The sequence below is a fragment of the Mustela erminea genome, chromosome 4 (assembly GCF_009829155.1).
Source record: "Mustela erminea isolate mMusErm1 chromosome 4, mMusErm1.Pri, whole genome shotgun sequence".
NCBI lineage: Eukaryota > Metazoa > Chordata > Mammalia > Carnivora > Mustelidae > Mustela > Mustela erminea.
In genome coordinates, this window is record NC_045617.1 from 37,329,174 (window position 1) to 37,617,531 (window position 288,358).

Sequence of the window (288,358 nt, forward strand, 5' to 3'; positions counted from 1 at the left end):
GTGTACTTCCTTGGGGAAGTACTTGAATACTTTTACATCACTTCTCTCTCTCTAACTCTTGCTCTTTGTGTCTTTCTCTTGCTTCTCTCTCTCTCTCTCTCTCTCTCTCTCTCTCTGTCTTTTCTTCCTTTTCTCTTTTTTTTAAGAAATCCAAGTGTTTACCTGGCAAGACTCTTTTTACATCTGCCTTCCCAACAAAGGTTTCTATACCTCTGATAGGACTGAGAATAATTTCCTGTCTTCTCCCCTCACTCTATTCTAAACCAAGTGCATAACACATTGACTATTTTATTTTAATATCAGTGCTATTAATGAATGAAAAAGGAAGAAAGAACCGTATTCTACTGCTTTCCTCCTCCTTGCCATACTCTGTGAAAAATAAAAAATCAAGAATATTATTCTCTTATAAGGGCTAATGGTAGATTTGGGTACACAAGCAGCAGAAATAAGTCCCATCTCCTTTTGAAAGGAATATCATTTTGAGAATATCTGAGCTTTTTTTTCTCTGTTACAGCTAGGAGGCAGCACATGGGAAGGTCTCCAGATAATCTGCAGAGGAGAGAAGGGAGGCAAAGATGGGAAGACATCAGTTTTACTTACTTGGAGCATAAGTGGAGGGTTAATGCAAGATCAACCTCAGAGTTTTTCTCCTCCTTCAATCCCATTGTTCTCACCCAGATCAATATTAATCTTGCTTCACAAGTTGTTCTTTAGTTTTCTTAAGATAGTGATAATATCATTAACTTCATAAAGTTGTGTGAGAACTAAACAGGGCAATAAATGCAAAACACTAGAAATGATAGATTGCACATGAAAGAATTCAATGGTGTTGGTCATTATTATTTTCATTATTTCAGCTTTTACTGTTGGTCCTACCCTAGAGTGATACTAAGCAGAATAAAATACCAGATGGACTGTGTGATGCATGTAAGATAGGAAGGAGAGAAGACAATGCTTCTTGTACTGCGATAGAGGTTTGCAGATGAATGCAGAACACACACACACAAATGAAAAATCACTCTACTAAGAGGAAAGGGGAGGTCCCATATCCATAAACACAGGGATATATATGTTCAGTTTCTGATTCCAGCCTGGGAGTAAAAAAATGCACAGACCATAAAGTGGTGAGAGGGCAAAAAGGGGGATTGTGCCAGGGTGGAAGTGGAATCAGTAAGTAGGAAAGTCAGATGGTGGATGGATAGTCATGGAGGATGACCCTAGAAATGGGAGCACAGATAATTAAGACAGTTCCAAACCAAGCTCCTAAGATTGGATAGGAAAATGGTATTAAAAAAAAAATAGTTCTTCTCTGACCAGAATGTCATGGCAGAGCAGCAACTTGAGGGCAAAGCAAAGACAATGAATTTATCAGAAGAAATTCAGGTCATCCCAGGAGACGCATCAGAAAATTGAAAGAGATTATGAACAGAAAAGCATTCAGAGTTTGTCCATTGGAAATGAATCAAGATAAATTAGGGAGAAGCATAACCTCAGTCAAAGAGGGGCTCAGACATCAATATTCTCTAGGAACCAATATGATATGAGCGCATAAAAGAATGGGATCAAGTAATTAGCCTAATGTCCCAGGGAGAGTTTTTGAGACAAACTGTTGCCACCAACCAGGTATTTAGATATTTCCAAGAATATCTTAAGAGTAAATTAATTAACTAGGCTTTTATCTCCTAGAAAATGAGCAGGGCATCCTCCACATGCTCAAAGGCCCACCTGACACACTTGATTGGGGCAAGGACAGTGCAGATCTTCTCCCATGCTAAAGGATTCACATTTATGTACACCAACTTACTACAATGTTTGTCTCAATACAAATGCTGAAAAAATGTTAACTATATATAGATACATTTACATTTTAACCATATCTTTTCTTTTATTATGTTCAGTTAGCCAACATATAGTCACTATAAAAACATTAGTTTTTGATGTAGTGTTCGACCCTATCTTTTAATCACAGTATAGAGCATTGATAGGGGACTTTCTAGGACATTGGTAGGACTACAGATGGAGATATTTTGTAGACAAGAAGACTTTTGCATCTTTCCTTCTTTAAAAAAAATTATTTACTTATTTTAGAGAGAAAGAGCACAAGCAGTGGGAGGAATGAATCCTCAAGCAGACTTTCCACTGAGCACAGAGCCCCATATGGAGCCTGACACAGGGCTCGATCCCAGCACCTTGAGATCCTAATCTGAGGCAAGATACATAGCTGCTGTTCAACCAACTGAACCACCCAGGCACCCCTGCACCTTTTCAAATCCCCTCTGAAACCCATATATACCTAGATCCAATCTTAACCCAGGCAATTTTTATAGATTGTTCTGGGAATTGTCAAGGATGCCACAAAGAAGTAATATGTTGTCCACATTCCTTAGAGTAAAGTAAGACAAATGACTTACCATTTGTGTTGAAAACAATCTGAAATTGGTCTTCAGAAAGTCACAAAAGTTCTGTCATAGGACCATGTAAGCTCTTAAAATTTTGTGATTTGAGAGCTAAAGGATATATTAAAATTCTTATTAGTTAAAATGAGAGTAAGGGAAGCTGGGTACAAAACTGTTCATGTTTATGTAGAAATTAAATATATATGCAATTTAGATAACAATATACTTGGGAGAACTTTAAATTTGTAGGAAGTTTAGAAAACGAAGTTCAGGGTTACTTGAGAATAAGGGGCTAGCTCTATTTTACCCATCACTGTAATGCAGCTATCAACAATTTTTCAAATAACCTCAAGTTCTCTGAAGTCTTCTGGATTTAACTCAGATTTCTAATACCATTTTAACATTTTACACAGTGGTTTAATAATACAGAGTCTTCACCTTAAAAAAAAAATTAGGAACAGATGGTGAGAATGGACTCATTCCCATTCCTGATGTGCACTTTATTATACTACTTTCAAAGAGTGACTTAAAGCACATTCCAAAAATGTACAGTAGGTGTGTGGATTGTGTCTCTTGAGAAATGACTATTTCGTGCAGTATTCCTTTAACTATTGCTATCCCTAGCTCTGTTTCAGAAGTAATGGGAAAACTTTAGATTAAAAAAAAAAAAAAGCAAATGTATATCTAGTGCTGAAATGCTCAACCCAACAAATATTTTATAACCCATAAATGAATTTTAATATTTGAATCTCTTTTTTAAATTTTTTAAAGATTTTATTTATTTATTTGTCAGAACAGGAGGAGGAGTGGCAGGAAGAGGAGAAGCAGGCTCCCAACTGAGCAAGGATCCCAATGTGGGACTTGATCCCAGGACCCTGGGACTGAGTCAAAGGCAGACACTTAACTGACTCTGCCACCCAGGTGACTTGTATCTCTCTTTAAAACAAAAAGTCTATTCTCCAATATTTAGATAGAATTTTACAACATTCAGAATCATACCACAATAGGATAGTTTTTATTTTTTAATTTGATTTTAATTAATTTTTGTTGAGTTATAATTTATATATAACATTATATTAACTTCAAATGTACAACATAATGATTCAATACATGTATATAATGCAAAATGATCATCACAATGAAATATTTTTATATTTCTGATTTCATAAATTAATTATGCAATGATAAGATAAAAATAATAGTAGCAATAGCTAATATCAAGTGATTGGTTACTACTTGCCAGGCATTATATTAAGTTCTGTTCATTTTTAAATTTCACTTTTTGCTCAAGATTACTTCAATTTTTGCAAATACATTTTTAGATAGAAATTTATCTCCAAACCATAGATGAGAAAACTAACCTACAAAGAAATTAAGTATTTTACCTTCCCAACATTTATAAATACCATACTCTGTTGATCGCAATTAATAGTAACACTTGATTGATAGAAGAATAAAAAATATTTAAATGTATAACTACAGCATAAAAAACTGTGTTGATTTTTGAATGTACTTACTACTAGATTACAGTATAATCTGTATCTATCAGAAATATAGATAGCAATGAGTAAGTTTTCTCCAAGTATACCATTAGCTCAATGTACTCCAACAACATCTCTAAACCCTGAAATTGTGTTTAAAATTTCATATTCTGCTTCATATATCATAGCTATCTTATTGGAATAAGAAACAGAATGCAGAGGTTAGGAGAGGCAGATGCACCTTTATAGTGGAGATACCTTGCTGTGAGATCTCTGCTTGGGGATGAGGGAAGTGCACACATGCTTTCGCTCGTTCTCTCTTTCTTTCTCTCTCTATATAAAATAATGATCCAGGTCTGATGCTGTAATAAACCACAAATACTACCAAAATGACTGAATAAAATAAACTTTGGTGTTCTTGAGTCACACCTTCTTTTAGGAAGATTTTCCAAAATGACATCCTGTCTTTGAAGAGTAAATATTTTCTTAATGCAACCTCCAAAGATCATCCTTTCTTGAGAAGTACAAGATGGCTAATGAAACAAAGATCCAATTTATCAAGCAATCAAGTGTTGGCTTGCATTTCCCCTGGATCTACAATTTAGGAAGACTGCATCAATGTAAGCTCAGAATTAGTTCTTGCCAACACTGTATGTGTATAAAGCAGTGGTTCTCAAACATCATTGTATATCAGAATCACCTGGAGACTTGTTAAAATTCAGTTTATTTGGGATACCACCCCCAGAGTTGTGGACTCATTAGGCCTAGAATGAGGCTAAAGAATTTGTAACTCTAACAAGTTCCCAAGTGATGTTGATACTACTAGTTGAGAGATCACACTTTGAGAATCGCAATGCAGTGCATGCTATGTGAGTCTTAAAACCAAGCATTAACCATTTTGAGTTGCATATGATTTTTAATGACTGTGATTATGCTTTTGGAGCTAATTGATATAATTTAAAATGTTATGCTCATTGTGTGTGTGTGTGTGTGTGTGTGTGTGTGTGTGTATTTAAATTTCATATCTTCCATTTTTCAAGGATGTTTGCCCTATATATGCTTCTCTTCTGGGCACTTGGATCCTAAATTTAAAAAAACAAAAAGTAGAAATGTAAAATTTTGTGAAGGGATACATTCACATATGTAAATTTTCCTTCCTACATTACTACCAATTTTAGGTGGCAATTTTGCTTAAATGAAAGGATTTTTTAAAATAAAAAAATGGTAATATGGTTCAAGTTGATCTTTCTAAATAGATAATATTACAAAAAATTACCATCTGCAGCTTTCCAGAGCACATAGAGACCATACAATGTAAGTGAGGTTTTGTGTTAGATGAGTCCCATTACTTTCTCCTTTACAGAGAAAATCACTTCTTTTAATAGGATTAGAATAGTATAAATAAAACTTTGTCTAGCACAATTCCTATCAGGTTTTGAGAAAAAAAATTTTGGTATTATTTATATATGCCTCCTCTTTTCAATAATTTTACCCTATAAACCTCATCTTGAAATTAAAGATTGATAGATATTATAAAAAGAGAACATGTTAAAAGTTGGCCAGAAATTATTTTTCTTAAGTAACTTACTAAATTCCAATTTATAGTCACTCACATTTGTGGCTTAACATGGAATTCATTTTATAGATTGTTGTCATGTTATTTTTAATGCGACCTATGAGATATTCTCTTTATCTGATACCTCAAAACACAACTATGTTATTAAGGTACAGTATTTAAAGAAATGCTTACAAACTTTAAAAAAAAATAGCCCAACATCTGTTTGCAAAGTAATTTTGCAGTCACTAAGAGTAAAACTATATTACTATCAGGAGACACAAAAGAAGGCCAGAGGAGTTGTATTTTCTCGGCTTGTTTGTATTGTGAAGCACAGTTAAACAAACAGTGTCTCCCTTTCAGGGCTCAGAACCCCAGCCAATAATACAACTGAGGGCTGAAACTATTTGAAAGGGTGATGGGGCTTTTGTTGGGATCTGGCTGGATGACATTGCTTCGTGGAGAGCAAAAGCACTGTTGCTCACCACAAATACTTTACAAGGCAAAGAACTTTAGAGACGGAGACAGCAGAAACTATTAGAAGATTAATGAGCATCCCCACAGCCTGTTCTTTTATGGATTGCCAGGAACTCTTTCATCAACTATATTTACTGAGCAAGTGAATCTACAGCAAAAAAAAAAAAAAAAAAAGTATATAAATATATATATATATGAAAGGATTTCCTGTGAGACTGCTTTAAGGTAAGAGACCCTAGACAAAAGGGCTAACAACATTTTATTAACAATGAAAAACTCAAGGGAAAAAGAAAAGAAACAAGGGGAAAAGCTAGGAAAACTTTCATTGTGCATGCCGATTAGACATTTTGCTCTTCAATGCCAACAAGTTTCTTTGGGGTTTTCTCACAAACATAAAGAAGGTAATGTAAGATGAAAGTAAAATTATCATACTAAAAATGTATTAATGTACATGATAAGTCATTTTAAAACTGTTTAACAAATAGTGTTTGGTATTTCAACAAAATAGAGATTTATGAATTCATGACATAAAATTAATGAGAAAAAATAAGTATTTTTTAATTGCAACAAGTTTGATATCAAGTTTATATACTGCCCATAAAAACATATGTTTTTTTTTAAATAAACAGAGTGAACAGATTTTAATCTATTAATGATTTAGAGCAATAGAGTAAGTTTAAACTACAGATTCCAAGTAAAATATCAGAATAATCCATGCAAGTTTTAAAATAAATGCATCTCTAATAAAAACAGCCCCCCTTTTTTATAGTTCCCACCTTCCCTTCCTTACTGCCTCCCAAAGTGGTACAGCTCTAACAGAAAATATGCAAGTTAACCCAAACAGCACATGTGACAACTCTGCTCGGAAAGTGTGCTCTATTCCATTGACAGGGACAGTTGCAACAAAGTTAAAAACTTGGTTAAAAACTATTTCTGAATACCAGATTTTATAAAATTTAACATAGGTATTGTGTGATTTCCATACAATTTGGGGTCACTTTATGACATTTTTTAAACAAAATAGCATCCTAAACACAGATGTACATTGACCCAGGATAGAATTCATTTAAGGAAAGAAACCAGGGGCACCTGGGTTAAATGCCTTCAGCTAAGGTCATGATCACAGTGTCCTGGAATCAAGTCCCACACTGGGTTCCTTTCTCAGAGGGGCGCATGCTTTTCCCTCTCCCTCTGCCTGCCACTCCCCTTGCTTTTGTGCTCTTTTTCTCTCTCTCTGACAAATAAATAAATAAATTTATCTTTAAAAAAAAAAAGAAAAGAAAGAAAGAAACAACACTGGAGTACGTGCAAAAATGTTCTTTCAGTTAATTTGTGGAAACAGTAGTAAGAGTAGTTTTATCCCGGGGTAGTAGATCCATTATGCAAAAACCCAACTGGTTTTAATATTTCCAATTTTTGTTTAACAGGTGGTAGGAATGTAAATTGCAATAATACTAATACCTGGAAGCCTGTGGATTTCAATAGAAAGAACATGAAGTTTGAAATCTAATATATCTGAATTTAAATCTGCTTTATCACTATGTAAGTTATCTAAGAGATAGTCTTCTCTCACTTTAAATTTTTGAGAAAAAAATGAGCACTTGACAGTACTGTTGTGAAGATCTTCTGAATTATCAGACCTAAGATCTTAGCATATAATAGTTGCTCAAGAATGTTTAATCTCTTTCTAGTGATTAATTGGTTACACTTAATGGTCTCTTCTATTAAGATGAAAAATCCACATCCTAGAGTAATATACCTAAATGGTCATTCAGCCTCTCTATTTGGGTACCCAGTTGGCATTTCAAAATTAACAAGTGTAAATCAAAAACCTTGACCCCACCTTAGCCCCAAATTACCTACCCCAAAACTGCTTTTGCTTTTAGATTCCTTCACTCATGGTCAGTGATACCTAGATGATCACACCTCAAATATAAAAGGTAAAATTGATTAATCCCTTTCATCATCTCCCACATGCAATCCACCAGAGATCTAGTCACTAGTCTTCTTTTTTTTTTTTTTTTTTTTTTTTTTTTAGATTTTATTTGTTTATTTGACAGAGAGAGACACGAGACACGGCGAGAGAAGGAGCACAAGCAGGGGGAGTGGGAGAGGGAGAAGCAGGCTTCCCTCTGAGCAGGAAGCCGGATGTGGGGCTCGATCCCATGACCCTGGGATCATGACCTGAGCCAAAGGCATCTGCTTAACAATGGAGCCACCCAGGTGTCCCACTAGTCTTCTTAAGTACATCCCAAATCTGACCATTTCCATTGAACACAGACCACCTTGTTTGTTACCATCTTCTCTCACCTAGAATATTGTAACAGCCGCCTAACCTGCTTCCCAGCCTCCATCACTGGCTTTCACACGGCTCATTTTTTACATGGTAATCAGGGCAAACTTTCAAAAATGGAAATCAAATCACTCCTCTGATGAAATCTTCCAATGGCTTCTCATTGTAATTAGAATAAAATATCCTTTCCCTTGTACTTCAAAACATTGGTTTATTCTAACTATTCAGGTTTCAGCTCAAAGGTCACCTCCTGGAAGAGATCTTCCCTGGTCATTGTATTTGAAGCAGCCCCGTCTTCCTTACTTACTTCAACCATTCCTAATCCCAAATTCCAGTTTTATTATTATAGTACTTATTACTATGTAAAAATGTCTTGTTTAAGTATTTGGGGATGTGTTTACATCTGTTCTGTCTATTGGAAGGTAATTCCTATAAGAGAAATCACCTTTTTTTGACTTCCCACAGTACCCAGTGTCAGTGATCAGATAAGCACTCAAGAAAGGCCATTAAATACTTTGAAAAGGCAGATGACAGCAATAAAACAGCAAAAATTTGTGAAGATTGTGGTAAAATGCTCAAATGATCACAAATATATTTAAGTATTCTGACTGAAACAGAAAATAAAGTGAAATGATTACTTTAAAATTCTTAAAGAGTGGAGGAAATGTTTGTGTTTTGAAGTGTTTTGAAGTATTGATTTAATATCTTATCTTAATATTCTTGATTAATATCTTATCTTATCTTCCTTCTTAAAATCCTCCTTGCTGCACATTGAAAAATGGTACAGAACATAATTACTAATAATAAAGATATAATATTAGGCAATAATAATGTAATTATTATGATTTGGTTTATAAAAGAAGAAATATAAGGAAAATAACATCCCCTAATAAAATTTTAACTCACATAAACATTTAAAGATCCAAACAACCATGCAGTAGGCTGATTCATGTGAACAGTATACAGTAATTCCAGGCTTAATAAATTAATAATAGTCATTGCCTTTAATGAAGGTCAATCAATTTTCTTCTTCAAGTTAATATAATAATTTTGAAGTTTTATAACTCAAGGAAAAACTATATGGAGGCTTGAAAATTATTCAAGTAAGTCATGAATAGCAAAGGTACATGCTAGTCTTGGAAATTTTATTAGTATAAAATGAACATGATTATGATTTGATTTGTGCAGTCTTGTATCTGTGATTACTCTAAGTGTTGCCTATTAATTCTTAGAATTATATTAAATATACTGAAGGAAGATTGGTTAATATCCCTTGAGATTTCCATGAGAAATACATGTCTTTTTCATTTGGCTAGTCAGGTGGGAAAATATGAACACAAAGTCAATATTAATTTACATAACATACTGTTTCCTCAAGTTTTGCTTGCTCAAGAATATGAATTTTTCCAGACAGTAAAAATCCCTTCCACTTTGTAGTTTGTAAATCACACCATATACATTAATTCATTTGAGTCTTATAGCAATCATGTGAAGTAAGTATAACAGTGTGTTATTTTATTTTCACAGACAAGAAAAAAATAAGGATTAGAGATTTAAGTAATTTTTTCAAATTGAATGGGTAGAAAATGGACAACTAAACCAAATATAGCCCAAGGTTGAAATTTCTGTCCCAGCACGCTTTGCATCATACTATCCACCTCTGCTAATTTCCTGACAGGTAGGACACGAAGTAATTAAGGAATGGTGCCTTAAGCTATTGCTACCCAAGGAAGAGTCATGACATCCATGTTTCTCTACGACAGCAGAGCCAGTTCTGATTTCCAAGCAGGAAGTGAGCTTTAGAAGCAAAGAACTAAAAACCCTTTTTGCATCACCAAAGTAAAGAAGAGAATTCTAATTCTACAAAGAGAAAACAACTGCCAGTAGACACGGAGCTCTCCGAATAGAACAGCTGGAAACCACTCCCAGACAGCAGTTTCCAGAACATATTGAAGGGTTGAAGTGAAGCACAGCTTTCTGTAGAAATCAATTGATAAAGATCTAGTTCTTAAAGATTATACATTGAGGAAGGAAGATAGAGAAAGACTGACAATCTTGGAATTAAGGATCCTGGAGTTACGTCAGACAGATTTCGGCAAGAGAAACTTAAGACAGAGAGATCAGAACCCAGATTGTACATATCATGTGGTTAAATGAGTATTACAAGTTTTATGTGAGGGTAATTTGGAAATATCAGAGCTTACATTATGCCCATTACAAAGCTTACCTGATTATACTATAAATTTTATAAGGTCTTCCTTTGGTTTATTGACTCAGTTATTCTGGACAAATAAAATTACTAACTTCATTGAGTTCTAATATGAAGGGCTTCTCTGAATATCCATTTATACGAAGATAACTAAACAACACAGATCTTCTTAGAGTTGAAATTTAGAAGCCTAGATTTTATTTAATTAGCTAACCCAGTTTATACCTTTCTGAATGAAGTTTCCTTGGCTGACAACGTTCCTTCACCAAGGTCATTGCTTCTCTCAAAACCATGATTATACGTGGCTGTGTCCCTCTAGGCTCCCAAAACTTCTTCCTTCACAATTGCTCCTGGACCTAAGTGTGGTGATAGTTTGTCCCCTGGTATGCTTTAGATTATTGCAATATCCATTGTGGTTATCATACACCTATACCTTTATAATTAGTATCTCTATAAATACATTATTCTAGAATTAACCTAGTGCAAGGGTGCCATCTGTTTCCTGCTGGTACTCTAACAGACACAGACCCACATGGTACAAGACTATGTACCTAGTTCTCACCCCAGAGATGACAGATACAAATTTTAGTATTTCCTATTGACCATGAAACTTGGGCTTGTAGCATTTAAATAAGTTACCTAATATGACACAGATAGTAAGTAGCACCAAAATTTTGATATAGAATAATCTGAGCCAAAACCCCTGATATTTCTACTATACTACATCCACTCTTGAGTTTTTTATTATATAGATTTCCATATATATATGTCTTATTTCTAATAGAGATTGTTGGAAGTGACAGAATGTGTCAAAGAAAAAGATAGTAGAGATAACCTAACTTACCCATTTACAAATTAATAAGGCAACAAAATTGGGGAAAATGAACTAATTTGCTCAAATTCACAACAGTATTGATTGCCAATTAAGAATTCCACTGATGTAGAAAGGTAAAGTGACTTCCCAAACATGAAATACTCAAAGGTTGAGATGTTTCTTATCATTATCAAATATGTGTTGTAAGTATTGTAAGACAGAGTAAGTCTCAAAATTCTGCCTAGAGAGGAATAGAGAGGAAATTGATAAATTTTTGTTAACTGAATATATCCATCAATTGAATTTTCTGACCATATTATAGTCTTGATTAGAAATAAGATATCAATTTCTGATGGTAACAGTAATCTGGGGGAACATATTTGATATTTTGAAATGCTATGGTTCTATTCTTATGCTCACATAATTAGAAAATCACTACCTGATCAAATGAGGAATAATTCTGATATTTGAGGCAATTTTGAGTAAACCTTACTACTGGCTTTAAAATATAAAAGTTAGCCAAAGCATAGCTAACTTCATACTAAATATAAAACACTAATAAAATCAAGGAGGGAGGGACAAGAGTCTCCAGTAAAATTGCTATAATTTTTAATGCCTTTGGACGTTCTATCCAATACAACTAATCAAAACTAGTAGTCATAAATCCATCAGAGAAAGACTAATTTCATATAATTTCACTCACATGTGGAATTAAGAAACAAAACAAATGAACAAAGGGAAAGAGAGAGAGAGAGAGAAAAACCAAGAAAGAGACTCAACTATAAAGAACAAACTGATGGTGATCAGAGGAATGGTAGGGGGAGGATGGGTAAAACAGGTGACAGGGATTAAGGAGGGCACTTGTGATGAGTACTAGCTGATATGTAGAATTGTTGAATGACCATATCATACATCTGAAATTAACATAACACTATATGTTAACTACCTGGAATTAAAATAAAAGCTTTAAAAATAGTACTTAAAAAAGAATAAAAGTGAAAATATGGGGAGAGAAACAAAATTATCATTTTTATGGGCAATATGATTATTTAGCAAGGAAATTCAAAAGAATGAAAAAGAACATTATAAAACTAAAAGAATTCAATAGGTAGCTGAAAACAAAATAAACAAAATGACATAGCTTCTTTTATATCAGTATTAAATAATTAAAAGTATAAGTAAAAAATATATGCTACTATTAAGTATAAGGTACTCAGTAAGAAACGGACAAGAAATACCTGAGATTTATATCAAATAAACTACAAAGTTCCTGAAAACTATAAAATAATATTTGAATAAATTAAAAGTCATGAGTTACTTGTGGATGTAAATGCAAAATCTATAAATATCTAATTGTTTCCAAACTACTTCAAACTGGTAAGACTATTTTAATTAAAACTCCAAAGAGATTGGGCACCTGGGTGGTTCAGTGGGTTAAGCCTCTGCCTTCTTCTCAGGTCATGATCTCAGGATCCTGGGATCAAGTCCTGAATCAGGCTCTTTGCTCATCAGAGAGCCTGCTTCCTCCCCTCTCTCTGCCTACTTGTGATTTCTCTCTCTGTCTGTCAAATAAATAAATAAAATCTTTAAAAAAAAATGCATGTATTTAAAAAAACAAAACATAACAAAAAACTCCAAAGAGATCTTACCTTAATTTAAAAAAATATATAAACATTCATGAACAGACAAGCAGAAATCAAACAATTTTTTGGAAATTTACATAAAGTGATTGGTTTACATAAAGGAATACCTGAGAAAGAAAACATGGAAAACAATTAGAGAAGAATAGATTAATTAACCAGTTGTCTTTTAATTAAGATAAAAATCAATTCTTCAATAAATAGTTATGCAAAAAAAAATTTAAGTTACAATTTTGCCAAAATAATTTTGTGAAGAGAAAAAGTCTCAGTCATTGGTGGAAGTTGTGTCCACAGTACAATGCTTATGGAAAGTGATATGAAAAATGTATTGATATACCTAGTAATTTCATTCTTATTAATCCAAAGCATAACAAAGACATAATCTGAAACACAATATTTATACACTAAATTCTTCCACACTGCATTAGAATAAAAACAGGATTAAATTGCATATGTAATATGATATTAACTATGTTCAACCAGACAGGAAAATAGTAGGAAGTTTTGTCAATTGTACTTCATGTTAATCGATTCTTATATTAATCAAAGTATCTGTAATAATTTGCATTTCCCTAATGATTAATGGTGCTGAGCATCATTTCATATGCTTATTTGGCACCAGTATATTTTCTTTAATGAAACATCTATTCAAACCTTTTCCATAATTTTATTTTTTTTCCTTTTCCATAATTTTAAATATCTTTTCTACATATTTTTGGGTTGCCTTTTTATTACTGAAGTTTGAATGTTTTATATATAATAAATAATAACTAAAATAAATGTTCAATAATTTTGAATAATAACTACAGAGTGATATACTACTCTTCATCTATTAGGATAATCGACTATACCAACTATTGGAATGTTGTGAAGGAAATGGAACTCTCATACCCTGCTGCTGCTGAAATGGTACAATCACTTTGGAAAACAGTTTGACAATTTCTTAAAATATTTACTACATGATCCAGCCATACCACTGCTAGTATTTACCCAAAATAAACTAAAGAATATGTCCGAACAAAGACTTGAATACAAATGTTCATAGCAACTTTATTTGTTATAGCCCAAAACGGGAAAAAAAAAATGTGTTCAATAGATCAACAGAAAGACTAATAGTGGTACTTTCATTTAACAGAATACTATCCTGTCAATACCAGGAGTGAACTTACAGATACATGCAACAATATGGATAAAGTAAAAAAACAATATGCTGAGTGAAAAAAAGCTACACAAAATGCATTCTTATTCTATTTTTCCACTTATATGGGATTATAGAAAATGCAAGATAATCTATAGAGAAAGGTACCAAAGGACTGGGAGAAAGTGGGAGGAGAGTGGAGAGGGTGGAAAACAGGAATTATAAAGGGTTATGAGATTAGTTTAGGGAAGGAAAGGTAAGTTATCTTGTCCTATTGATGGAATCACAGGTGTAGACACAAATTAAAACTTATTGAAATGTACATTTTATATATGTAAATTTGGTGTATGTCATTTATATCACAATAAAGCTGTTAAAAATTCACAATGACCATGTGTTATCTTTTACATTTAACTTATCTTCATTATTCTGTGATTACATAATTTTGTGGCCCGATTCAGACCTAGTGGGTGAAGAATTTCCCTCAAGAGGAAGGTTTATGGAGGGAAGGAAGTCACACAGGACTTTTAGGCAGAGAATGTTACACAGAAGTCTCTCCATAGAATCTACACATAGGAGAGAAGAGAGAGAAGCAATAGGAAGGAAAGACCAGAGGAATAAGAAAGGTGAACATGGGTTAGTGGGAGGAAATGGGTTTTGAAAGATCCAGGGGCATATGTAGGCCAGGGTCAGTAGTTAAAGACACAAGAAATTTGCTCAGGCTGGTTGCCTAACAGGTATAGTCTAAAATGTCTAATTAGATTTGGAGAGCATAGCATACTTCACTGGACTAGAGAAAGAGAAGTGACACATTTATTCTAAGATCAGTAATGAATTTGCTAATTAAATGAAGAAGAGATCTCTCAGTGATGCCCCTTCGAAGGAACAGAAATCCCCATATTTGAGTAGGAAGAATATTATGCACATTGTGTTTAAAAAAACTCTGTTGAAGTTCAATTGTGGCTGGAAAGGAAGTTGGTGAGCACTTTCTTTTCCGTGTATATAAAATAATTGCTCTTTGAAAAAGTAAAATCTCAATTTAGTCATAATGCTTAGGGATTAAGATGTTCTTGTTAATTGAATTTTTTATTTATACAATCATCGATGACAATCATAGAATTTCACAGCTGGGAAGGACCTTGGGGATCATTTAGTCCAACCTCATTTTATAGATTAGGCAACAGAGGACCAAGAGGTTAAGTAAATGGCCCAAGGTGGCAGTCAATTAGTGACAGACCTGGGATTATAAGAGAAATTTAACTGGAACATGCTTTTTTTGTTTCAGTCGTTGTGATTCAAAAATTTTCTACTCCAGGATGTGTTCATCTAATTAAATGTTTTAATAAGAAAATATAGGAAATCTGAACCTATAAAGAGGTTGTGCCCACAATTTCTTCTTTTATTAATTTATTTAAAAAATATTTATTGAATGCTTACTGGGCACTGCTTAAGTTCTGAGAATTTACAAAAAAAAAAAAAAAGGACAAAGAGCTCAGAGGCTAAGGAACTGACAGAAAGTAAATGTGATAAATGTTATGAGAGATGAAAGCATAGGTCTCTGAAACCATAACCAAGGGGTGTCTGCTGGATGGGAAAAAGTGGTGACAAACATTGCATTAATACACACAATATATTAATTAGGGACACTCACACACAAAACCATAAAGAAAAACAAAGACATGGTTGTCACAAAATTTAGGATAGCAATTACCTTTAAGATGAAATGAAAGGAGGCAATTACCAGAAGCCTGTTCAGCCGTATTAGTATGAGTATTTCTCAGCTGGACGGGTATGTGTGTGCTCATTGTACCATTTTTAAAAATAATTATATGTACCTCTTTGTAAATAAAATATAAAATACTGTAAGCAACTGAGAGATAAAGAGAATAAGAATAAGTGAAAACTGCAGTCCTTCCCATGGTAAAAGGAAGAAAGGAGATCTGGAAAAATTCAAGAAGTATCAGGGACAAAGAAAGGAAATATTTCAAGTTTTCTGGTGACCAAGGTGAAATAGATTGAAAATTAAGAGCATAGGACTATATTAATAGATGTAATTATGGAAGTTGGAGAATGTTAAAGAAGCTGTGTTAAAGAATGGTGGCAGGCATTTCTTTCTGTTAGACAAAAGAAAAATGGAAAAGAGTTCATGGTGAGAAGTATTAGGAGCAAAGACATTGTAGGGAGTACCCCTAGGGTGCCCACGGTTCTCTTCACAAAGAAGCTTGTTCTTTATTTTCTCTGAGAGTAAGGGCAAGAGGTGGCAAGGGAGGGATGGGGGGTGGAAGTGATGGGGATGGCAGAAATGTTCTTAGGAGCTGGAAGGAAATGAGTGAGCGTAAAACAGCTTCTAAGGGATACAGAAATTGCCAGTAAAGTTTATCTGAGGCATAACAGTGAGTCTGCAGTTGATTATATTGATAGTCTTAGGACCTTTTTCTTTTTTTAAGCAATGATAAACAAGCTGGCTGCTGCAGTAGAGAGCTCAGAAAGCTGAGAATACCATAGAATATGCCGTGGAATTGACTGAGGGAGTGGGGAAGCACAGGGTGTTGGGACATGTCATACATTGGTCTGGGGGATGAGATGTGGAGCTCCAATCAGGCAAACAAAAGAGTGGAAAGGATGAAGCCATTTGGACCTTAATCTAAATCCACTGGGACAGAACAGGTGTGGAGATTATGCTTAGGATTCAATAGTTAGATTTACTGTGAGACTAACTACAAAGTGCAGTTGAAAAGGGAAGGGGTGTAGGAGGTAGTATGAACCATGAACAATGTAAAAAGAATGTAATAAACTCAATTTGGATTCAGACAAAAGTCAAAAAGGGGTTTGCAAGAGCAGGTGTTAGATCCCAGCAGGAAGGCAGAGCAGGGCTATAATCTGGTTGATGGCCCAGGAAATTTAGTGAGAAGAAAAAAAAAAAAAAGTCATTATTCAGAAACAGGACTGTAGGTGGAAAATAAGGGCCCAATTAGTAGGTGGGTTTTTAGAAGCAACAATTTTTTACATCTAGAAGGGGCAGAAAAGGAAGCTGGTTTATTTATTAGTCTTTTTTTCTGGGAACTGGATCCCCTAGGGATAAAAGTGAGAGAGACTTTAAGGTTTACATTCCAGAGCCTCTGGCTAGAAGAGTCAGTAAGTCACTAATTCTCTTCAGATTGGTGCTTTAAGCTGTTCACCAGTTCAGTAGTAGAGTCAAGAGACTCCACTGAACCAATAGAGTCAAGAAAACTGACTTGTTAAAAAAAAAAAAAATGGTTTAAGTGAAAAAAAAAAAAAAGAAAAAGATTAACATCAGGTCTTGGAGACTGGCAGAATTTGGGTCCAGCAGCCAATGAAATTCTCTAGTTGTGACTAATTCAATATGTTGGTTGTCTTCAGTTTTTCTATTTGTTCATATCTCTACCCAGACTATATCAAATGATTTATAGTCACCTTTGTTCCTTCTTATAGATGGACTTCAAGATCACATTCATCAGAATGTCAGATCAAGGGTTAGTGTTTTCAGACTCATGTTATTCTTAGGAAGGTTGAAGTATTACCCAAAACACATGAGTACCAGTGCTGTCAAAACTTCGATAGTATATGAAAGTGTCACAAAAACAAACAACCAAACAAAAAAAAAACCCACAAAAACAAATAACAACAACAAAAAAACCAGCAAAAACAAAAACAAAACAAAACAAAAAGCACACACCTGACTTCATGAACAGCTCAATCAATTTCACCTATTGGCCACATTTTGAAAAATAACAAGTCAGAGTCACCAACCTTGATTATGGAATGTGGTCTCTTGTTTCGGAAGGTTCAAAAAAGGGGGCAGGGGAGGAGTACAAGTTCTGAAAAAAGATATGATGTGTGAAAAATAGAAGGAATAAGGCTACAGAAACACAGGGACAATATTCATATAAAATAGAGAGTTTGAAGGTGTATTTTCACTTAAGAAAATTTTCCTTGTTAAAAGGTATTTTAAAGTTATCTTTTTAAGTATGAAGGATTTAGGATTTTTAAGTATGAAGTATGAAGGATTGACTCTTAAACAGCTGTGTGTGCAAACTCTGTGGTAGAAGCAACGTTCTTCACTATACAACACATAGAAGAAGCAAGTCTATTTGGTCATCACCTGGAGGAAGGGTATTCATTAAAATACCAGGAAGAGGGATGCCTGGGTGGCTAAGTCGTGAACCGTCCACCTTTGGCTCAGGTCATGATCCCTGGGTGCTGGGATCAAGCCCCACACTGGGCTCCCAGCTCTATGGGAGGCCTGCTTCTCCCTCTCCCACTCCCCCTGCTTGTGTTCCCTCTCTTGTTGTATCTCTCTCTGTCAAATAAATAAGTAAAATCTTTTTAAAAGACCAAATAAAATAATAAAATAAAATACCAGGAAGATCTTATAATGCTTTCTCTAAAGACAGTTTCATAACAAGAGCCCTGAGTACAGTGTTTTAGCAAAGTCCAGGATATTTTTGTATTTTAACACTTTAGAATAAAAACTACAATTTGCTTAGAAATTAAAATAAACTATACTAAGAATCTATGGCAAGAATGTTAAAAATTTTCCATTTCATTGTCTTAAAATTAATTTATTAATACCTTATAATTATGCTATTGGTGACATCTTTAATTTTCACCTTTTAAAAATATATTAAAATGTTTGAAAATTATTTAAATTATGACTTATCTTCCTTGATTTTAATTATTATCTACAGAAAGTTAAAAACTAGGTTTTATTTGTTCCAAGCACAACACTTTCATGAAGGCTTTTCTTAACCTTACTTACCCTGAGAAATAATCTAAAGTATCTTAATTTGATTTATGCTCTTTAATAAATAATTCTGCCTGGTCAGAAATTTTCTTAAAATGCACATGCTATTCAACTTCAATCTATAAAATTTTGAACCATTGTTCTGTAATAAGGATACATTTTGCTAAAACATGCCATTGTTCGTTTTTAAGTTAGTCTTGCACACAGGTACAGCTGCCTAAGGGTGATCAAAATTTATGGCTGTATAAAGTAGTAAAATAAAACACACACACACACACACACACACACAGAAAAAAACATCCTTATTCGTTTTGAATTTTGTCTACAGAAAAAGCAATCATGAAACTAGAAGAGAATTATATCAGTCAGGTTCCCAATAAGAAACAGATGTCACACTCAAATCAGGATAACTCAACAAACCACCCAAATATGGACCTGTTTGCAGAGATGGGGGTGCAAGGCAACACAAAGAGCAATGCGGACTTAGCAGTAACTGCGTAGCTGCTGCACCTTGACCCAAGGGACAGGAGAGGGAGCAGGTACTGGGCCACTGGAGAAAGAGAGCCAAAAGAATAAATATCTGAGTTCATTCTCTTTCCTTCTTTCAGATCTTCCACAAGGCTCCGCAAAGGCCAGACCCAATCTAGAAGCTTCTGGGCACAAGAAGCCTGTAGGCCAAGTTGTTTAGTTTCCTCAGAGAACAGGATAGAGAAAGGTGAACAGAGGATCTAGAAGAGCAATCCAGCAGTCTCAAAGCCAAAGATCACAGCCAGAGCAAAAGATTTTCTCCTAAATTAATATGTAAGGTGTTTAAATTATAACAATTGTTCAACAGAATTAGTAATTACAACCAAGAAGTATTTGAATTACTTTTGATTTCTATTACTGTTATTGATAGAGTTCAAAATCTGGCCTAACACAAATCTCATTACTAAATGAATTAGAGGAAACAACGTTCTGAGATTTTGTTCAAACACACACACACACACAAACATATTCAACAGCAAAGTTCATCATCCATTCTTTCTATCATTATCATGCACTATGCTAGGCACTAGGGATTAAAAAGGAGATCTCTGTTTTCCAGAAAATCACACTGTAGTGAAAGAGACGAATTTAGCAAGCAATTAAAAGACAAAGTAAGTGTAAGTGGTTAAAGACCTCAGAACAGGAAAGCCTTCATAAAAAGCTAACTTTTGACCTAAGACTTGAAGAGATACTGACTCTAGACAGAGAATAGAGTTTATACAAAAGCATGAGAGGATCTGGTATGTTTTCAGAATCACAAAAATTCAATGACATGAAGAATGAGTGAGGGTGAAAAATACAGATAAGATGAATTTAAAAAGATGAATTAGAACCAAACTATTGGTTCTATGCTATGCTATGAAAATAGCTTAAATTGTGTCCTTAAGATAAGTTTTTCAAACTTTTTGTCATAATAATACAGACAGAAAACACTGAACTTATACACTCACAGGTCTGTTGGCAACATCTATAGGAGTTTTCTACTACAAGCAAAAATAATACTAATAATAAGTCTTATAACTTACTGTGAAAACTAATCAGAATTTTGCATTCTACTCTTTTGTTTGTAATAACATGAAAGGGATATTTTGACCTACTTACAAATACATAAAATTGGTACTACAATAAGCACAACCATGGTCAGTTTGGGGAGGGCCTCTAAAATTCCATGCATAAAATCTGAAAATGCACCCTCTCTGGGAGTTTAAAAAGCAGATTTGGAAAACCTCACAAGGCAGTGGAAAGGCAATGGAGGTATGTATGTATATATGTACACATACATATACATGTATGTATGTATGTACACACATATATATATATGTATGTGTGTGTGTGTATACCAGAAGAGGAAGTACTTTGATGTTAGAGTGGATTTGTAAATGGTGTTGAAAATGTACAGAGTCATAATAGAGTGATAACAGAGAAAAGAGAACTAATTTGAGAAATGCAGGACTAGTGTCTAGGAAAATTGAGAGATAAAGAAGGAGATAAGGTTTCCTTCTTGGGTAGTTGGTCTCAGTGGGGATGATATTTTTGAGAATCACTTATAAAGAGAGGAACATATGTGAATAAACATAGTTGACCACAGCTTGGGAACATATTGCCTGAGTTTCAAGAGGAAGCCATGTAGATAGGTAGAGCTTTCCAGAGGAATGATGTAAAATCAGGTCTAGAGTTCTAAAAATAAAATTGGGATCAAACATCAAAAATTAGCCACCCTTAAATCAAATCTAGTCTATACAAGGATTTTGCTTGTCTATACAAGGATAGTGTTGAAATATGTTTCTGAAATAACATGAAAACATTTAGAGACTAATTTCAGCTCTTAAAATACTACAAGTTCAGGGATCCCTGAACTAAACTACCACATGACAATTCTCCCACTTACTAAATCAAATCTGGCCCTTCAGAAGGGGTACACAACATCCTCTACTTCATTACTCTTTAAGGAAGCACAAACACTTGCCTCCATCTGCCTCACTAATTATGAGACCATGAAGATGTTTGTGGTCTCTCATCTAGGTCAAAGCTAAAGCTGATAGCTTTAATGAAATCACTTATAAGAGAAAGGAGGAGAGTAAAAGACATGAGAGAGAGAGAGAGAAAGAGAGAAAAGGGGGGAAGAAAAGGGGAGAGATGCGGGGGAAAGGAGAAGAAAGTTTTCCTTGAGAAACAATTGATAATTTGGCAAAAGAAGCACCAAGAAAACAACTGTCAGAATGGCCAAGCCAGTAAGAAAACTGAGTTGCTGTCATGAAAGTCAAATGAGGAACAGTTTCCAATGAAGAGATGGGAATCCCATGCAGTGAAGAAGTTCAGTCCAAATGAATTTGGAATTTTGTAGATTATTGTTTCAACAGGGGTCAGATTGCAGTACATTTTAACAGACTAGGAAGAGATAGAAGAGATACAAGTAGTCTAAAACAGTCTTTTAGTAAGTGATTTTTTGGTGTGTGTTCTGGGAAAAATTTAATACATTTCATAGAGCATAAATATATTCTAAAATGAGTTTTTGAATTATATTTAAAAGTTTGTGAGACAGATTAGAAATTATAAATTTTTCTTAAACTTAAATTTAAATAAATATATTTTCAGGATACACTGATCACAAAAGGAATCAGTAAGGAGAACAATGATTCCTATTTTATTCTAGAACACTGCTTGATGACGAGGACTTAAAATAATTTGACTTCAAGATAAAGCTGTGGTGATTTTTTTGAATTGAACTTGATACTGATTCATCCTTATTTTTTAGAGAATGAAAGAATACTAATGAAAGCATGTATTATGCCCACGATTTATACAGATTATTCTTTCACCCAAATAGTAACAACACATTTCCAGAGCAGAGTAAGTCCATTCACAGCCCATAATATATCCCATAGCTCATCTGTCTCAGCCAGGTTTGGAAGGAAACCAGACATACCCAAAAGGAGTATGCGATTGAAGAGAATTCACAGAAGGGAGTATTCTACCGAGTTTTCAAACCAGTGAAAGGAAAACAATAAAGAATGATATAGCATCCTTGGATATTCAAGATAGGGGGAGGGGGGCTTAGCCCCAGACCTGAATACAGAGAGAATACTTTTACTAGAACCCAAGTAAACATGTAACTGTAGGAAAAGGAGAACAGGAACTGTGGCTTTCAACAGAGCAATAGCTACAGCCCACCTGAATTCAGTCCGACAGGAAAGGAGCGGGGGAATGAATATGTCAAGCTCATTGTCCTCCTGATTTCTGGCTTTGTCTACCATTCTAAACCTAATCAGAAGGTAAGGGAGACCAGTTGATATGGCCATAAAAGCTAGCCTTTACTAGCGCAGAATAGAGAAGTAACCCCCCATCCATTCATCCATCCTTCCTTCCTTCCTTCTTTCTTTCTCTCTTACTCTCTCTTTCTTTTTCTCTATCATCTGTTTATCTATCTATCTGACATCTATCTATCACATCCAACAGGATAAATAAATAAATAAATAGATAGATAGATAGATAGATAGATATGTTTTCCTTCAGGAAGTTGCCCAGACCCTGTATTATATCATTTTCTTCAAGCAAACATGAAATGGAACCCCCCCTTCCAAGAGTAGCGAAGTTTCAATTTCTCTCCCATTGTTTGGAAGACTCACACATATGGAAGGTACTATACTGTACTGTTTTTTTCTTTGTTTACTTTCAACAACATCCAACCCCATTTCTTATTTTGAGGGAATTTGTCACTGTTCATTGTTTCCATGGGCAAGTTGGGAAAAGTGCTCCTGCCTTGGACTGTGAAAGCTACACAGACAGATCTTTCCTCTTGCTATCCTCAGCCCACAAAGGTGAGTCTTTGGAGATAAGAGCATTGGATAAGATGCATCCTCCCAAGATTCCAAATTTGAAGGAAGTAAAAAGTATTACCCAAGGAATTAGGTTATATTCCAAGCAGAAGAAGATCTGTTCATTTCCTTAGCAGCAGCTGTAGTGGCCTGGCCAAGTCATTCCTCCTAATTAACACTTGTAGTACCTTCTGTACATTACTACTGGAAGCACTTAGTTCAATCCATTCCACTAACCTAGCCTTCCAACTTCTCTGCAACTTTATAAACTCCAAAAATTCTTCCTATAAATGCTTTTATAAATCTTTTGTTGTTGTTGTTGTTGTTGTTTTAAGGTTTTGCTTATTTGAGAGAGAGAGGGAGGAAGATAAAATGAGAGGGAGAAACAGACTCCCCACTGAGGGGAGAGCCCAGTGTGGGACTCGATCCCAGGACCCTGAGATCGTGACCTGAGCTGAAGGCAGATCCCCCTCAACAACTGCTTTTGTTGGCTTCTGTTATGAGTGCCCAAGTTCATCTTAAGATGTATGATTCCTCTTTGTAGTGTTGAGTCGCCTCTTGGATGACACCAGTTTTCCCATGGAACCAGTGGAGTTTATCCTTTGCATCTGTAACCAAATCTGACCATATTTGTCCCATCGTCTGTATTCAGTCAGAGTCCCCTTCTTAGTGTCTTACCAAGTCCTCTCTTCATGTTGACTCTGTCCTCATCTGGGCCCTTTCTCTTCCCATCTCTACCCATCGTATTAAATTTTTGGTATTTTTTCATCTCAATATCATCTTTGGACATGCTGTAATTCCAATATTTGAATTCACTTAGGTGTGTATCACTGATAGAAGCTTGATAAGATAGCCAGTAAATTGTTAGGTGTCAGAGGCACACAGTTGAGATGTTGGGAGAACAGGAAGATCATCCTATTAGTCTTAAGAAATTTCAGCAGTTAGAATGCTGACCTCTCTGCCTAGAAACCTAGATGCAAGGACACGAGGGAAAATAACATTTTTTACTTGTCCCTGTCAGCCAACCACACTGTACTTTTAAAAATCATTACCTCCTTTAATTTTACCATAAGGAAGGTTAAGTAACTTCCCAACTCACAGCTCTCGAGTGGCACTGCTGGGCTTGGAACCTATAACGCCCACCCTTAGCCTTGCTACACTACCGCTCTGCCGAAAAATGACAGCTCCCTCTTGGAAGATCCTGGCACTCAAATAGGAGTGTGAGAAAATCAGTGGCAGCAGTCAGTTTAGTGATAAAGGTGCAATAGCCTATATAGTACCTTAAATTTTGAGAAGAATTTTTGACAGCACGGGAGGCATTTTATTAAGAAGTCATGAATTTGATTGGGTTATACGTAAACCATCTACTGGAAAACCATTTCTTAAATTGACATTTTATTTTTTTATAATACTGACAGAAAGGAAACTGTATAATTTGCTCATGTGTCAGAGATAGTCTGCTTGTTTACTGTTAATGATAATCAAAGTATCTGACATGTAATAATGTTCTGGTAACACTTAAATCATCCTGATTATCCTGGAAACCTAGTAAACAGTAACTACAGAGTTTTTTAATATGCTTCTGGCTGCTGAAGTACTGCCAACCTGTAAAATATTTGAATTCCAAACCGCAAATGGATGTGTATTCAATAGCATAATCAAAATAGAGGAAATAAAAACAAAGCTTTGATCGACTAGCCTTTTAACATTAAATTTTAAAGAATAACTGAAAATCATAAAAAAATAGACTTCAATTTTGAATGTTAATTTTAGGGAGTTAATATTATTTTGTGGCCAAGATGAGTTTCTTCAGTGTATTTGGATTCATTTTGGTAATTGGGTTTCATAGGTGTGACCGGAAGCAGCTGCAAAAGCAAATCAAGTTTGCTCAGAAAGAATATTAATGGCACTCTGAAATTCCTGATTCCCAAGAGAAGAGTAAAACTTTAAGCTGAATACTTGAAAGAATACACATTTTACATGTTTCTTTTATTAGTGATGAGAGTTGCTTATTAATCAATGTTTAACAATGTAATTACAGCTGTTTTAGTCCCACCAGATAACACAGATTAATAAATGACCTGCAACTAGTGAAGTGTGCAGAAAGGGTAATGAATTGTTTCCATCAGCACACTAATTTATTAGTAATAAACAAAGACCATGATGAATTAGGAGAATTGTAGAGTTTCTGAATATTGAAATCAAATTTCCAGATGAAAGCATTTAATCATTCAGTTTTCCTTCATTTATTTCTCTTCATGTCTGATAATGGTTTGGGATTTGCCTTTCTGGACTGCATTAAATAGTTCATTTAAAGCTCATCTCTTATACTGTTTGCAGGTTTACACTGATTCAACTCTTATTATATATTTAATTTCACCTAACACGAAAAGTAGGATAATTTTAATTTCAATTGGATTATTACGTTTAGAAGAGCAACTTGCTCCAGCTCAGCAAAGCACTACTGGATCAGCCTTCCTTCTCCAAACCCGTCTTTTACTATGCAGAATTACATGTGAAACTCTCTGTTAACTCATAGGAGATAGATACAAATGCATGTCACAAGCACATCAAAAACTAGCATTGTTTTTGAGTTTAAGACTCATAAATATATTTTTTTTATTTTAAATCTAACCTTCTTTGGAACCTGTGGCATACAGTTGTTCAAATATGAACTTTAGTTGGTGGCATTGTTTTTGAGTTTAAGACTCATAAATATATATTTTTTTTCTTTTAAATCTAACCTTCTTTGGAACCTGTGGCATACAGTTGTTCAAATATGAACTTTAGTTGGTGGCACATATTACAGTAAATGTTCTTTCAATTACCACCAATTGGGAGGGTGAGAGAATGGGAAGAGGGCAATCTAAATCTGAATTTAAAATGTAATGCTGTTTTGAAGAAAAAGGATTAGAAGTATGAGATACCTACTTAAGGTTTAAATAAGATATTATTTAGTAAAATTATGATAATATTGTCCTTAAAATCTCTATATACTCTCAGATGGCAGTTACATTTGTGGTGAGCATAGCATAGCAATAGACATAACAACAGTCAAATCACTGTGTTGTATGCTTGAAACTAATGTAACATAGTGTGTTAACTATATCTTAATTTAAAAACTATATAAATCATTTATTGAAGAGACTGTCTTTTTTTCCACTGGGTATTTTTTCCTGCTTCGTTGAAGATTAGTTGACCATAGAGTTGAGGGTCCATATCTGGGCTCTCTACTCTGATCCCCTGGTCTATGTGTCTGTTTTTGTGCCAGTACCATGCTGTCTTGGTGATCACAGCTTTGTGGTAAAGCTTGATCAGGCAGCGTGATGCCCTCAGTTTTGTTTTTCTTTCTCAACATTTCCTTTGCAATTCAGGGTCTCTTCTGGTTCCATACAAATTTCAGGATTGTTTCTTCCAGCTCTTTGAAAAATACCGGTGGAATTTTGATCAGAATGGCATTGAAAATATAGATGGCTCTAGGGAGTACAGACATTTTAACAATGTTTATTCTTCCGATCCATGAGCATGGGATGCTCTTCCATCTTTTTGTGTCTTCTTCGATTTCTTTCATGAGTGTCCTGTAGTTTCTCAGGTAGATATCCTTTATCTATTTGGTTAGGTTTATTCCCAGGTATCTTATGGTTCTCGGTGCTTATAGTAAGTGGAATCGATTCTCTAACTTCTCTTTCTGTATTTTCATTGTTAGTGTATAAGAAAGCAACTGATTTCTGTACATTGATTTTGTATCCTGATAAATTACTGAATTGCTATATGAGTTCTAGTAGTTTAGGGGTGGAGTCTTTTGGGTTTTCCATATAAAGTATCATCTCATCTGTGAAGAGAGTTTGACTTCTTCTTTGCCAGTCTGAATATCTCTTATTTCTTTTTGTTGTCTGATTGCTATTCTAGGGCTTCTAGGACTATGTTGAACAACAGTGGTGAGAGTGGACATAGTTGTCATGTTCCTGATCTCAAAGGGAAGGATTCAGCTTTTCTCCATTGAGGATGATATTCACTGTGGATTTTTTTAAGATAGATTTTATGAACTTGAGGAATGTTCCCTCTATCTCTATACTTATATTGAACTGTTTTAATCAGGAATGGATGCTGTACCTTGTCAAATGCTTTTCCTGCATCAATTGAGAGGACCATGTGGTTCTTCTCTCTTCTCCTATTGATTTGTTTTATCACATTGATTGATTTGCAAATATTGAACCGCCCTTGCATCCCATGGATAAATCCCACCTGGTCATGGTGATTAATCTTTTTATTGTACTGATGGATCCTATTAGCTAGGATCGTGTTGAGAATCTTGGCATCCATATTCATCAGGGATATTGGTCTGAAATTCTCCTTTTTGGTGGGGTCTTTGCCTGGTTTGGGGATCAGGGTGATGCTGGCTTCATAAAAAGAGTCTGGAGGTTTTCCTTTCTGTTTCTATCTTTTGAAACAGCTTCAAGCGAATAGGTATTATTTCTTTTTTGAATGTTTGGTAGAATTCTCCAAGGAATCTGTCAGGTCCTGGGCTCTGCTTTTTTGGGAGGTTTTTGATCACTGCTTCAATCTCATTACTAGATATTGGTCTATTCAGGTTGTCAATTTTTCCTGATTCAGTTTTGGAAGTTTATAGGTTTCTAGGAATGCATCTATTTCATCTAGGTTGCTTAACTTACTGGCATATAACTGTTGATAATAATTTATAATAATTATTTCTATTTCCTTAGTGTTAGTATGATCTCTCCCTTTTCATTCATATTTTATTAATTTGGGTCCTCTCTCTTTTCTTTTGGATTAGTTTGGCCAATGGTTTATTGAGCTTATTGATTCTTTCAAAAAACCAGCTTCTAGTTTTGTTGATGTGTTCTACTGTATCTCTAGTTTCTATCTCATTGATCTCTGCTCTAATCTTGATTACTTCCTTTCTTATGTGTGAGGTTGGCTTAAGTTGTTGTTGATTTGTTGATTTTCCTGTTCTTTAAGGTGTAAACAGAGCTGATGCATTTTAGACTTTTTTTTTTTTTTTTTTTTTTTGAGGGATGCTTGGATGGCTATGTGTTTCCCCACTTAGAACCGCCTTTGCCATATCCCATAGGTTTTGGATTGAAGTGTCCTCATTCTCATTGGTTTCCATGAATTGTTTAAGTTCTTCTTTGATTTCCTGGTTGATCCAAACATTCTTAAGCAGGGTGGTCTTTAGCTTCCAAGTGTTTCAATTCCTTCCAAACTTTTTCTTGTAGTTGAGTTCCAGTTTCAAAGCATTTTGGTCTGAGAATATGCAGGGAATAATCTCAATCTTTTGGTATCAGTTGAGTCCTGATTTGTGACCCAGTTTGTGGTCTATTCCAGAGAAAGTTCCATGTGCGCTCAAAAAGAATGAGTATTCTGTTGTTTTAGGGTAGAATGTTCTGTATATATATATGAAGTTCATCTGGTCCAATGTGTCATTCAATGCTCTTGTTTTTTTATTGATTTTCTGCTTGGATGATCCGTCTATTACTGAAAGTAGTGTGTTGAGATCCCCAACTATTATTGTATTCATATCAATATGACTCTTTATCTTGATTAACAGTTGTCTAATGTAGTTGGCTGCTCCCATATTGGGGGCTTCTATGTGTAGAAGAATGAAACTCAAACATTCTCTTACACCACACACAAAGATAAACGGTGTATTTTTATCAAAATGCATAAACAACCTCAACATGAGGCAGGAATCTCAGAAATCCTAGAGGAGAACATAGGCAGTAACCTCTTCAACATCGGCCACAGCAACTTCTTTCAAGATGTGTCTCCAAAGGCAAAAAAAATAAAAAAATAAAGCAAAAATGAACTTTAGGGACTTCATCAAGATCAAAAGCTTCTGCATAGAAAAGGAAACAGTCAACAAAACAAAGAGGCACCTCATGGAATGGGAGAAGATATTAGCAAATGACACTACAAAGGGCTGATATCCAAGATCTATAAAGAACTCCTCAAACTCAACCCACACAAAACAATAATCATGTCAAAACATGGGCAAAAGACAGGAACAGACACTTCTCCAATGACAAAGAAATGGCAACAGACACATGAAAAAATGTTCATCATCATTAGCCATCAGGGAGATTCAAATCAAAACCACATTAAGATACCACTTTATACCAGTTATAATGGCCAAAATTAACAAGACAGTAGACAACAAGTGTTGGAGAGGATGTGGAGAAAGGGGAACCCTCTTACACTATTGGTGGGAATGCAAGTTTGTGCAGCCACTTTGGAAAACAGTGTGGAGATTCCTTAAGAAATTAAAAGTAGAGCTATCCTATGGCCCTGCAATTGCACTACTGGGTATTTAACCCAAAGATACTGATGTAGTAAAAAGAAGGGCCATCTGTACCCCAATGTTCATAGCAGCAATGATCACAGTCGCCAAACTGGAAAGTACCAAAATGCCCTTCAGCAGACAAATGGATAAAGAAGATATGGTCCATATATATAATGGAGTATTATGACTCCATCAGAAAGGATGAATATCCAACCTTTTTATCAACATGGATGGTTACTAGAAGAGATTATGCTGAGTGAAATAAGTCAAGCAGAGAGAGTCAATTATTATATGGTTTCACTTACTTGTGGAGCATAAGAAATAATACGGAAGACATTGGGAGATGGAAAAGAGAAGTGAGTTGGGGGAAATTGGAAGGGAAGAGAAACCATGAGAGACTGTAAACTCTGAGAAACAAAGTGAGGATTTTGGAGGGGGGTGGGGTGAGCCTGGTGTTAGGTATTATGGAGGGCATATATTGCATGGAGCACTGGGTGTGATGCATAAACAATGAATCTTGAAACAATGAAAAAAATTAAATTAAATTAAATTTTTAAAAATTTAAAAAAGAAAATAAAATCACAAAAAGTAAAAAAAAGTAAAAACTATATATACCTACATATACACATACAAATACATATATATTCAGTTGAACTGCATTTTAAGATGTGAATTCTGAAAGGAAGAAATAAATCCCTTTAAGAAACAGGATAAAAGTAAACTAGAAGTGGGAAGAGTCAAAGAACAAGGATTTGAAGCAAAATAAATTTTTGTACTAACTTCCTGACCAGAATGAAAATAAGTATAGCATGAAAATTACTCTTCTGATGAGAAAGGGTAAATCGTAGAATTTTTCAAGGACCCTCAGGGGTATCATCTCCTTCTGTCTGTATTCACATACAATTGGAGGTATCCTCTCTTCTTCTAGTCAAGTCTTGCCTCATGGAGCAGGACGCTTTTTCCTTCATGCAAAAGAGGCAATTAAGCAGAGGGAGAATTACTCATGCAGAAGTGGGAGGTAACTTTGTGTTTTTAATTTGCAGTACCAGGTTGCCAGGAGACTGGGACAGAGTGGCACAGATCAACACTGTGTCCATTCTGCAGAAGCGCTCAGGGATTGGGGCTCTTCAAACCTACTCCAGATACATGACGGCTCCACTATGGCAGAGATCTGTAACTTGTTCCAAGTAAGAGACAGAGTAGACTGGAGAGAATGAAGCATTCGGTAGGAATGTTGGGATGGATTCATAATGTGCAAAGGAACCAGGGCCATTTAGCAACTTTCTCCATGTCATTTAGGCAGCTAAGTAGTCCACAATAAATTATATATATAGTTAAAGACTAGTAACAGTGTTTTTGCTTAAAAGGTAGCTTTTGTAAAGTTTGACTGCAAAGCACTGTGTTAAGTGAGTTATATTACTAATTTTGAGTTCTTAAAATTGCTCTGGGTGATATGTATTTTCATCTCTGTTAGACAGATGAGAAAATTGATATGCAACAGCTTGAAGAGACCTACCCTAAATCACTAAGCAAATAAGAATAGGGACTTGGGGGGGAGGGGCACTTGGGTAGCTTAGTCCTTAAGCCTCTGCCTTTGGCTCAGGTCATGGTTCCAGGGTCCTGGGATCCAGCCCCTCTTCGAACTCCCGGCTTGGCTGGAAGCCTGCTTCTCCCTCTTCCGCTTCCCCTCCTTGTGTTCCCTCTCTCACTGTATCTCTGTCAAATAAATAAATAAAATCTAAAAAAAAAAAATAAATAAAGAATACGGACTGGGATTTGACCCTAGATGTACATGTGTGTATCATTATGTATAATTTAACAATGCACCCCAGAGTAAGACCGTAATAACCTTTTTGATAGTGTTCCCTGGATAGTATTTATTTCCAAGATATATGTCTGGAACTAAGAGCTGGACTTATTACAAAAATCACATTCAATTAGTGAATAGGTACCATCAATTCTTTTCCTTTCATACAATTTTTCTAACAGTGCAGTCTTAGAACTTAGTCAGGCCTGAGTTATTGAAGCTATAGTTATTGAAAACCTTTGAGAAATATGGATGAAAGCAAATGGTGAGATGGAATAGAGAATTCATTATCAACTTTTGTATGATGGAAACACAGGGAATAGAGCAGGTGCTCAGAAAATTTAATGAGCACTATTTGAGGTTATGTGATGCTAGAGCTTATACCTCAAGAAGAGACAAAAAGAGAGCTCTTATATGAAAACCTTTGAATTGAGAAAACCATCACACATAATACCAAGAAATTTACACTGATAACGTACTTGTTTCTCCAGTCTATCCCTATATAGCACACCTGGTAGATCATAAGTTGCTTTAATAATTCCTCTTCTCCCAAATAAAAGTAGTTTTGTCTTTGAAAGACAATGATATATGGATAGATTTTGCAACTATATTTCCTCCTCCCAACTGAGTTGATGACGTCATTAAAAATGACTAATCAATTGTGGGATCTGCAAGGTGCAGAGGGAATGTGTTTATGGGCAGCTCTTTGGATATAAAGAACAAGTTAACCTGTTACAGGCATGTAGAGTATGTTTCTCAGATCAACTGATACACACACACACACACACACACGGTTTCTGTCAGGGCATAAGCCTCTGTACTAAGCTAAAAGGATCTTATTCCATCAAGCTCCGACAGGGAACTCTGCTGGGAACTCCAGTTTCATATTCTTCCTTTTAAGATGTTTTCCTTGCAAGGAACTTCTGCCTTGTTACAGCAGATGCAAAGGAAGTGTGCCAGTGACATTGATCATTTTACATCTCAAGAATGGCTGAAATAGGACCTAGGAGTTAGGCTTAATGCAATTTAAAGTAATAATAGGTTTTCCCTTTTTAATCTACTTTTCTTTTAGAGGGTTATTTTTTGACGTCTTTTGTTTTTTAATTTGCTCTACATATTGAAAATAGTGATCAAGTACATGCTGTACATAATACAGTCTATTTGAAGTTAGTTTGAGCATTAAAGATTAAAGCAAGATTTATATCACAAAGATATGCACTCTCCTTAAACAGGTCCAGATTATGGACTTGGATATATGTCCATAATTACTTCATGTTAAAAAAAAAAAAAAATCATTGCCCAGTCCTTTTCAGAGGCAGTACAGGAAACTACTGGAACAATATGACTACCTGCTTTTCAGAAACACCATATTTCAATTAAAAAAAAAACAAAAAGGGGAAAACATAAGTCATTTATTTGTGTGTGCATGTATATAAATATGTATTATACACACATACACACACAGAGATATGTATTCATATGTCACAAATAATGTGTGAACATACATATGAACGTTTTTATGTACATGATAAGGATACAGTCAACTCCTCAAAACACTTTTTCATAGATGGAAGTGGGGAAATAGTTGAAAACATGTGTTTGTTGAATTAATTGCAACCTACATAATCCTAACTATTGTCCCCATCTACTCCTTCTAGAGAGCACCTACTTCCCTGCAGTGTCCTCTCCCAATCCTATGTCCTAGAACCTCCAGAGAATGTACCCCTCTCAGAAACAGCTTCATCCAATAAAGCCGGGGGTGGCAGGGGGGAGGGGGGACAGTGGGTAGTGGAGAATTAAAGGCACAGGCAGAAAGAGATCCTGGGAAATTATTGATTCCCTGGCTTTGGTTAGTCCTAAAACCAGCCTGAACTCTTCAATTCCTTATATGAATCAGTAAGTTTTCAGCTAGTTCATTTTGCTAGCCCTTTTCAATCCTTTATGTGCCACAATATTGCAAAAACTTACCATGTCTTAAACTTTGCTTCTATCCTTTCTTTAGACTGTAGGACCAGAAAAATAGAAAATTCTGCCATCATATTTCCATCACCATAAAGAACATATGCATACAGCCCATGATCACTTCTCTGTCTTATTCAAATCCTCATTATGCTTGACCTCTTGTCAGTATTTGGCAGAGCTGACCATTCCTTGGAAAACATTTCCATATTGTGTTTTAATTTAAACACTTTCCTTTGCTTTCTTTGATGAGGGATAGAAGCAGAAAAAGGTTCACTTTTAGCTCATAAGGCTGACCTATAGCCTGCATAGTTTCAATAAGGATTAAATAGGTGCAGTTGTTACTTTCTTAAAGGATCTCATGACTGCCTGTAAATCTCACTGATAGTTAATATCAAACTGAATAAGCATCATAGAAATCTCGTAGTTTTAGGAGTAGAAATTAGAAGAAAACATTTATGATTTAATACTTCCTGCATGTTCCCTCCCCCTCGAACACTAAGCATATAACCACCAGCTTCATAAAGCAAAAATGCAGCTCTTTCTGCACAGGGGTCTTGTCCCTGTGCTATTTAAATAAACTTACTAAGTTGCACTGTAAAACATCTCAAGAATTCCTTCTTCACCAATGCACTCAACTACAACAGTCCTCACTTTCTCTTCTACTCCTTGACAAGCCCTATATGTTGGGATCGTTGTATGTCCTCTTGTCTATTTACATTCTCACTTTGTGTGATTTCAAAAGATCTAAGGCTTTAATTACTGTATGACAAATGCATGTGTTTGTATCTGACCTTTCCCTTGATCTCCAAATTTGTATGTCCATTTTACTACTTAACATCTCAACTTGGATATATTGTAATCATTTCAGAACTAACCAAGTACAAAACAGACCCAGGATATTTACCAATTCACAAATCCATTCTCTGCTAGTTTTATCCATCTAGGTAAATTATAACATTATTTCATCTTTCATATCAGTGAATTTATCTTTGACTCCTCCCTTATGTTCACTCCGTACATTTACTACATGTACAAATCCAAAATGTAGTTGGAATCCAAGTACTCCACGTCCACTGGTATTACCCTGGTCCACAACACCACCATCTCTCACTGAGAATTCTCCAAGAGTCTTCTAACTATTTTGGCCCTTTTTGTTTTGGTTTTCCCAATAACGACTTTTTGCACATATAAGTCAAGATGATCATTTTAAAATGTAAATCACATTACTTCCTTTTTTAGAACACACCAACACTGAACCATGGAATGACAATAAATTAAAAACTTCTTACCTCTGCCTAGAAGAACACATAAGATCTACCAACCAATTCCAAAAAAGAATGAAACCATCCTCTCCAACTTGAGCCACACTGACCTTCTGTGTCTTTAAAAGGGATCGATCTCAATGACAATTTAAGGCCTTTGCTACAACTGTTCCTTCAACCTGAAAAATCCTTTCCCCAGATTTTAGCCCAACTGCCTTCTTTCATGTCATTAATTCAAGATTCAGCTTAAATATCACTTATTGGAAAAGGATTTTGCTTACATCTTGATTTACAGTAGTCTTTTCTTCTAATAAACTTTATTATATTACTAACATTTACTAGTCTCTAAATACTTAGAGACTACTCTGAAATTGCATTCTTTTTACTTGTTCACATTTTGTCTCCTTAGTGGACAGTATAAGTTCCATAAAGACAAATATGATCTGTTCATGGCTAAATCCCTGGTATCTGCAACCCAATTTTCTACAAGAAGGAGAAAGAGGAGGAAAAATGGAGGAAGAATAAAAAGGAAGGGCAGAGGAAGAGTATAAGAGGGATGGGGGAAGAAGTGGAGGAGAAAGTGAAGAAACGTATTAATAAAACTGAACCTCAACTAAGTTGAGGTTCAGTTTTATTAATTTCTTAGTACATTGTATTAATAAAACTGAACCTCAACTAGGAATTAGCCAAACTCAAGATGTATTTGTAAATTTGGAACCTGAGACACTTGAAACATACTTCTAAATAACTTACAGGATGCACCAGAACAGGAGTGAGAGATGCAGGGGTATTAATCTGCCAGTTTACAATAGTTTTCAGACTTTGTTGGGCAAGTGTTATCAACAAATGCAGCAATTGGAGCATAGGCCCCTAAAATGAACATTTACCTAAACCTTACACTTTTAAAAAGAGCATTAAGTCCAAAGGATCACAGTTTTAAACATAATAGGTAAAACTATCAAATTTTTAGTTAAAAAAAAATAGGGGTAAGTCTTAAGTCTCTAGGGCAAGCAAAGAGAATTTAGCCTTGAAAACAAACACACAATTCATAAAAGAACAAAAATCAATAGATTAGACCTCACCAAATTTAAAACCTTTTCCCTATTAAAGACCTTGTAAAGAGGATGGAAAAACAAGCCACAGACTGAGAGATAATAGTGGTAAAGCACATATCCATAAAAAGTTTGGCATCTAGAATATATTAAAAAAAAACTCTAAAAACCTAACAATATAAAGATGAAAACAAAAACAAATACAAAAACAAAAAAAACAGTATAATTGTAAAATAGGCAAAAGATATAAAGTCACTTCACCAAAGAGGTTATACAGATGGCAAAAAAGCACATGGGAGAATATTCAGTGTCATTATCTGTTAGTGAAATGCAATTTAAAACCACAGTCAGCTAACACTACATATCTCAATGAATAGCTATTTTTTTTGAAATGATAATACCAAATGCTGGCAGTGATATAGAAAATCTGACCATTCACACATGTTAATCAAAATGTAAAATGTAGAACTACTCTGAAAAGGATCATAGCAGTTCAGTTTCTCTAGGAAACTTGTGCTCACCATATGATCCAGTAGTTGTACTTTTGGGTATTTATTCCAGAGAAATGGAAACTTATGATCATACAAAAGCCTATACATGAACATTCATAGCCTTATTTGTAGTGATCCAAACCTGGAAATAATCCAAATGTCCTCTAGTAGATGAATGGGTAAATAAACTGTGGTACCTTCATATAATTGAAAGATACTCATCAAAAAGAGAATGAACCATTGAGACATTAGACAACTTGAATGAACCTCACACATGCTGAGTGAAAAGAGCCAATTTCAGAATGTCCCAGACTGTAAGATTCCATTTGTACAGTTATTGATATAACAAAATGATAGAGATGGGGGAGATATCTGTGGTTGCCGGGGTTAGAAATGCTGCAGGGAGGGGATGATTATGAATATAAATGGGGATCATACAGAATTGTATGTGGATTATAGTGGTGGCTATGGGAAATCTACACATGAGATAAAACTGCATAAAACCACACACATACACATACACACATACATACACACATAAATGAGTGTGTGTACAATGGGTGATGCCTGAATATGCTCCATGTATTGTATTAGTGTCAACTTCATGGCTTTGATCTTACACAGTAGTTGTGCAAAGTGTTATTACTGAAGGAAACTGGATGAATGAAATACATCTGTGAAGTTATGGTTATTAAAAAATAAAAAGTTTAAAAAAATCACCTAAGAATCTTTTTAGAACACAAGACCAGGCCTTATCTCAGATCGACTAAGTCAGAATCTCTAGGTGTGGAATCCAGTAGTACATTAAAATAGCCTAAGGGATTGCAATAGACAGCTAACATTAAAAACCACCATTTCAAAGCAGTGGCTTTCAAGGTGTGATCCCAAAGTCAGAAGCAAAACCTTACTTGAAAATTTGTTAGTCATTTAAATTCTCAGGTCCAGGCCTACACCTACTGGTTCAGAAATTCTGCCCAAGCTATTTTAACAAAACTTCTAGGCCATTCTGACTTACACTGTACCCAATAGGATACCCACAAGCCACATACAGCTATCAAACACTTGAAATGTGGTTAGTGACACATGTTGAAATGATAATATTTTTGATATATTACGTGAAATAAAAGGTATTAATAAAATAAATTTCAGTATTTAAAATTCTTTCCAGCTCTATTGAGGTGTATCTGACATATAACATTGTATAAGTTTAAGGTATAAAGATGATTTGATATACTTATTGCAAAAAGATTACCATAGGTTTAGTTAACATATTCATCACTTCACAAAATTATTATTATTATTATTATTTTGCTTTGTATTGAGATCACTTAAGATGTACTCTCTTGGGGCACCTGGGTGGCTCAGTGGGTTAAGCCTCTGCCTTCCACTCAGGTCATGATCTCAGGGTCCTCTGATTAAGCCCCACGTTGGGCTCTCTGCTCAGCAGGGAGCCTGCTTCCCCCTCTCTCTCTGCCTGCCTCTCTGCGTACTTGTGATCTCGCTCTGTCAAATAAATAAAATCTTAAAAAAAAAGAAGAAGTATCTTATAAGATGTACTTTCTTAACAACTTCCAGGTATACAGTATAGTATTGTTAACTATAGTCATTATGCTATACATTAGCTCCCCAGAACATATTCATCTTATAACTGGAACTTTATTAACCTTTGAGCAACATCTTCGCTAGCCTATTTCCTTTTAATACTTTTAATGTGGCTACTACAAAACTTTAAATTACATATGGCTTACATTATATGTCTATTCAATAGCACTGCTCTAGAACAATTATTTTTTAGCTCCAGATATATAATAGAATCACCCAAAAAGCTTAAAAAAAATACTAGTGTCTATACCTTACACTAGATTAGATCAAATTCCTTACAATAGGGCCCTGGTGTTGATAATTTTGGGGGAAAAAAAAACAAAACCTTCCTAGATGAAGCTTTTTGGATGAAGGTATAAAAATCAGTGATCTAAATTTGGCTTCTGATTTTTTTTCAGTTTGGATTCCTTCAACAATTAGATTTGGGAAACTAACCACCCTCTCCCGCCCCAAGAAAATAAATATTTACACACAGTTTGCATACATCTTCAAGGTATTTCTGGTCATCACATACAGAATTGCTTTATAGCTCTTATATAACTTCCTTTTAAGAAACTCGTGTTTTAGGGAATAATGCTTTTTGATGTTCTTTGTCATCATATTTCATTTCTAAGTAGGTAAACCGGAGGATTTTTTAGATCTTCCTGAACTCTCAGAGATGATTTTTTTTATATACTAAGCATGTATAAAGAAAGTTTATTTTGCCTAATTCTGCCTTATTTTCCTAATAATGGTTTGCTGTAGTTTAATAGTTATAGCTCTCTTTAAAAATGAATATATATCCTCTGATATGTTGTTCCCTCTCTTGAATTTTATATATAAGCTACTGTAATGCTCTTCACAGATTTGAATTGTTACTTCCAGTGGCATTGCCAAATATCTTGTCTCCAAGTAATCTAAACTGTAAGAAATGTCCTCATAAAACACATACCTTTATAAAGCTAATTATAAAAGACATGGTCAAACTAACTGAAAACCATTCATTTATTTAACAATTAAATGCCTGGCATAAATGTATAGGCACTGTTCTAGGCACCAGAGAAATGGAATTTTAAAATCCACTCTCTTTATGAATCCTTGTTCTAGTTTAGAGAGAAGGACAATGTACAAGGTAAGTAAAGCTATGATATATTGAGACATGATAAAATCTGGAGATAGGAGTAAAGGGATAGAGAAACCCAAGGGAAATCTTTGTGAGAAGAGACAATGGAGTAAAACTGTAGGAAGTGAAGGAATTATTTATGTAAATGTCTGGAGATATACATACATTCCAGGAAGAGGACATAGGGAATTTGAATGTCCAGATGTTGAAGACTGCCTGACCTATTAGAAAAGCAAAAATTCAGTGTCATGGAAAAAATGAGAAGAGGGGAAAAGGACAAGACAGGGGAATCAGATGGGTCCTAGTTTGGTGGGACCGTTAAGGCCATTAATGAACTTGATTTTTACCACTAAGTGACATGGGAGCCAGTGGAGAGTTTCCAGTGGAGGAGTGGTTTGTTCTGATACATGTTTTTAAGAGGATCCCACAGGGCACCTGGGTAGTTCAGTGGTTAAGCCTCCAACTCTTAGATTTCAGCTGAGGTCATAAGCTCAGAGTCGTGAGATAGAGCCCCACCGGCATGATCTGTGTGGAGTCTGCTTCAGATTCTCTCTCTCCCTCTGTCCCTTCCCTGCTCATGCTCTCTGTCTCTCAAAATAAAATGAATAGAATAGAATAGGATAGAATAGAATAGGATAAAATAAAATAAAAATTTTAAATAAATAAACAAAAGGATCCACAAACAGTTTTGGAACGGTGGGTTGATTACTTGCCCACCAAAAACAGTCCTGGTGCCAATTCCTGGAGTTCTCCTTGGCCTCTCCTTGCCATCCTAGAATCTGCCTGAAAGGAGTGCAGTCCTGAGGAGAGTGGCAGGGTTTGGGGGACTATGCTAACTCTACCCCCCAAAACATACACAGAAGACTTTGATCTCATTAAAGAGCAATAGTAAACAAATAGACAGACAAATAAATAATAAAGTAAAAGGACCCTCTGGCAGGTGTTCTTTCAGTGAATGGACTGAGGGTATGAGCAAAACCAGAAGCACAGAGCTCAGTTAAAAGAACAATACAAAATTATAGGGGACAGGTAGTGCATTTTAAACTTAAATGTTGTATTTTATATCTAAATTTCCAAGTTACCTTAATCACTTCATTTATAATCACTTTACACCAGTGCTCTGTCCCAGGCTGGCTAACACAGGAAAGGGAAGAACTAAAAGCAGATGGAGTGCATGGCTCCTGGATCCTTTTTCTCTTGGAAAAAGCTGATGGACATGCCTTTAAAAGGTTTTCAATCTTTCTCATGATTCATAATATCATTCATGGCACTGCTTGCTACTTCTTAGCCAGTGAAATAGGAAGAAGAGTTTGGGCAGAAGAAACATTTGTGGGCTTGTCCAAAATAAGCAATATATTTTCCAAGAATCAGAGTAAACTTAAAATGGATAATAACTATTGTCTCAAAATACAGAGAGAGTAAGATTTTTGAATTCCTATTAATAAAATTGGGATCTTCATAGAGCTATATGTGATGGCATCAGATTTTAAATAGCACATTTCCTTTCTTGCACAAAAACAGATAAATATGCAGATTCCGTACTAGCATGATTTCTTCTATAATACAATTTCCTTTAAAACTTAACAGGATCTTCTACACATATAGTTATAGACCGGATTTATGACCAAAGCTCTACTGCAATGCAATGCAGAAAAGTGGGTCTTCTGAAAAATGATGCTGGGTTCACTGGACAGTTTACCGGGGGAACAAAAAAAAAATGCATCCTGATCCTTACCTCCCACCATAAACAAAATCAATTCCAGATGGATTGAAGATGCGAATGTAAAAAGTAAAACAATACTTATTTTAGAGAAAAACAGAAATAAATCTTTTTGACCTTGGATTAGGCAAAGAGTTCTTGAACAGAAGGTAAGATTACCAATCACAGAAGAAAATAATGAGTAATTAGACCATTAAAATAAAGAATTTCGGGGGATGCGTATTTGGCTCAGTTGGTAGATTATGTGACTCTTGGTATTGGGGTTATGAGTTCAAGCCCGACGTTGGGTGTAGAGCTAACTTTAAAAAAAAAAAAAAAAGTATTCTTCCTTTCTGATTGCTGAATAATATTCCATTGTATGTATGAACCACATCTTCTTTATTCATTCATCTGTTGAAGGCTATGTCATCTCCTTCCACAGTTTGGCTGTTGTGGACATTGCTGCTATGAATATTGGGGTGCAGGTGCCCCTTCTTTTCACTACATCTGTATCTTGGGGATAAATACCTAGTACAATTGTTCATATATACAATGGAATATTACTCAGCCATCAGAAAGGATGAATACCTACCATTTGCACTGACAAGGATGGAACTGGAGGGGATTATGATAAGTGAAATAAGTCAAGCAGAGACAGACAATTATCATATGATCTCACTCATATGTGGAACATAAGGAATAGCACAGAGGACCACAGGGGAAAGGAGGGAAAGCTGAATGGGAAGAAATCAGAGAGGGAGACAATCCATGAGAGACTCTGGACTCCGGGAAAGAGACTGAGGGTTTCAGAAGGGAGGATGGGTATTGAGGAGGGCACATATTGTGATGAGCATTGGGTATTATATGTAACTAATGAATTGCTGAACACATCAAAAACTAATAGTGTACTTTACATTGGCTAACCGAACATAATTTTAAAAAAAGTAAAATGAAAAACATTTTATCAAAAGATATCCTGAACTGAATGGAAAGCAAACCACAAAGTGTGACAAGACTTATATATCTGACAAAGGAGGCCTATCTATATATGTGAAAAATTCCTACACTCTCTTACAAAAAGATAACTCAGAATAAAAGGACAGTTTGTAACAGACCCTTCACTAATTACAATATTCTGAAGGGCACTGAACATATAAAGGTGTACTCAACTTCATTAGTCATCAGATAAATTAATATTAAAAGCACAGATGATATCACTACATAGAATGGATAAAATAAAAATATGGAGGGAGGCCTGGGTGGCTCAGTCAGCTAAGCTACTGCCTTCAGTCCAGGTCATGATCCCAGGGTCCTAGGATCAAGTCCCACATCGGGCTCCTTACTCAGCAGGGAGCCTGCTTCTTTCTCTGCCTCTGCCTGCCACTCTGCCTGCTTGTGCACTCGTTCGCTCTCTCTTGCTCTCTCTCTCTGACAGATAAATAAATAAATAAAATCTTTAAAAAATAAAAAAATAAAAATAAAAATAAAAATATGGAAAATATTAAGTGTAGGTAATTACGTGGAGCAACTGAACCCTATTCCCTAGGTGATCTGATAGATGTACTGTAGAAAGAGAAATTACCCTAGGCATTTTAAGTTGAAGAAAATTAATTTGGAAATTAGGTGCCTACCACAATTTGTGAAAGTTCTTGCATTAGTTTTATATAATTGCATAATAAGTTAGCGTGAAAGTCATCTGCTTACCACAACCAATATTTATTACCCCAGTTCCTATGGGTTAGGAATCCAGTGCCACTTGTTTAGATCCTCTGACTGGGGTCTCTCACGGGCTGCAGCCCAAGTGTCAGCTGGGACTCTGGTCGACTTAGGAAGTCACTTCCTAATTAGGAAGAATGCGTTGCCTAACTCACACACAAGGCTATTTTTTGGCATCATGAGATCTACCTTCAAGATCATTTAAATCAAATTTCTTCAGCTTAAAGTGTTTAGAATAGTTTCTGTTTCCTCACTATAACTTATACACATCCTGCTCTTTACATATTATCTCCACTGTGTGAAATTTCCTTTCCCATATCACCTTTGTTTATCTGACCAGGTCTTCTGTGCAACCTCAAATCAATCTAAAATGCCAGTCCCTTCTAGAATGCTCTGCCAGTCTGATTTACTGCTCTGCATACATCTCACAGACCACTTCTGTCATTAAAATGCACTATCTGTTAATAGTGTATATTTCTGTCATGTACCACCAGGGAGACCATTTCCTATTTATTTTGCATACCAGTAACTAGCCAAAGGCTGACGGATAGAATGTGCTTTGTAAAGTGTGATGAATGAAGGGAAGAGACAAATTAAAGAAGGAAGGAGCTAAGGAGGGGTTAAGAAAAGACAAAAGGAGGAGATAGCAAAAGGAAGAGGTGACTCTAAAAACCAGGCCTTATTCTTCTAAATATAGTCATTACAATATGATGTTTTATAATCTGAGGGATAGCACATTCTATGGTATCTCATGATGTGGCAAAGACATTGCTGGCTAAATGTGGAAGAAAATAGTAGACTAGGTCAGGGTTAGAATAAGGTACACCCAGGCTTGCTAATGAAAATACCCAGATCTGCATGTGATGAAGGGGTCTAAAAAATACTTAGATCCACATGTGATCAAGGGGTCTAGAAAGGCAGGTGGTATTTATTGGACAATCAATAAATATTTTATTTGATGGGAAAAATCTACATATAAATAGTTGAGATCAGGCAGATTCAGAAAACTATAGCAGGTGGCAGGCAAAAACAAAACACACACACATGCACACACAAAAACACACTAAAGAGTGGTCAGTATAGAGGCAAATAGCAGGTAGTTCACATTATGATAAGTAAGGAAAAGGCCTAAGGTATAGCGCTAGGTTCCAGAACAGGAATCCCATTAGAAGGGTAGATAGTGGGAGCTTTACTTAAGAGACTCACATTTATGGGCCAAGACAGGGATTTGAATACAAGATTTAGAAAACCAGATATAGGCCTTGATTCAAGAATGAAACACTGGTTCTCCTTGAATTCTGCCTTCCTAAGGCTAGACTTAGTTTGAATAGAGACTAAGGTGAAAGCCTACTGGCTTCTACTAGGTATAGAGAAATATACAAAGTCTATGAGCCAAGTAGATCTTAGAAATGATACATCATATGTATGTCTTAATAGGTAAGTATTTCTGAATCTGTGTTCATATTCCCATCAGTTATCTTTAAATAAGTAAATGTGATAGGAAAAGCATTTACTTTTAACAATAGGGATATATGCCTTATAAAAATAAACTTTGGAAGCATTTTAATTTGAATAACAGATACTGCTAAAGAATATATTTCATGCTAAACTATAAAATATGAGAAAATCAAAATTACATATTTTCACAATTGTACAAAAATATATACCATCGTAGTCAGATTTCATATATAACTTTGAAGATCTTTATATACATATCTCTAACAGTAAAATTTATATAAAATTTATTCTTTCATTATCTGGTCAAAAATAGATCTTATTTTTTTAAGCCTTAAACTTTATTAAAGACATTTAAATGAGTGGGGCATCTGGGTGGTTCAGTCAGTTAAGCATCCAACTCTTGATTTCTGCTTAGGTCATGATCTCAGGGTTGTAAGATCCAGCCCTGTGTTGGGCTCTGTGCTGAGCGTAGAGCCTGCTTAAGATTCTCTCTCTTCTCCATTCACCACCCCCCATAATAACAAATAAAATAAAATAAAAAAAATTTAAATGGGTGAATTTAAAAATATTCATTATATTTTGAGATATTTGAATACATAGAACTCTAACATCAATCCTAAGTTCGTAACTGCATTTTTTTTTTCTTTTTCATTCAGTATCTTTACCATCTTGTTGTATAGCCTTGGGAACAGGTATAACCAATTGAGTCATAGCTGTTATTTTGTAAAATGGATACATCTACTTCTTATCTAAAAGGTGATGATCTACTGGACAGTTTCCCAAAAGTACCTGGGGACATGCCTGTTAATGTAGTATATCTTTATTCAAATTTAGAAGGTAATTATTTCCTCAAAAGTTTAATTCAAAAATGTTAGTAAATATAAATTGTTAAAATAAAGACAGAGATGTGGTAGTATAGAAACATTAAATCCAAGTTGAGATCTGAAAGTACCCTCATAAGGAGTCCTGTCCTCTTTATTGGAATGCAGGATAATTTATTCTGTGTTTGTACTTGTGAGGTAGATAAAGGAGGTTTTGTCTTTTATGGTTCTAATCTAACCTTAAATGAGGGAACCTTCTGCCATATTTTTCACATACTTAGTTTTACAGACTTTGCCACCAGAGCCTGACTGTTAAAAGACTGACAAGAGAGTGACTATCAGATATTAAAATACTTAATTAAACTGAGATTGACCTCAGTCATTTCATCAATCTAAAATCAACTGGAGAATGTGCCAGGTTAACTCTATAGCTTTAGCTAAAGCAATGCATCTATAAAACCAAACAGTGATAATCATAACCCCACAGAATCTGAGATGGAGTGTAAATTTTCATGAAAATTTTCTATCTAATCTGAGTGCAGAGAGGGGAAAATGAAACAACCTTGGATAAGTCAGATGATAATATTGTACTGTACATTGAATCATCTTACAGTTTATGGTCAATAATGTGATTATGAAGACATCATCACTGTTGACATGGCTGAAATCAACACTGAGAAAAACTGGCTAGTTATGTATTTCTCTAAACATATTTTCTTGATTCTAAAAGGAAATATGAGTCACAAAGGAATCCTGCTGATGATACTTGGTCTCTTCAGTACAGGACTAAGCCTTATTCACCTGCATGTGCTCCTTTGTGCTTTTCTAAATATTTAATAAATACTTGAAAATCCTATTATTTAAGTAAGCAGGAGGCCCAATGTGGAGCTTGAATTCACAACCCCAAGATCAGGAGTTCCATGCTCCACCAACAGAGCCAGCCAGGTGCCCCCAAATCCCATTTTTTTTTTAATTGAGGTTTTTTGTTAGTATTCTCTTTCTGAGATATTATGCTACTTAGATTATGAATTTGTAATCAGTTCAATCCACGTCGTTAGGAAGAAATATAGTCACGTATCCCTTTTAAGTTGGCTTATCCAACTGAAGAGGAAATCTAGCACCTCTTTCTTGAGGCTTTCTCATCTCCAGAACTGTCTAAGAACTCCTAGAGGTGCACTCAGTTCAAAGGGATCGGATTTTTTCTAAATGAATAGTATGTTCGGTACATTTTGTTTTTTATTTTCATCACTGCTATACTGTATAAGTTTTGAAATCTGACTTTACAGAGAATAGCTAGTGATACCTTACTCTATAGATCCCTTCTCATCTTGTTATCCCACATTTGAGCTACAGTGGTATAGTACTTTTAGTTCATACTTACATAATTAGAACAAACACCGTATCTGGGTTACTGGGTTCAGAGGACTTTTGAACATCAGGAATATGTCTTCACCTAGCAAATATTAAGCCTAGAATTCTCTTTCCTTCACAATAAGTGCTTGTTTGAGGTACTCCCGATCATTTCGTTTTTAGTTAGAACCATCCCAATATTTAAGAGCTTCTAATATTGTTGAAACTCAACAATTGGGATTGGGTTAGGGACTTATGATACCTCTCCTCCTAGGAGGATCATTGTCTCATACAAAACTGTAGTATAAGGCACCACATTTGGCAGACTACAGAATTTCAACTTTAGTGTGGAGAGTCCCACAGTTGCATGATTTAATAGGTTGGGGATACTATTCATGTATTTTTTTTTTCTCTTAACATAAAAACTCCTATTTCTAAATTACTTTGATACATAAAAATTCCTACTGTTTGGACTTTTCTTAGACCTCCTTGAGAGTAGCCAGGCAAATTTTGATAGAATTTCATTTTTAGTATTAACCATGGCAGAAGGCTAAGGTAAGAAGTAGTCTCTAAAATTCTCCTCAAGCTAGAGAGTTCTAAGAACTTCAGTACCATCAAGTTTGAGAGGATACTCAATCCCGGCCTGGTCCTATTTCCTAGGTAAAGAACTCTGGGGAGTTAAGTGGATGGAATATAAGAAAGAATATCTGAGGTTGATCTAGAGACTCAGAGTTCCTCAGATATTTAAAAAACTGGGCAGAGCCTTTCCGCAATATAATTCACTTTCTAAGGTACTTTTGGAGCCCCTTCAGTTAACTGGGTCTCTATAGACTGAAATAGGTCAGACCATCTCACAAATTTTTACAAAGGCCTTTAGTAGGCTGGCACAGGTACAAAGAGAGCAAGAAACTTAAAAGCGCCAGTGGGGCAAATATATATTAATTATATACTTCTATATAGTTATAGAGATAAAAATACATATAATTATATTTTTAATTTCATAATTACCTCATCTTTATTCAGTGTAGACTTGATTGGCCCAACACCCAGAGATCCTGGTGCCCCCTGGTGGTCATTGAATCATCACAGCTCTCCTTGACATCTAAAATCCAAGGGTTTTAAGAGCTAAAACACTGCAAGATAAGAAACAATGAAAGCATGCAGAAGTACTTTGCATAATTTAAGCTAGTTCTTCCTATCAGTGCTAGTGACTTACGGCAAAATGAAATATAACTAATGGACAGGAAGAACCTCTGCAGGCAAAATCAAATTTAAAAATAATAAATTCTTCTTGAGAGTATTGTACAAGTGTTATGTGATTATGAGGATAATGTGCCATTTTCTCTGCTATATTTAGCAGTTCTTTCAATATTAGTCACATAATAAAAGTTATTTGACTCAACACTTTTGAATATTATAAATGATTAGAAAATTTCCAAGTGACACTTTAGCAACATTCAACTGGACTCTTACAATTTTGATATAATTTTTTTCTGTTAAGAGGTCTTAAATTAACTCAGTAATTGCAATTAGATAATTAATTTGTTGTTTTCATAACAGTATCAATTTATCTGCTTACAAAAATAGGTAAACTTTCATAAAGTCACAAAATACAATCTTGACTTATAATTTGATTCTTGACCTTTGGCTTCCTATATACTGTCGACTAAATCTGAGACTTAGAATAGGTGAAATTATAACTATGTATTTTATGAGCCTAGTTTATGTACATTTTTTACACTGGACTGCAAATAAATATTTTATATACATCACATAAACCATGCTAATGTAAATATGTAAATGATTTTCTTGCACAGTGGAAAGATTGTTTACATTTTGACTGAAATCACAAATAGAGAACCCAATTTTCTGTAATATCTATTAACTGAGACATAATGTTTCTTTTCTGTTTATAATCAGTTTCTTCTGCACAGTACCTTTTCTAATTCAGTTTAAATTACCCCTTTTTCTGTGATGAACTTGCGTTTTCACATTTACCAGCTGTGAATGCATTTAGACAGTAAGTGCAAAAGTAGTAGGTTCAGAAACAGCCCTTTGATTTCATTGTTGTTAACTAGTTTGGCAGCCTTGGACTGGTAACATACTGCAGTCTCAGATTGTACTTTATCCTCTGAAGGCCTGTTTACTATACGCGTGTCCGCATGCACACACGCACACACACACATAATGGAACTTGAAAATTCATGGAATTTATTCCCTGAAGTCATAATTTACTCCTCAGTTACTATTTCTTCCTTAAAATTATAGAATATCTCCCAAAGATAAACAGTGAGGTGAATATTATTATTGAAGGATGTTAAAGGGAGATGACAGCTGTACCCTCATTTGGAATGTGTCTTGAATTTGTACATTTATTTTCATATATGTAAAGTTATGTGTGATTATTAATAATTAAATAAAAATAACATGGTGCAGGAAAGTTGGGTATATCTTCTTTTCATCTGATCCTAGGTATTTTTCATCTTTCTACTATACCTTTATAAAAGATGTTTCAAAAGAGGGGATTTGAGCCTAGTTGGAAATGTTAAAGTTTATCTCTATTATTTCCATTTATTTAAAATTAGCTAAATATATGTAGGTCACTCTATCAACTGCACTGCACAATGAATACATAACAATTTTAAAAATAGTTTTCAGAATTTCTGCTTTGGCTCACACGTGTTGGTTGTATACACCATTTGATATCGCTCTGGAAAATCATTTCTTTTCTGACTAATTTTATACACACACAAATGCACATTTACTTTTCTAGAAGTTGTTATACAGATAATCATATATATGATTCAAAAATCATAGATATAAAAATCTAGACATGAAGCTAAAATAAACTATTTTTAAGGTGATAGAATGAAATTCATTATTAAATGTTATTTTAAAATATGAAAGTTTTGTGAACTGGTTATTTTTTTATTTCAAGGGCTTCATGTAAATAGGTTTATGTGTTTGTCTGTTAGCCAAATACCTTAACAATTTATATACCAAAATACGTGCTGTATAATACTGCACAATGAATGTTCTTTTGTTGACTAAATCATTCACTTTGATTTAAATGTTATGACTTCTTTACCAATATACCTAGATACAAAAGAAAGAAGGTTGGTAAATCTAAAAATGAGTATCACTATGCAGTTCTGCTGGGAAAACTGTCAGCAGCCTGGCACATGTGCATTTAATGTGAAGCCTCTTGTCTCTAAAAATAAAAGCAAGGCTGCACATGCCCCTGTGTCTGACAGACAGAAGGGACACAATAAGGGGACTCCCTATACCACCTACACTCATCAGAGTGAAGGATGTTACTTCTTTGGTTTCCTGGTTTAATGGAAAGTTATTCCTATTCACATCACTGAGTATTAGTCATTCAATAGATGAAAGGAATATTTTAAACTTTAAAGGCTACCTTGGTGTCATTGTAAGTAGTGGGGATGAGACCCTGGAGAAAGTGCTGAAATCCTGTAGAATTATTTTAACTATTAGAAGTGGTTTAATATTTGTGAGTTTGTGGTTCTGAGATTAATAGTTTTATAGTATATGTGTGGAGATTTATGTTTTTAATTATGTTTTACCTTACAATTTTTACTCTAAAACATCTGTTTGTGTAAATACCACTTGCTTTTCTCTGAACAAGTGCTCTCTACATTTTTTTGTTTCTTTTCAAGGTTAATCTTAAGCAGTTTACATTTTCTATGCATGCTGTAAAGGGCACTTAAAATGCTTTTAGATATAATTTCTAAAATATTTAATAGGCATAATGTCTAGGAACAAGTAACATTAAAAAAAAATAAACTACAGAAGCAAAGAGAGGTTAGAGAAATATTCCATTTCTTTCTTCTTTGTAATTGCGTTAAACAAGTTAAAACTACAAGAGACAATTTATCATAAAATAAAACTTAAATATCTCGGAATCTGTCATCTCTGAGAAGTCTTTACTACAAACACCAGAAGCAACTCAATTTTTATTTCTATACAGAAATGATAGGAAAAAAGTTTGGAGTTTCAGGTGAGATCAAACTTTGTGCCTATTATAAATAAAGACAAATCAAATGACAGATTTTTTTTTTTTTAAGGGAGAAATATAGGACAAGAAGAACACGGAGCTCATCTTAAACATGTGGTTAAGTTACTCTGCCCTAACCTTTGAAATTGGTGATTTCGCAATTAAGGTTTTAAAGTTCTTCCTCTTATTACATTACCCTCCTCTTGAATTGCAAAGTGTCCAAAACTGCCTAACGGTAAACGGATTTCTCTACGCAGTCGTTCTTGCTATTTTAGGTGGATGAATTCAACTGGAGATATTAGTTATACTTTTTATTCTCCGTTTCCTTTAAAAGCCTGAATAATAATAATTATACAATTGAGTAATTATTGGAATATATCAGTTTGCGAAAAAGGTCTTGCTTTATGAATTTAAGGCGCGGTAACATTCTTTAAAATTAAGTGTAATTTATGCAGCGAAATGGGAAACGTTCAAATCGGGGCAATCCAAGGAAAACCTCAAAAAATATTAAAACATATAAGAAAAGTGATACGGAACCTTCTAAACGTTCTTTCTTCGTGTCCTACTTCACCCAACAAACTATTGTGAGATGATAGGGCGGGGGTGAGGAGGGCACCTAAAACAAAAGACTTCCTTTCTCCACTCCCTTTTCCTCTGTTTCTTTTGCCAAAGCTTGTTGCAAACTCTTGGAAACATTGTTTGAACATAATACATTTGGATACTTTTATTCTTCTAGAGACTGCGCTGGGTGGTGCCTAGAGCTGAACTTCTGTTGAGTAATAGAAAAAAAAAGAAAAGTAGAAATCTTTCAAGAAATGAAAAGAACAAAGTTCCTCCCGACCCGCGGAGGTTTTGAGTAACAAAAAAATAAAAGGCACTTTACTTAAAGATAGCTTATTTCACTTTCCTGGCTCCGTGTTCCGTAGCTGAGAGATGGCTTGCATTGCCTCTGGTTTCTAAAAGACCACGAGGAGTACCACTATATATACACAATACTCTAAGTTGGGAGCGTTATTCTCGGATTGATTCTGCTCCACGAAAACTGCGGTTGCTAAAAGCCGAGTGTCCACAGCAGCACGCACCTCGGCTACCATCCGCGTCCTCCCTTTCCGAGCATCTAGCGAAAGCTGGGAGCTCGGAACCTGGAGGGAATCCTGGACCCGCAACCTGACTCCGCTCGCCGCCGATTGGCCCGCGCCCCGAAGCCCGCCCCCGCGGCCGGGGCGGCCTTTTCACCGGGACCCGCCCCTCGGCCCTGGGAATCGCCGCCTGGCAGGCCGGCTGTGCCTGCCAGTCAGCTCGAGTGGCGGAGGCTCTCTGCTCGGAGCCCCGCCCCCTCCACCCTAATTGATATTATTGGAGTGTGGAGCAAGCGGCCGGTCTGCAGTCGGAGACTTGCAGGCAGCAAACACGGTGCGAACGAACAGGAGGGGGAAAAAATAAAAAAGCTAAACGTGGAGCAGCCGGCCGGAGGTCGAGCAGGGGAATCGATGCGAAAAGCGCAATAAAAAAGAACCCACTTCGGAGCAAACAGCATTTAAAAAGCTACGACTCCACTGAAACCTAAAATAAAACCTGCTCATGCACCATGGTTTTTCAAACTCGGCACCCTTCATGGATTATTTTATGCTACATCTGGCTGCTCCGCTTTGCACACACCGGGGAGGCACAGGCTGCAAAGGAAGGTAAGGTGATGGGAACGCAAAGTTTGTTCTGAGTTATTTATTTAGCGGTCTACCTGCACAAGCCGGCTCGTCCGCGGGGCTGCCGGCCGCGCCTCCGGCGCGGGGCGACCCTCCCCCGTCGGCTCCCCGCCCCCTCACCGCTCCCGCTGCTCCCGGCAGGCTGGCGGCAAGCTGGGCTACTCCGAACCGCCTTCAGCCTGGTGCCCGGGGCCGTCCGCCCGACGGGAGCGGGGTTTCTGGCGCGGCCAGTCCGGAGGGCGTGAGCAGCAACGGAGAGCGGCGGGGCGGAGTGGGGTGGTGGGCGCGGGGGGGGGGGGGTTGATGACCAGCGAGCTCTTTCTCTAGGATAGCAGGCGGGTCAGATCTCTTCCTCTAGCCCTCTCCTCCTCCTCTCGGTGTTCGCCTCTGGTGGGGTAAGCTGCGGCCGGAGTTAGTCGGAGACTGGGGAGTGCAGCTTCTAGTGTCCTGGCCAGCCCGTCGGCGAGCGGCTGGTGTCCCGAGCCTTCCCAGAGGGGCCGTGACATGTGTGAGCTCCGAACGCTCGGGTTACTAATGAAGTGCTCACTGCGTCGGAGGAGGAGGCGCGGGCCTGCGGTTGGCGCTCGGCCGCGGGCGCGGAACAATAACGCCGCGGAGGTGAAGCGAGGAAGCGGTGCGCGCCCCGCGGCGGGGACGTCTCCATTCAGCGCGCGCCGCGCGTGGGTCCCGCGGGCCGCGCGGACAGCGGGAGTCCAGCTGGCTTGGCCGGCCGGGGAGGCAGGGGGCGGGCTGGGGCTGTGGAAGTGGTAACGAGACGCCGCCTGGGCGAGTACAAGTCCCCAAACATCTGCCCGGCGGTGGAGTCCGAGTGGTCAGACCTTGCGAAGGACCTGGATCCGGAAGGCTACCTCTGGATGAAGAGAAGAGGTTTCATTTGGGCGGCCAGATACGACTGTATATGGTTATCATTATTATTATTTCTTCTCCTTTGAACCACTGACAAGGTAAAATACCTTTCGGTGCCTGTAGTTGGAGCTGGGGAAAAATAAATCCTCTCAATGGAAATGTCCTGCTTCTTGAGCAATGTCACAATCTCTCTCCCCCCGTTGTCTTCCAGACTGTAAATCTAACGTTGATTTCCCGATACTTAAAAGCAGAATACCAATAATTAATTGTTCCTGAAGTATGGAGAACGGAGGAATCTGTTATCAGATTTAGGTCATGATGGTGATGTGGGGCGGGGGGGAGGGGTTGTGTTCGATACTGATTCTCGCTTCATGTCGCCCTGAAAACTTAAGTGATTTAGTGTTTTGTTTTGTTTTTTTCCATTCTCTTCGTGCACCCTTTGAGTCTTTCACTCAAACCACACCCCCCCACCCCAACGCCACGTCCTACTTCTTGAGCCAGCCTGACCTTCTGACCCCAGTTTCCACATCTGCAACCCGTGTTGACGCTGAACCCATTCAGAGAAATTTTCAGAGAAAACCATGACTCCGAGCTGTCGGTTACGCGTTAGCATATGAACCAACGTCGGCCAGAAACACACACCCATACACACCAAAATGCACGTTTCTACGCGCATGACACTAGCGATTAGGAACATTCAATCCTGGAACCTTGTACTGATTGCTCCAGAATAGCGGGACCTGAGGAAAAGTTTGCACTGCTGCGGAGAAGCCGGGCGCGCAAGCTCACGCAGACCCGGCAGGAGTTTGAGCTATAAATAACTGCATCACTAGGGGGAGAGGTTCCTGCAGCCAGAATGTCTCGCTCGCTTGCTTTTCTCTTCTGGGTGCAAGATACGTGAAGAGGATTCTGATTCTAGGAGGCAGAATTCTATAAATGCAGAAGTGAGATGTTTAAAAGGTGGGCGGGAGGGCGAATTGAGCCCCGCTTCTCAGCGGCGACGCTCCCAGCGCGCAGCGGCGATCAAGAGCTCGGTTCTAGGAGCTAGCAAGCCCCGAGGGGCACCCCGGCACCCAGGAGCGAGCGCTGGGTACCACCTTTCGCAGGTGCCAGGCCTCCCGGGGTGGCCGGGAGTGGATGGAGGGAAATGAGGGACCTTCTTCCCCCACTTTCCTCATACGTGTTCTCTCGGGAGGCCAGTTCCCGCTGCGGGGAGCGCCTGTATAAGTCAGAGTCTGACGCTTGGAGGCGAAGTACAGCTGCTGTTTTTCCTCTTCCTAAATGCCGCCACCGCCTCTCCCTCAAAGGAGACGCTTCCCGAAAGCCTCTCTCCTCCTCCCGGCTCCTTCTGGAGCTAGGGCGCCACTAGCTCCCTGGAGTGTCCAGGTCTGGCGGAGTGCGTAATGGATGCTCCGCGCGGCTGGCGCGCCCGTCTGGCAGCCCCTGCCCCGCCCCGCCCCGCCGAGGGCCCCGCCCCGGCCCCCGCCGCTGCCGCTGCTCCTGCGGCCTTTGGCTGGCTTGGCCCGGGAGCGCCCGGCACCTTGCCCCTGGCCTTTACCCCCGCGCGGCAGGGCGCGGAGTCCCGGAACCCCGGCCTGTGCGCCCCAGGTCCTAGTTGTCCTCGGGCTACGCCTCGGTGGGCGTGAAGGGAGGATGGCGCTCCGCGCTCTGAGCGGGAAGGCAAAAGCGCGCACTTGGGGGTTTATCCGGAGAGCGGACAAGGAGACACTGATCACTTTAGAGCTGCTTCTGATTAAAGCCCAGGAACTGGTTTCTGTTTTTTTATTTGTTAGTTTGTTTCTCTCTTAACTTGTTTGCCATCACCACCCCTCCGCGATACCCGGTTCCCACCGTAGGCAGTGCTGAGGGGTAACAAGGCAGTAAACAATCATCACATTGCTTGTTTCACTCTCCAAAATGACTCGCAGGTCACCTAGGTTTAAAATCTACTTGTCTCTTGTCAGTGCAGAAGACAAAAATGATAGTAATAATAAATCATCTCAAAAGGAACCTGGAACTCATGTTGTTTCTTTGTGCTTACTTTCTATTGTTGAGGACAAAACCAAAACAAACTTTCAACATTACTTTATATAAATTCAGTAGTCCAACGATTTAGTGATGTTCCCAGTGCGAAATACAACTTGGTATTTTGAAAGTGTGCATCCTCCCCCCTTATAAGTCTGCAAGAGAGTCAAGTGTTTGTGACCGAGGTTTGTGCTTTCATGGTCTTCCCAAGAGTCTTAAGTGTAAAACATTTCTGCAAAAAAATGTCTCTTTATCTATGTGTTTTCAGTTGCAGGGAATAACCTTGACTAGAGCGAAGGAGTTGAACACATAATAAATGTGTTCCTTTGTTTTCTTAGCGTAACAAATTTTCATTACCTTTTTTCTCTAGTGATTATTTTAAAGTTCATATAAGCATATATTTTATTTAAGTCCAAATTTCAACATTTTGCTGAGGTTGATGTTATGCATATTTACAAGCTTGGAAATATATTCAGTATTATTTCTGGACAAACTGATGCATTTGTTAAAATGCTATAGAGTCAGACATATTTTTAAAGAATAAAAACTCGTAACTGAATCAGTTCTAGCAGGGTAAATGCTTTAGGAGAGCAATTGTCTTAAAAAGCAATACTATATATTGAATTGGAGGTATGATATATATTAATGTATAACATTTGAATACATTGTCTTATATTAATACTATCAAGAGCATTTGGTACATTTATATACATGTAAATGAATTGTTTATGCTTTTTGATAATATCAAAGTGGAATACAACTGTTTTTAAAAGTCAAGTCAGGAACAAAGTCAAGTCAGAGTTTAAATATATTATTTTGAGAATTAGTTAATGCCTTGAGATATTTGGAAATTTAAAAAAAATAGAAATATTGAAAACAGATGTTTGACTAACCCAGAAATAATCTTGGAAATAATGGGCAATTTGTTTTTCTCATGATGACATTGCTTGATATAGTTTTCTACTGTATTCATTTTGGCTTAAGAGAAGACACTCTATGAAAAAGTTTTTTAAAAAATAAACTCCGATTCTCAAAAGACACTAGGAGATACTTTTGGTGCAATATTACAAATTAATGACTAGAGGAAGATGAATATGGAATTACATTTTATTATGTTCATGCTGTTATATCTGACAAAATTTGGAGTGCTCAATGGCTTATAAAATTCTTTAAAATATAAACTACTATAGAATTAAGATACCAAATACAATTTTTACCCTTTCATGATATTTTTAAGTTTTTAAACTTATTTAATGTTTCAATTAAATAATACCAAATATAATATGGTATTTTAGCATCTTTTCTCCTTAAGAAAGGGGAATATGCTTGTATCAGGTAGGTGCTCATTTCATCATCCATATACATAAATAACTTTATATATCTTAGATCATATCTTAGATCATGATAATTACATAGAAATTCAATCCATATTAATAACTTTTACAAATGTGGTTACATTTTTCATGTAAGATTTGAAAATGAAACTTTGTTTTTCAGTACTACTGCTGGATTCTAAAGCACAACAAACAGAGTTGGAATGGATTTCCTCTCCACCCAATGGGGTAAGTACTTCTCCTCATAAAATATCACCTTTTATTTTTTAAAGTAAGAAGCACAACCTTCCCCAACCCCCTGGAATTATTCACATTCTTCATATTTAAACTATTTTAATTCCAAATGTCTCATTCAAAATTTTGTTGTGTTATAATGAGACATTGAGTTCTTTGAGTAAGAGAAGGTATACTTTAGTACTTGGAAAAATGGATTTAAAAAAAAAAAAAAACTCTATAACCATAATCTTTTGAGTTCTTATTGTGAGAGGAATCATACCTCAGGTTTCAGGCTGTAAATGCTAACTAATTACAGGGAACATTTCCTTCACAAACTCACTTAAACCTCTTTACTTGCTTTATACTGCTTAGTATAATCACTAGGTAGGTTGAATGTAGTTCTTTAAAACAGTATGTGATGTGTTTCTTCTTTTAAAGACAGTTTTAGCATCATTCAAAATACGCTTTAAAAGGTAGATAAAAATATAATATACTCCATATTTTAGCATGGAATTTGCTATAAAATATTATTTGGATTCTCCAAATTTTGATCATGTGCTATCTGCTGTTATTAATCAGAAACCATGGCAGAGCATGTATATATTATAATAAAAATCTGCTATAATAAATATGAGTAAAAGCTGTCCAATAAAAACCGATGAATATAAGTAAACCCTAAAAATAGTCTAACCATTACATTTCACATGTCTGAAAGGTATATTATTTACTTTGATTTAGTTAATTTAGTTCAACATCTTTGTCTTTAGGTCTTATTTTAATTGTGAGAGAGGGCACATACTTCATCCCTTATGAAGAAAGGGGCTCCAAGAAGGGAGAATATATCTCTCATTGTTATTTAAGTTAATCTTCCTTACAGTAAGAAGCCTAAGTGAGATTATAAAAAGTGTAACAAATTTAACAAAGAGAAGAATAAAAATCTGAAAAGGACTTCTGAGTTTAAGAACAGCATAAAATCAATATGTCAGGAACTGAAAGTCAGCTTAATAATGCAGAATGTGAACAATGCAAATCTCCTTTAAATAGTCAGATTTTTTATTCAATTAATATTTGAAAGATTGTTTAAGATCATATTGTAGTTATCTGTATAGGTCAGATTAAATTATGAAAAAATGACAAGTATTTTACAGATTATAAAAAGTGCACTGAGTTTAAATGCACTTAAGGTAAGAATGTCCTACTTTTCTCGTAAATGAAATAGTTTCCATGAGTAGAAATATACATTTTAGGAAGTCATTCACAATTAAAAAGAAACCCTTTCTTACCAATGACAGATATAGCCTGTTTTCTACCATCCATCAATTAAAACAAATAGAGATGGAGGATAGTTTTTATCTTTAAGGAGAAGTAAACTGATACAGGATTGTAGTGATTACAGTATTTCATCAATGTAATACACAAAAGGATAAATTATGCCTGTCTATGTTACCCTTGACTCAAATGGGCATTTTATCAGTCCAGATATCATGAGTTAACCTTAAGAATCTTTAAGAATCAACAGATAATGTTAGGAAATGGTGATTGACAATATTTTTTTAATATATGAAATGGATTGGCTTGCATGGGATTAAATATCTTACAGGAAATAAAGTGTTATTAAGATATATTTTTAGAAAATATTTTTATAAGTATAGTATAAAAGCTCAGTATCTGAATTAAGACTTCTTTCCTAATGGTGTCATTTGTAGAAATGATCATGATCTCTTGAGAAAGTGAAATAAAACAAGAGTTGTGTTAAATGCATTTATGTAGTCTCACTATTTGTGATCTATACAATTGTTGTCTTGAAAATTTCCCCACAGGAATGAATTTTTAAATAAAAATTAAAATTAACTGGGTTTCATAAGTAGTGAAATTGATTTTTCGTACATAAAACAAATACGATTTTTCTTAAAGTTAGAAAAAAGAAATATTGAGATATACCTTTATAATAATTAGCCTTGGTTTCTTCACGCTGGGGAATTGTTAAAAAGAGCACATTTATCTTTAGATCTTTTGATTTCTTGGTGTAGATATCATTAATAGTTTTACTTCTTTTAGTAATTTCAATCTAATTAAGAGACTAAAATATCCTTATCCAAATGGATGAATTTGGGTATATTTGGTTAAATGCCATTCAGACAGATGATAAACAGCTAACTGAAACAAAGAGAAATATACATACCATTAACTAGTCACAAACTCAAGTTGTGTTGAATAAAACCTGCACATGATAATGGCTTCTTTGCTGCACTGAGGAGTTTTCGTATGTCTGATAAAATTACAGCAAAAATATAAAGTCAACAAGAAATTTCTGAATAAGAGTATTTTGCTAATTTGTCAATTTTCTGAAAAATAGTTTTAAAAGTAGATATTAATGTTTTAAAATATTTTAACAAATTAATTCTCTAATCAAGTTTTACAAATAGGACTCTTTACCACATGCTTATTAGTTTACTTTCTTTTCTGCTTTTCTTGAAACAGTGGTTTAAATATTGCATGCTGTAAGATTTTGGATTTGAATACTAACATATTTTCATATTCGGCACTTTGGGGAAATTGGGAAATACTAACATATTTTCATATTCAGCACTATTGGGGAAATAAAAACACATAGATGATGATTTCACTATTAAGGCAGCCTACATATAAAGTGGGAAATTTTGTTATAATAGTAAAAAAGGACATAATCAACTGTTACATTAGACTTCAAGGATTATTTCAGGTGAATTGAAATTATTTGCTAATGGGCAGTGTAGATATTATCATACATGGCTTAATAGTCCTTAAGATGTCACAAATTCTGCTAAACTTATTATTTTTCCTTTTCATGAAAATTTGTGTTTGCTGTAATATGTATTGCATCAGCATATGAATAGACATTTTTAAACATGTGATATTTTTCAAGTAAAAAAGCTTATTACTGAAATATGATCCAGCATGCTGATTTGCCATGTACATTTGATTGTCTATTGAAAGCAATTTATTTATAAAGATGAATCATGCTTTTATAACTACTTATTTATAGTTATGTGGCTTATGTACAGTATTATATATATATAATGCTGCAAGAAATAAATTGCTCTGTAAAATGTTACTCCCTTATATCTTATTTTGGAAAGATTATAAAAGATTTCGTATTGTGAATATCAACATGTTGTGGACTGCTTTTACATTTCAGAGCACTCTTGGCATTTTCTTCCCTGTGTTTTTTAGGTGCTCCAAGTTTAACATCAACACTTAAAATGTCAACCGAGTTATCAGAAATTCTGCCATATATCCATATGCATATGCATTAAATGGTAATTTAAGTGATTGTGTTGTGCGCTCAGTCTATAAAAATTACAGTCTCAGTGGAGACTATAGACATAAGCAAACATGTAAAAAGAAACACTAATACCCTAGCAAATAGACATTAAACAAAATGAAATATTTATTGTATGTACAAACGATGCAACATGAATGATGTTGCGTTACCAGGACGAAGCTGAACTAAGAGTCCTATATTCTTAGATTACAGAGTTTTTGCCAGGGTAGGAATCTACCCAGCTCTTTCACAGATCATCATTTGTACTACGCTTAAGATGCCTCATGCACTTTCAAAGTAAATGTTATTTTATTTTATTTTTTTTTGCTGTATGACTGATAGCCTTTTTAAAACATTTTACAGTGGGAAGAGATCAGTGGTTTGGATGAGAACTACACCCCGATCCGAACCTACCAGGTGTGCCAGGTCATGGAGCCCAACCAAAACAACTGGCTGCGGACTAACTGGATTTCGAAAGGCAATGCACAAAGGATTTTTGTAGAATTGAAATTTACCCTGAGGGATTGTAACAGTCTTCCTGGAGTACTGGGAACTTGCAAGGAAACCTTTAATTTGTACTATTATGAAACAGACTACGACACTGGCAGGAATATAAGAGAAAACCTCTATGTAAAAATAGACACCATTGCTGCAGATGAAAGTTTTACCCAAGGTGACCTTGGTGAAAGAAAGATGAAGCTTAACACTGAGGTGAGAGAGATTGGACCTTTGTCCAAAAAGGGATTCTATCTTGCCTTTCAGGATGTAGGGGCTTGCATAGCTTTGGTTTCTGTCAAAGTATACTACAAGAAGTGCTGGTCCATTATTGAGAATTTAGCTATCTTTCCAGATACAGTGACTGGTTCAGAATTTTCCTCTTTAGTCGAGGTTCGAGGGACATGTGTCAGCAGTGCAGAGGAAGAGGCGGAAAACTCCCCCAGGATGCACTGCAGTGCAGAAGGAGAATGGTTAGTGCCCATTGGAAAGTGTATCTGCAAAGCAGGCTACCAGCAAAAAGGGGACACTTGTGAACGTAAGTAATATGTGCTCTTAAAATTCCACTTTGTATTTCTTTTCTATTTCAGTATCAGAGATTTTGTGTGGTAATAGTTATTTAAACAAGTGAGTCTGTGCTACACCAGCATTTCTGATTCAGCCGATCTTAAGTGAAGTCACTGTTGAGCTATCAATGATTCCCCACAGTGGTATCTACACTAATGGTAGGTAATAAATATTGGCCAATGACATTTGTTACTAAGATTTAATTTGCCCTCTGTTTGACCTAGAAGTCAACAGTTGCACGTTGGTCTATGAGATTTAAGAGAGGAGAGTGAGCAGAGTGAGGTGTGACATTAACCAAGATTCAATGACAGGGGATTCCTCCTACTGTGAAATCTGTATTGTTTGGACTTATAAGTAGTCGAAAAAAGGAGGTTAAAGGGGCTGCTAACAAGAACTCAACTGACAGGACACATAAAAATATATTTCTAAACTTTTAGAATTGTTTTTTACAAATAATAAAACTTCGATATGAAAATCATCAAATTTTACTTTATAAATTTCTGAAGTGACTTCTAACAAAGCCATATTTCTTTTCTGGACTAAATAATAAAACAAATGCTTTTCTGATAAGTCATATTATTATAGTGGACCACGTTTTTTGTGGAAGTGGGCCAAAGCAAAGCTTTAGTTATTGTAAATCATCAGTTAGATGTTATCTATTTTTTGAAACAATAATAGCATACAAATTAGTGAACCTTTTCCTCTGTTTTGTAAAACGGATTTTCTCTTATATAGTGTTTTGTAGTCATTATAATTGGCCATTATTTTTCTGTTTAAAGCTATGTCACATGGATCTTCAAAACTGTAGATATTTTTCTATTTGTGGATATCCCAAAAATTCTATAATAAGGTTATATTATTTATATATTTTTAATTTAATTTATAACACATAATGCATTCTGAAAAATAACTTTTATATATTCTTTGTACTTTAAAGCCAGCAATGTAATTTTAATAACTGCAAATCCTAATTACTTTAGAAGGGACTGGAGTTAACAGTAGTAACTTAGTATATGCAGATACTCTTCCATATGTTTTATATATACTAGTTCATTTAATGAAATTATCATGTCTCTTGTACAGAAAAAAAAAAATTTGGTGCTATCAAGATTAAACTGCTTGCTTGTAGTTACTTTAGGGAGGTAATATCTGTCTTAGCTTAGAATCAGATTCGGGGCACTTTGACTCCTGAGCCTGGGCTTTTAGCAACAATATTGGCCTGGTTTCTGCACAAAGCAAGGAGAATCTTAGCAAATATCGTTCTGTTTCTTTGCTGAATTCAAATGTCTTGCTCTTAGTAATTTGGTGTATAAGTAATATTACTTCCCCATAAAATTCTCATTCTAGTAGAATATTTAAAGTAATAATAGCTTAAAAGATATTTAGATCTGTGTTGTCACACACAGTAACCAGGAGCCACATGTGTTTCTTAGGATATAAAAATTGGCTATTCTAAATTGAGATGTGCTATAAGTATATTTTGTATACTGGATTTCAATGGATTCACCCCCACAAAAATATGTAATATATCGTTAATAGTGTTTTTATGCTGCTTACATATTGAGAGAATCATACTTTAGTTATATTGAGTTAAATAAAGTATAATGTTAAAATTAATTTTTATTGTTTCTCTTTTAATGTGGTTACTGGAAATTTAAAAATTATATAGCTTGTTCTATATTTCTATTGGAAAAACTATTTAGATGAAGTAATTGAGCAAATATATTTTTCTATCCCGATTAAAGAGTTAAATACTTCATGTGGATGGGCACTAGCATATAAAATACCAAGGACCCAGCACTCAGTTGTCAGCCATGCTACAGTGAATGTTGTGAGTTCAACTCTGGGCAAAACAGATGCTCTAGGTTTGGGTTCTATAGAGCAGTTTAGCAGCTTTCTTTGACACTCCCCTGAAGGAGTCAAACCTGTCTTACCCCCTGTTCTCCTTCCCTATCCTTTACACTGGTAGAATTTCTTACTAGGTGAATCATCCTGCAGGTTCCATACATGTGGAAATAAAACACTGATGAAAATTTATTATCAGTACTAGTAGGCAGAATGCTATATCACTGGGGAAGTGTAGAAATAGTCTTACTGAGCTAATCAATTCAGTGAAAGGCAATGTTCTTATTGATTGGAAGTTAACAACAATTACTTGAAAATAACTATAATAGGAAAATTTAAGAACGTACTATTACACTTTGGCTGTAAAAACAGCCAATTTGAGTAGAATTTTGGTTGATGTGAAAGTGGAATTTAGGCTTTTGCACAATTAAAAATGGGAAACATAGTAAATAAAGCAGGAGGATTTACAAAAGTGCCCAATTAAATGTCTAAGGAAAGTCTAGGAAGTAACATTAAAGTTTCTGCTCTTTGAAGGCCTAAAGATTTTTAAGAAAATTATTGTATTTTTAGTATCATTTTGTGTAATTTAACCTAAATGATCTCTGCATTTATTTGTTAAAAACAAACAGGAACTGTTTGCCTTTTATATTTTACAAGAGTAGAACTTAGTAAGAAAAACAGTCTTTAACTGCAATAAAGACATTTACTGTGAAGAAAACACTCCCAATTTCTCCCAAATCAGCAAAATAATCTCATTAAATGTGATACTATTAAAATTATCCACATTTACTTGTTTCAGTTTCAAGAATTAGAACCACATTTGGAGTACCAAAATTATTGTCACCTATAAACCACACTTAGGTAGTTAAAAATAAAGTAAAATGACTTCACTGTCATCTACATGAATCCTGCATTGAAATAGGTGGAATTAAGTATCAGAAAGTGTTCATTAAAAAAAACTGTGATTAGTCAAGATGCCTCCTGATGTTCAGTTGAAGGAGTGTGTGCGCACTGTTTAAAGTCAAGTAAATGTTTATCACATAACTTTCTTAATTTTTAACCTTGGTGATGTTGACAAAGGAATTAAAGACCTTATACTTAACTATGGCACTATGTTCATTTACAAAAACATTTCTCTCCCTGGCATAATTCCAGTACATTGCTGTGAGAGTACTTGCCTCTGGAATCAATCCAGGTCTGCCTTTATAGTATTTCTCCTGTTTCCTTCCAATGATCCTGTTAAGAGTTTGAAAACAAATTCCAGTCCCATATTGAGGAAAACTGAAGTGTTTGGGAGAGGAGGCTAGTGAGTCCCTAGCCAAATGAAGGCGGTTAGCCACTTAAAGGCAAGTTTATCAGAGCACTTTTATAGAGTGAAGTCCACGGTGATATCTGTTAGAGTATAATTTGAAATATGAACAACTGAGAAAACTGATCACAGTTTTGATTAATTCATGTAAGAGCTTTTTCTTTTCTCCTCCATGATTCTGAAACAAAACAAAACAAAACAACAACAACTCAATTTTGAGAACTAAATTAGTTTACTAATATATGGAAACTTCAAATTCTTTATTATAATGCATTAATGAAGATAACTCTTCAGTCATTTAAAAGTATGTAATTCCAGTTGGTTAGTAAGCTTTTATTGTCAAAAGGTCATTTAAAAAAAAATTAGCCATGAGTTGTCACAGCTTCTGTGCAAACCAGCAGATTATTTTCTATTTATATGTATATAAATATATACACTCTGAAGACTAATAAAATTATATTCTGAAATATACTTTTGTAATTTTTGGAATTTCTGTATAATTTGGCTTCATTTAAAAAGTAGAATAGTATTTGTCAAAGTGTGGAGCTTATTATTATAACAGGTTTGTATGGAAATTTGCAGTTTACACTAGACAATCGTGTTAATTTTAGTGCGTAGTCCTTACCACATCACTAAGAGATTGAAAGTATTTTTTCTCTCTTAAACATATGAAGAAACTGAAGCTCAGGGATATTAATATGTAAGAAAACTGGATAGGAATTCAGTATACTGTTTACGAAATCAAGTCTTTTTTTCCCCACTGCACTACACTGCATCCTAAAATATGTTCTGGACTTCAACCAATGGATTCTAGTTACTGAAGAAATGGTGAAACTTTATTCTAAGTAAGGTGACCATATGCCTCCTTTATCTGGGATAATTGTTCTTTCAACACTGTCTCTTTTTGCTTTCCAAAGTGTTCCGATTTAGATGATAAAATATATGGTCTCCTTAATTGTAAAAAATCCAAGGATGTTATACAGTTTACATGTACTTATAACAGACCGTAGAGATGGGCTCTACTTGATTTATTTATATTGCTTAATTTTGATTTTTTGAATTAAAACAAAAATTTAGGAATTCCTTTTTTGATAATTTTAATGTAAAAGGGAATTCCAAAAATTTCAGATTTCTAATTTTTATCATAAGGAATTTTTGTAATAGTTGCTTCTTAATATTTTATATTAATATGTTAACAGCCTTGTCATTATTTTATTAACATATAATTAATAGACATATAACATATTCAATTAAATAAAAACATTTATTCAATTTGAAAGCATTGATAATATTAAAACCTGTGTTGATTAGATTTTTTTGAAAACCATGTTGTTGTTTTTTGCAGTAAAGTAGTATGGAATTTGTACCACCACATTTTATGAAAACAAATGGGTCTTCATAATGTATTTGTTTATAATCAAACATAAACTGAAAAGTAAAATACACTGCAGGTTTTATAGCTCAGATGTAGAGTCACAGAGTTTTCAAATTCTGGCTCTACAACATACCAGGAGTGTAAAATAAACTTGGGAAATTTCTCTAAGCCTTAATTTTCTTAAGTATAAAATGGGGCTAATAAGATAGTACCTCCCGCATAGAGTTCTTGTTCGAACTGAATGAAACAATGCATGTAAAAACCCTAAGAGTAGTATCTGGGACATAGCAAATAATCAATGAATGCTTGCTATTATCTTGTTATTTATAATGTAACATGGAATTTGCCAAGTAAAGAAATCTCATGGCAATGAGTGAATGAGGATAGATCTCACAGGCCACAAATAGTTACATATCTTTTAAGCCTGTAATTTCATCCCTGGTAACTTATTGGAGAAGATTAAAAAAAAAATTTTTTTTTACATAACCTTTTCTTTCCCCAGTGATATACACAATTTAAATATTGGAAATAACCTAAATGTCCAAAGTTAAGTGCAAAATCGTGGTTCAAATTTGGCCTTAAAATATCAGCAATATGATATAGGAATTATAAGTTGCTCTCTATTAATAATTTTGAATGAAAAATTAAGAATTAAATATGCAGACACCGATATTTAGAATATGCAGGATATACATAGGGAAAAGAATAGATGCAAAGCATAAATAACAAAATCGACGTGTCAGACTGCTGGGATCGTTGGTGATCTTTTGTTCTCTGAGTTTTTAAATTACCTTGAGCATTGACTTTTTTTTCTTAAACAATTTTAAGTTACGTGTAATCTGCTATTTCATAAAACAACAACAGCTTGAGTTGTATCTTGAATATATATGGCTTCTCAAGTAAGTTATCATCAGTGTAAAATATGGGGCTCAGGTTATAGAGCAGTAGTAAGTAGAAGACATAGTTTAAAAAATTAAAAAGGGAGAGATTCGAGGCCTTCAACAAAAACAGGTCATTGATTTTGTTTGCTTTCTAGTTATTCATAGAGGGCAAGAGCTTATTTTAAGTGTTTTATATGTATTAATTCATTTAATCTCTCAAAGAGGAATATTACTAACTTACTTAATCTAATAGGTAGACACTATCATCATACTGTTTGATGGACAAAAAATACTCCAACTAAAATATTACATTATTTACCTATATTAAATCATGTATGTGATATATATACACACACAATATATGTATATATACATTTACATATACATATGATATATAGATGCAAATACACACATACCCACACACATGTGCGCACACGCACGTGTGCACACACACGCACACGCACGTGTGCACACACGCGCATATGCACGTGTGCACACACGCACGCACACACACACACACACACACACACTGTTATATAAGGAAACCAAAGCACAGCAAGAAGTGGGTGAAGTACCTACAATTGCATAGAATGGTAGACTGTTGTTTAGTCAAGGTGGTCTGGCCGGGAATCCTGGCCCCTAACCAATACAGTGCCCAAATCTTTACAATAAGCATTTTATCTATCACAGTCTTTTTATAAAAGGAAATGTTCTTTCAGGATCTTGAAAGGTGCTACAAATCTGAACATTTTTCTTATTTATAATAATTTCAAAATACTTCTCTGTCTTTTCCTATATCCAAAGTATTTTGTCTGCTTTGCCATTATCTTTCCTATCCTGGTTCTTTTTTTTCATGTGGCAGTCAGAATGCAGTTTTTGTCAAACACAACATTACTTCATTAATCAGGAAGTTTCAGGCTCCTCATTACTAATAAAAAAATTCCCTGTTTTCTAGGCTGGCATTTAAGTCTCTCCAATTTGATCCTAATCTTCTTTTCTAACATTCCATCGCATTATTTATCATACGCAAGGTCCCTGTTCCTCAACCTGGTACTGATCTGTCATTCTACTGTTGAATATACCCATAGTTATTTTTATGATGCCTTTTTACTTAACATTTGGCCCCAGGTAAACAGAAAACAAGCAAACATCACTGCCTCTCACAGTTACCTATTGTATCTTAATCCTGCACATTCCTGAGCTCTTCAATGAGCTCTCTCTTCCAGATTCTCTTGGTACTTACCATGCCTTGCTTTTTTCAACCTACAGTGCCAGCTAGCCTGTGTCAGCTGATTGAACTTGTGTCTTTCCTTACAATTTCAAGTTAAAAGCCTCTTACTCTCTGTTAGATCATCTGTTCTTGTGGATACTTATACTTTGCTCTTTCCCAGTGGGAATCATCACATGCAATCTGATTTTTTAATTTAATTTAATTTTTTATTTATTTGTCAGAGTGAGAGAGAGCACAAGCAGGGGGAGTGGCAGGCAGAGGGAGAGGGAGAAATGGACTCCCTGCTGAGCAAGGAGCCTGATGAGGACTTGGATTCCATCCCAGGACCCTGGGATCACGACTTAAGACAGAGGCTTAACCAACTGAGCCACCCAGGCACCCTGCAATCAGATTTTAATCTTTATTTGTAATTCCTTTTACAGCTTATACAACCTATAGTTTCTCTACTACAGATCATGGTACCCACCTAGCACAGTTCTTGTTATCACTTTCATCTTCCAATAAATGTTTTTGAACTTTCTTAAAGACTTATTCATACACTGCCCACTGCCAAGGCAAATATTTTTTATTTCATATTCGTATCACTACTTAATTTCTTATGTATATGGCTATCCTCTATGATTAGCCTTAAACCTGATAAGTATGAGAACCTTTCATTATATTTTCTTGTCCTCGTAGCATATAGCAAGATGATATGCTGATCATTAGAAAACCCGGACAGGAATCTGCTCCAGATATGGAATTTATTTCTATGAAAACAATGTAACTATATTTATTCATTGTCATATTTCCATTCTCTGTCACTGTCTTTGTATCTTTCTTTTAATTTCTATGTCTCCCTCCTCTAATGAAATGAAAGCCATTTCACCTTTGTTACCAATACCTATGTCTTGACAAAGAGAGAGTTCCAAGAGCCTGGTAACGTTTTCTAAAATAAGAAGGTCTTGGGGTGCCTGGCTGGCTCAGTCAGATCATGCCACACTTGATCTCGAAGTTGTGAGTTTGAGACCCATGTTGGGTATAGAGATCACTAAAAGAAAATAAATAAACTTAAAAAAAGAAAGCCTTGGAGTATATTTATGTTGATCTTACATGGGAAAGTGATTTTTATAAGATAATTTTGCTTCCAAATTATATATTGTAAATACTAACTTGAATTGCAAAACAAAATGAAATAATAGAAAGAAACAAACATGAGCTGTATTTTAGTCTATAAATCAGAAATTATGTAAATTCAGTATCATGTCCAAAAATATTTCTATTTGAGTTATAGCTAATTACACATTTTTATACTCTTCAATTATTCACTTTCATAAACTTGCACAAGGCATCTTTGAATAGGTAATGTGTATAGATCTGGATTTAGTGCCATCTTTATGCTCCTGTCCCACAGGGCCTTTTTATAGTGTAACTACTGTTATCAGTTTCTTCTGTCCTTTACAGAGATATCTGCTCACAATTCTTTAAAAACATGGGATAATATCGCAGCGTACTGAACATGGTAACTATACAGTACAAAAAGGACAGGAAGAAGGAAGACAAGAAGTGAGGAAAGAATAAGGAAGCAAGGAAATATGAAATTGATGTATAGGACTTAACCTTGCTACGATTTATATGACTTCAGAACATTTCTAATTATCCCAACTTTGGCAAAGATATGGTCAAACTTATATATTTCTAGTGACAGCTAAAATTGTCATTAATTTCTAGCAGGCAGTGTCGTAATACAAATCAATGATACCTGCTAATTTTGCCTTTGGTTTCTGTATCAAACTTCTAGGCATTTCCTCTAAGAAGACACATTATAATGATAATCCACAAAAGATTTTATTTATGATGATATTATCCACAATATCGTTGTTTTATACAAATAACAACATTATTTTTATGGGAGAAATTAGAACCAGCTATACATTTGCTGTTTTCCTCTATGTGTATAAAAATCTGATACTGATTCAGAGAGGAAAATTTCAAAAAGTCTCCGTATTCTAATTTTCCTCACATTAAGAGAATTTAAGTTGTCCCATCCTCTGCAAAATATCTTCCTAATTAAGTTTATGGAGGCACATCTTTATTAGGATATTCATGTCATGTTATTATGTGAAAAGTAGAAGGCTACATGAATGTATGAGTTTTTAAAGAATCTGGTAAAGCAGTTCAGCTTTGGGTTTAGGTCAAATTGATGAGTTATAGACATTATTTTTGGCTTTGGTTATAACACCAACTTTGCTAAAGATGATAAAATCTATGTATATATATATCATAGTATTTTTCCCATGTAACAGCATTTAATAAGAACACAGAAAAAGATACACCTTAGTTGAAGTAAATGTGCTTTTATTTCTCTCAGATTCTGTGGTTTTATGAAGAAGTATGGAAAGTTTATTATTCAGTTTACTTTGTTTAGTCTGGGGTCAATGAATGATATAGAAAACTAGGCAAAATACATTCTGGAGTAGAGGAATTTGTAAGTTGTTTCAAGGTTATAATTTTTGTCCTCTGGGTTTTGAATTTTTCCATTTGAAATGAAAAAATTACTTACTGTTAATGATGATATAATCTTTTGTTTCTAAGAGAAAACCAGGAGGCTTTGAAAGGACACATACTGTGTCTTATATTTTGTTTCATGTGTTACCCAAGTAATACCTAGTATAGTTTCTCATCTATGGTGATGTTAGCCTCTGGCCTGCACTGAAGCTATTAATGTTAAATTAGAACATTTTATAGAAAATCTTGATTTGGTAAAGGGAGCACCATGATGCTTTTATTAATAAAATAGATGATCGAATCAGATGTAATTATTACCTGTATATCTTCCATTTTTCATTTGCTAAAGCTGGTTAACAATATATTATGTTAGTATTACCTACTTTACTTTTTAAGAAGAACATTCTTTCAAAAAGAAAGTAGGATAAGAGAGAGATTAAGGATGCGAGTGGTAGGTGTGGAGGAGTAGAATAGATCTAAAGAATCACTAGGTATAATAAAAGTTTAGTCTAAGAAAAATAAACTGAGTATTAGTGACTTTACTATACTACTGTGTATTTCCCAGTGATTTATATCTTCTTTTATTTGGTCGTTTACTATTAATAGCTATACTGGTTCCTATAAAGTCAATGATAACTAATGACATTAACTTACCTAATGACATTAATTAATGGCCTTAATTTAAACTAATAGATGGCTTAAATAAATAAACTTGATTGATTTAAAAAACATTTCTTCATATCTATTTTTAACAGGCAAAATCACTTATACTACACAGTGTTCTTATTTAAGTTGACCTTTTCCTGTAAAGTAGTTTTATCCTTGAAAAGAGATGTGAGATAGGACAGGTACCTTATCTACCCAAATACATAAACTCATTATAATAAAACTGTTCCATGGACATTCTTGTACTCCTTGAGGGTATAATATAGTCCCTTCCAAGACAATTAGAAAAATAAATTCTTGGAGTTTGAATGTACCTTAAATATTATAAAAAATAGAGTGTTTTTTTGGAGGGGGTCTCTTTTCTGTTTTTCAGTAAGTGGAACAGCTAAAGACCTCATTTATAGTTCTAAGAGTTCATTCATGACAAATCCCAAAGTAAAATCAGAACTTACTCTTTCCAGTTTTTTTTTTTCCATTTTAACATTACATACACAATATAACACACATATATATCTATACACACACACACATACATGTATAAGCACACACACACATTCACTGCCCACCTCTAACCTGCCCCAGGGGTAAAAAAAAAATTAACTTTATTTTTTCCTTGACCCATTTTTAGATTTCTAAATTGCTCTGCACTAATATTTTAATTTGTAAGTGCTGAATAGTTAAGACTTCTTTCTCTGTGGAAATCTCAATTGACTTTTACAAGGAGGCTGAAAACTCTTAAAGGATATTCTTGGATTATTGCATATTTAAAAAAGAAAAAAAAATAAAAGCTACTTCAGCAATGTCATTAAATTTTTCTTCACAAAGCAAAACATTGTAAACTAACTTTTACTTCTTTACTTTCAAGTAGATTGTTTTAGGTTTCCTCTGCCGTAGAAGAAAGTAAAGTCCTTTTTCCCCTTCTTTTTCTCAGTTTCCTTCTCTTTCTTTCTTTCTTTCCTTTTTTTGTCATTTAATTTGCAATTCTTGTAGTATTTTACCAGCTCCTAGGAAGGTAAATTTTAGCAATTAGTGTGTTTTGGATATTGTGACAATTGTATGTAAGTGTGCTTTAAAAAGAAGATAGTGGACACCTCTTACATTATCAGAAACCTAGAATTTGGAAGGGCACAGCAACTCTGCTGTTTAACCTTGTGATTTCTGGCTGGTCTCCTCCGAGAAACCCTTCAGACCTTGGCCCCCTCGGACCTTACAAGGGCAGAGGGACAGTCAGTCTTCTGCAAAATCTATTTCTCAAACTGATCTTTAACATTAACACATGGTAAGCTTAGCTCTTCAGATTGGGAGCTGGAGCTGGGAAAACATGTGGCTCCAAGTTTAATATGTTAAGACAGTATTTTAGTTTGCAAAGGAATCCTGAGAGAAACTTTTTAAAGTTGGCTATTTCAGCCATGCTTCTTGCTGTTTCTGATGTTTATTCTGCACAAACATTATGTCGAAGAGTACTGTGCTTTTTCAAGGCTAAACATAACGGTTCGATCATTTGCTGCTTTTTAACTTTTTCCAATATAACAACATTGCTATTCACTTCATTTCAAGCAGCTCTCTCGTTGATTTTCAAGCTTATTCACCAGGCCGTCACTGAATGTATAGCCAACCTTTCTTCTAACAACTTTCATCCTTCAGTGTGGTAAAGTGGGTGTTCTCTTCCATCCCCACTGCCTCTAGTTCCTTCTCCCCCAACCCCCATCTTTTCCTATAGTGTTGTAGGCTTCAGCAATAGTTTTTCATTTACTTTTCAGAAAATTCTACGTTATTCCCTGGTTTGAAACTTTTCAGAACATACCTTCCCATCTACTAAGTGGATTAAAATAGTGAGAATACATCTTCCTTACTCACTCTGTGTTTTCACTTATTGAAATCTAAGTATATAGTTGGCAACATTGTGTCTTTTTGCCTTCCTAACATGACAGTGATTTCATGTTTATAATTTGGGGCTATGCATATCAATTAAACAAGATTGAACCTTATTAATAACTATTACTCATTATTATTGCAAAATTTGATGACATATCTTTGTGTTTTGAACTACTCTCCATCTTTTTATGTTTTTGGTAGAAGTCTTAATTAGATCTAACAGGAAATCTAGTTTTTACCTCTTCAAATCATTGATAATATTAACTTTTTACAATAGTTTATAAAATTAAACTTTTAATATAAAATTGAGAAGAGACTTTCATAATTAGAAGGTAAAATGGTAGATTTAAAAATAAAAATCACAACACATGATATGGGCAAAACTTTTATAATTTGAATCCTAACTTGTTTTTCTTGAGTTAAGAAATAAACCATACTTTGATCAATACTGGAGGTATAGTCCCTTTTGTAATGGTTGGATTGTGACTACATAATTCTAGAATTACCACTGTCAGTCAGTATCATAAAGGGACTTTTCAAGATGTATATGTAAATGCTTAAGTAGTTGAAGTTCTTAAATTCTTATTTTTCAAAAAACTAACAGTTTTGTTATGGTATGAGAAGGGGAGATGGGGACTTAACAACAAAGAAGAGTGTAATAATAATTTAAATAGTTTTTTTTTTTTTTCCACCAGGAAGGCAGATTAAGGGTGACTACAAAAGAGAGGCAAGGTTAGAATACTGCCACAACTTCTGATGTTTAGTTTTTTAAGGATTTTCTGTCATTGTATACTCTATTGCAGGGACAACAAACTATGTGTTAGGTCTGTAAAAGACAGCATAAATATTCAGGGGGCTGTTAATACAACTCATTTAAGTTTATATGACACAAGCTGAGACAAGGTTGACTTGTGGAAAAGCAAAACAATAATGTATACCAGAATTCACATTAAGCACATCTTTTATTGCATCCACTTGCTTTTGTTTTTGCCTTTGCTTTTTTTTTTTTTATCATATCCTAATGTATGAGATGAAAAACAACCAAGCACCCCCCCCAAAAAAACAAATCTGCTTTGCATATAGACTAATCTATACTGACAAAAATATACATTGTATTCACATAAACCTAAAGGGCATGCTTATTTATTATTCATTAATGTCAATAGATAACCGACTGTCACTTGCAATCAGAGTGGAGTCTGACAAAAAGCTGACAGTGATTGACGGACATGCTCCTGAGAATCTGCATAGACAGAATGCTTAGGTCAGTTGAACATATAAAACCATTCTGGACCCAGATTGAGCATGAGGAATCTTACTGGTATTTTTATTTTTAAAAGCATTGCATAGCCCTAAGAACTCATTTGATCTTAAGAATAATTTTAGATCTTTAGTGCCATAATTACCAAATTAAAGTAGTAACCAATTTGATTTTTTAAAAATATCAGGTTCCTGATGTTTCTGGCTCAGATCCTAGAGTCAGAATGTTGATTTTAGTTACCCTGTCTTATAGAAAGAGGGGAAAAAAGGGTTGATCATTGCCTTGTGCATACATACCTGAAGTTACTGACATTGTATTGAAGGAAATACTATTTAGTTTGGAGAATAACAGTTAAAAGTCATTGATGTACAGTCCATGTGATTTTAAAAATAAAAGGGAACTGTATTCTTGAATTTTTTCCTTGAATGGTCTCGGCACTGTATATTTTTAAATGGATTCCTCAGCCTTAATAAATATACTTATTTTACTGCGAGTTGTTAATACTATACCTAGAATGAAATTTTGGCTATTGAGATTTTAATTAATAGTTATTTTCAACAAAAATTTGCTAATTTTCTCAACTTGGATGAAAGCATTAACACTAAAAAATAATACACAGAACTTCAGAATGTTTTAATAGAGGCTTAATAGTTTTATTTCAGAGTGCAAGAAAATTATTGCATTATATTTTGTTTGCAGTTTAACACAAGGGTTAACGTGAGTTAGAATTGATATATCCTTAGCTTCATTTTGTATAATTTATTTTTATTTTTCTCTCTTTTTTTATGGAGATCAGTATATTTTACATACATATATATTTAGTAGCTAACTCTGCAATTCCAGATATGCCAATATGTTAAATTGTATTTTGCATAGAATAAATAATGTTGACAGTTACATATTATAATATTATAGGCTGTCTGAATTAGAAATCCATACATACTCAAAATTGTCATTTCTCATAAAATGTGTTACCTGTAAATCTGTTTGTAAGACCTTTTTATCATTTTAGCATATGTGTTTTTAAACATTTAAATTTGAGTTTAGGTAATTTCTTTCAGATTATTCAAATATCAATAACAAATCTCCAACATATTAAAATAGTTCACAACCAGGATCTCAAAGTCACATGTAATTTATTCCATTGTTATAACATCTTTGTTATGTATTAAATATTTTCATGTATTTTTTTTTAGTCAGAGAAGGCCATATTTCACAGTGTCAGCCAGTAGTAGAAAGCAAAATGGAAAAATGTATATAGACTAGAATTTTATAGAATGAAAATTATATAGAACACTCTCAGGTACATTTGTTTTATAGTATGGTTGTCAGTAACTGCTTATATAAAATGAGAAGTACTTTTTCCTACCTACTGAATAGTTCTGCGTAATGTATTTTACATATATTAGTCATTAAATAGACATGAGATTTTGACTTTCCATTTAGAAGGATACTATGAGATTATCTAAGGGTTAATTTCTACAGACAGATGACATACCACTGTCATTAAAATGACATTGGGCAACTGGGATAAATAGCTCAACATTTTCTATGCTGACATGGTGTTTGCCTGTCTGACTGTGTCCTTTCCAATAGACAGCAGAGAGGCAATTACAAAAAAAGACATCTGTGCCAAGGTTTAGCTAGCCAAAAAGGGCAAGCTCTTGTGTTTAAAAGGTAGAGAATCCAATCGATGAAAATGTCTGGACCTGTTAGCACTAATAAAGCTGAAGGCCACTGGGAAGCTCAGAGAGGGTCTTTTGTTGTGGAGATAGAAAGAGACCCAAACTATGACACTTTAGGGGAGCAGGGTCAGCAGAGAAGATCATCCATCTTCTTCAGTGGCAGCTTTCTGTCAGATTCTAACCCTGCTCAGTAGAGGAACTAAGCCTCTCCTGTTGACACCAACGGATTCTCAGCCAAGTGTAAATGAAGCTAATATTCACTGACCTTATGCATAGCAAATGAAGCCCTGTGTGTCATTTGAGAAATAATGTTTTCTGACACTTCAAAAAGTGAATGATAGACAGAATGTATGTGTGTGTGTGCGTGCGTGTGTGTTGGCCAAGTAAGCAAATATAGATCTTTTATCCACTCCGTATTTTTAGTTGATTTTCATAATAGCCACAGATTTACCATGTAGACACCAATTTAGCTTTGAATTATTTTCCTGTACATATCATGACATTTTACATGCAGAGCTTGCCTGTGTTGTAGAACAGGCTCCCATTTGGCTTCTGTTAATCTTTATAACAGTGCCTCGTCACAGGAAGAGAAAATTGACTTCTCACTAATAAAAGATCTAAGTTTCAAGAAAATTCCGAGTTACTAGTTTGCATTCAAAACATCATGAAACAATAGATTTCTTTGTGATTATAAAAAGTGGAATGGTCTCATTAAAGACAAAGTCAGAAAGGCTATATTTTATTTACCAATTTTTATAGCATTGTCTAAAAGTACTTTTCTTTCTAGTTAGCAATGTATGTTACAACCTAGTAGCCTCCTTTGTCTATAATTCAAGATTTCATATATTTTGCTTACTGAGGATTACACTTTAAATTGTGTAATGTGCATTTCTCACTCTGAAGGGTTTTTCATAATACCTAAAAAAAAAAAAAAAAAAAAAAAACCTCTCACGAAAACGGTTAACATGTACCAGTGATCATAAATGTCCATTACATCAACAACACAAAGTATCCTCTGTACTCTGTAAGTAAAATATTACCACTGACAAAAACAAAAAAATAGCTGGGAAAATTTATAAATCAATTTTTTTTTAAATTCTGGAATTTAAGGATTTAGGGAAAAGATAACTTAAAGTACAACATTGACTTTTCAAAAAGAGTTCCATGGAAGGTGATTATCTGACATGGTGGATTCATGAGAATCACCAGGACAGATCTGCATCTAATTGACATCAATCATGTTTGAACTGAAAATAAACAGTTGTAAAATTTTTGGAATCTGTGTATTGATTTTTGTTCACCTCATCAGTCTTGTTTATTTGGACTTATTAAAGGAATGAGCATGTTTTTTGTTCCACCAAACTCAAAAAGACATCATCTGATGATTAAGATATTTTCTTCTTCTTTTTTGACAAGTAACTAAGCTCAGATGAGATCATACACAAAGTTTTCTCCTGGCAATATTCCTGAACCTAATCATACAAAGACACTAAACATGTGTTTTGTCAATTCTTATTTTTCCCCACATTTGTCTGAATCTGAGCGCCCGTCTACGTAAAGTGATGTTCCAACACTGAAGAGAATTTATCCTGTTGATAGTATCTTCTCTTCTGACAGCTCTCTCCTATTAGTTGGTTATCTTCTGTAGGATTTAACAATGATGTACATGAAAAGTGCTGCTTTGTTACTTTGCTTATGAATTAATGCCGTATCTGCACATACAGGTGTTAATTTTTTTTTTTCTTTAAGATTTTATTTATTTGACAGAGAGAGATCACAAGTAGGCAGAGAGGCAAGCAGAGAGAGAGAGAGAGGGGGAAGCAGGCTCCCCGCTGAGCAGAGAGCCCGATGCGGGACTCGATCCCAGAACCCTGAGATCATGACCCGAGCTGAAGGCAGAGGCCTAAGCCACTGAGCCACCCAGGCGCCCCCAGGTGTTAAATTCAGTCAGTGAATAGATGATTTTCCAAGCAGTACTCTGACAAAGCTGCTTCCTTAGTTATGTTCTTGTGCTTAATGGTAGTGGAGACGGTGGTGGTTGTAAGGGTGGTGGACTCAATTGGACTGATTCACATCTGTTGAATTACCTTAGTTTGTCCAAAGGGTCTTTGAATTGAATCCAGTGACATAAATACACACAAATGTATTCCAGAAATGACAGGAGCCTCCTATCCTGGATATAAGTTTGCTCTTAGTGATCTTGATAGTCTGTTCTCTTAAAGATTTGTGAAAAGCTGTCTGAAATACAGATGCAATTTTGCTCAAGGTTGTTTTTTTTGTTTTTTGTTTGTTTTTTTTTAACGTTGGTTGTAGATTTTCTTGATTTCTTCAAAAACAAAGAACTTCCAAAATGGAAGAACTGGTTAAATGGCAGTAGATCTTGCTTCATGGGATCACTGGCTAATGGAGTTAGCCAGGTGTTTGAATCTAAATTGAAAGGCCAATTGTACTTTATGATCTGCAGAAGTCAGTTTGGATTAGTAACACTGAAGTTTAGAAGCCTGTGTCATTTTATGCTGCTAAGTATCAGCCCCTTTGCCCTGAGAGCTTACAGAGTTCAGTTCAGTTCAGTTCTGCAAGCCCAGCAGAGGGTGTTTTATATGCGAATCAGTGTGTTATGGTGTCATAAAGGTTTCTGGTAACTTTCCAAAATCATTCCTTGTTGAATCATTTGAACCAGTGGAGTCATCTCACAGTACTTCTTGGCTTATTCTTAGAGACATTGCTTTGGATTGGAAATTTTGAGACTAGGAAGTTACTGAACATCTTTCATGTATGTATATAGCAATCACTCATTGAGATATCACATTCAACATTATATTGGATTCTGTATTCACATACAATATTGGTTTATATTTCAGATTTCTAGGCATGGAATAATGCCTGAAATAATTGGACTTCCTAGATTTTGGTTTGAAAGCCATAATGGCTGTGGGCTATGGTTTGAGAAGAGATACCAGTAGAGGGTTATTAGTGATGCTAAATTAATCATGGCACATCTGTATGGATTGTGATTTGTTAGAACAAGTTGTAAATGAATTTCAGAGAGTTTTACTTTCAATCAATCTGCAATATCAAAGCATCCTTTTCCAGAGGTTTTTTTGTTTTTGTTTTTGTTTTGTAATTATTACCATTTATTATTAAATGAAATGAGGTATTTTGCCTCAACTAATGATGTTCTTTAAAGTTAGGCATTGCTATAATTTACTTAATAAGTTCACAAGTTTATTAAACAATCATTCCCAACAAAATTTTGTTTCTATTTATTTAAAAAAATGAAATACCTCAAAAAATATTTTTAAGATTTTATTTATTCATTAGAGAGAGAGAGAGAGCGCATGCGTGCCTGAGCTTGCCTTGCAAGAACACGTAGAGGCAGAGGGAGAGGGTGAAGCAGACTCCCAGCTGAGCAGGGAGCCCCACAAGGAGCTAGATCCTAAGGTTCTGGGATCATGAATGGCCTTAGCCAAAAGCAGATGCTTAAGTGACTGAGCCACCTAGGCTCCCTTCAAGTAAAATTCTTAATTTTGTATTTTATGCTTCATTTTTAAGATCTTGCCTGGGAGATACTTGATATTGAAATAGGCATTATGTTTATTTTTAAATAATAAGTGGTGCTTTATTGTGTGAACAACAGACTTCACATACTTATTATTATTATTTTTTTTAATGTGGAAGAAATCACTATGCATTTAAGTGCCCTTCCCCAAAAGTCAGTCTTTTCCTTGGTAGTAACTTTACATACTGTGTTACAATGTGCTAAATGTTGCTTTCATATCTTCAAGGAGCAATTTATGGAAAAATCGGGTAAATGAATAGTAGTATTTAGTTTTAAATGCCTTTTTGTTTTTCCCGTTTAAAAATGTAAAGAAAAAAATGAGACTGGTTATTTGCAGTCTAATCACTGGAGGAGAATCATTAGATGAATAGTGACATCTCTGACCGAGAGCCATGGAAGTTGTTTTAATTCCTTTGTGTCAATCTGGAAGGAAAAATAAACCGGCAGTTCCAATACCTGGTCTGACATTTCCCATCTTTTCCTATTGAGGCAGCCAGGCAAAAGCACACACTACGACTGAAAAGGTAACCTTCCCTTGGAGGACATGGTTGATTTTACTTCTGATTCTTACTGCGCTATAGGGGTCAAGGATTTCTGGAGAAACATGACCTATGTTTGCTGTCAGGAAAAGTGGGTGATTTTCACTTTCTATGCCTGCAGGTCTCTGAAGTTATGTGTAGATTGGAGTTTACTCCACACTGCTTTGTCAGCATAGCTGTGGTCGTTTTTATTTATTTATTTATTTATTTTTTGACAGTTGTAAAAGAATCTTGCGATGGAAGGAATTGAGTCTAAAAATTGCTTTCCTTTGTAAAGCAGGAGAATTCTATATAATTTTTCAAATTTTAGATTGTACCATAACTTTTTTTTTTTAATTTTAGGTTGTGCCATTTCATATTTCAGGAAATCATGCTGCATGCTGACCGATAGATTACTCCAAAGTATAAACATTAAAATGAGATGACATCCAACTACAATTCAGGTGTTAGGTTTTCAGTTGTAGATTTTCTTTCTCCTAAACCATGAAGAGTTTAACCTCTGTTCTATTTTTAAATACCTGGAAGTTACAGGAAGAAGTAATAGTTTAGAAAAGTCAATTATTTTATACTGTCCCCTTTATCTCTTAGTTGATTAAATAACCAGCTTCTCTCCCTCCATTTTTTTTTTTAAAGATTTTATTTATTTATTTGCAGAGAGAGAGAGAGAAAGAGAGCACACAAGCAGGGGGAGACGCAGAGGGAGAGGGAGAAACAGGCCCCTTGTAGAGCAGGGGAAGCCTGATACGGGACTCGATCCAGCGCTCGGGATCAGGACCTGAGATGAAGGCAGTGGCTTAACCAGATGAACCATCCAGGCGCCCCTCTCCCTCCATTCTTTCCCTCTCATCCTTCTTCCTTCCTTTCTGCCACTTATGTTCATAAGTATAATACAGATAACTCATACCTATTAGACATTTCATACTTTTCTGAGGTCAAGAGGCTCTGCAGTATTTCCTTGCTTATCTGCATCCTTTCCTTTGTGACTGAGGAAATTACTCCTGTTCATGTCACTTCTCTTAGGCCCATCTCAGTCCTGTTCCACCAGGGCATAAACATCGACATGAGGAGGTCAAGATGCTCTATTTTGTTCTTGGTCAAACCAAATAATTATGCTTCATCATTGGTATGGTATAACTATTTTCTAGTTTTCTTTTCCTCTACTGCCCTTTGTTTCTGTTTATTTCTTGGACAGTGGTATCATATTAGTTTTTCCAGTGAAGGTGACACTGAAGTTTCCATTTACACTTTTAGACCTGTAATGACCTTTCTTGCCCTTGAGGCAGAGATGTGTGTTTTGGAATCTCTATGAACCTCTGGAGGGTTAGTATCTGGTATAAAATTCCAGAGGGACTGCTCTCATTAGAGTATACTCATAGCAAGGCTACATATTAAGCTAGATTTAAATATTTGTTGACAATTTTAATTATTGGCAAAATCTAATGCATTTTATTGAGAAAATTATGAAACTGACAGGCATGTAATATACAGGGGGAGTAGGGATTCTTCAGTGCTGCTTGGCGAGTAGAAGATCAAACAAAATGAAAATATCAAAGTTAACAAAAATTCAGTACTAAGAAGACTTTTGGGGAAAGATGTTTGGGATATAAAACCAATTCACTTTAGTCCCACAAACATTTCTTGAGTGCTTTTTGTTTATACATAACTATGATAAATTTTGTCAAGGAGAGAGAAAATTACATGAGTTTATAGATGGCCAGAAATAGTTAAAATTAATAATGGTAACAATCCAGTGATGAATTTTTAACTCTATTTGAGAAATTTTTACCTTATAATTTTTCCCTTTTCAATTGTTTAATAGAAAAGTAGAAAGAATAGAACAATAAACACCCTAGTTGTTTTCAGGTGCTCCCGTTTTTAAAATACTACCAAATGTGTGTGTGCTTACCTCTCCCCACCCTTGTGTGTGTGTGTATGTACGTTGTGTGATTTTTTTTTTCCTGGCTGAACCATTTGTAAATAAGTTGCTGACATCATTATACTTAACTCCTACTAAATTACTCTAGCATATTTCCCCAAAACAAAAACATTCTGCTACATAAACATAATACTATATTTCAAACCCAAGAAATTTAATATTCATTAAAAAGTTTATCTAATAAATAATACATATTCCAATTTTCCAGTTGCCTCAAACAGTTCTTTATTGTTGATTTTTTTTAAATCCACAAGCTGATTAAGGATCCTATATTTATTTGGTTTCATATTTCTTCTCTTCTCTTTTAATCTAGAAATTTCCCTTAACTTTTGTTTTACTGGCTTTCTTTTTCTTTCATTCTTTCTTGTTTTTTTTTAAGAATTCAAACAATTACCTCTTAGAATGTTGCCACATTCTATGTTTGCCTGTCTATCTCCTCATTATTTGATTCAAGTTAAATTTTTGGTGGGGATACAATATCATTGATGTGATTTACTTTCCGTTTCATCACATCATGTCACTTTGGTCCCCTTTTTGTAAGGCCAAGTTTGATGGCTTAGTTAAGGCTATGTATGCCAGATTCTTCTATTGTAAATTTACTGCTTTCTATTTGTAGTCAATTAGCAAATATGCAATGATACCCGGAATCATTGTAATTCCATTGTAATTTCCAGTTCCCTGACAGTCATTCACCGAGTAAACATTGATGGTGTCAAATGGAATCATTTATTAACCTTGGTCATTGCAAAGTGTTGATTTTTAAATTTTTTATTTCCTTTTACATTTAGTAGTTTTATTCTGTAAGAAAAAGTTTCCTTGGGATGCCTGGGTGGCTCAGTGGGTAAAGCCGCTGACTTCAGCTCAGGTCATGATCCCAGGGTCCTGGGATCAAGCCCCACATCGGGCTGTCCGCTCTGCAGGGAGCCTGCTTCCTCTTCTCTCTCTCTCTGCCTGCCTCTCTGCCTACTTGTGATCTCTGTCAAATAAATAAATAAAATCTAAAAAAAAAAAAAAAAAGAAAAAGTTTCCTTTTTCTAGTCCCAATTTGTTTGGATAGTTCTATAGACTCAGATTCTAATAAAATAGCATTTAAAAAAAAAAAACCCTCATATCTACTGAGTTTTTACTTAAGAAGAATAATTTCTGCTTGAAGAAGAATGAAATTTAATATTAATTGTATTTACTTTGAAGTCAGGTTATAATTTTTAGGATTTAAATCCTAATCCAATTCTTCCAACGTTTGTTCTACTATTTTTTTACTTTTTTATTCTTAAGCCTCTGAAGATAAGTTTAAAGCATCTTTTTTGTAATGTATCCTTTGTAATGAGTGAATGAGCACTTTATTTTCAGGAGACTTTTTGAGACATCTTTCAGATTGGCAGCTTTATCTTATTAAAGTAATTAAATAATGGTTAAAAATCTCTCTTCTGACTACATATACATATGATCGATTAGCTGTGTGTATGGGCAAGCTACTTAATCTCTCTAGATCTCGGTTCCTTACATTCAAAGTGGGAAATATTACTGAATATTAATATTAAGTATCTAACTCCAGAGTTTGTTTGTTGACCAAATGATCTAATATACAGAAAGCACTTGCGCATGGAAAGTGGATAATAAATATGCATAAAAATGGGATGGGGCTCGTAGAGCATTTAGCATACTGTCTAACACATGGTAAGTAATCAATAAATGTTTGCTGCATTTGTTACTATTCTAAGAATTGCTCTCTGTGTTTCTATTTTTGTAAATGTGGCTGGAAAAGATCCAGAAATCTTATTGATTCTACTTCCATAAAATCGCTCCAATATATCCCAACGATTTTTCCAATCTTACTGACACTGTCTTCGTTTAAGTCTGTGTCATACCTACCTTAGAGGAGAATGTGGGTAGCCTCCCAATTTATCTGTTTGAGTTTGTTCTTACTCCTTTCCATTTTTTTGTTTACTCATCCCCTGGAGTCATTTTTAAAATGCACATTCAGTCATGCCATGGCTTCTTTAAAATATATCATTTCTTCGGGGCGCCTGGGTGGCTCAGTGGTTTGGGCTGCTGCCTTCGGCTCGGGTCATGATCTCAGGGTCCTGGGATCAAGCCCTGCATCGTGCTCCCTGCTCCGCAGGAAGCCTGCTTCCCTCTCTCTCTCTCTCTCTCTCTGCCTGCCTCTCTGCCTACTTGTGATCTCTGTCTGTCAAATAAATAAATACAATCTTTAAAAAAAAATACATCATTTCGTCATGTACTTTCCAAGATACATATATTTTTTTAAATTTTATTTATTTATTTGAAAGAGAGAGAGTGGGAAGAGGGAAAGGGAGTGGCAGGCTCCCCATGAGCAGGGAGCCTTATATGAGGCTCTATCCCAGGACCCTGAGATCAGGACCTAAGCTGAAGACAGACATTTAACTAAGTAAGTGACCCAGGCACTGTCCAAGATCTATTTTAACATCTTATTCAAAATCCTTCTAACTTGCCTCTACTTATCCTTTTACCTGTTACTCAACCATACTGAATAATTTGAAGTATCCTAACTGCTGAATTCCCCCCTATGATTTTCATGTATTATAATTTTCTGTCTAAATTTCCATCTTTTGGGGGAAGGCTTACAATCCCTTCATCTTGTCTTCCCATTGCTGCCCCTTCCTTACCAGGCCACAGCCATGTTGGTCAGGCAGATTTCAACGTGCATCAGCTTTACTGTAATAGCCTCCATTAGATTATAGTTTACTACAGAACAATGGCATTTCGTTATGGCCTGTTAGCACCTTCATATTACAACTAGCACCCTACATAGCTCACCCTTCCTACCAGTAAATAGGTGAGGAATGATTAACCTTATAAATGAAGTTATTTGGTTAACTCCAAAAGACAAAATACAAAGATTATAAATGTCTAATATTCATTTAATTGCCAACAAGTAATTTTGAGGGTGATGATGATGATTATAATTGGGATTCTCTTCTAGGGAAAGAGAAAGACTGTTGACTCTTGAAAAGGAGGTATCACCCTAAATCGCCGAGAATAGGAGATTAAGACTATCATGAAACTCCGTAAGATGAGATGTCATACAGACTCTGAAATCATGTCATTAAATTATGTATGTTTCCATGGGAAAATGTTCACAATATTAGGCCAAATAAAAAAGCAGAGCACAAGTAGTGTCATTTAATTTTTAGGAAAAAAATGCAAAAACGTACATGAAACTATTGAGATGAGTCATCCATGGTCAGTGAGATATAAGCTATATTCAGTTTTCTTTGGGTTATTCTGTAATTTTTATGTTTTCTGCATTAATCACTTATGATGTTACGTGTGTCTATGCATATGTATACACACATGAATCTATCTATCAGATCTATCTCTAACTTTACAATGAAAAAAAGGAGCATAGAAGTAGAACATGACAGTATTAACCCATCCTTGCTTTGTTCTTCACTTTCATTAATGTGTAGGGAGGAAGTACTATTTTTGATTGTTGTTTAAAAATATGGGCTAGCATTCTATTTAACCAATACAGGGTTCCTTATTTTCAGGAATATTTTAGTATTAATTTAATATACAATCTAGACCAATTTAGTGACTGTACCACTATAAACAAAGTAGGAAAACAGGGACTTCATGAAGTTTAAAAAATTATGAAATGTTTTAATTTTTATGATTTATTTCTAATTGCTGGATGACACAGGCTAAACATTGTGATATATAAAATTCATCAAAATAAATTATGTGTATATTTTTTAAAGCTCTTATAGATGCGTAGCCCTTGGGCTGTTGCTGTTACTCTTAAGCAGTTATGCTTTTGCAGTCAATTGCATTGTTTTCTGGCAATGAATATCACTTTTAGAATAAGCTGCTAATGGGTAGCATCAGCTCTAATATGTTTTATATATTAATTCCCCAAAGGTGTCTTTTTGTGTGAGGAAGAAATTGGTATATACTTGCATATTAATCCTAGAAAAGAAACCAAAATAAAAACCTAACTACTAAAAGGAAGTGAATGTATTGTAACAATTTTCTTCAACACATACTGAATCTTGCTGTATTCTATGTATGACATACACATTTGTATTTGTAGTGCAAATAATTTTTTATTGTCTGATAAAGCATATTCAAATTCTCTGGGCTTCTTAGTTCTGCCAAAATACAGATTTTTTAAAAAAGATATATTTATTTATTTGAAAGGGAGAGCATGAACTGGGTAGGGGCAGAGGGAGAGGGAAAAGGAGAGAAATTCTGAAGCAGACCCTGTTGGGCGTGGAGCTTGATGTGGGTTTTGATCCCAGGACCCTGAGATCGTGTCCTGAGCTGAAATAAAGAGTTGGCCAATCAACCAACTGAGCTCCTGAGTCACTCCTCAAAAATAAAGTTTTTAAACTTCATGCCATTCAATAGGTTTCTTTTAAGGACTTGACACTCTTTTTCCTATTAGACTACAGAAAATATTTTAGGGAGATACAACATCTGTGAATCATGTGATAGTGTATAATTTAGTAAGTGTTTTTGTTTTTGTTTTTTGTGGTTTATTATATATTTTTTCATTTTATTCACTTTATTTTTCATTTATTCCCCTTTTTTTTCATTTTATTTTATTTCATTTCTTTCCAGTGTTCCAACATTCATTGTGTCTGCAACACACCCAGTGCTCCATGCAATATGTGCCCTCCAAAATACCTGCCACCAGGCTAAACCTCCCACCCCCCTCCCCTCCAAATCCCTGTTTGTTTGTTTGTTTAATTTTTAAGTTACACAAACTTATGACCTTTAGCTCTGCTTAGTTCTATGTAATTTTTGATAGATCACTCCCTTCTCTACTCCGATGTTCAGGAGATAGATATCACTTCAGGATCTCAATCTCCGAAGCTTCTTTAGCACCAGGAACCTTGTGATTAATAAAGTGGATGGGAAGGCTGTCCATGCTTGTGTTCTCCCATTCTAAGAGCTGTTGCCCAGTTTAAGTCTTGCATCAGGAAAACGTGCTTCTGCTGACAGTTTCTTCTCAAATTTATCTCCCCATCCATTTGTTGAAAAATAAACCAGAAAAATAAAATTGTATTGAGCATCTATTCTGTGCACCTTAAGTAGACTTAATATTTTCATCAAAGACTAAACGTTTAAGTAGTTAGTTACAATACAAGCCAGGAAGTGCTAATTGCATACAAATTCTGATTAAGTGAGTAAATAATTGTCAACTGGAGAAAAGATAAAGTCTTGCAGGAAATGGTTTGCACACTGAGTATTAATCAATAGATGTGAGATCATGCAAGGTACTTCAGCCCCAGTGAATGCTATGAGCAAATGTGAGGGATGTGTGAAATTGTAGGTCATATTTGGTGATCAGATAGTTGGGTTTGTGTGAAAAGAACTACAGTAGTAAATCTGGAAAAATAGAAGATAAATTGGATGAAATCCTGAGGAGAGGTGTCTTTCTATGTTGAATGAAGGGATTTGTAGTACTTTTTGTAGTTATGAGGAAATCATCAATAACTTTTAGGGAGGACATATAATGAAAGTTGTGCTATGGTAATAACTGAAATGGGAGTCAGAGACTGGATTAGAGGTGGGAGAAGCTGAAAGCAACAGCTCCTTTTGGGGTGACTCTAGGCAAAGATTATGAGCTTAGACCCTCTTTTGGAGAATGGGAAAGAAAGGATGTGGTAGGGACCTATTACAGAGGTAGAACTAATGCTTAGAAAAACAACATCTAAAGGGGGACGCATGACATTAGAATTTTGAGCTTATCTTTTACTACTATCCTTTTTTTTTTTTTTTTATCTATCTATTTAACAGATAGAGATCACAAGCAGGCAGAGAGGCAGGCAGAGAGTGAGGGGGAAGCAGACTCCCTGCCCAACAGAGAGCCCGACACAGGGCTCGATCCCAGGACCCTGGGATCATGACCTGAGCTGAAGGCAGAGGCTCAACCCACTGAGCCACCCAGGCGCCCCACTACTATCCTTTAAAAAAAAATTATTTATTTGAGAGAGAGCTGGGGGACTAGCAGAGGGTGAATGGGAGAAGGAGAGGGAAGCAGCAGTGGGGGAGATAGCGAGAATCTTAAGCAGACTCCATGCCCAGCATGAAGTCCCCCTGCCCAGTGTGAAGACCCCCACTGGGGTCGATCTCGTGAAGATGATCTGATCTGACATAAGCCAAAATCAAAAGTCTGAGGCTTAACTGACTATACCACCCACGTGCCATTACTACTATCCTTTTTTTTTTTTTTTTTTTTTTTTTAAGATTTTATTTATTCATTTGACAGAGGTAAAGCACAAGTAGGCAGAGAGGCAGGTAGAGGGAGAAGGAGAAGCAGTCTCTCCATTGAGCAGGGAGCCCGATCCGGGGCTTAATCCTAGGACCCTGGGATCATGACCTGAGCCAAAGGCAGCTACTTAACTGACTGAGCCCCCAAGGCACCCCTACTACTATCCTTTTAAAGCCCATTTTACTTAAGCCAGACTGATTTGGTTTGTCAGTAGTTTCTAACCGTATCCCTTACTTTTTGGTTTCAATGATTTCTATTGTGCTTGTTTCACATACTTGGCATGGCTTTTCTTCCATATGCTCACAAAATATTCATACATTGTATGTCCTTAAGAAGCTCAAGTATTATTTCCTTCAGGTACCCCTCTCTGATTTTCAAGGTCAAAATTAATCTTCCTTGTTCTAGAAGTCCCAGAATATTTGATTTTTCAAGTTCTTATGAAAAGTAAGTTATTTCCTAAGATACTACAGTTTAGTTGGCATCAAATTTTTATTTTACTTACTAATTGTGATTTATTTTATGCAACTTACTTAATCTCATATAATCTCAGAATCTCCATTTTAAATTGAGTATCATGACAGAATCTATGGATTCTGAGTGGTATCTGATATTGTTATTAACATTATATAATGCATGTGTATTACCAAGTGACATCTCAGGAACAGAAAGTGCATGGTAAATGTTAGTTTAACTGTTTAGGTTATGTGTAAGATGATGTAAATTACCTCAAAGATTTGAGGCAATGGGGAATGAGACCCTATCAAAGAATGGGCCAGTCAAATTGAACTCTGAAAGCTGGGCTCTTAAAATAAGATAAAGACTTTGATTTTGTGCATTGGACAAAGAAAGGGAGAGTAGTTTCAAATACCTGCATTTGTTAGTCTCATTCTCAGGCAGGTCAGAAAACCTGACAGGGTGGGCTTTTCCTTTCAAAATGATTGTGGCTGCAGATGGTGGCTTTATGTAGACGGTGGGTTGCAGAGGTATCTGTGAAAATAGTAGTAGTAGAGAGTAGTGGGGAAAGCTGGAGAGTTTTCAGAGGGGTTCCCATTCCATCACCTAGACAGTGGTGAGGGCAGAAACCAAATTCATGTGAACCAAGAATGAATGGTAACTTGAGAAAGTGACTGGGGTGAGAATAAACAGTTGTCATGAAGAAAAGAGGGCAGTAACAAAGTAAACTTGTAGCAGAGTGGCTAAGAGTTTAATTATTTGGGTGGTGCACAAATGGGATCCGTTCCCATTTGGAGAGTTCATAATAAGAAGAAAGCTCTGTGAGGTTGTATTAAAAAAGATTTTTTCTGTCCACAGTTTGCTAAACTTACTTGATTGATAGAATGTGGATAGTTAACTTTAAGATAAATCCTTTTGATGTAGTTCTTAATAAGATTTGGAGCGGTGTTTGCAAACACAGTTGGGGAAATGATCATCTAGGGTCCTTGAAAGAGAAGGGCAGAGAAACCAAGATTATAGTGAGAAAGGAACAAGATTCAGGACTGAGATCAAAGTGAGGCATTTCAGTTTGTGAGTGAAAGAAAAAAAAAAAAAACTCTGATTGATGATGATGGCTTAAGTATGGCTGGGCTTGTTGACAGATGGGGATGATATCAATTCATCTCTCCAAAAGATGAAGCTAAAGAATTGGGATGAAGGGATCTTAGGGTGTGAGATAAAGGCGTTGGGGCTGGGGGGAGGGGAGGACTCTCATAGAATTCCAGACTGTAATAATAATTTTTTATCCTAGCTTATTAGCTCATTGGTTCCAACAATCTTTGATACAGTTTTTAAGTTTTTAATTTGTGAAATAATTTGTGATTAATTTGACTTAATTTATGATTAATTTGATAATGTTTATTAATTATCCAGTTGTTAGAATTATTAACTACATGTGTTAATAATCACAATATCAAAAGAAGCAGCTTATTTGCCCAACAGACTCAATCAAAAACCAGAAAGCTTCTGTTTTTTAAGGACATAGGTTGAAACGAAAATGCTTTTTTTTTTTTTTAACAGAAATCTTTACTTTGTTTTGGGGAAGGCAGTAAAACACAGTATGATCTTTTAAAGGCATATTGCATTAGATCTTTCTTGTGCTTCTTCAGTTCTCAATTTATGAAAATATGTATCACTTAATCTACTAACTTAAAATAATGGCTTGTTTTTACGGCTTATTTTCCTTTTAACTTAAAATTTATCGCCTTAGAATTTTCTCTGTGCTTAATAATTGTGTTGTCGAGGACATATGTGCAGGGAGCTCTCAAAGTTGATGAATTTGTAAATAGCAAATGTGATCCTTTGAAATGAATCTACCTGATTCTAGAATAGCAAAAATTTTTAGAAAAATCTATTCTGTACTTTTTCTAAAGAAGGCTTCATTATTTTTAAAGAAGATGCTCTTTGAAAATGTTCAGTAGGCAATTTTTTTAATGGTAAGTGAAGCAAATGAAAAGCAAATGGAAACAGTCACCTTCTGCAGAGCTTTTAATAGTTACAGTGAAAAATTAAGGACCACCTGCCATGTTGAATTTTATAAGTATGAATGATGTAGAGGTACTTGCCAATACATTCATGACTATGTGAAAAAAGGAGTTTTATATAGTAACACAAACCTTCAAATGGAGTTAATAAAAGACAAGGCTTTTCTTTACTGGGTGGAAAGTTATCTGCCATATAGAAAGCCCTACTGAATGAAACATTTGTCCTCAAATTCTTTTTAATCTGCTGTGAGGTTCTGCCTGTTACCTCACTTGGAATAATGTGCCAATTTTGTAAGGATAAAGAGAATTTTATCCTTTTTTCGTTCCTCTAGCTTCTTGATGCAGCATTTCCTTGAATTTCACAGTACCTGCCTGTTTTTAGCAGCTCTAATTTCAGACTATCACTTTCCTGGACTAACGTGTAAAAACTGATATTCTCATCTCCTTGATGGAGAATATTCAAGAAATGCAATCCCAGTGAGAATGCTGCTTACTAATGGATATTTCTTTCTCCAGGCATCTTAAAAAGTTCTGTTTCTGTTTCAACTCCTTAATTCCTCCCATTCTGTACAAAAACGGATTAAAATGTCTCGTATCCATGAAGGAATGCTTCTGTGGCAGCATATTGCTTTTGTATTATATATTGTAAGTGGCTCTTGTCACAGCTCACACCGTAATGGTTCTGAGTTAAAGCATTTTTCTTTGCCCCTACCAAAACATTTACTTTGTCCTGTGACAGTTTAGACCTGACATACAAGAATTGTGGAGCAATAATAGGATTTGCTTTGTTTGGTGTTCGTGCTTTACTTTTCAAATTTAATTGGGTATTACTCTTATAGATATAATAGAGTTAAGTGGAAATGATAATAAATTTTTAAAATGCTATTGGAGATTGATATCTGGTTTGTGACTGGGGGCAAGGCACCCAAGGTCTAGCACTAAACAAGGTACTTCAGTGTGTGTGGGGGGGGAGGTTAAAAGCAAACAGCCACAGAACCTTCTCACAGTTTTAAACTCAGTTTTAAGCAAGTAGTTATTGTGAAGTATATTGATTTTAACTTCTAAAAACATTCATAGAGGAGCTGGTTGCTAAAACGTCCTAAATCTTCAAGTTTCAGAATTTTGGTGTATATCCAGGTTATTTAGTTACTATAGTTGTATACTAAAGTGAATTTTTTTTTCAGGGGCTCATCATTGGAATTTCAGGAACTCTTAGGAAAGCCATTTCCCCTTGTTGTTATCTCATTCTAGTGATTAAGGTGACACTCATTCTGTTGTTATTAATGGCTCTCCTTTCAGTTTTGAAAGGGTTCTGGCTGGGGAGATGAATTATGTAGTTATCTTCCATATAAAGCATTTGGTCTCCTTACCACCCACTTTTTATATATTTCCAAAATAATCACTTTCTAAATTGCATTCTAGTATGTTTTAACTCTTTAAAATAGAAAGTTGTTACCTACCATATCCAAAATAAAATTTATGTTTGTGTGACTGGTAGGTCGATCCACTAACAGAAGTTATTATTTTACCCTAAACTTATTAAACTTTAGGTATTCATATTTCAGAATAGCAAATTAATTATAGGGTTTTTTTGGAGTCAAATTTAGAGCTGAAAAGGTAAAGCACCTTATAGGATTACTTGTCAAATGCAACTAGATGGAAAGAAAAATTATGTTTTAGAGGAAGAAGCAATTCAACTTCTTTGCTTGTCTGGAATTAATGTGCATTTAGAGTGAACTTGCATGAAGGCAAATTTGATTTCCATAATTTATTAAATATTTATGTTCTGATCATACTGCCAACTAATCCATGTGAAACATAGTTTTAGCTTGGACAATGCTAATAGGTCTCTTTTTCCTGTATTACTTATATTAATAAAAATGTCTACTTGTGATTTTATTCATTCAGTTATAATCAGTATAATCAGAGTTTATGCTTTTTTCCCCCCATTTCTTTGTGGAATGGTTACTGAATATGCAAACACATTTATGAAGTGATTAGAATATTATACTTGACAGTAATCAGGTGTAACAGTGCATAGTATACACCAAATAGCCCAGAACTTTGGCAAAGCTGTAGATGCAGAAGAAATACACTACTAGAAACCAGACTGGATTCAGAAACTGCTGGCTGGGTTCTAAACCCATTTTTACCACCTAGTAACATTATAAACTGGTGTCAGTTGCTTAATGTCTCTAAGGTTCCACTTTATCTGTTGAATGAGGGAAATTCTTTTGCCTTGCCTATCTCATGTGATGCTGTGAGGGCCCTCTCAGCTCTTGTAAATCAAACTGCATTTTAATTTCCAGTATTTTGGGGTGCCTGGATGGCTCAGTGGGTTAAAGCCTCTGCCTTCGGCTCAGGTCATGATCCCAGGGTCTTGGGATCGAGCCCCACATCGGGCTCTCTGCTCAGCGGGGAGCCTGCTTCCTCCTCTCTCTCTGCCTGCCTACCTGCCTACTTGTGATCTCTCTCTTTGTCAAATAAATACATAAAATCTTTAAAAAAAAAATAATTTCCAGTATTTTAAAACCAAAACTGCTGGCGTGAGCTGGATAATGAGAAAATGTAAGAGTAGAGCCTGGGGAATATCTAATAAAAATTCTTGATTCTACTTCCTAACGATCTACTGAATGTCCAGCTCTCTACACACGAACCTATGTGTCCTGTCCCAGTCAACCATCATCTTCCACCTGTCATCACAGCCCCACCTTCCCCTGTTCTCCTTTTCTGTCTCCTGCTAATCCCTTACAGCTACAGTGATGTTTCTAAATATGAGTCTTATCAAAATACTGTCTTCTGAAAATCCTTCCATGGCTTCCTATTCCTCTTAGAATGACATAAAAACTCCTTAACACTCGCCCCTGCCTCTTTCCAGCACCATCACTAACTCCTCTTCTATCTGTCGCCTACATTCAGGCACACTGACTTCTGCCCTTGCTTCCGATTGCCATGACCTTTTTCCTCTCTGCTCTTTCTTTGCCAGTGAGTAATCTCTTTCCGTTCTCTTTTGCATATTTCTTACTTATTCTGCAAGTTTCACTTATACCAGAAGAGATGCCACTTATCTGTGTTCCTGAGCGGATCCTCTGTTCATGACACATCATGCTTTCTAGAACTTCTTGTTTAATTATTGGCCTTCTATGAGACCGAGCTCTGTGAGGGCAAGGACTGTGTCTATCTTTCTTCCCACAGTGACTCTAGTTCTTTGCATAGTGAGTACATAAGAAGCATTCATAATATTTCCTGGATGATGAGTAAGTGAACGACTGTATAGGAAAATAGTACAGTAACTAAGATTAACTTTGTCACAGGTCACTGTATTGAGAGGGTCAAAAGAATAATGGATGAGAATTAACTTGATATGAGAGGTAGAGAGAAGTAGAACCACCATGTTTTCTGCTACTGAAGGAATAACAAGTTCAGTTTTAGTTTGTTTGTTCGTTTTAATTCTAGGTTAGGATGGATTTTATAACTCTGGAGACATACCTTACATGTGGATGGAAATTTAAAATAGTGGTACTGATAGGAGAGAAGAGTTAGGGATAATAAGCATGTTCCTGTCAACTTTAATCTATATAACAGTTTTAAAAATTTTCTCAGACCTTTTTTTAAAAAGATTTTATTTATTTATTTATCAGAGAGAGGGAAAGAGAAAACAAGCAGAGGAAGCTGCAGGCAGAGAGAGAATCAGGCTTCCTGCTGAGTAAAGAGACCAAAGAGGGAGTTGATCCCAGAACTCTGGGATCATGATCTGAGCTGAAAGCAGACACTCAACCCACCAAGCCACCCAGGCGCCCTTCAGACTTTTTTTATGAAGAAGCTTCAAGTGAAGTTAATTTCTAAGCAAATCATCTAGAGCTTTAGCTGCAGAAATTCAGAGAAAAACTAAGTCTATAAAAGCTAAAACTAAGTTCTGTTACAAAATCATGTTCTATTCTGTTGAATATGAAAAAAACCTAGCTGTACTTTTTTTTTTTTTTTTCTTCTTCCCTAGTTAGGACAGGACTTCATTAACAAAGAGATATCTAGGTCTCAGGAGTAAAACTGACAGATACCTGTTTGTTAGTAAAGCAAGGTTTCTCAACAATAGCACTATTGACAGTTGTGCCAGATAGTTTTTGTCATGGCAAGTCCTGTAGGATGTTTAACAGCACCTCTGATGTTTACCTACCAGATGCCAGTAACATCACCCCCGTGAAAATAATCACAAGTGTCTGTAGGCATTGCAAAATGTCTCCTGGGGACAAAAATCACCCTCACTTGAGAAGTATTATACTGGAAAATTAAAAATTATATCCCTATGCCATATGCATAGGAAAATTTTATAATGTACTGGAGCCTTGTAATTCCCACATAAATTGCTCCTGGATCTGTATTTTCTGATTATTGGCAAAATGTAAAAGATCAATGTGACTACTTTGAGATTTTGTGAGGAATGTGAAAGTGGTGAGGACTCTGGACACGGTGTCTCAGAAAACAAAGACATCTAAGGAATAGAATGGATGATAGAAATATAAGATAAGAAAGGACAGTGAATTTGTGTTTTGAAGATCTGCCTCAAAGGTATAAAGATTGAACGCCTGAGTCTGTGTCACTCTTTGATTTTGGGACCCAGGACTGAAGAACTAAAGAAGGCTTACTCTCCCCCGCAAAGGCAAGGCTTCAGTTACAGCGTGTGCACTTATGTCTATAGTCTTTATTTTTGTTCAAATGCACTTGAATGGAAGACAGTGAATGTTTCTTATAATGGATGGATATGATTTCCAGAAAATCAACTGCAGGTATATCCCTGAACATAGGAGAAACATCTTTGGGCTTCTGCTCTCATACATTACGATCAATTGTTTTTATGTCAGTTTGGCTGTAGACCACCAGTGTTGTATTAGTTTGTGAAAATGAAACCACAACATGTCACGTGGTCACTGTTCATGACAGTATGCCATGCTTTCTGGAGTGCATTCTCTCTCCCTCTTGATTATTACCGCCAGACTTGTTTTTAATTAGGAGTAGGACCCGCCTCCCGCTGCCTAACTTCTCTCACATCCTCATATCATAAATCTCTTATAATGAAGGTTTTGTGGGCATACCTGATAAGAGAAATAATGACAGAAGCCCTATAATACAGCGATTTTTCTTCTTTAGTTGTCATGAAGAAAGAGAATGGTCGCTTTCATTTTTCTTAGTTGTCTTTAGAAAAAAAAAAAATTGTCAGACTTTAGAGATATGGATGGAGAGCAGATTGATATCAAGTGGTATACGGGTGCTTACATCACTGTTAAGGGTAGCAAAGAAAACTCATGAATTGACTGGAAATCAAAGAAATCTATTCTTTCTTCATTACTTTTCCTTCCCTTTCTTTCTCTCTCTCTCCCTCTCTTTTTAGTGACTGTTTTAGCTGTAATCGCTGTCTCCAGTGAACTGGAGCTTTTCTTGACCCTTTCAGTTCTCTGAGTTTTTATCAGTCTGTCTTATGTTGTTTTGTTTTGGTGTTTCATGGCAACGTACGCAGCTTGAAATGTGTGTTTGGCATATTTCCTTTCATTGTAGAATAGAGGAAAAAGTTGTACCTCTACCTAAATAATATACTAAAGAAAGTAGATTTATCCAGACCAAAACAACAGAAAGGAAAATAGGTTACATTTCAAATGAAGACTTTTTTTTATTTTTATTTTTATTTTTTTTTTATTTTTTTTTTTTAAAGATTTTATTTATTTATTTGACAGAGAGAGATTACAAGTAGGCAGAGAGGCAGGCAGAGAGAGAGAGGAGGAAGCAGGCTCCCTGCTGAGCAGAGAGCCCGATGCGGGACTCGATCCCAGGACCCTGAGATCATGACCTGAGCCGAAGGCAGCGGCTTAACCCACTGAGCCACCCAGGCGCCCCTCAAATGAAGACTTTTTTTTAAATGATGTTATTTCAAAGAATTCTTTATACATGATTTCTTTAGCTGTCAAAACTATTAAATGAATTCCAAAATCGAAACTTCCAGACATTTAGGCTACATAATTTATATAATGAAGCAATTAAACAGATTGCTTGTAAAAATGTTGGAGAGGTTTTTTTTTTTTTTTTTACATTTTAAAGGAAGCAAAATATGTTAATTAAAAATAATGTTCTTTACTGTGTTAACATAATAAAGAATTATAATATTAATGATATGTATAAGGTACTTAGTATGTTCTAGGCACTTTTATAAGTTCTTTAGTCCACAAAACAATCCTATTTGGAAAAAACTTACTTTTCCTAGGCAGTTTCCTATCGAATGGTCTAGTGATACATCTAGCATTTGAACCTAGGGTTTGAACTCAAGGTGTTTGATTCCATAGCCTGCATTCTTACAGACTGTCCTCTACTAATCTAATAACTTTTTCTTAACTATCAATATATATTCATATATACATGTTTCTTCTATTTTGGCAAGTAAAATCATAATCTACATATGTTTACATGAAACATTAACATCCTGGGCACTATTAAAGATTAGCTTACTGAGGCATAACACTCAGAAAGAAGACATCAAAGGAACAAACTCTGGTGAAATATAAAGGAAACATAATTAACACCTTTACATTTGATTGAAAGAATATGATAACTCTCTTGGAAGACTATAGTGAGAGCGTAAGGTACCCTGCATGAACTAGCTAGCTAGAGACAGAGATGTAAATCTTAGCTATAGTGTTTAATTATAGGCAGGGCAAGAGACAGGAGGGACTCAGTTGCTTAAACCAGAGGTCAGATACAGCTTCAAAGAAGATGTGATTTGGAATTGTAGCAAATGCATTTGTAATGAATCTTCTTCAGAAGGTTTAGCACTCCATAGCTTACTTCTTGATATAAATAGCTCTGAATTCGAGCCTGACTCTAAAAAAAAATGCTCTAGTTAAATACCTTTTGTGAGACTGTATGTTATTTTGGTACTTTCTGTTAGCTGGAAATTCAGTATTCTACTATTTTCTTATTATTTCTTCTAACATCTGATAAATTAATTTTTATTTATTGTTATGCTTTTCTCCCTGAAAGTTAATAGGAGTATTTATGAAACACTGAGGTGCACTGTGAAAGGATTTATTCTTTCATATATTAATCAAATATGTAAAATGGGATTTGAAGTACAATTTATTTTTTCCTTTAGCAGGAAAGCATGCAATATATTTATCTGTTAGTAAATGACATGCTTATGTTGAGTTCATGATCCTTCAGAAGGGAATACATTTGAGGAAAAGAAAGGGTAATGAATATAACTTAAACCTTTGTCTTTCTAGAGATATAACTTGGGGGATGTTGGTAAATCTTTCCTGAATACTAAAAATACTGCTAATTTTGATACTATCATCAAACTCACTAATTAAATTACCTCCATAACACAATATAATAATCTTATGTGGTAAACAGCCAACAAACTAGTCATATATCAAATTCCAGAGAATCAAGAATATATATTGATTGTCAGATTGAAAAACTATTCCATAGTATTTCCAGAAGTTACACTGAATAAGGGAAATATGATTTTAAAGTATTTTGCTTGGGTTTCCTGTTCAACTAGAGTATTGATTGAAACAATTTAACTATAGGATCCTCTATTTCTAAAAAATTGGGGCTTCTGTTTCATACTTCATACAAATTCTTACAAATCATACAAATTCTTGAAGAACTAGTTATATGGAGCATTTGGATTTTAAAAAAAGATAAACATTTTTTGCTGATAGAGTTTCCTGCTGAATTTATTTTTGATTTTGGATATTAAAGCAACAAAGTATAATTTTAGGTTATGTTAATAAAATTAAATGTACTATAAACTGTAGAGAGAATGTGCTATCAGTCATTCTAATTATAAGTTTTGATTATGTCAAAATATATAGATCCTTATTGTATTATGTAACACAACCAAATATTTAAATAGAAAATATACAAACTCTTAGCTATTGTGACGATTCTTTTAAGAAATATTTAAGTCTGTATACACTAACATAAAGAGAGTAGTATGTTTTGAGAATTTTCTACTCCCTTTGCAATGTAGCTGTTTCCAAAGAATAATAGAAGAATTCGTTTAATAAAAAATGATTTTGTGATATAGACATTAAGACAATACCAACATATGAACCTACTCAACTCTAATATATTCCATGTGAAAAGTAGAATGTTTAAACATATTAAATTACACTTAGGTTGTTAGGTTTTTGCAAGCATTGTACATTGTACAGATAGGTATTTAATGCATTTCATGAACAGAGAATTACAAAATTTAGACAAACCGCATGCCTTTTGAAGATATAACTTAGATGGAAAATTTCATAAAACAGATATAATGAAGATAATCGGTAAAGAGTGGTGCACCTAATTTTGATAAAAAAATGTTCCCTCCAAATTGTATTTTTTTTTAATTTTTTGAAAGATTTTATTTATTTATTTATTTGACACACAGACAGAGATCACAAGTAGGCAGAGGGGGAGAGGGGGAAGCAGGCTTCCCACTGAGCAGAGAGCCTGATGTAGGACTCGATCCCAGAACCCTGAGATCATGACCTGAGCTGAAAGCAGAGGCTTAACCCACTGAGCCACCCAGGTGCCCCTCCAGTTGTAATTTTGCAAAAAATTTTATAGAATCAATACTTTTCTATTTCTTTGATAAAAGAAGGATTTCATTTTGGGAAAATACAAGAACTTCACAAACCTTTCCTGACATTGTGGCTACGCATACTCTTTTAACACCTGTAGCTTGAAAAGATCCACTCTTTAGGCTCCTTCTTAAAAGACTACTAATTTAAACTACAGAATAATCATATTGAAAAACTGCAAATGGAAAAGAGTGGCAAAAGTCATATTCTTGAAAAGTTAGGATTGTCTCCTCTTACCATTGTTGTCATTAGTCTTGTCTTGCCATAGGTATTGTTTACTGTTTTCATTATGGTGTAATTAAAAGCATATGAGGGGCGCCTGGGTGGCTCAGTGGGTTAAGCCTCTGCCTTCGGCTCGGGTTATGATCTCAGGGTCCTGGGATCGAGTCCCATATCGGGCTCTCTGCTCAGCAGGAAGCCTGCTTCCCTCTCTCTCTCTCTCTCTCTGCTTGTCTCTCTACCTACTTGTGATCTCTCTCTGTCAAATAAATAAATAAAATCTTTAAAAAAAAAAAAAAAGAAAAGCTCTCTTCCCATCTCTTGACCTCAGTTCTCTAAAAAAAAAAATAAATAAAAAATAAAAAAAATAAAAAAATAAAAGCATATGAAAATTATCTATCATCAGATTCCTAGTTTTGTCATTAGTATACATCCACTTACAAAGGGGTTTCACAAAGTCTTATCCAGTGCTTGATTATCCCTAAAAGTCGATTACACTGTGGCATGTAGACATTCTGTTTGTTTAGATATATACACACTGGTATTCTAATTACTCTTTTGCTGAACATTTACAAAAGAGTAATTCAACTAAAATGATGAAAAAATTTACTCTAAAAGTATTGTCTGGCCTATCCCAACGGGTTTCCATCTGTGACTGTATCTTCACAATGCATTTTCTGTTTTTCTCCTATATGTTCTTTACCATTAATTTTACATGCAATCTTGGAACTGCTTTTTTCCTTCATTATTATCTGTATTCTTGTGTAAATTGATATTTTCAAAATGTTTAGGTGGGTTTTGAGATGATTTGATTCTGATTAATTAGGAATATTTAATGCACTGCTAGCTTTCTGTGCATAATACTGTATTATAGTACCATTATATTCTAGTTTGTCCTTTTCTTTCTAAGAACTTCCAACACATTTTTCATTTGGAAATTTACACATTTACATTATTATCCTTTACCATGAGAAAACAATATTTCACTTATAACGTTTTCATTTTTTTCAGATTTAAATATATTTTGTAGTGCTTGCTTCGGCAGCACATATACTAAATATATTTTGTAGTACTTGCATTACTTTCTCTGAGCTCTTTCTTTCTTTCTTTTTTCTTTTTAAGTATTATGGTATGTTAGTCACCATACAGTACATCATTAGTTTTTGGTGCTGTGTTCCATGATTCATTATTCACGTGTAACACCCAGTGCTACATACCATACTTGCCTTCCATAATACCAATCACCAGGCTAACTTATTCCCCCACCTCCTTTCCCTCTAAAACTTCAGTTTGTTTCCTGGAGTCCATAGTGTCTCATGGTTCTTCTCCTACTCTATACCCCCCCTTCATTTTTCCCTTCCCTCTCTTAATGTCTTCCATTCTTTATGGTAGGGTACTTTATGTTCTTATCCAGTTTTCCCGTTCTTTTAGGTTTCAGTTTTTAACCTGAAAAAAGTAAAATATTATAGCTACGTATAAATAGGCTTTAACCCTTAATTTTGCTATGCCCCTTCCCATAGGTTGTATACAAAATGGATTTATATTAGATACATCTTAGATAAGATAAAATGAATTTATCTTAGAAATTGAATGCAAAAACATAAAGGTATAGAAGGGTGTGTGGATATATGTGTGTTTATGCTCATTATAAAAGAAAAGATGTAACAGCCCATTGTATTTAAATTAGTTTTTTGTTTACAATAATTGTTTTTAAAAGTTAGAAGAGAGCCAGTAAGAAATAAATTGAAATCATTTTTCATAATGTAAGGCATCAGTGATGTTTCTGTGTTTTCCAATAGAAATGTTAATTATAAGAATTTATTTTAATAGCGGCCTGTCTAGTTCCAAATTACTAACAGAAATGAAAGTATATGTGTACTTTTTCGATATGGCAATTCTGGACTACCCAGGACTAGAATACTCTTGTTTTTGAGTCTGGATAGGTCATATATTTAAGGAAAAAATGGTCTTCTTTTTAAGAATGTAGAGCTATCACTTGATCTTTTTTGTCTTAGAAAAGAGCCTTACACTGACAGTGTTATTATGATTTACAATTCACAACTAGTAGTTTTCCCTTTCTTGGAATTTTTCTTTCCCAGTTTCAAAGAAAGATGCTCTAATTATGTGCTTATAAAATATTTCGCATCTCATTCATGTACTTATTCATATCACCATGTTAAGAATGCTCGTAGAATCATGTTAGAAGTTATCTAAAGCATTAATCTAAACATGGCCGTGCAGTTGTCTTCTCGCACAGCCTAACAAGGCTCCTCAAGAGTGAAAGGCCATGAAATGTCTTTCCTTAGCTGATGTAGTCAGGACTCTACTACAATGTACTTAAGAATGTGCCATGCTGTTTCCATTGATCTGATTACTATAAAAAGTTTACTAAGTTGTGTTGGTGAATTAGCCTCTGGTAAGTAGGATAGTTATTACCAGATGCCTAATATTGCAAGATGAATAATGATTCTTTCATTCAGTAAATGCAGGTTAACTTCCTGCTATGTGCTAGACATTGTGTGAGGCTCTGGAATCTACAGACACATAAAATCTCTGCCCATGAGGGTCTCACAGGGAGGTGGAAGAGACACACATGGAGAAATAATCATGACACCGTTAATGCGATAATTGTGGTGTGTTGTGCAGACTGCCTTGTACCGTCCTCCTTGGTAGCTTTAGGAGGAAGTAAAGCTTTTAACTGGTTCATGAAAGATGAATTAGTTATTCATAAAAACAGGAACTAAACTAGATGTCTTTTTACATGTCTAATGTAGCTACCGTTACCAAAAATATTTTTTATTAAAAATGTATTAAACAATAACCTAATCGTACCTACATTCACTTTTTGTAAAATGCTATGAGTGCAAAGTAGATCAGGTACAGATAGAGCTGTGTCCAATTATTTGCTTTGTGTGAAGATTAAAAATGAAAAATTGGTTTTCTGTTATTAAGTAATAGGAAGTATGGGAATCCAGTTACAGAATTCTTATTGTTTTATTTCTAACAATTCTGGTTATCTCAGAACTCTACATACATACATACATAATGTGTGTATGTATGTATAAGTCTGTTTGCTTGAGGGTGTATGTGTGTGTATGTGTGTGTACATGTAGTGAGCTCCATTTTTTGAAAAAAGGATTGCGCTCGACAACATCATTTGTTGTGAGGATTTATTCTGCCTGTTACTTTCTTTTATTTCTAAGAATTAAGGATTGAGTGAATATCCTCATTGTCCTGCTGCATCTTTTTAAAATGTTGTGCTTCAGGGCAAACTGATTTCTTTATGATCTTCAGAAAATTTTCCACTGACATAACAGAGATGATTATTTATCTCCCCACATGTTCAAACTGCCTTAAACTGCTTTAGGGTTATTTGCTTCACAAGACTTAGTATTGATCTACATTACATAACTGACTAAATAAGGAAAAAAATACTGGTCTTCATAATATAGCTAGAAAGATTGTTTTAACTGATGATTTTTGTTTTAATCATTTTTGAAATTTTTGCTGAAAACTAATGGTAAAAATTTGATGTTTTAAAAGACTGGTTGAAATGGAAGGATGGCTCTTTGTTTTAAGAAATTAAAGGGAATTATTTCTTTTCATTTTGGCTATAGATCTTGAAAACTTTTTCTATGGATAGACAGATTTAAGTGTATTGTGGGAGAGAAACCAATTATTGATGAATCACTAACGTGATACTTTAATTTTCATTCTTTGAATTGAACTAAAAGTGCTCACTTTATTAAATATGATTAAATTTCAAACATTTGTATTTATATGCACATTTCATGCCCTGCTAAATTTTTGAACTCGAAGTAACCTGCTTTTATGAAATATTCTAATGTTGCCAGATCCACTATTAGCTTCACTGAAAGACAAAGCAATAGCTGCCACAAATAACTCTCCAGTTTAAATATAATTGGTCAATAATGTCCCTTCCCACATTTCCTGCATGTCTACCTGTGCCGAGTAGTTTTCTCTCTTCACATTGATGAAATGCTACAGCTCTGGCAGGAAAGGTGACTTTAGAGTCTGTATTCACCACTGAAATAGGAGATAATTAAACACATTGCAAAAGATACAAGTTAAGGCACAATATATATAATTTACATAATGATTTCTTATGAAATACCAGAAATTTAATTAGCTTAAGCACATAAGCAACTGATTATCCATACCATTTAATGCCAGATCAAAGGTAATATGTATTTAGAGATCATAATATTTGCTTTTTGGTGTACATAACTTTGGTCCACTGCCTTGCATGATGCAAAGAGTAGGCAAACAATAATTATTAAGTCAGGGCAGGAATGAGTAATTTGTCTAATAATTTGTGTTTTTTGTTTGCACACACATCTGATAATGGAGAATCGGCTTGTTGTTTATCACAGGTAGAAACTAGGGTGAGATCAAAACAGCATGGAGATTGGCATTAAGAAATAATTTTAATGGTTATTTATTGAGTGCTTATTCTCCACCAGGCACTGTGCTAGATTTTTCACATGAATTATGCACTTTAATTCACAGTAGTCTCATGAGATAGTCTTATTATTAGGTTTCTCTACTTCTGATATGGAAAAACTGGGCGCAGAGAACTTAAGCAGATTTGCGAAGTTTACACAGCTAGGACAAGCTTGAGGGGAAGCCAGTGTCACAATTTGTATAATGGGCATGTTGTATTGTCTTTTCAGGATTGTTGAAGTCAGACTTTCTGTGGTGAAATTAACAATATCTGTCATTCAGAATGTGAATTTCATCCTTGAAGAGGTGTTGTTTTAAAATGATTATTTTAAAACCAGAGTATTGATCTTTTAAAAGAAGAATCCTCACTCATATATTTTGCATCACTTTTTGTCTATAAAGCCTCCATTGTCTGAACTTTCTTGGTATGTTTTCAAAACTGTGAGGAATGGCTTAGTGTAATGAGAATGAATAATAAAACTGAAATTATAAAACTTACAGTCTTATAACAAATATAAGAGAGATATTTGAGTGTAAACTTAACAGTGGCCTAAATGCTATAGTAAATTGTGCCTTCACCTAAAATCTTCCCAACACCAGCCAGTGTTTAAGAGCGCTTCTCTTTGCAGCCTCTTGCTCATAATCATAATGCCCTCAAGGAAATCTTTTAGTAAAATAAAATAATTCTGCATCACAAATAAGCCTTTTTTTTTTTTTTTTTGGTCACCCTAGCTTCCCCTAATTTAAGTGTTTTCAGTCATCCCTGAGGACCCAATAGTTACACTTGTTTTGCTATAGACTTGAATTAGGGTTAAAATTACTCTGTTTCAGTCCTTTTCCAGTAGGTTAATAAACCCTACGTTTGTGTAGGTAATTCAGTTGTTCTCTCTGTGGGTTGATCTCTCAGAATGAACCTATGAGAACAATATTGAGCGAGATCCAGAAGGGTCTGATTTCATTATGTGTATTCCCTTTTAATGGGAGTCAGTTTTTAAGTTATTCATATAATTTAAGAACTCCACTTCTGGATTCTTACCTGCATGAACTGAAGTGAATGTGCACATGTCTGGGAACACAGGCCATGTTTGACCACAATGGCACCAGGAGGGCCGGAGGTGAACTGCTAGGCAGATGCATCTTGACACAATATGTGCCATTGCCTATCAGGCATGGAATACAGAGGCAAGCCAGGTCTTTCATACTCTTGCTGAGGCACCACTCAAAGACGAAGTGAGTGTAATTATATGTGGGGTTTTGGGGATTTGGTGATGGGGGCTGAAGTATGCATGTTTTTAAATAAAACATTTCAACAAAAAACATTGTAGGGAAGTTTAATAGCTAGATAACTGATTACTGTGTTATTGTGAAGATGTTTTTATAAATAGAAATATATTTATGTATACATAAGATATACATAAATATAAAACTACTTTATATAGTTTTATATATTGTAAGTATGTATAAAATAGAAAACGATTTTCTATAGTTTTATGTAAATATATAGAATTAGTATGTCTATAATACTTAGTAAATAATAACAAGGAAACAAAGGCACTGAACTCCAGGAATGTGAAGTGATCTCATCCAAAGTGCATGTGAGTAAATGGTGGGGTAGATTTGAACACAGATTTTTTTTAGTTAAAACCCAGTTCTCCTTTGTTCTATCACATTGCCTGTTTAACATAACTCATATTTGTAAAATAGAATAAGAAGATAAGACCAAAGAGATCTCAGTGTCCTAATTTGATATTTTTTACTCTTTTTTATCATTTTGGTGGTGACATCATTACAGCAATTTTCTGGTAAAATAACAAGTATCTTAATGTCAAACCTCAGTAAAATTCCTAACGTATTCCAAACTGATAATAAAGGACAAAAACGCTGTCTTTACATAATGGGTTGTTTTCTTTTCTCTTACAGCCTTTTTAAAGTTTTAATGTAAAACTTTAAAAGATTCTTATTTTACCTGTTTCTTTTCCACTGTATGGTATTAACAAAACATTAAGTACTCAATTAAATAACACACATATATATATTTATAATGCCCTGAAATTAATTTTTCTTTTGTTAGTTTCAAAAAACCCCCAGTATTTTCAGCACTTGAGCACCTGTTATCACGAACTTTATATTCCTCATCATTTCTTCTCTAAACTCCTACAAGTTAGCTGTAGGGTAATATGGATGGTGCCTGGCAAGCTGTAATACACTCGTTACATCATGTTGTTTTTATCCTCTCTGCCCGCTGTTCATTCTCAATGTGAAAAATCATAGCATATCAGTGACAGGAGGTCTGGCTTTCAGGCAGACTTTTGTAATTATTCCCACTGAGGCCCTGTCAATAGGATTAAAAAACAGATTCTGGATCTGTCCATCCCAGATGAGGTCAGCACTTTGAGCAGTGGGAGTACTATTTCTGCAAGCTGCGCTTTCCCCTTTGCATTACAGAGCATAGACATTAATATGACACAAGTATTTGAAAGAGCCTATGGAAACAGACTAGCTTTGCTCTGAATTAGGCCCTGGATTAAGTTCAGTGTCCATCTGCAATAAATAAAATAACAACAGTCATTAGAATCCCTAACTAAGTGTGTGTGTAGGTTCTACAACAATATTAAGGCCCAGAAAGTTCCAGTTACAGAACAATCCTCTTATAGTTCATAATTAATAAACTCTTTGCAGCTGTGTAACTGTGGCCGGAAACATCTGCAAAGCCTCATATTTTACACACAGACATATACACATAATTCCTTCAGAAAAAGTTCAATTGTGCTTCAAATCGCAGGTCTGGAAACAGAGTGTGAGACCTGAAGAAGCTGAATCTGTGGTATTTGCTTAACTTATGGTAGGAGAAAGGTGGTGGGGGGGGGGCTGGGGTTTCCCTTGTCTGACAAAGAGATGAGGGTAAACCAAAATAATTTTTAAGGTCTATTCAGATATTCACATAAAACTAACTCTGTATAATTAAAAATCTCTCCTAATTATAAGTGTGATTTTGATAAGACTCTTTTTCTATTGTTAAAAAATTTTTCAAATAAAATTGCTACTCTTCAGATAAAAGAAAAATTGTTATTTATGAAACTAAAATTAACACATGGGTAAACAAATATATTGATTATAGATTATAACCTGGATTATAGGTTTAAAATTTTCCAATATATTTATAATTCATATTTAATTTGTTATGCCTCACTACAGCTTTAATTTTTTCTTAAAATTTATTTATTTATTTGGGAAGAGAGAGAGAAAGAGAGAAGGTGAAAGCCTGCAAGTGGGGAAGATGCAGAAGAGGGAGAGAAGCAGATTCCCCACTGAGCATGGAGCCCTCTTGTGGGGCTTGATCTTATGACCCATGAGATCATGACTTTAGCTCCAATCAAGAGTCAGGCACTTAACCAACTAAGTCACCCAGGTGCCCCCTAACTATGGCTTTATAAAAATAGATGAATATAGGGTGTAAGAGTTAGAAAGACAAACTAGCACACTATCAACAGATGTAATTTGGCATTTTTTCTTAATGTTTGCTTACTCATATGTTCAATTTGAAGTTATATTATTAATGTATTTCTTTTTTTTTTTAAGATTTATTTATTTATTTATTTGACAGACAGAGGTTACAAGTAGGCAGAGAGGCAGGCAGAGAGAGAGAGAGGAGGAAGCAGGCTCCCTGCTGAGCAGAGAGCCCGATGTGAGGCTCGATCCCAGGACCCTGGGATCATGACCTGAGCCGAAGGCAGAGGCTTTAACCCACTGAGCCACCCAGGCGCCCCTGGATTTCATTGTATATATCAGCTTTATTGAAACATAATTCACATACTGTACAATTCATCCATTAAAGTGAACAATTCAATGGTTTTTCAGTATAGACATGAGTTGTATGACCGTCATTATAAATCACATTAGAGCATTTCCGTCACCTCAAAAAGAAACCTTACACCCATTAATAGTCACTCTCCATTTCCCCTCACTGCCTCAGCTCCTCAAAGCCGCTAATCTACGCTTTGTCTCTATAGGTTTATCTATTCTGGGCATTTCATATAAGGGAAATGTTTTTGTGATTGGATTCTTTCACATAGCCTCATGTTTTCAAGGCTCATCCATCCATGTTTGATCACTGAATAATATGCTATTGTGTTTATTCATTAGTTGATGCACATCTGGGTTTCTCCTTTTGGGGCTATTATGAATAATTTCACTGAGAACATTTATGTGTAAGTTTTTGTGTCGATACACATTTTTATTTCTCTTGGGTATATACATAGGAGTGGAATTTTTGGCTAATCTGGTAGCTAAGCACTTTTAACTTCTTTAGAAATTGCCAGTTTTTGTTTAAGTGGCTGTACAATTTTACATCCCTAACAGCAAGGTATGAGGCTTCTAACTCTTCCATGTTCTTGCTAACACTTGTTTTAGCTACCCCCCCCTTTTTTTTCTCTTATAACCATCCTACTGGGTATAGGTAGTATCTCGTTATGGTTTTGATTTCTATTTCTGTGCTGGAAAATCATGTTGATCATTTTTGTGTGTGTTCATTGGCTGTTGTATGTCTTCCATATAGAACTATCTATTCACATTCTATGCCTATTTTTGATTGGCTTATTAATGAATTTTCATTCTTCATTTTACTTTTCCTAAAATTCTGTTTTATTAGATTTCTTAATAATATCTCATTTTTCCTCCCTCATCAATTTTATGGTGAAGATATCTTGTCATGCATTCTTTAGAAATTTTGATAGTTGGAGAAAATTTTGATAGTTGGAGCATCCGGGGACTTGCTGGAAGATGGTTCTAAACATGGAAAGCTTTTAAAATACAGAAAAGTCCAGACCCTAGTAATGATTCAATTATTTTGATAAGGCCAAGTCATTAGGGTTTTTTCAAAGCATCCCTAATGTGCAGTCATGGAGGACAGTTGACCAAGATATAGATCATCAGTGCCTGAAAGTCCCGGTTGCTGTCAGTTGTGTCTGAGATTAGAAGTAGAGTTTAAGATTTCCAAAGAGTCCATTAAGGACCAGAAGAATCTTCTTCTAGAGAATAACTCTACAAGTATGTGGATTTTCTGGGATAACCAGTTTATGGGAAAGGGTCTTTAGAAATATAACCAATAGGATATCTACCCCCCCCCACACACACAAGGTTACCCTTAAAGAACCAGAGAGTCTGAGTATCTGCGTACTCATTCAGAAGGAAGAGATATTCCATTTCACCTAATTGCTTAACCTACCCAGAAATTTGTCTATGGCTTCTAGGATGACCTTTAGAATTGTTGATCTGTGTTGAGCACAGATTTGTTCTACCAGTACGCGGATTGTTCCACAGACTGTGTGCATCACGCAAGTATATGCTCAAAGTCCTGGCCCCCTGTTGCTTAAACACTTGACATCCGTTGAACACAAGTTCGGAATCTGATTGTGAGGAGAGTTTAGCTGCGAAATCAGAATACAAGACTTTAGTAACAACTCTCATGTATTTAAATGTCCTCATGTTCCAAATTTGTTGCAGTATTATTACTTTTAAATAATTCTTTTATAAATGGGAAACCCTATTGCCTTTTGTGTTCTTTTTAAAAAGAATTGAAATCTCAAACATTATTTGAACAAATGTAGTTACATAAGGGCGCTATTCTTATTGAAATATAGATGAAATTGAGCATAATAGATTATATTTATTTCATCACAGTAAATAGTATGACAGGTCTTGTAGTAGAGTGTATTGTACCATAATTTAGTGGATGTATTGCACTGTATTTTTAGTGCATGGTAAACAAGTTTCACTTGCTTCTTAGATTCCCTTTTTCTTTGATGGCTTTTCATTAGAATGGACTAAGTGAAAACTTGCTTGGTGTATGAAATCTGACAAGATTATGGTTCTCAGCTCTGGGGTAATGAACTTACATTATTTTATTCATTAGGGCCCCAAAGGACCAAAAAAAAAAAAAAAAAACCAACAGCAATCAAAAGAATCAATCCAGGTCTTCATGGTAACACTGAAAAAATACTATTACTCAAATAATAGGTGAAAGATTATTTTTACAAAAATAATTAAATATGGAACACAAATTTTATACATATTCCCAGTCTTCATCAGTCTAGTGAACATTACCTAAAAATAATCTTTAATTTAAAAAAGCAAAAACATCAAGAGGCAGGAAATTAAAATTGTATGTTTCTTGTTGTAACTAACTTTACCATAGCACTTGTATTATATGAATTAAAGTTTACCCTGAGAGTTCAAATGCTATTGAACAAATTGAGAAACAAAGCGAAGAAAGAAAAGTTTCAAAGCCACATTTGGACAATATCTAGCAAGTTATTCTTGCATACTTCATAGCTGTGTATAAAGGGAATGTATCCTTGAGGTTTCAGAAGACATTTACCTCTAAAAACTTTTGTACTAGTAATTTTTGGAAAGCCAGCTACATTTATAGAGAGGAGAGACTGCCTTGACTTCCACATAGCCTTTTCAGGAGCCTTTGCAGGGGTCCCCTTGTTCTTCCCTATGTGGCTGATTGTGGGGTGCCACTTCCCCCCATTTCTTGCATTGAGTATTTTACTCAAGCTATTTTGTATAGATATCTCATCTAAAATTGTAATTTTAAGAGCAGCTGTTAACTTCCTCCCCAAACTTTTTTACCACCCAGTTGCTCACTATTATCCTAAGAGATACAGCTTATGCCTTTGCATGTTCTTGGCTTTGCTCTTAACACCATTGCTGCAAAGATTTTGTACTTATTTTTAATAACTCTAAATTAATAGTCTTCCTAGAGATTAGGTGAAAACTGTCTTGTCACAACTTATTATTTTCAATATTAACTGAACTGAAACAGAATATTACTTCAAAGAAAAAATGTTAAGACTTTGATGACCACATTTTTCCGGTACTGCCTCTATCATTATCTATTTAATGATACCCATGCATGTAGGCCACAATTTTGCAGGCATCTTCGATGCCAAAATTCACAGTGCAATTGAGAATACCTATTTAGTATCTCTTCTATGAGGTGTGCTAGGCTATTATTTCATAGCTTTCTAAATTAAAATAATAGCTTTAAATTAGTAAAAGGGTATAATGAAAGACAACAAGGACCCATCAAAAATTAATTTTTAGGGTAACTAGAGCCCTGGAGACCCAGTGAATAAGTGCCAGACTTTGGCTCATTGAGCAGTCAAGGCTGGTGGATAGCATATGGTTGAGTATCAGCAGTCCTGTGTTCTAAATCCAGTTTTAACCTAGACAAACAATTATTTGAAGAACTCAGGTTACTTTTGCTTCAAATCTGCTTTCCCATCTGTTAAAGTGGCAATGGAATTTAATGTAACTTTGAAAGTTGAGTGATAAGGATTTTAAATTTCTCCACATTAGGATCCATATATATTCTACAAACCATGCAAGTTGAGCAAGAAATGTCCCTCCTTATTTGTAAGAAAAATAAACTACGCCTTTATTAGAAGCTTTTATTTGCAATGGGAGAATGAGGATTCTGCGGGATTCCACTAGGTAGTGTGCTGCCTACTAATTCTGGAAGCTTTCCCTAGTAGATGGTAAATTACGTTACCATTGTGCTTCCCATTTCCCTGCTCCCTAGCCTCCACTCCTTGTAAAAACTGACACACGGGTCATGAAAGATGGTCAGCACATATCTCTTCTAACTGGCTCTTTCTTTTTCTTTTTAAATTCTCTGGTCCTTAATGTTATCAAAGTGCAGGTTGTGAGTAAAACATGATCTTCTCTATCTTACGGATATCATATGTGATCACTTAATTATAGACAATACATAAAGCAAGGTACAGTGAATACTTAAAAGAGAGGAATTTCTATCCAAAGAAACCCTTGCCAAATCCTTTATTTTACTAGTTAACCATTTTTATGTGGCAAGATCGTATCTTTAGAAACATTTTATTTTATTTTATTTTATTTTTTTAAAGATTTTATCTACTTATTTGACAGACAGAGATCACAAGTAGCAGAGAGGCAGGCAGAGAGAGAGAGAGAGGAGGAAGCAGGCTCCCCACAGAGCAGAGAGCCTGATGTGGGGCTCTATCCCAGAACCCTGGGATCACGACCTGAAGGCAGAGGCTTTAACCCACTGAGCCACCCAGGTGCCCCTAGAAACATTTTAAAGAGTTATATTTTTGTTATACTATTTTGCAATCAATCTCATTTTCTCTGTGCCTTAGATTTGCAGTAATTGCTACATGTGAAGTTGTATTAAGCTTCTTTTCCTAAGATGTTTGTGAATGCTTCCTCTTCTATGAAATGCGGTAGCTGTAAAGGCAGACTGGCTTCTGAAGATAGTAGTGGATCATATATTTACAAGGAGATGGTTGTAGTTCTGTTTACATATCTATCAATTACCTTTTGCAATATAACACGTCTTTAAGTTATTAAGTATCTAAAACACTTGTCTCATTTGTGTGAAATAGCATTATTTCTTGAAGCTCAAAAGATGATTTTGAACTCTCAATTGATCGTATTGTGCATTAAATACTGAGCATGTGGACAAAAGTAGAGAAAGACTCAGTATACCATTTTGATAAGATAGAATTGTTTATCCCACTTGAAAATGAAAATGCACTTAAGTTCCTGATGCCCGAGTTGAGGACATTACATAAATGTGAATATATTAAGTTAAAAGTCATAATTGAATTTATGTTAAACATTCACTAATCTTTCCTTATAGATAATGATTAATTTCTATTAAATTTGAAGTCACTAAAACCTAAGCATATATTCATTTGATAAAGTGAAGGGTAAATTAAACTTATTTAATATATTCAATGTATGAAACCATTAATTAAAAAAATTTGTTGAAATAATGAAAATTTAATTTGCTTAATTTTAATTAAAGATAAATATATAAAATGATCAATGATAAAAAATTGTTCAAGACTGCTTGGACTTAGTAGAAAATAGGATATAAATGAGTAAAAGCAGCCTCAGTAGGAGGTGATAGAGACATTCTTTGTACACGTCTATTCATTCCTGAGAGCAGTTGCTATGTTAGTGTGACTATTGTTAACCTCTCTTGCAGAGGAGAAACAGTCATCATCTGTTTACAGTTGAAGGCATTCTCCTTATTTCTGGTGGAATAGGTTTCTCCTTCTCATAGGATTTTGTTATTTTTAGTAACAGGAAAGTTCACTTAATGGAATGCAGCCTGCCTTATAACTTAAAATTGGTTGAAATGATATCTTGATGTTTTTTGAAAATTTGGGAGGATATACATTTCTACCATTTTCCGATGAAATTTTTGTATCATTGCTATTTCTAGTCAGGTAATTAAAACTATTTTAATATTTTTCAAAATGAACCAAGTAAACACATAAAGTCAATTTACTGCCACATTATATTAAGAAAACATAACTTTGAAGTATGTTAATTTGTATCAACAAATAAGTAAATTATATTGAAAATGAACTCATCTGAATTAAATATCCTATATTTCTGTCCAATTAAGTTATGTTTCTGTTCAGTTTTGGGCTCTAGATTTTTAACTGATGCCAATTATAGGTGCAAGTTGACATATCATTTGATTTTTATTATTTCACTTTAAAATGCAGTATTAATAAAACTGGGTTATTGACATACATGGAAACAAAATTTTACCATAGAGAGCTTGTTTTTTGGAAATTAAATTTCCTATTTTATTCTTTGCTAAATATTACTGAAATTAAGAACATCTATTTGCTCTCATGTTTCTATTTTCACTTTCTTTTGCATACCCAGCCTGTGGCCGTGGGTTCTACAAATCTTCCTCTCAAGATCTTCAGTGCTCTCGTTGTCCAACTCACAGTTTTTCTGATAAAGAAGGCTCCTCAAGATGTGAATGTGAGGATGGGTATTACAGGGCTCCATCTGATCCACCGTATGTTGCCTGCACAAGTAAGTTCGTATTAGTAAAGTAAGGAAGGACTTTCAGAAGCCTTCCACTCGTTTATATTATTGTGACATTGTTGAGATAGGCTTCGGATTTGTGAGTGCCTTCTTCGTTTGTAGTAAATGTTTACATTTTTTCATGTGCTGATAAGGCAAAATAATAATAGAAAATAGATACATCTTATGTCATCTTTAGTGAGACTTTCACATCTGCAAAATCAAGATGCATCTTAATGATATTTTTCACTTGCATCCAATAAGAATCACAAATAAATGTAAGAATTATTTGAGTCTTACTTAGATGCGAAATGTGATTAAAAAGTCATGGTTTCCAAATTAAAATTCCATCACTAAATAGAGCAAATCTCACATCTTGGTGCTTCAGTTAATGAATGTTGGAGCGACCCAAATCCAAAGCCAATCCCAGACTTCCTGTAAATCATTCTTGAGCACATTAAGAATGAATAGATGTATTCTCCGTTATATGGTTAAAAGGGAGACTATTTTTAAACAACTGCACAACTGTTTTTTTTAGGTGCATTAACTGTTCTTTTTAATTGCTTGGAAGAAAAATAGCTAAAGACTGTGGCAAAAGTACAAAGACAGTTGTTATCCTGTTTTCATTTTGACATATTAAATGGAAAATAAATAAAGCCTCTTGCCAAGTGAATTCAAGGAGGCTTTTATGCAGCTTCTCTAGGAAAGGTAATGAAATGTTTATGTAAAAGAAAGCATTTCAACTAGTTTTCTGTATGGTAATTGAGCCACTAGCTTAATGGCCCATTCTGATCCTTTCATTCATGTCTTGGGTTTGTTTTTTTCTATTTTTGTTTATTTGTTTGTTTATTGTTGGTTTCCACAGGGCCTCCATCTGCACCACAGAACCTCATTTTCAACATCAACCAAACTACAGTGAGTTTGGAATGGAGTCCTCCTGCAGACAATGGGGGAAGAAATGATGTAACCTACAGAATATTGTGTAAGCGGTGCAGTTGGGAGCAGGGAGAATGTGTTCCCTGTGGGAGTAACATTGGATACATGCCGCAGCAGACTGGATTAGAGGACAACTATGTCACTGTCATGGACCTGCTAGCCCATGCCAACTATACTTTTGAAGTGGAAGCTGTAAATGGAGTTTCTGACTTAAGCCGATCCCAGAGGCTCTTCGCAGCTGTCAGCATCACCACTGGCCAAGCAGGTATGTTTTTGTGTTTGTCTTCACTAAGTGAATAATGCGACTACATAAGTGAGGTGTCTTGCTTGGATATTTAGTTAACTTGGCTACACAGAACTCCATTATTCTAGCCTGTTGATTATTCACACCTTTAACTTTTCTTTGTTATTTCTCCTGTTGCCTATTAAACCATTGCTAGACTCATTAACATCTCCAGAGATCTGGCAGGAGAACTAAAAAGGGATAAATTGTAAGGCAGTTAAGACTGTTCTAGGACAAGCAGGTCTACGGAAAGATCTTGAGGAAGGGAGTGAAAACTCTGGACAAAATGAGATGTAGGCTGGTTCTTGCAGTTTTACTTTTTTGGGTGGTATGCCTTATGATCAAAATCTCCATGATAATTAAGAATGATGAAAGAGTTGAACGCCCTGTCTCACTTCCTGTTAGCCAATATTTTACCACATAGAATGGGATATTTGTAACATATAACAGGTTGGTGTCAAAATTTGCATGAGGGAATTTTAAGTTCATCAGTAGTAGATTGGTGATCCCATTACTGTTCATAATATTAGAGCACAGACTTGGGAGGTCTCATGAGGATTTCAAAAGAAATAGAATTAAGCAATAATAGCCATGATGATTGTGAACTCGTAACTTAGCCTCAAAGCAGTTTTCATTTACTTTTTTCTTGGCATGTGAGGTGCCCTGCTCAGTCATTCTTTGTTGTGGTATGTTTTGGAAAATACAAATTGGAAAGGAAGTTTCAGAAATTGGAGACAATCTAGATCTTCAGAAAATCTTACTACTGAAAGAAGTTTCAGAAATTGAGGGCTTTCTCAACGTCTTGCTGCTGAAAGAAGATGCTATGTAGTAGATGTAGCCAAGTGCCATGTCACCATCATTAATAAAATAGGACCTGTCCTGGAGTACTGAGTTGTGTGAGCATCATAATAAGCTTATAGCAAAGTCTTCTTGATCTTTGGTTGCCTGTCAGAAACCAGTATTATCCCAAGTTTCTGGACATAAAATAATCTATTCTTCACTTCCATTTGAATTTTAACAAAATGTTACCTATTAAATTTTATCTGCAGAATGAAATCCATGCATTTGGTCTCATGCTTACCTTTTTGAATAGATTAGTGGGCTCTTATTCTAAAGGTTTCATTTTGATGTTTATTTGAAAGCCAATTGCAAATCAGATCTCTTGTGTAAAAGCAGAAGTCTGGAGGAAAAGCAACTTAGAAAATGTTAAATTTTCAAAAATTGGACAAAAGAAATAACTAGTTGAACTTATTTGGTTTGATTCCTTGTATTTGCCTTGACCCTATTTACTGTTCTCTTCAAATCATTTGGTCAGATTTATTTGCTTGTGTTGCTTTATATTGAAATTTGTCACCATTAACTTTACAGTGAGTGAGTTCAAAACATTTAGGATTATGATTGTGACACTATCGCTGTTAGTAGAAACTCTTAGGTCTACTGAGCTAGCATTGTTATTTTATCCCTGTGATATCAAGTATGGAAGGGACATTTGTATTTATTTTTAAATGACCCAAAGTTGCTGAACTGATGCCACAAATAGAGTTCACCAAACAGACTGCTTTGGGGATCTGTTTTGTTTTAGTTTTAGTTTTTTTTTTTTTTTGCTCCTATAATAAAGAAAATATTGAATTATACACTTAAAATGAGTAAATTTGGCATATAAATTATACCTCAATAAAGATTTTAAAATTTTTAAGAAGAATAAATATAAGCAAGTTAAGAAACAATGTTTATATTTTTATACTAAAATACTGATTCAGAACTGCTTAGTCTCTATTGCATCTCAAATGCTAAAACCCCATGAATTTTGAGTTTTTTTTTTTTTATTTTTACTTTCAGAAAGAAATGCATCTAAATAAGACAGGAATCTGTGGTAATTAAAGAAGTTTATAGAATTTCTTATTTTTTATTATTTAAGATTTTATTTATTTATTTGAGAGAGAACACGGGTGCAAGTTCAAGGGAGAACAGTGGTGGGTGTGGGACAGTGCAGAGAGGCAGAGGGAGAAACAGACTCCCTGCTGTTCAGGGAGCCCCAATGCGGGGCAGAAGTTTTCCTTTATTTTATTTAATGGAGGAAATTTAGAATATATAAGTGACTATTCTATTGAATTTGTATACCATACCCACTTCCCGCTGCTTCCCGCCACCTGTATTTTTGTTCTTTCTAAAGGAGGAATGCTTTGAAATTTTGCCTGTGTTCATTACTATCTATGGAAACTGGCAGTGGTCCTTGAAATTCTCCTTCTCTATTAACTAAACAGCATCACCTCCCACCTAGTTTATGCTACAGTCATTTCAACGATGAATTGAAATCAGGATCTCTGGTCAGTTATTCCCCTCATCAGCAATCTATTGATGCCTACTATAAGGAGATTTATTAGGAGAACCTGCCCTGTGTCTGGATAAGAATAGAGTGAAGATGGAAAATAATCAGCCAGTGTTTGAAAAGTAGTGTATACACTTTGTATCTTTTCTGTTAGCTTTGCAGTTTGGAACAAAACACCCCTTCCCCACCAGTGCTTGTGGAAATGGAAGTACACTGACTACCCCTTATGCTTTGTTCGGGATAAGCATAAGGTTTTTGTGTTAAAGGACCTATGCTCCAGCCCCAACCCTGCTGGTTAGGAGCTACGTGCTTTTCACTAGATCACTGGAGTTCTATGTGACTAAAATGGAGATAAAATGTTGGATGATAGATATTGGAAAAAACTTAAAAACTCTTTAGTGTCATAAAAATATTACTGTAGCAAGTAGCAAAATGAATGCTGAATTAATCCTCTCTTTATATAACTAGCTGTGAACCTGTCAAGGCAAAACAGAGTAAAATCTTAATCTTTCCCAGTGTGTGTGTGGGGGAGACATTAATGGGGACTTGGAATTGGCAATTAGTTTTATAATCTTAGAGGGGGAGGAGTTTAATTTTGTTTTGCCTATGCAAAATATGACTGTAATCTAGTCACAAGTTATCTTAATACTGAGATTCTACTTTAAACCAATAATCATCTTTAAGATGAAGAGTGTACAGAGAATAATATGTGATATTCATATTTCAATAATTTTTGTATTTGTCAGGAACATGTGATCTACATAAACTGGCTGATATATATATATATATATATCAGTTTATGTAGATCATATGTATATATATATATATATATATATATATACATACACACACACACACACTTTTCATTGTTGTTTTATTTTGTTAGGAATGATTTGACCTATTAAGGGTGAAGTCACACATGTCAAACATATGTATGTCAGAGGTACTTTAAAAATATATAAGTGAGGAGGAAAGCACATGCATTTAATTTATGACATTATGATCCTAACTTTCCTTTACATTGGAAGGTTATCTTGAACAAAAATGATCTTAAGAATCACGTAAGTGAAAAAAAAAAAAAAGAATCACGTAAGTGTTCTTAAAAGCTGACTATTTAAATGTTATTAATAACAATTTATATATTAACAATTATAACAATTTAATATATAACAATTATAATATTAACCCAGCCAACTGTACTGAGTAGTGTGTATCAAACACTGTTGAAGACAATGTTCCTATCCTCAAGGCAGGTAAAAGTTTGTACCTACCCTAATGAAGAGCCCATACTGTAGCAGATATATTTATTTACACATCTAATATGACAGAGCACTTGAATATAAGGTGAGGCATGTTGTAGACTTTCAGGAACAAAATACAGAAACCCCAAGAAGGAATGATCCATTCTATCTGTGGGAAAAGGGAGGTCTTCACAGAAAAGATACCAGTTAGTGTTGAACATTAGATTTGATTAGATTTGATTTTGCCAGGAGAACAAGGGAATCATATTGTACACCCTCAAGAGGAGCTCACTCATTAAGACATTATAAGTGCCACTACATTCCTTCTCCAGATTAAGTGCATTAACACAAAAATGATCTGCAGAAGTATGAAAGTTCATAAAAACAGGTTAACCTAAAATTATTGTCTCTTTACAATACCTCTGTTCACTGTGGGATCTCTCAAAAAATTCAGGTCATTTTTAAAGCATACAGAATCAAAATATGTGGTCTTACCCCAAAGAAATTTAAATGACTCAGCAATTATTCTTCAGGTCAGTGAGTATGTTATGTTCATCTGTACCTTTCTCGTATAACACGGTTCTTTCTATAATCAAGCTGAACAATGAATGTTGTGCAATTAATTCCAATGAGGAAACTAGTCATACACAGGAAAAGTTAAATGATTTTACAAGAGTGGAAACATTGAGACATGAATGGAAAAGGCAAAGGATTTGATATTCGATGACATAATTACTTAATTTTAGATAAGTTATTTCAGCTCTTTGAACTTGAATTTTCTTCTGAAATGGTATCATGCTACTTGACTCCTCATATTATAGAAATTGAGCTTTTAGCTTAATACCAGTTACATTTATTAGAATAGAAGAGTGTGTTATAGTACTATAACAATTATAATAGTAGAAATAATAGAGTGAGTAGTTACTGAACACTCACTATGCTCTCAGTATTTTTCAAATGTAAAAATGAACACGAAAAGAGTGTAAAGGGGTACCTGGGTGGTTCAGTGGGTTGGGGGAATGCCTTCGGCTCAGGTCACAGCCCTAGAGTCCTGGGATCAATCCCCATGTTGGGCTCTCTTCTCCGTGGAGAGCTTGCTTCTCCCTCTCCCCTCTGCCTACTGCTCTGTCTGCTTGTGCTCTTTCTCTCACTCTGTCAAATAAGTAAGTAAAATCTTAAAAAAGAAAGAGTGTCAAAATTGAATACTTTAACTTATTTGAATTCATGTAGCCCTCCTAAGTAAAGAAGAGGTTTTGGACAGAAGACCTCTAAGAGCCTTCTTAATGCCCATAGTAAAATGGGAAATTTTAATACAATGCAAACTATACATTGTACATTGCATTATTGATTGGAATTTGAAGTAATTTATAATTGAATAAAATGTGTACAAATACTATAATTTTAATGGGATTGATAATTCTTAGAATTCTCTAGAAAGCATTGGGTAGGAATTAAAGATGAAAACTATAACCACTTGAAAGAAGACGTGATTTCCCAAGTTGAGCTCTTCAGGAAGCAGATATTTAGATGAGTATTTGGACATGCACTTGGGATCAGTGCCACAGGAGGAGAAAGGAAGGGGGCAAGACTGGAGCAAAGGGGAAGCTGAGCTCTGGTGCAGTCTCCTTGGAATCCTTAGCCAACTCCATGGGGAACTCTCCACCTGTAAGGGACCTCCATATTGCCCAGAGCTGAAGAAAGAGTGTGAGGCTTTCATACCTCTGTGTTGTCCAGACTCGGCTGCAAGAAAGAATCTAGGAAGGAGCAAGGTGTCATTTTTTAGACAAGGAAATTCTGAAGTGGGGCAGGGAACAGAGGTCTGCTTTTTTAGCAGCCATCTTGGCATCTGGGCAAATAAATTCTTTAGTCCTTCACTGAGGAGAATGTGATGGCACAGCATCCCAGATTATTGCAGTAAAATACACTGTTTACCTACAATTATTCAGTGTTGTGTAATCTTATCATGGACTGCTGTCTTTTAAGATTTTCGCTCTACTGTCCTTTACATGGGAATTTGATGATTGATTCAATGGTCTGGTGATAAATTCCTCCTCAATGAAAAAGGGAACTACTAAGAAGAGTTATTTCTGGAGGATATTAATAACAAATAAAATATCTTGGACAGAATGTTGTTTACTGTAGCATTTGCCTGTTGGCTATGATTTTATTGCCCTTTTATGAGAAACTTCAAAAGTACCCCTGCATATCTTAATTTGACTAATTTCTCTTATGTTTTACAATGTCGAGACCTTATTTCTCCGTCCAAATTAACATTTGCTTCTCTGTTCTTTCTATCTAGATTTGTAATGTTTATAATGTTCCAAATGAAATATAACGATTGAGTTATATGATAAAATATTATACATAAACAAATTTATACAAAAAGGAAATAGTAACAAAAGTCATTTCCTGTATTAGTCAGAAATAACTTCACTCACATTTATTAGTGTGACTCAACTGTGACTATTTTTCTCATAAATTAACTCAGATCATCTCATCTCAATGATTTAAAATGGTACGCCATCAAGTTATGTGTCCTGTAACTAAAATACATTATTCCTATTTAAGCTTATAAATTTTGATATTTCTTTGGAATTTATAAGCTTGATTTATATTTTAAGGGAACATGATGTTAAGAAAATACATTTTCTTGTTTGAGAGCATTTACTGATTATATTGATTAATAAGAAACCCAGCAATTTCCATAAAGTGAAATAAGATTAATGTGAAAAAAAATCCTCCACCCACTTCCAGCAAAAAAACATTTTGCAGAAATAGTATTAGTTTTATTAAAACATACGTACATAAACACACATGTATGCTACAGCAGAAAAATCAACTGAGTAAAATTCCTTTAACAGTAAGCCATTCAAAATACACATTTCTGTCATGTTTCTAGTTATTTTATAAGCCTGATGTATCTGAAAGGCAGAACAGGATACAGTCATGCTAATTCATGCCTTAGGGCATGATATTTTAGAAATTTATACATATAGTTTTGTTTAGCAAGTAAGAGTCTTAGACTCTCTTAGTGAAATTTAATTCTTTAAAGTTTAAGTATTTGTGACACCATTAATTTAAAAATAAACATATAGATACATTACCAGTTTTTCTTTAGTGGCTACCAGTAATTAAAACATATATGTAAAGGAAGATTTTTTTTGGATACTATTTTAATAAAATTGGCCACCGTGTTGGCATTGATTACTGACAATTAGGACTTACTGAGTATTTAGTATGTGCTGACCACTTCACATGTAAAGACCGGGATGTCTACACAGTATCTTCACATCCCGAACTTACCATGGAAATTTGGTAGAAAATTATATCTTTCTGTGATATGGTCTTACAGTAAATATCTTGTGGATTTTTTTCATAACACTGGTGACATATTATCTGTGAAATAACTGCTTTTCCCATTAGACTTCACAGCGTAAACAAACAGTGACCTCTTTGGTCTTATTCTCTAGCCTCTGAAACCAGCTGGGGCCAGGGCCATGCTTATTAGTAAATTTTTTATATTAAATACATAAATTCTTTGTACATTGTAATATGAAAAGAGACTTTCTAAGATTATCAAGATTAATATAAAGGATTAGTTTAATTAGAATTCAATGTAATTTTACTTATATTATGCCATAAATATATAAGAAAATGATTTCAAGTATAAACATTTTGTTATTTGGTCTCAAAACTGTAGATATATTTAGAATTTTAAAGTGAGTTTTCACCATAATTTGATATTTAAGATTTTGAAAATCTACTGAAAATAAAATTATTTTGTTTTCTTTTAATATAACACTGAATAGAGGGGCAGTCTGGGTGGTTCAGTTGGTTGGGCATCTGCCTCTTGATCTCAGCTCAGGTTTGATCTCTGGGTTGTGAGTTTGAGCCAACTGTTGGGCTCTACACCCAGCTTAAAATATATGTATATATAATTTTTATAACTTATTTTAGTATTTTCCTTTTTGTAGTTTTGTGACTTGTTAAAACTATATCACATAGCTATTCTATGAATTCTCTCAATTAAAATACATGTAAAGAAATGTCCCTAAGCAACCTGTGTTCTCAACCACACATCTTCACCTTCATGTGACCTCCATGTTTCCAGTCCCAGTCTCTATGTGAGTTGCCACATCCACCCTTTTCTGCTCTTATAAATATTTGTAATGAACTATTTTGCTTATGTTGAAGTTAAGTTGAGGTTATTAACAAGTCGATCTGCCCGCTTTTGAATGGAAGAACTCTGAACATTTGAAAGAACCCTAGGTGTTTTAAGTAGCCTTTCATATTTTCAATTTAATATATTTTAATATTAAGGTCTTTGTTCTCAGCTTTGCTATTTTGTGAATAATTGTATTTAAAGAGCTGAGAAGAAAGAGTTAATTTTTGTAATAATTCAGTTATAACATTGCTATGGATTGAATTGTGTCCTCCTCTAAATTCATACATTGAAACCCTGACCCCCAGTGTGACTGTATTTGAAGACAGGGACTATAGGGAGGTATTTAAAATTCCTTTTTTTAAAAAAACATTTTATTTATTTATTTGACACAGAGAGAGAGATCACAAGCAGGCAGAGAGGCAGGCCTAGAAAGAGAGGAGGAAGCAGGCTCCCTGCTGAGCAGAGAGCCCAATGTGGGGCTCGATTCCAGGACCCTGAGATCATGACCTAAGCCAAAGGCAAAGGGTTAACCCACTGAGCCATCCAGGCACCCCTATAGGAAGATAATGAAGGTAATTAAGGGTAAATGAGATCATGTGGTTGGGGCCCTGATCCTGTCAGGTTTAGTGTCCTTACAAAAAGAGACACCAGCGAGCTTGCTCTCTCTCCATGTACATTCACTAAGAGAAGATCATGTGAGGAGAGAGAAGGTGGCTATCTGCAAGCCAGGAAGAGAGGTCTCATCAAAATGTGAATCTTGCTGGGTCTTGATCTGGGACCTCTAGCCTCCAGAATTATGAGATACGAAATTTCTGGTTTTGTTTTTGTTTTGTTTTGTTTTGTTTCCTTTTACGGCATCCAGTCTGTGGTGTTACAGCTTTCTGAATGGGCTAATACATATATCCATCCCTCAGATAATTAAATTCTGTCCTATTATGTTGAAGGAAAGTATTTTCCCTATGCATAGGACAGACATAAACACTTTTATGGGTGCAAAGTGGTGGGAGTTGAAGGGATTTTAAGCATTTCTATGATTTCTCCCTTTCAAAAAGGTTCCGAACTTATTTAGTTCAATGCATTGGTAAGTGCCAGAAAGACCAATAGTAATATTTTGCTTTGACTCGCAAGACAGTTTTTTTTTTTTAAACGGAGCCAATTTATTATCTCATAAATTATAGAAGGTGCTACTTTGATGGTAGCAGAACGTTCTATATAAAGTAAGTTATGTAGCTTGTCTCTGAATTTTCAAGCTTGAGCAAGTTTGTCAAATTCTTGGCAATTTTAAACTAGCAATTTCAACATGATTAAGAAATGAATGCTGTTTTAGGAATTTCTAGTGAAAAAGTGTTTATAACTGTATTTTGGAGATTTGAATTTGTAACTTGTTAAATTTAAGCTTCTTCTAAATAGGCTCTTCAACAAAATATATGACTGCCCATTAGGATCATTGTCCTGGAATAGTAGATAATGGTGGAATTATGTAAAGTAATTCTTATTATATGTCTTGCCCTTAATAGGAGGTCCTTCATTTTGCTACTGTTAAGTTTATTGAGTGGTGATTGTAGTGAATTGAAAATGTATGCACTAGAGTATTACTTATAAAGAAATAGCTACTCTGCTTTTGAAGTCAAGAAGTTTGGTCAAGTGAGATATAGAAAATCTGTTTTAACAAAAATGTGACTAACAAGACCACCTATTATTTAATTTTAGCAAGAAATAAGGCAAAAAGCAAGTTAATACCAGAGATTTAAATAAAATATGCAAGAATTTTTCACAGTACAAACCCAGGTCAATATATATTGAATTCAGTCTCTTTTTCTGGAAGTATTCCACAATTATAAGTAATGAAAGAGCAAAATATATACATAGGAGGATTATTATGCTAAGAATATAAATTAACACATTTGTAAAAGATTGTCAATATGAATTGAACCAGGAAGTGATTTCTGCTGAATTGTTAGTTGACCAAAACCGGTTACCTGATTTCCTTGATGCTTCTGTTCCATAGTACAGAAAGGTTTGATCTCTGGGTTGTTTGCTTAGTTCGTACAGAGCAGACTATCACAATTATTTCCCTGAAGTATTATTAAAAGAATAGAATTGTGAAGATAGACACAGTTTCAGAAAAAAAATCACTTAAGAGCAAGAAATCAATAAGCTGCATTTCAGAGAATGAAAAGCCAGTGGATGGTAATTTCATACATTATTCATATATAGATGAATACACATAATGTGATTGGGTGATGAGGAGGAGGGTGATGATGATGATGATAAAAATTTGATGATAAACTAATATAATGTTGTATGTCAATTATACCTCAATTAAAAAAAATAAATTTGAAGTACATATTTTGGTTCCTCTCAGTTCCATTTCCAACATGCTGCTACACCCAACCACACATATCATTTTGAGCCCTTGGATAAACTAAGGGGCATAGCTTTGAAAAAGGTAAAAAATAGTTCTTAAATTTACAAGCATCTCGTTGTTCTATTTTTGGTACCAGTGTTAAGAGAAAGTAGATGTTGATTATTTTATTCCTTGCTTCATTGGTGATGAATTGAAGCAAATTTGATTCAGACAAGCAATTTGGCGGAATGATGCAGAGCCATCCACAAAAACATCTGTACTAATCATCCAATGCAGTAAATTAGAGCTACAAGCAAAAGACATTGATCCAGGAGGATCATTAACAGTTTTAACCAAATGATCTAAGTAATAGGGTAAAGGAAAGAACACTATCGAGGTCTTGCCTTTCAGATGTGTCAATTACCACTGCAGAAGCCTGTTGGGACTTGTGTCAATTCCAGCTGCTTTATGACTTCATTTCCTTTATACTATGGTAAGCAAGAAACAAGGATCAGTTAAGAAGTAAAAACTAAGAAAAATTATCCAGATTTCTTGGATTTCATTTACGAAGAGGTCTGTCACATAGGGAGAGATAATTGCTGCAACTGAACAAAATTAATCAGGGAGAAGGCAGAGGAGATGATGTATGTCCTCTGACAAAGTAGGGGCAGAGATGTACTTGTAGTCCTGTAGCTGCTTGACTTGTTTAAGACACAGGCACTAAAAAAGATCTGTGAAAAACAATTATCATAGCTAAGGACACACAGTTATTAATTATCCATGACGTGTTGACATCAGACAATTAGTGTCCCAATTTTTAATAATATTTAATCATTAACTTTAGCATATAGAAAGAAATCATTAACTTTAGCATTGTCTGAGCATAGCACTCATAATGGCAACCATATATGGTAATAAAATGCAGAGACACTGGCTAAGCCATATCATTATTGTACAGTTTATTCAAATGTTACTAATACCCTTAAACATAACAAATTTACCTCCTGTGACATCACCTGGGATGTGATATATTTATGTGTATAGGCTTGTATATAGACAGTTTTAACTATGTGTACTTTTTAACCTCATGTGTTTTATGAACACATAAATATTCCTAGGAGAACAAGCATTAAAATGGTAGAGGAGCCTAAATGTTGCAGGTTTGGGTATCATGAACCTATAGATGACAAGTTAATGAATGGCCTTTTGCAAGATAAGAGGAGGTAGAGCTATAAGTTAAAAGTTTGAGAGAGAGGAGTTTTGAGCATACCAATAAGAGCTGGCTGAATATAAAAACAAAATGAAGAAGACCAAAAAACAGTACCCAGTCCAGTTGGATGGGTGGGCTGACATAGTAACCAAAGGAAGGGATAGTTTCCAAGTCAGTTAATCATAGAATGAAATGTCACAGGAGGTCAATAGAATGAAGAGGGAAGAAAGTCCATTGGATTTGAGAATTTTGAGCCATGAGAAACAATTTTGACAGACGAGTTGGAGTAAAAAATGTCATAATCATATTTGTCATGGTTGAAAACAAAGTGTAACACTATGGCATATGTGGTGTAAGTGCACAATGTTGGCTGAATTGAATTGTAATAGATTACTTTTTATGCTGATTTCATACAACATTTATCAGACTGGTAAAAGCTCTAAGATAGATTATGAGTCGGAATTTTGTTTGGAAAAAAATTACTGCCTTTGTTCTTTTCTAATACATTATCATAACCTTGTTTTCTCCTTGTTTTGACATCTCATCCTATTTTCGCACGTCTCTGACATCACTAAGAACCCAAATTTAGCCTCACATAAATTTTACTGTTGAGAACCTGGTAATCTCAGTAGAGGTCATAAAAGGAAAGATGTTAATTCCATAAAGATAAACTATGCATTTATAACACTGTCTCCTCTAATATCTTTATTGTCATTCTTAATTTGAAATATTGTTATAAAATCAAGTGACTGCACTGACTCATAAAGACTATGTCTGTTAATATAAAATATATAAATGGTTCTATTTATAGTTACATTTTATGTTGTTTCTGTTTTCACATTTCTTTCTCTTCCTAGTTTCTTCTCTTTCTGCCAGACTTTTAAAAATATACCCCCATCATGTACTTACCTATGGAAAAGTTGGAGACCCACCTAAAATTTTGAAACTTTATTCTTGCTATCTTCAGTCAGTATGTTAATACTAATACTTTACCTTTTATTTTTAACCACATTTCCTTTATCTTTGAAAATGACTTAAACGAAGAAGACAAAGTCATAAGGCTATTTCAGCCAACCTTGGATAGTAATATGATTTGTAAGTTACTTCTGGTGCACCTGCTGCATTAAATGCTGGTGTTATGTTTGAAAAAATACTAACCGAACTTCTTTAGATTGCTGTCTGACTACTTTGATGTTTCATTATTTTCTTCAATACAGGGATGAAATGGATGAATGGATCTTAATTATAGTGTCCTGGTGACTCTTTTTTCAGACCATTTTTCTGGACAAGCATCAGCCAATCTGACAAATCATGAACAGTTTACTTTATAGTTTGCTTAGGATTAAGTTACTTACTGGAACCTGCAGGGAACATAAAAAGCAGTGTCTTCTGATAAAATATCTTGGGTGTTTGCCATGTCTATTTTCAAATTTAATCAGTAACCTTTAGGAATGGAGAACTGTAAACAGTTCTTTGACAGATGTATTTTTTATACATTTACCTATAGCACTTCAAACACAAGCGGACTCTGTGTGTCAAATTTACATACCTAAAATCTTATTGTGTATTTGCTTATGAATTTTCTTACTTCTGAGTTTTGACCATGTGGAAAGAGCTGCTATGTAAAGTTTATTTTTATTGAAAAAACTTTTAGAAATACTACTTTATTATAAGGTTTGAGTATTTGCAATGAGCCTCCTAACTGTCTATAAGTAATAGTGCAAGATCAGTTTTTATTATTTTGATTGTCTTTTAATTTGAAGGATTTTTATGTGATTTTGGAATGAATGGACTATTGAGGGGAATTTCAACTCAAATTTTGTCTTTTTTCAAGTTTAAATAAAATACGAAGTGGGAATTTTTCAAAGACGTGTAGTAAGTCAGTATCTATATTGACTATCTAAGACTTCCATAGAACAAAGATTTTTCAAGTTTTATGCTATTATGTTTTTATGCTATTATGTTTTTTCTAAAAGGGATTGTCCTCTTTTGTGAATTTCATATGCTGTCTACTAGATGACATAGTATTCCATTCAACAATAAGTTTATTCTTACAGAAAAGAAAACTGCTATGTGTTTTCTTTATACAGGTCAATAAAAGCAAGATATATTCATTAGTTAGAGCAAGAAAATGAGTAACATATAAAGCCACATTTTCCAATAACTGTCATTTAATTGGACATTTTGTTTCATCTATCTTCTCTTAGGTGTATAATAAACACATCTAAAAGAACTCAAGGTAGAAATTAGATTTAGTGTCCCTCTGGGTAACTGAAATTTCCTGCCATTGTTATAAAATACTGTTTTTTATCGTTCTAAGACTGTAAATAAATGTATTGACAGTAAAGAATTAACAACACATCCAGGAAGACTTTATTTAATAATGATGATGTAAAATACTTCTTATGGCATTCGATTTATCTAATTTATAACTCTGTTTGATTACCCCAGCATGACTTTCATCTATAAGGATTGCACCCTGGGGACTAGTCAACTTATTAATTCATCACTTGTTCTTTTATGGTTGCAATCCCCATTATAGTATGAACATAGAGTGATATTCTCTTCTGATAGCTGCCAGCCAACTGGTTCCAGTCTAACTGACCTTTTGTTTGTAACTGTGATCCTAATGGTTATTCTATTGGCTTCTGTTTCTAACAGGTTACATTACAATCTCCTTTTTTTTGTCTCATGGTATCTTGATGAGGATAGGACAGCAAGAGTGAATTCCACACCTGCAATTACAGAGTTTCATAAAGAGGAAAGACCTGCTTCAAGTTAACCTGTAGTCTTTTTTTAAAATGCCTTTTGATTTATCTGTCACCTGATCCATCAGCAATGAATAATTTTCATGGAAGGTGCACTTTAATTACATTCCCATTTGACTTGCATTATCAAGCCCTATCTAGGTAATTAATCTCACCAAGTATCCAATTTCGGCCTTTATTGCTGGCAGGCAGGCCTCCTGAATTATGTGTGCTTGAATGGGTCTTAGGCCCTTTTAACCAGGCAGACCCTGAAAAAGATCTAGGGCCTTCAAAATCCTGGAACTGTATCTCAGAAGTTTTTTTTTTTTTTTTTCCTTAGATATTGTAATTAAATTATATTTGACATCACAACTACACTTCCATGTTCAATGAAGTCTATAGGTAATTGTAATCATGAAAGGGTTCATTTCTAGGTGTAGCCAATCTGCATGTCATTTTGTTTGTGGATGTATGTGTTAAATTGTTAACTGTAGCTAACATCTGTATCAATCCGCTGATACAAATTTGCCACAGTTACCACCTAAACCTAAGCATGTTGCTTGACTTCAGGATTTGTTTGTGTGAATTTAGGTGAATATTTGGGTTAAAAGATGGCTAGATCAAAATTAGAATTATAATTATCCTGCTTTATATTCAGTCATATACTCCATTTTCCACAGTTTTCCTTATTCTGCTTTAATAGACAACTTGCCTTTTATGTTTTAACTATCTCTTGATTTTGATGATTCTCATTCCTTGATTCTTATACCGACTAGTGCCAAAGTTCAATGATCTTACCAACTTAGTTTACACACATACAAATGCAATAATCCTGAAGTATATAATTTGCCTTTTTGTTATAGTCTTGTTTAATAACCTAGTGCATATATGCATAGTGTTTTATAATCACTGGAGAAGATGTTTATTATGTATAAGGTGTTTTACTTCTCTTCTCTGAAGACATTTTAATTTATTTATTTATTTATTTATTTATTTATTTTTCTGAAGACATTTTAAAAAAACTCTGGGAGCTCCTTGAAAATCCACTTGAAAAAAAAGGGTAAATAGATTAACTGTTTGAAAGTGATCTAAATATCTGACAATATTTTAAGCCATATATTGCCTGATTAACAGAAGAGAAGGTGTCCAATCTTTAGTAGACTGAATAGGTCATAATGTTTACATAGTAAACAGAAAATATTTTGGAAAATTTGGACTGATACTACTGGGGAAAAGGATGAGTACTCCTCCAGCTTCTGCTCTCACCTCTATACAGTTAAAACTATAAATCTGTACCTCTAACTCTCGCCTCACTTACAAATTCCTGCCTTGTATTTTTATAAGGCTATAGATTATGGTTGAATTTATAAGTATTTCACCATTAAACCAAACTCTACACAAACAAAATCTAACTTTACCTTTAGAAAAAAAAATCTCTTTCATGTAACTTTAATTTGACCCTTTGTTTTTATGCAAATAATTAAACTCATTTTAATGTAATACATATTAAAAATGGATTCCTGAAATGTGTGCATTACTTTGTAAAAATTGCATATTTCTTTATCCAAGGATGAGTTTCTCTTGTCATACAGGAATGAATCTACTATTAATTTTTTTCATAGTGGCTTAATTACCAGAATATACAGAAATATTTTACCATCCATAATTTTTCTCAAATGAAGATACAATAATTTAAAACTATTTGATAGATATGTTCATAATAATTGCCTTAAGCTATAATATAGCTTAACTCAGAATTTAAATTGGCCAGGAATATTCATTACTGAATGGTTCACTATTTTGAATGCCTTAGTAAAGTGCGTATGCACACACATACACACACACACATATATGCATATTCAGAATGTATATTTATTTTGTATGAATATAAATTCATATTTAAAGGAATTCTTTCATTTGTGACTATACTACTGACATATACTGCCTCTAATAATTAGGTATGTTTTATCTCTTAAGTAGTGAGATATATTTCCTTCAGATATTAATAGCCAAGCAGTTTATGGTGTTTTAATATCTCTCTCTACATTTAGTTTCTCTTTGGCACTTCTGAATCATAAGAGTTCTTATTTTCAGTAATTCTTAATTTTTGCTGTAATGCCATTTGAATTGTGAATATAACAAATGTAATTTATGTATTTATTTTTTAATAAATATAATTAAGGTTTTCAGATCAAGGAATTGAGGCTTAAAAAGAAAGACTATTTGTGTAGCATCATATAGTGAGCCAATAAGGTCAAATGGCTTGTTAACCAGAAATGTTCCATTTGAGTTACTTTGCTTTTCTCCTATATATTTTTAGATGTGGAGATTTTTCTGTGTATTGACTTGCCAGAAGTAGGCACCGCTTAAGCTACTTAGTCAATACATAGACTGAGATGAGCAGATTATTTACCTCTATCAAAATAAAATATTTTTTTATATATATATATAATAGTGCATGTATAGAAAGAATAGGCTTCAGAAGTATATTAGACAAGTTAGGCTCAGAACACTAGATTTATCTCTTAATTAATTAATTATTTTACCTTTTTAAAAAATTTAAATTCAAGTTAGTTAATATATAGCGAATTATTGGCTTTAGGGGTAGAATTTAGTGATTCATCAGTAGCATATAACACCGAGTGCTCATTATTTCAAGTGCCTCCTAATGCCCATCACCCAATTAACCCATCTGCCACCCATCTCTCCTCCAGAAACCTGTTTTTCCCCTATAAGTCTCTTATGGTTTGCCTCTGTTTTTTATCTTATTTTATTTTCCCTTCCCTTCCCCTATGTTCATCTATTTTGTATTTTAAATTCCACATATGAGTGAAATCATACAGTATTTGTCTTTCTCTGACCAAATTATTTTCCTTGGACTAATAGACTCTAGTTCCATCCACGTTGTTGCACATGGCACGATTTTATTCCTTTTGATGGTTGAGTAATACTCCATTGTGTATATATATCACATCTTTATCCATTCATCTTTTAGTGGACATCTGGGCTCTTTCCATGTTTTGGTTATTGTGGACATTGTTATTATTAACAATGGCGTATATTTGCCTCTTGAATCACTATTTAGAACACTGGATTTAAAACCAGAATATTTGAATCCAACTTGAACAGTTTGTTTTTTGACTTTGGACAATTAATGCAATCTTTATATCTAGTTAATTTTAGTATTACATGAAATAATACATGAAAAGGGGTTTATTAAATAAGAACACTTTGTTGTTGACTATTGGTGGTATTGATATAAAAGAACGCAGTTTTGAGGAGCTGTGCCATAAATTTAGCTGTGGCAAAGCACAGTCTTGGAAAAGTTAGCAAAACCATGCTGATTATAATACAAATTAATGTTCTCTTCATTCTCACAATATGTAGCCCTCTCAATAGACAAAAGTGAAGGCATTTATGAAAGCTTATTTCTGGTCAAAACCATCGTAATTCTTAGAATTCTGGGAATTAATATGAGGTGTGTTAGATATAATCAATTTCTTAAAGTGAACCCTGAATTCTTAAGACACAAGAAATTTAAAACCAATTTCTATTGCCAATTTTTATACTGTTACATGTTTAGAAAATGATGCTAAGTATTAATGTTATATTTTAATCCCTATTTTTCTAAAAATTAAGAAAATTAAGTAGTGTCAAAATATTTGACACACTATGGTACTATATGTGTAAGTCCATGTATAATATAAAGTTTAATGTTTAAGAAAATTTAATTCTCTAGGTATATAGATAGATCTTATAACTTATATAGATAGATCTTATAATTTTCTTTACTGCTGTATCAGAATACAGCACCACTTCCACTACTGAACCCAATTTATATTACATTTTGAGGGTAAGATAGTATAAAGTTGGAAGAGAATGATTTTATATAAACACATTGAAAAAATTCTAAAGACTTTAATTACATTTTAAAAGGTATTATGCTATCCATCTTTATTACATAAGAAGAAAAAATTTAAATGACTTTTTAAGGTTTTATTTATTTATTTGTCACAGATAGGGAGAGAGAGAAAGAGCATGCACAAGCAGAGGCAACCGCAGGCAGAGGGAGAAGCAGGCCCCCGCAGAGTAAGGAACCTGATAGGGGACTAGATCATGACCTGAGCCAAGGTTAGAGGCTTAATCAGCTGAGCCACCCAGGCATCCCTAAATGACTTTTTAAATTACGATTTAATATTCAGATATACAAACTTAGGAAATTTTAAATGTTGGAAACATGTACATTTAAAACATAAGCCCACTTTTGGCAGACTGGGAGCAAGAGAAATATGATTTATTGAAATACAAATTTTGAAAGAAAGTTGAATATCAGTGTTTCAGATGTGGTATAAGATTACCCTTTTATAACTCAGTAAGAGCTTACTCATACGTGAAAATTGTTCTCTCATTTAATATATTTGATTGGTTTCTACTTTTCCACTGGTTCTTTCTCTTGGATAGAAATTGAGCCCTTGAATACATATTCTTATACACAGACCCTGCTTAGATTACTTCATACTGTTGGGGTTGGGGAGCAAAAATTGGGAAGCCAAAAGATGTAAAATAAATTAAAAAAAAAAAAAAGGCAAGGACGGAGAAGAACATAATTTTGCACCTGAGTTCCCATTTGGGGTGAAATGATACATGGTGGCAGTTTCCAGACCAGCCTTTACCTCAGAAATGAATTTACCTAAAAATGCTTTTTACATTTCTACACCTAGGGACTGTTGGTGGGCGGTTTTGGAAACATGACAGTATTCTTGGACTTCTTGTCCTAGACCTTTATGTGGTTTTACTTGTCCTCTCCCTCTTCTCTCTTCTTTCTTTTTTTCCTTTTCCTCCCTGCTCCCTTTCTTCCTTTCTTTTAACTTCCTTGCTCCTTCCCTCACCACCCCCCCCCCATCTCTATTTTTCTCTCCTTCCAGCCTTTCTTGCCCTCCCATTTGTTTTGGTGGTGAGAAGCCAGGTACAGGAAAAACCATGAAACGATAGGAAACCACTATTCCAGTGTCACAAAAGTCACATAAATGGTGAACAAAGAACAGGTTGTTACCTAAGAATTCATTTCTTTGCCTCCAGGTTGCTGCAGATTTTTACATCCTGTGATATTTACTTCTCTTTCGGAGGTGCGTCTAACTTGAAGGCTGCAGGTTTGAGATCAGTAGTGAGAATAACAACAGACTTGTCTGAGATGCTGTACTGTTGGATATAGAAAAAAATTGGAATTTTTTCTTTTCCTGCTAGCTTTCTTTAAGATAAATCTTTCAATTTCTACCAAAAACATTTATACAAATCAGAATGAGTGTTTTTAAAAAAGTAGTTGTTTGAGGCCCTTTGGAAACAGATTTTCTTTCCCTCACATACTTAAGAACTCTCCTAAATAAAAAGCACCACTATGACCAAACAGATTTTATATTTTTAAGAGTAGCTTTTTCTAAGGGTAGAATTTGTCAAAGAACTTCCCACAGAAAAGTAGGTCTCATTTCTAATTTGTATTCCAAAGAATAAAAATGGAGTCTTTTGTTAAAGTCTTACTCAACCAGTCTGTAAATACAGTCACCACAAGATCTTGTGATTCTGACCTTTTGGAAATGGTGTGCGGTCACTGGAACCTTGCTTTTGATCACTGGTAATCTTTGACATTATTGAGCAACCTTATCCTTGAGGATCTTTCTCTAGTGTTCTGGGTCAGTCTCCCATGGGAGAAAAGTGAGGTTTTGAATTGTGGATTTGAAAACAAAGCACTAATACACTCTTCTGTTGTTTAAGGTACTTTCTGTAAAGATTCTCACTGCAGTGAATGTGCCTTTGCCAAATACCCTAAAACAACACCATCAATCACTTTTAATTACTCGTTTGTATTTCACTCATGCCTCTTTCCTGACCATTCCCAACCCCCATCCTCATAGATGCCAAACAAAGGAACAGGTTGGCCATACAAACTTCTTTGTGTTTTCTTTCTCTTCTACAGTGTTTTATGAAGGGTATCCAACTTATATCACTTTAAACATTCTTCCAATTTATGGTGAAATTGTTATATTGGAAGAAAGATGCCATTGGAAGCAAGAGGTTACCTTGGCTGCCTGCTCAGTAGCTGCTATTGGAGTTGGTGTTGGGGAAGAGCTGTCTCCCTCTGCTCTTACAAGCTGTTTAAAAGGCTTTGTACAGTGGTACATGTGACTGCCCACTAGGCTTTCAAAGCGATGGGCACACTATATCAAAGCAGTTTGTAACATATGGCATGTGAATAGAATCTGAAACTTTCATGTACACCATGCACTTGCTTGGTTTACTGATGTAAACTCATTGAAGAGAGTGAGTATAAAGAATTTCCGTCTGGGCAATCTTAAAAATCAACAACCATGCCATAGATACACTTATGCAATATTTTATATTATTTTTCTCTTTTATATTAAAAAGCCATAGTAATTGAAAGGCTCCAAAGTCTTTGGTATTCAACACACTGCATGAACTATTTAACTTTTTTCCCTTTTATGACACTACATGTGCTTTATAGAAGTTAGAAATTATAATTAAATATCATCCAATTTCTATTGGGTAACAAGGATACTGATATTTGTACCTCTTTCCCAGGTTACGGAGAAAAAGATGCATTAACCATCTCTCATATCCTAAGTCCTCAGATCTCTAGCTCGTTGTTTCTTTAGAATCTTAAAAGAGATAAATAAGGGAGTTTCCCCAGGAACGATTTGAATCTTAATAATCCTTTTTTCATTATTATATTGCTAAGCCATTTCTCTCTAAGTTTTCACCAAATGCAAAGGAAAATGATGCAATTTATGGCTATTCATATGCTAGTAAGAAATTATTGTTAGGAGAATTCAGAACTATGCGTTGTTTCCAGGTCTCCATTTTAATTGGTATAGATAGCATGGGATTTAAAAATAAAAAACAAAAACTGTAGTTGATTACTGCAGGGTTACCATATTACAGGTTAATTTAGGGTCCAGTAGGTTTTTCCCTCTTGCCTCTTTCTTTTTTCTTACTCCTCTAAATCTTTTCTGGTGGTCTTACTCACAAAACACAGGTGCTTTTTAAAAAATATAATTATTTCACTGCTTTAAAAAAAAAAAAAAAAAAGTAATTCCTTATGTCTCTAATGACACCCAGAACTTTAACTAATCCTTTGGAATTATAATGTAAATACCAATGTAGTTGTAAAATTTTAAATAGAATTTATGTCCCAGGTTTGGTCAGGGCAAAAAGCTTATATTACAACCCTAGACAGATAATATAACACATATGTAGATGATTATGCTTTACACTGGATGAAAAGTCCCATTTCATTCTAATTCTAAAAACAGAAGTGGAGAGAATTTTTATAATATTTCTTGAGTTCCCTGCCCCCATACTATTTGGAAGCATAAAAAGCAAGACTGAAGTTACATAAAAGATATTTAGGGATTCAGCCCTGCCTGTTAACAATTTATTGACTCTTTAGGTATCAAATTCTCAACAATTTTATGAAGAATATGTTATTATCCAGAAAGTGGGAGGAAGTTAACAAATGGCCCAAGGTGATAAGGCTGTAAAGTGGCTGGGTGAGACGACCAGTGACATCAGACAGTCCCTGTGGCCAATCCTCTTATTCCCTACGCTATACTATCTCTTTCTGCTCTTGATTTTTATAGCTGTGTTGTCCTATTTCTGGAGAAAATGTCAATTCTAATAAACATGTGATGCATACTCATACTGGAAAATTTCTAAATATGGTCGACATATCACAATCTATGCTACTTTTGGATTAAGTGTAAAAGTGAAACATGCGAATATATTCATGGTTATCAGGGAATTAAATGGATTTGCATCACACTTTTAACCTTGGTATTTGTGGATTTGATTCATAATATATCCTAGTTACAATGCATGGAAAAACACACAAGGATAAAGATTTCCAGAGTAGCAGCCATGATAACATCTAACATGCTCCTTTGGACATTTTTTCTAACATCATAGGTTAAATTTACTCTCTAGTAATTGGAAAGTATTTCAAATTGTAGGTATTGTATATACAGGTTAGAGAATTATTGCTAGAAATGTAAAATTAATTTCTGTTATTTTAATAATTTGAACAACGTTTTTCACATTTAAATTAACTCTTTGCACAATTTAATTGCTTAAATCTTTGCCAGATCATGTTGTTGATCATATCAGTTTATTGGAAAATTTGAAATTCAAAATATTCTGAATATTTTTTATTTGTTTTGAAAACTTAAAACATTTTTCTAAAACATCTCTTGCTTTTGCTTTCAGAATTTAAGGTGTATTAATAAGATGTGCACTGGGCTCCTGGGTGGCTCAGTTGGTTAAAGCTTCTGCCTTCAGCTAAGGTCATGATCCCAGGGTCCTGGGATTGAGCCCTGCATTGGCTCTCTGCTCAGTAGGGAGCCTGCTTCCTCCTCTCTCTCTGCCTGCCTCTCTGCCTACTTGTGATCTCTATCTGTCAAATAAATAAATAAAATCTTTAAAAAAAAATAAGATGTGCACAAAACCAATACTAATGTTACTACAAATTTGCTTACTTTGCCATGAGCAAATACATTAAAGTGTAGCACAGAAATTAAACATGATTAAATTTATGATTGAGTTCCTATGTAGAAACTGCATGTAATAAAAACGCAAGCCACTTAGCAGAGAGAAATAGAAATTGCAATTTTTATAAAAGTTCGTGTCACATTAAAGATGGCACATATTCCGTAAGTCCACATTCTGTAAGTAACTCATTGTTTAGAGTATGTTCTCTTCCGAGTTATTGCCAGAGTTAGCAGAGATGTAACTTGCCAGAGTGAGGGTGAGGGGAGTTAAAATTTCCATTATTGTATTTTATTTTATGAATATTATTATTCATTTATTAATTTTACAAGAAGACTCTTTATTTAATTTAATTTTTTGCTTGATTCATTTCCACTCCTCAGCTCCCACTAGGTTCACTGAGCTCTGCTGTAAACATACTTTAAATCCAATTCTGTGAGAATATTCTTAAATAAGTGCTCTTATTAAACATGTTTTCTAAAGCCAAGCACCTAAAAATGTCAGGTGCATAGCAGGTGCATAATACATATTTTTTGAGAAAATAGGTTAATACATTATTTCTATTGAATTGAACTATGTGAGTGAATGTGACTTAGAGTTGTCTGTGTTCCCCTTAAGGCAGAGTTGATGTAATGAAAGCCTATTCACTCAATATTGGCTTGTGGATACTATACAACAGATAAAACAATGTAGTGGTTTACCCTACCAGCTAAAATGTGAAAAATACATACCATTAAAGAAATCACTGATAAACCAGACAATGTATAATGCAATTGTTGCTGTTTGCCACACACACAGATTACATTGGAGACTCATTGGATAAGAAAGCATTAGCACCTCAACTGTTTGCATATTTTAAAGTGAAAAAAATTTTTGTCCTCAGTTATGCAGATTATTTCTTTAACTCTCCTTGATCATGTCTTTGAGAACATAATGTGTATACATAATAAACCTAATATACATTCTAGAAGGAATCTCTTTTTCTAAGTTCTAAAAGAAAAACAAAAGAACTACGTCTATGTTTGATTTGAAGGAGCTCCAATACGTGCTTTTCATATTTGTTTTCTGCTAAAGATATAATCTGGATATTTCAGGAAGGCATGGATGTATTCAAGAGTTACTGATTTGAAAGGGTGAAGAAAATGAGAGAATACAGTTGGATTTAGCTAGAGGAAAATCAATAGAGACCTTGGAAGAAACACAGCTTTATTATAGTAATGTGACTATATTATGTGGAATATAATACAACTAGAGAAAAAACTAATAGACCATCTCTCTTTACTTCTTTTCCTAAAATACAATGGCATACCTTATTTATTCTCATTTATACATTCTTTGCCAAAACTTGTACCCAAACATATACCTTTATTGCATTTCCATGTTGCTAATTTATATTCCAACACTTTTCCTTCAAATAGCCATTGCTTTATTGAGATGTGTGATCTATATGCCCACTCCTGAATATGAACTTGATCAGCAGATCTTCTAATGTAAAGCCACTTGAGAAATGCTCAGAGTTCAAGATTGTGGTCAAATGTGTGTGTTCTCCATAAAGCCAAGTCCTACGATCAGTTCCAGAATAAGGACTCCAATAAATGCTTATCACCTTTTGAATTGCCTTCTTGGCTGATGCCTAAGCTAACAATAAAGAGAGAGAATACAACATTTTTTGTCCTTAGAGAAAATGCTGTTGATTACCTTAGACGAAGAGTCATTTTCATTCTATGATTACCACTTTATGCCCTGTTTGAGAAAGAATTTAGTTACTATGTTTAATAATTGTATAATAAAGATCATTCCAATTTCCCATAGTGATGCCCTCCCCTCATCCCACTGACTATGACCTTTTCTTCATTCCCCCCAAAATGTATTTTATTTTAACCAGAGTAGAATAATAAGTCTGATTATAATTTAGGTTAGAGTTTACAGTGCTAATAATTTAATTATCAGTATCCTTGTTCGGTGTCTTCTATTCCAAGCCTGATCTTTGTCCCTGGTTTCACTTCAGTTAGTATAGTGGAAAGAAGACGGGCCCTTGAGCAAGAGAGACATGGTTTTGCTTACGACTTCTGCCATATTTTTATTGTGGGAAGTAGACCATGCATAGAAAAAGGTTATTTTACACATAACATTATCAAAAATATTTGAGAAAATGGAAAGAATATTTGAGAATCTTCAGAATGTCCTAAATTTATTGAACCTCAACCATACTTTCGAATGGATATCCCCTTATTTTCAAAAGTACACAAAGAAGACCTATGTTGGGAAACTGCTTTCAAATTCAAATATATCAAGATTCATAGTTTGTAGTAATGCACACTTATTCTCTATTGTGTAGAGTGAAATTCTTGGAAGACCTCTTCTACCACATGCTGTTACTGGGTTTTATGTCTAAAAATGAAAATTTCACTTCCATATTTATGTTAATATTGCTTATGGTCTGGCTTAGATGTTAATTAAGAAAAGCTTTCATATTTTCATGCCTGAAATAAAAATTGCTGATGATTAGCAATCAAAAACTTTAGTTTTTTTCTGCTTAAAAGATACGGAGGTGTTCAATGGCCAATGTCTCATTCAGAACCTGAGGAACATGCTTGGAAGTCATTTATCTCAAGCATGTATTACTTATATCATTGCATTACAGATCTGAAGAAAAAAGGTATTCATTCAGTCTAACTGATGCTAAAATATAAAATTTCTAAAGGAGACAATAGCTAAAAGTTAATGGTAATAAAACTGCATTATTTCATTAACAGCAATTCCATGAGAAGTTAGTTAATTGTGTGTGTGAAGTTGATGGGACTTAAAATAATGGTGTCATCGTTGCAAGTTTTTTTTTTTTTTAAGATTTTATTTATTTATTTGACAGACAGAGATCACAAGCGGGCAGAGAGGCAGGCGTGGTGGTTTGGGGGTAAAAGCAGGCTCCCTGCTGAGCCGAGAGCCCAATGCGAGCTTGATGCCAGTACCCTGGGATCATGACCTGAGCCAAAGGCAGAGGCTTTAACCCACTGAACCACCCAGGTGCCCCTGCAAGTTGGTTTTGATCATGGAAGAAGAACATGGATTTTTAGAATATAGTTTTGATTAATTTATTCTATAATATATGCACTTTTTTCTCTTTCTTTTTTTTTTAAAGGTTTTATTTATTTATCAGAGAGAGAGAGAGGGGGAGAGAGCGAGCACAGGCAGACAGAATGGCAGGCAGAGGCAGAGGGAGAAGCAGACTCCCTGCTGAGCAAGGAGCCGGATGTGGGACACTATCCCAGGACGCTGGGATCATGACCTGAGCCGTAGGCAGCTGCTTAACCAACTGAGCCACCCAGGCGTCCCACTTTTTTCTCTTTCTTAATGCTCTTATTATTAAATTAGTAACTTAGAACATTTCTTATTTTATTATTTATTTTATTTTGCTTATTTTATTATTTAATCAAAGTATTATTTTGACCCCATGGTTGTATATGGTTTGCTTAAGAGGCTATGCCCTCTTTCACCTATCATTTCCCCAGCAGTTATTTAAGTTATGTTCTTTGAGGTGTCACATTGATTATGTAGGGCTTCCATGGGAATTCTGTAATGAGAATGTATAATTTCGCAGAGTGTATGGTAATCATATCATGCTTTAGAACTGCTGTAACTCAGGAACCACTGTCCTAGGAGAAATCTTGGTACCCAAAGATAATAAAATTGGGGAAGACCAGCTTTCCTCTATTTTGAGTTGGGGGCGGGAATCAATACAATATGACACATGGTGCACTTCTAGGAACGTATGGATTCTGTTACACCAAAACTCTCCCCAAATGGCTGATACTTGAAAATTCACTAGTGAAATGCTTTTTCCTTGAGACATTCACTTATTCTTTTATCATTTAAAAGTCTTTATTCAACAGGTGATAACATTCACACGTTATTCTAGATACTAGGAAAAAACAGTAGACACGCACAGACATACACACACAAATTTGCCCTTAAGAAGCTTCTAGTAGGAGTGCAGTGCAGGGTGCAACAGAAAAAAAAATAATATTAAATGTGGGAGATTTTTAAACATTAGATGATGTCCGTATAGCATAGGAAAGGCATGATAGAGTAGCAGAAAGGTTGCAGTTTTTAAAATGTTGTCAGGAAAGACTTCATAGAGAAGATGATTTTGAATAAAAGCCTGAGTAAGATAGGAGAGCAAAACCAAAACAAGGAAGAAGGTTCCAGTCAGAGAGAATAACATGTGCAAAGTCCTGAGCAAAAAGCATGCTTGACATGTTCAGCTCGCAGGTGGGCATAACTCGTGTGGAGAAAGAGGAAAATAGAAGGGAATGTCAGAACATTAATGGAATTGGAGGATGTTGTGTTGGTCCTTGCAGGTTATGAAAGTATTCTCTCTCTTATCAGTGGTTTCACTTACCCACAGTCAGCCATGGTCTGGAAGTAGGTGAGATTCCTGACATATGGCCAAAATGTCAGTAGTAGCCTAACACTGTGTTACAATGCCTACCTCATTCACCATTCCTTCATTTCATCACATAGGCATCGTATCATCCCACAATATCATAAGAAGAATGCTGAGTATAGTACAGTAAGATATTTTGTGAGAGAGACCACATTCACATAACTTCTATTATAATATATTACATTTTTTCTAGTTTATTATTAGTTATTCTTGTTAACCTCTTACTATATCTAATTTATAAATTAAACTTCATTGTGAGTATGTAGGTATGGGAAGAAACAGTGTAGATAGTTTGGTGTAATGTGGCTCCAGGCATCCACTGGGAGTCTTAGAACATTATTCCCACTGACAAGGAGGGGCTACTGCCTAACCACTGGCTTTAGGTGGAGATGGAAAGCTGTTGGGATTTGAACAGAAGAGAGACATCAATCTTCTTCCATTTTTAACAATAACATTTGGGTGCGGTGTTAACAGACAAAAGAGGACAGGTTTGAAGTTTAGGAACTCAGTTTTGTTCATGGTAAGTTTAAGATCCCTGTAGTTGACTTCCAGTTGTATACATAAGTCTGGCATTTGAGTCTGTGATATAAATCTGGAGTTATCAGTGTAGACATGGAATTTAAAGTAATGAAAATCAATATATTAAGGAGAGTGCATATCAATAAAAATTTTGAAAAGTTTAGATCTGAGTGACAGGAGACTAGATGATGAAGAACAATTAGAAAAGTGACAGACAATGAATGGGCAGTGAAATAAGAGGAAAATTCAGAGTTCAATGCCTTGAAGTGCAAAGAAATGTTTCAAGAGATCTGTGTCAAATGTTAATAGCCCTTCAAGGTGAGGAGTAAAAGCTGAACTTTTGATAAAATCAACCCAGTATGGGTCTGATGGCCATCATAACATCTTATGTGTCTTAGATTGCACTAATCCATAGACAAAGGGTGGCTGACATTCAGCTCTGCTCTACACTTGTCGCCTCCAACTGGGACTGTTGTGTCCAATTATGAACTCCAAGTCCCAGTTGAAAGAATGGGTTTGGCTAACTTGGAGAAAACTGAGGAAGAAATGACAGTAATCTTTGAAGAAACTTAAAGCTTTATATCTTAGGAAGCTCTTTCTTACATTTAGAATCTAAGTTGTTTCTGCCTATTCACTCATTTATTCAATACATATGAAATGCCTATGATGGGTCAAACCCTCTGCTAGCCACTAAAAATCAAGTAGTATGCAAAGGAGACAAGATTCCTGTGTTCATGGAGTACATTTTCTGAAGAATTTTAGTCCAAAACTGTGCTATGCCATGATGAGATCTGACGTCTCTGGATATTCCCACATTAGCAGGAAACTCACCCATTAAAATGGGTGAAGAAGAAAGGGAGAATATAATTTTACCTTAAAAATTCCAAGGACAAATAATCTCTGTTTTAAAAATTGCTTTCTATGCTTGTTTCTGCTTATAACTTTCATGTATTACTAGAAATCATCACATATAGAGGTCTTTAGATCACTGGCTAGTCAACATTTCTTCTAAGTGAGTTCTAGTTATGCTTTTCATTAGATATTTAACACTCAAATAATTTTGCTGAGGCCTGGGGACTCAGTGTTAAAAAAGTCATAGTGTCGGGGCACCTGGGTGGCTCAGTGGGTTGAGCCTCTGCCTTGGGCTCAGGTCATGATCTCAGGGTCCTGAGATCAAGCCCCGCATGGGGCTCTCTGCTCAGCGGGGCGCCTGCTTTCTCCTCTCTCTCTCTCACTGCTTGCCTCTCTGCCTACTTGTGATCTCTGTCTGTCAAATACATAAAAATATCTTTAAAAAAACAAAAGTCATAGTGTCTCATGGAACCAGATTATTGGGGGAAATAGATATCAATCTCTTTTCTTTTTGCTTCCACTATCACTATGGTGCTATTCTTGAGTGTTCTTAGGAGGTTTTCACGAATGAACATTAGCCTATGGATAAAATCATCTGCTATATGGCTAATTTTTGGTGAAGGCATCAGACAGTATATAAATCTACAATTATTGTTCTTGAATCTTTTTTTTTTTAAGATTTTATTTATTTATTTGACAGACAGAGATCACAAGTAGGCAGAGAGGCAGGCAGAGAGAGAGAGGAGAAAGCAGGTTCCCCGCTGAGCAGAGAGCCCGATGTGTGGCTCGATCCCAGGACTCTGGGATCACGACCTGAGCCGAAGGCAGAGGCTTTAACCCACTGAGCCACCCAGGCACCCCATGTTCTTGAATCTTTGATGGATCTCACTGATGGCAAAGACGGATGTTATGTCATTGTTTTCAGTAAGCGTATGCATCAGCACTACAACTATCTTGAGCCAGCAAAGAAAACATAATTATTTAATCTTGTGTTTGATGATAACCATTTTTTCTTGGCAAATGCTTGAATTAAGCAAGTTTTCTTCATTGATATTTCTATGATTCAAAGTCCTTTCTTCAGCCAATTAAATAGATTCAGATTCTGCAAAGTGTGTCTGAGTAACTATAAAATATTAAGCATTACCAATGTGTTCAAAACAATTTTTTTTTTTTTACTGCAATCAGTGTTGGTTAAGTGTACACCTGCTTTCAATATTAAGAAAAGTGGCAGTTCATTTACTTGGAATAGTTTTTAAGTTCCCTTTCTTATTTTATCTTTTATTTGTCACCCGGGTGCTCTAAGTGGATGTATTTTGGCAAGATGAGGAGTAGGTATGGAGGGTGGGAAGCAGTGTGGTACAGTAAGATGTTATATCCTAACTTTTACCATTTGAAACAAAGCTTGCAATTATGGGGAATTTTAGACCAAATGATCTTAGCAAATGTTTATTCTGAGTCCGTTACCCATCTCTGGTTTAGCCAGTGTTATCATGCAATTGAAAAGCCCTGACATTTGTTCTGATAAAGGGGAATGTTACCTCTTCTGGAAGGTTATTAAAGTGAAGAGGGTTTTGTTTTGTTTTGCTTTGTTTTCTTAAAGAGTTTTGATTCTTAAGAGAATATAGAAGAAGATATAGAAGAAGCGGGGTAATGTTGAAATTTCTATGAAGTAAAAATCATTTAGAACCAATTATTTCCAAATTCACTGGTCTCTTGCTTTGAATTTAGTATTAGAATTGAGTTATGTTTTTATAAGAATTTCCCTATGTACATACATTATTCTTTGCATTTATAATTTTTTTCTGCTGGTAGACTCTTAAAAAGAAATTTTGGCCTCCACCATAGGTATTTTTATGCATTGTGATTTGGATCTTTTTTTTGTCTCCCTAGGGGAAGTGTAAAGTTGAAGGCTGAAAGGTATTTTCTTATAAGATACTTACCTGAACAAAACCTCTCAATGTGCACTCCCTTCCTCTCAAATCACCCTCCTCCCATCCACAACCATTTTTTATCCTCTATAACCTCCATCCTGAAAAAGGTATATTCACCTGAGAGAATGCCTTTCTTTCTGAAATGTTATTAATATGTAGAGAATCAAATAGTGGATGGAAAACATATGGATGAAGGGCTTATGCACACCCCTTCTCCCTCTTAGAAAAAGAACCTCTCTTCTATTCTTGCGTGAGAACACAATCATTTCCCTCTGCTTCCTGGCCAAGGACTTGATGTGTAAGAAGTTGCAAAGTTCTGAATACTTTGTTTGCCAAGGTGCTAAGAAATGCAGATTTGTGTTTCTCTGTCTATATCTTGAAGTCATTCTTAATTCTTTGTTTTCTTGACTATGGTTTTCAACTCTGAAAGAATGGACTCCTCCTACTTGCCCTAACATACCTGCACACATTTTTTTTTAATTAATTTTTTATTTTTTATAAACATATATTTTTATCCCCAGGGGTACAGGTCTGTGAATCACCAGGTTTACACACTTCACAGCACTCACCAAAGCACATACCCTCCCCAATGTCCATAATCCCACCCCTTTCTCCCAAACCCCCTCCTTTTAAAGCATGGCCATCGATATATTCTAAAGGTAATGTACACAGTTTTGAGAGTATGTAGTTTCCTGTTTCCAAACTTTTCCTAGTATTCAATTATATGTTGTATGAGTTCTGTGATCCCATTTTGCCTCAATGACAACATCACTATATTTTTTTTTACTTCATACCTTTCATCTGCTCTTGGGTCTCCTAAAATCTAATAATATTTTATAGATGATTCTTCCCCAAGCTAGAAAATCTAATAGCCACTGAGGCTTTTGGAGTGTTCTTTAGAACCGTCTTAATTTAATTTATTAGGTTTTCAGGTAGAAACGTTTAAAAATTACTTGAGATTTTATTGGCCGCGTTGTACAATGGAGGCCTAACTAAAAAGACTGATAACTATTATAAGAATTTAATTAAAAACATATTTATTGATAATAAGTTCATATGTAGGCAAAGAAAGGTATCTCAGGATAAACTTAATGCGTATTTCTAAAAAATCATCCTGTCCATAAACATTTTATTTTTCAGGTTAACAGGTTAAACCGGTTATTTTTCTCTAAGCAAACCCATCCAAAGATGCGAGCAAAACTTCTGTGAAAAACCTTAAATATATTTCTTGTGCCTAGAAGTCTGTCTGCCCCTTCATGGATGGTTTAAGATAACTATTGACAACAGAGAGCAAGGACACCACCGATAATCCTTGGAGGTAGTTTTGTATTCATGCTTAAACGCATGTGAAATATGTGAGGGGAAGGACTCCTGGAGTTAAGATTTTAATATTTCAGTTGTAGATAACTGTCTCTGAAAACATAGCTTTTTATACAGATTTGGTGTGAAAATGTTTAGTTGAGCAGATGGAGATCCAGCTGGTAGAGTGTATGTTTGTCAGGGTATCTGGCATTTAGCTACATCCAAAAATGATATCAAGCTGAAGGATGCTAAGGAGCAGCGCTGTGTGAGAGCCAGTGGGATCAGTTAGGGGTAGCGTTCTTTCGCTTCTGATTTCCTAACCTTGTAGGGATATGTTTTAATCCAGATGGAATTTTCAATTTCAAAAATAAAATCTGAGAAAATGTAAATAAAATTGTCAAACAGCTGCCTTTCCCCAATCTTGATTACACTAGCCAAGGAAACACATGCTACTTTGTGTATTGAAATTTAGTACTTAATGAATGGTATATATCGGTAAGCATACAAAATCATGCACGTTTCTCAGAACTTTATATTCTATAGACTTTAAATCATTATTTTCTTTCAGGAGCTAAACTGTAAGGAATGGCAGGGGATAATGAGTGGGATTGTGAGAGAAAGGAGAGCATTTGGGGAAGAGTGACAGGCCTCCTAAATATATATGAAGACATTTTGCCCTATTGGAGCCCACACTGAGGGGGCAAGAGGCCAGTTTAGGAAGGAAGAATAATACATTTAGCCCTAAGTTTTAAAGCACAAATATTTGTGCTTAATATAGTCTAGTCTACCTACTCATTCATCTACTAGAGAGATGAATATTTAGAAATAAACTGTTAAAATGCTTATTACTACGTGTACTCAGAAAGTTCTATATTACACATTTGAAATTGAAAACAATGAACAAAAGTTATAATTGTGGTTAATAAAAATTCTCACATCATATTTTCTGTTGGCTTCCTCTTTGGATACTGCATTAAAAAAATCTAAATTCAAACTTATAAACTAATTTCACTGAAAATGACCAATTTGGTTGACTACTGTTTTATTTGAGCCATAAATAGCATTGATTAATATATTTATTCATATAACTGTTAAAACTCTTTCACACACACACACACGTGCACACACACATACCCACATACATGCACACACAGAGTAGGGGATGGAATGTCCCTCTAAGTGCTTGGAACTGCTTATTATAATGAATAAATATCTGCAGGTGACCTTTGGAAGTCTTGCCTTAGAGATTTATATGAACCACTGAAACCAAAGATAATTTTTTTATACTGATGATCCAATGACCTCATGAATTTGGGACCTCAAGTTTACAGGTATAAAGTCAGGATCAGATAGTCACTAAGATGCCTCCTTGATTCAGTCAGTGATAGAACCATAGCTAACTGCACTGCTTTATCCTCTTACCAAAAACTTGTGCTGGAAAAAGCATGATTCTTAGGATGAACTAGTGAGTTCAAATTCAGAAACTCTTTAAGGAAGAGTATTTATTTACAAAAGTCTATCAGAAAAGTATCCCTCTATAAAATAAAAATATTTTTCCTTCTCCAGGGAGCTTCATGGTTTTATAAAACAAGACAAAAAAACTGTTATGCAAAGACTATAAAAGATACTTGTTCTGATAAATGTACAATTTTATTGGAATATTTTTACCTAAATTGTGAAAAGAATGTTAATAAATATTTTATTTCCTTTTTTCAAATATCCATCTTAAATTTACTTGTTTACTTCACCTTCCTACAGTATAAAATTACATACGAACTATTATGGATAGATAAATTACATGGAGTATAAACTATATATATGTATATATGTATTACATATATAAAATGTGTGAGTGTATGCATCTGTGTGGTGTGAAAAACTGATTGCTTAATTTACTTTATGCTGGTTTCTGTATTAGGTTCTTTGCCTTCATTATTTCAGTGAATCCTCACGTATAAGTGATGTTAACATACCTATTTTACAGATGAGGAAATAAAGGTATAGGGAAGGCTTGAGTAATCCAAGGCTACACAGAAATCAAACCCCAAATCATGCTCTTATTCATTATGCCTTATGGATTTTCCTAATTTTCTAGCGTTTTTAAAAGCCAAGGTTAAGACTTAAAAGCTGGAGCTTTGATATTTACCTGAGTAACTGACCAATTCATTTAAAACAAATTCTTAAACATGTGCCTATTGATATTGAAGCCAGTGTGGGGTTGTGTGAACTAAAGGGATGAGGAGAGACAATGACTCTTCTCAAGGGAAACCGTGGCCTCCCAATTCTTGCTGAAAATGCATGCGTTCATATACAGTGGGGCCAGATATGGCAATTCCAGAAATCAGGATTTTTCAGTCAAATCCTCAGATTGCGCATTTTCTATTTAATAATTCAATTTTAAAGCAAACAACGCCTTCATTGTGTCAAACAAAACAGATATATAGGAAAGAACTAGAGAAGTGTTAATTTGCAAGCTCAGCTATAGCCAGGCATTGTTGGTTGAATTCCAAGGTTAAACAGACTCTGAGACAGAGATGCAGGAAATTTATTGGGGACTGCTTTTGGGATTAAAACCTCTTTTGTGTACCATGGGAGCAGGATTGGGCAGAGGAAATCCTTGAACTTGAAGATACATCCACAACAATGATCTGAGTAATAGCACGGAGTTCTTTGGAGCTGGGAGGGCACTCTACAGTTTATCCCGATTGGGGTAAGAACCCAGGTCTTTATGCCTTCCCCACTCCTGCCATTTTGTAGTCGTTGGATATGCCCCTGCCTGAGGGTGTGAACCTGGACCAGGTTGCTCTTAGCCTAGAAGAGTTGTCAAAGGGATACTCAACTATATGCTTTCAGTCTCCAAACAGTCAGTACCAAAAAGGAGGTACTAGGAGATCTGCATGGTACAGCAGCTTGATATCCACAGTCTAACCCAAATCACTTTAACTGCCTGAGTCATACCACCTACTAACTGTTTTCTGACAATTCCCTAACAGTCCAGTCCCCTCACCAGAAATGCCTTCCTCCTTACCTCTGTGCATTCAGATTCTATCCATCCTTAAAGATCTGCTACAGTCTCCCTTTTCTACTGATCTTTATAGACCATATTCTCAGCCACTGTGATTGATATATATACCATCAATTAATCATGTACTACTGTCGCCCATTCTTTGAGCCTCAAAATTTTATGTCCCTCAAATTCATGTCAGATGCACGTTACAAATGCAGATCCTGGGACGCACAGTCAAGAAGTCCTTATGCTGTACCTAACTGGGGTGGGACCTTGTTCAATGCATTGTTTATATATATGCAGGTGAGTCGTAAGATTTTAATACCAATGCCAAATGTTTACATAGCCCTTTGTGATATGTTGATTTTAAAGAGATACATTAAAGTACAAATTCAGAGGCGCCTGGATGGCTTAGTGGGTTAAAGCCTCTGCCTTTGGCTCAGGTCATGATCTCAGAGTCCTGGGATTGAGCCCCGCATGGGGAGCTCTGCTCAGTGGGGAGCCTGCTTCCCTCTCTCTCTCTTTCTGCCTACCTCTCTACGTACTTGTGATCTCTGTCTGTCAAATAAATAAATAAAATCTTTAAAAAAAAAAAAAAAGTACAAATACATGTATCCTCTTCAGGTCATGGGTTGTATATTACAGATCTTTTTTTTTTTTTTAAGTCTTCTCCATAGCATTTATGATAAGTAGAACACTGCTATTTTTCTTTAGCAGTTGTATGTGAGAATAAAATATATAAAAATATACAGACTCTTGAGTAAACCATGGGTCATTTTATAAGTGAAATTATATTTTAACTAATCAAAATTATTTTGGAAAACTTCTGACTTGAGAAGCTTCTACAATCTTATATTTCAGCATTTTAATGCTGCCTCAGGATTTGGCTAATTGTGTTGGGCCATCTTGTCTCTAAAGCATTAAATACTAGTAAAGCTGTGTAAGCTTTAAATATAATTTTCCAAATTACGTTTTCTGACTAATGCTTATGAAATTTCGAAATGCAGTATATTTCTTTATTATAAAATAGTTCTATTTTCCTCAGTTTTAATTGTACATCTGACCTAATGACATCTTTTTTAAAACCATGTGAGAGAAAAGCATTATAAGAACCTGGGTTTTCTAGCTCCATTTCTTTTCTAGCTACATTCTTAAATATATTTACTAAATATGAAAGGGAATTGTTTTCCTCCCAATTGAGGTAAAATTGCACTACAAATCATTTTGTGCTAATGATTGTATTCTTTTAAAATAGCCAAGCATGTTCAGTATATAATCACCCTGCCTATCACTGTAATATAATGTTAATTTTAAAGAATTCTCTTTTGGAATGAAAGAACTAATATACTGAATCTTTACATGAATTTTACTTATATATCAAAATGCTTCGTTAAGCTTTTGTTAAACCTGCAGAATATTCCAACATGCAGCAGCTTCTTAGGATTAAAATATGACATTTACCAAAGCACTTCTGGATAAAATAGAACCAGGCATGAAAATATGGTATTGGTTCAAATTTCTACAGTTTCCAAAGGACATTAATTAATCAATGAAATGATCAGTGATTTCTTTTCCTTAAACGAGTAACCCACTAATAATAGCGCACAGTGCTTGCTACAGATTTTGCCGCTGAGTCACAGATTTCATTATTTACCAAATTTTCTTATGGCAACATCGTGTCCAAATTAATACATAGTCCATCATCTAAATATCTAGTAAATATATATAGTAGTAAGAGGGATCTTCAGGAGAGAAAATTTATCTTTTCGTTTCCTACAGAAATGAAAAAACAAAAAACAAAAACAAAAAACCTATAATGAACTGTCACTGATGTATAGGTATTATTTTCCATGTGAGTTTATAATTATCAGTTATTGGTTACTAAGTAAAGATTACTATAATACTTGATTATTAATATATGCAGTTTTTCAGGAAATTCTGTTGACTCTACTCTCAACATTTATATATTTATAAAATATATATAGAGAGGATCTGACTACTTTTCCACATCCATGGCTGTCTCACTGTTCCAGGCCACCAGCATTTTATACCTGGATGACTGCAAAACTTTAGTGTAAGTTTCTGTTGTCCTATACTTTTTCCCTTACAGTCTGTTTTCAACACAACAACTAGAACCTTTTAAAGTATAGACCACTTTATCTTTTGCTCAGAAGGCTGCTTTGGCCTCTCATCTCACTCAGAGCAGGAAGAAAATTCCACCAAGCCTTAAGTCCTCTGCCTCATGCCCCACCTCCTTAACCCCTATGGCCTCATGTCCTACCATTGTCCCCTGTCCCCCTTTATTCCAACCAGATCAGTCTCTTACATGGTCCCGAAAACACAGCAGAAATGTGCCTAATTTTATACCTTTTTTCTGGCTAATCTTACTATTTTAGAATTATCTTCATCTGGATATTCCTTTGGCTAAGTCATCTCCTTCAAACCATCCTTCAACCCCTCTGTTTTCAGTTAGGTCTATCCTGATAACCAACCTAATACGGCAGCTTGTAACTTCTCAACATCTTGACACCCTGACCCTGCCTTACTATTTCTTTTTTTCCAGATCACTTTTCACTTTCCATACCATACAGTTTTCTTAAGTTTTTAAGATTATTGTCTCTTTCTTCTGAAGAATGTAAGCTTCATTAGAATAGAGATCTTTCTTTTCCTTGATCTTATTTCTGAAACACTTTGCAAGAATAGTGTGAACATAGTAAACCCTTAATAAATATTTGTAAAATCGAATTGTGATATTAGGAATGAATATATATATATATATATATATATATATAGAATATATATATGTTTAATTTAGAATTTAAGTTAAATTTAGTTAACAGCAAAGATTGAAAAGTTGAAACACCTGAAAAAATAGTTATAATACTTATCAGAAAAGTCCACCTTTTTTTTTTTTTGGTTAGCCACAGCAATAATTTTCTGGTTCTAGAATTTTAGGTGATTTTAAAATAAAATTTAGAAAAAAAAAAAAAGGAAAGCATGGTAAATGAGGAAAACTGCATGAAGCTTGAACAACTAATCCTATTATGATCCCCTGCCACGGGGGTAATAATAAAGCCAGCAAAGCAAAAACCCCAAAATACCCCCAAATGACAGTACCCTTTTATCTCCACTATTTAGTAAAAGCAATTGTTGTTTAAAAACTGTATGGGCAGGGACACCTGGGTGGTTCAGTGGCATAAGCCTCTGCCTCCGGCTTGGGTCATGATCCCAGGGTTCTGGGATTGAGACCCAGATCGGGCTCTCTGCTCAGCAGGGAGCCTGCTTCCCCCTCTCTCTCTGCCTGCTGCTCTGCCTACTTGTGATCTCTCTCTTTGTCAAATAAATAAATAAAATCTTTTAAAAAATAAAATAAAATAAACATAAAAACTGTATGGACAGAAAATAAAATACATTTACCTTTATTAAATATGCACTAATTTATAGCATCAAGTGTCTTTCTCCTTTCTAGTGAAAACTACATTAAGGAGACTCACTAGTCCACGAACCTGCACTTAGATACCATAAATCAGTGAACTCATTGGCTTCAGAATGTCGGATTCCAAGTAGTTTCTTCCACACGTTTCTTTCACTTTCTCACCAAGCAGATGGCAGCATCGCGGCGAGCTATGGAGACATGCAGGCCAATTTATTCTGCCATGCACTAAAAACTATGTGAGAATTTGTAGGCAAAATAAAGGCAAGAGAAAGAAACTCACAGTTTTGAGAGCCATATTATATACCAAGCACTGTGTTAGTGTTTTCATATATATTATTTCATTTAAGAAATCCATGAATTAACAAGAGAGAGAGATGTTAACACATAGGGATGCAGTATGTCTTATAAGTACAACATTTTTCTTCTGAAGATAATGCCATAATTGGATTAGCTCTTCAAGCTTCATGCAGTGTAGTATTTTGATCAAAAAGAAATGATAGAGCATTCCAGGTACAGAAAATGGTACTGAAGAAGATATGGAGGTGAGAATGAGAGCTATGATTATTGGATGGCTGGCTTGACGGAGGATGAAGAGTTCCAGCTCATATTGTAACCTCATTAGATAAGCTATTTCATCTCTTTCTGTAGCTAATGACTCTCCAAGGGATTCTTAAGCCAGCTGTGATGGCAGCAGGAGCCAGTTTCACATATTGGAGGTGCTAGACGAGGTCAAGGATTTCTGCTTTTATAACAGCTGAAGGGATTGGGGATGGGTAGGATTTATGTGGGGGAGTACACAACTGAGCTGTTTTTATTCCGGGGAAATTGGTTCTGCCCAAGCAGTTGATATTTAAACTTGTAATTATGTATAACTCTGTGATCAAGTGTAAAGGCTGCTTAAGACTGGTTCTTCATTTGGCAAGGCGTTATTACAAGAAGGTTCATAGTCGGATTAATCACTTTGCTAGTCTTAAAATGGAATACCCCGAAAAATGTGTCAGAAAATCAATCATGGCCCATAATTCACATATAAAGGACCAAAAGCAACACAAAATGGGGTCTTATATAAATGTGTCTCCCAAATTTTAGCACCTTTCTGTTCTAAACTTTTTTTCCAAGATAACCTCTATGGTGGGTCATACTGGGCATTCCTAGGACACACTTCTACCTACCATGCAGGAGCATGTGAATTTATTTTCACATTAGCTTATTTGAAACATAATTAAAATAGTAAGTCTTTAAAATTCCTCTGATAAATTCCAAAGCCAGAAGGTTATGGGGTTTCTGTAGCATTGTTTTGTATCTACCCAGGCAAACATACCACATATACAGTAGAGAGTAAAGCCTTCAAGATCATCTGCCCTTAAGCTTCCTTTCATCCTAGCAGAGAGATGAGAGGAAATCCAAAATGTCCCACATGTTATTATTTGTTTGGCAAAGAGCAGCTAGGGAGGAATGACCCTAGTAAACACAGCAGGTAGCTTTACTAAATGTGCAATATGAAATTACTACATTCCATCTTAAGGCTGTGGTTCAGTTTTCTCTTGTCAAGGCTAATTGTTATTTTCCATCCAACTTCTAAGTGTTTTCAATATTTGTTTTTATGTCTACATCACTTATCCATTTAGAAGCCATACATATAGGATATATATCCAGAGAATCTTGAAATGAACCCTTTAATTTATGTAATATAGAAACTCAATAATCAACAGTAAGTTCTTGAAAATACATCATTCTTCTCTAAAAATTTGTGCCTTACGTTTACTTAGTCATTTTTAGCAACTGGCATAGAAAGTAATTACTTTATTCAATTGATATTTTATGTGTAAATGATTTATTACATATAAAATAAGCAACCTGAGACCTGATTGTTAGTAATTTAGAAGAATAGATATTGCCTAAAAAGTGTAGATGTCTGCAAAGAAGTTGTATTATGCACAACCTAGAAATCCTATAAATGCAGTGTATAATCAAATAAAAACTATATCAACATGAAAGCTTTCAAGATCTCTAAAAATATTGTAGCTCCAGAGGAAGAAACCTTAAATATTTTCAGGTTGATTTTATATGAGTTAATTCTAATGTTATAAGCTGCTTGACATGTTCAGTTCAGCGGTTGCAAACTTTTAAGGATTTAGTTTTCAACATTAAATTACTTAGGAAGTTGGAAAGGGAATGTCATGCTCTTATTCTTAAACATAGATAATCTGTTACATATTTATGGTTAAATAGGAAAAAAAAATTAGAAATCAATTCCTGCCTGTGTTACCAGTTGTGATCTGAGAGAGTAAAGTAGGCTCATCTAATTATTTGTTGACTTCACTCTATTATGATCATAACTAGGGCAGGTTAGAACCTTCTAATGATAGCATAAACAAATCACATGCTTCCTTTTAAATCTAGTGTTCTCATCATAACCTCTAACCATTTTTTTTAAAGTTAGTAGCTTAGCTCAGCCATTTCTCTTTGACCCTGATGAACTTTAAGTTCTATAACAGGACCAATGAAATTTACTTTTTCATAAACCATTAAAGATATATTTTAGGATATCTATATCCAGGAGGCCTTCTCCTGCAATAGGGCTCTCATAAAACAAATGGTCTCTTTAAGGAAAGGATTAAAACTGAGAGTGAATTAATAGCGTTTTAATCATGAGTAAAAGAACACATTGTGAAAAGCTTAAACAGCTTCCCTGGCCATGAAATTGGTAAGGCAAAAGCATGGAACACCACAGGTAAAAAGTTGAACAAGAAAGGTGGGCAGATAGTGGAGGTGTTTATTTTAGAGTTCAGAGATTGGCATGTGTGTTCTTCAGAATAATGTCCATTAACATGGTTTTCAGGTGTGGTTCTAATAGTTGGTCATGGTTGTGGGTCATGTACGCAAGGTGTACTTGCCACTCCGTTGGTTAAACTAAGGTATCCGTCAATGCTCAGTAGATGAATGTTCTCCTTAATGATGGTGAAGCAAGTCAGGAGCTATGTGGGGGCCAGAGAGGGTCTGGGAAAGTGCCTCTGCCGCTTTGCAGTTGGATGTTCTTATGCTACTTTGTTAAATGCTCATCCAAGTCTGAAGTTCTTTATCTCTGAAATTAGAATCACAATAATTGTTATTAGGTTGATTACCATGCCAGTTAAATAATAATTAATGTCAGATGATACAAGTTGTGGTAATGGGTAGGTTATGTAGGATTATTTCTTCATATAACACTTTTTAAAAAACAAACAATGTAACCAAAATGAAGCTTCTCAAAATTTATTTTCTGATGTAATATATTTTGGCATATTGTATTTTGAAAATAAAATTATGTTGGCTATTTTCCTAAATAAAAAGCAGTATTTCCTATGGAATTTGGTTGTGTAGTCACGAGGCAAAAGATATGAACACATTAAGATTGTTTCAATATGACTATTTTTCAAAAAATTCTAAATAGTCTATATCGTGCATGTTGAGGCCACTGTTGGTAAATTAAATAAGATCTTATAGAAGCCAGACCATGGAATAAATGGATAAAGAGAGGGTAAGACAGTTGATGGAATAGACAAATAATGGAGAAAAAAGTATAAACTTTAACACAGAATTGGAAGGAATGAAAAGAGAAAAAGAGATGTTGGGAGTCAGAATATAAAATAATGTTTTACTATATGAGGGTCTCTTACGACATTTATTTATTGTTTTCAGCTATAAAATAAATGTGTTTGCTATAAAAGAGGAAATCCAGATATGTACAAGGTACAAACAAGGAAGATATTCAACAACTGTTAAGATCCTCCTAAATTTTTATTAATAACATATATTTGATTCTACATGTTACTTTTTTCTCAATATCGTATAGTATCATTTTCTCACAAATGAAGTGTTTCTTCATTTGTGAGAAATGTTACTGTGTAAGTTCATGTTACTTACATCATGTTACTTATGTTACTTATGTAACATGATGTAAGTTACTCACTTTAGGTGGTTTTATAATAACACGTAGGATATTTTTATTGTTTTCCATTCTCCACCATTATTGATAATCGCTTCCTGTTTCTCTAAAGGAAGACTTTTTAAAAATCTATTTGGGATACATTTGCAGAAAAGAATTTCCCAAAGACTTGGTGCTTATTGTTAAGTAAATAACAATTGGTGCTTTGTAAACAGGTTATTTCAGTTTACACTATATCAAACAGTATAGGAGAGAACTTGCTGTGAGTTTTGAACTTTTTTGAGACTGTAAACTGAAACACTATGTCCAGAAAAAAATTGATGTCCTCTATTTGGGGAATTTTACATTGTTTAATTTCACTCAATTTTTGATGTCTTCCTACAATAAAACTGAAAAAGTATGTGGGGGTTGGGGGTTTCAATTTTATTCACTGAGACCATAACCAAAATTTATATGAACCTGACTCATGTCATAGGCTAAGTAATTTATTCCAAAACTCAGCACCATGCAAACGTAAATGAATTATAATTCATCTTTATTGAAGGCTGTTCAAAAACATACCCCCCCCCCCGTTTTAGTCTTCTTAAATCAACTTGTTAGGTGCCTGATAATGCAGTAAAGCTATTAGGGAATTGAGCACTGTGAACCAAATATAAAGTGACTGAAGTGGTTAAAATCCACCTCTTAAAACTTTGTTCTCCACGCTCTGATCTCCCTCTTCTGGTTTGCCTTTTATAAGGCAAAAACTGGAAAATGTTATTTTCTGATGTTAGTGAGGCCAACAGAACATTTATCTACATTGTACATTTAATTGTGCAACTACTCAAGTCCACTAGTAAGAGAAGCTATGTTAATGCTTTTAATTGCTGATCTGCACATGAACATTTATTTTGTTCTTTACTTAAATTGAATTGAAGAGTAAAATGTCTAATGATAAAGTATTTTAATAGTATTATATTTATGTAGCTATGTATTCATTTCATATACTTATGTTTAATTATATAAATTACATATGACTATAATTTAATGAAATTTAATTTATTGAAATTAATTTAATGAAACTTGAAAAACAGTTTTCATTTGAATGGTGTATGTAATAGAGATATCTTCGATTAGCCATATTGGGCACCAAGGGTTTTTTGCATTATTTCAATTAAAGTGATATTTGGAGGGGAAATTGGAGTGGGAGAGGAACCATTAGAGACTCTGGACTCCAGGAAACACACTAAGGGTTTTAGAAGGGAGGTGGGGTGAGGGGATGCGTGAGCCTGGTGATAGGTATTAAGAAGGGCACGTATTGCATGGAGCACTGGGTGTTATACACAAGCAATGAATCATGGAACATTACATCAAAAATTAATGGTGTACTGTATGGTGACTACATAGCAGAATAATAAAATTAATTAATTAATTAAAAAACATAAATTAATAACACATAATTAATAAAAAACAATTAAAAATAAAGTGATATTTGCTTTATGAGCCATTGCTTTTAAATCAAGATCAGCATTTCAATTAAAGTATTATTTTGGTGAATGCTGGAAAAAATGTATATCTTGGAAAAATTTAGAACGTTGGTAACTACAGTGACTTCTTACTTTCAGCATTTCCGATGGTAAAGTCTTTAATACAGAACATTTTTAAAGTAGCTATCATATCATGAAATTTCAAAACTTAAGATAACTGTATATTACCTTTTCAAGGGGAAGAGATCTCTGAAATTGGTTAAAAATATTTGAATTGTTCATAAAAAAATTATATGAAATCTACATGCAGAGGTTCACCTATGAACTTTTAACTATTATCAGAATTAGTAGTGCCTTGATTGTACTAATTATAACAACAGAAATAATAGAATATTCTTGCCTTTTGTGTATTAATCTGTTGCATGGCAGCCAGAGCAGGTATGGAAGGGCCTGTGTGCTCAGCTCAGTGAGCCACAGAGAAAACTTTCTAATATCCTGAGCAGGAGGGAAAGGTGATGGCTAGAGCCCGAGACAGCATTTGAGTTATCATATAGCATATCACTCAATAGTGATTAAACCTCAAAAGATTAAAAACAGCCAGCATTTCATGAGATAACAAAGAGTATACTTTCTCTTTGGGCAGTGTCAGGTTTCTGGGACTGATACTGTTCGTCTGCTACTGTTCACTTACTCTGTTCCCCCACGTCTCTCCCACTTGATACCCTCTACCAGGAACACTGCGAATGGAAGCATTGGGATAATGTTCTTCCTTTATTCTGATAGTGATGACATCTGAACAAAAATGCCCACATTCATATTCGCTGTAAAGAAATATTGATATTTGAGAACACTGAGTAGAGATTGTTTACTACTTTCACTAGTTTCACATAACCAGGCAAGGTACTTTTGTTGTTAGATACTAGTCCTGGTTTTATCCACGTCTAAAGCATGGATGAGTGCTCTCCCCAGAATGAAAGGGATGGGATATGATCACACAATTGTCAGGGGATAAGGAACGCCGTCATAATGATTGGTCTATATTAATATGTATCATAAGTGCATACATATTTTAACATAATTGTTCTTATTTTTCCACCATCTGCTAATGGTTTGATCTCAGTGCCATGAAATTCAATCTGTATTAATCAGCATAAGGGGAATATAAATAAACTTGACTTGAAAACTGTATACTCTTCAGTATAAAATTTAAAATAAAAACAATATATATGTATTTTATTGAATAGGTATTGAATGGAATATATAGCTTTGATTGAATAGATTCAGTGCCCTGGAAGTTTTCTGTGTCAGAAGGAAAAAGGCAATGAGGATAAATAATTTTCTTTTCCATAATATGTATTGATGAAGTCTTGTGGGTATAATTTAATCTAGAGAAATCTGAAGATTATAGCAGAAAAGTTTATTCAAGATGTGTTATCAGAGTCAAAACAACTCAGTTCATTAGCTGAATAGATTTAAAGGTTTGTTATCTTTGATTTGTTTCTGCTATATTGTATACACAATATCTTCTCAACTAGAATTTTATGTTTGTCATCATGGTGAATTTTTTTCAGACCTCATATTATCACACTGGTTGGTTTTCTAACACGGAAAACACAGAGAACCTAATATTTAGTTGATAAAATGATGGCAACATTAAGCATTTCCTTTGTAAATAGATGCAATTTAGATAGGCTTGATAATTTATAGTCATTTCATTTTATTTGCAGTTATGTTTTCAATTATAATATTCATAATTATACTTCTTTTATATAGTAGTATCCTATTAAGATTAAATTGAGATAGGAATAATTCTAAATGTGCCTATTCACTATATTATTTTCTGTTAAAATAAATAATTTCTGCTAAAACAACTAAATTATTCAGTTTATGTTCATGGAGAGATTTTTCTCTCTCAAGAAAGAGTTGATTTCTCTCATCTGACAAATCAAAATCTATTGTTTCTACTGTCGATTATAGAATTCAGTTCAAATTTTAACCTAGTTGGAAATATACTGAGGATTGATGGTCTTGTGCCTTAGAAAATTTAGTTAGGTTATCTGTAAAGAGTCTATATTACTTATATATTTTATAAATATATGAATTAATTTGAGTTGCACATGGAATTCAGCTTAGAAATTAGGGAAAGAAAGAAAACCTATTTATAGTGAGTTATATTAAACATTGGAACTAATTTCACATTAAAACAAACAAACATGCTATTTGTTATGCTCCACAAATAGCATGTTTGTTTGTTTTAATGTGAAATTAGTGGAAGGGGAGGTGAACCATGAGAGACTATGGACTCTGAAAAACAATCTGAGGGTTTTGAAGGGACGGGGGGTGGGAGGTTGGGGTGCCAGGTGGTGGGTATTATAGAGGACACGGATTGCATGGAGCACGGGGTGTGGTGCAAAAATAATGAATACTGTTATGCTGGAAATAAAAAAAAAAAAAAAGAAAGAAACACCTTAAACCATAACTTGGCTATTTGGAAGATTTTAACGAATGAGAAATCTTTTCATTTTAAAGTTTTATAAGCTAAATGAGGATTTAGAAAATATTAATAAATATCTGGTAGAAAATGCTTTAATAAAATCACTTCAAAACTGTTTCTCACTCTTAAAACAAACAAACAAACAAACAAACAAACAAACCTGTGTTTAGTTGAGTATAGCAGACTATGTGAAATACTACCTAATTTTGGGTCTTTATTTTCCTCTAAATCTTCAGATTTTAGAATTTTTAAGTCCATAGTACTGTGTCATAGACACATTTAAGGGGTTGGCCATATCAACAGAAACTACTATTTAATTAAATCCATTTGAGTAATTGAGAAATATATTCCTACAACTTTTTAGTCCTTCTTAGGAACCTAATACTTGATAAACTCTTTGAGGGCATTCTTTATATTTTCATTCCCACAGAAGCTAACATCATGGTTCCCTTATCCCATTAAATGAGATAAAGTATAAAGTTCTCAATATAATCTCTGGCACATCAGCCAAATAAAGAGCCATCTAACTGGAATTCCTGGGAGGCTTTATTTATGAGAGAAGAGAAGGAATTATAGGCTGCTTCCCCAATTCTCCAGTCAAATCATATTTTTCGAAAGTTCTTTTAAAGTTAGAGACATGTTTGGACTTCTTTAGTTCAAATAAGTATGATTCTAGCATAAATAGAGATTTTCACACTAGTTTTTCTTTCATGTAAAAATATTAGCAAGTATTTTCACTTCCTAGACTAAAATAGAGTTTATTCTGATATTTTATTGTAGCACTCATACAAATTGATTTATTTTAAAGCAAAAAAGTTCTGGGTATTAACTGAGTACCTGTAAATGAGTGACCGTATTAAATACCATTATATCTGCATGAACATTTAGAGCACATAGCAGCAAATTTTTTTTAATCTTCTTACAAGTTTGTGAAGATGACACTAATGAAAGTATTGACAACAAAAGAAAAAAAATTTACTCAGTTTCTAGTATCTATTCCCATAAGTAATACAGTAAGTTAAAGACTGTGATTTTCATTTGCTTGGCAGTTTCCAGGCTACATTATTTTTCAGAGTAACCTTAATATGTCTAATAAATATAAATTAGCATTAATACTTAGAAAGAATTAGCAGGAAAGCCACTTTTGGAATCAGTAGTTATTGGTCACTTAATTATGTAATTATATGTATTGTGTTTTTTTGTTACCAGACAAGCACTTCTGTCTTACATGGTCATTTGAAGTTAGAATTGCCCATGAGGCTTTCAATGGAGAAAGCAAAATTATAGGAGGAAAGAGTCCTTAAAAAAGTGATTTGTAACCAGCAAAGGGCATTTGGGGATTCTTAAGAGATTTTAATCTAGTACATTCTGTATAGCAGAACTGCTTCAGCCTTTCATATAATTCCTTGGACTTTTTCTTGCATAATTTCTCTTTTTACTATCATCACCTTTTTACATTTCTTTCTCCCCGCTTAATCATATTTCCCCCTTATTTAAGGTTCGCTCATGCTTTTCTTCTGTGAACTCCCTATTGTTCATTAAGTCTCTCTATATATGTATTTTGTATCAGGCGGTAGTAGAGAAGCCATCAAATTGTTGTGGGGAAAAAAAACACAAAAAAATTGCAGCCCTCATTGGAGCTGCAACTTATTCTTTTAAATGAATTTTTTTAAGGATTTTATTTATTTATTTATTTACTTATTTATTTTTGACAGACAGAGATCACAAATAGGTAGAGAGGCAGGCAGAGAGAGAGGGGGAAGCAGGCTCCCCACTGAGCAGAGAGCCCGATGTGGGGCTCCATCCCAGGACCTTGAGATCATGACCTGAGCTAAAGGCAGAGGCTCAACCCACTGAGCCACCCAGGTGCCCCTCTTTTAAATGAATTTTAAATGAATTTCTAAAAATTTTAGAATTTATTTTTTAAAGAAATATTAGAGAGATGATGGAGATAAGCCACAAAATAAATTAATGAACTATGTGGTTTTTAGAAAGCAATAAAGAATAGGGAGTAGGAATGGAGTGGTAAGGTAGAGGCTGACTAACAATTTTAACAGTAAGAGGGTGACATTAATGACAGAGAGGAAGAAAGGGAGTGACCATGTTCATGTCTAAGGGAAGAGTGTTCTAGACAGATGGAACACCGTATGTGAAGCCATTAGGCTGGACGGCCTGGTGAGCTCTAGTAATGTGGCAAGACAATCACTAAAATGTAACGCGGAGATGGTAGTAGGCAGTGAAGTCAGGTAACCACTCTAAGGACTTGGGCTTTTTAACTGAGGTACCTGGGAAGTCATTAGGGAGTGTCAGAGGAAGAGTGATGTAATCTGACTCTGGGTTGTAAAGATTCCTCCTGTAAAAATCCATGGCATTCTTTAAAGTGTGTGTCTTATTTTCTGCACTTACAACTTACTTTCTTAACCTGATTATATCCTCCTTTAAGTCAGGGACATAAGGTATAATCAATCATTTTCTATCCCCTAGAGCATCGAGAATAAAGTAGATGGTGTGGCGGCATTCAGTAAATAATCATTGATTTGGTTTGGGAAACTGGAGCAGAACAGATAATGCAAACATAGCAGCCAGCATTAGCAACTCCAGACATCTTTTCTACACAAATTCATTAGTTTACCTTGTAAATACAAGCAGTCCGATAGACACTGCTTTTCTGTATGCAATCTAGAACCAAGAATCAAGGGTGTCTTTTTAGTGCCCTTCAAAACACATAGTGTAAGTATCCGGAATTTAGAACTTAAGCATTAAACGTGCCTCTGTCCTAGAATGTCTATTAGTCCTTCACACTTTTTCTTTTTTTAGCAGATCCTGTGATTTAACCAGAATATTTTCCAATGTTCTCTTCGTTTGAGAGCAATGACGGCTGTCTTTAACAACAGATGCAGAATCATCTTTCTCCTATTCATTTCTCAGACATTTATGTCTTGCAGCATGTGAGAAGCATATTAAGTGGCAGTTAGGTAATAGTAGAAAGGTTTCCGCAGATAATGCTTGACAATTCAATCAAAGAAAATCAGGAGGAACAATTCATGGAAAAAGGTGACTGAGAAAAGATCGGCGAGGTTCCTGTGGACATTCACAGGATAAAAGGAGCGGTCCTTTGCCTTGCTTTCTTCTACTTCAAAAATACAACGTCACCTCCCATTTTTACAGGATCCTAAATCACCTATCTACTGATGAAATTACACAATTAAAAATGTCCAGTAAAATCCCATTTAATTTAATTTAAAAATGCAGAGTAGATAACTATGCCTATCGTGTGCATGCTTTTGTCTCCATTTATTTCATTTTATGTCTCAAAAAGGAATATATGGTAAGGTTGTACTACTTAAGGTGATCTATATGTTTGATCTAAAATTGCACCCATCAGCAATATTTCCCATCTCTTTTCCCTGCCTAATTTTTCCTCATTAGTACTTTTCACTGTTAGCATAGTATTTATTCTACTTCATGTTACTTCCTAGATATCGCCTTCCTACCCCTATTAGGATGTAAGCATCTTAGAATCAGATATGTATTTTTAAGTCTGTTTGAGACATTGCTCAGCTCAGAACTTAAAAAGAGTGCTTAGGACAAGTTAGGCACTAAATAAATATTTGTTAACTGAACGAATTAAACAAATAAGATATATCTCAAATTACATATGTACAGATGTTTCCAATTTGTTGTGTTTTCATTTTATATATGGTATCCCATGACACAGAGAAGTTTAAATTTTTTTGTCTATCATTTGCTTATTGTTCTGTGAGCATAGTATGCTTTGAAAAACCTTATCCATAACAATGTTATAAAAAATAGTTACTCACATGTTCTTTTATTCAATGGCTTATGTTAAAATTTTAAGTTATCAAGAATATATTTTATATCCAGCATGGTGTTTCTATTTCCACTAATCTTTTCAGTTGTTTCGACATTATTTACTACAAAATATATCCTCCTCACAGTATTTTTAAAGGCTTAAATTTTCTACCAAGCCATGTAGAGACTGGAGCCTCTTTCTGAAAATTCTAATATTAATTCTTCATTGTTTATTTTTTTGCCTAATATGACATTTAACTTAATGCAGATTTAGATTTTTATATTTCAATTATAATTATCATTCTTAATTTCACTGAATCTTCTCAAGTATTTACTTGCCCAGCTAAATTATATTATCTTTTTGTTGAGTTTAAAAAAAAAAATTCCTCTGGAAGTTCTCAATGAATTGTCATTTTTATGTTAATTTATGTAATAATCTGAATAAAGCAGATTATCTGTCCAATGTTGAGTTTTCCTATCTCAGAAAACAATCTATACCTTTTTGAATTACATATGTCTTCCTGTAACTGAATAAATAATTATTATTTTCTTTATGTAAGTTCTCTTAATTTCTTAGGTTTATTCCTAGGTGATTATTCTTAAAGAGTTTTAATATCTGAAAGAAAATAAAGTAGCTGTTGACTTCAAGAGCTGTAATACTAAGTCTATATAGTAAGAAAAAAAACTTTCCCAATTCATAAAATTTACAATTATGTGCTGTAGTTTGAAGGTCATAAAATGGTTTACTATAAATAATTGATCATGTATTCTTTCTCAGCCAATTTACCCAACTGAAAATTTCTTGAAAGTGCTTCACGCCATGCTCAGCAGTCTTTAACAAAAGACACCCATATATGGGATTTTTGTTTGTTTGTTTCTGTTCTTTGTACTTCTAATACATGGATCAGAAAAGGGTTGTCTTGTGCTGTCCAGTTAGGGGCAATTTGAAATACTGGAAAACCCACTGACCATAATACAAGTAAAACTGGATTCTATTCCAATCTCCTACTAAGTAAACACTTAGCTTTGACAAGTCATTTTGTTTTTCGAAATCTCAGTGCCCTAGCTATAAAATTCAAGCTATTGAGTTGGAGAGATATTTTACTTTATTCACTTTGTTCTCACTGTGTTCCTAATAACTGTTCTCCTTGCTGAATATATGACAGTGAATAAGGCAAAGCCCCTGTCCTCATGGAAATCAGATTCTGGTGCACTAAGAACTATTCTGGTTCTAACATTCTCCGTGCCTATTGTAAATTGTGATAAAGTATGGGGGAGAACTTAACCCTTAGGTTATAATCAAGAAAGTTACAGTCACTGGAATTCATGTACAGTAAATTGGTGACTAATACCCAAACCAAAAGCTAAAATAATAGTATGCTGTAATATTCTAGGCTTTGTAACCGGAGTACTTTTACTTAAATTCAGTTCAGCTAGTTTCTGCATGTGTCTGTGGACATGCTTCTTTACCTTTACCTTTCTCAACTTCAAAATGTGCCTGCGTACAAAGACTCTAATCACAGCTACCTTATTGGTTTATTTTGTGGAGTGAATGAGATAATATATGTAAAGATTCTAATAAAAAACTGTGCCTTAAAAAAAAAAAAAAAAAACCCTGCTCAATAAATGTTAATTTTTGGCCCTGTCCAATGTGCCCTATGATATAGTCCTAAAATTAGAACTTTTCTTCACCTGTGAGTCATATTCGGTTGAGGTCAACATAAAGATCACAATAGATCAGAAATCAAGGAAGCCTAAGACACAGCAGCAGCCTCTCCATTTAACAGGCTACTGATCTACCAAAGCCCTCCTGGAAAGGCCATTTCTGAAATGCCACGTATCTGAAGGTAGGGCTTGTCTAGTTGAAGGCTAATTTTGTTCTCATCTAAACTAAGGATAATTCCAACTCTAATCAATGGGGAATTACATATGAAATATAATGGAAGTCGTGGTGACCTGGGGTATTTTGGGCATAGACATATGCTGAAGTAGAAACTTTAGCGGCTTAAAAAGCATTTAGCTCAAGCCTTTGTAGTATGTTTTGGTGCAAGCTTGCAGAGACAGTATATAGGAGCCTCAATTACTGAGTTCCTGTTTTTAGTAAATAGCTGCCCTGTAGGTCACTAAGTGCTATTGCTGACAAGGTTGTATATGAGAAAGCTTTTATTTTAATAACCAGTGGCAACTTGCACTTATAAAGAAACTTGCATTTCTCAAAATCCTTCTTTGGTTCAGAATGGCTACGTGGAATTGCAGCCAGCTCTGAACTAGTGATCCTAAACCAATTATTAACACAGGACTAAGTGGGAAACAAAGAAAAGGAGATTCTGGAGTAGAGACAGAGCACCAGACCTTATTCTTATAAAATGTGGTTTGGGGTCTTTACAGCCACACTAAACAAAGAGAACTTCGGTTAAAAAAAAGTTTTTCTTAAGATTCATATGCAATAACCTGCAAATAATTAAACTCACTTTCCTCAAAAAGAAAAATAAGTTAGTTCTACTCCATGCAGACTCTATATTGTACTTGTCAGTTCTTAGTGTTACAGGTTTAGTGACCTTGGGAAAGTTACATAAATCTTTTTAATCTGTTTCCTATCAGTAAAATTGTGAAAACGTCTTCTCCAAGGACTGCTTTGACGATTAAATTAGGTGCTTATATAGGGCATCTTCCTCAGTGTGCAGCACACGGTGTTGGAAAATGAATGTTGTCCGAAGAGAAAACATAATTTTAAAAATGAAATTGGCAGTTGTAAAAATAAACAGATAAAAATCTATAAAGGACAATGTTATATGCATGATTTTATATAGAAAACTATAAAACATTCTTAAATGACATAATGAAAATCTCAAAATATAGAAAGGTAGACAATATTTATTATTTGGAATTCTTCATACCATAAATACATCAAACCTTCTTAAGGGGATTTATATATTCACTGTGATTGAAATCGGATTTCTAATACAGTGTGTGCATTTGTGTAAAACTCCATTCCTAAACTGAATGAAAAGGGAAAATGGCTAAGAATAGCTAAAACAATTTTGAAAAAAATAAAATGATAGGAAGGTGTAGTATGAAGCTATGTAATTAAGAAAATAAGCTAATAACAACAGGTAAGTATTCTCATGCAAAAAGACAAATATCTTAAACACATGGAAATACGATTTATGACAGAGGTGGCAGATTTAAGTAAATAGTACTACAATACTATTTATTGTACTATGCATAATAAATAACTATTAGTTCCACAGAAAGAAGACAGTTGTAAAGAAAAAAACTGTAACTTAAACAATTTTGAAGAAAATATAGGTTATTTTTATGACCTTTGAAAAGAGAATAAATTTACTGGAAACACAGTCTATAAAGAAAACATTGATAAAATTGCCTGTGAAACTGAAAACATAAGCTACATGATGGGCAGTAGATGTTATATATATCTGACAAAGGAATAGGATCCAGTAGTTTATATTTTTTAAAAAATACAAAGAAGGAGAAAATCTGATATATGAAACTGAAGAAACAGAAATGGGTAATAAATCAATTAATAGGGAAATGCAAAAATGAACAGCAGTGAAAAACCGCTTAGCGTATAAGAGAGTAAAACATTAATTAAAAACATAACAAAATAGCCAGTGTTGTGTCAAATGCATAAAAATGGAAAATTTTATAAATTCCTGATCATACTAAGAATTTATAAAACTGCTTAATGTGGCAGTATCTGTTAAACTGAAAAGAATATTACTAAGGAAACTGTAGTACACACAGTCACAATGATTCACTGTATTTTCTGCATTCAATTCTTTACAAATAAAATTGGAGATTAACTTAATTATCTATAAGACAATGTCTGTTGGATAACAATTTTCTTTCTATGTTTCAGATATGTGGGAATTTTTAAAAATGTTCTTAACCTAATTTTGTCAAAAACTCCCTCCCTTCCTAGCTCCTCCTTTCTTTGTTCCTCTTTTTCTCTCCCTCTCTATTTCAAAAGTAATCACACTTCGTATGATTTGAAAGATTTTTTCAGAAAAAAAAAAATTAATCCAAAACTGTTAAATCTGAAACTTTGAGAAGATGACTATCAAATAAGCCGATCTATTTTAAAATAGAAGTGTCACATATTTCAGATGAATTCAGTAAAATATGAAAAAGCAAAACAAAGGTATTAATTGTATCTACTTTCTGCAGACTTCCCAAGCTTTGACTTATTGTCATTGCCCCATGTGAATCTTTGCCTCTGAACAGATGCATTGGAAAGTTGGATTAAACTAAACAGGAAGAAATAAGAGAGGTATAGATGTTTTTGAGAGCTGGTAAACTGTAATTAGTGCAGCTATAGTTTCCTATGAATATATGTATTATATTCATGTGTTCTTTGGTACAAAGCAACATTTAAAACTTCTTTTTTAAAACAAATGGGAAAACTGTTTAATGTTTAATGATTTTATAACACCTTAATCTTATTTTTTAAAAACCTATATATGTTAGCAAACATTCATCTTAATAAGGTTCAAACTAGTTACCCATCAAAAAATGTTCATTTCTCCAACATGTGTACTCTTCTTCAATTTTAGTATATCAGTAGTTATATATAAACCAATTTTTTGATACATCAGAGTGGAGTTTATTTTTTTAACAATACTTGACAGTGAACTTAAAGTTAGACTGCCTTGACACATTTTCCCTGATTCAAGGCCTATTGCAGGGGTAAGGAAAATCCTTATTACATGAAAAAAAAAAAAATTAGTTTGTTATATTCTATTCAGAGTCCGGGGTTAAACTTGGCTATATTGTCATCTCCACATTCAAAATCATAGTGTATCAAGACTTTTTCCACAGCTAACATCCTTGAGGTTGACATCTTCTTGTGACTGAGTAGATAGCAGCAAGAAATTCAATTACAGCAAGCCGGCTCTGTCATTGCACCTGTCTGCTTGCGCAGGAAATGATTTGTAAATTGGGCTTTATCTTTCCCATCCCATAAATCTCCTGCCCATAATTGACACTTGTCACCACAGATGAATAGTGGGAGAAAGAAAACAGAAAGTAAATGAGTAGCCCACCTGGGAAAACTATGTCTTGTTGCCTTTGGGAGTCATTTACAAACAGCAATACCTACGGGCCAGAGTTTTTATCCACGAGCAGGTGGCAAACATTTTGCTATTGAAAAATACAGTGCCGGAGCAGAATCGCAACAAACACCAGACAGTCGAGTGATAATTAATATATAATATTTTCCGGGGAATATAAACATGGCTTCCAAAGACATAGAAGCTTTCTTTCCTATTTTTGAAGCCTTCTTATTGCCACTGCACATTTGTAAGTATCAGGTTGGTTTCTGACCTGTCAAACGCATTCATGAAGCAAGCATTTTGCCTGTCTTGGGAGTTGATATTGTCACTTGTTACACAACTCAACATCAGTTCAAAGTTGTTTAATACCAGTGTCGACAGATTGGTTTAAAAAAGACATAAGAATGATGATGTTTCCTTTCAAATGTCAAAGAAAGGAACAAGGGATTTCATAAATATGATCTTGGGAGCAAGCACTAACCATAAACACATGACAGATAAACCTTCATATCTAATTCTCCTAAATGAGTTATTTAATTTTATACTTCCTTCTGACGCGTATTTCACATTGTGAGACATGCATATTTTAAAACAAGAAAAATATTTCAGAATGCCTTAATAATCTCATGATAGTGAAATAGCAAAGTATTCTAAAATATCCTTCTTAAGTTACAGCAAAATTGAGTGTTTTAAATAAAAAATAAAACCATATGTGCAAATGAATTTAAAAACAGATCAAATATTTTTAAAACTAAATTATGAAGAACAGAAATCATTGTGGGTGCATCATGTATGGCTTTGCATAGTGTTTTCTACATGTCGTTTTTGAGTAATTTAATACTTAAGTGTGTCTATTTTATCAATATTTTAATAATCTCCAACTTATTAGGAAAAAACTATTTTTTTAAAGATTTTATTTATTTATTTGACAGAGATCACAAGTAGGCAGAGAGGCGGCGGGGGTGGGGGGAGAAGGCTCCCTGCTGAGCAGAGAGCCCGATGCAGGGCTTGATCCCAGGACCCTGAGATCATGACCTGAGCCGAAGGCAGAGGCTTTAACCCACTGAGCCACCCAGGCACCCAAGGAAAAAAACGATTTACCATTCTTTGGCAATTTTGCAAGATCCAGGATTATTCCTTCACCTGTATGATTTACAAATAATTCTAACCAAAAGGATAACATCTTCATCAATCTCTTTGCTTCCATAGATCAGCAAATTATGAAGAGCTGATATTTGTCCTAAAATGGGAGTGAATGATTAGGAATGGAGCATTGGCAAGAGCATAGATTTTACTTGAATACCTCTACACTATTAACCCACTCCTGTACCTGGGGTTGCATGGACTGTTTGCCTGCCTACTTAGGGTTTACAGAAGTTGTAAGGATTTTGTTATTTTTACACTACAGAACGAAAGTTTGAGGAAGTTAAGTTGCTTCTCTGTAGGTTATTGTTAGTGTAAAATAAATGATTTATTTATGCCCACTTTAGTATGCTGGGCTTGTAAACACAGCAGGAAATTTCTGGGATATTGATCTAAAGCAATAGGCATTTATAACATAATACAGTTGTACTCCATAACCCTTTATCAGGGTCAGCTTTGTCATTTGGCAACTTAACTGAAGAACAAAGAAAAACCTTTCAGTACAAACAAGAGTCCAGCATTTTCCCCTGCCTTTTCTTAAATCAGCAGTTTTCAATAACAAGTATATCTGCTATTGTTATCTAATGAGTGCGTTCAGTCTAGACACAGATAACTTAAAATGCTCAGGTGATATCAACAATAGCAGACAGCATTGAAAATAGAGATGTGAATATTGTTGATTCACACGACAAATTGACTTAGAGCTACTTTAAGTAGATACTTTACTTGTCCAAATGTGAGGGGAAAAAAAACGTACAGTTTGTTCCACAAACATGTATGAAGTGGGTCCTTTATGTCTGGTACTGTACGGTGTCAGGGATGTTCCTACACCAGGGGAGCTCATTTTCTGTAAAGGAGGAAGGCGTATGAACAGGTAGTTACACTAGATGAAGTATACACCAAGTATGGAGAAGCTGAGCCTTTGGTTGTCTTGAAGTTGTGAGCAGGAGGCTGGCAACAGGCTAGGGTATGAGGATTTCCATGTAGAGGAAATCAGACAGCCATTAACTATGGAGGAATGAAATAGCATGAACTGTTCAAAAAAGAGAGAGAGAGAGAGATTTTCCTTTTAAAGAAACTTGGAGGCATTTTCCAATTCTGACATATGAGAAGGAAATATTGGGGGAGTAAACAGAGGCCAACCATGACAGACCTTGGATGCTGTGCTAATGTTATGACAGCTACCATCGACTATACTTCTTACGTGAGGCACTTCCCATCTTTTCTCAGTTTATGCTTTCAGTAACTCAGTATTATCTTAAAGCTCCATATTATCTCCATTTGAGAGGTGAGAAAACTGAGGCACAATGTAATGAAATGTGTCCACAGTGACACAGCTTATGGTACCAAACATTGTGACTCTTTTTTTTTTTTTTAAGATTTTATTTGATTTTTATTTGACAGACAGAGATCACAAGTAGGCAGAGAGGCAGGCAGAGAGAGAGGGGGAAGCAGGCTCCCCACTGAGCAGAGAACCCGATGTGGGACTCGATTCCAGGACCCTGGGATCATGACCTGAGCCGAAAGCAGAGGCTTTAACCCACTGAGCCACCCAGGTGCCCCTAAACATTGTGACTCTTAATTGGAATTTATTAAAAGCACTTCAGATTATCAAAACAACATATCAAAATGTGTTTTAAAAGGTTATAATAATGTTATAAAGAAGTGTTAAGGTTATACTTCAAAATCAGTTACATTAACAAACCAACATTAGCAAAAAAAAACCCTATAATCAGAAAATATTACAGTTTATAATTAATATCCAGAGTTTAACATAATGTCATTCTTACATTAGAATAGATTTGGATGGATGATTTCAAATTTTGTAGAGCATTTACCAAGTCACGTTTAAAATAAAATAAATTAGGTAGGACATAATAATTAAATAAGACAGTCCAGCTCTGCACTTCAGCAGATGCTGAAATATGATATATCCTTGTGGACTTGAAATGTTCAGGGTTCCAAATATATTGCATTTAAAATATTTGTTAAATTTTAAAATGCCAGTTTACATTAAAACAAATGCAAATAATGTAAATGAACTGAGTAAGAAATATTTCTTGATTTGTTGCTTTGTTAAACGTCATTTGACGTTTATTTCCCCTTTAATTGCTTTCCTACTAATACTAACATTTATTGAAACATTGTTAATTGCTAAGTACTGTGCTAAGCGACTTATATTCATTGTCTTTCTAAATCATTGCAATACTTTCTATTCCCATTTTGCAGATGAAAAGTGTGTGAATCAGAGCAATTTAGCAACTTGAGCAAGGTGGTATAACTAGTAACTGGCAAATAACTAGTAACTGGCAAATCTGGGACGGAATATTTTCTGTGTGACATCAATCTTATGAAATTAGAGGTGGCATCATTAGCAATGCTTTTTCCTTCTGTTTCCTCTAAGTATCCATATATACACATAAATAATAAACAATTGTAGTTGTGGTGGTGGAGTGAATTTCAAGCATGGGAAATCAAATTTTACCTAGACTGATATAAAACTAGTTTTTCTTCTAACTTTGGAACATAATGGAGTTATATTTTTTTGCATGCATGTGGACATAGGTATGTGTGTGTTTATGTGTGCACGTGTGTGTGTCCTCACCACTCCCAAACCATAAAAACACTAGACTTCTGTTCAAGTCAAAAATTTTTATTTTTATTTTTTAAAATTTTTACTTAAATTTATTAGTTAACATACAGTGTAAAATTGGTTTCAGGTGTACAGTATGCAATAACTGTACAAGTACAGTATTCAGCGCCTCCATACAGCACCCTGCTCTCATCACAGTAAGTGCCCTCCTTAATGGGACGCCTGGGTGGCTCAGTTGGTTAAGCGGCTGCCTTCGGCTCAGGTCATGATCCCAGTGTCCTGGGATTGAGTCCCACATCGGGCTCCTTGCTCGGCAGGGAGCCTGCTTCTCCGTCTGCCTCTAGCCTGCCACTCTGTCTGCCTGTGCTTGCGCTCTGTATCTCTCTCTCTCTCTCTCTCTAACAAATAAATAAAATCTTTAAAAAAAAAAATAAATAAGTGCCCCCCTTAATCCCCATCACCTATTTCACCCCTACCCCCATCCACCTCCCTTCTAACTTGGTTCTCTACAGTTAGGACACCGTTTCTTAAAGAGAGAGGCAGATCAAAAATTCTTATCTTAAAATACTATGGAAGGAACTTCTATTCAAAGTAATTTCTTAGTAAGTACAAACCATACAGAATCTGCCTTTTATTTTTCATTGATAAGTAGCATAAAATGTGTTACACAACTGCTTCTGTTTGCCACCCAGGGCAATTTAGAACAAAAATAAGTAATGTTTTCAGAGATGTATCTGATGGAGTTTTCCAGAGAAGTGTACCACTGGGCAAATTTTATTAGTGGACAAAATAGAAAATGTGCACATTTTAAAAAGGAATTAAACACTTGTGGTCCAGAGAATTGCAAATATTAAGTGAACATCAGCAGGGTACTATTTGCAACACAATTGTGATATATTTCAATGTCCTAGTCATTGCCTGCAGTTGTAGTTTTTGTTTTGTTTTGTTTGATGATAATGATGAATCAGATTTCTATTAACCAGGAAGTAGAATTATCTTTAATGAATCATTCATGTAACTTTCTGCCAAAACTCTAATTTTAAACTGCCTGGACAGTGGGGATCCTGAGGAGCCTCGCTGTGACACTGAGTGAGATAATATTGTTATGTGAATGTGTAACGGGAAGTGCTCAAGCCCCTTCACTAGTTTATGTCTCAAGAACAAAAGCGGTTTGTGAATAGTCTACTGATTTAAGGTGAAAGAGATATAAAAATGAATAATTAACCTAAAAATAAAACTGAGAGGGGAGAGAGGGAAGAAGGAGGAAAAGGAGGAGAAGAGGAAGGGGGGAGAAATTTTTTTCTATTCCAGAGCAAAATTCTAGATCAGAATTTTGTAACAAAATCGAACTATGGTGACTATAGTCCCTTAAAATTAAACCTGGCAGATTGACCCACAGAATTGAGGAACATCTACTGCTATTTCTCATGTATTAACTCTTTTTTGTACAGGGAATTGAAGTGTTATCAATTCCATACCTTTATTAAATATGGAGGTTATTTTTAGAAGATCTCAGCCAATAAAATTTCTGAGAATGTCTTACACAAATGATAAATATCTTTAAGAATGTATAAATTTTTATTTCACAATACCTGTCACACATGAAGGAAATTAGCCATAGTATTATGTTGGACATAAATTGCTAACTATAAATATGAAGAAAAGTTTATATAAATATCAATATGTGTGTGTCTTTGTGTGTGTGTGTACATATTTGTACATATTCATGTATACAACATTTAAAAATCATTTTTATGATTTCATGTTTAGAAACTATAAATGAAGGACTGTAAGTATTCTATTACATGGAATATTCTTAGAATAAATATTAAGATCGGTTTATAAATAAAAAATCATTTTTGATAAAAATAAGAGAATAGATATAAACTAAAATCCATCATTATAATAACCATTTAAATAAAAATTCAGGGAATTGAAACTAGCATTTTTTCTTATTACTATTTTTTTAATATTTTTTAATTTATTTGACAGAGATCACAAGTGGGCAGAGAGGCAGGCAGAGAGAGGGGCAGCAGGCTCCCTGCCTAGTAGAGAGCCCAATGTGGGGCTCAATCCCAGGACCCTAAGATCATGACCTGAGCCGAAGGCAGAGCCTTAACCCACTGAGCCACCCAGGCACCCCTTATTACTATTTTTTTTAAGATTTTATGTATTATTTGAGCAAGAGAGTGGGGAAAGGGGCAGAGGGAGAGAAGGAGAGAATCTTAAGCAGGTTCCTGCTGAACATGGAGCCCAACTTGGCATTGACCTCAGGACCCTGAAATCTTGAACTGCACCAAAATCAAACGTCAGAACCTTAACTAACTGAGCCATCCAGATGCCCCTTATTACTAATTATTTTTATTTTTATTTTATTTATTTATCAGAGAGAGGGGGAGAGAGAGCAAGCACAGGCAGACAGAATGGCAGGCAGAGGCAGAGGGAGAAGCAGGCTCCCAGCCAAGCAAGGAGCCCGATGTGGGACTCGATCCCAGGACGCTGGTATCATGACCTGAGCTGAAGGCAGCTGCTTAACCAACTGAGCCACTCAGGCGTCCCCTTATTACTAATTTTTAAATTGACATATAGTTGACACACAATGTTATGTTAGTTTCATTTTGATGGGCTTTTTTTTATTAACAAGTGTATTATATATAACCAATGATTTTATATGTCCTACTTGATCTCCAAAATCCCATTCAGGCACATAGAACAAGAGAAAATGAGAGAACTTGGTTGCATGTGGAAAATTTTTTTTAATAAAGAAAATAAAGCCCCAGAATACTATAAGCAAAATTATGCTCAGTAATTTTAAAAGCTGTTGTTTAACTATTTGAATTAATAGTTTGAATTCATTGGTATCAAAATTTGTCATAGTGATACACTGAAAATTACTAAAAATTAATTGCTGTCTTTTAAGTTATCCTAATTAACATAGATTGGCATCACTAATTTATTCCTTTTTAAAAATCATTTGAAATTTTGTGATTTTTTTCCTTAAAGAATTGCAATACACATTGCAAGCAGTAGTCAAAAAAAAAAAAAAAAAAAAAAGTCTGATCTTAAGGTATACATACCACACCACAAAGTTCTCTGAGATATTTTAGCACTATAATTTGAAAGAACTAAACTGGAAGTTAAAAAAAATAATAATTTGCTTCCTAGAGGAAAATTTTAGATAATTTAGAGTTGTTTCTTCATTAAACCAAAATTTAATGGATACCCAAAGACTGGAATAAATAGTGGAGACATACTGGTTAGCAAAACCAACTATGACCTCCCAACCTTATGGATTACAGTCTAATGGGGGAAACACATTCATCAAATAATACTACAAACATGTCAGTTTACAGCTCTAAAGTGCTGTAATGGGGGATTTCCTAATACTAGGAGAACACATAATAGATTGGGTTGTATCAGAGAGGAAAGGAGAAGTTGGGAAAGGTACTCTAAGAGGAACAATCAGAATGATGTTTTAACTCAGTGCAAAAAGGAGTTTGAAGAAGCTGAGGAATAAAGTGCAGTACCAGATGCAGAGAAGGAGAGGAGATTAAACATCGTGAGGCTGGAAAGATAGATGGAGAGTAAGTCATGTTGGGAATTTTGGTTCTTATTCTAGAAGTCATGAAAAGCCAGTTTTTAACAACTTTCATTAGATACAATTTGCATACAACAAAATTCACATACTTCAAGTGATGACATTCATTGATTTTTAGAAAATTTGTGGAGTTGTGTAACCATCACCATAATTCAGTATTAAAATGTTTCTGTTATCCCAAAAAGAGCCACCATGCCCATGTATAGCCTCTCTCCATTCCTATCCCGTAGACCTAACCAAATACTGATCTGTTTTTTTTGTCTATATAGTATCATCGTTCTAAACATTTCATGTGACAGAATGATACAATGTGGATCTTATGCATCTTCAACAAATGGTGTTGGGAAAATTGGATTTTTTTCATTAGCATATTGTTTTTTGAAGTTCATCCATGTTGTCCCATTTGGCAGGTCCTTTCAATTTTATAGATCAATACCGATTTCTTGAATATATTCTATTTTATCTGCTCATCAGTTGATGGACCTTTAGGTTGTTTCCTTTTTTCTTTTCTCTCTCTTTTTTTTTTTAATTTCATGAATAATGCTGTTGTGGACAGTTAGGTTTAAGAATTGATGTAGAGGGGTGCCTGGGTGGCTCAGTGTGTTAAGCCTCTACCTTCAGCTCAGGTCATGGTCTCAGTGTTCTGGGATCAAGCCCCATATCTGGCTCTGCTCAGCGGGGAGTCTGCTTCCCCGCCCGCCGCCTCTGCATACCTGCCTCTTTGACTACTTGTGACCTCTGTCTGTCAAATAAATAAGTAAAATCTTAAAAATCAAACTATCCTCAAAACTCAAAATTAAAAAAAAAAAAAGAAGAAGAAGAAGAAGAATTCATGTAGACCTATGTATTCTCCTGGGTAGACAACTAAGAGTGGAATTATTGGGCCATAGGGTAACTTTATATTTAACTCTAAAAATTACCAAACTCCTTTTCCAAAGTAGCTGCTCCATTTTACATTTCCACCAACAATATATAAGATCTCATTTTCCCACATCCTTGTCAATACTTGTTATCATCTGTCTTTTGATTGTAGCTATTCTCATTGGTATTAAGTGATATCTTAATGTGGTTTTAATTTGCATTTCCATAATGACTAATGAAAATGAGCTTCATTCTATGTAACCTTGAGGAAATTTGAACTTTTTTGAGGAGAAGGGGCTTGCAAAGGATAAATAAAAGAATTGGCCACACAGAGAATCTAAAAGCGTATGTCATGGAAGCCAAGGAGAAAGGAGAGAAAGATTAGCAATATTAATGTTACCAAGAATCCAAGAAAAATGAGGACTGAGAACAGTACTTTAGTGTGGTTAGATGGCCTTATCAGCAGCTCACTGGATCAAATGAGGTAGACTGAAACCAGTCTGGAGAAGAGTGGAGCATGAATGGAAGTTGAAGAAATGGAGAAAAACAACCAAAGTTGAAGAAATGGAGAAAAACAACCTAGACAACCTTTTTTTTTTTTTTTTTTTTTGACATGTTTGTGTGTAGTGGGAAGAAGAGAGACTCCTCAGCAGATGGAAAGGAAACATAGGCTTGAGAAACAATTATATTTTTGTGGGAGAACATTGAGTTGATATAAAATCTGTTAGGAAAAATCTAATGGAGAGAAAGATTGGTTATATAAAAAAGAATGGGTCATTTGTAACATAATAAACTTATCTTTTTATTTGCATATAGTAACTGCCTAAAATACGGATGGTGGAGTGTTTCCGGCTAGTACTATAAATCAGTGTGAGACCCTCTTTTTCACATAGGAATTTCTCAAGTATAAAATGGTTAAGTGAAATAATGTCATTGGAAGACATTATAAAAGTTTCTATATTTATGTTAGTTAACATAAATATTCATGCTGTCTAGTAAATGTTTTAAAATCACCTGATATAACCTTTTCAGACCTTCTGTTGCTCTATTCATGTTTCCTACAACTTTCTAGTCCTACAGGGAAAAAAACCGTACCTGAAATAACTCCCTGATGCAGCCAAATAAGGAAAAAATTTTTTCCTACCTTACTCTTTAATGTAACGGATAAGGACTTAGTAGTGTCGTAAATCTCTCTCCAAGTCCTAGTTTACATAACCTTACTTTTCGTACATGATCTGATGCCTTCATTTAGGAATCTGAATGACTTCCCTTGGTCCTTACTGTTCTATATTCAGAAGAGAAATCCATTGAGGAGGTTGGGGGGATGGGTGGGAATCAAGGGGATACTCTCCCTCTCCTCTGCTATGGGGAAGATGATGGTGGCAGACACTGTGAGTTTCCTCTTCAATATCCACTTCTTTCTTTATTATTACTATTACTATTTTTTAGGGCAACAGGACACCCAACTTGAATTTTAAAAATTCATTTCCAATCTAAGAAAGGAGATGAATGAGATATAAACAGAAAGTTGGCTTTCCTTATTTAGATCACAAGCATTCCACATTTCCTTTTTATTATGTGCCAGCATTGTCGATGTGAGAGCTGTAGTAGCAACAGCAGCAGCATATTGCAGTCATGAGGGAAAGACCACAAGTATTATCTTTAAATCCTGGAGCCACTGAATGAAATATAGCAACTGCCCACCTACGGAATTTTTTTTTTTTTCAGGAGGAAAACAAAAACAAAAACCTTAAAGCACTGTTTATTTATTTATTTACCATTCCTACTTGCAGCTAAACAGACTCCAAGTCAGGGATACACAAACTTTTTCTGAAAAGTCCTGGATAGATAATAAATATTTGGCATTTTACAAGCCATATTTTCTCTGTTGCAATTCCTCATCTTTGATATTTTAGCACGAGAGAAACCAGAGACAATATATACACAGATAAATGCAGTTACGTTCCAATTATTTATTTGTAAATACAGTTGACTAGCCAGATTTGGATCATGACCACTGACCCATCTTCCAACTGATCCAAGGGAAAAGTGGAGATGTTTTCTTAATTGTATTTATGTTCTTGTTAGTTACTGACATGGTAATTTCTTGGTAGCTGGATAGTATGTAGCAATGAAGTAAAAACTCCCTATGTGGCAAGAAGAGGGGAGAAGCAGAAAACAAGCAGAAATTACCAGTCTCTGTCTGGCTAAGAGACATCAGGATTTTAGGAGGATTTGGGAAGATCTGAATTCTTGTATTGAGCACCTTGTTCAGTAGTAATTACAAACACCTTTTATTCATTGTATTGGTTTTCCTGTTTAATACGAGTTCCTAGTATTAAAGCAGGATTGTTAAACTTATTTTCTGAACCAGTATACAATATTTGGGGTCAAATATGAGTTTGTGCACCAACCTGGCAATCAAAATGCTACATATAGTATTGTTTCTAAGAGAAATAAAGTCCAAATTACAAACAACTAAACCTCAAATTAACGTTTGGAACCAAACATTCATGAATCGGTAACTCTCCCTGCATAGAACTATTCATTATAAGCTAGATTTTCCCAGTGCATAAAAGTGACTCCTTGGGTATTAATTGGCCACTATAGTAAACTGCATTAATTTTCTCTTGAAACTAAAATATTACTTAGTAAATTAGTGCCACATTGCACCATTGGCATCATATTAATTAGTAAATTAATGCCACATTGCACCATTGGCATCATACAGGTTTAGGGAATTTAATGAAGTTTTCATTTATGCCTAACTTCCTAGGCAGTAGCTTATACACTGTGAGACAGCCACTTTAAAATACAAGCTGCAGTGATAGTTGAAATGTATTTAGCAGGCTCTATTAAACAAAGTGCTTCACTTATGGTAAATTCTTGAAGCCAACTAATAAATCGTGACTGCTATTGAGAACTTAGCATTAAGCAATATGAATTTAAGTTTATGCATGTTGGAGAGAAAATATATTCAGAATACCTAGAGAAATTGAGATGATAGTATTTTACATTTATACATTTTAAATGAAATAATTTTAGTGAGTTTTGAGATACTTTAGGTTAGATTCTTTTTGTTCTCCTCTTCCTTATCCTGAGCTGCTTCCTTCCTTTCCCTTTCGTTCTTTTTTATCTTTCTTGAATAATTCAACTTATAGTAAAACGGGATTAAAATTAAAATCAAAATTAACTGTATTAACACCACTAAGAGTGATGATTTGGGGAAAAAGGTAAAAAATAAAAAGAACAAAGCCACACATGGGGAACAATTTCTGCAAAAAATTAAACTGTTAGATAGTATTCTAGAAAGTAGGATGGTTTGTATAGATAGGAGTTTTAGGTCTAGAGAAAAATAGAGTCAAAAACAATTCATACCAGATTAGAAGATGCAGAGGAAAGAGAGTAAAAAGAAAAAGTAGGAAAGTAGGAAATTGATAGCAGCCAGAATAAATTGGAATTGGTCATTCTCTTCAATCATTATCAAGAACCTTGAGATAGAGTAAAAGAACGGTGTAATATGGAACTGTCAATCTTATATTTGCCACCTTAGGTTTTGTAATGTATGACTTTAAATATATATATATATATATATTATTCTGTAAGTGGATATACCCTCAATTATATATTATATAATGAATTGACTTTCCAGAAAATTTAATATATTTATTGATAGTAATTCACAGAGGCACATTGTATATCTCTAATTTGGTACATTCACATGTACATATGAACACTCACATATGAAACATTCCTATGAAACTATATTGTCATATGCGATGAACACTCACTTGATATTCTCTTTTCTTAATTTGCTTAAAATTTTGGTAGCAATACGTTATGTTGATCTTACAATAATGAAAAATAATGGTATCCTGGAAAAGGGTTTGGAAGATCTGAATCCAGTGGAGTCACATAGTAAGAACACAGTGGCAGTCAGTAATGCAATTTTATTCTAATGGAAAATGTGATTTTTTTCTGAAAGTATATAACTAACACACTGCTTTAAGGTAGAACTCATATCTCCTCTTTCTTTAATATTCTTCTTATTGATACTGTTCCTATTAGTAAACATCTTACATGTTTAAATACATGCTTTGCTGCTTCTGAAAAGTAAAACAAATCTGTGGGGTTTCCATAATATTGTTATAATATACTGAACAATATTTTAAACATTGTGTAGATATTTAGGAGAGGAACTATTAAGTTTTCTTAGCCACAAATTTATACCTACGTGAATGTATATGAAATATTATTATATATTATTGCATAATTTAAGAATATTCATGTCATTTCATGATATGTAATAGTGTATAAATTAAATTTATCTAAAGAAGGGATTATAGTCATGTACATATTGTAAGGCAATATAGAGTAATTAAATGCGAATATCAAATACAAAATAACTTAGACATTCTTTAAAATCAATTAATAGAATATTCATGTTATAAGGAATTTAGATAGCTATGCATATTGTAATTAAAGATATTCTAACATAAGCATTTGGACTAAATTAATATTTCAAAAATTGTCAACAGATATTACAACATTGTTGTGATTGAAGTACAACACAATTCTTTCTTCATTTATAATAAAACATGTTCCAAGACCAAAGAAAATTGAAATGTTACTTTGATGACATGTAAGGGAGGTTTTGGTCATTAACAAATGACAAATGTGTGTGTGTATATATTTATTAACAAATGTATACATATATACATAAATGTGTATATTTATACACACACACATATCTTTTATTCTATTTAAAGGTTCATTTTCATTATTAAGAATGTATGGTTGGGGCGCCTGGGTGGCTCAGTGGGTTAAGCCGCTGCCTTCGGCTCAGGTCATGATCTCAGGGTCCTGGGATTGAGTCCCGCATCGGGTTCTCTGCTCCGCGGGGAGCCTGCTTCCTCCTCTCTCTCTCTCTGCCTGCCTCTCTGCCTACTTGTGATCTCTCTGTGTCAAATGAATAAATAAAATATTTAAAAAAAAAAAAAAAAAAAAAAAGAATGTATGGTTGTAGACCATAGTAACTTTGTTGGCCTTATAAATAACGTAGTCTTTAGCTATCTGTGGATTCATGGAAAAGGAAGAAATGGAGCCAGATTATATGATAGACCACATGCAACAGTGGTTTTTAAACACTATCCTTCAAAATATTTGCTCTCTTACCACTCAAAATAGAAGAGGGTGGTTCACCTGTACTTTGCTCTCAATTCAATACATATTTCAATATTTTGAAAAAGATGCATGTTATTGGTTTCTTTTCTGTTTTGGTAGTTATTTCATTTTTTCCAAGGATATATTACTTCCAAATGACTTAACATTAATGTATTTCTGCTTAGCTGGTACATATAAAATAGTATAACTTATAGAAATTGGTCATTTCTAAATTTTAAAGATTGAATAAAAATTCTCAATATAATGTTTAAAAGAGTAACTGTTGTCAGCATTTATTATGGAGAGCCCTGGAACTCTACCTTAAAATGATGATTTTTGTTCCTCCCAAAGCTGCAAAGGAATTGTTCTCAAACTCAGCTGTACATTAGCTTCAACTGAGAAGCCTTTGAAAAATATGTATGCCTGACTTTGACCTTAGAGCATTCTGAAATGAGTCCCAGGCACCCATAAATCCAGTACAGACAAAATAATAATATATAATATATTGTTTTGAGCTCTTAGCATGTGCCAGGAATGGTTTTAAGTATTTAATATGTATTTATATATGAAATTTCTAGAACAACTCTATTTATGAAGCATGCGATCCAGTAATAGCTATTTTAAAGCTGAGAAAGCTGAGGCACCAGAAAGTTCAGTTCCTTGTTCAAGGTTGCACAATTTGCACATAAACAATGGAACCCATGAACAAATCCAGTAGACTAGTTCACGGGGGCCATACCCTGCACTCCTACACTCGACTGCTTCTGTAACTTTCCTGCCTTTAAGGAACATCGGAGTAGGAGGATTTTCAAAAACTACAAAATAGCTAAATGTTACATCATGTAGTACTACCAACAAGGGAAATAGTATTTTAGGGGAAAAAAAAAGTAATAATCAGTATTAGCTGAAGCAGAGGAAGAATGATTCAGTAAGTTGTGAGTTATTGGTGGAGGCTACTAGAGAGAGATCATGGGTTCAGTCTTGAATCTGGCTCTGTAGTTACTCAGTTGATATAAAATTATCTCTTGCAGATTATAGACTTGGTGGCAACATTCCTGACAATTAGCTTAAATATGTAGTTATACCAAACACTGAATTAGAAATGATTTCTTTCTTTCTTTCTTTCTTTCTTTTTTGAAACAGGCAAAGTTTTTGTGTGGTTTGCTCTCAACTGCCTCCCAAGAATTTACTGGCACTTGGCTCACACCTCATCTAGCTATTACATTTACTTGTGCATTCAAAATGTGCATATTCACATTTTAACTCATTTTCTACATTTAAATCTCCTTGAAAGTGAGAACTTCGGCCTCATCATCTTTGCGGTCCGTTCAACTCTTTGTTTATACTATATGCGGTCATAAAAAATTTTATGTTGAATTTATAAATGAATGAAACTCTCATCAGAAATCAATACCATTGTTGTTAGAGTGATCTTACCTTCTGGGAATTTTAGTGTAACAGTGAAGGATACTTAAGACTAATGCTAGAGATAGCATTTTAAAAGACACTGCTACTCAGAATGCTAATATATGATAAGTAGCTTGCCCCAGAAAGAAAATCATCAAGAAGCCTGCAAAGAAAAAGAAACGCTTCTTTTATCAGGGAAGTTTCACTCAGAAAAAGAAGTCAGCTGAACAATAACAAAAAAGTACTTGCTGCCATAGATGTCCATTTGACACAGATTCCTCACCTCTTCATAGGCCTCTGACTTGTAGCTGCACTTGGAAGTAGTCTGCACTAAAGTGGTACTGTTTCAAACACTTAAGTGATAATAAATTTATTTATTACTCATTCCCTTTTATGAAGCAATGACTCTAAATGAGTTTTAACAATAGCCACATTTTGCCTATTCAGTCCAGATAACCTCACCCACCTTTTTTTCACCAGCAGGCACTAGACTGTTCTAAAATATTTTATTCTCCTTAGAGGATTCATATTAAATACTAGTTTCCCAGCAGTTTCATTGTGGCTAATATACAAGAGAAACAGATGGGAAAGGCCCATGTTTATTGATAAAGGTCTGGTCAAATACTTCATCGTATTATAAACACAGTTGACGAAAGAGCTATGCGGATCCTCATGTGTTCAATAATGCAATTTTTAAAATGAAGTATAAGTGAAAACATCAAGGTTTTGAACTGTGCTATGAGAATAATGCCATTCATGTAAAAAATGCATATACTTGCACACACCTAGATATTTCTGAAAAGATTTCAAAGAAACTGGGGCGCCTGGGTGGCTCAGTGGGTTAATCCCCTGCCTTCAGCTCACATCATGATCTCTGGGTTCTGGGATTGAGCCCCGCATCTGGCTCTCTGCTCAGCGGTGAGCCTGCTTCCCCTTCTCTCTACATACCTGCCTCTCTGCCTACTTGTGATCTCTGTCTGTCAAATAAATAAGTAAAATTAAAAAAAAAAAAAGATATTTCAAAGAAACTGCTAAGAGCGATTGCTTTAGAGAAGGGTAACTGTGACATGGGACCAGACTAGGAGGGAGCCTTATACCTTTTGAATTTTGCAGCATACACATGAATTTACCCTTAAAAAAAAAAAAAAAAAAAAGTAATTTAAAAAATCTCTACTCAGAAAAAAAAAAAAAAAAATTCTACTCAGTTTGACCTCTTCTGGTACCTGCAGGTTCTAGGATTGTTGTCCTGAGCAGGTCCCTCAGGGTCCCCTCATCATTATGACACATCATGGATTCTCAATGAATGAATGAATGAATGACCACTTGGCTTTCCTCCTAGTGTCTGCTCTCACCTAGAATTATCATGCTGCAGCTGAAAACAGATAGGAAGTAGAACTTAAAAACATGGGATTCAATCTCAAATCTGCCCTTGAGTGGATGCTACTCAATTTCTGTAACCCTCAGCTTTTCCACCAATAAAATGGAACAGAACCTACTTCACAGGGCTATAGTATGGAAGGAAGAAGATCGTATACATATGTATTATTATACAAAGAATATTATGTGAATATTGTCAACTGTAAGGATTTATAGAAATGCTACAGTGCCTTGCATGTAATAAATGCCAAACACATACATGTTAAATAGAACTGAACTGCAGGCGGTCCCCAATTTGTAATGCTTCAACTTATAATTTTTTGACTTATGATTTTTTAACTTTACAAGGCTGCAAAAGTGATACATGGTTCCTAGAAATGGTACTTTGCATTCTGAATTTTGATGTTTTCCTGGTCTAGTGATATGTGGTATTATCCTTTCTGGTGAAGCTGGTCAGCAGCCCTGAACAGTTGCAAGGGTGAACAACTGATATGCCTACAAGCACTCTGTTCTCACTTTCAGTATAGTATTAAATAAATTGCATGAGATACTCAATACTTTGTTATAGGATAGGCTTTGTGTTAGGTGATTTTGCTCAAGTGTAGGTTAATTTAAGTATTCTGAGCACGTTTAAGGTGGCTAAGCTTAGCTATGGTGTTTGCTAGTTAAATGTATTTAATGCATTTTCAACTTAAGTATTTTCAACTTAGATGGGTTTATCTGGGCATAACCCCATCATAAGTTGAGAAAGATCTGTAGTAAAAAGTACTTATTGATTAAATAGTAAATAGTACCTATTGGTTACCTATTGATTAAAAAGATAGTTAAAATGTACAACTTCACATCAAGGGTCCTTAACCTTTCTGAATTGTTACATTAAGTGATCATTTATTAGTTACTCCTTTGTAGGTATGACTGATGTGAATGGTATAGTTAGTTCTGGGAAGGATCCTATTTTATACCTTCTGTTTATATAATATTTCATTTTTTACATATTGTAATTATATGAACATTACAAATTAGCCCTCATCAATTAGCATTTTGGAAGTTAGCAGGGGTCCCAATATATACTTAGAACCAATATCCACAGTAGCATTCTCCACCACCCTTACCTCCTTGCCCTTACAGCATTTTATTTTTTGGTTGTTTTTTTTGTTTTTTGTTTTTTTTTCCCCCTTACAGCATTTTAGATAGAGATTTTGTCAGGAAGTGCTACCTCCTATGGTAATTAATTAAACATGCAAACAATTGGCTGTTAATCATCTGATGATAACAGAGAAGAAAATTCTCATCTCAGCAAAATGTTTTGTCAGATTATTTTTATAAAGATACTGTGACTATTGCTTTAAAGGACAAGGCCATTCTTAGTTGTTCAAAGAGTGAAGAAGTGACTTTTGTTGTTCCGGTTATGCATTTTTTTCACTCTACTGGAAATATATTAAAATGACTTACATATATACTTGACTTGGATTTCAATCCAGGATGTTTTCTTTTCCTGTGCTGTTAGTTTGAGATCATATTCACTTTTTCAGAGAACTTTCAGATCTTATTTTTAGGTCTTACTGAATTTGCATTTTTAATAATTGTTTTTAGATTCATTTAGAAATCCATTCTGATGTATCTTATTTATTATATTGTATATCTTACATTTTGGGTAAACCATCATCTTCCTAATTGGTGCATTAAATAGGTAGCAACACAAAGTATGTAATTTAATTTTGAAAAAGATCAATTCATTTTCCACTGTTTTTTTCAACTACTTACAGAATGAGACTTGTATGTTTTAGCCACAGATCATGCTTCTATCCAACAAAAGGAATTCGATAGACCTCTATTGCAAATGGATTGTTCATAATTGCTGCAGACTCAATTGCCCTTAGTTCCTGCACTTTTCTTTCATATGAAATTTTATATTTATTGCTCATAATATTATTAGTGACCCTGTTTTTTTCACACCCAAGGAGTTGAAGTTGAGTGAAATCATAGGCTACAATTTTTTTGAAAGATTTATTTATTTATTTATTTGCGAGAGAGAGAGCACACACGAGTGGGGGGAGGGAATAGAGGGAGAGCGTCCAAAAATGCGGACACTCTGCTGAGTGTGCAGCCCCACAGGGGCCCTCAATCTCAGGACCCTAAGATCATGACCTGAGCCAAAATCAAGAATTGGAAACTTAACCAGATGAGCCACCCAGGTGCCCCACATGTTAGAATTTTTGTGTATTCTAACATACTCTAAAAATGGAATTGATACATTATATGATACTCCGTTGGATCATGTGTGCTTATGGCCTAGTGTTTGTTCTTGAAATAATTTTCTATATATTTTTACACATTTGTCCTGTATTGTAAAAATGAAACATCTGTGGGGGGGGCGCCTGGGTGGCTCAGTGGGTTAAAGCCTCTGCCTTCGGCTCTGGTCATGATCCCAGGGTCATGGGGTGGAGCCCCACATCGGGCTCTCTGCTCAGCAGGGATCCTGCTTCCCTTCCTCTCTCTGCCTGCCTCTCTGCCTACTTGTGATCTCTGTCTGTCAAATAAATAAATAAAATCTTTAAAAAAAAAAAAAAAAGGAAAAGAAACATCTGTGGGGAAGAGTAAGAAAGCTAAATTTTGCATTATAAAATGCTAAACTCCTAAGAATACACGTTTGTCATTTCAAAGGATTGTAAAAAAAAATGAATTCCAAGGGCACCTGGGTAGCTCAGTGGGTTAATCTCTGCCTTTGGCTTAGGTCATAGTCCCAGGGTCCCGGGATCGAGCCCCATGTGGGGCTCTCTGCTCAGTGGGAAGCCTGCTTCTCCTTCTCCCGCTGCCTGCAGCTCTGCTTGCTTGTGCTCCCCCTCTTTCCCTGTCAAATAAATAAACAAAATCTTTAAAAAGAATGATTTCTATACTGGATAGCAAATAAAGCATTAAGTAAAGACTATTATTCTATTAGTGTCAGATCTGCATTTGACTGTGTTCTAAAAATTTCTTAATTTTCACTTTTTGTATTTACCTAATGGAAATCTAACAACCATCAATATAGATTTAACAACTTGAGATGCATGGTAAAAGTCATTTCATGCTTGTTGAATCTTACCTCACTGTATTGTTTAGAAATACAAGTTTTTTTTTTTTTTTGCCTACCGTTCTTTATTGAAATTCAGTGAGAACACTTAACTGTTATGAAAATAATAACTAGTATATATAAATCACTTTTTCAATCCAAAATCAAGTTCATGAGCTTTATTTGTGTTCTATTACACACACATGAAAATATTTCTTTTAAATGTATATTAGAGATTATTTCTTATAAGATTTTGCAGTTTGAGTCCTAATTAAGATAAAAATTCCTTGATTCCATGCTATTTCAATATTAAGTCTGACAGATCACATTACTAGAGTATCCTAGTATCCTATTTTTTCATAGATTTCATTAAGATTCCAGTAAGTCTGTTTTCATTTTTTTTTGTTTTGTTTTGTTTTTACCATGTGTATTAGTTTTCTCTTGCTACCGTTAAAAAAAAAAGAAAAAAGAAAGAAAGAAAAGGAAAAAAAAATACCTACTGTAAAACTCTTAAAGCAACACTCATTTATTATCTTCTAGTTCTATGGGTCAGAAGTCTGGGTGCAGCAGGGTCGGCCTCTTACCTGGAGGCTCTGGGGAAGTATGTCCCAAGTTCATTCATGTTGTTGTAAGAATGTGGGGCTTTTGTACTTGTAGAGTCATGGCCTCCATTTCCCTTCCTCTGTCAACTGGGGCCAGTCTTAGATCTTAAAATCTACTCCCATATCTTCTCATGTTTCCCATGTGGCCGCTCCAGTAATAGCAGGTCAATTTCCTCTCATGTTTCAGATCTCCCTGGTTCCTCCTTCTATAACATCTCTTTGACCTTGGCTGGAGAAATTTCTCTGCTCCTAAGGGCTGATATGATTAGATTGGGCCCAATGGCAAAGATCCAGGATAATATCCTTATTGTAAAGTCTATAACCTTAATTACATCTGCAGTGTCCGTTTTGCCATGTAATGTTCCATATTCACATGTTCCAGGAATTAGAGTATGGACATCTGTACAGGGCCGTTCACCTATTATACAATGTTTTTAAGTTGTTTATTCCTCCACTTCATGCAGGGAATTTTTTTTTTCCATACCTGTAAGTAACTTTAATATTTTAGTAGGGAAAAATGGAGACTTATGAATATTCTCCATCTTGTAACTTAAATATATCTGCTATATTTAGATTTTAATTAGAAATTGATTAAGATAAAAAAATCTTACACGAGTGCTTGAAGCTCAAAATCTATAAAATGTTGATTGGTTCACATCTGTACACAAACCCACCATTCTTACTGATTATTTTTAAATTCAAAGCCTTCTAACTAATAATTGCTGCCCACAGATTTTTACCTTTTGACCTGTTATTAGACTTCTGATTTCCTTTCACATCAACTTCATTGACTTTGTTCTTATGCTGTTGAGATTTTCCACTTGAACCACAGAAACCATTTTCTCAATTTTCTAAGATCTTCTTTCACTATCAATTGTAGAGACTCTATATATGTCCCCAATAAGTTGTGAGAATCTTCCATGTTTCTTTGGTTGAAATCAATTCTTGTATTTGAATATTGCTAGAAAGTTAGGTAAGAAATGAATCTGTTAATCATTTGTTTAAAAACCTACTAAAATTTTACATTTAAAACCTCTTCTCTATGTGGTATTTGTTTTCCTACATTTTCCAATTTAGGAAATTTATTTTTTTTAAAGATTTTGTTTATTTATTTGACAGAGAGAGTGAGAGAGCACAAGCAGGGGGAGCAGTAGAAGGAGAGGGAGAAGCAGGCTCCCAGCCAGGTAGGGAGCCCAATGTGGGGCTTGATCTCAGGACCCTGTGATCGTGATCTGTGCCAAACACAGATGTTTAATCTTCTGAACCACCCATGCACCCCCAGGAAATTTATTATTATTTGTTATTATTTATTAGCTTCCATTAATTCTGATTACAGTAGATTTTGTTTCACTTTGCTAATTATAAAAAATATAATTTAAATATCATAACACCTAATTGGTTGTTAAGTGTGTATGTAATTTAGTTGTAGACATTTCTTTTCAAAATTGACTTCAGATTGTAGTTAATTGGGTATTTTGGTGTAACAGTGAGTGTATTGGTGAAATCATTACAATGTGGTTAATTTAGATTGACTATATTAAGCATAGAAATCATTATGTCTTAAGATTAAAGAACTTCATGCCACTTCAATTTTACCTTTACATAGAAGTTTATCTGAAAATAATGACTCTGTTAGAATCCAACTCACTTACAGATTTTTGTTTATAAAGTATATATCCTTATGCCTAAGATATTGAAATTCAAGGGAAAATATCATCAATTCTCCTGTAACAAAATTTTGCATCTGAAGGACATGAGACAGACAAAGATATTTCCTATCTTGCATTTTGCCTATTCTCAAGGGCCATGTGCTAGTACTTCTAGCTTTGACCCTCTTAAATGTGTGACTCAAGATAGTATCAGCAAGGGACACATTTTTAAAGGGAAATTTCCAGAAAATCAGGAGTATAGCTATTTATAGATGTGTCTCCTTGTACAAAAGGGGAAAATCACTGTTAATGGTGTGATATGGGTTTCAAAATGCCATATATTACAAATGTATTTTTTGACATCTTTTTCTCCCAACCCCCAAACTACCATAATTTTATTGATAAGAGTTCTTTTCCAGGATGAAATAATGAATATAATTTTAGTGTGTAACTTGCAGAAATCAAATCTTGTTCTATACTTAGATTTTGCTGCGACATGTCAGAAACTAAATGAGGTACATCTATACCCCACGTCTCCTCCATACCTTGGAGAATTCAGTGTCTCTTCACCTTACTATTTAGGATAGAGACTAAGCAAAGTCATATAATTTGCTTTACACTGAAAATCGCATTAAGCTACGTGTGTTGTTTGAAAGAGACCTAGACAGCGCCTCCTAACTCTCTACCTGTTTCCAGCAAATGTATTTCCAAATAGCACACATCATATCATAAAGCCAGATCAGAGATCAGCAACTTTACTGAGTAATTCCGGGTATTGTCTACTGCAGTATTCTTATGTGTGCTGCATTCTGTTTCTTACTAAAGTTTAAATATAGATTTTTCTGAATGATTTTAAGTAAATCAGACGATTGGAAATTGCAGCACCTGGGTGTCTCAGTCGTTAAGCGTCTGCCTGCCGCTCAGGTCATGATCTCTTGGGGGTGGGGTCCTCGGATAGAGCCCACATAGGGTTCCCTGCTCAGCAGGTAGCCTGCTTCTCCCTCTCTCACTCCCCCTGCTTGTGTGCCTTCTCTCGCTGTGTCTCTCTCTGTCAAATGAATAAAATCTTAAAAAAAAAAAAAAAGGAAGAAGAAGGACTACTGGAAATTATTTGCTAAATAGATTCACCTCAGAATTCGTTGGGGTTTCTGTTTCCCCAGGCTATGGCTTGAGGACGCAGCCTCTTGAACACCCCAGGTGGCTGAAATATGCTAAGCATGTTCTGGATGGAGAGACAAATCACTTTAGAAACAAATTCTTCTTCGCTGCATAGATTCAGGTTTTAAAAGTCATGGCAAAATAAGATTTCTTATTAGAAATTTGTTTCATTGGAAACATATCAGAAACACATTTAGTCTGTAAACACAGTCTGCTGAGTACTTCAGCTGCATCCCCCTAAAGGGAAAGTTGTTCCACTTAATCTGCCCTAGTTACGCTTCTGTTAGTAATCTGAGAGGAAATATGGGAATCATACATCTTCCATGTCCTTCCCGCAAAATCGCCAAGCCAGAAAGCAGCGAAAAATGTTTTTCCTAGACATTGGTACTAGAAAATATTAAGAAGTAGAAGTAACAAAATAAAGTCAAAGGTATAAACATCAGAAGCTTGCTTAAACAGCTTTCGCCCCATATAATTGCTTTTCTGTCAGCAGGATTATTAACAATTTTGGACATCTGAAAATTAAATTAACAGCCTGAAAATATTTTACAGAATGAGATAGAGCATGATACATGAAACATAATGACCCCACTGAAATTCAGCCAAGCCAGTGCAGCTACTCATTTAGACAGAGAAGACAACTAGTTAATCATCACGGAGCAAATTAGACAGAGCAAATTAGTTTGCTACATTCCACAGTCTTAGCTACCAAAAAGAGTATATGCCACTAATTAGAATGAAAGGACTCTGAGCATATTATTATCTATATAGAAAGAGAGAGCAAAATTGTAGCTTGAATTGCTTCTATCAAAGCTTGAAACCTAGGTTACGTAGACAGAAATTACATGTGCAAAAGCCTAGCTGTGTGTGTGTGTGTGTATGTGTGTGTGTGTGTGTGTGTGTGTGTATTCTCAAAGAATTCCAATTAACCTTGGGAAAAAGTTTTTACACTTCATTAGGTCAAGATGTGAGAATGCTAAAGCAGCCACCACTTATGTTTGTGCGAACACATACAAACACACACACACACATAAGCACACACACACACAGTTAAAACATAAAAACATTTTTAAAAAGTGTGTTCCCTTTAATTGAAGACTAAAGTAGCCATTCCATATATTTTATTCTTACACAGCATTAAACTGTTTTTTTCTTTTAAAAAGTATATCGCCACCGCATGTGAAGTAAATATTTGGACTTAGTTTATCACTGGAGATTAATCTGAAATCATATTTTGTAGCCTTAATTAGCATTCATTTGCTTAATTGTCATTCTCAGCCCCATCATTTCCATTTTTCACTAACTTGAACAATGCTATCTTCTGCTGTTTGCACTTTAATTTAAATTTCTATTAAGGTTTATGAACAGTAATAAGGTCCTGTTTGAATATTCATTAGCTTCTGAATTGTGAGCTATGAAAAGGTGCTTTCTTTTACCTTAATGAAACTGGCACAGCATGGGACTGATCAGTTGTGACATTTGATTTGAGGCATCCAGTGAATTTTCTCATTGTTTATTGACATGTCTTGTCCAAACAGCTCCCTCGCAAGTGAGCGGAGTGATGAAGGAGAGGGTGCTGCAGCGGAGTGTCGAGCTTTCCTGGCAGGAACCAGAGCATCCCAATGGAGTCATCACCGAATATGAAATCAAGTATTACGAGAAAGTAAGTGCTAAGAACAGCTGAAATGTGCAGCCGAGGTGTCTCGTGTCATCCTCCTGCACTGTAGACTAAACTTGGTCATGATGCCAGCTATTTGGAGCTATTTTGAAATTCATAGTTAATTTTAGCCCTTTTTAATAACCATCTCAGGTTCATCATTATAATTATGATTTCTGTGTATTAAGTTTCTGGGTTATACAAAGGAGACTATTCCATTAGTGGGTATATTTGTTCAATTTTTGATATAATAATTAGATGTAGGATTTTTTGATACCGTAGAGCCACGCAGCTCAATGCGTTTTTGAAGAATGATTCTTTTAGGATCTCTGCTTGGGCCCTTAATGATTTCTTTTATTTATGTGGTTTCATTAATGATGATGGTGGCCTCAAGTAGTTTAGTCATTTGAACAAATAAAAACATTTTCCGTGATAAATAGTGTAGTTTCTCCAAAATTCAGAATCAGATGATGAGGTACCACTCCTTTAAATTCCTCCAAATTTGTTCTACATATGGCATAATAATCATATCTAGCACTTCTTCACACTTCTCTCTCCATGAAAAATAGGATGGCTAAAACCCAAATGCTGCCCTTTAATCTTCATAATGGCTGAGTTTTAATAAATAATGATATAATTGAGTGTATGAGTGCATTTACTTCTGACCTATTTGGAGGGGCGTGGACACCCTGTTCACAAATTATTATATAGGCTCCACTTCACAGAAAGATTTGGTTCAAGGTTTGAAACACAGAAATGATTAGTATTACTAATATGAATATTGGTAATTGATATTAATGTTATTATTAATACAAGTGTTACTTACTGACTTCAGTATGTTAGCTGAAGTTCTATAATATACATAGCCTTTAATCATTTAGACAGAATTTCAAAATAGGACCCAAGCTTTGGAAAATCTTGGGGGCAGAATTTACTTGACTGAACAATTTAAATGTATGCAGTGCATTGGCAATAGATACATTTTTCCCTTTGAAGAAAAAACAGTTTAAGATTAGTTTCAATGTTCAGATTAAATTTATAATATTTTTATATACTATTTTCATTACTAATTCATGACTTTCATGGCCAAAGTTACATTTTAAATACCTTATTTGTGTACCAGGAAATACAGTTCTTGCCCTGTCAACTGTGTTTCTGAGGAATCTTTGTTTTTACTATTGGTTTTGTTATGTCTGTTTTCCAGTGAGCTCTAAGAGTTTATAGTTGGTCCCTTCTGAAATTTCATCAGATTTCTAAAGCAATGAAATACATTTTAAAAATGTGTTAAGTAGTAAATGACAGTATAGTTTCTCACAGTGCAAGGAAATATTTTGCACATCCTTAGTCTGGAATAAATTTGTTCAGATAGTTTCTTTTCTATTTTGTATGACAAAAAAGAATGTATCTACATTTGCTGAACTTACAAAGTTGGCAATTATTAGAATAATATATTGCATTCTAACATATGAAAGCATGTGGTCTCTATATATCATTATGTCATCTAATATCAGTTATGCCTACTTCTTATATTTGAGATAAATATATATTTATAATACCAACAATCATTTTTATGAATGATTATAATTAAGACAATCAAAAATCAGCTTCACTAAATACAGTTTAAGCACAGATTTATTCAGACTTTTGCACATAGCATGAAGGCAGATCAAACAACCCAACTGACATTTTCAGTTTCAGTGAATAGTTTTATTGTCAGACATAGTTGAGCACCATTATTTATTATAGAACAAATAAGAAACTATCTAAAATTGTATATTTTGATATATAGTTTTTATAGCTTTTTAAATAAAAAGCCATTAGAGTCATTCCAATTAAGCTTTAAATATTTATTCATTTGGATATTGTTTTGATGGAGTTTTTTATATTCTTGGGTTTTTATAATTATTTCATTCTTAGTCTTATCATTTATGATAAATGCATTTTTAAACTCTACAGGCCTCAGTTTTCATGAAAAATGAGGAAAATTGAACCAAGCGATGTTTAAAATATTGCCAAATTATACAGTGCTTTAACTTTTATATTGATAGTTTTAATTTAAAATATTCCATTAAATATTGTTTTGTAAAGTGGTTCTATTCTGTGAGAAATGTAGTTTTTAATGAAAGCAATTGATATGTCAGTATAGTGGTGGTATTAGCTAAATTTCTTGATTTAATACCTTTCCTCATTTTTCGCATATGGCCTTTTGCTTGCTGAATAACATTCAGGAAAAGTATTAAAAGACTACATTATGAAGGGAAGACCTCTATTAAACCATAGATTTTACAAGCATACCCAGGTTTTGGTTAAAAAGGACATTTGATTATATTTATGGCTAAATAGTTCTTGCCACTGTGCCCTCTACCAACAAAGCAAAAGCTCAAAACATATAAATGGTTTAACAAAATTATTTCTCTTTGAAATTTATAGAACAAAGGCATGTGTTCACATTTCCATTTTATATTATCTTAGAAACAACTCAATGTTACAATATTCCACAGGGCACAATGTAGCCCTTTATAAAAAAACAATGCAGCAAATTGAAATAAATTGCAAGAATTGGCTGTCAGATTGCCTGGTTGCAATTACAATTAAATATTCCCTGAATATATTGTTTCTAGGATCAAAGGGAACGGACCTATTCGACAGTAAAAACCAAGTCCACTTCAGCTTCCATTAATAACCTGAAGCCAGGAACAGTGTATGTTTTCCAGATTCGGGCTTTTACTGCTGCTGGGTATGGAAATTACAGTCCCAGACTTGATGTTGCTACACTAGAGGAAGCTACAGGTAAAATGTTTGAAGGTAATTACCACCTCTGCTTTGGATTCTTATTCTCTATAACTGTCACATTTTTTTTCCCCCAATATTGAGGGTGATGATTTGGTTCAAGATTATTTTTATATTTAAAGGTGAATATATATGCATAAATATGTACTTTGTAAATGTTATACAGAATAACAATTTAAAATTTGCTGTTTTGTTTTTCAATGTTAAAATCTTGTAATTTATATGTCTTTTTTTTTTTAAAGATTTTATTTATTTATTTGACAGAGAGAAATCACAAGTAGATGGAGAGACAGGCAGAGAGAGAGAGAGGGAAGCAGGCTCTCTGCCGAGCAGATTCCGATGCGGGACCCGATCCCAGGACCCTGAGATCATGACCTGAGCCGAAGGCAGTGGCTTAAACCACTGAGCCACCCAGGCGCCCCTATATGTCGTTTTAATATGCACTGGGGATTTTCTGGAAAAGATGAAGTCAGAAACAGAAACGGGACTTATTCAATTGTATATTGACACAGGCTATTTTTATAGAATCCAAAACAATATTAGTCCGGTTGTGTCCATCAAAGGTGGAAACCCCAAAATGAAGCCAGGATATACACAGGATGGGCCAGGGAAAGATGATCTATAAAAATCTGTGTTAATTTAAGTCTCTTGATTTTTAGCAATGATTTCCAAAATTGCAGTTCAGAGAGAAGATCTTAAAAGTTATATTTATTTTTATCACCCATTTTCTTCTTTTATAAAATATTTCAAATGTACCAGAGAATATATTTAAAGTATACATGAAATATTAAGAATAATAATTAAATGAATATCTCTGTATCAACCACTCAGCCTAAACATTGAACAACATGGGGTGACTGAGCTAGTCACTAGGGTGACTAGCTCTAGCTCAGTATGTTAAGCGTCTGCCTTCAGCTCAGGTCATGATCCCAAGGTTCTGGGATCGAGCCCCGCATCAGGCTCCCTGCTCAGTGGGGAGCCCACTTCTCCCTCTCCCTCTGCCTATAGCACTGCCTACTTGTGCTCTCTCTCCATCTCTCTGTCAAAAAATAAATAAAATCTTTAAATTAATTAATTGAACATCCCCAGTATCTTGAATCCCCTTTATCATTTTTTTTTTGTTCTATAGTTCCACAGAACGTAACAAAAATGCATGTGTCTGTAGGGTACCACAAATAAGCAGAAGTATGTGGGAATGCGTGTCCCAGTTTACTGTCAGAGCTTAAGTTCAGAACAGCTTGAGGGCCATGCTGGTTTTTCTTCCATTACCTGAGGAATCAGTGTGTGTTTCTGTATTTTGGAGTTCTTGATTTCTTCAGATGTTACTGCTAGGCACGAGGTTTACCCAGCTGCTACCTCATTATCTTGCCAGTATAGTCCTCCCACAAAATTCTAAACAGATGAATTAAAAAATATATTACGTGATCTTCTTTCCTCAATTTTTAATTAAAATTTGTAAGTAATTTAAATCAGTATAATTTTTATCAGTTATTTTGACTTCAGAAAAATATTTTTATAGGTCTTTTAAAAGACAAATTGACAAATACTCTTTGATCAGCAAATGCTTGTAAGGTTTGCTGTGTTTTTAAATTAAGCAGTAACTCTCAGAACCTCAAATATATTCAGTGGCCACAAAAATTTTAAAGTGTTTTACATTAAGATATCAACATGTGAAGATTTCAGTGGTCTTGTATCAGATATGTTCTAGTAGTTTTCAATTTAGACATCTCATGATATTACTTTGTGATTTCTCATATAATAAAACACCTTAAGGAATGATTTATCATATGCTAATGAATTTCTTAAACTTGTTAGATACCTTAGTTATCTCACATTACCTAATCATTCCTTATCAGTTAAACCTCTGAGTTTGAAAACTTTAAAAATGAATCTGTGCATTGTTCTGACTTTGTATTGAGAACATTGGGCCTAACTATTTTTTATTGATTCCTGAGATCCGTAGATGTTATTTTCATTATTTAAAAAATTAATCAACTAATATTCAAAGAGAATAAGATGTAGTAGTAAACCCAAAAGATCACATGAAGTGATGTTAAAACTAGATTTTTGTATTAAAAAGAATTTATGGTTTTTATCAACTGAATATTCTCTCCCACGGGAATGTAAAGTTGATGAAGGAACAATCCATTTATCTTTTCCTTGCTATTGTCTTGCCAGTTCCTACCATCAGTGCTTGACACATAGAAGGCACTCAATAAATAAGCAAGGAATGAAGACCTCCCAGTCATCAACATAGAACAGATTACCACTATCAGTCAGTGCCAGGAGACATATTCTGGTTTCACATCTCAGTTCTTCCATGTCTAGTTGTGAGACTTTGCATGACCTCATGTACCTTAATTACTAGCATAGCAGTATCTAAGTCAATGGTATTCTAAATATTACCTAAGTTAATGTACATGGAGTACACACAGAAAGTCTCAAGTCAGCTTTTACTTATTATTTAGCATAGCCATCCCCAAGCTTTTGTTCTATTAAAAAATGCTGAGGCTATCCAAAGAGATTTTGATTATTTGGATTATATCTATCAATATTCACTATTAGAAAGTAAAACTAAAAAAAAAAAAAATAAAACACACAAACACACATTTCATTAGCCATCAGAGTAATGGTGTTTTCACATGTCATGTAACTTCTAGAAAACTCAGCTGTGCACCTGTGAGCATATGAGAGTGAAAAAGGCAAATAACATCACATCATATTAAATAGTTTTGACCCTGCAGATAACCTGGAAAGCTCTTGAGGGACCCTTGGGTTTCCAGTCCACCCTTTGAGAACTGCTGGCTTAGCACAAAGTACTGCGCTAAGAATTAGGGATGTGGAGAGACACATGACACAATTATGCTGTTTAAAGGAGAGAGACTTGTACACAAATTCTGTCGTACAATTAAGCATTGGAGTGCATGACCCAATGCTATCAGAGTGTCAGGAAACAATGATTCACTGCTCTTGGAGGAAGGGAAAAAGTGAACATGCCACCCAAGAGAGGTCCCCTAAGCAGTGTTCGAAAAGGGAAATTAAACAGATTATTCCATTGCACATGTATCCTAAAATCCCCATCTCTTCAGAATCAATACTACTGGTTTTACAATTTTGAAATCATAATGTGATGATTATGGCACTTACAAATTACTTTTAAAATTCATTACCCATGAAGGAGATGAAAATATTAACTATAAATTTGACTGTGGAAAGATTAAAGTGTGACCCTGAGTACATATAAAAATGTATAAATATTCACAAATTCTAATCATCATTCACCTGAATTCAGTTTTTCACTGCAGTTCTGTTTTTGAGGCTAAGGCAGAACTGAGCCTAAGACAAGCAAAGAATTAGACCCATGGGACACATCGATTGAATGGAAACAATTTCTACACATATGTGTATAATTTTTCCTCCCTCAGGAAAAAAACTACTCTGTTCTTTTTTCTCTCTCTCGATATCTAATATGTACATACATATATATATATATATGCATATATATATAGAGAGAGAGAGAAATATATATAGAAAGAGATTTATGCATATATATACACACATAAAGACAGATGAAAATTTAAAATAATCTAACTAAGCCAAAAAAACAAATATATTTGAAATCTTTTTTGTTGTTGAATAATAATAGGCTGTAATTCAGAAATTGAAGCCTAAAAGTTTCCTTTTTCCCAGCCTCCCTCCCTTGTATAATTCCCTCAGGGAACAAATCAGCAGGGGTGAAATTAGGGAGAGTGTGTATGCCTTTGTTCAGAAACTGTCTATTACACAGGCGCTACTTCACTATTTTTTGATATAAGATCTATCTATAGTTAGCTTAGCATAGGTATACACAATTAAGAAATGTGTTGTCAAGAGGAGAACATAGATAAATAGAGAAGGGTCAATCAGAAAAACTTTATGCAAGACATACTCTTCCTACGTATAATTTACCGCCCTGGAGACCCAGTCCCTTGCCACCACCAAGAAGGAGTAGTATTTTCCATCCTGCTTTATATTAAAGATTACAGCTGTTGACTGTTTCAGCAATAAACAAACTATATTAGTTTGACATTATATATTAAATGATATTTGCAACTGGATCATTTGTTGGAATACATCTTCTCATTGTTTTTACACTCCTTTGATTATTTTATGAAGTCTGTACTGACATAGAAAATATAATACTCTGGGGAAAATATGACAATTATGAATTATCATATAAGTAGAACTTCACTAATTTGGAAAAATGGAAGTGAGAAGGCCATGTGACTTGATGAGGAATCGGAATCAGGGCTTGCTTTAAAGAACACATAAACACACACTGCTCCCAAGGAGACTCTCACAAAGGTCCAGCTGGACTTGTCTTAATAAGCATAGAAGAATCACTTAGGCTTGTACAGGAAGTATCTGCAATTAGATAATGCTAAAATATTTCTTGAAAGTACCTCCAAAAAGTTTGCTCTTTTGTAAAGAGCCTAGCTCCTCTGTAATCTTAAACTCTCAAATGTGTGTGTAGCATACTTTGTCAAATTAGTACAAATATTTCCACTCATCTTTTTCCTGAATTATGGTACATTATAAAATCAGGATGATTTACTATAATTCCATGATGGTTTTTATTTTATATTAATAATATGAGAGACCACTTAAGATGCTTTGAAAAAATGCAGAGTATGTGTTTTGTTTCTTTTTTCATATATCAAAAAAAGAGTCACAAAGATCGCATACCTTGTTGGGACGGAAAATGGAGATTTTAATAATGATTATAGATCAAAGACTTCTCTCTGTTGATTCATAACTAAGTTTTCAGCAACTAAGCAGGAGTTAGCCATTCAATAAGGCATTTTATAGGCGTCTTTTATAGCTGAGTAATATAAAATAGATGAAAGTATTGTCCTTACCACGCCCTTAAAATGCAAAAGAAAAACCCCACAAAACAGCATTTATTTAAGTTGATATTATTACAACATAATGCATTTATTTAAAATTAGAGGTGAATTAAAAGGCATAGATATCTCTTATTCATAAGATTTTGTTTACCCTCTCAAGTTCTTACATAGTGTTGAGTATTTCTGAGCCTATTTTCCTCTCTTTCCAGCGACAGCCGTCTCCAGTGAACAGAATCCTGTTATTATCATTGCCGTGGTCGCAGTAGCAGGGACCATCATTTTGGTGTTCATGGTCTTTGGCTTCATCATTGGAAGAAGGTAGAACACAAATTTGTTCTAGTCTTTAACACAAAACTTATTGACTTTCCAGAATTATGTCAGCCTATTAGTATTTAGTGTACAAATTGAAATATATATGAAATACTAGAACTTTATAAGTAAGTAACTTTGTAGGTAAGTAAGTAAGTAACTTTGTATTAGAACTTTGAAAGTAAATATGAAATATTAAAGGTCAATAAATTCCCTTCTCCCAAGGTCAAATACAGTATGAGCTTAATCATTCATTGCCTTTAGTTTAAGTGCAATGAGCATTGTAATTTCTATTGGGTGTGTTTTTATTGGTTACTTTTAGTTAGGTTTTCACCATAAATATAGGAGATAGCTGAGGAAAGATGTACACATTTAGTTCCTGGGTCAGTGGAGACCATTTAAAATATTTTGTTATCGCTATTGTTTTTCAGAAAAAAGTATAAGCAAATATTCACTCACTGATAAATTTAAAATTATAAAGTATATTCTCTCTACATTATCTCACACAAGTACTTCATATTTTGTACTTCTTTTAATCATATGAGTTACTATATTATTATCAATGAGTACAAACTATGGACAAGATTTTTTTTTGTATTTTGTTTATTGCTCTAACTAGCATGTTGTCAAAGAATTAAAGCAGTAGTACTGAATTTTAAATATATAAAGTAAGATTATTGGCTGAGATCATCACAAATCTGATTTTTTTCTAGGCACTGTGGTTATAGCAAAGCTGACCAAGAAGGGGATGAAGAGCTTTACTTTCATTGTAAGTGTTTGGTTTTTCTTTATTACTATGTACCCCAATTAATACAGACACCTGGTTGTTAGCATTGGCATGAAAAAAATTCCTAATGTCTCATGCTTGAAAGTACATAATGAGCTCAAACTGTTGCTTTAAAGCATTTGAACAGGATATTTAGAATGAAAATCATATGATGTGAATTTTAAAAACATGGAATAGCTTGAGAAATATAATCTCTCACAAGAAATTTTAATATTACTGCAAGATATTTAGCTGCTTTTATGTCACAATTTTTCGTTTTGCAAATTTTGCCCAAGTGTTTCATACCATTCTAACAAGAATCCATTACAAGTTGCATGGCCTGTATTCTAGCTAAGGAATTCATTTAGAAGTAGAAAGGCAGAACCTTGTTTTCCCACTCAATGAGCGATGCTACCATGAAAGGCCAAGCTATGGAGCCTCTTTTTCTTCAGCTACTATACATTGTCTGTTGTGTAGATATTTCCCTTGATATCAATTTCATAATAATAGGATTCAATCTTCCACTGTTTTTCTGGGGCCTTGGGTTACCTGATTTTTAAAAATTGATTTTAGAAGTCATATTCAGAAGAGATCTTTGGAAACCAAAGAAAGTAGATGCCCCTCTGCATTAATCTTATTCCTGTTGCAATGTGGATGACCAGGGAAAAAATGAGAGCTATGCAAATAAATATTATTACTTCACGTAGCCAAAGTAAAGATCTCATGATCCTATGATTTGAGTTCGGACACTTAATGATGTTCTTATCCAAACCCACTCTTTTATTGTTAATCCTTGAAAATATTAAAAGACAATTGTATTTATTATTTTTCTTGGTAGCATAATATTTACTAAAATTTCTCATGGATAGATGAATTTCCCAACTGGCCTAAGAATTATATCAATCATTGTGTTATTTATCAAATTACTTTGTCAGTATCTAAGAAGATATTGTCATGTACCCATCCTAAAGTCACAAAAATGTATAAACATCAATCAAGAAAATGTGTGGTTTAAAGTCATAAATTGTGAGCATTGTTATTACCGTTACTATTATTACCAATGATGAGTTTGCCATCAGCAGTTTATAGAGATACACAGAAAAAATGGAGGTTACATTTTTTTTGTTTTTCCCAACATGAGAGAATATCTTCCCCCAGGGGAAAAAGTAAATCAAAACTTGAATGCCTGAACTTTTATATGTAGTTTAATATGTATCTAGAAGAGTAACTTATAATTCCTAAAATGCCCAATTCTACCCATTTTGTGAATAATTTGATAACTGAATCATTTAATTTTACTTTCATCAGTATGTCACTTTTCTTTCCTTTACTCAATATATCTGACACATCCCCAAATTATCAAATACATTGTAGCTTATTTGCTTTTAGCTTTCAGGTTAATGCAGAAGGTAAATTGAAACATGGCTTATCTAAAACACGTTGTATAGCCTTATGCTAAATTGTCATCACTCAGTTTTAATATTTTGATGCCATTTTCTTTTTTTACATTTGACATCAAGTTTGTAATCAGACAAAAATAGAGCTGCATGTCTTCCTTGCTGACATAGACAAGATAAATGATATATAAAAACAGTTTTCATCCCCAGAACAAAATGTCAATGGTGGTTTTAAGATATTTAACACTCATGAGAAATGGAAATGAGATATTAAAACAAAAAAGCTCATACACTTAAATTGAGAGAAACAACAAACCAACCTATTCAGAAATTATGTTAATGTTTTTCTTAAAACATCCATTTTTAAATGAATAATGAAAAACTAAAGTGCACTTAACAATATCCTATCCTGGTAAACACTTGATATTTTCTAGTCCCCTTTTTTACAGGATATCTTTTTTTGTCATTTGATGAGTACCAGGCATTTTATTTGATTTTATAGCTGTATCTAAAATACGTAAAGTACAAAGCTATGGTCACCAGCTATTTACAAGTTGGTGTCCTTTTATTTCGTTAGTATACAGACAATTTTCTTAGGTGCTAAGACACCAGATTGAATTTTTACAGAAACATGAAAGCAACCATTTAACTAGCTTTTAGAGCACTGAATTTAATAGAATGTCCAGTCATTTGTATCAGGCGCCCTCAACTCTCCATGGCCCCAAGTGCTACATTTAAAGACATAAACACAATGGAGAAGTTTAGTGAAGCAATTCCAATTTACATTTTGTTTCCTCCTACCATTTCTTCTAACAATGTCTTTGAATCCAAGCTGGGCAGTATTTCATGTTTTTATGCCAAAATTGCTCTGGCCTGTCAAAATGTTTTATGACAGCTTGAATAAAGAACCATCAGAGACCCATTTGAGATGCAGAAGGTTACCTCCAATCTAGCTCCCTTATCACAAAACAAAACCAAAAAAAACAATGAAAGAAAGAAAGAAAGAAAGAATAAAAAGGGAGAAGATGGCTCATTCTCCATGTGCCTGCCAATCTAGGAGGTTAACCTATTGTTTTCTTCCCTTCTCTCTTTTTCTCTTCCCCCCCTCTTCCCTGTGCTCCTTCTTCTCTCTTTTCTCTTTCTATACCCTCTCTCTTTTCTTCTTGTGTTTTTTTTTTTCATGTTCAGCTTTAGTAACAAATGAGCATCTGTCAGTTTTATAAACTGCAACAATAATTGTTTAAGACAATCAATTTTGGATAAACAATCAACTACAGCAGAATAAATCAAGATTTTTTAAACCCATTTTCTTTAGACATTCTGCTTCTTTTTGTTTGTTATGTGTTTATTTTTAAAATATACTTTTAATTTAATGTGATGACATAAGCACAGTTAGGCTGTAGTGTGATACATTAAGAAATATATTGTTCTCAAAATAGTAAGATTTAATGAAAAGATTGTTCAGTGGCTTTGTTAAAAACAATAAAGTTTTTTTGAGGATATAGTGTAATTCTTTTTATTGCATTAATATAACCAAATATATGCCTATCTATCTTATCTTTGTCTTTAACCAAATGATTAGATTTGGAATACATTATTGTAATTGAATTTCATTTAAAGTTGACTTAGCATTATCTGTTACCTGCATGCTTCTGGGTGCATTTTAAGAAGATTTTAACTTTTAAGATGATTCTATGTTGTTTGAATTTTGACTACCTTTTCTGAGGCATATTGGCTACCTCCTTCCAGAGCCTTATAATTGAAAGTTCATATAAACCATTCCTCTTTCAAATTGCTGTCATACATGGTTAGCAGATCCCAGGAATATTGTAAATTTTCTAACTTTACTCTGCATTTTGTACATCTGGCCTCTACTGCCCTTCAAGGTGAATATGAAACTGTGTCTTTAGTAGATTTCTCTCTGATTCTGTGATAGCGGTCCCTCATATCTTGTACTAATTTTATGTATATGTCAACAGTGGCTGGTCTTTAAGAAAATAAATCAAAAGAATAAGTAAGATGTCTAAATGTTTTTAATATTGCTGTCAGTGTAGTAGGCTACCTGTAAATGAAATGTCTTCTTTTCCCAGTGTATTAATTTGATTGATTGACTGACTGATAGATTTACAAATGTGTTTCCAAGTCCATTACAAACCTCAATATGGCTTGAACTATGCCATGATAGCAGTGAATTTAATTAAACCTCCAGTCTGATAAGAGTCATGTCAGAGAATTTTGGTGATGTCTTTTGTTGATTTACTGGAAAAGCAATTCAGTTCGTAACCTATGAGCTGGATCCTATGTTACCTATAGAAGCTTGCAGATAATACCTATACGCCAACAGACTGAAGTAGTCTGTTAAAACTGCTGTGACTCAGGTGATGTGGAAGCAAGTTCACTGTTCCAAGGAGCACTCTGCATAATGAAATTCCTGGGCTGACTGCACAATAAGTGCTTTGCTTCATCACAGTCATGCTTTCTTACATCATTACAGTTAAATTTCCAGGCACCAAAACCTACATTGACCCTGAAACCTATGAGGATCCAAATAGAGCTGTCCATCAATTCGCCAAGGAGCTAGATGCCTCCTGTATTAAAATTGAGCGTGTGATTGGTGCAGGTAAGGCTGTTGTAGCTTCCTTGTTCAGCTGTTCCATTTAGCCAGGATCGAAAGTCATATATCATAATGACAGGCAAATAATTATACCTCAAGTATAGAACTTTTGCATTTACCTGAACTGTTGGAAGCAATGAGGCTGTACTTGTTTATGAGAGCTCAAGAAAAAAAAAAAAAAAAAAAAAAAAAGAAGGTGAAAAAGAAGCATATGCCACAGAGAATCTCTGTATCTTTTATCTTCTGTTGGATTTTTAAGATAGTGTTCTACTGAAAGCTACTGCATAATAGTTCTGGCCTGTTGTTTAGGGAATGCCTCAGTATTTTTTTTTTTTTAATTAGAATGTTCCTGAATTTTGGTGGAATATACATTTCCTCTTACTTGATCAACCGTCTTCCTGCCGGGCTTTCATTTTTATCTCTTTTTTCATGTATTTGTAGGTATCAGTTAGCTGTTTAATTCCATGCAGAAAATTAACTTGTATAAATTATTTAAAAGGGATATTATTTCCTACATATACAACATATTTTCAGAGTAATTATGTGTATTGGATCCAATTCCCTTAGATTTAGCAGTCATGGTGCATATGAGTTCCAGACTTTTAAATCTTTAAGAAATATTTGCTTTTCAAACAGCAAAAGAAATAGCAATGTTCAGAATTTGCAAATGTGCCCTTCTGCTTTAATCATCAGTGTACATTAAATATACTATTTCAAATCTGTGTTTTTTTCCTTAAAAAGTTTGCCTTGATCCAGTTAAAAGAACAGTTTGTATAACAGATAGTTTAGGGACCTTAAAAGTGTTTTTAGAATTATGCATTTACTTTGCTAGAAGAAATATTTTTGAGATTAAAATACACTTGCCTGTTCTATTACTTCAGGAGAATTTGGAGAAGTCTGCAGTGGTCGTTTGAAACTTCCAGGGAAAAGAGATGTTGCAGTAGCCATAAAAACCCTCAAAGTTGGTTACACAGAAAAACAAAGGAGAGACTTTTTATGTGAAGCAAGCATCATGGGGCAGTTTGACCACCCAAATGTTGTCCATTTGGAAGGGGTGGTTACAAGAGGTAGATATTGATATCTTTCATTTATCACCCTGACTGTCAGAAAAAAAGTGTTATTTTGTACCTAATCAAAAAAGCAAGTCATGAATATATTGCATATTCTAAATGAATTTTTTTTCTTGGTATATTATGGACTAACTTCTTCTTTTATGTGACTACCTCTGAAAAAATTCAGGATTAAATGAAGGCAGAATGAGAATTAAAGAATAAATCTGATAGACGGAGTGACTGATATTTTCATTCAGCTTCAGTAGCCATAAAAGTGATACGTTTTAGTGTTTACATTTTATATCAAGTGTCATTTTTTCTGAGTTTTGTTCAGAGAGCAGAAGTCAGAAGAACACACTGACTTTGTTGTTTAATTGTGAATCATAACTGTCTTCCAAACAAACTTCCAGACTCTTAGTTTAACAGCAGCACTGGGGACGTTAGAAACACTCAGAGCTCACCCATTCAGCCTTTCAGAAGAGCACCACATTTTTTATCAAGGGTGAGAATGGGAATAAGCCTGAAGTTTAGGTTATGGTTCCTGAAGCAATGCTTTTTTTTTTTTTCTTATAGAGATATATATATGTATATATATGTGTGTGTGCATTTTTTTTTTAATTTTAGGGAAACCAGTCATGATAGTAATAGAATTCATGGAAAATGGAGCCCTTGATGCATTTCTCAGGGTAGGTACCAAAATTATCCTCTCATTCTAAATATACTATACATACTACCACTATAATAACTTGATTTTTTTACAGTATAAAAATAAACATTATAAACTTTAACAGATCAGAAAATTGCTTTTAGAAAAACAGATGAGATTAAAAATCAGAATCCTAGTCTGGTTTGAACTAGAATCCTTTTGAACAAGGAATTGCTACATTGTGATTTAAACAATAGTACTTATTAATACATTCCCTCAAGTACAGAGGTTACCTACCAGAAGCCCTTTAATTTGAATACATGTTGTAGAGTAACATTTTACTTTTTCAGTAGGAAGAGATAATACAGAGAAGACTAAAAAGTGAGATGAGCATTCATTATTAGCACGATGATCCCAGTTCTGCTGCGTGGAACCATTTCTATGATATTGCTATATGAACACTGGATGTAGAAGATAGAATTACTAACATTTTGAAAATTAATAATACGTGATTATTTTGTAATAAATTCTTAATATATAAACATACACAATTTTGCTTGGAGACTTTTCACCTAAGAATAAACACACGTTAACATTTTTCTAAATGGCGAGGAGAAAATAGTCTAAAGAATAAGAGAACATGCAGTTTTATCATACATAATCTGGAATGATACATTCAACTTAAATTGTAAACAATCTGAAGATTTAGAGAAATTTTTATTTCTGCATCATTGTGATATGCATAGCTATCACTTCTTTGGAATAAAGCATCACCTAGCAAGTTTATCAACTCAAACCAATATTCTCATGCAACATATTTACAACTCAGTTGGAGAAATCTGTGAATTAAAAATGGCTTGGAGGAGTGCCTGGGTGGCTCAGTTGGTTAAGTGTCTGCCTTGGGCTGGTTCTGGGATCTGGCCCCATATAGCGCTCTCTGCTCAGCAGGGAGCCTGCTTCTCCCTCTCTTTCTGCCTCCCTCTCTCTTTGTCAAATAAATAAATAAAATCTTAAAATAATGGCTTAGAAATAGATGGTGGCCAGTCTGGTTGCAGTAGAGCTCTCAAATCCATTTGCTAGTGCATCTGTTTTAGAGAATCTTTGTTCCAAGTAATGTTCTCACCAACAGCAAAATAAGGAAAAATATAGAATGAAAACAAAGTCAGCCAGGATAACCACTTTCTACTTCTTAGTTTTTCTTCATCTTTAATCAAAAACTTTCTCCTTTCTCTTTTTTATTATTTGGAGAAAAACATATCTCAATATATGTGTCTTCATCGCTTTATGTATTTCTAGATTATTTACATAATTTTTAGCAGATAACAAAAAATAATTACTTGTCAGGGGTAATATTTTCAGATATTCCATTCCCTAACTTTGACTCAAAAATCAGTGTATACTTTTGGATCTGCACAACCTGAAACTATTTTTAATCAGAAGGAATAACTAAACGATTATTAAATCACTAAACGATTACCAAAGATTTTTTGTATTATCTGAAGGTCAGTTGAATCAACAACCACTTTATTTTTCACAGATGTCTGTATTATGTAGAAAATTGGTTAATAATTCCTATTATACTGTAGTAAATGACTAGAATGCAGTTTTCACAACAATTGTCCTCCTTTGAAAGTAAAGGACTTTTATTGTTGTCTTCCTGTAGAAACACGATGGGCAATTTACCGTCATTCAGTTAGTAGGAATGCTGAGAGGAATTGCTGCTGGAATGAGATATTTGGCCGATATGGGATACGTTCACAGGGACCTGGCAGCTCGCAATATTCTTGTCAACAGCAATCTTGTTTGTAAAGTGTCCGATTTCGGCCTGTCCCGGGTTATAGAGGATGATCCAGAAGCTGTCTATACAACAACTGTAAGAAAAAGTCTCTTTCCGCACTTCTTTATCTTCCTAAGGTTTTCCGACCGAGAAAGCAGGACTTAATATGAAACTCAACAGTAGAAAAGAGGCAAATTTATCTCAGATTTTTGTTGATGCTGTTTTCTCCTTTTAGAAGAATCACTGCTGCTTTTCCACTCTACATGTAGACTAAGAGAAGTAAGATCAGAATGGCAACATGCTTGTCTTATAATCAGGGTGTTCATGTACATAATATACAATTTTATACAATAACATCTAGTTGCTAGCTCTTGTAATTGTAGCAGAGAAATATAATCCTATTTGAAATAAAGATTTTAAAAGAATATTAAATATGCTACCAATTCTTACAACTTTCGTGAGATCAGGAAAAAAAGAAAAGAAATGAGGATTTAGTTAAATTCCTTATATTTCATTCCCTTTTCATAGTTATGTTGCCTAATTTGTCATTGTCCTTTGACTAGACTCTTGCCCTAAGACAGCCTAAGGGGCCATTAAATTGAGTTGCCTTAAAAATGAAAACTTGTAATGACATTTTAAAAACAGATTAGTACGTTTAAATACACTTAGAGAGATTCAAGACGGATAGATGAGATGTTGCTGAATTGCTAACCAAATATACAAGTGTTTAACTGCAGCTTTATAGTTCTGCTATAAATGATTTATAAGTTATTATGCATATTTAAAATTTCAATTTCTTTTTATAACAGGGTGGAAAAATTCCAGTTAGGTGGACAGCACCCGAAGCCATCCAATACCGGAAATTCACATCAGCCAGTGATGTATGGAGCTATGGAATAGTCATGTGGGAAGTTATGTCTTATGGAGAAAGACCTTACTGGGACATGTCAAATCAAGATGTAGGTGTTACACTCGTTAAATGAAAAAGATTTCATACATTAATGTCCATTGTTATTGGAACATGTAGGTCATGGCTCCTAAGAAGAAACTTTTATAGAATTAGAAAAATATGATTGCTGAGTTGTCACAGTTATTTCCATAAAGATTACCATAAATTAATGGTTCAGTTAATTTCATTCTGAAGAATTGCTTCTTTTTTTTTTTTTTAAATCTCTCGCCGTAATAGAAGCATACAAAAGATAGGTTGTCCTAATAAAGATAATGATGCTGTGCTTGCCCATCTCTAGTGGGAAAGTCACACGAGTGGAAGAATCATTTGCAGATAGGAGGGGAAGGAAGACGGTGCTTTATTTTGTCTTTGAAGCTTATCTTTCTTTTCCTTTTAAAGTCCTGAGAAAACGGGTTTAAATTATCTATTGTTGGTTGTTCTGATTAAATTTTAATTTCATGAGACAAACTCGATGTTATGATCAGTATTGGTAAGTGTTTCGTAGTGATATTTTAGAATGTAATCACAATGGGAGTGCTCTTGGAAATTCCTAACAAGCTAGCACTTAACTAAATATGCATCGTGATATACACTAAGGCATAAAACATGCTGTTATCCTTTGAGAAAAGAAGGTGATGGCAGTTCTTGGGGGCATACATCTCACACCAAGAAACCATTTATAAAATAATATAGCATAAGTGCAAATGAATATTTGCTTCTGTTAGGTTGGATTTTATGAAATTGGTATTCACGTAAGTCAGAAATGTTCAAATACTGGCAGATTCATACAGTTCAACTTACTGAAAATGTGAGTGTAATTTGGATAGAAGTAGAGCAAGTGTAAAATCTAGGAACGTACTCTGGATTTGAACTGGAAATCTGAGAAGACTTTGGTTCATAGCTAATGAGAGAATTTTCCAAGGGGGTGTACTGAATAGTCCAGAAGCAAAAGCTTAGCAAAGTGTGCAGAGATGAACCAAATAGACTCCCTACCCTTGAACAGAGATGTGCACATTGGTAGTGACTTGATATGCAGATTAACTTGGGGCAAATTGGTGAAAGACTTTATCAAGGAGTGGCTCAGTGGGTTAAAGCCTCTGCCTTAGGCTCAGGTTGCGATCCTAGGGTCCTGGGATCAAGCCCGCATCAGGCTCTCTGCTCAGCAGGGAGCCTGCTTCCCTTCCTCTCTCTTTGCCTCTCTGCCTACCTGTGATTTCTGTCTGTCAAATAAATAAATGAAATCTTTAAAAAAAAAATACATGTTCTCAATGAGTAAAGAAGTAAGTGGTGCTTGAGGAAAGTCTGTATTGCCATTTAAAAGAAGGATGTGACTAGCAAACTGGAGTAGTGAATTCTTGAAGTATTATAGACATGGACAGCAACAGAAGCTGACTAAAGATAAAATTGAGTTATTTTTCATAAAGAGGTCTCAAACATTGTTATATCAAATCAGTATTGGGGGGGTTATTTTTAGAATTTACTGTGTCAAATTCCTAAAACTTCTAAATGGTTCTTTTTTGACAAATAAAGTCAGATCATTTGTTGGTAAGTTTGAAGTAGTTTCTGAATTAACTGAAAAGCTCACAGCCTGAAGAGGTGGAACTTTTAAATCATCTAGATGTTTTGGTGTTTTGAACTGAGAGATGACGTGAAACTTCTTTGTTTTTTTGGTTTTGGTTTCTGTTTTTTAAAGATAAAAGTCTAAATGATGAGTCCTTTTGGCAGAGGCAAAGTTGTTAATATTTGACAGGACTCAGTGTCAAAGATTTCATGGACTGTCAAAATGTGGGCAAACAAATCCTTGGGGCAGAGAAAGAGAAATATTTACATTCCCTAGACATTCGGTGGAGTTTCATTTCTTTTGACACCTTCCTTCTATACCAGATTCAAACATAAAAGAATGACAGGAATAGAAGATGACTTAAATTCAAAGTTCACTTAACTTCCAAAAAACAAATAAGAGAAATGGTTAAGAAGAAAAAAAAATCTTCAATTTTAATTTTTAGAATTCCTTAAATGTTCTTTGTTTTTTTCCTGAAAATGAAATTTCAAGAATATATAATTAATGTATCAAGAATTAACAAATATTTTTACTGATCAAATGAAATTATGTCTACAGGGACATTTACTTCTGACCTAGAACGTTTAGCACTACCTTTCTTCTTTTTTTGTAATTATGAAGGTGTGAATTATAAATTCAGACACATGTTTCTATAATAGTAAGAGATTACCTACACAGTTGTTTTTATAGTAAAATTTATATTAATATCTCTCTTATAGGATAATGCTCATTATTTATACTTATGTTGTTGAAGTGCTATTTGAGCAATTACATGTTTAAGTTTCAAAATGCAGGGGCACCTGGGTGGCTCAGTTGGTAAGTGACCACCTTTGGCTTGGGTCATGATCCTGGAGTCCCGAGATTGAGTCCCGCATTGGGCTCTCTGCTTGGCAGGGAGACTACTTCTCCCTTTGACCCTCCCCCTTCTCATGCTCTCTCTCTCTCTCTCTCAAATAAATAAATAAAATCTTTTAAAAAAATAAGTTTCAAAATGCAAATGGTAAAAAAAAATGAGTAATTCAAAATAATGAACTTCATTCTGGCAAAAAATTCTCTAGATAAAATTTTTTTTAAGTCTCCGGTAGGAGTTCATGGAGAGACTTAAGAGATCTGACAACCACCGATGCATATGAAAATCTTGTGTATTTGCAAATAGATTGTGTTTTCTGGGAAGTTTACTTTCAACAGATCTAACCAAATATTATTATTTTTAATTAGTTTATATTGTTTTATCAAATGAATTAATTATCTTTACATTGTTCAAATTTAGTTGACAGGAATTTATCAGGGATTTTAGAAAGCCTTCAAATTTCAAATGCCTTGGATTTAAGACTTTTGACACCGTGAGAAACAATATGTAAATTGATGGTTATGTTTGTAAGCAAGTCCACAAAATTCCAGGCTGAATGCTGAATAAAAATAGGTTTCTGTGATCACTCTAATCCAGGAGTACTGTAGAAGTCAGTAAGGTAGTATCCAAAAAGGTTTATTTGCATGCTGGGCAGGGCAGTGAGTAAGAAAAACTTGGTAAAAGATAATATGCATGTGTTTGATGATGACCACATCCAAACAGGTTATTGTTTGATTAACACTTGAACGGATTCTTATTGTATGTTCATGTATTTATAATTTTCTTGAATTTTCACTGCAATGGGAACAGTTAGAATTTAGTTATTTGCTATTAAATTTGAGAGTGAGCTTCCCAGATAAATTTCTAGTTTTCTTTCTTTTTTTTTTTTTTCTTAAAAAGATGTTTGGCCCTTTCTGTAATGGCCTTTCAAAGAAAGATCTTTCTGTGTGTAAATTCAGTCAAAGATAATAAATATTACAGAAATTGAAAATACTCTTAGCATTCACAGTAGCTATTTTTAATTAAATGTATGTTAATTAGTTCAAATAAAACTTTTACCCTCAAATTTTGAAATTCTGAAATTCTTCATATAGATTATATTTTATATATATAGATTATATTATATAGATTACATATTTTCTGTTTATAGTACTCAACACAGTCATTTCTTCTCACTTTAAGTTAAACCAGTAAATTGTTAGTTTAACTAGCAGTTAGTCATAAGATGATAAAAATAATTACATGTCCATAAATTATGAAAATGGTTCATTAGAAGACTTTTTACTTTTTTTAAAGATTTTATTTATTTATTTGACAGACAAGAGATCACAAGTAGGCAGAGAGAGGAGTAAGCAGGCTCCCCCCCGAGCAGAGAGCCCAATGCAGGGCTAGATTCCAGGACTCTGGGATCATGACCTGAGCTGAAGGCAGAGGCTTTAACCCACTGAGCCACCCAGGCGCCCCTAGAAGACGTTTTTTAAGAGTTTCAAAAATATAATACACTTTAAACTTACTCTAGTTAAATTGTGAGCTCTGTTTTTTTTTCCTTTTCCTTTTAAAAGTCACCACTGATTTATGAGTTTTTATTTTTCATATTATGATAGAAACAAAATTGTGATCTTTTTTGGTAAAACTTTGCCATCATCCCATATGTGTGGTCCAGAATATTTAATTGCATAAAATGTGGGTCATATATTATTGTGAAGTTAATGGAATGGAAACGAGCATGAGCAAAGAGCAGAAGTCAATCATGTTAGATCCCGTTTTGAGTTATTACAAGCCCAGTATCATAGGGTCTTTCTATATTCCTTTTTCTCCTAATTACAATGATCATACTGTAATAATACTGAAACACTTTTCAGCAAGAAACTTTTGTTTTTATTTCTAAGTATTTCTTTACAGTATATACCAAAGAAGTGCTCGCTATATACATGTCATTTACCAAAGTCACTTCCTGTTAATCTCGGACCTATCCAGAATTAGAAATTGCTTAATATTTTTCTGTTTTCTTGGACTTCTATTAGAATATTAAGGCTAGATCTACCTGTAAACCACAAAATCAGGGAGAAAAGCATCTCTTGGATAGGAGAATCCCTGTCCAACAGGTTTCTGGTCGCTTTAAGATGTCTTAAATGAATTTTGTGAATAATTACATAATGCTCTAAGAAACGTAGGTTCAACCATTTTACCTGTGTGCCTTGTTGTTTCCAAGAATGTATAACTATTTGCAGAAAGTACCTTTTACTCTTCCAACTGGGAATAAAATGCAGTTAACCAAATAAAAACTGTAGAACCTTTAGATTCAGTTTGTGCCTGAATCATCCCCCATCAGCAGGTTTCCCCTCAAAGGGTATATATATCTTGGATTATGCCAATGTGTGCTCCCTGAAGCTGAAGTTTCCCTGCAATTTTCTGTAGTGCTCCTAGAGATAGGTGCCTGTTTCCTAATGGGAAACTTAAGGTTCCAAAGTCCATTCCCAGTCCAGAGAATCTCTTATTTTAAGTGCTGTCCTTAGCTGCTGTTCCTTTAAAAATTTGTAAAACACTGTATCTTTGAAAGCCGGAAGTTTCATTTTGTGCTGAAATTAACGTTTCCCTGCTGTAATAATAAGAATCATGAAATTCCTATATTGCAATAGGAGAAACCACAGAGGGTTCATTAACTCATTCCTGTAAGAGTCATTTAATGGTACTATGTTCATTGGCACAAAGACTTAAGAATATATTGGGTTCAGTGATGAAGAATTCTAAATGTTTTTATGAAGGCTTGGAGAGCTGCTGAAAAATATTAATGTCTGGAGAATCATGATAAGTTTTAGATTAACATTTTATTATTTTTTATTTTAATTTTTAAGTAATCGCTACACCCAACATGGGGCCCGAATTTACAACCCTGAGATCAAGAGTCTTATGCTCCACCGAGTGAGCCAACCAGATACCCCTAGATTTGCATTTTTAAAGATTATTCTCAAGGCAAAAAAAAAAAAAAAAAAAAAAAGGAAAGATCACTTTACATGCTTTGCACAAGCAGGGACATTGGTTAGAAGATGATTCAAAATAGTAAGGGCTGCCCCAATGTTATAAGCATGGGAGTGGAGTCCTGTTAAATCAGGAAGATATTGCTTAGGTTCAAATACAAGCAACCTCTGATGTAAGGAAAGCCATTCTTTTCCCAATTAGGAAAAAAAAAAAAAAAATGTCTCCCGATTGTTCATTATTGGTCATTTTGAATATATAAATTATTAGAAGTTGTCAATTTACTTATTCACAACTTAGTCACTGTTTAAATAACGTAACCTAGCTTTCCAAAGTACAAGTAAACGGATGTGCAGGACGTACAATGTAGTAATCAGGAAAGAATTTTAGCTGAGGATTTGTCTTACAGTACTTTTCAAAAATCACTATAATTAAGTTAATCTATTTACCTTTTAAATTTTATCAATTTACATATATAGATTTTTCTTAATGTTCCTTTTTTCTTTTTTATATGAAGGACTTTATGAAACAACTGTTGATGCCAGCTACTTCATTCATCCCAAAGGGCGACCTTTTATATCTTAATGTGCTATTCTTGAATGTCAACAAGCATCAGGGATATGTTTCCCTACAAATATTAAGTTAATCAACATTTCTTAAAACCAGCTTTCTGTCTGCCTACCTATGGCTTTATTTTCTTCAAAAACTCAAGGCTACCTCTGGTTTTTCTCCCATCATTTTTTTTTTTTTTAAACATTTCTACTGCCATTATGTCAGTCAGTATCAAAAAGGATTTGTTAATCCCCCTTGACATGATGTTAATGTTTTACGAGTCCTTATTTGTGTTGCTTGCCTTCTTAAGTATTTTCCTGTGCTGCTCCAATTTCTAACAATTTCTAATGTTTAAGATCTATTTTTGCTTTCCATATAAACAAAAAGAAACAAGTCTGTATAAGTAGTTTTCAGACTTTTTTATTGCTATGTACCTGTGTCTTTGGAGACATATTTTTCATGAACATTCAAAGCTTGATGCAGTGTTTCAGGCTGTTATTAGATATAAATAGAAAGCAATGTGCTGATAAAACTTGAACAACCAGCACTCTGGAGTGGGAAAGTCCTAATTTCTAACTTTTCCCAATTTCCTAGTGTAATCCGTTCCCTTGCCCCTTTGCAAGGCTGATTTCATTCAGTCTGCCAGTGTGAGGTCACTAAACGTGGAATGTGGTACAGTCACCTTCAGGAACCACCTGTATACTCCTCGTTCAACACCCCACTCTATATTATAACCTTATACATTTCCTAAGTAGGTAGGCTCTATATTATTTAAAGTAATAGTGTGCTTGGTAATATTTTCTATCATAGCACATTCACATATTTTGAGATTTAGTTTGAAAATGTCATTTGAACCCTGAAACTTTGCAGGGGGTGATTCTGGGTAACTCAGATCTTCCTCTTACAACTTGAAGAATTCATACATCCATAGGCAAGTATGTACATGTACAGCCAGATACATGTAAAATAAACACATTGAATGTTTATGGGTGTTCAGGAAAACAAAAACAAAGTTTTTTTGCAAAGCTTCGAAGGGCGCTTCAGTCTTATCTCAATAAATCTCTTCGCCTGCTAGACAATGCATGTTATTATAGCTGAACCTCAATCAGTAATATTTTTAATGTCCCTTTGGCTATTAGGTTATAAAAGCAATAGAAGAAGGTTATCGTTTACCAGCACCCATGGACTGCCCAGCTGGTCTTCACCAATTGATGCTGGACTGTTGGCAAAAGGAACGTGCAGAAAGGCCAAAGTTTGAACAGATAGTTGGAATTCTAGACAAAATGATTCGAAACCCAAATAGTCTGAAAACACCCCTGGGAACTTGTAGTAGGTAAGAAATACCTAAGTGGATGGAATCTGGGAGACATTCGAATATTCACCTGATCCATTTATTTCCTCAGTCCTAACCCAATGGCAAGCTGACACCTGGGTTAAACTAGAACTGGTGTGAAATTTATTGTGTTTTTCTTTTCAGATGGCTTACCTTAATTAAATTAGTGTTTAATGAGACCTATTATTATTGCCTTTTGGTTTTCTTAAAAGTTATGGGAGCTATCACTGGCTCTCTGTTTTAGAAGACTTTCCAACTGGAATTTTGTGATTAGGTGGCATTTCACATTTTCAAGTCAGTACTCCGGTTACGTGGGTCTTTATTACTATCGCCTTACTTTTTTGCATGAGGCAATTTGCTTTGCTTTGAGTCTTTTAGTAAAACTAAAACTAGTTTCGTTTTATTACTTATTATTTATTTATTATTAGTAATACTCTGTGAAGTTAAAGTTTATGACAGTAGCTCAGTGAGTGATGAAAGGGACTTACCCGTCAAAAGGAGTCCAAAACACTGCATCCGTTCTCTGCACTTGCCCCCCACACCCCGCCGGTTGTGAGGCGCGCTAGAAATCATTCTGCTCCAGCCACTAGGTGAACCTGATGCTCAGTGTGCCCTTGCGGAACTCATTCGGCGCTCTCAAGGGCGCCATCAGTACAGCGAAGGCACGGAGTTCTCAGTAGCACCACATAGAACGAGTTAGTCCACAGTCAAACGTGCTTCCTTCCCTCACAGCTGCTTTTGGTGAAGCAAGTGAACAAATAAATATGGACTGATTACAAATACTGGTGGCTGGAATTTTAGAAATGTGTGGAAGACGCTTCCGGAGGTCGTAAAATCTAAATACAATGTCAATTTCAGAGTTTGTAGTTCCCGGGCAACCTTTAGATTTGTATTAACTTGTCCTTTATCCATTACTACAACACCCATTGGAATATGTAATTTTATTCTTTATAGCTTTTTTGTTTGCTTGTTTAGGCAAAGAAATTCTTTATTGGTTCATGAAAAGAAAAATAATGTGCTTTTCTGTTTTCATTCGTATCTAGGCCGATAAGTCCTCTTTTGGATCAAAACACTCCCGACTTCACTACCTTTTGTTCAGTTGGAGAATGGCTACAAGCTATTAAGATGGAAAGGTATAAAGATAACTTCACAGCCGCTGGCTACAACTCCCTTGAATCAGTGGCCAGGATGACTATCGAGTAAGTTGAAGCTCTCAGAATTCTATTTAAGCATATATTATGTACAATATGAGCTTTATACATCAGGTCATCTGCCATATATTAAAGAGAAGTAAACCACAAAATCAGGGAGAAAAGCATCTCTTTAATAAGTGCTTATTATGTGCCAGGCATTGTGCTAAATAGACCTTTGAAGTTGTAGTCCATTTTTAAACTCTCATAGCAATAATTTTAAGTCAATAGTGTTATACACAATGAGGCGCAGGCTCAGAGAATGTAAATGTTTTTCCAAACTGACTCAACTAGTAAGTGGTAATTCGTTTGTCTCTATAGACAGTGTTCTAAACACCATACCATGAGCCTTCCTCTTTCCTTAACCACTGTATCATCTGGGTGCCTATGCAGTAAAGAAAGAAACTTTCTCCATTGCAAAGGAGGATTTCTCTCACCACGTTTTTTTATGACATTAAAAACTCAAAGCTTCCTTCCCAATACCAAATGCATTTTGACATCTAATAGGATTACTTTCTGAAGAGATCCAAGGCAGCTTAATTCAATTAACTGTAACTGAGAGTTTAGCTTATGTTTTGGAAGGTGTGTGATTGACTCATTATTATTATTTTTTAACCTCATGAATGACCTCCTAAAACAACTTTTGAAGTTTGCTGTGAACTGGAAGTCAAAAGAACTAAATTTTCATCTCTGGCTCCCTCAATGATTATGTGGTCTTAGGAAATCCACTTATCATCTCTGAACATCAGCTTCTTTGGCTGCAACATAACTCACGGGCAATGAAGCTCCTCTCGATCAGTGTGTTTGAAAATGGGAAACAGTCTTCAAGGTTCTATGAGCAGATCCATCTTATGTACTGTTGTGCGAAGGGTTTCACATGTTTCAGCTGAGAGAGCCAGAAATCAGCTTCTCTCTCCTGGCATGTCAGGAAGTAGCATCTATGTGAACTTAAGTGTGTGTGTGCTGTCTTGTTTGGTTTCCTTGTAGTTACCACATGGGAGAGCTGGCATAAGTATACCCCATCTCTCCAAAGCAATCTACTTCACTGAAAAACTAGGATCCTCAAAGTCTTTTTAGACCATGACTATGAAATACTATGCTACTGTACTGTTGCCATCTTTTAATCACTTGCAAATACCTAAGCTCAATCTTCCTGGCTATTAGGAAAAGTAAAACTACATATACAGACACAGTTAGTCGATGTCACATTTAAGCTATTAAACATAGGTATTGCACATTTTAGAGAGTAATTTTTTTCTAAAATGTAGTGAAATGATCGAACTGAACCAGAGTCAAGTATACAACGAATAATATGCTCAGAATTGCCCTACAATAATGAAACTCAATATAGATCTTTTGGTGATCATCGAAGATTCTTGATTTACTAGAGCCCCAAATGCTTACATTTGCACCACTTCCCTTTATAACCATTATCATATGGTTTCACTTACTTGTGGAACATAAGGAATAACACAGAGGACATTGGAAGATGAAGAGAAGTGGGTGGGGGGAAATCGGAGAGGGAGACGGACCATGAGAGACTCTACTCTGAGAAATAAACTGAGGGTTTTGTCGGGGAGGAGGGTGGGGATTTGGGTGAGCCTGGTGGTGGGTATTAAGGAGGGCACGTATTGCATGGAGCACTGGTTGTAGTGCATAAACAGTGAATTTTGGAACATTGGAAAAATTTTAAATTAAAAAAATTTTAAACTTCACTTAGGTTCAAGAATACCATACAAATAACATTTCCTGATCTTACCTTAAGTTAAGAATACTTTTAAGACTTTGATTAATTTTGTCTACAAAATTTCAGATCAGTTTAAAAAGAACTTACGGCAGATTAAGAGCCTGAGCAGTTAGGTTCTTGGGAAGGAGCACGCTGATGCAGCTCACCAGTCTGACCCACTGTAGGAATGTGATCATAATACCCAAGACCACTTCGATAAGATCCGTTTGCCTCAGATAAACAGAAGATTGAATTAAAGAGCTGATGACAGTTGAGTACCAAGTACATTCTTTGTAAGATAACTAACAAAATGCATTTGTCTTTTCCAGAGATGTGATGAGTTTAGGGATCACACTGGTTGGCCATCAGAAGAAAATTATGAGCAGCGTTCAGACTATGAGAGCACAAATGCTACATTTACACGGAACTGGCATCCAAGTGTGATAAGCATTTCTCCCTTATCAGGGAGATTATGGATTGAGAGAGAACAGTACTGGCCTTCGGTATATGCATAAGAATGCTGCTAGAAGACAGTTGATGTCCTGGGTCCTTCCTACAGTGAAGAGAAGATTTAAGAAGCACCTATAGACTTGAACTCCTAAGTGCCACCAGAATATATAAAAAGGGAATTTAGGATCCACCACTGGTGGCCAGGAAAACAGCAGTGACAATAAACAAAGTACTACCTGAAAACATCCAAACACCTTGAGCTCTCTAACCTCCTTTTTATCGTATAGACTTTTTAAAATGTACATAAAGAATTTAAGAAAGAATATATTTGTCAAATAAAATCATGATCTTATTGTTAAAATCAATGAAATATTTTCCTTAAATATGTGATTTCAGACGATTCCTTTTTAAAATCATTTGTGTTTATTCTTCATAAGGACTTTGTTTTAGAAAGTTGTTTATAGCTTTGGACCTTTTTAGTGTTAATCTATGACACATTGCTACACTGGGTACCTTTGAAAGAATCTCAAATTAAAAAAAAAAAAAAGAAAGAAAGAAACAAAAAAAACAAAAAAAACAACCACATAGCATGATTGAAGATATATCTCTGTCAGAACATTGGTATCCTTTTTGTGCCATTTTATTTTGTTTAATCAGTGCTGTTTTGATATCATTTGCTAATTGGCAGGTAATCACGAAAATGTAAGTTGCCAAGAGCTCTGGTATTTTTTAAAAAGAAATTTTTTTGTAAAGATCAAACAACACACTATCTTTTCAATGAAAAAAGCAATAATGATCCATAAATACTATAAGGCACTTTTAACAGATTGTTTATAGAGTGATTTTACTAGACAGAATTTAATTAAAAAAAAAAAACGCAAATTGTAGGTTTATGACTATAAAAAATTGAGGCACTTCATCTAAAGAGTGTTGGTGAAGGCAAGTGTCTGAGAGCAAGAACTATCCAGTGTTACCTAAAATTTAATCCGAGCACATCAAGGTTTTTTTCAATATTGAGACATTAGGAAATTTAGGAGAAATAGTTGATGTATATTTTATATCCTATTCTGTTTAATGCAGTCCAAACACGAATAGAAAGAAGTAAGTTTTATATTAGAACTCTGAAGCAGGAGAAAAGGGGCAGTTCACATTTTCACCTTTCAGAAACAAATCGGCTGCACAGGATATCACCACTGCAGTTTTTAAAAAGCCTTTTATTTGTGAACACTGATGTCAGAAGCTTATTAAATGAAAGAACTCTTTTTACCGTGTAAGGAAGAGGTGAAGGATCTGGCTTTTTTTTTTTTTAAAGCTTTATTTATTAAACCATATTATTTGATTACTGTGTTAGAATTTCATAAGCAATAATTAAATGTGTCTTTATAGATATTTCAGGAATGTATGCATATTATGAGTAATGCTTTCGAAGTTACGAAAATCATGAACTACCCCAGAATTGAACTGTTGTACTTCCAAAGAGAATTGGGCTGTTTATAATGATTTTAATAGAGAAAGATCCCAGGGATCGGTCATAATTGGTCTTGTTTGATAATGTGGGCATCCACAAACAAACAAATAACAGAAACAAAAACCTGTAAATGTTCCTTTGTAAAACTTGTAAATTTTATTTATACTGTCTTGTTTTGTACACACATTTCTCTGTAGTGAGCTCTGAATACATTGAAAATGCACTATATTTTTCTATTTTACTTGCAGAGCATCACAAAAGAACAGGTATTTTCAGTGCTACATAATGTGTTTTCCCACATTTAGGACCAAAGATGGCTATAGAAAAACTCAAATGGATTGCTTCCCAAACCCCTCCCCACCCTTTTTTTTTCTTTTAAATCACTGTACAGTGTTATTTGATATTTTAATTTATTTTTTGATTGACTAGAAAAATCATTTTAATTTCACTAAAATGTTTTTTGTCCCTAAGGAAAAATAATCTGTAAAATACTTTTAATTAGCATAATACAGTCACCTAGACACTTCCATTTGTAATCTTTGTAATAGACTGTAAATATATTTTTGGAACTATAACACAATGTGCTTGAGGGTTATTTTTCAGTGTCTGCAGTGTATACAAGTGTTTATACTAAGTACAGCACTTTACAATTCTAATCAGTAGCATTGGCCTTTGAGAGAATGAGTGAAAGAGTTTGAGTGAGTGTTCCTAATTCCTTTTGGATTCTAAACTCACTAATAATGAAGTTCTTTTCCTGTTCATAGCTTAAGGTGCTTATTTTTTCTATTAAAATTAAATTAACAAAAAGCCATTCTAGAAATAGAAGACATAGTATGGTACATGCAAACAGTGTCTTTCCTGCTTTTTTCTAGCACTAGATTTATAGTTGATTAGTCTTTCTTGAGTAGAAGGGCAGAATAAAAGTTTTTTTGAGTTTTTTTTCAAAAATAACTTTTTCTTCAGCAATATACCTCATCTGCCTTAAATTTTTTACAGCTCTTTACAGGGAAAGGGGAGAAGGGATGGGAAAAGACACACAGCACAATAGGAAGTGTATGAATACATCACTCTCGTTCGTAGGTTTCTTTTCCCAATCAACGTTATGATTTTGAAATACATGTATGTGAAACAAACATTCAGAGAAGAAGAATTAACATTGTAATGCTGATTGTAATACTCTCTTCCAGAAAGAGATGAAATGGTATAACGATAAGAATGTACACCTTGCACCTTGAAATCTTTTTTTTTTTGCTAAATTAGTGCTCAGGGGAGGAAAGGTAGAGAAATCGAACGTCAAAAATAGAACTCAAAAATTATAAAGATGCAAAAGGAAATGGCCTCCTTGCTTTAACAGAGCCACCCTTTTTAGAATGCTGTCTTCACACTTGACTTGTGTTTTGCATTCAGGACTGAAATAAAAGTAACTTTTATTACATCTGAATCTAACATTTTCTCAGCAATCGATCTGGGCCTTGTTTACGTGGACTGGTGGTTTATGCTTGTCAGAGCACTATTAGTTGAATCATATTGTATACTTATGTAATCTACATTAGCTAGCACTATTTAGGACTATATTTTAATTGCTCCTCTTATCCGTGTTTTTAAGACAATTAAAATGGTGTAATTCACCTCTTTTTTTTTTCTTTCTTTCTTTCTTTCTTATCTTTTTTTTTCTTTCTTAAATTTAGGAAATGCTGATACTCTCCCTTTCGTTTCCTGAGTGGCCAGAACGGTGCTACTCGCTGATGTGCATGTTCAAATAAATTATTGATGTGTATTTTTTTGCTCTATGTGGAGAAATCATGGGGAACTTGGGGCGAGATGTGCTCTCTGTTGGTTGAATTTGTCCCTCCTTGCCTAACAATTACTACAGGGGTCATCCTTTTATAAGGACAAACTGCTTTTAAACAGTGTCTTCAATGTATCAAGCACAAATAACTCTTTCTTCAACACGAATCATAAGTCTCTTTTTACCAGCTTAAAATAATAAACAAGTCTATTAGACAATGGAAAGAAAATCCTGTCTCCGATCATTGGCGGGTTCCTTTATGTCCCTTACTCATTTATTTTCTTACACAATATCATGAAAGGAGATGTCTAGAGTAAAGGTTTCATTGAAATATTTCAGTGGACCAATTAGAATACGAAGAAAATTAATAGCCACTGATTCCCTTCATCCTTTTGCACAGTGACTTAATTCCACTCTAATTATTATAGAATAACAAGTTAAGACTGTATCTTCAAAGAGCCCTACTATCAGACATTTTAGTTAAAACCTTTATTGTTCTTTTTTTTGTTTTTCATTGAAACTGCAACTACATGGTACTAATAAGGATATCTGTATGTGAAAGTAAATATTTTGTCATCAGACCCTGACAAACACTTCAGACATCTGATATAAAATGGAAGCCTGGGGAGTTTTGGCATTTAGGATGTTGCAGGGTGTGAACAGGGGATCCAGAGCAAACTGAAAAGGTGATAAACCCGGTGGTCCTATTGGGTCGCTTGCCATCGACCCTGACTCAGTGATCCTTCCGACTTGCCCCTGCAACACAGAATGAAGTGCTCCCTATTTTGCAGCATTGCCGTATTAAGCTCTTCAATGTTTCACAAATATTTAAACATGTTTTCAAAAATGAGAATAGACTAAGACCAGCTGAGATACTGTCACTGCTTATTACTTGTGATGCTGGTACTCAGGCTAGGCTGAGCTGAAACACAAGGTTTAATCTTGAAGTCTCGGCTACCCCAACTAGTCTACAGGCAAACTCTTGTGAAGTTCACACGGAGATAATTACGTAGCTCAAAACACTGATGGGCAGTCACATGTGGTCTCTTAAAGGACTGGATTTGTAAGCAGTACAAAGATACTCTATCCTGCCAGCACGAGTTTCCCTGCACAAGTGTAAAGCTATTAAAGATACACACAAGGTCTATCACTAGGTAAGAAATAGATTTGAAACTCACAGTGATCATCAGTAACAATTTCGTTGTTGAAACAGTTTTAACTCCTACTCTTACCGTTTGTTTTACATTATTAGCTGCATGAAAACTCAGTCTCAGTTTTGAGGAAGGCTGCTGGAAGGAAGACATGTAAAGCAAAAAGGTGGTCAAATTCATAAGTGCAAGAGATCTTTAACTAACTCCTGATACTAACAAATGAGAAAAGGCAGTGCATGGTAACTGGCAAAGATCCAAGCTGCCCTGAGGGGAACACCATCCTCACGGTTTATTATTAATGTCCCCTCAATACCGCTTACCTCCCTCCTCTTTTCGCTCTGGCTAGTACATCTCAGCTTAAAGAATATGGGCAGAAGAATATAATATTTCAACAGGAGTGCTTCTGTGAGTCTCATCAGATTTAAGTGCTGTAAGGGGATTTTTTTTCAAGTTCAGTGATTGAATGTAATTAAATCTATAATTAAACAATAAAAGACCTCTTCTGATTGACCTTGAGGTTAAAATAAATTTAATTAATTGATCTAATTTAATTGGACCTATTGCACAAAGTTTGGTAGGTAGCAGTAAGTAGCTGTAGTGTTCTGTAGGTATGTAACAGCACGAGGAATTCTTGACATGCGTAAAAGTAGTAGGGGTTTCTAAATTTCCAGCATTTGATGATTTGGAGATAGTAGCAAATGAGGTGTCGTCTAGTCTCCATAAATAGCAAATAAAGCTCAATCAAATATAACCTGCAATATGTATATCATCATTTCAGATTTCCCGGGTTTCTACTGCTGAAAATTATCCTTGTTTCCCTTTTGAAATTCACAGCCTTTAATTAAGTATATTTGTGAATTTTATATCAAAATAAAGAATGCACAATATATATTTTTTAAATGAGTGGCTAGTCATGGATTTTAATTTAATGTGCTCATGTGCACCTTTGTTTTTTAAGTAATGTTGAGTCTAGCTTAGTAAAGAACTAACCTATACAGTTCAAATCTCACCATTCCGCTATGTAATCAAAGCTAATTAAAGACCACGACTGGACAACAAACTCTAGTAAAACAAATGGAGAAAATTAGACTATATATGTAGAATGAGAGTTCAGATAAGTCACATGCTTTTAAAAATATTTTTCAATGCATAGAAATGAGGCAAACAACTCAGGGATGCTTTTTAAGGGGCACCTGGGTGGCTTAGTGGGTTAAGTGCCTGCCTTTGCCTCAAATCATGATCCCAGGGACCTGGAATCCAGCCCCATGTTGGGCTCCCTGCTCAGCAGAGAGCCTGCTTCTCCTTCTGCCTCTACCTGCCGTTCCCCCTGCTTATGCTCTCTCTCTCTGCCAAATAAACAAACAAAATCTTTTAAAAAACACAATGCTTTTTAAAAGTGATATGAATTTGCAGACTCTTACTACACTGCTCCGATAGATTCTGAAGAAAATTAAAAGAGAAAGTCGTAAGTTTAACCTGATGTCTCTCTGTCAATTTGCCATAGAGGCACACACTGCTAACAATGAAGACTGGACAGAATATGAGGCTAAAACGTGTTCTTTCCAAAAGAAAGAGACCCACACATTTCCTCAGCTCTGGCATTTGCACAAGTGTTTTCAAGTCTCTACTGGGCATGGCATCTGGGGCCACGCATTACTGTAATTCTGTGTTTTCACTAGATCTTTGTGAGTTGCCCACCAAGCTTTATGTGTATTCACCAGAACCCAACTTAACAGAAAAAATCAGCAGGAACCTGATGCCACAAACAGACCTGGTGAGCGCTACCTGACCAAAGGAAGGGAATTATCACAGGGGCTGTTCTGCCAGTTCAATGACAGCATTCTTAAAAAAAAAAAAAAAAAAAAAAAAGTGCCACCTGTTAGGTCAGGTGTGGTGTGGGGCCAGCCAAACCAGGAGCAACTAAATCTCCCCTGATCTACTAACACAACAAAGCCAACAAACACCCAATAATGCTAGTCTTCAGATTTGGAAGTGTGTATCAAAGGCAGGGATAAGTTACAGGAAACCGAGGGTCAGACAGGAGAAGCGGAGTTTGATGGGAGAGGCAATGCAGAGCTCTTGGCAATTCTGACCAGAAAAAGGATGTGGTGGAAATGAAATCTGAGGGACCGCAGTCTGGCAGGGGTGCCTGACCTACGAATTAATTCCTCTTTATTTCTGGATCAGAGCCATAGACTGTCCTCTCTGCCTCCATACCTTTACTCCCTTTTCACATTCCCTCTTACTTTTCCAAGTGGGGGATATTCCTCTCTTCAAGACGCATCTCAAAAGTTCCTCTCTCCAAGTCTTCACTTCCTGACTCCAAGGAGCCAGAATCATCCTTCCTGTGCTTTGCTTATGCTGTTGTGCTGTGGTTCTCCCACTGCGCTCTGTCAGATTATTTGTATGTGTGTCTCTCCCACTGGATCAAGTACTCGTGGAGGGCAGAAGCCAAATGGAAATCTTTGTTTTACGTCCTTTGGGACTGAGCCGTTTCTGGCATTCAGTAGACACTCTATAAATATTTTAGAATCCTTGAAGTGCAAATTAATTCAAATTGGTTTCTTCTTAAAAGGTAGTGAGGATCAGGTGCTCCGAAGGATGAATGGGGTGCAGTGGAGGTGGTAGTAAACCAGGTGCTGAGGGAGAAAACTAATTTCAGAGCATGGATGGCTGCTCCTGTGATAGGCTGGGGCAGCAGGGACAGCCCAAGGGACCCCGCAGAGGAGCACGGAGACACAGACCCGTGTGAGAAAGGGAGGCGGAAGAAGCTGATTAGTAAGCAAGACCAGGAGGTACCCAAGGCAGGCTCTTCCAGCTGTTGGAAAGGAGGAGGTATCACTGGTTATAAATAACAGAGCAAGAGTAAAGAGGGACTTGAAATCAAGCACAAGAAATTGGACTTGATGAGAGAAACAATGAAGGGCTATTTACCAATATCTTATTTGATGAGGCAAAGGCATGGCAAAAAAAAAAAAAAAAAAAAAAAAAGAAAAAAAAAAGAATTAAGGAACAGTAATCTGCAAAAATAAATGAGATGTGATTATGACTAATTCAAAATCAGGCTTAGACAAGAGAAAAGAGTATTTTTCTTCTTCTATAATGAAAGCACCCCTTACTCCAGCTCTCAAACTCAAGACAGCGTCCGTAAATCTAGAGTTAAGTAAATATATTATAAAGTGGACCTTCGTAAGCCAGCCTGGAAGTCTTCTTACCATTTACGTTATGAAGAGGCAGCCATGGTAGGCGACAGCAGAGGGTTGGAAGACAGACCACATGGGACTAATTCTTGTCACGACAGGTGTAACAGGGTGAATGAGTTAATTTCTCTGTTTCCCTCTACCTATCTTACCTGTAAAATAGATATAAAGAGTACCCACTCTAAGAGTTGTTGGGGGCGCCTGGGTGGCTCAGTGGGCTAAGCCTCTGCCTTTGGCTCAGGTCATGATTTTAGGGTCCAGGGATCAAGTCCAGCATCTGGCTCTCTGTTTTTTCCCCCGCCTCTTTCCCCTGCCTCTCTCAGCCTGCCTCTCTGCCTACTTGTGATCTCTGTCAAATAAATAAATAAAATCTTTTTTAAAAAGTTGTTAAATTTGTTAATTGATACTTGGAAAGTACTTATACAGTAAGTACTCAATACGTGTTAGCTCTTATTATTTCTTTGGGAGATATTTTTGTCTGTTTTTCGAATTATCTAGCAAACACTTATCACATTTTTGTGAGTTCTGACCTAAAAGACAAATGTATTTTAGAATATAAATTATATGTTTTTTTCCCAAATTTTGTCCTTATCCTTTTCTCAGTTTTTTCTTCTTTAAATCATCATTAACCATATCTCTTAAGTCAGTACCGAAAGAGTCAAACTTCACTCATCTGGCCATAAACAATCCTTCACTACATCCAACGGATTTTAACTCTTTGATATTTCTGGAATCTACACCATTCTCCCAGCCACTGCCCTAAATTAGGTTTTCATCACCTCTCACCTAGACTAATGTCACATCCTCTACTCTGTTTCTCTTCCTCTAATCCTTCTTAATTACAACTTTCAGAGTCATTTCTCTAACACGTGTCTGATCATGTTTTCTCCCAGTTTAAAAGACTTTAATGGCCCCTCACTAATTGGAGAATTGCATTCAATTATGTAACATATCATCATCAGTTGGGATCATGCCTGTGTGATCTTCACATTATCACCTCCTGCTGGACTGAACAATTTGTGTCTTTGGCATACAAAGTTCTTTCACACGCCCTAGTCATTATGAGTTTTCTGAGGAGGGAAAGTGAATCTCTTATTCCTCCTAGTACCTACTGAGCCCAACACAGATTTAAAGGCCAAAATAGTTCCTATCCCTATACCTTAAAGCAAGAATATGTAATTGCCTTTAAAACAAATACTGAGGGACGCCTGGGTGACTCAGTTGGTTGAGCAGCTGCCTTCGGCTCAGGTCATGATCCCAGCATCCTGGGATCGAGTCCTACATCGGGCTCCTTACTCCGCAGGGAGCCTGCTTCTCCCTCTGACTCTGCCTGCCACTCTGTCTGCCTATGCTCGTGCTCTGTCTCTCTGACAAATAAATAAATAAAAAACAAATACTGAACAAAAATTTAAGTTTGAGGAAAAACACATAATCCCCCTCAATTTATAATTGATATCAAGATATCATTTTTTCTACTTTTTATGCATCTTCAATGACTTAAATACCCCTCTGGAAACTATAACACAAAACAGATCATTTAGTTAATAAACATTGTATTCTGAGCTATAGTAGAAGATGATATCTATATGTTTACATGCGCATTTACATATTCTTTCATCTAAACATACGTTTAAAAATTTGTCTTTGACTTCTATTTATTGAAGAAACTGTGGGTAGATTCCTGCATGGCTTTGCTCCACCATCGTGTCTGGAATTGGAAACCACCTCTAGGGCGCCCGGGTGGCTCAGTTGGCTAACCGTCTGCTGTTAGATCAGGCCATGATCCCAGGGTCCTGGGACTGAATCCTGAGTGTGACTCCCTGCTCAGTAGGGAGTCTACTTTACCTTCTATCCCTCTTCCCCCTGCTTGGGCTCACTCACTCTCACTCTCTCTTGAAAATAAATAAATAGAATCTTAAAAATAGGGGAGATTGGGTGGTTCAGTGGGTTAAGCCGCTGCCTTCGGCTCAGGTCATGATCTCAGAGTCCTGGGATCGAGCCCCATATCGGGCTCTCTGCTCAGCAAGGAGCCTGCTTCCTCCTCTCTCTCTGCCTGCTTGTGATCTCTCTTTGTCAAATAAATAAATAAAATCTTAAAAAAAAAGAATCTTAAAAATAGAAAAAGGAAACCTTCTCTAATTTTTCTTTACACAGTTATATTATATAGTATTTTACATTGTTCCTTTATCTGTCAATTATGTTTCCTCACAGACAGGAAGTAGAAAGTTTATCCAACTCACATTTCTATTACAAAGCGTGGCACAGTCCCCAGCATCTCAGATTGTTAAGACGTTTGTGTTGAGTGATTGAAAGTCATGTGACCCCCAATCCAGGGGCTCTGATGCTCAAGCAGTTGGTCCCAACCTAAGGCATGAAGACCCATCTTCTGACCTGAGCCCCTTAATCACTCTCATTCTACCAAAGTGTATCTCTTTTCAATGTCACAGAGATTTCCCAGATGCTGCCCTGTGCCATTCTTCACACATCTTTATTGACCTTATTTCATCATTATTGACCTTAAAACTATGTATAATCCCATCAGGAGCCTCCAGAGCACAGTATAACACACTTTGTACCAACACTTAATTCCGAATGAAATCAGCAGTGGAGGGTCACAACTTAATTTTGGATTTGATAAAGCATCATATTTATATTTAATTAACTGATCACGAACTTTTTTCTTGGGAAACAGATATGCAATTATAACGTCAACATTTCAAAGCATCATCCCGGCTAGTGAAAATATGGCAACTGCCATAACTTCTGTATATTTTTTCTACCCGTCCTTTACCAAATAATCAACCACTTTACGTATTTTCCTGGCCTTATAGCTACTTCTTTCCCTTAGTGAGAGGTCTGTGCGGCCTTTGCACAAAACAATATCATGCTCAGTATTCAGCCTGTTCTCTTGACTTTAATAATCTTAAAATGCATACCTTCATGCTTTATCACTTGTTTGTGTAAGTCGAGTTAAATAGGCTAAACCTGTGCTTCTAGGATTCTTACTCTATCTTTGTTATCTGCTCCCACTGCAACAGTAGACCCTGTTACCTGCCCAAGCCATGAGTCTGGGAAGAACGCTGATACGTCTTTGCATCTGATGCCTTTACACATTCAGTACGTTAATGATAAGAGCTGAAATCTGCTACTAGAAACGTGCATTCAATTACATGCTTTGGCCATCGTTTAGGAGTAAATATATTATTGCGTTTCTTATTTTCTTTCCTTCTTTTATAAATAGAGACTTAATTTACTATTATAGTGGTGTGAATTTTCTCTATGTGTGAGCTGTTGCCCTGGAGTTTCTGCAAGGGAGCTTCCTTCCCATATATTTCCCTCGCATTGCCTAGAGGCTGAATAAATAGTGTTTGCACATGGTAGGTACTAATCAATAATTTTGACTAAATGAACAACGATGTAGTTGCCATTGGGGCTAAAAAAAAATACATTTGAAGTTTAACTGAAATACAATCTTTTACCTGCTTGATAGTATCTCAATTTTGACTAAGTTTTAACTACCATCATGGGTAACTTCATATAAATGTAATATCAACAGAGAATCTTCACACTTGGAGAGGACAAATTGAGAACCAGGTTGGAGGGGAATTTGAGAAGCTCTCATTTGTAGAAATATTAGCCCCAGTTTCATCATTTACTGATTCCTTAACTTTCACAGAACAATTCAAATCTATGACACTCCGTCTTCTTATTCGTCAGACTGGATATATCTGCCTTCTTTTTCCAGAACAGCAGTTTTATGAAGACCATATAAAATTAGGCAGACAAATGAGATTTAAATAATATAGAGCAAGTTTTAAATTCAAATTATGATGATTTTATTTTTTTGAGTTGAATTTGAGATGCTATCATCTTGCCAACTTCTGTACAATTTTCGGTTAGCCTAGCAAGTTCTAAATAAATGTGCGTGGCAAAAGATATTGATAGTTTCTTATTTATTCATGATTTTGATATATTTTCTTCTGATCTGGATTGGTAGTTCCTAATATCCTCATGACTTTTCAAGTGTCCTAACTTGGACATTATCTAAGAATCCCTCCACTTTGCTTTCATTTTGTAGCTTCCTGTCAAACAAAGGATCAAATCCAAGGTGTTTTCCTGTTTTTCGTTTTATAGCTTCTAAAGCTCCCTACAATCTTGCAGCATGTTACCTAAAAGGTATCCTAATCCCATAAACTCTAAATCACACCTTCTACTCTCCAAACTACATACCATTTTTCTGTGCTTACAGCCCACCTGGAGTTTCTCAGTCATCAAGAATTCTGTATGTTGGCCCCTAGGTTATGGGACCCGCACACATGTAAGCTGCCTAACTTGAACAACTGTAACTTTGGCAGGAGTTAAGGATGTTTCCTTGTTCAGCAGTGCTCCGGGGTACAGTAAATTTTGATTTCTCTATTTTAATTTTGTTGGCTTAGCACTGTGTGGATAATGTTAGATAATGTTATTATCTCGAGTTTGCTCATCCTGAACTGTCAGCCACAGGACTAGAACCAAACATCTAGAGTTGAAACCATATGACTATGGTTGGGTCAACATTGCTCCTATGTTCTGTTTCATTTTTGAGATTCATAACTTGGATGTAAATATGCACATCGAACTCCATCAGGGCAGGCCTTTTCTGGCCCTTCTCACTGTGTTTCAGGTGATCTCAAAGGCAAGTAAGAAGATTACTGATATTTAGGGGACTGTTTTTTGCTTTGTTTTGTTTCTGGTTACTCTTTGACTTTTCAAACGGCTCATTCTATTTAAAATAAAATACATTGCACTGCTGCTTTTTTTATTTTAATGTATTTCAGACAGGTAGAAATGTGTGTGCATGGGTATAAATAGTAATGTTTTAAAGCTAACCATTTCAAGACTATTGGACTGAATAAGTGAATCCATAAATGTTTTTGAGACCGAAGAAATACATTTCAAAGAATTATTGAGGTAAGCTCCGGTGTACTTGGTAGTTTCTCCATCTTTGACTATAAAATTATAATTATTATCATGGGAAGATCCATATAATTTTTTATAATATATGGCATATTGTGTCTTGATTTGCTTTTTGCAGTTTCCTAAAAATTGCCTGCAATTCTGTTTCTCAAAACTCACACCTTTGGTTATCAAGTGTGCAGCATCTTTCTCTCAATTTAATATCTCAGAATGTGATGGCAAAAGGGGGCAGTAGTCCCTGTTTGTGTTTCCAAAGTAGATGTATGAAATTGTTATCTTCCTGGGATTCCAAGACAGGACAATTAAGTCTCTTCTGTTCTCAGTCAAATTATAACAAGTCTGAGCAAGGTAGACACCCACACTTACTTGCACTTGGCTGGAGGAAAAGGTGAGTACGGTTTGTGACTGAAGAAGGTAAAAAACTCTTTTGTTTCTTCTTTCAGGTCCTGTCCACTAACGGTGATGTGACCTTGGGCTGGTTACAGAATCATGATTTGGCTCATTTTCTTTTCTGTTAAAATAAAAATGATAAATAACACCTGTTTTATAAATTTGCTCCTAAAATTAAATAAATGAATGTATGTGAAGACCTTAGAAGCATGCCTGGAGGTTACTATTTTAATCATTAAGCTTTGTGATTAAAGATCCTTCAGTATTTATAAGTTAAGGGACAGGAACCCATCAGAGGATGGTTTGCCACATTTTAAATATCCAGAAAGTTTCTTTGAAAGCAACTTAAATGTTACGCATTTCATTAGACCTCATAGCCTTCTGTCTATGGAAGAGTTAATGATAAAAGATGTAGAGAACCCAGAAAGTAGCTGTAGAGAACTTTTCAAAGAAGGATCTATACCTGAGTATGTAGATTTCTGGAGTCAAGCTAAACTTTTGGAAGAAAACCTGTTTAGGCACTACCTTAGGGTAAACAATGTGAACTGAAGATTTCTTAAACCTCTTCCTAATCAGTTGCAGAGGAGACAATTGCAAAGATATTGGAGCAAGACACACTTTGTTTATGGTATGGACTTGGCCACTCACTCACTGTGATTTTGAGGAATCCCCTCAAACTATTTGAGTCCTGGGATCAAGCCCCATGATGGGCTCCTTGCCCAGTGGGGAGTCCACTTCTCCCTCTGCCTGCCTCTCCTCCTGCTTGTGCTCGCTCTTTCTCTCTCTGATGAATAAATTAATAAAAAAATTTAAATAAAAAATATAATCAGGATACCAAATTTTTAACGAGGTAGCAAAATATTTTAATTACTCTGAATTGACGCTTAAGCATTTTCTAAAATTCACCTAACATCACAGAGGGGAGAAAAAGTCAAGGTGAAAGAGATTAAAAGCCAATTATTTGTGGAAGCAGAGGTATATTGCTGCAATGCACACATGCACACACCCACACAGAAGTCAGCTCATTGAACAGGGTGTTTGTGAGTACATAGGATAAGCTGGTGTGTATAATGCAATCCAATACCTCCGGTTGTGTGGATAATAGTTTAATTCTCTATCAGGACTTGATATTAATAGTGATGAAATGTAAGGCAAAGAATGAGAAATGCTTAATTACTATTTTTATACTTAATGTCCCCTTTTGCCCAAATTCCCTTTCCTTTTAATACTACTACTACCTATTGAAAGTTAATTTTCAAGAAAGTATAGCAACAGCCTGCCTTTCTAAAACTGCATAGGTTTACAAAACCCATTTCTTTCCTATTTTCTAAATAGCTGTAGGCAGAATCATGAAAATTACAGAAAAACACAATCTCCCTCTACTTTATCTTGATATGCATTCTATATTGTGTCACCAGCAGGAAAAATAATATCTTGCCTTCATGCACAGTTCAGCATATAAAAGGTAATCTATTTGAATAACTATGCAAAGAGCTTCAGCTAAGCAATAAAATGTAAGTCAAGAAAGTATCTACACCTCATCTTTCTAGGAATGTTTCAAAATGGGAGCATGTAAACTTCTAGTTGGATGGCAGGGGGTGATCAAACTTACAGTTCTGGCCAGGCTAATGTGGTAGTGGACATAATCTACATTTGAAATATTGGGAAAAGTTTTTAAAAAAATGCTTTCAGTAGTTTGACTTTTCTGCTTTTCTTCAAAAATATGAATCAAAGTGTTGTCGTGATTTCTATATTGTAGAACTCCAATGGTGAAGTCCTGCATTTTTAGAAGCACTTCCACCTATTTATCAAGTTTTTTGGTGTAGAATGTTTTCTAATTTCTTTCTTTCATCTGCCAGACAGTAGTTGAGGCTTACTTGAAATAATTTATTTTTTTAAAACTTTCAGTGTCTTAACTATTTCTGAGGGAGAAGCCTTGTGAACTTCCTTGTAGGGCTCTTAAAGAAGGAGAAGGACACAGAGTTGGCCTTATTTTTTATTTTTTAAAAGGATTTTATTTATTTGAGAGAGACAGCGAGAGAGGGACCACAAGCAGGGGGAGTGAGAGAGGGAGAAGCAGACTCCCTGCTGAACAGGGAGCCCCCTGTGGGGCTCGATCTCATGACCTGAGCAGAAGACAGACGTTACTGACTAAGCCACCCAGGTGCTCCTGGCCTTATTTTTTAAATAACCAAAAATAACCACGTAAACAAATAAATTACATGGCATTAGGTTACCTAAGATCATCTTGACAGAAGTACAATTTCTGTGTTTACCTCATGTAATTTTCATAAAACTATCAGGAAACATTTACACATTGCGTAACTGTCTTTAGAGATGAATAGAAGCACAACTGATCAAAGCCCTTCCAATAACTAGCACTTCTCACACCATCACCAGATTGGGAATCATTTATCATAAACCTTGAGGGATCCTGGAATTAAAACAAACCAAAACAAAACAAAGAAAAAAAAACAATTAATTTTACTTTTAAAAAGTGTAGGAGAATAGCCTTCTCATTTATATTTAGAAACAGAGTTCCCATTGCTTAATAAGCCATGCATTAAATATTTTCTGTGATTACCTAAACCCAAGCATTCTAATTCTTTTGCCAGTCTCATAACTGCTTGCACCCAGTCATGCCTTCTGTAGCAGGCTTGGTTCTGTTGCTCACACAGTTTGAAATCTTGCCTGATAGAAATATCTTAATTTTAAATTTTGATTTGCCACTTCACTTGGATATTACTTCAAACAAATGCCGAAACTCATAGTCAGAAGGCAACTCCAAATAATTTAACCTAAATGTCTGCTTGAGTATGAATAACTTTAGTTTGCAAACTGGTGTTACATATCAAAGGAGAGCAGAGCCTAGGACTGAGTTCTCCCAGTTCACATTAAAGCTCATAATTCCCAAATTTGGACACACAGAAGAATTCCCTGGGGGTCTTTTAAAAATATCGATGCCTAGCTCCCACCAGCATCATTTTGATATAATTTGTTGGGGGGTGCAATCTACATATGGGGATTTTTACTATTATTATTATTATTATTTTTAATTTTGATCCAGGTGATTTTATTATGCAGCAAAGTTTGGGAACCGCTGATGTGGAATGTGGATTTACAGGCTCTGAGATGGACCAGAATAGCACTCTCAGCTCTTTCCTCACTTAAAAGAAATCCTATAAATGATGATTGTTTGCAAGTTTCCTTTCCATTCCCACCCCTCATAACCTCAGGGAAAACGAAACAGTTGCCTCTGTCTCGTGATTTTTCATAAAGCTTTAGACATGTCTACAATGGGGGAATGTACAGGGAACGATATTCATCTTATTTATGTTAATCCTCCTTAGCCAAGAAATGGGAAGTTGAGATCATCCCTCTGGATCAGCAGAAATGTGTTTATCATTGCCATAAAATTGTTTGGAGGCAATTTGAATACATCCTTCAAGTTTGTAAAAGATTCACGAAATAGCACTGTATTTCCCTGTGGGTCATTCTATACCATGTAGAATACCAAAGGCTATGACCAAAAAAAGAAAAGGAAAAAAAAAAAAGATTCCCAATGTTATTATTTCAGAATCCTAAGTGATTTTCTATAAGTACGCCAATTTAACTCTATAGTAGTCATCATGATTTTTGCCTCTTCATGGAAAATATTTTCAGCTCTATCTCATCAGCGGAATTTTCAAATAAATGGCAAATTTCAGATATGTAATAATAGGGCTTTGTAATAGCTTTACAAAATGCAGAAGTACTCATAAAGTTTGTCTGATTTTTATTAGACACTTAAGGTAAATATGCCTTTAGAACAATTTTAGAAGGACTAAAAATGACAAAGATATTTCCATAGATTTCATAGTACTGATATTGGTTTGTGATTTCTGATATTTTAAATATTAGAAGTGTTCTTTAGCTATATATAATCAATAGTACAAATTTTTTTCAGTCTCTAAAACTTTTGTTTTTATTTATTTATTTGAGTAGAGTTGACACACAATGCTGCATTAGTTTCAGGTGTATAACATAGTGATTCAACAACTCTCTACGTTATGCTGTGCTCACCACAAGTGTGGCTACCATGTGTTCACCATACAACGCTGTTACAGTATCATAGACTTTAATCCTTCTGCTGTGCTTTTTATTCCTGTCTTATTTATTCCTTAATTGGAACCTTGTGTCTCCTCTTCTTCTTCACCCATTTTACCCATCCTGCACTCTCCTTCCCTCTGGCAAATTTAATTTAGTAACTATATCAGGAGCTCTGGAGCTTACATGTTTTCCTTCTTTTCTTAACTAGGATTAACGAGTATTAACCAAGCATAGTTTCCAAATATATTTAAATAATCAGTAATAAAAATAATAATGGTTAGTGGTCTATTAACAATAATAATAGTTAACATTTTGCCAGGAATATGCTAAACATGGTACATAAATTATTTCAATTATGTCTTCTAAAGTTCAGAAAAGCATGAATTTTATTATCTCTACTTCCTAGATGTGGAAATAAGATTAGGGAGATTAAGTGATTTTCCCTAGTTATACACAGAATAACCATAGGAGCCAGGATTCAAACCTATGTAAATTACTCCAGAATCTATGCTCACTGTAACATAATACAATTAACACAAGAGCTTAAGGAAATGTGTAAACATCTAGACATCCTGAAGGAAAACTTAAAAGCTAGTCACTATTTATTGGCCCATGTGATATGTTGTTCAGATATTTAGAAATATGAATATACATGGATTTTATTTTTAATTAAATACTTGCTATCACTTACATGTGGTCTTTATTATTACATAAATGGATTGATAGTTAACAAAATCCATAAGTTTTTCTTTTTTTTTTCAGAATAAATACATACACATTTTAAATACTAAACACTATGTGAATAATCAGCATCTGGATATATATTAGTGAAACTCAAAAAATAAAAACTTATACATTAAATAGAAGAATACTTGTTGCCCATTTCGGGTCTAAACCTCACATCCCCCCTTCACCCTCTTATTACCTGACAATCAAAGTATATCAGGGGCCAGGCTCTTTAGAACATCAAACTCAAACAGCTTAACCTATAACTGATCACTTTCAAAGACTTTCAATTAAAAAAAAGCTAAACAATGTTGGGTTTTTCTTGTAGGTACATTCACAAGGTGATATGTGTTCTGATGTACTAAGACAATGCCTAGAATTCAACAGTTGCTCTTGTATATTATTGCCATTCCATAATTGCAGCTAGAAATTGGCATACATTTTAGATAGAATGTTTAATATGCTAATTGTCTATAAATTCTAAAAAGAAGAGTTACCATCTAAAAATGAATTCATTGCATTTTGGATACGGATTGAAAAATGATATCAGAAGTAGTGATAAACATAAACAGAGTTGCAAGAATAAAAATTATCTGTCATTCAGAGATCCGTAATGCTGGGGTGGTAAAGGCTGCTGAAAACACACACACACACACACACACACACACACACACACACACTCATACATATTCAGAACAGGTAGGATTATGTAGTCTCGATGAGAGAATAAAGAGGCATATAAATCTAATAATTAAACGTTGATGGGTATTTATGGCTGACATCATTACATCAGAGCCATCTGTAGGGGAGTGCATTGTTAGACTCAATATGTTGGCATCTTTTTATTTATCATAATTCCCTGAGACAGGTACTATCACCATTCTCAGCCCACAAATTGTTCTGGAGCAATTAAGCAACATATCTGGGATCCAATAGTCTTGATAGCTATATTTGTCTCTGAAACATCGTGCTGTTACCTACATCCCACAGTAACTTAAATTACGATTTTTTGTCTGCTTTCCTTGCTGAGCATGAGAGAAATACAGGTATATATCCCTCGAATTTTGTCATAAAAGTTTTCAAGGACCATAGAATGTAAATATCTTACACTCTCCATTAAAGGATCAAAAAATGTAAATCAAGAAATGCTTTTACTAAAAATGTTTTTTATTGGGGCAACTGGGTGGCTCAGTGAGCCTCTGAGCCTCTACCTTCTGGTCAGGTCATGATCTCAGGTCCTGGGATTTGGAATGGGGCCCTGCATCAGGCTCTCAGCTCAGCAGGGAGCCTGCTTCCCCCTCCCCCTCTGCCTGCTTCTCTGCCTACTTGTGATTTCTTCTCTCTCTCTCTCTGTTTCAAATAAATAAATAAAATCTTTTAAAAAATGATCTTTATTTCAGACTTGTTTAGTGGTAGGTTTAGTCTTTCAAATAATTTCCAATTAGAAGCATAACAAAATTTGATATCTTGAGGATTCTAAATTAGAAGTATGGTTTTAAAATGTTAAAAGAAATACTTTAATAAACTTTAACAGGCAACATGAAAACATTTTGAAAACTGAATAATCAACAAAAATGACTCTATCTTCCCGGTGGATTCTGGAAAAAACCTAGACCTAGTTTTTCAGGTGCTGGGAGGAATGATGATTTATGTTATTTGGAGAAGAAAAAGTGGCATAAAATATGAGAAAAAAATCTAAGCAACTTAAAACGGAAACAGCAGAAAAGACTATAGCAACTCTAGAATCATTAATGACAAACACCTAAAATTAATGACACTAGTGCCCTAAGTTGTAGCAGAATCTTGGGTCTCTGCTAATAATTCAAGACTGAAATCCTCAGGAAACACACGATCCTGCCACTTGGTTCTGCTTCCTTGCTTCTACCTTGCAGACTTCTTTACCTCTGAGTTCTCATGGCTTTTCTTTAAAGGAAGTAATTAGTTAATTCATAACTCAAGTTCAAAATGTAAGCAAGTGCTTAACTATGGAAAGAATCAATAGCACCAGCAAAATAAACTTGGTTTCTAATCTCACTTTGCCCAAACTAATGAATCTGGCAACCCATCTGAGCCTCTGTTCCCTCATCAGTGCACTTACCCAGAGTTTCTGATTCTTTGGCTTTGAGGTCTGGTGGGTGAATTTACATGTCTAATAATTTCCTGAATGATGCTGATGCTGCCGGCCGAGGGAACACACTTTGAGAGTGACTGAATTAGATGCCAGCTAAGGTCCCTCCTGGGTCTATCATTCTGATTTTTTCTGTGTGAAGATTTCAAAAAAATTTCTCCAATTTCTCCTCCAACAATATTGTAATATGGGCCTTTTCACATTTTTATTACATGAAGAATAGAATAACCATATCCTTATGCTGGATAGTTAAGCATAGATAGGCATTAGTATTTTCTGGCATCATTTTAGGAGAATGAAACCTGTAAGATACCTAACAAATTTTCTTTTGTCTGCTGTTCTTATTAATGTGAATAATAATATATGAAGACAGAGGAATTAACTTCCTCAGAAGCTTGTTAGTTTAAAAAAAAAAAAAAGCTGTGTTTAATTCAAATTTTTTTTTTTTTTACCTCCTTGGTCACGAAATTATGCTTTAGTTCAATCTTGCTTTATAGAGATGTGCCTGATATCATATCTTCCACAGAGGAAAGATTTTGAAATTATTTTAGTATCTCTATATGCTCTAGACATGAATAGATTAAAATCTGAATCAACACGACAACCTCAAGGTGCAATTTTTCTGGGTTATATTGTGAGCACAATGATACTAACGGTCAGAATAATTATTATCACAGCCCAGCATAGTAGTTTGTATGTGTATCTGATGCATCAGCTTTGATATGAGTTCTGGGTATAAATATCAGTTCCATACTGGGTTTTGGCTTTTTTTTTTTCTTTCCTTTCAAAGAGACAAGTTCAACAAGAGCTCTTTAGCAGTCATGAGACTGGGTCAAGTTTATATGATTTCTCAGGCGCTCTCCTGCCACCCAGCTGTGACTGCAATGCCTGGCAGAGAATTGTCTGCAGAGCGTGAGGAGGAATCCAAGGGCAGATTCCTATCCCAACAGGGCTATTCTTTCATAACAGCTACGGGGCTCTGGATGACTTAGTCAGTTTCCTCACAGCAGATCCAAAGTAGTTTTCCACGTATATAGGTTGATAGGAAAAGATTGCATGGCCTTTTATCCCTTTTATGCTCAATCCACATCAGTGTCTGGATTCAGACCATGTCTTCTGTACATAGAAAACACAGGTGTAATTAACACACATTCTTAGCAGAGCAAGAGTCTTTCTTATTTCCCAGCATCCTGAGGCAGCTGGTCTTGAATCCTGAGCTGGCCAACTCATTAAGGCTGAGCGATGAAGTGCGCCCCCCACTGCAGAAGTCAGAGAGGAATAAAGCCTTGTTTGGCCAGCCAGTCTTCATGTTCTCCTTGTACTGGATTTGACATTTCTGAACTCTAGAGTGGCTCCTGAGCACCAGCTAGGACCTTCATTCTTACAGTTTGTTATCCAGGGTTTTTCATCTCGACTTGGTCATAAATTGTCCACTCTGGGCTATTTAGTATAACTCCTTATTGTAAATAATGTTATAGTAAATAATGAAAAGATAAAAGAATTATATGATTGACAGTCATTGCAGACACTTAGATAAAGCCTGAAAGAGGTCTTTAAATGTTCCTAAATTACAAGTACGTTCTGAGCTGTGTACAGTGGCACAAACAGCAAAGAACCAAGACCAATGACAGTTCTACTCATGTTGCTGAGTATCAGAATATAGTCCCATCAGATTATCATCACATGAGAAAACACTAATTGCCTGGTATGGCAAAAGTGTTCAGTAAGTTGCCATGATTATCAAATTAGATATATAAACTGGCTTGTGATGAAAATCCTCTACAATCAGGCTCAATGTGGCGTTGATACACAATCAGCCAACACTTCAGGTAGCCATGAGCCCTCAGACAAGGACGCTAACCTTTCCTCAGTGTCCGTCACATGCATCCTGCACACTCTGGTCCTGCAAATGCTACTTCTTACCCTGACATCTCTCTTCCTCCTGTGAAGATCCCCTTCCATTTTGTTCTTTTCTTACAAGCATTTAAATAATGTTTGTGGAGTTGAACAGTTCAAATATCAACTCTACTGTTCACCACAACTTTGGGAGATTATTTAACTCTCCGAGTCAAAGCCGTCTCAGAAAAAAACAAAAACAAAAACAAAACAAAACAAAACAAAACAAAAAAACCAGGAGATAATAACGACTGCTTCATAAGTTGTTGAGAGAAACAAAAATTAAAATTAAAGTGAAAATTTGTAAATATCTGCATAGAGCACAGTAAATAGATTTTTTGTTATAAAAAAACACTATATGGCTTGATTGTAAAGGTTGCTGTAGAGAATGTCAATTCTAAATAGAGTGAATCTTCTATTTTAAAACTTTTTCAGATTCCCCTCAATGTCTAGAAAGGACTAAAGAATTGTCATACATTTTAGTCAATAATATATGCCAAAAGGTAAGTCTACTCACACGTGTACATGTATGTGTACATACGTATGTTTTTAAAATAATTTTTACAGTGCTAAGAAAAAAAAAATCCATATCTAAACCCCCCATACTTTTGTGAGTTTTCTTACATTTAACTTAAGAGAGTAGAGATAATCAGTCTAAAACTTTAAATAAAGTTATGAGTCCAAACACTTTGGGGACGGTGAAACACTGAGTTAACAAGCACAAACATATTACGGCTCGTATTAGACCCCTCTCTGAGCAGCTTTTCACAGAGAGATGGCACAGGGTGACAGCAAGGTGACACAGATTATAAGCAGGCTTAGAGCAAGGAGGTAGGAGTGTCCAACATTAGCACACATCAGGTTTTATCCATAAGTGCTTTCCCTAGTGAGGAACACTTGACACTATGCTGCTATTGTAAGTATTTGTCAGTATTCATTGAATGGCCATTCATTGCTTCATCCTCCTTTTACTCTATATCCAAGACTGGGGCCCTACAGAATGAAACTTTGTAATTTAGTTTTATTATTTGAACTTTCAGTATGCAGTTTGGATTAATGATCCTTGACTTTTTTTTTTTTTTTTAAGATTTTATTTATTTATTTGACAGAGAGAGATCACAAGTAGGCAGAGAGGCAGGCAGAGAGAGAGGAGGAAGCAGGCTCCCTGCTGAGCAGAGAGCCCGATGTGGGACTCGATCTCAGGACCCTGAGATCATGACCTGAGCCGAAGGCAGCGGCTTAACCCACTGAGCCACCCAGGCGCCCGATCCTTGACTTTTGATGCACTTATTTTGCTAGTTTAAACCTGGCCCACTTTGTTATATTTATTTAATTTATTAAATAGTGAATTTAACATTGTAATAAGAACACACGGACTTGACATCTCAAAGGTTTAACTATGATATTATTATAATATTGATCGTTATTACTAGTATTGGTTTCGTTAAAGATCAAATAAAGAGAGGTATTACACTCTGACCATCTTCTAAAATAGGTTCTAGTGGACAAATGGTTTTTGTTTTCTCACTGTCCACAACCCTTCTCTGGGGAACCACCTCTCCCTGCTTCATACGATTCTGGTGGTCTGCCAATGCAAAGCTCTAACTAGCCACAGGATGGGTATGCCAGGCCTGATCAATCATGGAAAACCACTTGGCTGCTGTGAGTGGGTCAAGGATGGCTATCTCACCAAAGAGAGACAATCAGAATGTTGCACACTAATGCTGAGAGATGGGGAGGTTCTCCTGTGTCAGGATTTGCTAAATGAGGATTTTAGGAGGTCTTATACACTTTTGCCAATCTCCTCTCGCCTTCTATCTTGTGAAGAATATTTATCTGAAAACAAAAAACAAAAAACAAAAAACTAAAACTAAACAAGCAAACAAAAGGTCAAAACAAAAAAGGAAAGGAAATGTGCTCAGAAAAGCAAAAGTTATACAAAAAAAAGGAAAGTCCTAAAGATAAAATGTGAGTACCTTAAGTCACTGAGACCAGGTCTATTTTGGTAAAACATGGCAGTAAGTTCGTTTTGATCCGTAAACTAATTTGGCTTGTATTTCTGTTACTAGAAATGAGTTCTCAATCATTAACATCATTAACCGAGGACAGTTAATAAGTTGTAGTGTCTAAGAGCATAGACCCTAAACTAGATTATTTGGATATCCTGTGTATGTCATTTAGTAATTTGGAAACTTAGCACACTCAAGTTATCTGTCTCCTCTTCTGTAAAATGGGATGATAATGGCACCAGTCTTCATGGGCTTTTGTAAGAATGAAGTGAGTTAATTTATATAAATAACTTAGAATGTTCTTGGAATATATGTAGTGGTAAATAAGTTTAAAAATTAATTCTCCCTTTCAAACCATTTTTACAGAGGGCTTTGGATAACCTATATTTCCATCTGATGGAATTAGGTACAATAATAGTTATACTCACTATTTACATTTATTCAACACCTACTTTCTGAAAGCCTACTATATGCAAGAAAGCACTCCTCTAGTCTGGGTTATAGCAGAGAATAAAAGTCCACAGGAACTTAAATACTTCACATTCTAGTCTCTAAAAAGGTAATGAACAAACAAAATGATTAAGTAAAATACATTGTTTGTTAGATGTTGATAATGCTATGAAGAAAAATATCCTCAAAAAGGGGCAAAGGACCGTAGGCTTTGCTGAAGGCCCAGGTCTGTGTGGAAGACCTCAGGAAGAAGGCATGGTTTAAACACTCTTAATGAAGAAGCCAGAACATTCAAGGAGAGAGATTCCAGGAAGAGCAAGGGCAAAGCTCTGGGGTAGAAAGAAGTTGGGAAAATTTGAGGAATGCTAAAAAATAATAGGAAATCTGAAAGGTAATAAGGGGCAGAAAATATGCAGGACCTTCTGGACAGTTTCAGCTTTCATTTTGAGTGAGATAGCAAGACACTGGGCAGTTTTGACAGAGAAGTATGCTCTGGTTTACTGTTTCAGGATTATTCCGGCTACTTCATGGAGAACAGAATCCAGGGAGGAGCGCACCAAGAGTAGTGTGAGGGAAGGATCCTAGAACAGGTAATGCCTACCTCTGTTCCTGAGAAGAACCTTGTGTTTTTTTACAGGATGAGCTGGCAAGCTCACAATCACATTACATTGCAAGCAAAGAGCATAGAGCACAGTCAGGACGTCCCTGTTTCCCCAGATCGGATGAATGCAGACTTTCCTTGGCTATGCCCATGTCAATGGCCTCATGTCAATAACCCTTAGACATGTTCCCAGCTCTCTGTATCTCAGACCTCACTGGATCAGGGTCGAGGTCCTTCCACTATAAACTGGAGTGCATGCCCACCTCAGCTGGGAAATGCATCCACTGACCATGGGGGACCAACACATTGAAGGGGCTGGATTGTGTGTCTGCTCTCTCTTCTCTTGCTGTACCACTTGGGTCTGGTGTGCATGCTGTTTGTCTTGGTGACCTCAAGTCATACTTGGGTCTCCTCCCTGTGTGATACTTGCCTGTCTTTTGACCTTGGTTACATCCATGTTTTAGTCTGTGACACAGCCTGACCACCTGATGAAGCAATATCCAGGAGAGAGATTGTGACCTGGAGCTGGTGGCACTGTGGAGGTGGTAAGAAAAATTAGACTGTGGATCTATTTTGAGGGTGTGAGCAAATCAACACTGATCAGAGGTAAGGTGTGGGCTAAAGAAGCAAAGCAGTAAAAGGTTACTGGAAGGACTGAACAACTGAAAAAGAGTAAGGCAGATGAGGGTCCTGGAAGAAGAGTCTATTTGAAGCTAGTAGAAATGAGTTTGGTTTTGGAGGTATTGATTTGGAGCAGAGTCTATTGGGTAAAGAAGTGGAGGTGGTGAACAGTAGTTTGACAAGAAGGTCTTGCTTTAGGGTAGGCATGAACCTGGGGTATAAATTCAGAAGTCATTAGCATGTGGATGGCAAGGAAAACTGTGAAACAGGATGAGATCATCAGGAATGAGTGTAGATAGAGAAGTAGGCCAAGGACAAATCTGGGACACTCCTGTGGCCAGAGAGGAGAAAAGGAACTACCAAAGGAGAGAAAGGAGAAAGGAAGAAAACCAGAAAAGAGTGTTATCCTTGGAGAAAGGGGAAAGATGGCCTCACTCAGGAAGGAGTGGTCACAACTCTGTCAAATGTCACAGGTGAATCAAATAAAATGGGGACTGGATACCGACCCAGGGTGACCTTCATAATAGCAGTGTTTGCAGAGTCCTGGGACAAAATATTCACTGGAGTCCTTTCGAGGGAGAATGAGGGAAGATAAGTTAAAGATTGTGAGGACTGACATTAAGCTTTCCCTTGGAGTTTATATCTTAATCTTTTGGAAAGATTTACTTGCTATTAGACATTTTACTAAATGTAAAACTTACATGGCAATTAATTTAATAAATTCCTTCTTAACGTCTAATAAAACATCTGTGCCTTTTTGTCCACTGTGATGATTGAGATGTATGGCATGCAATAAAATTATTAATAATGTTATCCTTTTGAATGAGAATCTACTCTTTGATTCACACCATTAAATAACCTTCTAGTCTGTGAGCCAAAATGTCAACCAGTACCTTGGACAGGATCCTAGGGATATTAGTGGGTAAAAAAGAACATTCCTTAGCTGGTTTATTTTTCTTTAGTATTAGTGCAGTTTGGCTCATCTGAATGTCTGTAGTAAATTGCTTTTTACCCAGGAATTTGCAAATACTTTAGCTGGAGCATTTCTAACCACGTGTGTGTGTGTGTGTGTATGTGTGTGTGTGTGTGTTTCTTTTAAAATTCTGTCTGGAATCCATCAATTCTGGAGTTGCATTGTTTTACAGATTTTTGTGACTGATTTGTCACAAAAGTAGAAAAAACTCAATCTTTTTCTTTGTTTCTGGATAAGAGTTTCATTTGGCAGTGGTGGTATTTCAATAGCATCTACTAGATGCCTGATACTGGGTCATGGCAGAGGCTGAGACACTGTTGAGTGTTTTTGATAACACACATTCATAATCCCAAGCTCAGTGTATCACCAGACAGACCAAAAAAGGTTGGCTCTTATAGGCAATGGGTTCCTAGCAATCTACTCAGTTTCAACTTCAGTAAAAACAGATGGATTTCAATAACATACACAAATCCCCTGCAATTTGGGGAAGAGTATTTATTTTTTTCCTCCTAAAACATTCCATTTGAGCATTGAATTTTTCCACTTAGAATAATTAATAAGAATAGACAAATTTATAAATTATAAGAATATTAACATAGATATACATGCATAGACATAAATATGTATGTATATACATATATATATATATAGAGAGAGAGAGAGAGAGAGTCATCTCAGACTATATGATAACTGTTATTTCTTTCTGGGGATTTCTAGATGCAGGCATAGGCAATTTAAATGGTTGTATCATTCATGTGGAATAATAATTTTAAAATATCAGATTTTAAATATCTATAACTAGCACACTTATGTGTATAAAAAAAGAAACCCCTGAATACTGACTGGGAAAGAGTAAGGACAAATTTATGTAGAATATCATAGAAATCTATATCATTTTCAGGACACCTGGCAGGCTCAGTTGGTAGAGCACGCAACTCTTGATCTCAGGGTCATGAGTTCCACAACTGTGCTGTGCATGGAGCCTACTTAAAAGAGAGAGAGAGAGATACGTATCATCTCTTGTATTAGTTTTCTATGACTACTAAGGCAAATACCATAGACTGGTGACTTAAACAACAGAAATTGATTTCCTCACAGTCCTAGAGGCTAAAAATCTGCCATTGAGGTGTTGGTAGTGTTGGTTTCTTCTGTCTCTTTCCTTGGATGGATAGCTGTCTGTTTCCTGTGTCTTCAGGCGGGTTTTTCTGTGTCTCTCTGTGTCCAAATTTCTTCTTTTTAAAAGGACACCAGTCATACTAGATGTGGCCCACACTAGTGACCTTATTTTCACTTACTTATCTCTTTAAGACTGTATGTCTTCTCCAAATACAGTCACATTCTTAAGTACTGGGGTTAAGACTTCAGGATAAGAATTTGAGGAGTGGGGCACAATTGAGCTATAACATTTTCTATGACATTAAACAATTTAAAACTCATATCTAGGGCAGTGGTTATCAACTGTATTTGAGTGTATTTCTTATTTAAAAAATTATTTTTAATACATACCCACAATATTTACACATTTATTTATCTATAAACTGGGACATCTACAACATACACAAATGTGGACAGTCTACAGAATGACCTGAAGATAGAACATTTTAAATGTTTTGTTTTCATTGTAGCTTTATACCGTTACCTAATTTCTCAGGAGCAGTGTCCTTGTTTATTTAATTTTAAGGGGAGCAACTTCTAGTCACACTGTCATTGTTTTTACCTCTCTGTGTGGTTGAAGAGGAGCTCAGATAATTGGGGATCTGGACAAAGGCTCTGGCTTCACGGAGCTTGCCTGGCTTCAAGAGGATTGTCTTCTACTGGGGAAAATACCTAAAGAGATCAACAAATAACCACAGTCTATACAGCAAGCAGACAAGGAAGAAATAGTCAGCAAGACCAAGGGAAAATGCTATTTGAGTTGGAATGTCCCCTGAAGGCCTCTATCAGGTGACACAAGTGCAGAATCTTGGCTGTCAGGCTAACTACTGCTACCTCAGTTCTTCAGCAGTGCCTGGCACAAAAATGCAATACATCTCTTATTAATTCATTGCAAAATTCCTTGCCTTTTGAAAAATTAGTTTGGTGGTAAGTTAAGGGAGAATTGTAAAAAAGCAGTGGGAAAATGTGTTTTAATAACAAATCTGCCAAGACTCCATGTGAACGATGATGTGAAAACAAATCCAATATAAGCAATGTGAGATATGCTGAAAATTGTGAGTGAAATGTTGATTATTATAGGTACAAGGAAACAAAGTAGACAGTGGAATAAGCAAAAGAAAAGGGAAACAACTTCCTATTAATTCACTTTCTGTGGGAACCCAATTTCCAGGTCCCAAGTTTCTGTTATTAAACATTTTCTGTTATTTGTTATGCTCCACAAATAAGTGAAACCATATGATAATTGGCTCTCTCTGCTTGACTTATTTCACTCAGCATAATCTCTTCCAGTCCCATCCATGTTGCTACAAAAGTTGGGTATTCATCCTTTCTGATGGAGGCATAATACTCCATAGTGTATATGGACCACATCTTCCTTATCCATTAGTCTGTTGAAGGGCATCTTGGTTCTTTCCACAGTTTGGCCACCATGGCCATTGCTGCTATAAACATTGGGATACAGATGGCCCTTCTTTTCACTACATCTGTATCTTTGGGGTAAATACCCAGTAGTGCAATTGCAGGGTCATAGGGAATTTTTTGATTCCCTGTGTCAGTTAGGTTCTCTGGGAAGTGAGGCTGAGAGGCTAGTCCAAGAGTTTTGTTGGGTAGAATAAGAATGAAACCAGACAGTGAAGAAAGCCTTCAGACTGCAAGGCAGAAGGGCTGATAGGAGGGCAGGGCTGGGGGACAGAAGTAAGGAGGAGCAGGAGGTGACAGGGAAAGCCTCTGAAGGTGTTGCAGCTCAAACAGTGTCTCCACCACTCGTCAACAGGAAGCTCTAGAGCAAGGAAGGCCTGAGAGCAGTCCTTCATGAGGAAGAAATGGCCAGGCTCTCCCCTCTCCCAGGGCTCAGTCATTGCTGGGGGCTGCCAGGGTAGACAGAAACAAAGGATACAGCATGAATACCCAGAGGCTGTCAGCTAACTATTCCTTGCAACCGCCCCCCTCCCCCCACAACCTCTTTCTCTGTGGAAGTTCAGAGAGGGGCACCCCATACCTACCTGTCTCACAAAAGAAGTGCTCACAATGTGGGTGCCTGTCCAGGCAACAAACATTTGAACTTTCCTCCTCATTCTACCTGTTCTCTGCTAGTATTATTCGTTTTATCAAGAGCCAGACTTACTTGGTAGAAATCTTTCTAAGCCCCTGTCTATTTTGTGAGTGTTGATTTTGTTAAATTTAAGAAATCATGCCATTAGCCACAAGTAAACTGGGAACACTGAAAATTGGTAAAAGCTAATGGAACAGTCAGGGTCCCATTACTCCTTACCACCTTCTCAAAGAATCTCCATCTTTGTGGTTGTTCCTCACTTGTGGAGTGATAGGGCCAGCTCAGGTCTCTATTAATATCAGTGAAGATGAATTTCTTTATATTTGTCTTATTTATAGTCATCTATTCAAGCCCATTTGGAGAGTAGAAACAATCTATGACACGCTGACATCTCTGAGCAATGAGGACATCATGCATAAGGACATGAACAGGTCTGGAGGCCTTCTGGAGGCAAAATTCTGTGAGGGATTTTGCTTACCACCCCTGCCAACTGCTAATATGAGGGACAATTCCCACAGCCCAGTCAGCTGTAACACGAGCCCCGGTGGCTTTTCCTATGGCCCCTTAACTATCATTTTTGAGAGCTTAACATATGTCAAGAGGCTTCTTATCTATTTTTTTGGACTGTGGAGTAATAAGATTATTTCTTTTATTTTGTAGATGGTAATATTGAGACATAATAAGTGATCAAATACCTCACTCAAAATCACACAGCTGGAATGTGGCAGAGCTGAGATTCAAATCTAGGTCTGATTCCAAATTTCAAATTCTAACCACTAATGATTTCTCAGAATGAGAACTTACACGGCTCACTAAATTACTGTTTACAAAATTAGAAAGAAGAGTATCACTTTTGGTCCATGTATAATATGAGGCTATATGCATTTATTTTTCTTTGTTTCGTGATTTGTTTCTTCCTCATCACTTTAGATCTTGTTTCTTTGGGGCAGCTACCCTTCCTATGCCTATTTATATTTCAAAAACTCTCTTTTGCTGTGATATTGAGAACAGGTTTCTCATTAGTATTCAGGTGACAATGAGAGGAAGCTACCAAACAATGCACATGGAGAAGGAAAGGCTGTCATTATAAACTGAGCTTATGAGAAATGCCAGTCAATGCTGGTTGCTCATAGGCTTTTCTTTCTTTTCTTTTATTGTCTTTTTTTTTTTTTTTTTAAACAAGGGAATCATTTAGAAGCAGCCTCTGCCTGCATGGTAACATGCCGAGAGCAATGGTAGTGTCTGGGTGGGTTGGAACCAGAGCAGAGAGCTTAAAAGAGATTTAGGAAGCATGCCAGGTCCACAGAATGAGCCTCTGAATCAGGTGGGGGCATAGTTGACCTTTCACAGAGGGCAACAAGCTTTGCTCTCTTTGTTCTTGGCAAAATTACTCAGCATTGCCATGTTCATGTTCCTGCTCCATGTTCAGAAATTCCTGGGGCAAGTTCTGCTTTGACACCCTAATAAGAACGGCCATCTAAAACCGGCTCAGCATTCATTAGTTGGCAGAACCCAGGGCAGAAGTGACTCCCTGCCAGGGGTTGAGGACCCTCTTGTGCTGAGATGTGTGTGACTTCCCAAAGCTGTGCAGTGAGAGCTCTCATGGAGCAGCCTTCCTTGGTTGGACTCCACTGGCTCCTCAATATGTTCTTGCCACAGTGAGTGAGGCCTCCGGTGCCATCCACTGGAATCATTTCCAGACAGGACAAAGACAGGTGGGATGACCCCCTTCCCCTGTATCAGGGAGGGGGATGGAGGTGAGAAATACATCCCTGTCTCAGAAGAACTCCCTCTGCTCACCCTTTAGGATTTGTGTAACTCCAGTGGGGCTGCTGATATAAACTGGGCTAAGTACTTCTGCTCTAATACATAAGTTCTCTGAAAGGAACAAAATAGGTCTGTGTTCATATGTCTACATCCCCAGCACCCTGGCCCTGAGTTCATCATAGACAGTTGATGAGTGATGGGCTGAAAGAAAAGCCTTTTCTTTGAATTAGCTATGTGACTGGTGTTACTTACCCAATAGAGTGCCTCCAGGCCTACCAAGGTGATCACTCACTTGGCTTTCATGGCCTGCCTGGCCAGTTCCCTTGCTGGCTTCTCCTTGTCCACCATGATTGGTTCTCTGTCTCCTCTAGCTCTGGCTCACTCTCCAGGTTCTGGCTTCTTGCTCTCTCTAATGTCTCAGGGCTGCCCATTCCCTAATAATCCGACGTCAGTTCCCAGGATCTTCACTCTCCTGGGCCTCCCAAGCCATTCCATGACACATCACGACTTTAAAGTTCAGTGATCAAACCAATCTTTCTCTCAAACAACCATCTTCCTGTCGTGTCTCCTTCCCTAACCTTCATGTGTGTTTTTTAGGTGGGACTATGTCACGGACATGGCGGATTTTTTTTTTTTTTTTTTTTCCAAGTAATGATGCGTGCTAATGTGAAATGCTTCTCTGGGAACAGAGTCTATGGTGAGCACAGCTAAAGAACCCTTGCCCAGGGTAGAAATGAAATGCAGCGTGGTTTTCCATTCTCTGCACTTTGAAGATATGCTCTCGTTCAGCAGCTATCTGAGCAGCTATTTTGAGCATATCACCAGGCCAGGTTCTGGGAGGAATACAAAAAAGCAGGTTCCTCACCATTCATTGGCCTGCAGGAAGAGCACTATAGTCAGGCCCACAAGACTAATACTGGGAAAGATAATGGGATGCGAGGTGTATGTGAGCACTGCTGATACAGCAGGGGTGTAAGGAGCGAGAGGATTGCAAAGAATCCCGAAGACCAAAAATAATGCTTTACCTCAGGCTGGATTGGTTCACTCCTAAAGAAGTGTAATCATCTTGGGAGAGTTCTCATATTCTGGAAATATCCAGTGGGACAGATTCTAAAACCTTTTATCTATCATATTTCAAAAAGAGATAATGGAAAATGTTTCTTTTAAAATGTGTGCATTAAAATATTTGCCCTTCCGACAATTATACTGAGAATGTTTTCCCCATGTGTTTTCCATACATATCTCACTTTAAATAAAATCAAGGAAGGTCACCTGAAAATATATTATTGCTATTTTTAGAACTATTAAGTATACACATATTTGCACATCCCAGATCACAAGTCATGTGAAAAATTTACAATTTTTCTTTTCCTCTCTCTCTCTCTCTCTCTCTCTCTTTTTTTTTTCTTTTTTGGCTACTGGAGAGAGTGTTATCCTCCACATTGCAAGGGATTTGGCTCCTTAATGAATGATGTTTAGCAAAGGAAATGGAGGAATGCAGGGTAATCTGTTGGGTCTGTTACAATTTGACATATGGACATGTTTCAACTGAAGTAACATCACTAAAGTAACAATTCCTTTCTTCCTTCTAAACAGGAGCCTTTTGTATAGGTCATCTACTGTTGTGTAACAATATATCTCAAACCTCAAAGTTAATATTTTTAAGATTTTTTTTTTTATTTATTTGACACAGAGAGAGAGATCACAAGCAGGCAGAAGGGCAGGCAGAGAGAGAGAGAAAGGGAAGCAGGCTCCCCGCCGAGAAGAGAGCCCAATGTGGGGCTTGATCCCAGGACTCTGAGATCATGACCTGAGCTGAAGGCAGAGGCTCAACCCCCTGAGACACCCAGGCATCCCAAACTTCACAGTTTAAAACTACAAGTTATTCTTACCTCTCACTTAGAGTCTCACATGTTGGAGGCAGATGGTCGGTAAAGCTGAAGCCATGGGAGGTTCAAACTGGACAGAATATCCAAGATGGCTCACTCACATGACCGGCTGTTCGGACTGGCTGTTGGCTGAGAGTTGTTCTGGGGTTGTTGACTGGAACACCACATGTATAGACTTTGGATATGACAGTTGAGCTTTAGCTTTCAACAGCATGGCACCTAGGTTTGAGAGGGATCATAACAACTGTTAGATAACATATAGTTATAATATATGATATATAATGTATCACATCATATATAATGAAATATATACTATACATGTAGTATAATTATATTATATTAATATATTCTATATTGTGTTATTATATATTCCATGTTTTATACAACATATTATAACAACTATTTTGCTTTGCTCACTACTTTGTGCATTGGGAACTTGGGAAGAACTTTGTTGGGAGGTTTGTCTCTTATCCACATGATGTCTTATGAAACATATTCCAAGAGACTCAAGTTGGAACTGAAAGCCTTCTTGTGATTTAGCCTCAGGAGTCCCTAACTCAGGAGTCAGTTAAGCCACTGGGATTAGTCTATCATATTCAAAGAGAAGACATTAGATTCTACTTCTTAATATGAGAAGTTGCCTGTGTTTAGAGAACAGGATAGTTTGTGAGTCTGCCTCTGGCCATTACGATGGACTATTCTTCCACATGCAAAATACACTCAGTCCCATCTCGAGGCCTTCATGTTCTCATTTCAGTATGATATTAACTGAAAGTCCAGGAGCTCACTATCAAAACAAGGTCCAGGTATGACTGAGGTTTCTCAAATATAATTACTCTCAATCTGAGACCTGTGAACTGAGAGACAACTGTCTCCCTGAGACTGAGAGTGAACTGTCTCCCACACATCGAGCATATAATGCTGTTCCAAGAATGGGGCAATGTAAGAATTGGTCCAGTACCCAAGGCAGAGAGAGTAAAATGGGATGTATGTAACAGTCACTGATAAAAGGCATTTTTGAAGTCTAGCCAGGCACATGTTGCCTTTTCCTTGAAACAGACCCTGATTCTGCTCCCTTGGGAGTGATTCTCTGTGGATTTAGGCCCTGTGCTCTGGGCTTTGACCTTTGGTCTATGTATGTAGTTGGGAATCTTTCCCAGCCTACTTCCAGCCCCAGAAGATTGGGGGTCCAGAGGACTTTTTTTTTTTTTTTTTTCATTTTGAACTCTTTGTCTTTTTCAATCCAAGCTAGCAAGTAAAATTTTCTTACAAACTTTATGAGTTTTTTATAAATCATATTGGGGGTCCAGTCTATTAGGCAAAAGCCAAGTACGTTGATCTCATAGATACAGGTTCTCCTACTCTGAGAGTCAAGATGGCTGTAGGATAACATTCTTAGGATCCATAAATATCCTTTTATCTAGCCAAGTATCTAAATGGCATATCTTCAAGATTCTTAGAAGTCTCATTCTTTTATTCTTAGGATCTTTGATCAGACCCTTAAATCTTTCCGAGTTCTCAACGAAAGATTTAATCATTGTATCCTTGACTTAATCTTTACCCTGAGGTCATTTCTTACTTTGAGAAACTTTTCCTTGGCTGGAAAAACTGTCTCAGACCCTCAGACCCTCTGTAAGTCCATTTTGAACTTGTTTCTTTCTTTTTACTGTGCCACTAAAAAAAGATGTCATTTTCGCCATTCTGCGCAAAGGTCTCCTTAGGGAAACACACAAGGTAGGTACGTTCTATCTTCCATGTTATCATAAGTGACAGTGTTGACAAATGTTCCCTTATAACATAACAGAACGTGTCTCTTTAGCTCCAATAACAATATTCTCCTTCTTTCTTAATGGTCTTCTCAAGGCTCCTTTAGGTTCCACCTGCCTTCTAGCTCTAAAGCAAATGTTTTTGTTTCAGGTTTTTGTTGTAGCAGGATGTAATCTAATGATATAGCTTCTTTTCAATTATTTATTGCTGGGAAAAAGAAAAAAGAAAACATTGCTACAAAGCTTAGTGGCTTATAACAACCATGTTACTTAGCATCATTTTGTGTTCCAGGAACTTGGAAAGAACTTGGTTGGGAGGTTTGTCTCTGATCTTTGTGATATTACCCAGGACAGTTGGGATTAAAGATGCACTTCCAAGATGGTTTCTTCACTCACAGATCTGGTATCTCTATGCTCATTGGCTTCTTTGTTTCTCTCACATGGTTTCTCACCCTTCAGGTCCTCTCTACCTGACTCGGGCTTTTTACAGCATGGTGCTTTCTGGTAGAGCCACCTATGACGTAGCATATGGCTTCAAAGGGGAAGGCAGTAGAAGCTCCCAGGGAAGAGAAGATCAGAGCTTGGAATTGGCACAGTGCTATTTCTGTGGTTATTTCTATTTACCCAAGAAGTCACAGTATCCACCAAGTTCTATGAAATGGAGAAATAAATTCTACTTTTTGAGGGGGAATGTCCTGGAGTCATTGCAGAAGAGCATATGGGTCAGGCGGTAGAGTTATGAGCATGTCTGAACCAAACACACAGTTTGCGACTCTTTCTTTGATCTTTCTGCCAAAACTTTCACTCCATAGACTTCATGGTCACATCCTCCCACATGTCTGCCCCACTCAATGCCATGCTGAAAAACTGATGCTGTTTTACCCCAGTGAACATAAAAATCAGCTTTTAATGTCAAATTGACATTTTATTGTACTTAGAATTTTTAAGAATAAAACTTAGATGTTAAAATGAGGCTCTGTACTCTATCAATTACTTGATTATCTGTAATTCCTCCCAAATATGATGAAACATTAGGATAGCACAAGGATGATCAGGTGAAATGAACTGAGTTTAGGTCTTCCTGGGCCTTCAGTGTATACAGTATTATTGTGAGATTTAAAGCAGTATTTACAAACTTCTGTATGAAAAGAGAAATGCACAAATTCTTTGATAAAATTTGGCCATCTGCATTTATTTCTGAAGAAACTTTAACAATCAGAAGATTGCCAAGTAATCTGTGAAATGCACAGTATTCAGCATATATCTACATATATTATTGTAACTTCACATCATGGTTTTTAATTTCTCTCAACTTGTGATTTTAAGAATAATTTTTTTAAAACAATGATATAAACTTGTCATAGAAACAAAACACAATTTTGGGTTTAAAGAAGATGTTACTATGAAATGGACACAAATAAGCTAACACTTTCCTCTGTTTAAATGATAATATTTTGATAACATTTTATAGCAACCAAAGAATTAAAGAAAATGTGTTCAAGCTTTTGTCTTTTGCCCATTGATTAAGATTCATTTATACTTGCCCTGATGTCTAAATAGTATATACTGCTTTCCATTGTGGTTGGAAAAGAAGCTTGATATGATTTCAGTGCTCTTAAACTTATTGACTTGCTTTGTAGCCTAATATATAATCTATCTTGGGAACTGTTCCATGTGCACTTGAGAAGAATAAGCATTTGGTTGCCTCTGAATGAAATGTTCTATAAACGTCTGTTAAATCCATTTGGTCTAATGTGTCATTTAAGGCCAATATTTCCTTATTGATTTTTCTATCTTGATGATTTATCCCTGATGTAAGTGGGTATTAAAGTTCTCTATTATTACTATATTGCTGTCTATTTCTCTCTTTGGGTTTGTTAATATTTGCTTTATTTGTTAAGGTGCTCCTATGTTTGGTTCATAAATATTTACAAATGTCATATCTTCTCATTAGATTGATTCCTTTATTTTTGTGTAACACCTTTCTTTGTCTCCTATCATAGCCTTTTTTTTTAAAGTCTATTTTTTTCTTATGTAATTATAGCTATTTCAACTTTCTTTTGGTTTCCATTTACAGGAAACATAACTTTCCATCAGCTTCACTTTCAGTCTGTGTGTCTTTGGAATTAAAGTGAGTCTTTTGTAGGCAGCCTTTTTGTTTTTTCTCATTCAACCACTCTATTTTTTTATTAGAGAATGTAGTCCATTTACATTTAAAGTAATTCTTGATAGGTATGTGCATATTACCATTTTGTTGATTATTTTCTGGCAGTTATTGTAGTTCCTCTCAGTTCCTTTCTTCTCTTCTTTTCTTTTACGATTTCATGACTTTCTTTTGCAGTATACTTATATCCCTTTCTCTATTTTTGTGTATTTACTATAGGTTTTTGCTTTGTGGGTACCATGAGTTTTACACATAACAATCTCTATTGCTAACAGTGTAACAGTCTTAAGTTGATACCAGGTTAGGTTTCTCAGGTGGTTCTTGGGTGGGCTTCCTGAGGGAGTCTACAGAGCAGACGGAAGAATCTGTATCCCTTTGATGCTTCCTGAGAGCCCAACCTCTCCCATCCCTACTTCAGCAGCACATCTTAGTATTCTGGATGGGATGGGAAAAAATGGGCCTTTTCTGTAGCATCTCTCAGAGTTAGGGAAGGCTGGGGAAGTCAAGCACTCACTCAGGCACACTTACCTTCTCTGTAGGAAAATCACTGGCTGAGACAGTCTCTCTTGGAACTGGGGTGTGCTGTCTTGGGGGAGGGGAGAGGTGGATAAAGTGAAACTGTTCCTTTATCATCTTCACTGCACCTGATCTTTTTTTCCCCTTCTCCCACATGTGTTGGAACTTTTTTTCTGGACTCCTAGACAAGATATTCTTAACTGTGAGTGATTATCAAAATCAATGCATGTGCATGTATGTTGGAGAAGATGTAGAAAACTCCTATTCCACTATCTTTAATACCTTTTCTAATTCAGTATATTGGTATTTCTATTTTGTACTTTTCTATTTTAATATTTCTGAGCTTTGTTCTGGAACAAAATACGTTATTTGGAAATAGTGGATAAAGTTTTGATTAGAGGGACTGGGGCTGCATTTGATCTAGGTCTAAACTCTTCCTATTCCTGAAGCATAACCCTTCTGAGCACTATACCCAACATCCCATGAATTATGAGGATTTCTGGTCTGGTTGATAGAGGCAGATACTGTCCTTGTATGTATAAGTACTGGGTACTGTTCTCTCTAATCTTCTCAAGCGACCCCCCCCGCAATTGGGTAATTTCTTTCCTCTGACGTGATAATCAACACTATGATGAATAATCAAGAAGGACTCTCTTTAGATCCTCTCACTGTGCAACACTCACTTATTTAATACTCTGTTCTACAAAGTCTAACACCTTGATCTCCCCAGACTCTCAGCTTTGTCTCTTGAACTCATAGAATCTGTGATACCATGTTCCATCTGGGTCCCCTGATCTGAACTGCAACCTGGGAAATTTCCAAAGAGGAAAGCTGGAGCAATTGTATGTTCACATGATAGCTTCCCTGTCCCTCAGAAATCACTGTCCAGACTCTTGAAGTCCATTGCTTTATATATATATATATTTTTTTTTTTTTCATTTATTTTGTTTGCTTCAATAGGAACATAAGTTTGTTCTCTGTTGTTCTATTTTGGTCAATAGTGGAAACCTTAACTTCTTCCTTTATATATTAGAATGTAACAACTATTCCTCTCTAATTTAGGCAGTGTCATTCATCTGTTTTAGATTAAGAAAGCAAGCAAATATAAACCTAAAAATCATCCAGTGTTTAAAAGAGAATTTAAAACCATTTTGAGCATTCTACAGAAGACAGGGGAGGTACCAGACAAAAATTCCATTCATTCCATCTTCCAAAAATCCCCCTTCTTCAGCCTAGCTAGACCCCCAAAACTGAGGATCGATTCTGCCCAGAAACACTTTCCTGACCAAGCCTGAGTAGGAGTGTTTCTTTCTCTGACCTCCTATATTGTTTCTTGTATCTGCCTTTCTAATGTAGATCAATGCGGACTTTCCAGTCCTCTTTCAAATCCTTTTCTACCCATCTCTTAGATTAAGGCTTGACTTCCAGAGAGGTAAAAACGGAAACCTCTTGACAAAGTGGTCTGTGTTTGCATCTGTGTGTATGAGAGAAGGGTTAGGAATATATATCGTCTAATTTTTCTTTTGCATTTGTCACATACCTTAAGCTTAGAAAAGCAAAAGGCTGAATTAATCACTCTTATAATTAGACAAATCACATGTGTGTCCGTTCCTAGTTTTCTGACTGTTAAGATCTTTTTCAGCTTTAAAAAATTTATGAATCCTCCTAGATTGGATGACTTCCAATCTTTCTGAGTGGTTCTGAAGGCATTTTTTAAGGGATTGAAAACCTGAGTGACAGAGAGTACTGCTGTGTGGCATGAGAGGAAGGCCGGGATCCTGAAGGACCACTGTATACTTGCCCCTAGGATCCTTACCTGGGAGAGGTGTACCTGTGCTCACAGCCACCATCACCCTCTACAGGTAAGACAAAAGTCAGAAGGGCAGTTTAACTCTGCACTTTCCTGACAGCCTGTGAAATGAATGGCCCTGACGTGGTCTCTGACACTGACCTCAGAAGGCATAAAAGTCTACTTCGAATAAGCAATCCCATGTGGCTGTGGAGCTGAGAGCTTTTCCTGAGAGGAGCACCTGGGAAGGCAAACGGGTTGTCATCCTGGAAGCCCTCTCAGATGATTTCATCTTGTCTTCATATCTGTGTCAAGTCTTTTCTGCAAAACAGAAGAGTGTTAAGCATGAATTTAGATTCAGAAGAGGAAAAAGAAAATATTGTGCATGATGGTAAGATGGCAATTAACTATTTTAAATTCATGTCTTTAGGCAGAAACAAATGAAAACCCAGCTCAGGATCAATTCCTTCATTGATTCAGTAAGTAGTGAGTGCCTACCAAGTGCCGTTACATTCCCAGTATACGCTCGTGCAGCAGGGAAAAAAAAAGATCCTGTCCTCAAAGAGCTTTGATTTGTAACTGCGATTGCAAAGGTGTTATCGCCACTCTGTGAAATGTCATAGGGAACAGGAAAGTGTCAGATGACAGGGAATGCCAAATTCCTAGTTTTCGTGTTCAAAGGAAAGGACAAAAACAGAATTTAGAAACTCTGTGCCATTGACATTGTTGGGTAAGATTACAGAACGGATTTGAATCCTTAACCCAAGAAAAAGGAACTTCCGTGTGCCTGAGTACGCTGTCATGTGAACAGCTTCTCTTAGCTCTGTGATTGTTTAATCAGACGGGGAAGTCAGGAGAGCTCTATGCACACAGCACATCTCGATTTCAGCAAGACATTTCATAGCGGCTCCATATCACATTGAGGGTTGGTTTGAAGGGTATGGGCAGGCTCAATAAACACTCTGAGACTCTAGATTCAATGGATTGATACCAAGTTGGAAGGAGACTTAAAATTTCAACTGATAGAAATATGCTTTCCTGTAATAAAAAGAGACTCTTGACAAAAAGAAAAAAAAAAAGAAGAACATTTAATTGTGAACCATAAGCACAGATAAAAAGTGAAATAAAAACATCTACCTCATAAAATTTATGCAAGATTATGACTTCACTTGCTTGCCACATAATAAACTCTGTAAATATCACTCTGACCCCTTGCTCCTTGGCTCAAAACATAAAGTTTACTTTTCATCCTATTCCTGGTGATATGTTTAAATATCACCATTACTAAAAGAAAATATATGCATGCTATGATTCAAACAAGATTTTGCACTTAAATGTTTGATAAAAACTTAAAATAAAGAACCTAGAAACATTTAATAATTAATATTTGTGCTTTTTAATAAGAGTTGAGAATACATAAAAATTCACTCTCTTAAATATGCACATTTTCTTATAAAAGGAAAATGGAAAGCATACTTAACCATTTTCTTAATATAATGTACATCCTTGGTTTGTCTTTATTGTGAATGTTAACAGTTGAATGACAGCCTCATAAAGATAAATGCACGAGCGTGCTTTTCGCAGCATTATTTGAAATTGGAAAAATGAAATAAAATTGTGCCTTTAGGGGAGTGGTCACATAAGTTATAGTACATCTCTACAGTGGAATTATATGCAACAATAAATGATAAGGAAGTAGACCTATAAATAATGACATGGAAAGACTTCAAGAAAATTAAGAAAAAATGAAGTCTTGAAACTATACAGTATATTTTCAATAGTATAACAAGCCAAAGGACAAAAGATGTGTGTGTGTGTGTGTGTGTGTGTGTGTGTGTGTGTGTGTGTGTGAATACATAGGAATAGACCCTAGAAGATGATACTTAATCTCTGATAGTGGTGACCTTTGATGAAAGAAAAGGGAATCAGTACAGAAAACGTGAATGGGACATTTGTATTTTGTTTTTGTTACTTCCATATTGATCAAATCTTTTAGACAAAAATGCATGCATATTTTTTTAATTTTTTATTTTTTATAAACATATGTTTTTATCCCCAGGGGTACAGGTCTGTGAATCACCAGGTTTACACACTTCACAGCACTCACCAAAGCACATACCCTCCCCAGTGTCCATAATCCCACCCCCTTCTCCCAAACCCCCTCCCCCCAGCAACCCTCAGTTTGTTTTGTGAGATTAAGAGTCACTTATGGTTTATCTCCCTCCATGCATATTTTTTAATTCAAAGTAAAATATTGATAAGTGCTCAGAATTATTGGTCAAGAGAAGAATTCTTCTTTAAGCTGTCTCTCAAACAGCACAGTGGTACTAGGAGAAAAATTAAGGTCTCAAATCCAAACTGTGATTTATTTGTTTAAATAGAAAAGTAAAATAATATTCTCAGGATTACATTTTTCTTTAAAAGTCTAATTTGTTATACAAAGAAGCAATTTCTCCATTTGCAATTAGTCTTCTCTAAATAATAAAAGCAAATAAAATTACCATACTTTCTTTTTTGCAATCATTACATGAAAAGACCTAAACCAACAATATAAGAGGGAGGTTCATTTACTAGATTTTATTTTATATTTTCATTTTAATTAACTTGTCCAGGTTGACCCCCAAATGGAGTAAGAGCGCATTTTCCATTTTGAAAATCACAAAAGGGATGCAGGCTCTGACATGGATTGTGATTGTGATGCTCTCCTCCCCCTCCTGCTGCTCTTCTTTTTCCTTTTTTCTCTTCTCTTCCTCTCCCTCTACTTCCTCCTGCTTCTCTGTCTACTCCTTCCTCGTCAAATGGCACTTCTTTTGCTCATTGAGTTACCAGATCAGAATATAACAAATGGAATTTGTTGAACCAACATCAATAAAAAAATTTCTAAATATTTTTCTCAAGGAAATCTCTGGAGAGATCGTTTTCAAGCTCAGTCTTCCCAGCAGTACCTCAACCACATAGTCTGACCTTTGCTGTTTTCCACTTTTGACCCCTAAGATTTCAGAGACTGCTGGGTATAAAATAAAAGTTCCAATGCCAATCAATCATCCCACTTGAATTTAGATATGTTCCAGAGAACTAATTGGTCTTTTCGTAGGGCAATGCCTTTGATGTTGCTGATGTCAAAAATGTCATCCCCTCCTGCTAGAGACCTGTATCCTTCTGCACAGGTCATAGCTTTTCTGTCTATCTTGGCAAGTTATATCTGCTTTTAAAGAGGCTGTCAGATTGGTCATAGGTTATTTAAAGCACTTATTTTGTAAATTGCGGGTGTTTTATTCTCTCAGAGGTGTCAGAGCCCTTTGTTCTTATTCCCTTCTAAATTTTGCCATGGAGAGAAAGAGCTGTCATAAATCACCTTCTTTGACTTTCTCTGGGTTGGAACTGTATCCTTCAGCTCCAAGAAACAGTTACTACCACAAAGATTATTTTGTCCTGCCTATTATAAAGAAATAGACAAATATAAAAAAAAATCATTTGTAACCATTTGTTTGGTTGGAGAGCCCATTCTGGTACAGTCATTGGCTAGCCATCCATGCCAATCTACAGGGAGATGGCCTCTCTGTCCCACTGGATAAGGATAGGAACAAGACTTCCACCAGTGTTCTTAGTCTGCAACACTTTTTCTATGAACACAGAAGAGAGGAAGGAGAAATGGTCTAGTTTTAGAGCTTGACAAGTATGCATCTATAACTGAGCCTCATTGTGAATATGTGTGGGTCTAAATTGTTTTCTTATCTTGGTTGAGCAAAACAAACACAAACAAATAACATTCCTCGGCTCAGCATAGATCTGCCTTGAATCAGCGTGGATTCTGGTCCCTTGACACCAATTCAGTAAACAAGAAATGCTAACCATGACTGAGTTTAAATTTTTAGCCATCCCATTTGAAATCAGAATTTAGGTGGAGTTACAGAAAATAAAGTGATGCTTTATTCATTCAACAAATACTTACTAAGTATTTCCTCTGTCCTAAGCACTGTTCAAGGGCTTGGGAGCAGAGCTGAAGGGAAAACAGAAAAAAATCTTCGACCTGGGGAGGCAGACACTCCAGTGCATACACATGACTGTGGACTTAGGATCAACCTGCTACACGTTGGGACGGCTTGGAGTTTGCTAACAATCTTCCTTGACTGCATAGTTTTGCTAAAATCCAATTATTATCCCTGGACACTGGCTGTGATTGTCCCAAGACTCACAAGGCAAAGATAACAACGGACTGTCAGAACTCATTATGGATTTTGAAAATATAATGATTCTAATAAGGACAGACATGAATAGGAAAGTGTACGAAATGTCTTAAAATACTTGGACATATATAGTGTAGTAAGAATATGGCTGAATAGAGACTCTTTAGAATTTTGAAACAAACTTTCCTTTTGTTCCTGAAGTACCCCCCAAAAGGAGTGGCAGGTGAAGCAATCTAGGGCCCATAATTCAGACTCAAAATTCCTCTTGAAAGCTATATGGAGACCCTGGAATGTTACATGATAATGTTGTCAGAGGTTTATGATAGATAAACATCCTTATTGCCTAGGCCAACACTCTGAGGTTTTCATCTCAGCTAAGGACTTGGGTTAGGATAATTCTGTAATGGGAATGATAAACCTTTGGGAAAAAAAATACATATATATATATATATATATGTGTGTGTGTGTGTATATATATATATATATGTGTGTATATATATATATAAAACTTGGAAATAGAAGCTGTATTCTGAAAGTGAACCTCGTGACATCAGAAAGATATATATGGAAGTTAGTAAGCATTTTAGGGATGCTGCAGCAAAGCAAATATGTTAAGCTTTCCCACATATTTAAATATGACCTGAGCAGTAGAGACTTAGTGACAGGGCTCATAAAATAGGTAACAATTTAATGATTGTGGATGAATAATTTTGCATTGTAAGATAATTTTGAGCATATCAAAAACAAAATAATTGCCTAGAAAAAAATTCAGAAAATTAAGATTAAGAACAAAAATTAATAAGGTGCCTACACTTTTCGGAGGTTAGAAACTGTGGTCCAGAGGCCATATGCTTATACCAGATAATCTAGTTCTGTTAACCTCTAATAGTTTCGACAGGGTCTGGATCAAGTTCCATTCTGCTCTCGAGTTTTTCCTGACCATATACAAGGACTTCCATCCTCAATTTCTTCTGACTATGGGAGCCATTAAAGGAGGGAGAGGAGATGTAACAGCTCATGTCTACTGGTCAGTCAGTGGCTCCAAGCTTTGATAAGTGGCACCTTAAACCCTGCTGAGGAGGGCAGAATGACATCTTCCATACCAAGTCAAGTCCCAGTCTGGTACTCTAAAGGCATTTGAGGCACCACAAATAAAGCACTTTCTGCAGGTTTCCTAAAAACTATGTGTCAGAGCAAAGGAACTCCAGGAGTCTAGAAAATGGGTATATCATTTATGTGTTGGCCAAAGGTGAGGATAAGGTAATGCTGTTGCAGAACGTTAGCCCCTAATGAAGAATCATCAGCTTCACAAAGAAGGTCAATATCATGAAAAAGACAATAAAAATTCCATGGAATGCCCCATGAAATAGAGTTAATATGCTAAGCACCTTATAAAACAGACTTAATAGACCAAATATGAAATAAAAGAGAGAAATAACCTTAAGTGAACTAGATATACAAAACAAAGAATGTTATATACAGCTACATGTCAATAAACTTGAAAATATGGATAAACTTTGAGGAAATAAGAAAAATGCTCAAATTGGTGAAAGAAAAGATGACAAATGTGAACAGATTGATAACCAATAAAGAAATAAGAATGCAATAAACAGGCATGCTCTTCAAGTTCTAGACCTAGAGAATATTACAAGTAAATACTATCAGAATGTCAATGAACAGATTGTATTTCTCTTTCTCAATATGTTTCAGCAAATTAAATCCATATATTAAGTTGGGAAAAGTGTCCAATTAATTTAATTATGTAAGTGTAACTTACATAAAGTAATACTAAGAAATCAAACTATCTAAGAAAACAGAATTATAGACAAATCTCAAACGAATATAGATGTAAAATTCTAAATTAACATTAGCAGGTCAAAAAAGAGCAGGATAGCAACAGAATGATACATTATAATTGAGTAGATTTTATCCTGGAAATGCAAGGGTAGTTAAATAGCTGAGTATCTCCCTGTATTTTCCACCACATTAACGGGGGGGGAATCACATACTTTTTCATACATGCAGAAAATCATTTCAGAAATTTCAGCACTTACTATAAAGGCTTATAGAAAGCATGAACAGTTAAGAAATTCCCTAACCTGATAAAGGCTGTTTTCCAAAAACCCAAAACAAATGGACAAGGAATTATAAGAATATTATTTTCAAGGTTTAGAAGGAAACATGGATTTTTGGTGTTACTTCTATTGTACAATATATTATAGAAGGTCCTGGAAAAGGGAGTATGAAAAGCTGTATGGAAATTAAAAAAAAAAAACAAAGAAGTCATTATTTATGAATAATTTCATAATTTACCTAGAAACCAAAGGGAAAAAAAAAAGCCCCAGAAAATCTATTAAAACTAATGAACGACTTCAGCAAGATTGTTGGATTAAAAAAGTAGCCAAAGTTAGCCGCATCCCCCTGCACCAGCAAGAACCCAGAAGATAAGATAACAGAGAGCTTAAAATAAATATGTGAGAGTTAATCTAACAAAAGTCTATTAAAACACACCATATAAGTTCTGAATAAATGGATATTTACATTTTGTTTGTAAATTGGCCAATATAACATCAGGAAGAAGTGAATTTTCTTGGGAAATATGGAAGGCTTTTTAAAACAAGCCACAAGAGTACCAGCAATGAAATATCTGCATTATTTTACAACACCACACAAGATGCCCTGTTTAAAGTAAAACTCTAGGAGCACTTGACTGCCTCAGTCTGTGGAGCATAAGACTTCTGATCTCAGTATTGTGAGTTTGAGCCCCATGTTGAGTGTAGAGATAAACTAAAAATAAAATATTTGAAAAGGTAAAAATGAAGTAGAAATCTAAAGATCAGTGACAGCTAGGAAAAATTTGTAATACAGATAGGTAATAAGAAGACTCAGTATCAACAAAATATGAAATTTCTAATGCATCAGTAAGAGAAAGGAACCCATTAGAATTATAGTCAATCAAGAGCTATGAAGAGGTAATCACAGAGGACAGCATTAGAATAACCAATAAGCATAGGAAACGGTGGTCAACTGCACAAGTAATTAGAGATATCATTTTAGGAACACCAGCAGAATACTATTTCCCCATTTCAGAGCCACAAAACATATAAATTTTGGCATTATGAATGTGTTAAGAGCGAGGGCTATAGGGCACTGATTCCCAATCATGGCTACACATCAGAATCGCCTCAGTGGTAGTAGTGGTGGTGGTGTTTAGCGGGGGGAGGTTAGTTAGAAAGTTCTCCTGCCTGACAACCATGCCATTTGATATAGACTTTCAAAACCATCCCTAGGATGTAGTCTCATAGAAATATCATGTGGGATGTGCTATTTAATTTCAAATATTCTAAGGGATGTCACATCCTAGATGAGATTGACTAATATGAATCTAATAAGAAGAATAAGTACTAATAGATGGAAGTTGTAGAACATTAGAATAACTTATAGTAATAGTTTCCAAAGAAAGGAGGATCTATTTTATGAGATGGAAAGCTGCTTGTTGAAAGAGATTGATAGATAGAGTAAATGACCTTAAAATGACCTATAAAAATGTGATACTAGAAAAACTGGTTATAGTACAACCTGAATCGTCCCCCCTCCTTTTTTTTTTTTTCTTTTTGCCTCCAAGAATTCCTGACTTAAGTGTTTTTTCCCTAGGAGGGAGACATAACCCAGAAGGTGTGGTTGTCCATTCTCAACTCTTGTGTTCGTATGTGTTTGTTTCTTTTCCATTTTTGTCCTTTTTTTTTTTTTTTTTTTTTGGTCCCTCTAATTAGAGAACATGATGGAGAATAGGAATCTCAGACCTCTCATGGTACATTTAACAAAATATTTCCCACCTTAGAAGAGAATGGGAATTTTCCTTCACCTTTGTGGATTTTAATGGGCTCCTGCTTCAGACATCAGGTTTATGGTGATCACTTCACTGTTTAGAGGGTCAGGAATTTTGGAGCATATCCTTGTACAGGACCTGAGGTTTAGAAATATGGAGCTTAAAAAGCCCTGATTTCAATGCTGCAATTTCTTATTAAGAACAAAAGTGACTAAATTCTCTGTACTTATATACTGAAACTTTGACTTGCAGTCTGGCAAGAATAGAATTTTCAAGGCAAATAATTATATATCACATTCAAACAACTCCTTTGTATGATACATCCATTATTATATAAATATTGATTTTTCTTACTAAGGAGATGAAAAATTCCTTTTATTTAGTTAAAAAAAGGCCTCCCTTAATCCACATTTATGTATGTACATTACCATGTATAATACACTATACATATATTTTTCCTTCTGACAATTTACTCCAGGAGATTATAAATACAATTATGGGCAGAAGAAGAAATAAGGTATCTGTTACTACCAAATGAAAAGTACTCAAGCTTTTGAAAGAGGTCATGAGGGGTCCCTGGTTGGCTCAGTCCATTAAGCCACTGCCTTTGACTTGGGTCATGATCCCAGAGTCCTGGGATTGATCTCCATACTGGGCTCAGCGCTCAGTGCTCAGCTGGGATTCTCCTTCTCCCTCTGCCCCTCACCCCACACATGCTCTCTCTCTCACTGTCTCTCTCTCAAATAAATAAATAAATTCTTTTAAAAAGAGAAAGAGGCTATTAATCAGTAGAATAGACAGTGACATTGAATTGATTTGTTACTTAGACTATCATCTTGAGTTCCTCATCTATTTGATTGCTCTTAATATCCAGATTTCTTAAATTCTCTGTATCCTCATTTTTAAGGAAATTACCTTCAAGTTCTTGAATGGGTAAAGATGAGAAGGAGCACTGATTGGAGGGGTAGCATTCAGTGTGGTTAGGGTGTGGTGGGCATTGTGCAAAATACTTCACAAGAATGGTTTTACTGGAGTCTTCTTCAGGCATAACTATTAGTATTCTTTTGCATGGGACAAAATGAAACTTAGATTAAATCATTTTTCCAGGAGCACACAGTGTGTAGCAGAACTGTGACTTGAACCCAGTGCATTTGACTTTGCCCATGGTATATTAGTCTATGGGAACTTCTTAAACATTGGAAGGAGAGGACTTTATAAAAAACCCTATATTAGAAAACAAAACAAAATCCCATGTTACATATAAATAGAGATAGGACCAGGTATCCATTAAATCAGTTCAGTTTTTACGAAAATACTTTATAAAGGAGTTTTTACTTAATTTTTATAAAACTCAGCAGTGATATAAAACTGCAGTCAAATGCTGAAAGGCATCATTGATTTATAATGCTTTAATTCAGACTTTGTGATTAATTAATACCTGAGCTAGATGAAACCTACCTGCGCATGTTTTTAAGAGAAGAACATTGTTTACAAAATTACCACAAGTGGTATTTTTAACACAGTTAAAAATAAACTCTTACTGCATGTTTTAACACAGTCATTCTTTGTGACCAAATGGCACAGCTAAATTCAGGGCATCCCATTAAATTTAGACCTGACATGATCTCCTTTTAGAAATATGTAACAGCTAGCTCAAATTACTCTAAGTACTTTGAAGTAATAAAATATAGCTCATTTAAAATATTTAATAGTTCAGATATTTCTCAAAATCAAACGAAACTTCTGTCCAGTAATTTTGCATTAATGAAGTTTTATTATGTCTATTTGAATCAATGCCTCTAATTCCCATTATTTTTGAAGAGATACGAGAGTTGGTTAAGACGTTCCAGTTGTAGGATGTGATAAACATTCATTTTCGTTTTAATAAGCATTTGCTTTTATTAGCTGAAGTTCATGCTACAATATTTCTTCCTTTTGAGTTTTATATTCAAATTGGTTTTAAGTCCAAGCACCTGAGACCAAAGCTTCTTAGTGTTCTTAAACCCTGAATGATACAGAAGTCTCTAAATTTGGAACGCATTGTTCTTCCTTCCCAGTTTGGGGATTCTGCTTGATAGGTAAGTAACAACTCACCACAGCCCTTGAACAAAATTACTAATGCCATTTCCAGTGCTGTTCTTATTGTGCTATACCCCTGACTCCAAAAGCAATAGGGCTCAGCACAGCGTAGGTGCTTGTTCTCAGCCTGATCAAACAAGCTTAATTATGACCTCCAGATAAAGGTACTGCCATTAAGCCATTGAATTATCACAGATAAGGCCGAGTCTCCGTTACTGTCTGATGATAAATCACAGCTAACAACAGCGGAGAAGTCAGAGCTCACACAGCTAATCCTTCAGAGGTTTTGGATGGGCTGGTTCTCCTACTGTTTTGCATCTATTTACGTTGCACTCAGAACCCCCAAATGGCCTCTGCTTATCTCCAGCTTTAGATAATTTATGCTTTTTGCTGTGTCACCTCACGGCTGAAGCTGTTATCAGGAGCAGAGGAGGTTTAGGAAATCGGATCCACTGAAATGCTAATCCTCCTGCCAATTACGACACAAAAACAAGTTTTCTTCACTGATTTGCTTTTGTTTATTTGATACTGCCAATGTGGATTTTATGATTACAGTTTAGGACAATTGTTTAGCTCCAAAACAAAATAAGCATTTAATTTGACGAGCTTCCTCTTTTCACAAGAGCGGTTGGGCAATTTGCACTGATTCAAATGGCCAGATGGTTTCCTCTCTGTTTGTCACTGACTAAATAGATGTGTAAATATTTTTATTTTCATAGAGGGCTGGTCTTGAGAAGAGAATTTGTGAAACCCCTCTCAATGGTGGGCTTCTGCTCCAAGATGCACTCATCCTAATTTAGATTCTTCCATGTGAAGTGTCTTCTCTGTGGAACTATTTCACATAGAAATATGATGCCTGTCTTGGAATTTCATTATGATGAAATTTTTTTCATCCCTTACTGCTGTCCAAGTTTTATGAAATCTTATCTCTGAGAATTTTATGAGGTTGTTTGACTAGTAGTTAAATGTATTACTTTCCATGATATGAAACATTCCTAAATGAGTAACTACCAAACCCATAAAATTCTCATGTGCTTATTAGCATAGTATAATGAAAATTGGAAATGCAAGGTTAGACTGTACTTTCAAACAGGCAAATTAAACTCACACCTAACTGTAGCTGTTTTTCTATTTATTGTTTCTAAACAAGGTTTCTAAGGTTTTAAGGTTGGGAAGGATGAGGCCATCCGATTGTCATGATTGATCACCAATTATTCAAGTCTTCTTGTGTTGACTGTTGATGCCAGTTTTTGAGATAGTAATCTTTGGAGTGATAAGGGAAGCCACAAAATTAATTCAACCTTGAGATTCCATTACACTTAATGTCACCTAATAGAACATTTGATATTTTTAATCCTAGTTAAAGGCTTTCTCCCTAAGCTATTGCTGATGGCAGAAATGATGGAAAAGAAAAATATCTGACTTTATAACTTTTGCAATTCTTTTTCCTCTGGGTATATTTCAGTGTATAGCATTTATGTAGGTGGCTTCTCAAATGGATCCTTGATTTTTTTATGGAAATGTAAGGTAGGTGTCTGTATTTTAAGTTGAGAATGAAATGATCATATTCCCTCATATATAAAAGCTGCTTCTCTTAAAGGACTTGTTTCTACAAGGTATTCTAAAGGTGAATTTAGAAAACTTTCCTAACTTTTTCTCCTAAGGGATCACAATTTTTATAAAATCTGGATTAGTAAAACCCATGCCATTCCAGGAGCTACTTAAAATTGAGTTTTAAGCGAGATCTAACTTATTAGCATATACCTTGAAGTTAAATATTAAGTCACTAGCCAAGTAATACACTTCATTGTTCTGGATTTATCAGTGGGCACATTATTTTTTCAAATTGTCATTTCTGTTTTATTTTGTTTATTTCTTTCCATTTAACCATGTTTTTGGATATCGATTTCAAATTCCTCAGGTTCCAACAGACTCTACTATGAACCTTCATCCTTGTTTTACTTGTATCCAGGTCTATGGTAATCAAACTCATTGCAAAGTTGCCAAATTGTTTGCTTCTCTATACATGGAATGACGTTTTCTAAAAGAAGAGTGAAAGGATTCTTTGTGTAATCCCACAAATAAATCATGTTGTGAACAGGAAGTCGGTATCAGTGTGAATTTAGAAATAACCATGTCTGCTGCCTTATTTGGCTTTGATGTGCAAAAATCAGAAATTAAGTAACATTAAGAAGTGTGTGTGTGTGTCTGTGTGTGTTTATTCATTTCAATCTATTCAATTTTCTCCTACTATTACAAAAACCAGTAATCTCATGTGTCACGGAGTCCTGGTGGATAGAATGTCCTTCACTGAATATAGAACAAAAAAACCCAAACAAAATACAAAGTAAACAAATGAAAGCAATAATTTGCCTGCTTGCTAGTGATAATATTTTTTTTTACAGGAATGGAAAACAATATGATAAAATTAATTAAGCATAAAGGAGCAATAAAGTCCTATTTTGTGCAACTTGGGAGATGGTCTTCAATTTTATTAGTCTATTTGTTTTGAAATGATAGTTCTCCTGTATTACCTATACTCTCCATCACCAGCTTTGCTCTCCTCTGATTCTTCTCTTTCCTCTAATAGAAGTCTAGGTTCTTTTGGCATAAACTTTCTTACTCTGCTACTGAAAGAGCTCTTCTTTGAGCTCTTTTCTACTCATCTAAAACCTTTGTTTTCTTTTTGATACCATTCCCCTGCCTTCTTCCTGTTCTCAGATACTGTGCTGTTTGCTTAACATTTTACACATGGTCCTCACAGTAGTGACACCTCAAATGATTTTACTATGAAATTTGTCTCTGTGATAGTAAAGCCTTAAGTAAATGAAAGAACATTTCTGACCTTAATATGAGAAACATTAAGCATTTAAAGTTTTAAAATTATTTTTCTGAAAAAATGTGCTATCCTTATGACTCAACCTAGCCAAGTTCAGGGAAATGCGCTTAGGCAAATCTCTGTCTGCTGATAGAATGTGGAAGAGAGAGAGAGAGAGAGGAAGGGAGAGAGAAGTGGAGAGAAAACGGAAGAGGAGGAGAAGGAGAGGAGAGGTAAAGAGAAGAGACGGGTCTGTAAAGGAAACTGCAGGATTTGAATATTCTATTCCTCAAGACCTAAATGGGTTAGTCAAAAAGGAAGTTACCATCAAATCATACACACAACTACTGACATTGCCATTTTTCTCTACCTCAAGCTGGGGTCCCTCAGGATCAGCGAGAAGACTATTAAAGGCTTTTTATTGATCTGTCACTCCTCCAAATTCTTAACATATTTATTGTCCAGACTACGTGATTTAGGACTTGGCTATAAATTATCTTGTACCAGTCTTTAGTTGTCCCGTATACGTAAATTTTATCTTCCCAAACAGATTCTGATTTCCTTGAGAGTAGAAATGTCTCCTTATTCTTTGATATCATCTTAACACTGAGATAAGAGTGTGGCCTATAGATACTGGCTCTCAGTGTATATTTGGAGATGTACTGAGATAGAGAGATCATAGCTGATGATCAGTGGCCAGCTACTCAAAGGTGGGCTCCATGAGACCCTCTGAGGGCTTGGGCTCAAGAATGACATATGTTCACAAGAGGACTTTGAAGGAGATGGCCCTAAGAAGCATAAACTTCTATTTTTCTGAGAGGTCAAGTGACTACACAGCCGTAGTTGGAAAGACACTGTGGAATTGTTTAGGATACATAGTTTCTTCTGTAGCCTACCCAATTTAAGCCAGCTGCCACAGATACCTGAGATCATACAAAGAATTCTGCTTAGACACGTTTTTAGTATTTATCCATAGGTATTTTTGGCAATTTGATATAGTTCTGTTTTGTGTTATGCAAAAATACATAACTATTAGAGTAGGGATCTTTAAAACTATATTTAGACCAAGAGGAATGAGAAAAACAATTTTGGCATTGACTACAGAGAGTGAGGATTTTTGTCATAAGTGTTTATACCCAGTTCTATAGAGTTGCAATAATCATAAAGCCAAACAAAACCAAATGACCACATGTTGTGGTTTGAGCTAAGTAAATAGCTAAGGAAAACATGGAAATCACTGGATATCTATGTAAACTTGCAGTTTGTTCCCTGGTTTATGCACGTGTATTCATCTGAGGTGTTGACTCTGTTTTATGAAAGCATGCTGAGAAAAAAAATATTGGCTTTAGGATTTTATTAGATTCTTTTTTTGGAGGAGAGAAGTCCAAACCTTTTATAAATCTTGCAAGCCTCTCTAAATCTGTGAAAAATATTAGAGTCCTCTAGAGCAAAGGTGAAAGTGCTTGTGTTTTTTTTTTTTTTCCCTCCTGTTTTTCAACAGGGAAATCTCAAAGGCAAAGACATTTCTTTGTATCTCACATTAGTGTTTGGTACACTGGTATGGAGACAGGGCTGTTTCTCTGGAGATTCTGGTTCCCTTTTCCAATCTCTCCCAGGTTTATTTGCAGGAGATATCAAGTTAAAGAGCAACCTTGAATGGAAGAAAGGACAAAAAAAGACTCTGAATCTCAAGGGGCAACCAGGGAAAAAATGGGGTGAGGAAGATGCAGCTACCTTGATTGTAGGTTGGAGTGGAAAAGGACTTTAAAAATCTGATACCCTGATTCTACAACTAAAGAAATCAAGGTCCAAAGGCTGTAAGTAACTTAAACATACTCACACAAGTAATCAATTAGTGGCAGACAGGGATCTGGATCTCCTTTTCCTATTTCCTACTTCTAAGCCTTTCCCCCAAATCAAATTGTCTTTCCTGCTGCAAGTGAATTGTGAGGGAGAGGAGAAGTCACACAGTTTGAGCATCTTCTCCGCTTTTAAAATGTTTGCTGTCAGAAACCTGAGCTTTGCCTTTTCTTGTCACTGCTGAGGACACATCTCCAGCCCAATGGTCAAGTCCCGTAATTCATTATAACCTAAAAAAACACAGGCTACCAAGCTAAATATGGAATATTTGTAACTGATTGAGCGATTGCAGATTGGCTTGGAAAGTAAACTAATGTTTGTTCATCCCTAATGAAATAGAAAACAGACTATGTTGTGTTGTGTAAATAGCCTTATAGTGGGCCTGTGTATTGTTCCTGACCGGTAAGCAGGTGTTTAGACCTGTTTTTGAGGTAGCCAAGGGAAAGCACTGGGCTAGGGGGTGCGGGTGGGGACTGGTTTGCTGGCAACCAAGGCCTGCCTGAGATCAAGAGCATAGTGGAAGACAAATACCCAACTTTTGTAGCAACATGGACGGGACTCGAAGAGATTATGCTGAGTGAAATAAGTCAAGCAGAGAGAGAGTCAATTATCATATGGATTCACTTATTTGTGGAGCATAACAAATAGCATGGAGGACATGGGGAGTTAGAGGAGAAGGGAGTTGGGGTAAATTAGAAGGGGAGGTGAACCATGAGAGACTATGGACTCTGAAAAACAATCTGAGGGGTTTGAAGTGGCGGAGGGGTGGGAGGTTGGGGTACCAGGTGGTGGGTATTATAGAGGGCACGGATTGCATGGAGCACTGGGTGTGGTGAAAAAATAATGAATACTGTTATGCTGAAAATAAATAAATTAATTTTAAAAAAAGAGCATAGTGAGTTGGATAGGCTGGCTCCACATGCTTTTGTATTCTAAAAGCTCATGGCAATGAACTGAAAAGAAATTTCTTGAACTAGAGAGCACAGAGAACATATAAAAAATTGCACTGACAAGGTTGTGTGATCACTGGGGGAAGGAAGCATACAGTATACTCTTTGCACAGCATGCCTAGTCAACTTCGGAAGAGATGGAATGTTATAATGAGGATTCATCCCCTCTTCTGAACTGAGGGACTGATAGCTGATTGTGTCACCAATATTTTAAACGTTGACTATCTAAGGTGTGTGGTCTCAAAGGCAAGAGAAAGCCAAAAGCTCATAATCACTCATCTCTGTGCCATTAATGAACAATGTTGCTGCGTGCTTCTTTTTGATCTTTAAAGCAAATGGAGAGGAATGTGCAAACGAGAGCTGTCTCTCCTTGCCTCTGTGAGAACTCCAGCAACAAGGACATGGTTCCTGCTGTGTGGCATTGTCAGCTGGAAGCCCGCAAGTCCAGGCTGCAACGTAACCAGATAAACTTGCACACAGCAGAAGGAAACACCAGCACTCTTAACATGCTGGTGTTTGTTTTCTTTTTTGGTTTGGGCTTGAGTCTTAACTTTGCAAAAGATTATGGTTAGCTATCAATATGGAGGAAGCCTCAACAGTTCTCAAATGAGAGCACATCATGAAAAGGAGGGTTTTCTTTTAACATTTGCCTAACATAATTTGAAATGGTTAGAAATTAAACACAGAAGCTACATGGAACCAGGAAAGCATTTACTCAGTCCCTCATTCATTTATTCATCTATCTATTTGATGGCCCACACGTTAGATCTTATTCTAAAACGAGATCTGTTAGGAGTCTAACATCAGTGTTTAGAGATGTGTAAAACGAGTTCATATGTTTTCTGTTCCTTTAAAAAAAAAAAAGTACCTACAATAATGGGGATATATGTTATTTTTCTTATCACGAGCCCATTTAATCTATCTTTCTAAAACAAATCCCCTAAGCATTGTTTCATGATGGGTCACTGAATATGACAATGCAGGAGGATTAAATGAACATTTTTAATGGATTCTGACTCCATTTTTGATATGTCCTTTTCTTGTCTCACTTCTGGTAAAGTCACTCAGAAGGCTCTGGAGCTCTATATCTTGTGCTAGTGGGAAGGAAATTCAAGCTCCCAAACTACCCTACCTGCTGGTGCCTGGGAACCCTCACCCCAGACCTGCTCTCAGAACACAATCCCCAAGTTGACTGCCTCTCCTCGCTCTCTCAAGTCATTTTTGAACTTGCATGGGAGCCACCTGTACTCCTCGTTGCATGAGTAATGAACATTTTCATACCTTCTTTGTCCATGCTTGGTGTCATCTCTTTTAATATCTGGACAATATATTAGAAGAGTTGGTCCTGTCACCCCTCTGGGTGACCAGATGGTAATATTTAATGTGTAGAGATTTTATGTAAACTATCAAATGTAACTTTAAAACATACCAATGAAATAGGTAAATCACTAATGAAAGAGCAGACGATGTGATTAAATACATTGCAGAATATCCATTTACATCTGACACTAAAGTCCATATATTTTTTTTTTTTTTTACAATATGTGTTAGAGAGATTGTTTTTATCTTCAAAGGTCAGAAGATCCATACTAATGTTCCAATGATCAGCAGATAATTCACAAAAGAAGAGTAAAACCAAAACTGATAAATTCAGGAAGTAGTTGCTAGAGACACAATGATATCTAACGAATAAGAGGGATATTTCTCATTCCAATCCATTTCTCATAGATTCAAATCTATTTTGATCAATTAGAAGAACTTCTAGAAGCCACCAAAAAAATTTCCTCCCCTACAACTAGATTCACATTGGCAAGCCTCAACCAGTCACTGGCAAAGGGATTGACACCACCTTGACTAGCCTGTATATTGGTTGTGTTTCATCCTGGAAGAGGAAGGGTCTGCTAGGCTGAGCCTATAAGAGGAATATCATTTGAGAAAATTAGGGGCTTTGACCCCAATAAGAAGAAGTGATGGCTCTTGAGCAAACAATCACTAGTGTCCGCTAGTCTATCTTGTTCTATCTGTATTTAATACATTATTTTGCAGAGTAGTATTTACTAGCTCATATCTCCTCAGGTCAAACACTAACAACAAAGAAGCCACCTAGAGACCACCCCTCACCCCCCACCTTTCCTCCTGCTCTCAATGGCAAGCAGTTTGTCATTCTGAGTCTGGTAGTTACTGAGACTTATATATGACCAGGGGTAGCTGGATTCCTGGCTCTGCTTGGGTCCTTCTCATGTGGGTTACTTGGTTAACTAAAGAATGGCATCAAAGCCCAGAGGAGTGGGCAAGGTGAGCAGCAGATGAAAGATGTCAGTGTTTGGGAATGTGTGCAGTCTATCACCAGAAAAGGTTTATGTGACCCTGGTCAAATGAAACCCAAAGATCAGAACTAGAATTTTGGCTGCTTTTTTCCTGATCCTATACCTGTGGAAATGCAAGGAAAGCAGAAAACAGGTCACTTTGGGTGTCTCTGGAAGAGGCTGATAGCCTTCCATTGAAGACACAAGAAGATAAAAAAGAAAGGAAAAAGAAAACTCTTGGTCATTTTAACCCGTAGAGAATCCCTGCCCCACATACAATTCAGCCCCCAGAACTGAGCTTCAGTGAGCTGCTTGAGAAATAACCGAATATGGCCCAATTAAGGGGCCATAGCAGCCAGAGAGAAGAGGATCGGGGTGAAATACTGAATATACATCAGTGACATATGAGCAAATTAACAACCAAATTAAAAAAAAAAAGTAAGGAAAAGAAAGAAGGAAGAAAGGAGAGAAGGAAGGAAGTGTTGAAACACAAATACAACACACACACACACACACATATTCCAAATTCCTAATTTGGGAACTAAAAATTAAACATACAATGAAAGGGGACAATGGTGATTATTGAGAATAGATGATCCAAGGAGAAGAAATTCTTCAAACTACAGAAAAAAAGAAGTGATAGAGAAATCACAATGAAAAGAGAAATTGTGAGAATAGTGTTTAAACTACAAAATCAAAGATGATTTGGAAGGAGGGAAAAGTAGTGGATGGGAGTGAGGTAATTACTATACACCTTCTAGAAATAAATTTTCCTGAACTGAGAGAAGATTTGAATCTAGAAATTAAAAGGGTTGACTAAGCTCCAGGATAATTTAACAAGAAGAAATACATAGCCTGGTAAATTATTGGCAAAATATGCGAGCTCCAAGGATAAAGAAAAGTAAGGTATGTTTCCAACTTAAGAGAACAAGTTATCAAAAAAGGAAAAATAACCAATAATAAGGCATAGGCCTTATTATTTGATATCAGAAGTTAATAGACAATAGGAGATTATTTAGTACTTTCAAGAGGAAAAAAAAAACTGCATGTAAAGAATCCTACTTAGTTTTCTGGTAAATATAAAAACTCAGTTTTCCACGTAAGCATGCTATCAAAGGAAAATACTTGAGAAAAGACCATAATAAAAGATAATCATTAGACAAAAGAGAAAACACAGAATGTCGGAAGCAGACGTAGTGGTGAACAATGAACTTAAATTATGTGAATTCAGTAAATGAAGACATGAGGACTTTTAAAACTTAAGGGATGTAATGCAAAAACAATTCCAATAATCGCAGAATTATTCTGGCAAAACCTAAGGGTTGGAAGTGGGTATGAGTGAGAGAAGAGAGGTTGAAGACATTCTGGTGGTCTTGCTGAGGGTCAGGGGAAGGAATCAGAGAAGAGGGAGAGAAGTTAATGTATTCTAAGGGTCTTGTCCTATGAATATTAGTGAAAGGAAGTGAAAAAAGGATTGAGGGTGAAAAGAAAGAATGCATTTTGGAACAACTAACAGTAGAGTCAAAGAGGAAAAGACATGAGTTTTAAGATAGAGCATAGGTGCTGGGAGGGCCCTATTCTGCTTTCTCCGGGGGTTGAAATTCCACTGATGTCCACTGAAATTTCATATACCCCAGGGAAATTTGGGCAACCTGAAGAGCTGCTGTTTGGCTCCCATGCATCTAGCCTGGTTACTACTAATCTCATGGACAAGTCCAACGAGGTGATTAAGTGACAGAGTAGCAGAGCCTGTTCTGGGACAATGTGGAGAGTTGCCAGGAGTACTGGGTGAGAGTGTAGTGTAGGGCAGCAGCGTGTGCTGGGACATGCTTCTGCTTCAGCCAAGGCTGACAAGGAAAAGACTCCTGCAAGTCCAGTAGACACTTGAGCCAGACATCCCCATCATTCGCTGATATTTGGATCTCTACCCCTTTCGGACCACTGGAAAAAACTGTATTTTGAAGTTAAGCATGGCAGTTGGCTCTCTTTAGCCCGTGAAAGGTAACAATTGATAATATGTGTCACCATGGAAGAAGCATTTATTGCTAGTGTGTGTGAATCCTTCTCTCTCTTTCCTACTGTGGCAGTTGCAGAAACATGTTTAAATGTCACCATTATAAGGTGATGGAGCCTTCATCAACCTAGGTCATTAAGGGATAAAATTAGTGGTAAGACACTTGGGCAAAGCCATCTGTTGACCCACTTTGATCATGTAATGTGAGAAAGAAAGAAAGTTCTGCTGTTTTAAGCAGTGAGATTTTGGGCTGTCAGTATTATCTCATCTATTTTGATTGATTTATCCAGCCATCAAAGGGCAAGGCCATATTGTGGCTCCCAGACAAGACTGTTGTCTCCTGATGCCAGGACAAAACAAAGTCCTGGTAAATTAGATCATCTCAATAAACAAGGGAAGAAAAAGAAAGGAGAAGAATCTGAAAGCAAACACATCTTGAAAGACTAGAGACAGAGTGTTAAACTCAAGGCAATTGTGCTCATGAATTAGGAAAATTTAATTTATCAAAATTAACAGAGATAAAGTTCATTCAATTAGGGAAAAAAGGTCATCTACATATACACTATTTTAGGGATAAATGTTATCATTAAAAGTTATAAGGTACAGAAAATCATAGTTTTAATGATATAATAAATTTAATTCAAGTACATATGCTGGTGAATAAGTCCAGTGAACTCTTAAGAACATAGTATTATAGAGTGATACTGTGGTATCATGACAGCACAGGGTTACTATCTCTCCTTGGATGATTTTTTTAAACAAAGAAACAATTTTTCACTAGGGCTCTCTTACTCATACTCAGATTATTATACCTAGGGATATAAACTTTAAAACCAAAGAGTATATAAAGGACCTGACCGGTTGGGGTACGGAAGCTACCTTTTTTTTTAATGAGTAAATACAGAGGTCTAAGCTTTTTTTTTTTTTTTTTTTTTAAGACTTTATTTATTTGACAGAGAGTGAGAGATCACAAGTAGACGGGGGGGGGGGGGGGGGGTGGGGTGGGGTGGGTGGGGTGGGGTGGGGTGGGTGGGTGGGGAGTAGGTTCCCTGCCGAGCAGAGAGCCCAATGTGGGGCTCAATCCCACGACCCTGAGATCATGACCTGAGCCTAAGGCAGAGGCTTAACCCACTGAGCCACCCAGGCACCCCAGAGGTCTAAGCTTTATAGATGTTGTCATTCGTTTAAAATGTTTGGAAAGTGGTAAATAGTCAATGATGGGCTTACAGTAAGGAACTACACCTACAGTGTTTGGCATAGAACTCCAGTGACTGTTCGAAGAACTCTGAATATCTATATTTGTGGAAAGTACTGAGGCCACTAATCACATTCCTCTTGTCATCCTTTGCCAAATAAGTAGGTGCACTGTTGCCAGAATTACTAGCCTCAGTGGCTATACAGAATTCGGTCTCTCATTTTAAATTATAAATGCAAACCATCATTTTATGAAATTATTTATTATGACAATATATGAATTTACAACACAATATAATTGATAAGTATCAATAAAATACAAAATGCTCTTTATTATAGCTTATAAGTTAATTATACTTGATAATTATAATTTGACATTATAGATATGCTGAATGTTTTTTCATTTGAAACTGGCTTTACCATATACACATTAAAATTTTCAAGACAAATTTAAAGGAAACATTTTAAAAAATCTTAAAGTATGAACATTCCAAAAAGAAGGAACTCCTGCAATTTGTGACAACATGCATAGAATCTGAGGGCATTATTCTGAGTGAAATAAGTCAGGGATAGAGAAATACTCTATCATCTCACTATATGCAGAATCCATAAAGGCCAAACTCAAAGAAACAGAGTAGACTAGTGGTTTCCAGGAATTAGAGGATGGGGGAAATGAGGAAATGTTAATCAAAGAACATAAACTTCCAGTTATAGGATGAATGGAGACTATAGTTAATACTGTATCACATCCTTAAAAGTTGCTGAGAGTAGATCTTAAATCTTCTCACCACGCACCCAAAAGAATAATTATATGAGTTAATAAAAGGGTTAACTAATTTTATTGTGGTAATCTGTTCACAGTTTATATATCTCAAATTATCACCTTGTACACCTTCATCTTACATAGTATCATATGGCAATTATATCTCAAAAAAGCTGGAAAAGATTTTGAAGTACACACACACACACACACACACACACACACACACATCCATACACATGAAATGAATACTTCAAAATCGAACTGTCAAGCCATGGACGGTGAGAACATGAAGAACCTGCATTTAGTTTAATAAAAAACGTCATTGCTCACAGTCCTCAAATATTCACTATTGTGCAGTTGACTTGTTGCTTTGGATTGCAAGTGTCCCAAAGTCATCTGTCTTAATTTCCTCAACCTAGTACTTCATACCACACTGGGATACTGATATTCAAAGACTAAGAGAGAATTCATTTTAATAGTTAACTTTGGTAACAAAATACTCATTAGGAGCACTTGGGTGGCTCATTTGGTTGAGCCTCCAATTCTCGATTTTGGCTGGGGTCATGATCGCAGGGTCGCGAAATCAGACCCCACGTCAGACTTGGTGCTGGGCACGGAGCCTGCTTAAGGGTCTCTCTCTCTCCCTCCCCCACCCTTCTCTCTTCCTCTCTAAAATCAATCAATCAATCAATCAATCAATTAATTAAAATACTCATGCAATAAATACTATGTTATTAATTTTAAGGATTTATTCATTTTTACATAATTTTAAATGAGAGCTAAGTGTTTCTACCTGAGTATGTGTGTTAGTTAACATTATGGAAAAGATAGAAAACATTTTCATAGGAGGTCAGCTGTCCTTATTACCTATTTCAGGGTTACTCAAATTGTGATTGGTGAATAGCAGAGCCCTAATGACTGGTGAAAGAGTTACAAAAATTGAGAGTGAGAGTTTAGAAACTTTCGTGACCAGTTGGTATTGCTGATGACACACACACACAAAATCAGAGGACTCATCTCATTGACCAAGGAATTGATCAGTTCCTATTTTGTTTAATTTCTCTGTGAGGCACTTGTAGTTTGAGCAGCTGAATTAGATTGGTCTAAGAGACTGGGGGAAAAAATAAAACCTGATGTTTTACCATGCCTAATTTGAGAAGCACTGGTCTGTGTCATGGAAGAGGGATGGTAATCTTAGGTCGAGATAGTTTACTTTGGGGCTTTTGTTATTGGCATTTGTTTAAATGATACTCTATATTAAATTGCAGCTGATTATCAATCAGAGTAAGTAGTTATACAAAACGCTATCTATTTTCCTTGTAAATAATTTGCATATACTTGAATATAGTTATCAGTGAATTTATGAAGTTACACATGAATGGATTTAATAACTAATAATAATAAATATGACAAAATAGATAGAGATTATGCAGTACTATGACATGCCAGGTTAAACACTTTAAAATCATTGTGTCCTTTACTCTTCACAATAACCTTAGAAGTTAAGTACTGTATTATCACCTAATTATTTAGGAAGTCGAAGCACAGAACAGTTAAGTAAATTACCCAAGGTCAAATATTTAGGAAGTGGTATTCCAGGGACTTGAATTTTGGCTCAATATTATTTAGGCTCTGTACCTCATATTAGTGCTGCTTTAACAGAGCTTGTTAAAGAGCTTGCTAGTCCAACAAGTCCAGGAGTAGCTGAAGAATTTGCATTTCTAATAAGCTCCTAAGAGATGCTTGACACTGCGGATAACACACTTTGAGGAAAATTCCGTCAGTCAGAGAGCATGACAGGGTCTTGGGCTATGAAGAAACTGGGCAGTCTGGGGGCCTTTCTCTTCTTACCAGGTATGCTATCCCTTGTCAAAAGATGATATGATTGCACAATACCTAAGATTAAAAGCAAAAAGCTGCATTTATTACAGGACAGCTATACTGGTCAGCATGGTCCCTCTGGGCAGAGCAGAGGACTGATCTCGCATAGGTTTTGGGAAGTGGGGAGTAGAGTACAGGCATCGACAAACATTCACAAATGCAAGTGGGTTGACATCATTCATAGATGCTTAGTGGTTCCTTGTTACCATGGAGACAGAACAACCTGTCTTTTCTTTAAGTTATGGAAACCTTTCTATTCTCACCCCCAAACCTGTATTTGTGTGCTACAAATATACTTCCACCAGAGTCCACCTTGATCTTCTTCATAGCCCTGTCCCCAATATTTGCAAATGTATTTGATTAGTGAGTCTAGGTGAGCACTTAGCTAATTAACAAATTCTTTATCCATCTGCTGTTAGAGAGTTCCTCTTGAATTTGTAGTAGACACTGAATGCATGTTTGTTGAAATAAAAAATGTGGTGGAGGTTTTGCAACAAAGTAGAATTCCTGAGGATCCAGTAGCAGGAATAAAAGAAACATCTATGGGGGAGCCTCGGTGGCTCAGTCAGTTGAGCACCTGACTCTTGATTTCAACTCAGGTCATGATCTTGGGGTCCTCAGATACGAGCCCTATGTGGGGCTCTGGCTCAGCTCAGCATCTGCTTGACATTCTCTCTCCTTCTGCCCCTCCCTCCATGCTCCTGTGTGCATGCTTTCTCTCTCTTTCTCTCTCAAATAAATACTCTTTTAAAAAAATAAAGGAACATCCATGGGCATACTTAGCAGATGTAGAAAAAGAAAGGCTCTTTCAGAAGCTCTTATTCATATATATCATAATTCCATATCTGGGATGAATAATTTTAAACATTTTTAGTCTTCTATTTTTTACCAACATAATCATCAATGTACTCATTCAGGATATTGTGTCTGTTTGAACATGTGTGTATGTATATAAGTATAAGTATATCCATGCATATGTATGGATATGTGTGTAGATATGTAAAATATATAAAATGATGGAGAACAATTTATCTTTTCTCCAGAATATGCCGATTTTATTCTTTTTGAAGTTAGACACTGAGAACTATGAATGAATTAACTCATTACTGCATACTTAAGTACTAACTGAAATATTAACCACAGCACAGAAATTCTGTGTACCATGTAGTTCAGGTTAATAAATAACATCACTAATTTGTTCTAGTTTTTCTTATAAGTCTAACTGTATAATGGGACTCACTTTTAGAAACGTAACACCAATCTTTAAAGGTGACAAATAAGTTAACTCACAATTTAAATAACTGTTTTGCTCTAGAACTCACAGTTTGCTCTATGAAATATAATTTTACCATTATTTGCTTATTAAGTGCTCTGTCACTGATGAAATGTTTTTACGTTTCTTCTCCAGGGATTACCCTGGAAATAGATATCCAGGTAAAAAGATTATTCTAAGTAATATTAATACTATGTAAGTAAAATACTGATTTATCAAAGGCCGTTTAGGTAATACCACCATTTCACCCTCTCTGAAGAGGTAAAGAACAAAAGTTCAGTGTAAAATGCTGAGCATCAGTATGCAACGATTGGTTGCAGAGCCCTGCTACCGAAGCATTAGCAAGGATGAAGCATCAATTTTTTTTTTTTGTAGAAATAATGTGCTTTGTTTGCTTAAGGACCCTGGGATTTAAGCTCTATGGCTCCACTAAAGCAAGGATTTTTGTATTAAGAGGAGCTTAGAAGAGTGTCTGGTATACAGTAAGTGCCCATATCTTGATTGCGTTAATGAATGTATTTAGAAGCAGTCTTCAGGAGAACCTAAGCCACAGACGCAATAAACACAAAAGCAGGTCCATTAATGGAGGGACCAGCATGAGGTTGTATAGTCTAGTGTTTCTCTAGCTTTAATGTGATTTGTAAATAACCTGGTGATCTTGTTATAATGCAGATTTTTAGTTAGTAGGTCTGGGCCAGGCCTGAGAGTCTGCATATCTAACAAGCTCTCAGCCCAGGGCGATGTTACTGGAACCAGAGGGATAATTCAAATAGTGAAGGTTTATTCACTTGTGCTTGAAACTGGCCCTAACCTTTTCTTATACAGTAACTGTGGCAACTAATCACATGATTAAAAAAAAAAAAAAAGGGCAAACAAATTCTATTCAAAGTAAATAAAGTACGAAGTCATGTTATTGTTCATAGTACTCTTTGTAAATTTGCCTGGTAGAACTTTGTAGTCCTAAGCAATTACAGCCATGGAGAAAGTGTGTTTTTTTCTTTTAACAAAAGGATCTAAGTCTTCAATGGGACACACACTGAAGTTGCTGTCAGTTAAGTTAATTGATGGTTCCTGCTGGAACCTGTGAACTTCCTCAGGTGAGCTCAGTGAAAAAGTCACTTTGTTTTGGTAGACCTAGTTGGTTCACGCTTTAGGTCCTCACTCGCTCTTCCTTCCCAAACACTAGAAAGTGTTTTTACGTGGCTTCTTCCCTTTATGTCTTTGAATGATTTTGCTATTGAGAGAGTGTGTAGAAAGTGTAGAAAGTTGGCAGAGTTGGCCACAATTTCTTTTGCATGAATGTTTTGTATTGAGAGAACTCTAACCCATTCCAAACTTATGGAACAGGCAAGAGGTGTAAGATAGAGTCATCTGGAATAAAGTAATCATTCTCAGGATATAATGGACAAAAGAAAGAAGAATCTCTGAGCCTGTTCTGTGGCATGTTTGATCCTCTAAAAACAGGATCTGAAAACAACACTATAACATCCTGTTGCTTTTAAAGTCTGGGTGGCTTGACAATACAGAGTTTATTGAACAATACACCAGATAATCCTAAAGCTACCTCTTTTTCAAGGTCAAGTCCGCACTAGCAATTACAGTGTTTGTTGAAATCATTTGAATGGCAGGTATAAAGGCTGCCACTTAACCAAACTGGTTGATCGGGTGACTTTGTGAATTTTGCTTCTGACTTTTGCTTTAAAAGAATCATTTGTGTGGAAAGAAAAACAAGTCACTGGCCTAGCCCAATTAACTGTGAAGCTAACAGTGACTTGTAGATAAACCTGTCAAGCGTTCTTACAGAATTAAATAAAATCCATTCACATTTAATTGAACACAATCTCTAGATTCTTACTATATTGAGAGCCCAAGGTTTGGTAATAAAAATAGTCATTGGTGTTCTTTTTGTGATTGTGTTCACTGAAATAGGAACTGGTGAGAATAATCTCAATGCATGTGATTAGATTTTTAAATTTTGGGACAGGCAAGGGTTTTTGTGTGTGGGTTTGGGCCTCTAAGTCCCAATATCTTCTCATTTTTACCCTCTGCCACTTTTGGATACCTGTATCTATTAGATGATTTGGGAGCAAAACTCATCCTGAATAGCACCTGGCATAAACAAAAAATATATATTTTTTAGAACCGTCTACTTTTTTCCCAACAAAGCAAGTATGCTTGGAAGAATGACATTTTAATGGTGACCTAAAATGGGGAAAACAAATCTTTCAAATAAACTTGAAGTGCATTGTGAGTTACCATATTTATTTTAAAATAATTTATTATAAGAACTATAAAATAGGCTTTGATTATCAGTATTATCACAGATTATCATTTGATTGGGTAGATTTTATAGGATAGTTATAAACATTCATTACTAAATTAAGTATTTCTTCTGAGTGTTGACTGCTTATTACAGGCTTGGTTAATATTAAAGATATTAAATTTTCCTTGGAACAACCAAGAGATACTGTGTTTGTGGGGTGTGTGGGTGGTTCAGTCAGTTAAGCACCTGCCTTCAGCTCCGGTCATGACCCTGAGGTCTTGGGATGGAGCACTGAGTTGGGTACCTTGCTAGGCTGGGAGTCTGCTTCTCCACCTCCCTCTCTCAAATAAATAAAATCCTTTAAAAAAAGATACTGTGTTTGTGAAAGCAAAATGTAAGTTAGTGTTTATTCTA

General features: G+C 35.2%; 1 protein-coding gene across 7 annotated transcripts; it reads left to right on the plus strand.

Moving 5' to 3' along the window:
- Positions 1-51,071: 51,071 nt before the first annotated feature.
- EPHA7 (EPH receptor A7) lies at positions 51,072-221,768 on the plus strand. Of its 7 annotated transcripts, none has more exons than XM_032339035.1 (17): positions 51,072-51,434; positions 55,842-55,906; positions 59,562-60,231; positions 112,676-112,831; positions 113,688-114,023; positions 193,039-193,163; positions 195,779-195,947; positions 201,043-201,151; positions 201,856-201,911; positions 205,812-205,925; positions 206,801-206,986; positions 207,596-207,657; positions 209,281-209,490; positions 210,204-210,353; positions 217,422-217,615; positions 218,659-218,814; positions 220,861-221,768. In XM_032339035.1, the coding sequence occupies exons 1-17, from the start codon at positions 51,338-51,340 to the stop codon at positions 220,973-220,975; spliced, it is 2,970 nt and encodes a 989-aa protein (XP_032194926.1). In that variant the 5' UTR covers positions 51,072-51,337; the 3' UTR covers positions 220,976-221,768. The 7 variants fall into 7 exon arrangements, with proteins under 7 accessions (XP_032194926.1, XP_032194923.1, XP_032194924.1 ...); XM_032339032.1 differs by having other exon boundaries at positions 51,073-51,434; positions 195,779-195,962; positions 205,800-205,925; XM_032339033.1 differs by having other exon boundaries at positions 51,073-51,434; positions 195,779-195,962.
- Positions 221,769-288,358: the final 66,590 nt, after the last annotated feature.

Bases quoted from the DNA above. Each gene is read 5' to 3' on its own strand.
- EPHA7 (XM_032339032.1), top strand. From the start codon at position 51,338: ATGGTTTTTCAAACTCGGCACCCTTCATGGATTATTTTATGCTACATC. The intron at 206,987-207,595 runs GTAGATATTGAT...TTTTAATTTTAG, and splicing joins GGAAGGGGTGGTTACAAGAG to GGAAACCAGTCATGATAGTA. The intron at 210,354-217,421 runs GTAGGTGTTACA...TTTGGCTATTAG, and splicing joins GGGACATGTCAAATCAAGAT to GTTATAAAAGCAATAGAAGA.